A 243,793-nucleotide genomic window follows, 5' to 3' on the forward strand; every position below is an offset into this window, starting at 1 on the left:
GCATAAATATTCAGGCAGAGATGTGTGCCCTCTACGAAAGGGAACAGCTCATGCTTGCCATTAGACGATTCATCGGGAAATATGAAAGACAGAACAACTATTCTTATAATTAGTTACTCCATGTCACGTAACAAGTCTTTAGGCATGCAAGAACGCTAACATCTAATTACCACTTATGTGAGTGCTAACAAAACATTAGTAAAGTGGCAAATGCTGGCAATGTGGTAAAGTGTGAAGTTGCAAAGTGACAAATTTTCCACATGAATGGTACAAATCTGAAGCACTGGAATCAAAGTTCAATTATGAAATTGTGAGCATGAAATACTTAACGGAATTTGCATGAATATTCAAAAGAAACCTAATAGTCACTCATGCGTTATTGCATCCTTGGTCCACAAGACACATGTTCATGTAAGCTTAGCATCGAGACAAATTCCATGTAGTGCAGAGGCAGGACTGCAAAGAACAAGAAGTTGGGCAAAGGTGGGCAGTCTCCCCTCTCCCAAAATTGCAAACCCAAGACTTCATGTGAGGGCAGAACAACTTGGGCCTCTAAATCTAGGGGGCCTCGCCAGCCCTCCCGCTCCCAAGCAGGCAGTCTCCCCTCTCCCAAAATTGCAAACCCAAGACTTCATGTGAGGGCAGGACAACTTGGGCCTCTAAATCTAGGGGGCCTCACCAGACTGACCACTCCCCAGTGCCGCAGTCTCCCCTCTCCCAAAATTGTAAACCCAAGACTTCATGGAAGGACAGAGCAACTCAGGCCCAACAACTATGAAACTCAGGGCTAGCCAGTGGGGCCCAATTTGAAGCAGTGGGGCACAACTTGAATTTTTTTTGTAGGGCCCCAGTTCACAACCAAAGTCTGCAAAATCTTATAAATGAAATCCATCTAGATTGCCCTGGTGGGGGGGGGGCTTAGGAGCAGCGTGTGGAGCCCAGTTTGGGCAAATTGCTCCAATTCCATTAAGGTCAGCCCTGATGAGACTGTGCAGGGGTTGGACTGACAAGCCCTGCACCTTCCTGATGTCACTATTCAGAGTACAGATGCAATGACTTGTTATAGAAATAAAGGGGGGGGACACTTCTTGGAAATCAGTTTTGTCACCTCTCCCCCCCCCCCCGCCAAACCCCGAGACAACGAGCCCAGCCACCTTTTATTCACCATCGCATAAGCACTACAGTACAGCATGGCCATAAACCTGTATGTTCAACTGCTGAAATATACACCCAGTATGTAGCAATGAAGATTTATGTTACTGCTTTATGATTGAACACTGTGTTTTATGAATGGACTCTGTATTTTGTGAATTACCTAAGAGTCACCAATAGGGAGCTCTAGAACCTGACAGATAACCTAACTGGGTTCTACCAAACAGTGACCCCTATTGCTGAAAGCAGGTAACCAGCAGGGAATGCTTCAGCTCAGCCTTTGCACTGTTAACTGAACACGCCCTGCTGTGCAGATAATGGAGAAAGCTCGTAAAATGTATCCCTTCAGGCATCCTGGTCAACTCTATTATGCTGGTGTAAACCCTGGTGCACCAGAAGCCCAGAATAGCAGCAAATAAAATCTGCGCATACATCAGCGACTGATTTTGGACTCACAGCTGTCCATGGAGGCGCAGGTCAATTCTGTATCTAGGGCAGCTGCCTACCAACTCCACCTGGTACGCAGGCTGAGACCCTACCTGCCCGCTGACTGTCTCGCCAGAGTGGTGCATGCTCTAGTTATCTCCCGCTTGGACTACTGCAATGCACTCTACGTGGGGCTACCTTTGAAGGTGACTCGGAAACTACAACTAATCCAGAATGCGGCAGCTAGACTGGTGACTGGGGGCGGCCGCCGAGACCACATAACACCGGTCTTAAAAGACCTACATTGGCTCCCAGTACGTTTCCGAGCACAATTCAAAGTGCTGGTGTTGACCTTTAAAGCCCTAAACGGCCTCGGCCCAGTATACCTGAAGGAGTGTCTCCACCCCCATCGTTCTGCCCGGACGCTGAGGTCCAGCGCCGAGGGCCTTCTGACGGTTCCCTCATTGCAAGAAGCAAAGCTACAGGGAACCAGGCAGAGGGCCTTCTCGGTAGTGGCGCCCGCCCTGTGGAACGCCCTTCCAGCAGATGTCAAAGCGATAAACAACTACCTGACATTCAGAAGACATCTTAAGGCAGCCCTGTTCAGGGAAGTTTTTAATGTGTGATATTTTAGTGTTTTTTGGTTTTTATGGAAGGCGCCCAGAGTGGCTGGGGAAACCCAGCCAGATGGGCGGGGTACAAATAATAAATTATTATTATTATTATTATAAATTATTATTATTATAAGACTTGTCAACCAGTTCTTCCAAAGTCTTCCTAAATTATAAAGCTCCAAAATACAGGCCAAAAGAGAGCAGGTCTGGGAAGAGCGAGGCATACAATGGGCACCACCAGTGAAAAGGCCCTGCTCCACGTAGCTCCTACCCTGTCATTTGACAGGGTGCTCACTTGCTCTCCTTCTTGACATGGAATGCTCTCTATTGGAGTCTCCAGGTCCAGTACAAAGACCATAAGAAGTGAGAGCAGGGACCTTGAAGTTCCCAACAGCTGTTAAACAAGCAAGCAAGCAAGTAAGCACACAGGTCACCTTTGTTACAGTTAGGATGCCTACGTCCTGGCCAGACCTGCGCCTAATCTTGTTTTTGTAAAATTTTGTTTGTCCTCAGTAACCAAAATTATATTATCAATATATACAAGCAGAAAAGTTGTTTCCCTTCATTTGCAAGCAATCGTACAAAACAAAGTGACACTAATAAAGAAAAGTTCCAGGGTGACAACAGAAAGCAAACTAAAAATGCTTTTGCAGTTCATCAAAACTATCCAGCAATATCAAGTTATAGGAAAACTGGTGGTATTAACAGTAATCCTTCTAGTTGGTTAATTACAAGTGTGTTGCAGGTAGAAATACTGTTTGTAATGAAGTGAGAGCAGTAGTTTACTTGCTCGAATTAACAAATAAGAAAGTTTTGAGAATTTAAACGCTAGATTAAAATTGATTACTTAATTGAGAAGGGGATTGTAACAAAAACACTGGGGCCTAATTGAATAGTAGAGTGCCTGGAAGGGAAGGGAGCCACTACCGAGAAGACCCTCTGCCTGGTTTCGTGTAACCTCATGTCTCATGGTGAGGGAACTGCCAGAACACCCTCGGAGGTAGACCTCAGTGTCTGTCCTGTAGTGAAGTATGTGATCCATTCCTTTCTGAAGACCCCAGGTTGCTCTGACACCTGAGATGCCTTGATTTCTTATTTTATTACTAAGCAACAACCTCCACTTCTGAAGCCCTGCACTTAAAAGAATCTAATGTTTTATTTTACACCAGATTTCCTTTCCGGTGTTAGGCTGACCCTCAGTATTTTTCTAATGTTAAGAGTGGTCTGAAGTTAATTAACCAGTTCATACCCATAAAGGCTGCTGCCCCATGTTGAGCAAGTCTGTTCAAACAAACCCTGCACGTTTGTATTTGCTGAGCAGGAAAACCAGATGGCAAAGTTTGCGGTGGAGCTGTTTGACCATGCCATTTCCATCTGTGAAATGTTTCATGATTCATAATATGCAAGCACCAGATTTACAGCGAGGGTATTCCCCTTCATTCACTGTGAATAATTCATTCATTTGGCAGATAGGAATCGACTCAAAACATCCCGTTTTATTTGGGCTGGCCACTCGCTGTGATTTGTTGCTATCAGAGGCTGCAGCCCTGTGGTAGGGTGTGGGGGCTTTTGGAGCCTCAGTGTGAAAACCTCCATTTGGAGCATGTTGCATCCTAGGCCTTGTGCTTGCAAGGCCACTTCTATCAATAGGCAGAGTGAGGCAACTGCCTCAGGCAGATTTTGGTTTTCATGAAAGGGCAGAGAACTGTGTTACTCAATTTTTATTTTTACTTTGCGCAGAGATGATATTTGCACTTAACACTGTTTCTGTATGTTGCTGGGGTTTTTAATATATATATTTTAACTTCATTTTTTATACTTGCCACTAAGCACGTATTATTTAGTAGATACCTATATTATTAAGTATCTACATAATACAGTGGTACCTCGGGTCAAGTACTTAATTCGTTCCAGAGGTCCGTACTTAACCTGAAACTGTTCTTAACCTGAAACACCACTTTAGCTAATGGGGCCTCCTGCTACCGCCGCGCCGCCAGAGCACGATTTCTGTTCTCAACCTGAAGCAAAGTTCTTAACCTGAAGCACTATTTCTGGGTTAGCGGAGTCTGTAACCTGAAGCGTATGTAACCTGAAGGATATGTAACCCAAGGTACCACTGTGGTATATATGTTAGATATATATATATATGTTAGATATGTATATTATGTCACCTGTTGTGTTACTTTGTTGTAAACTGCCCTGTGGTGTGATATATAAACTCCAACCACACATACTGCTGTTTGATGTGTGTCCCCGCCTCAAACCAGTTTCAGTCCAACTAGAAAACTGGATGCGCAATAAGCAGTAGTGGGAACATAGCCTGAGAGCCATTGTCCCTGTGCAGATGAGCATGCAAATGAACAGGAGTTCTAGGGGGGTTGCAGGGCCTGGGAAACTGAAAAAGTCATGTGCGTTGGGTGAAGACATCCTCGCCCTGATGCCAACAATTCTGTACATGCAGATGTGTTTCTCTGTGTTCCAAGCCACTAATGTGAATATACCCTTAGGCCCAGGAGTTTAATGCATGTATTAAACTTCCAGGCCTATCAGGACTTTTCCTGGGCCACAGCCCTCAGAGACCCTGCTCCACACTCTCAAGTGCTTTTGCCTGAGTGGTGGAAAGCATCCTTGAATTGTAATAGTGCCTCTTTCTTGCCCGGATAGAGCAAGGTAGAGAAATAGGGATGGGGGGGGGGTGTATACACCTTTGACTTTTGCCTGGGTGGAATGTAGCCTATTGTACAAAGCTTGAGTCACACCTGTTGCTCCAACCACTTTTTGACTCTGACTCCACCCACTGCTGCACTGGAACACAGACTTCAGAAATTTCCTCTTGAGGGAATGTAGCTGCTTGGTTGAAAACAAGTTATTCAGTCCTGCCTTATGCAAAACATCTCTGAAGGGTGGTGTATAAAAGACCCTCTTCCAGGCATCTGGCTGCGATTTCTCAGCAGTGGGGAGCGGGGTGGTTTTTTAACATGCTCAGAAGCAAATTATTTCTCAAGGGACACCATTTGTTCCATTGCTGGCAGAGCTGGCTGCGAATGGACACAGCAAAGTCCTATCTTAAAAATGAATAGAGAGGGACTTCCGGTCGGTGCCAGCGCTTAATGGCGGTCCTACCTCCGAGCTCCGGAGAAGGACTGCTTCGCAAGTTCGGGTCTTACCCGCTACGGCGAGCGGGGGACCCCTAAAATCCCAGGCGCTGAAGCCTGAGAACAAGGAGACTCGGTGGGCACCTTCGCGCCCCCCGGTACCGTGAAAGAGCCTTTTTAAAGGCTACGGATCGACATCGGGAGAGAGCGCGGTGCTGAGAGTCGCTACCCAGCCTGCGAAGTGAAGCCGCGTCGCCATAAGCGGAGAGCGCCGATTCCTTCCTGAAAAGAAAATTTGGACTGAATTCCCGTGAGTAAGAGCTGGAAAAACAATCGGGACCCTTTAAATTTCAGAAATTGGGCTAAAAACGGGGAGATTTAAACAAAGGAAGTCTGCCTCCCCCCGACTGCATGAAAGTGAAAGCAACAGAACTCTAAACTTGCATCCGTTTAGATCTGCTCTTTGATCATATAAACCGGACATTTAGACCCTTGATCTCCCCTCTAGCAAGCAGGGCAGAGGGGAGGTGAATTCGACTAATAACTGCATGATTTATTTGGAGGAAAAAACCTCTGCTATCTCATCTATTTGAAAGTTTGAAACGGTCTGCCTTTTTAGTACACTGAGCTGACTTTTCCCTGTGAAGTGACACTTTGATACAAAGTTTCCATAGTGCCTGACTTTTGTATATTATAAGAAGAAACAGTATAAACAGTATACTGGGTAACTGTAGCAATTGGAAGTTATAAGACCTTAGCAACATTGACACTGACTGGGTTAATCTCCTTTTTTTTCTACATCTTGGACTGTCTCCTTTGTTCTTGTATTTGGAAACTTCCTTCTATGGCCATTTTGATTTGCTCCCTCTAGAGGATAAAGTAAAGTCCGGCACGGCCTAAGACAGTGGAATTTTCCAAGGGAGAATAAATCCCGTGGGAATTGACCTTGACATGAGTGGACCACAAGAAGAGATAGCTACAAGAGCTAAGACCAAGCTACAACAACAACAACAACAGTTGCAGCTGCAACAAGCAAAGAAAAGAGGCTCAATTTCAGGCGCAACAGCCGGATTAGCTGGAACAACAGGACAAGACAAAGGAGCAGCCGTTTCTATGGAAGCTGTGACAGAAGCTTTGCTTAAGATAAACCAGACTCTGGAGTCTCTGACAAAACAGACTTCAGAGAACACACAAAAATTAACAGAAATATCAACAAGGTTAAACCAGAATACAGAATCTATAAACAAACTGGTCGAGGAAAACGCCACCACGCGTCAGATTGCCGAAGAGGCCAAAGCCACTGCTGGAGAGACGCAGGAGAAATTAGAGCCACTTGCCAAGAAGGTCTATGAGCATGATGCAACTTTGGCCTTGTGGGAGTTACAGAGGAAAGAGAGAAACTTAAAATTAAGACTGATTCCGGAGAATGAAAGAGACAACCTTGTGGAATATTTGACACGGGAGTTTGCGGATTGCTGGGACCTTGAGGAGGACGAATTCAAAATTACAACTGCCTTTAGACTGGGTAAAAAGCAAGATAGAAAGACACCGAGAGATTGTCTGATCACACTCAGATCTAAGGAGGAAAGAGATAAAATTTTAGGACTACACTTTGAAAAGGCCTTGCAAATTGGAAATTCAGCTGTACAGATCTTTAAAGACATACCAAAATACATTTTGGATTTAAGAAATTTCTACAAGGATTTGGTTCTTTTGTTAAAGAAGAATTCTATCCGCTTCAGGTGGGAGTTCCCACAAGGACTGTCATTCGACTACAAGGCAAAGAAAGTGAAAATAAAGACAATTCAAGATAAAGACAAATTTTTGGCAAGATACCAGGAGGACTTACAGAAGGGGACTGTGGACGTACTTGCAGAACAGAGGAGAGCACTGGATATCCTGAATCTCTCGTTTGGACAAAAACCACCACCATCAGAAGAAGAGCAACAACTTGGAGCTGTTGGAGGAGCCTTAAGAAAATAACAAGATGGCTTTACAATTCCTCAGTTGGAATTGTAATGGACTGAATGGGCCTTTGAAGAGAAGACAAGTATTTCATATTTTGAATAGAGAACAACTGGATTTGATATGTTTACAAGAAACTCATATAACCAGAGCCCACAGGAGATTACTCACAAATAAAAGGCTAGGACAAGAATTTATTTCATCAGACAAAGTTAAGAAAAGAGGAGTGGTAATATATGTGAAGGAGAAATGGGCTCCAAAAATGATATTTAAAGATGAACAAGGGAGATATCTGGCTGTGGAGATACAAGTACAAGGAGAAAAATTCTTAGTTGTTGGAGTTTATGCACCAAATGAAGGCAAATCTGACTTCTTTAAGAGACTTCATGAAACTCTGACGGACTATCTGGATTACAATATGATAATTTTGGGAGACATGAATGGCGTGGTCTCCACTAATATGGACAAGGCACAAAGACTAACAGTTACTAAAGAAGGGAGACTCCCTAAGACTTTTTTCGAAATGACAGAAAACATGGACTTGATAGACATTTGGAGAACAAGGAACCCTCTGGAGAGAGAGGGAACCTTTTTCTCCCAAGCAATGATGACCTGGACCAGAATTGACCAAATCTGGGTTACTAGTGGACTGGCTCCAAAGATTAAGAAAGTGGAAATCTGCCCAAAAACTTGCTCCGACCATAACGCCGTGAAGATGGAGATGAAACTCACAATAACTGGTCAATTTAGATGGAGAATGAATGACACCCTCTTTCGAGACAAGGAGATTCTCACGAAGGCCCAAAAGACCCTAAAAGACTATTTTGAAATAAATTTGAGGACCGACGTGGAGAAAAGAGTGATCTGGGACGCAAGTAAAGCGGTTATGAGAGGATTTTTGATTCAACAAAATTCAATAAAGAGGAAAAAACAAAATGAGAAAAAAGAGAAGATCTTGGAAATGATAAAGGAAGGAGAGAGGAAATTAAGAACAAAACCAAAGTCTCAGGACATTTTAAAAGAGATCAAGTTATATCAAACTCAATATATGGAATTGATGAACCAAGAGATTGAATGGAAGATAAAGCAAATGAAGCAAAAGACTTTTGAATCAGCAAATAAATGTGGTAAACTTTTGGCATGGCAATTGAAGAAAAGGCAGAAACTAAATACAGTTACAAGCCTAGAGGTGGATGGAAAGAACATATCTAAACCCAATGAAATTAGAAATTGCTTTTTAAGTTATTTCAAAAAACTCTACACCCAAGGCCCGCAAAATGAAGAAGACATAGACAAATTCCTTGGAAGATATGGATTACAAAACATCTCTCAGCAAAGTAAGATGGGCTTGAACCAGAGAATCTCAGAACAAGAGATAGAGGCTGCCATTCAGAATATGCAACTGGGCAAATCTCCGGGACCAGATGGACTGACTTCTAGATACTACAAATCGCTGAAGGAATGGCTGATTCAACCATTAAGAGAAGTTTGTAATGAGATTCTTGAGGGAAAAAGGGCACCTGAATCGTGGAAAGAGGCATATATTTCACTCATACCAAAGTCAGAGACTGAAAAGACCCAACTTAAGAACTACCGCCCAATATCACTCCTTAATGTGGATTACAAAATTTTTGCAGACATTTTGGCAAAAAGATTTAAAAGAGTTTTGATGGAGAAGATTCATAGAGACCAAGCAGGCTTTCTCCCTAAAAGACACCTAGTAGACAATGTAAGGAATGTAATAGACATCTTGGAAAAGCTGGAGGTGAATATAAACACTAAAGCAGTATTGATTTTTGTGGATGCGGAGAAAGCCTTTGATAACATCTCTTGGAGTTTTATGAGGAAGAATCTTCATGGGATGGGGGTAGGCCAGGGTTTTGAGAATGGTATGGCTGCAATATATTCTGAACAAAAAGCTAAACTGATTGTAAATAATGTTGTGACTGAGGAACTTAAGATAGAAAAAGGTACACGACAGGGGTGCCCAATTTCCCCATTACTTTTCATTTCGGTTCTGGAGGTGTTGCTGAATATGATAAGAAATGACCAGCAGGTCAAAGGTGTGCAGGTCGGAGCTAAACATTATAAGTTAAGAGCGTATGCAGATGACTTAGTATTGACTTTGCAAGAGCCAAACACTAGTACGAAAAGGGTCTTAGAAATAATACAACAATTTGGCCAGGTAGCTGGATTTAAGTTGAATAAGCAAAAAACTAAAGTTTTAGGGAAAAACCTAACAGATATGGAAAAGGAGAAATTTCAGGAGGAAACAGGTTTGACAGTGGTCAAGAAGGTCAAATACCTAGGGGTTTATTTAACACCTAAGAATGTCAATTTGTATAAGGACAATTATGAAAAATGTTGGTCAGAGATTAAAAAAGATTTAGAAATATGGTCAAATCTGAAACTGTCAATGTTAGGCCGAATTGCAGTAATTAAAATGAATGTATTGCCTAGAATGTTATTTTTGTTTCAGACCTTGCAGATTCTTGACAAGATGGAATGCTTTAAGAGGTGGCACAAAGACATCTCGAAATTTGTCTGGCAGGGCAAAAAGCCCCGAATTAAATTTAAAATACTGACTGACGCCAAAGAAAGAGGGGGTTTTGCCCTGCCGGACCTAAAATTGTACTATGAGGCAGCAGCTTTTTGCTGGCTGAAAGAATGGATGCTCCTCGAGAACACGGACATCTTGGATCTGGAAGGTTTCAATAATGCTTTTGGTTGGCATGCATATCTTTGGTATGACAAAGTTAACAGTACTTTTAAAAATCATATTGTTAGAAAAGCATTATTTAATGTTTGGATAAGATACAAAGACCTATTGGAAAATAAAACCCCTAGATGGGTGTCACCAGTGGAGGCTAAAGCAGTGAAGAAACTCAATATGGAGGTCGGATGGCCGAAGTATGGGGAAATCTTAGAACAGGATGGAGACAAGTTTAAACTACAAAGTCAGGAGAAATTGAAGCACAAAGTAGAAAATTGGTTTCAATATCGCCAAATAATGGAATTTTTTAAACAGGATAGGAAAATCGGTTTCCAGGTGGAGAAATCAAAACTAGAGACCGAATTGCTAGAACCCAATACTAAGAATTTATCTAGAATGTATAACTTGCTGTTGAAATGGAACACACAGGATGAAACAGTTAAATCTGCTATGATTAAGTGGGCGCAGGATGTTGGACACAACATTATGTCAGATGACTGGGAATGGTTATGGAACACCGGTATCAAATTTACGGCATGTAATGCCTTAAAGGAAAACATTATGAAAATGGTTTACAGGTGGTACATGACCCCAGTCAAACTGGCAAAAATCTACCATTTGCCCGATAATAAATGTTGGAAGTGTAAAGAGACTGAAGGTACTTTCTATCACCTTTGGTGGACATGCCCGAAGATAAAGGTTTTCTGGGAAATGATCTATAATGAAATGAAAAAGGTACTTAAATGTACATTTTCTAAAAAACCAGAGGCCTTTCTCTTGGGCATTGTCGGCCAACTGGTGACAAAGAAAGATAGAAATTTCTTTATGTATGCCACAACAGCAGCAAGAATACTCATCGCAAAGTACTGGAAGACACAAGATTTACCTACTCTGGAAGAATGGCAGATGAAAGTGATGGACTATATGACATTGGCTGAGATGACGGGCAGAATCCGTGACCAACGCAAAGAGACGGTGGAAGAAGAATGGAAAAAATTTAAAAGCTATCTTAAGGACTACTATAAACTGAATGAATGTTAAAATGTTGTGGTTGCCAGAAGCAATAGGGTACAGGGATACAAGGTTAGACAATAAAAGAGGACTAAGATGATAGAGATTAGAAAGTAACAATTGGGAGTTGCTAGTTCAAATATGGACATTGGGATGCGGAGAGGGGGGGTATGGGGAAGTCCAAGAAAAGAGGTTTATGAAAATATCTTTGAAACTATTTTATATGTTTGTTATTGTTTGTGTTTGTTTGTTTTTCTTAAAAATGTTGTAAAACCAATAAAAATTTATAAAAAAAAAAAAATAAAAATGAATAGAGAGAAAGGAAATCCTTACTGTACCCCAGAACGGCATGCAACTCTATTTTTTCAAAAAGCTATCATAGTGCCCCAAAAATGACCCCTTTTCTTGAGGAAGCAAGGCTTGGTTGGTTTTAGTTTTATGCTGTATTGTATTTGGTATTCACATTTTGCATATTTCTGTAGCGAACCGCCCTGGGATCTTCGGGTGAAGGGAAAGAATACAAATTTAATAAATAATCACGATACTAATAATCAGAAAGGGAGAATTTTCCCCGTGACAAGCTTCAAACCACAAAGCGGATCTTCGCTGCCAGTGTTTGCAAAGGCGCAACCGGGTCGAGGTCGGGAGGTGGCGGCGGCAGCCAAGGAGCCACGCGGCACTCTCTCAGGAACTTTGCAAAGCTGGAGGTTGTTTGCTGCTCCGGGAAGGTGTTGGGTTACAGAGGAGGAATGAGAGCGGAGAGGGGGTGGGGGAGGCGGGAAGAGAGAAAGCGAGCAATTGCTCCAGCAGCTGATCTGCTGCAGCCGCCTGCAAGGTTCCTTCCCAGCCCAGCCAGGGCAGCGTGCGCCTAGCCTGGAGCAGGAAGGGTCCGGGCGAAGAGGCGAGGCGGGCGGGCAGACCATCAGGCAAGTGGCCCCGGGGGCGCTCGGGCCATGCCGCGTGGCTGCGAGGCGCGCGCCGAGCCCCGGAGACGATGCCACGCAGGCAGAGAGCAACAGGCGGCCGGCGCGGCGGCGGCGGAGGTTCCCCCTAGATCGAGATGCCCAGGGCGGGCAGCGGGGAGCGGCAGCCTCGGCTAGAGCAGCAGGCCTAGGAAGCCTCTCGAGCGGGGAAGGAGGGCCCCAGGAGGCGCCTCCGGCTGTGCCCGGAGCGACCCGAGGAGAACTTTTCTCTCTGCCGAGATGAACAAGCTGCGGAAGCTTTTCCGAGGCAGCGGGCGAGCCTTGGCCTTCATCTTCGCCGCCTCGGTGGTGTGGCTGCTCTTCGACATGGCAGCGCTGCGCCTCTCCTTCGGCGAGATCAACACCCGCGTCCTCAAGGAGGAGATGGTACGGCGGGAGAGGCTGCGCGGCTGGCGGGAGAAGAGCTTCGACGGCGCCCGACCAGGAGAGCAGCTCCGGGCGCCGCCAGGGGCGCTGCCAAGGGGCCTCGAGGAGGAGAAGGGACGCGGCGGCCCAACCAAGAAGAGGGGGAAGCCGGGCGCCCAATGGAGGCGCGCAACCCCCCAAGCGGCGGCAGCAGCTCCCAGCCTGCACTGGACGGCCGCCGTCGACGTCCGGAACCACGCTCCGTCCGCCCCCGCGGAGAAGAAATCGAGCGCGGAGGCCGGCTCCCCTCGCCCGCCGCCCACAAAGCCGCCTCTTGCCAGCAGGTCGCCGGGGCGGGCGCTCGACGCTCCTGCCGTCGGAAGCAAAGTCGCCGCCAAAGGGCCCGGGCCGTTAAGCACGGGATCCAGGGGGAGAGAGGCGGCGGTTTTTATACCCGACGGTGGATTAGGGGAGAAAGGCGCCTTGGCTGGATTGCCCACCAACGGAAGCAAATCTGGGGGACCTTGGGGCAGCCCCGGGCTACTGAACGGGCCAAATGTCCCTGCAAAGCGGCCCGGAGGCCTGGATTTGCCTGCCGCTTCGGAAACAGCGCAGAAGTCTCCGGGTGCGCCACGTCCAGGAAAGCTGTCCGAGGAGGAGGCGGCCAGAATTGCCGGTGCAAAAGTCGTCCTGTCTAACCAAGTGGTGCTTATAAGCAAGGAGGGAGCGCGGGTGGTCTCCGCGGCCGCGCAGGCTCCCGAAGGCGGAGGACGTGGAGCCGTCGGGGAAAAGGCGCGAGTGACTGCCGGCAAAATCCAAGAGGGCCCAAGAGCGGCGGGGGCGACCCAGGAGGTCGCTGTTAAGGGAGCGGCGGCGACCCTAAAAGTTATTCCAGTTGGAAGGGCTGAGCTAGGGGAGGCGGATGGGACTCGTTCCGCCCATCAGGACCAATCAAGGCAAACCAATAGGACCCATTTCACAGAAAGGGCCAAGCTACACAAAGTGTTGACTATTGATAGGACCTTGGCCCCAAGGGACCCCAAAGCGCTGGGTCAGTATGGGCGCCCTGCGGTGGTCCCAGGCGAGAAGGAAGAGGAGGCGAAAAGGAGGTGGAAGGAGGGGAACTTCAATGTCTTCCTAAGTGACCTCATTCCACTAGACCGAGCCATCGAGGACACAAGGCCTGCTGGGTAAGAGACCCGATTTCTTGCCTTGCACAAGTCTAGACTTGGGCTAGCATGAATTGCCCAGTGATCAAATGGATTTTATGCCACTTGCTTCGCGTTAGTTGCCAATAAATCTTGAGCAGCAATGGAAACATTAACATTTAGCGTAAAAAGAAACCCATCCCCATTCATTTTATAGGAAGCCACAACAATGTTTTTCATATACTGGGTGCAAGCACTGCCTTTGTACAGTGGTACCTTGGCTGTCGAACGGCTTGGCTCCCAAACACATCGGCTTCCGAATGCTACAAACCTGGAAGTAAGTGTTCCAGTTTGCGAACGTTTTTTGGAAGCTGTACGTCCAATGCGGCTTCTGATTGAGTACAGGAAGCGTCTGCAGCCAATCGGAAGCTGCACCTTGGTTTTCGAACAGTTCCGGGAGTCGAATGGACTCACAGAACAGATTAAGTGCAACAACCAAGTACCACTGTACACAGTTTTAAGACTGGCTCCCACTTTAACCTAAAGTATCAACTGGAAACAAGCATCCTATATAGTCTTAATTAATCCAAATTAACACGTTAATTTAATATGTGTGTTATAATAACTGTTTCTTAAATTTTAACATCCAGCCTTACACACGCTAGCATGCAAAAATGATAATAATATACTTATAGTAAACAAATCCCTGTGTCCCTGAATAATGCTACCTTTTTCCCGCAGCTAAGCTGAGAATCTAGCTAAAGTTCTTTAAGGTTCTCAATGAACCCTGTTTTCTGGCTCACACTAGCTCTCCAAATCAGGACCATGTTGTTGATAGGTAATCACTGTACCTATAGGATGAATATAGGATGTATATAGGATGAAACATTTCATACTATATTGCCTGGCTTCATAGTTCATGGCATTGTAACTGTTCTCTATAGCGGTGGCTTGATTAATAAACTGTCCGGTGATAGGTTCTTCCTATACAGTGGTGCCCCGCAAGACAAATGCCTCGCAAGACGAAAAACCCGCTAGACAAAAGGGTTTTCCGTTTTTCAATGCGCTTCGCAAGACGAATTTCCCTATGGGCTTGCTTCGCAAGGCGAAAACGTCTTGTGAGTCTTGCGTTGTTGTTTTTTGCTTTCCCCCCCTTTTTCTAAGCCGCTAATAGCCTTTTAGCCGCTAATCCACTAAGCCTTTAATAGCCGCTAATAGCGCTAAGCCGCTAATAGGGTTGCTTCGCAAGACGAAAAAACCGCTAGACGAAGAGAATCGCGGAACGGATTATTTTCGTCTTGCGAGGCACCACTGTATTGTATCTATAGATACAGTGGTACCTCTGGATGCGAACGGGATCCGTTCTGGAGCCCCGTTCGCATCCTGAAGTGAACGTAACACACGACTGTGCTTCTGCACATGCGTGGGTCACATTTCGCCGCTTCCGCGCATGCGCGTGAAGTCATTTTGAGTGTCTGCGCATGCGCGAGCGGCGAAACCTGGAAGTAACGTGCTCCATTACTTCTGGATTGCCGCAGAGTGCAACCTGAAAAAATTCATCCTGAAGCTACTTCAACCCAAGGTATGACTGTAACAGGTCCTGGCTTGGTTGAGTGCTAACCTAACCTGGGCACTAGGTGGCAGTAGAATTGAAGAAATGTCTGGAACAGGATGCTCTTGGGTCTGTTGAGGTGTTATGTGTAACCCAAGAAAATTACAGTAACAAAAAGAACATGCAGGGCAATTGAGTGTTTAATTCAGAGTGGGGTTGCTCTTTTAGCTACACCCCCAACATCATGTCTCCTCCTGCCAAGTGTGTGTTGCACAAAAAGCCCCAACAAGCAAACAGCTATGTACATGTTAGGGGCTCCATCAGGTTTCCTTGGCGCCTCTACATGCGAGCAGCTGTTGGACTACAACTCCCATCCCCCCCCAACCAGCATGTCCAGTGGTCAAGGATTATGGGAGTTGTAGTCCATGCCATCTGGAGGTCCAAAGGGTCCATCGCTCTAATCATTGATCACACTGGGACTCCATCCTGGAAGATGAGGTTTTTCCACCGTGAATCATTTTGACATGTGTTGGCAATATATAGAATATCTGTTAAGCTCCTCTAATGGCAAGGAAGCACTTCAAGAGGGAGCTTTCCTTGCTGGATTTGATGCTGGGAGTGAGCTGATTCTCTGCATTTCTTGATTGCGGCACTCAGTATAGAGTGAGGTGGGGGAGGCAGGTATATTTTCCAGAGCGGCTGTGGATTGTTCTAATATTTTCTGTTTGCGCAGTAGTTCAGCCTGAGAGCCATTATTATAAACTCTCAAGAATTAAGTGGGGGAATTCTCCCAGGCAAATCCAGCGCATTGCTGTAAGAGGAGACAAAGTCAACTCTTTTGAAGGGCGATGTGGAGGAACTCAAACATTGGGACGTGGCTCAGCCGCTGCTCAAGTGTATGAGGGCTGGGAGAAATAATGGGAAGATGCTTGAGCTTCACTGATCCCTTACACTGAATTCAAGCAGCACAATCTGAAGAAGTTTTGCTCAGAAGCCAGTCATACTTATTACAATAGGACCTGCTCCCTAATCTAATTGTTGGCCAATTGCAGCATTGAGGAACCTCCAGCCCGCAGGCCTAATGAACACCCCCTCAGCTTTCTCAACCAAGTCACCCATCTGCCCTACCCTTCATAGAATTGTACAGTTGAAAGAAACCACAAGGGTCATTTAGCCCAACCCTCTGCAGTGCAGGAATCTTTTGACCAACACAGGGCTCAAACTCACAACCCTGAGATTAAGAATATCATGCTCTAACAACTGAGCTGCCCAAGAGGCCGTGTATGTTGTCAGATGTGTGTCTAGGCCCAAAAGGGGTTTGTGGAGCCCCATGCATTGCTTTTTGCAAGCCCTGGCCATCAGCTGACCAGCAGGACTCTCATAGAACGGCGCGCATCCCTTTGAACACCTGACAATCGGCTGATGGTTGGTGCTTGCACCACGCTGCATATGGGCTCTGTGCAAGCTCCGAAGATCATAGCACTACAAAGTTTCATGAGAAGCTTATTCCCCTCCTCCAGTTTTAATTTTAAACCCCGTGCGCAAAATCATTCTGATGCCAGGTGGTTTTACAGGTGAGGGGCCGCCAACGTGAAACGTGGCGGGTGGGGGTGGGGACAGAAGGATCCGGGCAGCTGACCGGATCTAGTTCCTTGCCCTTTATCTGTCATGTTTCGTTAGCACTGATTACATTGCCTTTTGATAAGATAAAGTGGCTTGTAAAACATTTTCAATGAATAGATGTGCCTGTTGTTGCTAGTCCTACCATTAGGCAGAGTGAGGCGGCAGCCTCAGGCGGTAGGAGCTGGGAGGGCAGAGCAGGACATGGCCTGCTCTGTGCCGCTCCCTAAGCTAGCTAGCTGCCCTCAGGTGTATAGGAGGACTCACATTTTTAGAGCTGATGTAAGGTTTGATGTCCAGTCTTGTCAGCTTCTCGATATGGAATTGTGCGGGAGGGAACGCCATCTCACCCTATGCCTCAGGCAGCAAAATGTTCTGGTCCGGCCCTGAGTATTACCTCATTAAGTGGCCATAGGATTGTGGCCTGAGCCACTACAGTAAGCTGTTCCGCTATCCTATTCTTTCTTAATCGAAAGTCCCACAACAGCATAAATCTGCAGGGCGTGTGCACTCAGGGCGCTGTGTCAGAGTCCAAAGTAGAAGTGGTGTCTACGGAAATGAGCCTGCAGTTTTCTCGGTCAAGATGACCAGCCCAGCTGTGGTAGTGTTAATTCAGGCATCGGAGTACACACAGAAAACTGGAAAGTTGTCCATCAGATTAGGTAGCCTGCACTGTTACCGCAAAGCTAGCAGAACAGTTAGTGACGCACTCGTTCACTCGGGGGGGGGGGGGGGAGACTGTTTCTTTTTGCAGCCTTGAATATGGAGCACAAGGTTTTCTTTTTTTCTTTTTTTTCTTTTTTGCTTAGCTTATCAGCTTTGGAGAAGGAACGTTCCTGCCCATGAGGGAAATCAATTGCCAAATTGTGTCAGGTGCGACAAGGAAGTTGTGCGAGTGTATTGTTGGCGCTGAACAAGTTTCTCCACTGTGAACATGCTGAAAAGTTTGCTTTGGCAAACAAGTATTTCCTCTAAAATCTGCCTAGGGTGGTGGATGTTGCTGGTTTTTAAAAAAACCCACACTCCTCCTCCTCCTCCTCCTCTTCTTCTTCTTCTTCTTCTTCTTCTTCTTCTTCTTCTTCTTCCTCTTCTTCTTCTTCTCACGTTTTAATTATTTAAAATGCCCTGGGAGTTTGTTTTATCCTAGTGCAGGGCTTGAGGTAATGCTTTTACTGAGGTAATACATTTAAAGCACATATTGTCTCCCTCCCCCAGGAATCGTGGGAACTGTAGTTTACCCCCTCGCACATACAGAGACAGCTATTATTCCCAGCACCCTTAACAAACTACAGTTCCCAGCGTTCTTTGAGGGAGAAATAAGTTTTAAATGTATGGTGTGAATGTAGCCAAGAGCTACGTTGCCTCAGGAGCAATTTGTTTGGGGGTAGGGCAGGGCCAGGTAGGTGAGGTCCAAATCCAAAGTTGTTATGGCCCTCTTTCTTTCTTTCTTTCTTTCTTTCTTTCTTTCTTTCTTTCTTTCTGCCACCTCCTTTTCTATTTGTATTTTTTTGCGTCTCGTTCTGCTACCCCTTCCTCCAGCCACCTTTTCCCCTTCTTCCTTGTCACTCAGGTGATATTGTCCGGGGGTGTAGGTACCCCACCTCTTCTCTACTGCAAGGACAATCCTGGTATAACACAGTGAGGCTTTGTTTAGGCTTCTCAGCCTCCCCGGCTGCTAAGCGGAGCAGCCACCACAGACACTTTCCTGCATATCCTCCAGCCTCCAGAGCTTCAACTCTAGTTATTTTGGTCTGGATTAGAGAGAGACCTGGAGAGCAGAGGGGAATAGGGATTTAGAGGCTTTTTAGAGGGTGCTCTCCCATTTTATGCAATTACACTTAGGTGCATGAGGGCCCCGGGACGTAACCCCTGTGTAAGTGGAGGTGATGCTTGCACCATATATGACAGGTTCACCTTCTATGCGCCTACCTTATAGCCCAGCAGTGAATGTACCTGCCTTATACCAGGTCAGGCCATTTGTTCATCAAGTCAAGATTCTCTACTCGTGACGGCTGTAGCTCTCCAGCGTCTTTTCCACCGTCTCTCTCTCTCTCTCTCTCTCTCTCTCTCTCTCTCTCTCTCTCTCTCTCTCTTTTCTTTCTTTCTAACTTCCCTTGCTGTGAGGCCTGCTTGGAAATTTCAGCCGTCTCCCCAAACAAAACGTCCCAGAGGCAAGGGAGGCAAAGATACGGATATGGGGGGAACAACAACCACATAAAACATTCTCAAGGAACAATTGAGAGAATTGACTCTGTGAGAAGTTCTTTGGTAAGATGCTGTGGCCTTCTCAAGATCCCCTTGAAGATATTGGAGCTTAGGGAGCGAAGGCCCCCCTTAAGGCACCAAATCTGGCCCACCAATGAATTGCAAATAGGAATGGAGAGAAATGCTTTTCCCTCAGCCTTTTGTTCAAGCAGGAAAGACTCAGACCTGACCCAGCCCTTTGCCTCCTCCTCCTTTTTACTGCCATGAAATGAAATGACAAATTCATTGAAATGGGAGAAATTTTTATCGCCCCCTCAGATCTGCAGATTTTGTTCTGTTCCTTCTTGATATATAGGCCTAGTGGGCTACATTCAGACCTTGTTGCTTTGCAGACATCAGCATTCGCCGGCTTAGGTAGAGCGAAAGGAGAGGCTTTTATTTTGACAAGCTAACAACAACAACAAAAGTTTTGCAAATACAGTGGTACCTCGGGTTAAGTACTTAATTCGTTCCGGAGGTCCGTACTTAACCTGAAACTGTTCTTAACCTGAAGCACCACTTTAGCTAATGGGGCCTCCCGCTGCTTCCGCACCACCGGAGCCCGATTTCTGTTCTTATCCTGAAGCAAAGTTCTTAACCCGAGGTACTATTTCTGGGTTAGCAGAGTGTGTAACCTGAAGCGTATGTAACTTGAAGCGTATGTAACCCGAGGTACCACTGTATTATTATGGTTGCTAGTTAGTCGCTTTGCTCTAAGAAATGTCTCAAAGGAGTCCCTTTGAGACATTTCTTAGAGCAAAGCGACTAACTAGCAAACATAATAATACAGTGGTACACAACAGAACAGAACAGAACACAACAGAAATACGAAAACCGGTTGTAGTAAACACAGAGGGAGGAGGAGAGAGGGATGCGTTGGTCAAAGTCCTTGCATTTAATTGGGCTGCCAGCAAGCATCCCCAGGGAGAACGTTTCCTAGCTGGGTTGCAACAACTGAGAAGACCCTCTCCAGTCACCACCCATGTAACCTTACATGGCAGGGGTCCCTGGGGAATGGCTTCAGAAGCAGTTGCAATGTTCTGTTTTGCATTTTTTACATTTTACATTTAAAGTACCTTTTGTGCCAGTAAAACAATTGGCCTACTTCAAGGTTTTAACTTAACTGGCCCTGCAGCTCCCAGTCTCAGCAGCCTGCTTTGGCCGCAGTGTTCCACAGTGTATTTATATAATCATGATTAACAAGGACAAATGGCTACACACCGGCTAAGGAAGTATTGTTGGTGCTAAATAGGCATTTTAGCTGTTTTTCCTTATTGCTGGAGTCTTAACGTTTCAGCGTTTTATATCTTCTCACATTCCTACTTCTATGAAACATGGAGAAACGACTGTAATTTCTTTCTTACAGGATTTCACACATCCGGCCTGCAGCCACTAGAGTGCACTAGAAATCTATTTTCCACCGCTTCCGGAATAAAACTAGGATTGTTTGTATCTGTTTCCAAACTGAAAATCACTTCGGAATACAGTCATACCTCATGTTACGTTTGCTTCAGGTTGCGTGTTTTCAGGTTGCATCCCGCGGCGGCCCAGAAGTACCAGAAAGGGTTACTTCCAGGTTTCGCCGCATGCGCAGATGTGCAAAATGACCGCATGTGCAGAAGCGGCAAATCGTGATGCGCAGATGCGGGTTGCGTTCTGCTCAGGTTGCGAACGGGCCTCCGGAACGGATCCCGTTCGCAACCAGAGGTACCACTGTACTGTATTGAGCTTGCATTCTGTTCTAAGGAGCCCCCAGTGTTAGTTTAACTACAGTAATTAGATGAGACTCTGAAATTTGTTTTGTGTGTGTGGTTTTTCACCCTCCCCTCCTCGTAGTGGTTGTGACAGCAGTGGAGAGATTCAGAAGAAGGGCTCCCTTCAGTCCCTTAGTGCTGACATCCTAGACTCAAGGGACCATAGGTTTATAGTTCCCATGGCTCCTGGGCATGTGAGGAGCTATGGGAACTACATTTCTCTTGGCCCATTGTACCTAGGCCTAACAGAGGTTCCATTTTGAACCTTCCAGGAAGGAATTGCTTCCTCACGAAGTACACACTTAAACTGGAGAGAACTCTCTCCCACAAGGAGGCAGTGATAGCGACCAACTTGGACAGCTTTAAAAGAGGATTAGTCCAGTTCATTGTGCTTTGCCGCCACAATCGGAGACAGTATCTTTCTGAAAAGCAGTCGCTGGAAACCGCTAGAGGGGGACAGTGCTCCTGAGCTCAGGTCCTACCTGTCAGCTTCCTGTGGGCATCTGGCTGGCCACTGGGAGAACAGGGACTGTGTTTGAGGTGGTCTAAGAGCTCTTTTGTGTTTAAAACTGTGCTGCATGTTTTACACATTGCTGTTATTACCGTTTGTTTACTGTTCCGCCTCCAAGGTGTGTGTATCACATCATGCCATTCCTCCAGTGTTAGAAACTCATATGCACAAGCTAGGTGCCAAATGGCTCCTTAAAACCAAGGTTGCAGGTGCCAGAAAGGAAATGTCTAGCTGTCATTTTTGGCCAAGAAGGCTCTAAAGTCTTCTTTTATTATTTTTAAGGATGGGCTGTCTTTCACTGATTATCAGTTAAGCATCTGGCTAGTTCGGATGACAACCTTGAGCTAGGTTAAGAGCTTTGAGAACTTTATCCAGGGACAGTCCACATATATATTTGTTGACTCCTACGTCTTTTTTTCTTAATGGTGACACAGACCATTCAAAATGTAAGAATATTCTGCACAACTGTGAGCAGGGCAGTGGGCTGGAGTAAGTGAAGGCAAGCTACAACAATTAGCTATGATGTTTTTCATGATGTTTTTCATTGCTCCTGCTCAGGCTGCACAGAAAAAGTGTTTCGCTTCCAGAAATTCGTTTTGATGGTGCAGATAAAACATAACTGATAGAATTCTACGGGATGTGGTGTGAGAAAACAGCCAAGATCCAAAACTCCCCAGGCATGGACCTCCAGCTGGTGATGTCAGGTGCCATCTTCACTTGGACGCAGGTGGTCAATAGTCAGGCATAAAATGCACCTGGCGCCTGGCTAATTTCAAACACTGCATTTCTCCACCCAGCCCTCAAAAACTCTTGAGAGGAAGTATTACCCCAAAAGTCCCCAAGTCAGCCAGTGAGATCTATGGTTAAGGGAGGATATGTACTCATATTTTCCCGGTCCTGATATTGTATCTGCTACTCCACCCTGCCACATACAACTCCACAGCTTTTTAGACGTGCTTTTTATCTACCATGTTTTTGCTGGTCGCCCATAAGTTGTCACAGTGCAGGTAGATAATGAACAGTTGCCTGTTGCAATGCTAATCAGGCAGCGAGATGGATGTCAGGAGTGCAGGCAAGCCATGCATTGGTTTTCTCTTTAAATAGCCACTGGATGCTTTTTCTGTTTTTTAGCTTATACCACGGGATTCACACACACGCCGCCCTCCACAGCTGGCTTCCATATACTGCAAAACCCACAGGACACCTGCTCTTTCACTTCTCCTGACTTCCAGTTCATTATAGCACACTGCACTTGCCAAGCCATTAAAAAAAAAGTTACTGCTCTGGAAAAATCATTTGTGCGTCTTGGTTTTTCAAGACTAGGTTGGCCACCCTGCTTGTTCTGAGCTCTCTTAAACACAGAAGCTGAGAAGCAGCAACACAGGCTGTAGACTAGATCAGTGGTGCCAAATTGGTGGCCGGTGGACCCCAGGGGGGTCCGCATAACCCACACAGGGCGTCCTTGACACCATTCACATAACAAGAGATACCAAGTTTTTCAAACATTAGGGGCTACGTAGCTTGGCTTTTGAAAAACGGGGTCTGCAGTACCTACCGTATTTTTCGCTCTATAAGACGCACCCGACCATAAGATGCACCTAGTTTTAGAGGAGAACAAGAAAAAAAATATTCACTTCCTCTCTGCTCAGCGCCTCTCCAGCAAAGCGGGAGGAGAAACGGAAGGGGCTCCATTTCTCCTCCCGCTTCGCTGAAGGGGCGCTGCACAGAGAGGGAAAGCTGCAGAGTGCCTCTCCAGTGAAGTGAAGCCAGGAGAGCAAGAGGGATCGGTGTGAAGCCTCCTAAGCACAGTGGGAGCGCTCCCGCTGCACTCAGGAGGCTTTGGGCAGCTATCCCTGAAGCCAGGAGAGCAAGAGGGATCGGTGTGCAGTGAAAGCAGCAATCCCTCTTGCTGTTCTGGCTTCTGGGATAGCTGCGCATCCTGCATTCGCTCCATAAGACGCACACACATTTCCCCTTACTTTTTAGGAGGGGAAAAGTGTGTCTTATAGAGCAAAAATTACGGTAGCTAATTGGGTACCACTGGTCTAGGTGATGATGATGGTGGTGGTGATGTTTTGATCGAGTCTGCCCGAGTGGCAAAAAAATCAGGAATTATAGCAACTAATCCCTGTATCTTATGAAGTTCCTCTCCATTAAAAGGAGACTCATTAACATAGTCTATTTTTATTGATGTTAGCTCCTGACAGGAAAGTACAACCACTTCCTCTCTTGCCTGCTCAACCCCTGATGTCGGTGCTGACCAGCATCATAGTGCTACATGGAAATTTGCTCCTTGGTTCCCTTCGTTCCTTTCGGTTGAAAACATCACTAGCATTTATTTGGATTTTATCATGGGTTGCCAAGGCAGGTTGAAACAATAAAATCACCAGTCAAAAAAACAGTTACGACCGTAAAATAAGAGAAGCAGAAAACAATTACAAACATTTCCATACATAAAAACAGTGGGAAATACTTCCAGTGCAGATGCAGGCTGTGATAAAGGCTTTGTTGAAAGAGGAAGGCAATCTGTAGGCTCCAAAAAGACAGCAGAGGCAGCAGCTGTCTATTACGGAATGGGAGGAGGGGATTCCAAACGGTAGGTGCAACCACGCTAAAGGTCCTGTTTCTATATCATATGGAATGGACTTCCTGGTAAGGCAGAGTCTGCAAGAGACCCCCTTCTGCAGAGCACAGTGATCGACCGTGTATATAAAGGGTGAGGCAATCTTGAGGTAAAATGTTTTATGGCAAGTTGTTAGAAACGCCAACCCTCCATTCTTTTTTGCATGTGCTTTTACCCATGTGTGTGCGCTGCTTCAGTGCCATTTATGCCTGTTTCTGTTCGCTACAGATGTAGAGATCTTCTCGTCCACAACAACCTTCCCACCACCAGCATCATCATATGCTTTGTTGACGAAGTGTGGTCCACTCTCTTGCGCTCTGTTCACAGTGTCCTCAACCGCTCCCCTCCTCAGTTTATTAAAGAGGTTATTCTGGTGGATGACTTCAGCACAAAAGGTTGGTTGGTGTTTCCCAGTGTGTTTCGGCTTACTGAGTGTCCTGTTTTCCAAGCCGTTTTGCTCTTTTAAAAATGCTGTCGGGTTTTTTGTTTTGTTTCAATTTTAAGGTTGCCGTTTATTTATTTAGAAAATTTGCTCAAAAGAATCCCAAAGAAGAAAACAAAACTCAAAGCAATCCAATTATATATAAACCATGACTAAAATACACAAACCCAGTGAAAAAACAAATATGTGTAAAACTATCACTAAATATCAAGATGAAAACAATAAAACAAATGTAACTTAATACAAGTGGTTGTTGTGATATTCTAGTGAAATTCTGTTGCCTTACATTTCCTTGTGAGCTCAAACTGGTTTGGTTTGGTTTGGTTCCTATAGATGACATTTTATTTCTGTATACAAAAAAAAAAAAAGACAATTAGAATACAGTTGTACCTTGGAAGTCGAACGGAATCCATTCCGGAAGTCCATTAGACTTTCAAAACATTTGGAAACCAAAGTGCAGCTTCTGATTGGCTGAAGGAAGTTCCTGCAGCCAATCAGAAGCCGCGCAAGCCCTGTTGGACGTTCGGCTTCCAAAATAATGTTTGAAAACTGGAACATTCCAGGATTTGATCATTCAGGAGCTGATTTTTTGGGAGCCAAGGCGTTTGAGATCCAAGGTACGACTGTACGTCTAGCCTGAAAGTAAGGACCCCTGACCATTAGGTTCAGTTGCGTATGACTCTAGGGTTGCAGCACTCATCTCACTTTATAGGCCGAGGGAGCCGACGTACAGCTTCCAGGTCATGTGGCCAGCATGACTGAGCCGCTTCTGGCAAATCAGAGCAGCGCACGGAAACACCATTTACCTTCCCGCCGGAGCAGTACCTATTTATCTACTTGCACTCTGACGTGCTTTTGAACTGCTAGGTTGGCAGGAGCAGGGACCGAGCAACGGGAGCTCACCCTGTCGCAGGGATTCGAGCCGCCAACCTTCTGATCTGCAAGCCCTAGGCTCTGTGGTTTAGACCACAGCACCACCCAAGTCCCTTATCCTGAAAATATATTTGGCCTAAAAGAGGGCAGACCAGGGACCCACTGTTCTGTGGGGTGGTTTCTTCTGATGATCATAGATTTGATTCTACCTGTTACTGGGGCCTTATTGCGAGTCCATCACTCAATCCAATGCCCTTACTCAATGCAAGGAATCCATAGCTAGAGCATCCCAGCAGATGGGTGACCAGTCTTCTTGGAAGACCTCCGGTGAGGAGGAGCCCCAGTCCCACCCCTCTGATAATGGTTCTAGTGTCAAACTGTTCTTAATGTTAAAATGTTTCTTCAGTTGAAATCTTATGTGAGTTATCACTTCTCCACTCAGCTTGAGAGAAACCGCTATGTAGTCGCACTATGGATGCAGCTTAAGAGATGTTAACTTTGGGAGGATTATTGAAAGGAAATAAATGTATCAATTAGTGCTTAAAAAGCAAAGTATTTTTGGGAGGCGACAATTCATATGTAATGAAGGTAACATGGCAGCAAGTGAGTGTTGGGTGGGGAGCCAGGGGAAGGGGGTCCACCGTTCCTGTCATGGCTGTCAGAAGAAGGGAACCAATGTTTGTTTTCCACTGTCTCTCCTCCAGCAGCCTGAACAAGTGGCAGTGGCTGAGGGCTGGTTGGTTCCTCTTTATTTCTTGCTCATAGGCACGAATCTGTGGTCCATTTCCTTGCTTCTCTTCTGTTCTGTTTTAGCATACCTCAAGGACAAACTAGACCAGTACATGGCCCAGTTTCCCAAAGTCCGGATCCTTCATCTCAAGGAAAGGCATGGTTTAATACGAGCTAGACTAGCGGGAGCAGAGATTGCCAAAGGTAAAAAGAGTTGCATTTTATCATCAAAGTGCGGTTTGTTATTTGCTGTTGTTGTTTAAAAAAAGACACATGTCACTGGAAGCAGTCCAGTGGAAATTTGACTCATTGCACTGACATCTGTGGAACTAAATGGGTCCAATCAGAAGTTAAGTGCCATTCTGATAAATGGGACTCTCTCCCAGAAAAGTGTGCGTAAGAATATCGCTTTAATTCATTGGGATGTAGGCATGCTTAACCTTCACTGGACTGTACCTGATCGCCAAACAATTTTAAAATGCGCACTAAAATCAGAATAATAGAAGGCAGATATTTCCCCCCACCAGTCATGTAGATTCAGTAGTACTACAAAGGTGACACCAGATATTCTCTTCCTTTTGATTCTCCCCCCCCAAAAAAAAAATATATAGTGAGTTAAAATATGTTTTAAAAACATTTCCTGAAAACCTCTTTAACTGTGAGAACATTCATTTTTTTAAAAAAAAAAATCTTTATTTGGTGCTTTCAGCATTCCCCCTTTCTGGTATCAACTGGAAATCAGGTCATGAACAGGTTAATGTCAAAACATTTTAAAATCACAGAGATTATTGTTCCCTGATGATGACATGGGAGAAGGGGGCAAACAAGACTACAGTGGTACCTCGGGTTACATACGCTTCAGGTTACATACACTTCAGGTTATAGATTCCACTAACCCAGCAGCAGCAGCAGGAGGAGGGCCCATTAGCTAAAGTGGTGCTTCAGGTTAAGAACAGTTTCAGGTTAAGTACGGACCTCCGGAACAAATTAACTATTTAACCCGAGGTACCACTGTAATTGAAAATGAGGACAGTGCTTCCTGAATCAGTCACACAGGCGATCTTAACCCAAGAGGAGTCATGAAACCACTACAGACAATACAACTGTGATAGAGGGGAAATAAGGTACATTGGTAGAAGAGGGTCCTGGGTGCATCCCAATGTAAACACAGGTTTCTCCAGGTGACGTAAAATAGCAGCATTTTAAGCTATGTTATACTGAGTCACATCATTGGTCCATCTAGCTCCCTGTTGTCTGCACTGGTTGACTGTTAATTCCCCTTTGCTGTTTCTGTGTGAAAATCTGATAAGTAAAAAAGGGGAGAACCCAGATAAAATGAGAGGGTGAGTAGGATGTCATTATGATGAGGGTGACAACATGTCAATGCTACACAAAACTTGTGTGCATGAGCAGCACCAAGTCCACAAAAAACTGCTGCGTTGAAGCACTCTTACTTAAGCTGAGAAACAGTGAGTTGGGCATTGTCCTCCCTGGCTGTGTGTGGATGTTCTCCTAGATCTCTTTCTTCAATAGGACACCAAGAAGAATTCTGCTACTATTATCATGTACAGTGGTACCTCGGGTTACATACGCTTCAGGTTACAGACTCCGCTAACCCAGAAATAGTGCTTCAGGTTAAGAACTTTGCTTCAGGATGAGAACAGAAATCGTGCTCCGGTGGCGTGGCAGCAGCAGGAGGCCCCATTAGCTAAAGTGGTGCTTCAGGTTAAGAGCAGTTTTAGGTTAAGAATGGACCTCCAGAACGAATTAAGTACTTAACCTGAGGTACCACTGTACACACACCCAGCAATGTTTTCACAAGAGGCTATCAAGTACGATGGATGAGGAGCCTGTGAGCTTTCAGACTGTGCTGGCCTACAATTCCCATATTTTCAAGCCATTCACTTAGGGTACCTGGGGCTTATGGGAGTTGGACTGCTGCATTATCCGGAAGGCTGCAGGTTCCCTTTCCCTGGAGTGAGAACTTTCCAGAGTTGTTCCATTTCACCTTCTGCAATGGAATTAGCTCCTTTTTATTTTCTTCTCTAGGTGACGTACTGACATTCTTAGATTCTCATGTGGAATGCAACGTAGGGTGGCTGGAGCCGCTCCTGGACAGAATCCGTTTGAATAGGAAGAAAGTTGCCTGTCCTGTTATTGAAGTCATCAGTGACAAAGATATGAGGTAATTTTGATGCCTCCATATTTGTTCTGGTCCTGCCTTGGTAATCCATGCACAGGAAAAAAATACTTATTCACGTGGATCATTTTTCTTGGCAGGGATGGGGAACCTGTAGCCTTACAGATGTTGTTAGATTCCACTTCCCATCACCCTCAGCCAACATGGCCAGTGCCAGTCCAACAATATCTGGAAGACCACAGGTTCCCCTTCTACGTTTTGGAACCAATCTTTTCTACCCTTTATCTTCTTAAGCATCTTCTGGTTGTGACAGTTTCAAAAATAAATTGCAGACAGGGAAAGATGTTACACCAAGAATTTAAGAACTATTTTTGAAGGATGTTAAACATTTCACCACATGTTTAAAAAGCTCATAATTTTGTGAGAGTATGTGTTTTAATGTTACCCGTGGGATCTATTAACAGCCCCTCCCCTTTAAAAGTATATCATTCAAGTTACGGTTACCCTTTTCAGACACAGCTTTTGTTTCTGAAGTTAATTCCTGTTGTGACTTCCATTCCTTAGCTACATGACCGTGGACAGCTTTCAGCGTGGTGTTTTTACATGGCCAATGAATTTTGGATGGAAGCCCATTCCTCCAGATGTCATCTTGAAAAATGGGATTAAGGACACCGATATAATTAGGTAAGTTTCCGCTGTTAAGATTTTGTTGACAGAATTGCTCCTTAAGCACTAAACCCACAAGTTGGGAGAAAGGCGTATATTACTCAGGTTTGCAAAACATAGGTAACATTTGTTGGGTGTGCAACTCTACTCTTTCCTGAGTGCAAACTAGCATCATTAAAACACAGCGAGTTCAGCTATGAGGATCCCATACAAAGAACAAGTTTGGGTAAACACTGGGCCTCTAGACCAGAGTTGTTGGAGTCCCAACTCCCATCAGCCCATAGCCAACATGGTCAGGAATGTCTGAAGCTTTAGTTCAGCCACAATTTCCTGGATTAGAAAACCAGGAATGGCCAACATGGTACCTCCAGATGTTGTTGAACTGCAACTCTCCAGCATAGCCAGGGTGTTCAGGGATGATAGGAGTCATAGTCCATCAACATCTGGAGAGCCCTACATTGGCTACCCCTGATTTATTTAAAGTATGCCTCATATAAATAGGGAGATGTCAGTTTATAAACATGTTAAAACTACCACCTGTGCAAGGAACCTAATGCTATGTTTAGCTAGATGCAATTGCACCCAAACTGTGCATTTGCAAGGCAAGCCATCTACACCATATTCAAGACTTCCATCATATAACAAGATTATATTTTAGAGTTTATAAACAGTGGCAGAGCCTGCTGCTAAGTTTTTGTGGGTGGGGGCGAGCAGATCTAGTTCATCCTGGAAGTCATAAAGGGAATTTTAACTGCATTGTTAAAATTCATGTGGTAGGCACCCTTTAATTGCAAAATCTGTATTTTCTTTTAAAGCACAATGTATATTCCTAAATTATGTTTCAATTACCAGGTGTCCTGTGATGGCAGGTGGGTTATTTTCTATTGATAAGAAGTACTTTTTTGAACTTGGGACATATGATCCTGGCCTTGATGTTTGGGGAGGTGAAAACATGGAGATCTCATTCAAGGTATGTTGCATTAACTGTAACAGTGTTCCTCCCACCCCAGTTGATTTGCATCACATTCATAATCATATTAATGGTCATATTACATCAGCAGTCCTGCATATATAGTGATTTCAGATCCTCCTTAGTAGAAATAAATGGTCAAAAATGACTGCATCAGGGCAAGCAGTATATTGTATCTGTTATATTTACATATTATTCCGTCACGTCCCCCCAGCAATCACATTTTAAACTTGAGGGTGCTTTGTAAGATGTATGCACCTTTAACAAAATATAGCTTTCATGAAATAGATTAAAATAAAACCCTAGGCAAAAAGCACTAAATAATACAATGGCTCATGTCAGATACCACATATGAAACCATGGTTAAGGAACATTCAATATGGTTGATGTTTTGCGTGAACTGATAGATCGTGGGTTGTGATCCAGTGGCAGATTAGAATGGGAAATGGATTTGCAAACCATGATTTGTGCTATCTCTCATTGGTGTGATGTCTGAATTGACAAACCATTGTTAACAGCCATTGCTGTGCCTCTGAAGGCCATTGCAGCTGGAGACTGTAGTGCTGAGCAGATATAAAACAAAAACAGACCACAGGTTGCCTGTACATACAGAAGCTCCAACTGTGGTTTGGGATCTTAAGCCACATTTACTGTAAACTATGGTTAGGCATGCTGTCTGAACTGAGCTGGTGTGCTGTGGAATCCCCTTACATAATTATCAACAGCAAGTTGTGCTAAACCTTCCCTATCCGGGTGCACCCTAAGGCATATTACATGACAGAATCCATTGGCCAGTGGTTGCCTCATGAAGTGTTATCCTACCTCTTTTTCACCAGGTTTGGATGTGTGGAGGGGAAATAGAAATCACCCCGTGTTCCAGAGTGGGCCACATTTTCAGGAACGACAACCCCTACTCCTTCCCTAAAGACCGCCTTACCACGGTGGAGCGGAATTTGGCCCGAGTTGCAGAGGTTTGGCTGGATGAATACAAAGATCTCTTCTATGGACATGGTTATCACCTCATCCAAAAGAACCTGGACGTTGGGGATTTGACTCAACAGAGAGAACTGAGGAAGAGGCTTCAGTGCAAAAACTTCAAATGGTACCTGGAGAACGTCTACCCTGATTTAGAAGCTCCCCTTGTTAAAGCTAGTGGGCTGGTATGTTCAGTTTCCCAACTCCAATGTGCCCCTTGGGCTAATGTCAACTTGACACATCATCATCTTAAGACTTTATGTCTTTTGTGTGGTATTTGCCTGCAATGGATTTCGCCCAGTGTTTGGTAGCCCAGAGCTGAGGAACATCTGGTCCTCCAGATGCTGTTGGACTACAGCTGCATCATCCCTGACCATGGGCAACGTTGACTAAAGCTGGTGAGAGATGGAATCGAACAACATCTGGAGGACCAGAGGGGGATGAATTCATGTCCAAAGGATGAGTGGGAAATTAATGTGGGGGGAAAGATCCTGGTGGAGTTTGCATGTGTTGCAATATATTAAATGGGTTGATGTTTGGGGCCCAGACCCCACCTCTCTGCCTTGGGCTTGGTTTGTGAGCTGAAGCTACTCACTTATCTTAGAATTGTAGTGTTGGAAGGGATCCTGAGGATCATCTAGTCCAACTCCCCGCAATGCAGGAATAAGCAGCTGCCCCATGCGGGGATCAAACCTGCAACCATGGCGTTCTCAGCACTACGCTCTAAACAACTGAGCTAAGGCATCTGGTCCAGAATTCTGCATTCGCTAGTGACCACCCAAATGCCTCTGAGAAGCTTTTGAGCAGGGCATTGGACCCTGCTGTTTGTCCCCAGCACCTAGTTTTTCAGAGGCCTCTGAAGAGGAAGGTTCTGTTCAGCTGTTGTAGCTGAGATGTAGCTGTGCCCATTTAAAGCACTGGAATCTGTCAGGGAGGAGGAGCTTTGGGTGAAGCCAAGGGAAGATGTCGGGAGCAGCCTAGTGTCGGTAGACCCTGCAGTAACGATTAGCAGCTGAAGAAGAGTTGTTGATATTTTAGATGTTTGCCCTAGAGTATTGGTGCTTAAAAGACCTTAGTTTGGTTTGTTTTTCTTCTTCTTCTTACATTCCTAACTCAAATCACCAAGGCTCAACTTCCTCTCAGATCTCAGACTTCTTGCTTGCAGCCACTAGAGTGCAGTAGAATCCCATTTTCCTCCAGTTTCTGGAATAAAATTGGCATTTTGGTACCTTATCCCAAACCCAAAATTTTCTTCCGTAAAGCAGTGATACGGCATCCTGATGAACTTTCTGTGCCCACCATCCAATTTCAGTACTAATTTATAAGCTGTAATTAGGAGAGAGGGCATGAAAGTTACATTGCTGGTGCTGATGGGAGTTGTAGTTTTATCGGGGTCAAAGATTCCCCACTCCTGCTTTGTACCTTATGCATATTTGCAGTGTGTTCCTTCTGCTCCTGTCGTGTCCCCTCCTTTCATTCCATGACAGCAGACACAGACCTGTGATGTTGCAGGAGCTTTTCTGTGCCTGGCAATTGCAAGAACTCTGACCTTTCCTTGTTTCTACAGGGCCAATAGGTGTGCAGAGAAATGAGAGAGTGCCGTGCTCTATGCCATCATGGGCAGAATTGGGGAACCTGTGGGCTACCAGATGTTACTGCATCATGACCCGTGTTCAGGGATACTGGGAGCTATAGTCCAGCAAATATCTGGAAGGCTGCAGGTTCCCCATCCCTCACCCTGGGCGAGAGAAGGTGTTGTGATGAGGGAGTTGGAAAGAGATCCTTGATAGACCACTTAGTACACGGCCGTAAAAATTGCAAAATGCAATCAAGTCACTCATCCCCCAAATCCATTAGCAAACTGAGATCTGGTGACAGCAGGAGGGCTTAGCCACTTATTTATATTTATTTTGTTGACCTTTGCATTAACAAATTACAGTGCACATCATTAACCCAGAAGATTTTTGTTTAAAACTCCAAATTAGTCTTGCTTAGGCAAGATAATCTCAAGATGGAAGATTGCTATTACGATGGGTTGGGCAACCCAATTGACTGCATAAGGTCAGCTGTGGAGAATTGCTCTTTTTACCTGTCCCTGGCTTAGGTTTGCTGATAGGGGGCTGCAGCATTGTTGCTCCCTCCAGTCCGAAAACAAACCTGAATTACAGCATTTGAATCAGTAGAATGAAAGTTTTCATACTTCCAAAACAGAAAAAAGGGTTGATTTTAGGGCTGTCCACAAACACAAGAATTTGAAACTGATTAGAAACAATTTGCATGTCACCTAATTTTTTTAATGAGATAACAAAGACAGCTAACAATTTAATAAACAAGCACTGCCAAGTTGTTAAAAGAAAAGGCCATCTTTTACATTTTCTTTTTCTTTCCCTGTTAGTTGTCACACACCTGTCAAAATAGCCTCAGATGCTCAGGTCAACTAATTAAAAGTGAGCCCAATCTGATTGATCACCTTCAATGACTATGTTTCAACTTACGAAATACCCATCAAATGTCAGAAATGGGGTAGAGGAGCTCTAGTGGCTATTGCCCACCTCTAGACATTGAATTGGGGTTTTTTTTTAAAAAAATGCTACATTCCTTCTTCAGGGTCTTTATGCCCACTTTGACATCACATTTCTAATATTTTGCTTCAATTTGCTTGTTTTATTTTAGATCATTAACATAGCACTGGCTAAATGCGTCACTGTGAATACATCTAGCCTGGCCTTTGAAACATGTGATGTTAATAACAAGGTAAGACTGTTTATTGCCTTCCTGTTCATTTTTTCATATTGGAGGCCCAATATGGTTGCTTGTCTTTAATGCCCTTTTTGAAATTTCAACTTGGGAGGCTAATACTGGGCACAGTCTTCGTGCTGGGCTCACAGCTAGCCTTCCCTCACTATCGGGAGATGCAAGAAGGCCCTTTATACTTACCCTGAGGCACAGATGACAGAGTGGGAGTCACAAACCAGTGGCACTGGCGAGTGGCACATAAGTGGCCTCTGGAAGCCAGATTATTCCCACTCCATTTCCTGCAGCTTCCAGGAAGCATAAAAAATATGTAATATTTTCATGGGGTTATTTACTACTTTTTGCACTAATGGGTTGTTCCAAACAATCCAGTTCCTTTTCCCGTTCACACCACTGCGAAGTGCCACGGGTGAGACGCGTTTTTCACCCACCAAACCAAAGGCTGGCTTTCATGCCTACCCTTCACCCGTAAATACAGGTAACAACAATATCAAACTGCAGTATTAAAAATTAGTTGAAACCGCAGTCTGATGTTTATCCCAGGATCGTAGAGAACAGTCTCAGCAGTTCTACCCACTTTGCAGGTTGCCTTTAGGTCAGTGTTAGAAGATATATAAGCCAGGCAGCAAAATAACTCCATAAACCAGGGTTACCATCACCAAAACGGGACGCCTAGTTGCCATTTTTGGGCAAGTCGTGTTTTTCAATATGACTTTTGGGTTCGTGAAAGTCATTCTGACTGTGCAGATAAGATATAATGGATAGGATTCAGCAGGATGTGTTCCAAGTGTGTGGAAACAGTTCAGATCCAAGGATCCCCAGGCATGCACCTTCAGATGGCGGAGACATCAGGCACCATCCTGCTTCCCAGGCATCTTCACCTGGTTGCAAGTGGCACCTGGCACCTGGCGAATTTCGAAAGCTACTTTAGATTGCCTGCATTTTGCATACTGAGGGATTCAACTGCCTACTGGAAAGGCTAATTTTAGTCATTTATTTTTTAAAAAATACTTGTATACTAGCCTCTCACAAAACATCAGGAAGGTGTACAGCAATGTAAAAAAAACCTATGTAAAATAAAAGCACTACAGAACAATCATTAAAATGACTGGCTACTGAATAAAATTTTAAGAAGCTGCATATTACTATTACTAAAATTTATTTATCAAATCGCCTTCCAAACTGGGTGATCTACATGTAAAATAATTTAAAACAGTTTAAAACACACACAAAAAACCAAATACGTTTAAAATAAGTTTAAAGTCCTAACAAGTGGACACCCATTTATCCATCTGAGAATGTCTGTTTGAACAAAAAGGTCTTCAACTGTTTCTGGAAAGTGCAGATATTGGACGCCTGTTGGCATAAAAATGTCTTCCGAGCGGCACCTGAAAGCAGGGTTGAAATTGAGCGTGATAACCAACCACCGAAATTTTGCCTTCTACTGATTCTTTCCCATGCGCAGAACCAGAAGTTCAACTATACTTGGCTGAGATTGATCCAGCACGGAGACTCCTGTGTGGCAGTGACTGATGCGGAAGGGACACTGGGGCTGCACCCTTGCGATAAACGAAACAATAGCCTGAAATGGTTGCATAAATCACTGGTGGCTTTTCATCCAGAACTCGTAAGTGCAGCATTTGCAAAGGGCTCCTCCTCCCTCCCAGCCCCCTTCACTGTGGCCAAACTGGAACTGGTGCAAAACAAAGGGAGCCTTTTCTCTCATTTCCATTTGTATGGGGGCATGTGAGAGGCATTTGTCATTCAAGTAGAGAAAGGGTTTGTGCAGGCGTTAACTTTTAGCTATATTTGATGAATCGAAGGGCATTTTTTTTAGTTATTTCCATATGTTTATCCTGCCCTTCCTCCAACGGGTTCGGGGTGGTGCACATAGTTCCGTTTTATCAACCCATTCTCTCCTCACAACAGCCCTGTGAGGTAGGTTAGGCTGAGAGATGATGGTTTGAGTGAGCGTTCTGGCTGAACACGGGCTTCTCTGGTCCTTAGCCCAACACGCTTAAGACCTTTTGGCTGTCAAGAGCCGCAGTCCACCAGGGTCAATCAACCGTGGCACATTGCGGCAGTGGAAAAGACGGAAGCCAAAAGTGGAGAGGACAAGCCCTTTCCCCCCACCCTCTTTTTACACCAATTCTCTCCTTCCTCTACACCTAGTAGCCTGGTACAGGCAGGGGTGTAGATTGCTTTTGTCAGTTGTCCAGATTTGCCACTTGCAGAAGGCTTTCCTCCTCTCCTTTGATCACTCCATTCATTTCAGCTCTCCCCCCCCCCCTGCAATTTCCCCTCTGGACTCCCCCCACCTATATGAAATTAAGTTGAGGGCTGCATATGGCCCTCAGGTTGCTCACCTGTGCTCTAATCATGCAACCACGCAGGATGTAGCAAGCTTACATACTTACAGGCCGTACAAACGAATCAATGTAGACAGGGTCGCGGGTGGCACTGTGGCCTAAACCACTGAGCCTCTTGGACTTGCCAATCAGAAGGTTGGTGGTTCGAATCCCCACTTCGGGGTGAGCTCCCGTTCCTCTGTCCCAGCTCCTGCCAAGCTAGCAGTTCGAAAGCACGCCAGTGCAAGTAGATAAATAGGTACCACTGCGGCGGGAAGTTAAACAGCGTCTCTGTGCACTCTGGTTTCCGCCACAGTGTTCCGTTGTGCCAGACGTGGCCTGGAAAGCTGTCTGTGAGCAAGAGCTAGTTCCCTCAGCCTGAAAGCAAGATGAGCGCCATACCACATAGTCACCTTTGACTGGACTTAACCGTCCAGGGGTCCTTTACCTTTACCTTTATATGTGTGTGTTGTTTGTGAGTGTGTGAAAGAGAGAGAGAGAGAGAGAACAGAAGGAATCATTGGAACTTCTTCAAGCAGGTACGTTTCTTAAGCCCCAAGTCCTGTTTCTCCACTGAGACATACGTGCAGGCCAATGAATTTGTGGGATTTCTCCAAAAGCTTTCTTGGGTCGCAAAATCAGCACACGTCTTGAGGCAAAGGTCTGAAACCAGGTGGCTGTTAAAATAGCAGGTTGGATTCAGACTATAAGTGAGTTGTGTTGGAGTCCCATTGAAGTGACTAACTTAAGTCATGTTGATCTCAATGGGTGGGATTCAGTATCTCCCCCTGTGTTTTGTTGTGTCCACAACCCACCACCCTGCAATCCAGTTCCATCAGCAGAACCCTTGTTTCAACACTGGCAATGGGACAACATCCTCTGCTGCAGGTGAGGCAGCTGGGTAGTTTAGAAGTTAGAGAATAGGCTAGTTTAAGGGACTCAAGGGAAATGGTTGGGGGACTGCCCCCCTCCCCACGCCACCTGAGGCAATAACCTCACACTGCCCTGGGTGCTGGGGGTAGTTTTCTATTTTAAGACCTCAACTTTGCCTTCCTAAGTACTGTGATTTCAGTTTCTCACAGATCTTCCTTCCAGGGTGGTCATCCATACATCATAGAAACACTTTGCAGTGTTAAAGAATAGATTCTCTAAACTGTCCTGGCGCAAAAATCAATCTAATGACTGTATTTAAAACACGAACACCAAAATCGTTTGCAGCCTCCTCAGCTATAGTTTCTAGAAATAATTCTAAAGGCTTTTTTTTAAAAAAAAAAAAAAAGGACCAAGGTAAATTAAAATGATTTTCCCTATCTGAAAGAAGCTGATTTTTAGCAGGTCCTTTCAAGACTTTTGGGTGGGGGCTGTTGAAAGGGAAGAATAGCAATTATAGGAGCTGATCGATAATCTTGTACAAGATCCTGACATTGTGACTCTTTCCATCTGTTCCTCCTTTGCCAATCTTGGTTCAAAACCTCCTAAAAAGTGAAAATACTCCCTTTTTTAGGCTAAGACATGAAAAAGAATATGAAAAATGACCAGCCATTTAAGTTACCAGATAGCTTGTCAGGTAGCACTGACATTCTTTGATCTACCTCTGAACTCTGGGCCTTAAAACAGATTGGACCTTCCACAATATAGAAAGTCGTGTTTCCCTTCTTCTTCTTCTTCTTCTTCTTCTTCTTCTTCTTCTTCTTCTTCTTCTTCTTCTTCTGCCTTAATTGTAATACCCAGTTCAGCACAATTGGATACGGGCAATTGCACCTGTACAAAACTAAGCCAGCAGCAAGTTTGAGCCGTACAATTTTATCCGCCAAGGTAAAAGATCAGATTAGTTTTTTTATGAAAGCTTTGGAGGGCGGGCTGGCCCTGTGGGAGCCTAAAGTTATTGCCGTCACTTGAAACCAAAAGATGGATTTATTTTCTACAAAGCTAAGGGCTGTCCTCTGCAGGCTCGTCTTGTACCGGCACTGTTCAGAATGAATAAAAATCGGCCACAGCACAGCCTGTTCTTTGGGGGAAATCAGGAAGCAAACCTGTACCTTTTGGAAGCTTTTGGTGTTCTCATTTGTACATTTCAGCTTACGTTGGAGTACAAAGAGGGGGATTTGAGCATACAGCTCCTATGTTCGTCAGTTCAGCCACAGGTACTCTGCAGTTGTACATGCATAGGCACCCCCAGGTGATCAGGACTCCCGATTGTACAGGGCTACTTACTGCATGACATTTCTGTATGCACACAGCTGTATGTGCATGGGTGTTCTTTTTCAGAAGTCCTGTGCGATGCATGAATGTCATGGGTGGAGCCAGTGCGGCGCAGTGATGTTCGCCCAGATCTGGCAGCTGAATATATATACACATGGAGCAATGCATGGAGTTTATTGATTGATTTATAGCCCATCTTCTCCTCCCAAGGAACTCCCAAGGCTGCATACATAGAATAATGGAATCGCAGAGTTGAGAGGGACCCTGAGGGGTCATCTAATCCAACCCCCTGCAATGCACGTATCTCAACCAAAGCATCCATAACTGGTGGCCACCCAATCTCTACTTTAAAACCTCCAGTGAAGGAGGTTGGACCCTCCAAGGATTCTCCCCTCCTCTTGTAATCTCCACAACAACCCTGTGACGTAGCTTAGGCTAAGAGGCAATGCCTGGGTCAAGGTCACCCAGTGAACCTCATTTGAACCCTGGTCTTCCTTCCAGGTCCTAACTCGACACTCCAACCACTAAGCCGCACTTGCATGAGGGTCCATGAACTGGGTTTTTAAAATTGCCACCACTATCATCACATTAATAGTAATAGTAATAATTCATTATTTATACCCTGCCCATCTGGCTGGGTTTCTCTAGCCGCACTGGGCGGCTCCCAACAGAATAGTAAAAATAGAATCAAACAGTTAAAACTTCCCTAAACATTACCGCCCATGCAATCCGCATGGGCATCCTTGTGTGAAATGAATGGAGGCTGTTCAAGAGCACTGGTGGAACTGCTCAAATTGATTTCATTGGAACACGACAACTTCACGGTGGATGGTCCTAGGCTTCCAAAACAGCAGGCAATGCAACAGAGCTGAGTTGAAGATGGCAAATCTAAATGCAGGTGTGAAAACTAAGAACCAGAGCCACTTGATGCACTTTTTTTTTTTAACCCTTCCACTCTCAAAAACCAGGAATGGGCTTTTGGTGGCCTGCATACGGTCACATCCCAGTGTGCATTTGTTGGCACAACTACAGCGCTATTCCTAAAGGATATATTAGCCTCGAGTTTTCCTTAAATGGGTTGTTCCTTAATGCTTTGTACAGTGGTACCTCAGGTTAAGAACTTAATTCGTTCTGGAGGTCCATTCTTAACCTGAAGCACCACTTTAGCTAATGGGGCCTCCCGCTGCCACTGTACCACCGCCGCACAATTTCTGTTTTTATCCTTTTTTTAAAAAAAAAATGCATTTTTATTGAAGTTATGCACAAAAAACAGACATATATAAAAATACAGAGAAAAAATTACAAAGAAAAAAGAAAAGAAAAAAGAAAAACCACACGTCCGAAAAAAGAAAAACACACAATCTGAACTTCCCTCCGTCCTTTTGATAAGTATCGAATATCTCCTTCCATTACGTATTTGATTTTCAATCTATAGTCTTAAATTCACTTGCTGGTCGTATTGTTCTAACCCCGTCAATTCACTTTAAGCATTTATTCCAATATATTTCCAAAATTTACTCCAATTTTTCAGAAATTTCTGTTCATCCTGATCTCTTATTTTACCTGTTAGTTTGTCAAGCTCAGCATAGTTTACCATTCTAATCTGCCAGTCCTTTATGCTGGGGATGGTTTCCACTTTCCAATATTGTGCCAACATAATTCTCGCTGCTGTGGTGGCGTAGAGGAATATCGTCCTATCTTCCTTTTTAATTTCTTTATCCATCATTCCCAACAGGAAGGCTTCAGGCCTCTTGGGAAAGGTATACTTAAATATTTTTTTAAGTTCATTATAAATTAATTCCCAAAAGCCTTTCACCTTTTTACATGTCCACCATAAATGATATAGGTCACCCTCCACCTCGCCACATTTCCAGCATCTCTTATCCTTTAATCTATACATTTTGGCCAATTTCACAGGGGTGTGGTACCATCTATATAGCATCTTCCAGATATTTTCTCTCAGTGCCATACATGCTGTGAACTTTATGTTACAATTCCAAACTTCTATCCACCTTTCAAAATCAATATTATAACCAAAGTCAATTGCCCATTTAATCATTGCCTCCTTCACCTCCTCATCTTTTGTGTACCACTCTAGTAATATATCATAAATTCTGGACAGGGTTTTATTTTTGCCTTCTATTACTTCTATATTAAATTTTGATTTTTTTATCATCAAAACCCGCCTTCCTCTTATCCTCTTTTAACAAATCATTCACCTGGTGGTATTGCAGCCAACCAGTGAATAAATTTTTTATTTCTTCGTAAGGTCTGAGTTTGGGCCCTTGGTCAGTTTTTCTTAACATTTCTTCATAGGTGGCGTTTATCTCCTCCATATTTATTTTCTTAATCGTTAAGGCCTCTATTGGTGAAATCCACCATGGGGACTTTCTTTCAAGGAGGTTTTTGTTCCTTTCCCATGCTTGATATAATGGTCCCCTAAAAATATGGTCTAAGAAACTCTTGTGAACTTTCACTTTCCCATACCAAAGGTACGAATGCCATCCGTACCAATTATTAAAGCCTTCCAGGTCCAGTAGCTCTCTATTCTCCAGTTTTATCCAATCTTTTACCCAATATATACAAGCCGCTTCATAGTATAAGCTTAGGTCCGGGAGAGAAAAAACCCCTCTTTCTTTTTTGTCTATCAAAATTTTCATTTTTATCCGTGGCCTTTTCCCCTGCCAAATATACTTTGCCAAGGCTCTCTGCCACTCTTTACATTGTTTTAGGCCTTTAAGTATGGGGATGGTTTGGAATAAAAATAACATTCTGGGCAGAATGTTCATTTTAACAACAGCTATCCTCCCCAAAAAGGAGAGTTTCATCCTCCCCCAAATTTCCATGTCTTTCTTTATACTCCTCCAGGTGGCATCGTAATTATCCTTTTATAAATTTATGTTCTTAGCTGTAACCCAGATCCCAAGATATTTCACTTTCTTAGCTACCGCAATTTTGGTCTTTTTTCTAGATCTATCACTTCTTCCTTTGTTAAATTTTTAACTAACATTTTGGTTTTGTTTTTATTTACCTTAAGTCCTGCCACGGCTCCAAATTCGTCAATTTTTTGTAAAGCTTCTTTTACGCTGTTTTTTGGGTCTTCTAGGGTTAGTACAATGTCATCTGCGAAGGCCTTGATTTTGTATTCCCTCTTTCCTACCCTGACTCCTGTGACTTCTGTTGCCCCCCTCAGTCTCTCGTTTAGTATTTCTAATACTGTTATAAACAATAGAGGAGACAGGGGGCAGCCTTGTCTAGTTCCTTTATATATACTAAAATATTCTGTTGTGGTGTTGTTTATTACCAATTTTGCCTTCTGTTCCTTATATATAGCTTCTATGCCTTTTCTAAATTTCTCTCCCATTCCCATCGTTTCCAAACTTTTCTTCAAAAAATCCCACGAGATGTTATCAAACGCTTTCTCAGCATCTATGAATACCAAGGCCGCTTGTCTATCTATGCTCATATCCAAATATTCAATAATGTCTATCAAGTTCCTTACATTGTCCCTTAGTTGTCTCCCTGGGAGGAAGCCCGTTTGATCTTTATGTATTCTGTTGTTCAAAACCTTTTTTAGTCTTTCTGCCATTATATCTGCAAATAGCTTATAATCATTATTTAGTAGTGAAATTGGCCTATAGTTTTTCACTTCCAAAGTATCTGCCTCTTTTTTGGGACTCAAAATAATATATGCTTCCTTCCAGGTATTCGGGATCCTTCCTTCCTTTAATATATTATTCATCACTTCACCTAACACTGGGGATATTTGGTTACTTAGTGTTTTATAATATTTGGCTGAGAGCCCATCTGGGCCTGGTACTTTCCCGTTTTTCATCTTTTTTATAGCCTTCTTTATCTCTTCTTGGGTAATTTCCTGGTCTAGTATCTCTTTTTCTTCTTTTGGGATTTGTTTTAAATGATGTTCTTGCAAAAACTGCTCTATTTCTTGTTTTGTTTCCTTTCCTCTTTTATATAAGTCCTTATAATATTTTTGAAATATCTTCCTTATTTCTTTTGGCTCTTCCACAATCCTTTCTCCTTCCCTTATCTTACTAATCATGTTTTGTTTTCTTCTTTCTCTTATTTGCCACGCCAAATATTTGCCTATCTTGTTTGCGGATTCAAATGTCCTCTGGTTCATCATTTTAATTTTCCATTCTACCTCTTGATCAATTATTGTAGAAAGTTTAGCTTGTAATATCTTTATATTCTGTTTTGCAATCTCCTCACTGGGGTTGATGGTTATTTTTTTTTTCATTTTCCATAATCTGTGTTAGGATCTGTTCCTTCTTTGACTCTTTTTCTTTTCTTACTTGGCTATTTTTCTGTATTAAAAAGCCCCTCATAACTGCCTTTCCTGCGTCCCACACCGTCTCTATAGCAGTTTCCCCGTTTAGATTCCATTTAAGGTAATCTTCTATTGTCTCTATTGCCTTATTTACGATCTTCTGATCATTAAATAGAAATTCATTCATTCTCCATCTAGTTGTTTTAATATCCTTGCCTTTCAGCTCACTGTAAACCGCATTATGGTCAGATATAATTCTTGGGAGAATTTCTGATTTAATTAAATTCTGCGTTAATTCCTTCGAGATCCAAATGCTATCTATTCGCCCCCGGCTCTGATTTGGGTTTGAGAAAAAAGTGTATTGTTTTGTAGTGGGGTTTTTGAGTCTCCATGCATCAATTAATCCCAGATTATTTACCATGTCAAAAAAAGATCGCGGTAATTTACCTTCCTTCTTTTCTTGTTTTTTTGTTAGCTTATCTAAATTTGGAGACACCACCCCATTAAAGTCACCCATTAAAATCATTTTTTGATCCATCCATTCCATCAATTTATCTCTTAATTCAGAATAGAAGGCAGATTTTTTATCGTTTGGAGCATATATTCCAACGACAATTATTTTTTCTCCCTGAAACACCATCTGAACAATGATTACTCTCCCTTGATCATCTTTATATAATAGTTGTGGCTCATATTTTTCCTTAATATATAATACCACCCCTCTTTTCTTCACTCTATCTGATGTCACAAAGTCTACTCCCAGTCTCTTATTACATAATAGTCTCTTATGCTTATTTATTATATGCATCTCTTGGAGGCATATTAAGTCATAATTCTTTTTCAATAATACATGTGTAATCTGATTCCTTTTGTTTTTATTGTTCAGTCCATTCACATTCCAGTTTAGTATTTTTAACGTCATCTGTTCTGTAATATAAGTTAACTTATCAAACCTATGCGCAATCTACTGTTCTTTGTCTCCTTTCTCTGGTTCTTCTCCTTCTCCTTTTGAGCTCTCCTCTCTTTCTTCTTCTTCACTCCCCCCATTTTCTTCCCCCTGCTGGTTCCCCACCTCCTCCTCTCCCATCATTTTCCCCAGGTCCTTCTCATATCTCCTTGCAAATTTTTGTAGTTCTGAGATGGTAGACAGTTTGAACTTTTTTTCTTTGAAATAGAATGAAATGCCTTCCGGAAACTCCCATCTGTACAGGATCCCATTTTTCTTCAATTGATTTGTTAATTTTTTATATGGGTCCCTCCTTCGAAGAAATCTCGAAGGAATCTCTTTATAAATAATAATTGGGTTTCCTCCAATATATAACCTTTTAACATAATTCTGTTTAAAAATTTCATTTCTTATCTCCAATGAATTAAACATGGCTATTACATCTCCTGGCAATTTTTTCCCTCTGGCTTTTGCCGATTTTATTCTTATTCGGAATATGTTTACCAGACCATGGTTTATCTCTTCTTCTTTTCTATCTAACCATATTGCCAGCTCTTTCACCACTTTAGCTCGAATATTCTCATTTAAGTCCTCTGCTATTCCTCTAAATTTTAAATTAGATTGATTCTGGCGCATCTGTGTCATAGCCATGTTGTCCAACAACTCTTCCTGTGTTGCTCCTATCTCTTTAACTTCTAGTCTAATCCTGTCCATCTCTTTCTTACTGTCTTTCGCGTCCTTTTGCACCCTCTTCACTGACTCCTCCAAACCCTTAGTTCTTACCGAGAGATCCTTAACCTTTCCTGTCAATTCTCCCACCACTTCCTCCAGTTTCTTATCTAGGGTATCTTGAACCTCTATCAATTTTCTCTCAATATACTGTTCATTATTTTTAAATTCCTTTCTTATTTCGGCCATCAAGCTATCATAATCTCTGATTTCTCTTGCCTCCTTCCCCTCTTCTTGTCTTGAAGGCCTCCTTTCCGCTGGTGTTGCCACCCCCTTCTTAGAGCCGTTCGGCATTTGTATATTTGAGTTTAAGTCTTCCTAATATACTATAGGGGTAAGGTATAGAGGTAACCAGGCTAGCATCCCTCGGATAATTGCAGCGAGGGTCCAAAATTAATTAGATTGATACAGTGCAAAAGTTAACTCTTATATAAGGTCAAGTAATAATAATACAATACAATAATAGTACTATTTTGACTGGACCTAAGTCAAAACAGGTGTTTGAGTCCTCAAAGTCTTATGATTAAATATGGTAAGCACCTGAACCACCAAAACACCTCCAGATTCAGGGGATTCTCATGGGTAGGGGTTCTGCAAAGACATATTATTTCTGTTTTTATCCTGAAGCAAAGTTCTTAACCTGAGGTACTATTTCCTGGGTTAGCGGAGTCTGTAACCTGAATCGTCTGTAACCCGAGGTACCACTGTATTTACTTAAGTACAGTAGTGAAGTGAATAGAACCTGTAGACATTTTGGAATCTATAGAGGGCGTTTTCCAGAAAACAAACAACGGTCTTTTGAGAGAGCAGATCCAAAGATTGAAATGATGGGAATTTTTCCTGGGTTTCTACCAAATGTCAGCTCTTCAAGAATATTCCGTCATTGCTAAGACAGCTATGTACTGAAGATGGCATATTGACATAATCTCATTTTCCCCCCAATCAACCATATTCATGACTAGATAGAAATCAAATAGAAAAGAACTTTCCCAGCTAAAATCGTATTGTGGAGTGTGTCCGTTGTACTATAGGCTTTCCCTCCCCTAAAAGAGCCTTTGTCATTAATTCGTTAACAAGATTACCATTTTATGATTTGTTACTCTGCACTAAGGTAGCAAAAGGAAACGGCTCTGGACAAATCCACAGAGCAGTTTACTTTGCTTTTTGATCAGTGTAGTGCTTGCTGTCTCTGCTTTCAGATAATGGCTGTAGCTTCCTCTGTACTAAAACACAGAACTCCATGGGCACAAACTCCTATCCTGTGGACTCCACTCACATCAGCTTCTCATGACGGGCTTTATTAAACCAAAAAGGCTAATTGGACAATGTCTGAAGGATTTAGAGCAACAGAACAATCTGGCCATTATAAAGAAATTCTGTCCTTGGTATGCTTCCCCACCCCCCTTCTCAGTTTGATTCCCTGGCACCATATTTGTATAAATTAACTATCCCAAAATACAGGTGTGCCTTCACACTGGCCAGATTGGACGTGATGCCCTCTGCTGTACTTGAGGGCAGATACCAAAAGATTCCAACTGAGAAACAACTCTGCCCCTGTGGAGATGGTATTCTGGAAACAGTGGCTCATGTTCTCCTGTCCTGTCCCCTTTATAAAGATCAAGATCATTACCCCACTCTTAATTACCATCCCAAGCCGCCCATTTGAGGCCACATTGTTCTTTCTTTAACAGATCAAAATGATCAGGCAACAGCAAAGGTTGCTAGGTTTATCGAGGGTGCAATGAGATTAAGGGCCAATATCTGAACGATAATCTTGGACATTTGATTGCCCTTTTTACCCATTGCTGTCTTTTTTATTAATATATATTTTATTTGTATATATTGCTTGTTTTATATTGCTGTGGCCATTGGCTAATGCGAATAAAGTTTATCTACTACTCCATGGGCACAAGTAGGATGAAACTTTAACATGAATCTATTGTGATGCACACTTACTGAAACAATACGTAAACCTAAACGCAACTATCCTTTGAAATTTGCACTTCTCTGAATTGTGCAATGCAGTTCTCCAACAGCAACAGAAAATGTGCACAAAGATGCATACGTTAGGGTAAAGTGCTTAAAAATGCAGGTATTAGTGAAAATAACATTAAAATGCATTATATTAGCAAAAATTACAAAAAATGTGTATTGAGCAAAATTATATACAAATATGTGTCTGTTATGAGAAATGTGAACAAAAATGCTGGCATATTTTTGTGAGCACTTTAAAAAAACTCTCAAACTGATGCAGAAATGTGGGTAACTGAACTTAAGGCTGGGAAAACAAGAAACCCAAATTGACAAATTTGTCCCTGGTTGCAGGCAGAATAAACCATGAAAGTTATGCCTAACAAGGAACGAACAGCTCTTGCTGACTTGTGTATTCTTCTGCATTTTGCCAGTCATGCGTAGTTTAAAGACACATGATTCAACATCATCAAGTTAAAAAAATTCCCTGCCCTTTGCAAGGAGCAGCCAGTGGAGTAGATCAGAGGTAGAGAAAACATTGAGCGCAATTGCATTATAAAGCCAACATGTGTTGACCAATCCTGGAGTACTGTACTGGCTGATACCTGGACATGTGAACTGACTCATTGATGAATGTTTTACCTGAAGAGTTCTGTCTCTGATGTCAGATATACAGTGGCTGATTCACACATGAAAATCCATCATCAGATATTGCAGTCGTCACATGATAAATATGCATGTGTAAACCAAAGGCTATGATGCTGGGCATACTACTGTCGTCTAAGAAAAAGAGTAAATTTTGTGAATGTCTGAAAACTCACAGATACACCACTAACAACATTCACATTTAACTGTCTGGAAAATCGGCAAATGCCTGTTGTCTAATTTTTAGGCAATCCTAAAATTCAGCTAGCATTTCAGCATTGTGAACATCAACATTCACCAGATTGTGAACAATCGCTATAGCATATATGTCAAGATAATAGTATTTCCACTGCCTACCCCCCCAACAATACATTTTCATTTTTTACAATTTGCTCTTTCAGTCAAATGATGCTTCAAAATATTAACCTGCATTTCTCAAAAGTAAGCCTAGAGCAGCCTTCAGTATAATGGTACTCTGCCTCATGAAAGATAGCTAAATGCAAAATAACCAGAATAGGATCCCCGCTCATTCAAAACTTCTCACGATTTCATAATCCAATTCTGTATCCCAGCCCTTTGGATTTAATTAACAAATTACCCAATCCACTTCCCATCATGGTATGTGTCTGTCTACTTCATCAGCTGAGACATAATGCGATATGAAAGGCAGGATCTCCTGCCATAAGTCATCCTATATTGCAAATGCCATCTGGGATGATTTCCTTTGCAGGGTAATTGTCATTCAAGCAGCAAGAGTTCTGCGCGTTGCATTTTCAAAGAACTGGAAAGCCATGTGGCACAGAGGGTGCAGCCAAGTTGCGGTTTGAGAACAGGTGGAAATATTGAGCACTGTCCAACATCCCCATTCAGCTTATAAATGCATACCAGCCTCCGCCAACCTGGTGTCTTCCAGATGGTATCAGCCAACGGTTGGTTGTTGAAGGATCAATAATACATATTGAGCAGAAGCAGCTAGGGAGGTCCTTCCCTAGTCCCATGTAAAAATAAAATAAAATAAATAAACCTTTATTGTCACGACACCACCTGTGTGCAGTGAAATTAAATTAAATAGCAGTTTATCAGTTTGCTACTTGCAGCCCATTGCCCATGCCTTCTCTCTCTTCCTCTCTTTCCAGATGGATCACATTGTCTTAGAACACCTTCCTCGGGCCACGTGTTTGGAAGTGGATCGGTCTCAGAAAGCCCTGAGGGCCGGCGTTTGTTCCTCCTCCAATCTTTATCAGAAGTGGCAGTTTGGAAATTATTATGCTGCCTGAAGAGGAAGACGAGCAAACCGGACAGAAGAGTCGCTTTGTAATCCGATGAATTTGAAAGCGGCAGCTGTGGAACTACCGATAGCAGCGAGCAATAAACTCCGATCTCCCTCCCAAACCGCAGTTGGAACCTGACACTTTGGAAGAAGCATATGGCCAGATCAGAAGATGGAGCGAGAGCGCAGCTGGTTTGATGCGGCTTAATGACACACAGCCGGCACATTGGCAGGGGAGGAAAAAATCACCAAAGTTCTTCCTGCCTTAGAGGGTTTACCTGCTTGGCACTGTTACATTTCTGGTTTGGGTTTTTTGTTTTTACAGGAGCATTACGGAGATTCCACTTCACAAGTTTCGCTCTTCTCCCTATTTCAAAAAAATGCCGATCTTTTGGAAACCTTGAGAATCACATATCTCAAATCTGCATCCCAAAACGTGTGGCCTGTGAGTATAGAAGTTGACAGCTGTCCGATTTGATTGGTAGTGGCTGCCAGGTGAATGGCCAGGCTGCACTTTGAGGTCGTGGCAAAAGTATGACTTTATTATGTGTGTGGAGGTGATAGGAGTTTGAAAACGTCTTGCGGGGCAAACCCTCTTGCTGTCACTTCCAAGAAGCTTTGGGAACAAACTCAGGATAAAACAGTCCAGATTGGAGAGATCAGACGCACAGTCTATAAGCTCCAAGTAGCACAGTCCAGCAACAGATTCAGCATATGTGCACAGTAGGGATTTTCAGGTGCCTTCCATTTTTATACATCTTGTCTATGTGCATGGGGGAAAGGGCAACTTCACCCTCACCAGCAAGCCAATGCGCTCAAGTGATACATTTCATAAACAAATTCCCAACATCCATGTACTCAGAGGGATGCCTGAAAAAGAGTTCCCGTGTGTCCATAGGTGATCAAGGTAATTGGGAATCTTCTGATCCGAGGAGCTGTCTTGTGTATGAGCCCCTTCAGAGAAATTCCACTGAACATGGGAATGTCAGCAATTAGACCAGTGGGTCATGGCCCTGCATCTCCCTCCTCATGTAGGCTATCTTGGGTATTGTTAAGTCACTTCTGCAACTTTGCAGGCCTGAGCCCTCAAACCATTTATTTCAGAGCAGTGCCCTCTGAGCAACTTCAAAGATAACTTGCTGAAGGACCACATAAACTTCAGACAGCCATAGTCTTCAGGAGCCACAAAGGCGGTGGGGCTTCTCTGGAGTAAGGAGCATCCTTTGCCTCGGAGCATTGCCCTGAAGCTGTACCTCACAATACAAGCTTCGATGACAGCCGAGCTTTCATCATCCGTGATGTTTACAGCCTTTTACAAGTCTGTTTTATGTCCAAGAGAGGCTCTGTATAATGTGGCCGCGACATCGCATATCAGCACTGACAATGTTTGGCAAGCTGAACCTGCCAAAATATTGATTTGCCTAACAGACTTCACAGTCAGCTTCATTCCCAACTGTCTTTCTGAGTCTCTCCACCACCCCCCCAGCACCCTCCAGTATTGTTGTCCCGTAGTTGCCATCAGAAAAATTACACAGATGTTGTCTGAACACTCATGTTTTATCAAGAGCATGAATTTCATTGCATTCTGTGCGCTGACATTCCATCATTTGTCATTTAGCAGGCACGGAGTGGCCATATGTCACAGTCACATTGGATTTCCCCTCGTGCCATTTGCAAAACGTTCGCGTCCACCCTGGCGTTGCTTATTCTTTAAAAAAGCATATTGGGTGAACCTTGTGGACTCTTGACACACACAAAAATCTACAACATAGAGTACTGGGAAACACTGCCCAAGTAGGCTTTTCTTGCAGGAACAACAACCACGCCAAGCTATATATATAAAAATCATAATTATATTTTGAGCAAGATGAGAGCTCCTGGAACCCAAAACCTAAGAACATGTTCCCAAGGCATTCCTCCATCCTGATATCCCCAGACAGAAAACCACTGCAACTTCCAAAGATGCAGATGGTTTCAACGATGCAGATGGAAATGACTTCAAATAAAGAGCGTCCGCCATTTACATTGGACCCGATTTCGTGGCTAGAACAACTCTTTTACAGGTAGGCTTCTGCCGTCGCCTGTTTTGCTTGGTTCTGGAAGGTGGGAAAGACACTCCGCTATAGATTTTCAGACCTTTTTTAAAAAAAATAAAAATGCTGTATTTGCAAGCAATAACACGGGTGCAAAAAGCTAGGAACCCAATACTCGCTGGCTGCTAGATTGCAGAAGAAGGCAGGAAGAGTATGGCGGGGAGGGGTTAGGGGAAAACACAGATGAATAAACACGGCTATTTTGACACAGGAATAGTATGTGTTGGGGGGGGGAGTAAGTGAAATGTCCTGCTGTGTAATACTTTTCTGTCCATACTACCACCATCAACCCAGTATCTGGGCTAGCAGTGCCGACTTTAATAATACACTCCAAAGAGGTGATTAGTGCTTGATCATCAGCTCATTCTGCTGCACACCCAGTCTGAATCCCCACTGAAATTTCGATGCAATTGCTCCTGTTCCAGTAGAACTTAAGCACAGCTAATTTTTCTCTGGACTGGGCCGCGTTTACCACCCCATTGCGAAGAGTCACATGTGCAACGCAGTACAGCATCCACCCATTTGTGGTTTTTTTCAGAAAAGGAGCATGCCAAGGCTTCTTCCATGCACCACTTTCCCAGTAGCTCGGTGTGTGTGTGTGACGCGATCTTGAGATGAAAGAGCCCCATCTTCTTAAGATAAGGATTGTCCTGTTATTTAGAGAGGATAGTACTTAGCTGAACTAAGATGGTAATGAGCAGGGCAAGGCAGCATAGCTGTGTTCCTCTTTCCTCTCCGCCTACATGACCTTCAAGGAAATTACTACCTAACCACTTAAGGAAACTTGAACATTACTCTTACATTGCTGGAGCAGCACAAGGAGGTGCATTAGTGACCAAAATCTGACCCTACCAGTCGTTTTAGCATTTTATATACTGTCATAAATTTGATCCAGATGTAATTTAATGATGGATCCTGTATATGTTTCATTCTCAAAGTTAAATTTAATTTGCTTGATTTTGTTATTGGGGGTTGGGAGGAAGGAACCTGAATTTGCATCCAATGGGGGGGAAAAAGCCTTGTGCAATGACTTTGAATGCACTTGTCCACTGTGAATTTTAACTATGTGCTATGCAATGTATATATCTCAGAGATGAACTCACATTGATAAATGAACTAAAAGAGTGATGACTTAATTCTTTTTTTAATTAAAAAAAAGCTGTATATATATTTTAAAAATGTGAGCTGATGTCTTTTATATAATATAATTTGTGGGTTTTAAAATATATATGTAATTAGTTCCTTCCTGTCTGGCGTTCGTATTGTACCCTTATCTGTAGGTAGCAGTAATGCGCTCACCTGCTGGTTTATTTGTTTGTTTTTTAAACATAGCTTTTATGCATTTCAAACAAAAAAATGTTATTTACACATGGGAAATTCTTATTAAAAATCTGACATAATTTTTTACAAACATTGTCTCCCGGCATCTGTCAACAGTTTTCCTTTAATAGCAGTGGAATCTGCATAAGCCTGGAATCTGCTCAGGTCAGCCCAATACAGAAAGCCCATTTTTTAACTTTTGAATTACAGTGGTACCTTCAGGTTACAGACTCCGCTAACCCAGAAATAGTGCCTCAGGTTAAGAACTTTGCTTCAGGATGAGAACAGAAATCGCGTGGCGGCGGCACAGCAGCAGCAGGAGGCCCCATTAGCTAAAGTGGTGCTTCAGGTTAAGAACAGTTTCAGGTTAAGAACGGACCTTCAGAATGAATTAAGTACATAACCAGAGCCATGCACACATAAAAACCCTCTGCACTGAGAACATTCTTGGCAACCCTGACCATCACATTGCTACCCATAAGAACTACAACCTTGTCCAGATTGCCCAGATGGCAGTTGCCACTATGTTTGTGTTTGTGTATGTTTCTCTCAGGGAGGTTCCTATGTCTTAATAACTGCATGACAGGCATAAATTCAGCAGGTCCAGCTTTCCTATGTAAGAGCAAAATCTGCAAATTCACTTTTTGGGGGAGGGGTTGTCAAACTAAACAATTATTTTTAAAAAAAAATTATCAGGAAAATTTCATGAGCTATGCTTTAATTTTCTCTCACATATTTAACCCAAAGAGGGTTTTGTAAAAATAAAAATGTGATCCCCCTCCCCCATTTCTAGTTAAATCAGAATTACACACATCGTTGTTCACTCTACAATCCCAGAAGGAATTAGGTTTTGAATATGAAATGTCCAGGATTTGTCTTTTATCTTCTGGGAGGGCGTTCATAACAAAAACCATACTACTATAACTTGGGAAGAGGAGACATCCTTTGAATGTACACAGACCAGAGGGCAAATAAACAACTTCCATTGGAACAATGAGGTTAGTGTTTGGTTTGTACAATGCAGAACTGTCTTTCCCCCTCCCAGTTAGAAAATAAAGAATGGCCTTGTACGATGAACAACAAAAAATCTCAAACAATATTTGATCCTGCCAGAAATGCGAAACATCAAAGAACTCTTTAGTACTGCAGTAACATAAGCTCCCAGTTCCAGACCCTCGCAGATTTCACTGCAACCCAGGCTTCCCTGCCCCATACCCCTTTCTTTCTTTTTCTACAGAAGGGAGAAGTGACTGCAAGGAAAATCTGGAATGGAAGGGGGTTAAGCACCACCACTGCCCTTACCCTTCCTCTGCTCCTGATTTCAGTTCCCAGTGGCTGTTTTCCCCTAATTAAATTTATAATATTTAATTTTAATATTAGGGGAAGTCCAGAGAACTCCAGATGATCTGCCATGAATATTTTGCATGGTTTTTTTTAAATTTAAAAGTATAAAGCCCTTGGGATGCGGGTGGCGCTGAAGGTTTAATCACAGAGCCTAGGACTTGCCAATCAGAAGGTCAGCAGTTCGAATCCCTGTGACGGGGTGAGCTCCCGTTGCTCGGTCCCTGCTCCTGCCAACCTAGCAGTTCAAAAGCACGTCAAAGTGCAAGTAGATAAATAGGTACCGCTCTGGCGGGAAGGTAAATGGCGTTTCCGTGCACTGCTCTGGTTTCGCCAGACGCGGCTTAGTCATGCTGGCCACATGACCCAGAAGCTGTACGCCGGCTCCCTCAGCCAATAAAGCGAGATGAGCGCCGCAACCCAAGTCGGTCACATCTGGACCTAATGGTCAGGAGTCCCTTTACCTTTTACCTTTATAAAGCCCTTAATTATCGTAATCATTTTTAAGCTGTGCACAATAGTACAAATCAGCATAAAGCAGGAGAAATCATATAAAAACAGTGATCCAGTGGTACAGGGCCCAATCCTATGATCAAGGAAAGCCTGCACACAATACATTTTTTGTAAAACATATGAAGCAAATAGCAGAAAATGCCTGTTTTCAGGTCACTGTCCTGTGATATTCTTTAAAGTGCAGTGCCATGAATAAAATCCCCTGAACTTACAGGTCTAATATAGGGGCAGGCAGTGATTCACAAAACTTTTGACTCGTAACTATTCTGCAACCAGTGCGGTTCTCTGAAGCACAGCTATAAATATGTTTGCATCTTGGATCCCCACTCCACAACTTGGCCACAGTGTTCTGTACTAGCTGCAGTCTCTGTACCAGTTTCAAGGGAAGCTCAACATAGAGCGTGTTACAGTAGTCCAGTTGAGATGTTACCATCACATGACTCATAATAGCCAATACATCCCTGTCCGGGAAAGGGCGTAGCTGGCGTACCAACTGAAATTGATCATGGGTGCTCCTTGCCACTGAGGTCACCTGGGTGTCCAATGAAAGAAGTGAATGTAGGAATGCCTCCGAACGACATACCTCTTCCCTCAGAAAGAGCGTCTCAGACCACATAACCACTCATTGAAAATGTCTAGTCATGGCAAGATTCAGCCTTAGTGTGTTGGTTGGCCCTCATCCAGCTACCAGAATGTCACCATTTCACCATGTTGAATCACACCAATGGTCTCTGATTTTATATATCTGAAAAGTAATGAACAGGAAACTCAAGTATTTAACAAGGAACTTTATTTGAACCATGCAATTCTTAACAATGATGTTAAAAATGCCTGTTGCTCTCAGTTTTGATTCCTTGCTTAGCGCTCCCCAGACTTGCCATAAAACCACCCATGCAGAACATTTTAATTCCTGTTCTTGGTCACCTCACCAAAAAGTCACTCACAATGGTTTTCCCTGGCTACCTCCCTGTCAGAATGGTCGTGTGAATCCAGTAAGAGAATCTGTTTCAGAAGATGAATGTGGAAACGAAAAGTCTCATAATTCTTGGTTTCTCAAAGCATTTGAAATTGAGAAACTGTCTTCATAAGCATTATAATAGCCTCTAATTTCACCTCAGCCTGTTTATTCACCTGAGGTACTTCCCTTAAGGTTAGTTCCCCCACTTAGCATTTCTCAGGAGTGGACCCCTACTTTTTTTTATTCAGGCTACCTGTTAAACATGAAAGCCCTTTTATTTGTGCCAATTCTATTAATTTCCCCCCTCTTATTGATGAACTCTGTTGCTACTGGAAAAGTTGCTATCTGCACTAACAAGAGCTGGTTCATTAAACAGTATCATCTGCAACAATTTGCATATGCAAATTTTCTTCCTCTTTTACTGGTTGGAAATGAACTTCAATGGGATTTTAAAGGGTTTTCAGTTGCCTTTCATTATACTAGCTAAAATATACAGATTGGGGGAGGAAGAAAAAGGAAGGCAAACCTATTCTCATTTTGAATCGCACAATCTCTCTCTCTCTCTCTCTCTCTCTCTCTCTCTCACACACACACACACACACACACACACACACACACAGTTTATACCCAATCTGGGTTTTTTTAAAAAAAGTTATAACAATATATCAACCAAAGAATGTTAATAGCTGAAGTACATATATTTTAATACTGTAGTCATTTACAAACATGATGTTAACATTTCAGTCTGTGTATTAATTGATACTAGTATGCAGTGTTGATGTTCTCAGTTGCTGACTGGAATGTGATGGAACAATATTTGGCAGACAAAATTGTGAGAACTAGTTTTGTGAGAATAGTGGACATACAGTTATTTATTTGTGAGATGGGTAAATCTGGTTCTAGTCTGGATTTCAAGTTTTTGAAATGTAAAACAGTGTTTCAGCCTTTTTATTAACAGTGCATATGTTGCTAACAGTTCCAACACTGGCTACCAAAGCTCTGCAGAGGATTCACCATGTTCAGTGGGGTTTTCTCCCAAGAAAATGTGAAAAGGATTGCCACCTTAGTTTTAAAGTAGCTCCTGGACTCATTTTGTCAATGCCCATAATGTAAGACTAATACAACTAGCTGGTGCAAATGTATGCCGTTATTTTCTCTCAACACAGAATGATAGGATAGGAAAACAGACAGGAAGTGGGTTTCAAAGGTGGTGTAGTTCATGCTCACAGAACCCTTTAAAAACAGAGATCATAGCAATTGCAACGAGTTATAACTTTATTCTTCTAACGGTATCCTCAAGTCTACTCTATTTGTCAGGAAATCACCAGAATGGAGAACCATCTTGATTATTCTGTGTGTGTGTTTTAAAGAGATTACAAATTAGTCCAGGGCTATCTAAAAGGTCACCAATGTTATGCCCATGTTGTGGCGGTGTGTCCTATGGCACCCACAAAAAGTCTTAATAAATATCCCCTCAAAAATGTTTCTTCTCCCTGCTCAGTTCCTGTTTGCACTGGCTCACGTTGAACACACCTTCTTAAACATGTCTCCACATTTCACTGGATGCCAGGAATTGACACCCATCCTCCCACCTGTTCTGAACTGAGGAGAATTGCAAAGAGCTTCTCTCTGTGAGTGTAACAGTGGCTGATGTGCCTTCCACACCCCACAGCTGTGAGGAGGAACTCACACCATTTTGTGGTCCTGTCTAATTTCTTCTCTTTTAGATGTGGAATACATGCCCTTATAGCAGCAGTTTTGAGTTATGCCATGACCCCACGGCAGCCATTTTATGACTGGTGCCCGCAGCACTCTTTCAGTGTCCAAAATGTGTCTGCTGGCTGCCAAAGGTTGGCGTCCCCTAGCTGTTTCTTCCATTTCAGTACCAAAAATGGATAGGGGGGATGGAAAACTATCTCTAAAAGACCTTTTTTGATTGAGCTATGTTAAAGTCATTACACTGCTGATTTAAGTTAGTACATGTATTGTTGTGGTTACATTTCTGAGGTGCAGACAAATTGCACATACTAGCCCCAGTCCCATGAAAGTTAGTTGTAATTTATGACGGCAATCCTAGACACACTTGTGGGATTAAGTCCAGTTGAACTCAATGGGACTTATTTTTGAGAAGACATGCATCAGTCCCACCAAAAGCAGTAGGAGTGAAGTTAGTCATGACTAACTTGTTCTGTTAGTTTCAATGAGACTTCCAGTCCAAGCGTATCCACATGCTATGTACTCAGAAGCAAGTCCCCTAATAGTCCAACAGACAGTACTCCCAGATAACAATGCATAAACCTGCAGCCATGCAGTCCCATCCTATGCATATCTATCTGGAAGTAAATGGGATCAATAGAGCTTGTTCCCAAACAGAAAGGGTGCATAGGGTTGTAGCCTTAGATTACAGGTAAGCTTAGGTTGGATCGAAGCTGCAAAATATATTTTGATAACTTGATATTACAGGTGGATAAATGTCTGGCATTGGGGAGGGGAGGAGAATCGCAGCATGCCCATCAAATCCTCTGCCTCAGTTTTATGAATGCATCATGGACTCAAATTCATCAATTCTCTGTTTAGTGTTTCCTTTCCGAATCTTCCGGTAAGATATTGTATTGTATCGAGAATAACTGTGCCTGGAGATATCATTTTTCTTCACCAAGCTCGGCTGCTCAGCAGGTTTCTCAGTCTGAGAGTTACAGCTGGCACTGGCAGAAAGGAAATCCTTGTTGCCGCTCTCCAGCCTCTTTTTATGTTTATCCTCATTGCTTTCCTTCTGCATTATTTCTTCAGTGCCATCGAAATCTTCCTCTGCCATGGTTTCATTTTCTTCTAGTTGCGTTTCCTCTTTCATTGGCTCCTTGGGTTCACTCAGCTCCGCCTCTTCCTGTTCCTCCTCCACCACCACCTCCTTAGTGCTGTAGACTTCTTCAGTCTGGGGTTCCTCCATCTTTCTTTCTTCCATCTTAGCTACTTTATGGTCTATAGTGCTCACAGGATGCTTCTCCTCGCAAAAGCCTGTAACAAATAACAGTGGGGTTACAGTGCAGTTGAGCTAGGGTAAAAGTATGGTGGCAAGGAGGCTGAGATGCAAACCTGGGAAATCCCTTGTTTAAAGTTTGCCGTTACCTCAGTAGGTGGCCCATGGGCATCCACTGTCTCTCAGCCCTACTCACAACCCACCTGCTATTTAAGACTAATAATACTGATGGGGTTGGCTTGAGGAATACTGAGATAATATATGTGGAAGCAGAATCAGAAGAGGTTTTGTCTTTGTAAAAACTGAAGTACCAGTGCGCATATTTTGATTTAAAAAAAATTAGCGGGTGCCAGTACAAAATGGCTGCAACGGGCAGCAAAAAAAAAGAGGCGATGGTACTTTGGATCAGTGAGTACTGTCACAAAAAAGCAACAACAACAACAATATTATAGAATAATGAGATTGAATGGCCATGGTCCACATACAACACCAGCATACTAAAGAGACTACCAGTGCCCTACAGATCAATCTAAACATTCACAGGAGTGGGGAATGTTGTTCTCCCTTCTGCTTTTCACGCTTTTCCTGAAATATATAAAGTAACTGTGCCTACGATCCTATACACCAGGGCTGGGGGACCTGCTTGACTACATTCCCATCATCCCTGATCATGCTTGGATGGGGGTGATGGGAGTTTATAAGCAAATGGACTAGAGACCCCATGCACTCTTCTCCACCATCCTTACCACCCTATTTTTCAACACTACTTCTAAGGAGGCCCAGTGAAGTGACTTGAATCCTGAAGCATGAGCTCTCTAGCAATATGCTTGCACTAACAAATTGTTAGTGAGGCATCCATAAAAGGGAAAGAGGGACAAAGGAAGGGCAGGGGTTTACCAGAAATGGATAAAAAGAAATAGGAACTGTCTTCGGAGCAGATAGTCTTATCATCATTATTTTGCAAAAATTTATAACCATCTAATTTTCCCATTCTACCACCACCACACACAAATTAGCAAGATAACTGAGGTGTAACATACAGCGCTTGAAAGCCTTGAAATAGATATTTACTAAATGTGGCACGGATTGCTATATTTTCTTGATTCAAAGTGCAACTAATTGTCTGCAAACAGCCACTTTTCTCAACCATCTTATTAGGGTAATATGCCTGGAATATCTGGTCAGTAGGGGAATTCTGAGAGGTCAGCAGGTAGAGTCTGGTATCTTTTTGACCGGTCAGGAGGTGGTACCATAGGAGAGCAGCCTAGTTTGATACTGGCTTACTCAGCAAAATACCTGATATAGACTGACCACCTATGCATTCCCAACAAATAGAAATGCACCCCCCACCCAATAAAAGGACAAAAGATGATACGGATTTGTATGAAATAGGCTTATGCTAATTTATATGTTCAGGTGCACATTTAGAAATTACTATAATCGAAACAGAAGCGCATCACACAGTGGGAAAGACTGTGATGACGTGACCTGTCTTGCCTGCTCAGTCTCCTGTTCTGGTGGCAACTGTTGATGGGCAAATGCTCTCCCTTCTTATGGTTCTTAACCTTGAAACAAGATTTAAACCAAGCAGCCTTTCAAACCCAGGACTGTCCTCTGCAAGTAGGACACATGGTCACTCTATCCTAATATCTAACTGGGCAAGCATACTGAATAAGCAGCAGACTATCCAACTCTTGGTTGGGCCTAGTAGTGTTACAGTGGCTTCAGTCTTTCCTGGATAATCAGCCTCAGAAGGTGGTACTGAGAAGCTTATTTTCCACCCTCTGGCCAGTAGGCTATGGGGTACCTGCTGGGAAAAGTCATCTAGAGGTTTGAGTCACAGCAACATCAGCATGCAGGTGACAGTCATTTCTACCTCTTGTTTCCAACTACTTGAAATTATTGAAAAGTGTGTGTGTGCACCCCACTGAAGTGCAGTGTGGCTTACTAGATAGCTCAATGGTAGGATAGCCAGAGAAAGACATAGTGTCCCATTAAATTGTCTACAGCAGGACCAAGGAATCTGTGACCATCCCAATGTTGTTGGACTCTAACTCCCATCAGCCCCAGCCAACATGGCCAATGGTCAGGAATGATGGGAGTTGTGGTCCACGAACACCTGGAAGGCCACAGGTTCCCTATCCCTGGCCTAGAGTCCAGACTGAATGAGTAAACACATCTGGCTGTGATTAAAGGAACGCCATACTGAAGATAACTATGCTAGGCCTTCTATTGTAGCTTCTTTCAAGATTTGGAGTATTTTGCCAAAGTCATTTTATAAAAGTTCAGTGCGCTTCTGTAAGCACACGCTGATAAAATAGCATCACTTTGTGCCCCTCTGTGTGGCACTGGATATTGATGGCTTTTGACATGTAGTTAAAGTGGATCTAAATGTATGGAATGACTTGCCAACTGTTACGCAAAATCCAAATAACCGGTGTCAATGTGTTGTCAAGATTGTGAAATCGCACACTTAGCAGGCATAAAGCTATTAAAAAAAAAAAAAAGCCTTCTCTTATCAAACTTGATTCAACCTGAACTATTGGGTCACATTTCTACAAGCTTCCTGCATGGATGTTCAAGGTGAGAAGGGGTATCAAAAGCCCTTCCTAAAATAGTCACCAGAACATAGGCATACATGCAGCTTCCTGGTACTCCTGGAGAAAATATTTAAAGGTGGAAGGAACCATAACCCACTTTAGGAGAGACATGGTAATTCAGTACCATCCTGTTTCAGTTGTAATTTTCAAATAGGGCAGGCATCTATTTAAATTAATAGGAGTACTCAATGTGGTTTCAGTTGTGGCACTATACAATCCTATGCACACTTGTTAGGGAGCAAGTCTCACTGAACTTAATGGGACCTATATCCACATAAACATGTGCAGGGCTGAGCTGTATGACTAGCAGGAATGTCGCAACACATGGAGAGCCACATAAGAAATGATGTTAGCAAAATTTTCCAGATTATTCTCTGGATGAAGAAGAGCTGTATGGGTCAGGACAGAAACTCCTCGTGGTATTTTTAGACTTCAGCCCTCTACACTCTTACCTGGGAGTAGGTGCCAATGAACCAAAAAACATAAAAGTTACTTCTGAGTAGACCTAGGCTGTGTACAGTGGTGCCTCGCAAGACGAAATTAATTCGTTCCGCGAGTTTTTTCGTCTAGCGAATTTTTCGTCTTGTGAAGCACGGTGTCGGAAAAGTTTTGGAAAAGCTTCAGAAATCGCCAAAAACCTCAAAAAAGGCTACCACACCACGTTCTATGGGTTGCTCCTCGAAGTCAAGTCGCAACTGTATTAACGGTGTTAAGAAAAAGGAAACAAACTTGCAAAAAAATGCAAGACGTTTTCGTCTTGCGAAGCAAGCCCATAGGGAAATTCGTCTTGCGAAACAGCTCAAAAACCACAAAACCCTTTCGTCTAGCGAGTTTTTCGTCTTGCGAGGCATTCGTCTTGCGGGGCACCACTGTACACACCATATATTTTAAAGAACATGGCTTTCCCCCAAAGCATCCTGGTATTCTGTAATTTAGCCCTCACAGAGCTACAATTCCTAGCACCCTTTACGAACTACAGCTCTCAGAATTTATTGGGGGAAGCTGTGTGATTTAGATATGTTTTAAGCGTATGGTTTGCATGCAGCCATGCATACCATTGCACTGTTACTCATATTAGCTAGAACTCAACACGGACAAGGAATGTGATCTGCAGATAGTTTCTCTGTAGAACTTATAATAAAGAAGAACTTTGCAAGTGTTGCATTCAAACTGGCAGCTATTGGAGTTTCCAAGTAGATTTTAAACAATTGGTTCATGCCCACTGGTTTTTAAAAAGTATTTTTGAACCATCTGCAGGGGGTTGCACTAGATGATCCTCAGGGTCCCTTCCAACTCTACAATTCTAGGGTTCTAAAGTGTGTTGTTTCAGATCTCTAGAAATATCACAAGCAAAGAGGCTGCCTATATCTGCAGGCTTCATGAGAATCTCGATCAAGCAAGTCACTCAGGTGCTTACCTCGCTCTTCCCATAAAAAGAGGCACTGATGATGCCATCTCCAGGACTAGGTACCCTTCCTGCCTTCATATGTCACCTTGGGAATGCAGACAAACACTAATAGTGTGCCATTTCTGAGACTGGTGTTAGGTGTGAACACATATTGCAAAAGCACCATTTCCCCCCCAGCTTTGCCAGAATTGGGATCCTTAATGCTGTGCACAAAAACACAGGAAAGCAGTGGCGTAGCGTGGGGGGTGCAGGGGGGGCCGGCCGCACCGGGCGCAACATCTGGGGGGCGCTCGCACTCGCAGCTCTCTGCCCCTACCTGGCTCACTCACTCTCTCTCACTGCAGTGCTGGCTGTGCGAATCCGATCCGCCCACTGTGGAGGGGGTGGGTGCCAGGCGTGCGGTGCGGAGAGAGAGCGAGGGACTATCTGGGGGAGGGACAGTGCAGCGGCCGCCCAGCGCAGCGCTGAGCGCGAGAGAGAACCACACCAGACCAGACCAGGCAGCAGCAAGAAGAAGCTGGCAGCGGCGGCAGGTTAGGGGGCGCAAATTACTTGCCTTGCCCCGGGTTAGGGGGCGCAAATTACTTGCCTTGCCCCAGGTGCTGACAACCCACGCTACGCCGCTGCAGGAAAGCAAAGGTTCTGGTGGCTCTGATTAAATATTATCTTACTTCCATTTTGTGTTTCTAACTACAGCCCTTGTTGACCTTTCTCCCCCATATAAGACATTGGTCCATGAAAGATGAGCAGAGTGGTTTTTGCTATCCTTGCTTAAATTGTAACACAAACTGCCACCAGGGAATCTAAAGTCAAGAGAAAGGTAAATGGCAAATGTACCTTATATACATAGGCATGAACTGTCTAAACATTTGCCTCCTTCTGAAATATAAACTTTCTTAACAGAGCTGTGCCTATGCTAAGGAAACTGAGGGGCGCAGGGAGTATCCTCAAATAGAAGATAATGCACACCAGTTCAATACAAGTATGTACCTCACTCTGTTTAAATTTCTCTGCATAGTTAACAACTTCATGTGGGATTTTCCAGAAGATCACAGATGAATTCTGATTAACAATCGAGAGAATAACCTGAATCAGACAATTCCTTCACACAGGTCTGTATGCGCCTGCCTACCAAACGATGCAACTTTGGTTGGAATGTAGAATTCAGTTTCAGTCCCTACCAGTGATCATCATCACTGCCCAAGCTGACCATACTGACCATCTGTTAGAAGCTGTGTGCAGAAAAGCAAATAGGATAGGTATCCATGCCCAGAGCCCCAGAAAAAGGAAACCAAATGTGCATCACACTCCATGGGATTCAATCCATCATATATATGTTTAGAAGCCTGTCGTCCCTTGTTTGTTGACAGCGATGGTGTTTGCTCATTAAGTGGAAGCTCATGGGCAGTCAGACCACTTGCATGAATGATTTCAAACCAGCCATAAAGGTTATGTATCATAGAAGACCATTTAACCATGTAGAGTATATATATCTTGTCCCTATGCATGAAATTTTGGCCACTCACTTTGCAACATGCTGCAGTTGCTGCTGTGTCCAGCTTCACACATGCAAAAGCAGCTGCATCATCGCAGCAAGTTGGAAGATATTGCAAGAGGCTAGGCTGCAGTTTCCATTATTAGCAGTTGTCACAGGTGGGAAGTGCCACACTCTACTGCAAGTGAAGTTATTACCTTAATTATCATTTCTAAGGCCACAGTAGGGTCCAGATTTTTGTTTATTTGATTTGTTTGTTTGTTTTTACATTCCCTCATCTCCACAGCAAGCTATGGCACCACACAATCCAAGGATCATCAGTGACTGAGACTATATATAACGTTCTAGAAACTGCAAAAACTAAGCAAGAGCAGAACTTGGGTTGTCCATGAAACATTGACCATTCAGCCTCCACACAGGTGTTTGTAATATAAGAGGGTTATTAAACTGGAAGATAATAGGGTTCCTTAAGCAGAGACCTAAACACAGGTCTGCTGCAGGGATTTCCCCCTAATCTAAGGGAAGAAAAGGGAGAGCATTATCTGAATGTGGGGCTGTGTTTAAACAGGACACAGTTAATTCACTGCGCCTGAACAGTACCTTAAATAGGAGACTACTGGTTACCCCCGATTCAGACTTTGTTTATTGCAGTATAGTCCCTTAACAGGGCTAGCCAAAGCCATTTTGCTTTCTGAAACAAAGGACAAAATGGCACCCTCCCCCATTCTACAAGTAGAAGATGTGTCATGGGCCAGGAGTCAGCTTTGCCTGCTGAACAACAGCCTGAAGGGGGAGAAAGCGGAATGACTCCACCTGCAACTGATCAGCCTTCAAGGACACAGAGGAGAATGTGTTGATGAGAAACAGCTGGCTTCAGGCTTCTTAAAGCAGAGCTTCCAGAAGCAGTCAGATACCAGTAACAACACTTGGAGTTCTTGGCCCTACCTTGCTGCTTCCTGGTTGTTTTGACCCTGGACCCCCTGATCATTGGATTCCCTGACTCCTGGACTGTCTGATCACATAGATTGCTGTTCACCCAACCCTAGGACTGGACCAGACTTCGGATGCTGTCTCTGTCTCCAGGTAAGTACATCTCAGACTTTTGGATGGCTGGCTTCTCACTCCATTTAGCTCTGCACATTGTTGCTCAGCAACAAAACTATAACAAGCTGACTGGTCTGGTAGTGAAATCTTATTTCCAGCTGTTGCAACAGAATGTTTTTATTTATTTATCCTACCCTTACTCCCAAAGGGGCGCGGAGCAGGAAACAATAATAAAACATTTTTTTATATTAAACAAAATCTAAAAGTTAAAAACAGCTATCTCAGATTGCCATATTTTATTAAAATATATATATCCTGGCATCCGCGAAGTTGTTGAGCAAAATTTGGAGCTGCTTCCACTGCTATTTCCATCGTGTTGCCATACATCCCGGTTTTCCCCGATTCACCAAAATTCCCCCGATGCCATTTTTATGCCCAAAAAACAGGAAATGTCATGCCCTGCTCATGGTCCTGCCTTCTCTGCCAGTTTGCTGGCTGCTCCTTTAAAGGTTCTGACCTAAACATAAGAAAAGTCCTGCTGGACTGGGCCACTCACAACCCTAGTAGCCGTTGACAGCCCCACCCACCATGAATTGGTCTAACCCTCTTTTAAAGACATGTTTGTGAGACCCGAGTCACACTGCGGGCTGCCTTGAAGAGACTAACCCACCTATCATTATGTATAGTATTTGTTCTTTATTGTGCAGCAAGTGCACCCAGTTGTGTGCATGGCTACTCGGCTAAGCAAGTAGTCATATGGATTGACCAAGCACCACATTGCATATAGTCTCTTTGCATTACCCGAAGATAGGCAGGCTACATGATCATTTATACGGGTGTCGCACACTTGTCGTATTCAACTCCTCTCTGGCTTAATTGGTGCTTTAATGTTGTGACAAAATTCTCCATTCAACTTCTGCCTGTGGTGTCTTAAGTATTAATTAGGTTGAATTGGATAGGTAGTAAAAATGCTGTCTGCAATTTAGAGATAAAGTGCTTGTGCATGGGAGTTGGGGAGGGGAAGGTGTCAAATTTTACTTAATAGGTTTTATTGTGTGCTTGTACAATGCAGCGTGAATGCAGATATGTGTTGGCGGGAAAAGCCATTCTTCATGAGCTGAGCTCTCCAAAATACTGAGGTTTTAAGACTGACAAGGTCACTTCTGATAAATGTGTAGATTATACCACCACCACCACCTTTCTGAAGCCAAGACAGCTGTAAAATTACTATCCTATTTCCCCTAGACTGAAATCCGAAGCACAATGGGACTCGCATATAAGTAAATGTACATAGGAGTATGATCTAACTTGGTCCTAATTACTCTGCCTTTCCTAATGGAGTCTATTATTGGAGTCCAAACCATGATTTTAGAGAGATGGGTAGATAGAGCAGGTGCATAATATTTGTGAGCAAGAATGAATAAATGGGGGAGGGGGGAGGGAGAGACAAATCACCCCTGCTGTGGGGCACAAATTTAGCTGTAGTCTTTCATCCATGCATCTCGTACCTGCACGTATCACTGACATCCTTCACTGGGATTTAATCCTGTATGCAAAGTTGGCTGTCGACCCTGAAGAAATAGCCACCAGTTTTAGTATAAACTCATATTGAGTTGAGCTCTTATCCCTAGACTGAATTAGCCTCAACTGATTTCCGTGAGAGAGACTTGTGCATGTGCTTAAGTGCCTCATTAAATTAAATTGGATCTTGGTTAGACCGCTAACAAAATCTGTGGCTTTCTTCCTACTTTTTAAAAAAGTAAGGCAGCTCTACTCCTCACCTTCTCTGGATTCTTCTTCCCAGCTTCTTGTCTCCTGGGAAAAGATGTCAGTTTCTCTCTCCTTGTTTCCCTCTGGCTCTCCTTTAGAAGATACAAGACAGTGTAAAATTGACATCTCCTACAAAGTGTTTAGTGATTACAGCGGCAATTACTAATCTCTTCAGCCATATAGTGCAGCTTAAACCTTTCTCCCTGGAGTGATCTTTTCCCATTAGATTTTGATCTAGAGCCACTTGCAGCAGAAAATATGTGCCACAGCAATCAATGGACCGACTTCCAGTGAAATGGAATGGAATGCCTCCCCCCCCCCATTTTTCTTTTTAGGGAGGTACAGCAAACACTTAGAAGCAAATTCCATTGACAGAAATTAAAACTCAATTAAAATTAATAGAAAATCAGTGAAAGTTGTGCACAATCCAGCCAAAGTTAAAGTGCATCGCTTTCAAAGAGAATGCAACACATGCTTAAATCTCTCTTGCTTTTAATTCTCATTCATTTCACATTTCTCCCATTCAGGAGAATTAAAAGCACTTAACTTTGGCTAGATCGTGTTTAGAACTAGATCCACATTTGCTTTTTTTAAAAAATGTATATCCATATCAATAATGGGACAGATCTTTTCTTTTTTTTTGAGGGTCAGAGAAAATTTCAGAAAGTGTCAGCCACTGTTACTCATTCAGCACAAAGGATTTATAATCTTACAGACAGAAGTAAAAAGAACGCTTTAAGAAAAACATTTAAAACACTTATATTTCTCAAAAAATAAAAAGATCTCAATATAATAAAGCATCTCACATCATTCCCAAGACAAAAAGGGTGGGGGGGATGCATAAACTGGCATTTTACCTTGAAGTTCCTTTATCCCAACTGAAACTTCGTATGCTGTGCTCTTTGCTAAATGTTTGCCTCCTCCTCGGTTTCCTTGTGCAAGTGAGGAACCGGGAATAGGCTCTGTGGTTTCGTAAGGAAATATCTCGACAGAATTTGCAATTTGATCAATAATATCAATGACCTGGAGCTGAGGTTTTTCAGAGGGCACGTTCCGATTATATTCAGACATGCTGGTTGGAACCTGGACATCTTCTGTCATGATTCCTGCAGTATCCAAGAGGTTCCTTGCGGATATGTGTCCAGAGATGATCTGGTATCCCAGAATCGCTGCAGAAATCAAACCATCCACCACTATCCCTCCCCCACCAAATAGATAGATATACTGAAGAGTCAACAAGCTTTCCGTCCTCCTGAAGTTGTTGCAGCCAAGCAGGGAATAATGTCAGGATTTGCCTTGGCTTTGTCAGAGGTCCCTTTCCAAGAGGCTTGTCCAATCAGCACTTTTCTTGTCACTTAGAGCCTTTCCCCGTTGCATAATAAAATGCACCATGTCAATTTACATAAACAAACAATCTACAAGCAACAAAGCTTTTTGTGCTGGCATGCAGGAGTGGGGCTTTCAGCATGTCAGCCTGGCAGTAATAAATAGAGATTGTTGTCCTTGTTGTCATAAATGGCCCTTTGTATGCCAGCCTTGTAACAGGAGTGGCGATTGTTCTAAATCTTTAATCCACACCAAGTGACTACCTTGAGTCACATTAGCTGTGAGTTAACCAGCTTAACATTCCCAAACAGGTTAAATGTTCTGCGTAAACCTTGACCCGCTCTTGTTCGGACAAAGAGTCCATTGGAAACTTGTTGAAAGTGGGAGGTGAGGAAGGTAGGATTGCATGCAATTGTGTCACTTTCAGCTATCCTCCTTCCAGATAGCTCTGTTCCATCTGCTGCCATCACACACCCACACCCACAGGCCCAATTATTTCCATTTTTAACCCGTCCTTACCCACAAAAGCTCATAGGTTGTTTTTCTTTTACTGCTTTAAAACAATTGATTTAAATTATATGCTAAAAGGATGGGCATCCAATGCTCCGAAGCAGAGGGATCTTTTAAGAATGACTTTAAATAAGAATTTTTGTCTGGTCCAGTTTTTCTTACTGGTTCAAGCATCACAGTTTGGCAAACGGCAACTGTCTTTACCATAGGAAGAGCTCTGGAGGATCAGTCCAAAGCCCAGCCTTTTATTCTCACAATGACCACAGTAATAAATTATTATTAATTTGTACCCAGCCACTCTGGGCAGCTGCCAACAGCTATAAAAACATAATAAAACATCAAACATTAAAAACTGCCCAATACAGTAATGAGTGCTATTTTTCTAGAAAAAGAGGTGTCAGAACTCACCATGAATGCCTCCCTTGTTCTCTTATGAACGCAATGGCACCCAGTAATGTATACTGCAAACTGTATCTATCCAGGCAAAGCTTGCTACACTCTGCACATGGAGGGAGGTGTGTGTGTGTGTGTTGTGAGGGGTGAGGGCATTACTAACCAATCTATGTGTCATATGATTCATCTTGTGGGGGCCACAGGAACCCCATGCCAGCCATGGCATAATCATCTGAAAATAGTTAATCTCATTTGCCTATGTCTATTTCATGTCCGTCTTTGTTTGTACCCCACTTTTCCTCCCAAAAGAAGCTGGTTTATAGAGACCTGACAGTTATGAAGAAAACAAAATAATGCCAAAACCCAATAAAATTATCAAACAGGACATGAGTCCCAGTGCCTGGCATTAGGAGGCATATGGCCTCTGACTTTGGAGGTAGAATGCAGCCGTCAAGAGTAGTTGCCTTACCCTCCATGAATTGATATCCTGATATTTGATAGCTTTATCCTCCATAGACTATCCAATCCTCTTTATTTTATTTATTTTAATTTCCTTCATTAATTAAATTTCTTTCCCACCCTTCCACCCAAAGGAGTCCAGGGTGGCAAAAGCCATCGTTACATTCTGTGGGTGGAAATTCCATAGTTTAATTATGTGAAGTTCTTTCTCTTGCCTGTCCTGAATCTTTCAACGTTCAATTTCAACGTTCTACTATTATAAGAGCAGTGCTGGATTAAACCCTGTGGAGGCCCCTAAGCAGTCAAAATCTTGGAGTGGGGCGGGGCGCCTTGTGTGCACGCTCTAGTAGGATAACATTGAACTGAGAAAGCTTGATAGTAATTTACTTCCAGGATCAAATCAATATTATTTTGATCCATTGTTGCAGGCTCCTAAAAGGCATGGGGCCCATAGGCCGCTGCCTGCTCTGCCTATTTGGTAATCTGGCACTGTATGAGAGGGAGAAAAACTCTAATCACTTTCTCCATACTGTGCTTAATTTTATATATCTGTATCATGCCCACTATCCGCTCGATTGCCTTTTCCCCCCCGAACTAAAAAGCCCTAATTGTTGTACCCTTTCCTCACATGAGGGGGAAAAGATGACTGCCCCCCACAACACCACATGTGAGAAGCCACCTTTTCCCTGTACTGCCCTTACCAGCAACGTTATGTGATCTCATAGCACCATTTCCAGGGACATTTCCAGGCCTGTTTGGCAAGCACATGGCAGTTTTGGTCAACTTTTTAACTTTAAGGAAGTTAAATAAATAAGAAAATTGTGATTTCAAGCTTCCTGAATCAGCTGTACTACTGAATTCTTCTTGGGGGAACCTGGTAGCACAACTAGTCACTGTCCAAAGTGGAGGTTGAATTGAAGTGGCTTGGATTTTCCTTTGTACACAACTTGTCATGCTACAAAGGAAAAACAGATCACCTGATGTCATGGATCGCCTGATGGTTCAGAGGGGGGCAGGGAGCATATCAAGAAATCAGGGAACCCAGGATCTGACCTGTCAGTCAGATCCAATTCACCCCTGGTTTAGAATCATCTCATATGACTATAATTTTATGAGAGAAAGCAACAACACCCCAACCATTGACACTACAGAGGTGCAAAAAATATAAATCAGCTTCTAAAAGATCTCATTTGAATGTTCTCTAATTTAGACCAGTGCACATGGTAGAGCCATATACTCCCTATCTTATGGGCTGCTAGGGTGCAGAGGATTGTTCTTCTTGGCAAAAACCATGAACAGCACATAATGTGTATAGAAACCCTCATATCCCTGGAACAGAATTGCAAAGCTAGGGAGCAACATACCTACATGCCCTTTCTCAATGGAACATGGTGCTTAGAGTCCTACCACCACCAACCAGTCCTGGTTGGTCTTCAAGATAGAATCCAGAGATATGAAGATCCCAAGATTGGTTTTGTTTTGTTTTCTACAACTTCCCTAGGAACTTCCCTAGTTTTAGGTGCTGAACAGCAGCTGAAACCCTGTTTTTAATCTGATGCTTCAGGAGTAGTCTGCTTGCTACCAACTCCATGTTTACCTGGAAAGATGTCCCACTGAGTTCAGTGGGGGGTTATTCCCAATTACATAGGCATAGAATTGTTGCCTAGAAGTTTTCTATCAAATCTGGAGAGGCTACAAATGGCTATTGGATAGAGTAATCTTGGTCTTGAGGTCTAAGATTAGTAAATCCCCTGCCCCCGCAATTTAAAATTAAGAAATTATCTGACCATAGGCAATTTTCACTTCATCTCAGCTTGATTCCTTGTTTGCTTGCTTGAGCCAACTATCTATGTTCTGCTGAATGGACTCATTTATCCTTAATATGCATCTGGCATGGTGCACCTTCTTTTTAATAAAAAAAATACTTATTCTTGATCCTGCTTGTGGATGAAATAGGCTAATCTAGTGCGATGCCAGATTTAGAAGAGTTTGGCCTTAATACATAAGGAGTTGGAGAATATAAACTTTAAGTTCTTTCAACTCTGCAAAGTCTTGTTCTCCTTGCGTTGTGAGAATTCAGCCTTTCTCAAAAAGCAGTTGGCCCTTAGAAACCGGGTGGGGGTGGAGAGTCAGATTTAAATAAGCAACAGTACAGAGAATGCAACACATTGCGAGATGAATCAGCAGCGCTTATTTTATGCTTCCCATGAGACTAATTATCAAACAAGTCCAAATATTAATATACAATCATATCCTTCTACCAGTACATTGCCAATGAAGGAGACCTGGAAGCAGAATCAGTCTGCATGCAGATTACATGGCTACATTAGGAACCATGCATTCAATTGTCATACAATGTGCAATTAAATGAAATGCAGCTACAGTGGTACCTCGGGTTAAGTACTTAATTCATTCCGGAGGTCTGTTCTTAACCTGAAACTGTTCTTAACCTGAAGCACCACTTTAGCTAATGGGGCCTCCTGCTGCTGCCGCACCGCCGGAGCAAGATTTCTGTTCTTATCCTGAAGCAAAGTTCTTAACCTGAAGCACTATTTCTGTGTTAGCGGAGTCTGTAACCTGAAGCGTATGTAACCCAAGGCACCACTGTATAGCAATACTTTCACATTATATCCTAGGGATTGTCACATGTTACATTCAATGTTGTTGAATTATATTTCTATCACACATTTTCTTTCAATGATCTCAGTTTGATTAGTATATGATCTGTGAACCTATGTACACAAATAGTTTTGCGGAGATTAACAGGTGTACATTCACACAAGCATGTGAACTTTGCTTCAGGATGAGAACAGAAATCGTGCTCCAGCAGCGCGGCAGCAGCAGGAGGCCCCATTAGCTAAAGTGGTGCTTCAGGTTAAGAACAGTTTCAGGTTAAGTACGGACCTCTGGAACGAATTAAGTACTTAACCCGAGGTACCACTGTATATCTGTGGAGTTTAAGAAGCATACATTGTACAAAAGTCAAACAGCATATTTTTTAAGACAGAAAAACTGCTGGGTTGATGTGTATATATAGAGAAGCCTTCACTATCTCCTTCACTGGCCCAGCATCTAAAGCCACATAAGACAATAACTTGCTGTTTTATATGGCATCCTTTCTACTAGGGGCAAAGCATATACTGTACACACTTTTAAATTTTACTTGCTTTTATTTTAACCTTCCTGTTTGGCTCAGTTCCAGCACTGGGAAATGGGAGCAAAGCCCAGGTGGCTTCTGATGGTCCCTGAGTTCACATACTTAAATCAAGAGTTGCCATCACCGTCATAAAGATGAGCTGGGAGGAGGTGACTCATTATCGCTATGGCTGTTCATGAGAGTCAAATGAGCTGTGAAGGTGCAGAATAAGCCAGACTTTTACTTGATAAAAGCAGTCATGATGAGAAGGAAATCCTTTCTCCCCAAGCAGGGAGAAGCCCTACGTATTCTGCGACCCACATATTCAAGGAACTGCCTATCTCTTTGGCAGCCCATGTGCCTGTTGTGGTCAGAAAATCAGGCCCTGCACCATATTACATCCGGATAATAGTATGGCAGAATAATAGAATAATAGCATTGCAGAGTTGGAAGGGGCCACGAGGGTCATCCAGTCCAACCCCTTTCAATGCAGGAATCTTTCACCCAATGTAGGGTTCAATCCCACAACCCTGGGATTAAGAGTCTCATGCTCTACTGACTGAGCTATCCAGCAAGGAGTAGGACCTTTTCTATCACAGGCCCAAAGCTGTACTACTGAATTCTTCTTATTGAGGTGACGAGTGCCTCTTCCTCCTCTGGTTTCACAAGGCTGCTTATTTGGGCAACACTGGTTATTTCTACTTGCCTTTGGTGAAGTCTATGGTTGGCTACTTAAAAGTTTTTATGGTTTAAACGTTTTTGTTATGTACTGAAGTTCTCACCCTGGGCCAGCAGGGGGATATTGTGGATAGTTTTCACTCAGGTCCACATATGCAAATAAGGGATCGAAAGTGACATTCAGTGATTCGATAGTTACAGAAAATTGTTACTGTTGCATTCTAGTGGAGCTCTATATAAGCAGGCTGGCTGAACCCTTCAGTTCAGTTCAGTTCTGGCCTGTGAATAAACAAGAGCTGTTTGAAGAATTGCTGTGTCGTCTGATATGTTCACCCACAACTTAACAGTTTTCATCATCTATGGTTGGTTTAAATGGGTGCCTTTCACCAGCTTCAGTTGCTCTGGAAGCTGCAGCCATTCCTGGGCAGCAGATGCCCCTGACAGTGCTTAACACTCTGGTTAGATTGTTCTCAACTAGGGCCAGGGCCTTTTCAGTACTGGCCCCGATTTGGTGGAACACTCTGTCACAAGAGACTAGGGCCCTGCGGGACTTGAGATCTTTCCGCAGGGCCTGCAAGACAGAGCTGTTCCACCTGGCCTTTGGTTTGGACTCAGTCTGACCCTTATATTTCCCTCCCCTTATGGTTTTGATCTATGGCCTACTTTTAAAATGAGGCTGCATTTTAAATTGTATTTTAACCTGTATTTTAAATTGGTTTCCCCCTCCCCCTTATGTTTTTATTGTAATTTTACTGGTGTTAGCCACCCTGAACCCGGCTCTGGCCAGGGAGGGCGGGGTATAAATAAAATTTATTATTAATTTATTATTACTTCTCATCAACAGCGACTCCACCCGGTGGGATGGAGCCACAGCAACAGCCTCCTGGCAGCAATGCCACTGCTATTTGCTGGAAGAGGAGAAGGCATCTAGCTCCAAGCTCATCACTTTCTCATTCCCCCCTAGGAAGTAACAGTGATGCTGCTGCTGCTGCTGGGAGGCTATTGCTGTGGCTCTACTGCCCCAGGCAAGCCACTCCTGCTAATGAGCTTCCTCAATTGGGCTCTGTCAACTGCCCACCATGCCTCCCTCTGGGACCATTCTTGAGCTGGACACAATGTCCCTTATTTTTAATGCCCTACTCTTATGGCTAGATGTTAGCACAGTGTCCTCCAGGAATACGTTATTCTGAGAATAGCTGGACCAGACTTGAGTTTTTCTATTGCTCCCCACGGATATCGTTTATAATGCTTTACCATGACTGTCGCATCAAGCTTCGCAACAGCCTTGTGAATGAGGGACAATACAGTTCTCGCATGGAGGCCCAGTGAAACGGTCAGTATTGCGTGGACAATCACTGCATAGAATAGATTGGCTCCTACTGTGTAGCCTGCTTCAGTGCCGCTCCTTGAACAACTATGAATAAATTGTGCAAAAGAGCAAGCTATTATTTATTCGTATCACAGAATTCGGCTTTCCTCGTTGCAGAATATGGGCTACCTTGCTGCAGAATTCCATATCGTTTCTTATCGTTTGTAGCACAGGGGACTCGCACAGCCATGGCAAAAAGATTATGTCCTCAGCTGGGTACTACATCGCAAAGGACTGCCTTGGCAGCCCACAATCCCTGTGGGGCCCACGAGACAAGAGAGTAATTATAGAGCCTTCAATTATGCTAGCAGTGAAAGCATCTCAAATGGGCACTTGGAAGGGAAGAGGAACAAACAGTTCCGGCCTGGCACTCGGCAAGCCATGTGACATACGAATCCTGGATGAATAGGAGCATCAAATGCAAGTCTGCATGACTGAGTGCAATCACTGAAACGAATAAAGTCTGGGAGAGGGAGATGCTAGTGAGGAGGTTGTGGTCAGAAGGAAGGCACATAGTCAATAACCTTGCTGAAGCTAATCTGATCTGTGTCTGGCCAAGGTTTAGGCGCAATATAGCCTCTAGCCTCAAGTTCACTGCCTTGAGATCCACCATGGGATATAAACAAACTTGACTGCTCGTGAATAGCTGAAGCCATGTGTTGGCTCTGAAGACCCATTGGTACTGAAAATAACTGAAACAGGAGGAATGTGTTCCTCCCACTGAAATGCATCAGGAAAAGGCACACGAGATTTATCTTCAGCTGAAAATCATGAGATGCTATGTGAAATTAGGAATCTGTCTTAAACTGAGTCAAGTCATTGGTCCATCTAGCTCAACAGTGTCAACTGGCAACAGTTCTCCAGGGCATTCCCAGTCCTCTGTGTAGATGCCAAGGTTTGAACCTGGTAGGACGTTCAGCATGCAGAACAGATGCTCTACCACTGAGCTATGGCTCTTCCCCAAGTGAGCAAGGAAACTGATGAAAGTGGTCTTTTCCCATCAGTTCTCCTTAGCGAGCAACATTAACCCTGCTATGTGGGAATCCCTTGCAGACGACCGCAATGCCTGGAGACAGACAGACAGACAGTTTGTGCATCCATAGCAGTGACCAGAGGAGGAATGACAGCTGGGGGGAGCACAGAGAAGAAATGCTGTGGTACACTGGCATCAACAGAACCACAGCTGCAGCAAAACTTTGGTCTTTACAGCCACAGCAGGTGCTGCAACCTTGCACCAGTTTGACTTCACCCCCAAAGGCGTACACCTCCATTGTCTCCCAAGACAGACGGATGCCAACAGCAATTAGCCTATAAAGCACTGTGCAGTTCGGTACTGCCTTTGCAGTGCCTCTGTTTTGCAGAGGTAAAATTAAAACCATTTTCCTTTGTGTAAGACTATCTGTAGGCTGAAAGAGGGTATGGCTTTTACACTCAGCATATTTCTCCATGTAAGAGACAGAAAGGCCTCCAATCCACTTTCCCACAGCAAATTTTGTTATTACTAGTGCCACCTATTGGCATCAAAACATATTTTTTTGCAATCAGACATTGCTGCAAATTACATTCTAATCTAAACTGAAAAATCTGTTGTAGTCTGCATAGCACCAAATGCTGTACACCACAAATTAGAAATATAATCTGTGTGTCCAGATGTATCACTGGTAGCCTTTGATCAACAAATATTGGCACAATGCACTTGTTACTAGTTCTTAAGACAAACTGAGGCAAATTGTCCAAGTTCCAGTTATCAATACAAAGGACAGTGGCGTAGCGTGGGTTGTCAGCACCCGGGGCAAGGCAAGTAATTTGCGCCCCCTAACCCGTGGATTTGCGCCCCCTAACCCTAACCCCCAGATGTTGCGCCCGGTGCAGCCGAGCCCCCCTGCACCCCCCACGCTACGCCACTGACAAAGGATTAAGCAATATGTGAGCAAATTCACAATGCCTGTCATAATGGCATTCCTTAAAGTTCTTTCTCAAAAGGAGTTCTTATTTCCTTTGTTAATAAGCTAGAGTTGCCCTCTTTATCCTGAGGTTAAGCAGGGGATAAAGAAACCCCTTGATTCTTGGGACATCAAGAAATCCTTTAAAACCTAGAATCAGTAAAAGCAAATCTAGCATTGAAGGTACATAATGTGCTCCGTGGAGAAAGGGCAACCAGCTTCCTAATAAACCAGTGAATCACAATCACATTTTCTACAAAACCAGTTAATGTTTTCTTACCAGCAGTGACATCATTAAACCTATGCAATTTTATCAAATCATTTTATTCCATTGATAGAATATTACCTGCTGCGCCTAAATGAAATATCCATGTGACTTTTAGAAGCTGATTCCTCCTAATGGCCTTCAATGTCTACATTAGGGTACTCCTGGGGTTCTCAAACTTCTTACCCTCGGAGGCCACTAGAGAATGTTAAAAAAGAAACAGGAACGTAAGAAGAGACTGCTTGATCAAGCGGCATTTACTGACATCATTTTCTTCATCTTCATCTTCATCATATTATTCACATACTGCCCTTCACCCTAAGATTCCAGGGTGGTTCACAAAAGAAAAATGCAAAATACACAAGAAAACAAAAACAAGCCAATAACCTCCTGCTCCCACAAACACATTTTAAAAGAATACAATGTTAATCAGCCAAACACCTTGTTGAAGAGAAACATTTTTGCTTGGTGTCTAAAGATATGTAATGAAGGCACCAGAAGAGCCTCCCTGAGGAGAGCATTCCACAAATGGGGGGCCACCACAGATAAGGCCCGTTCTTGTGTTGCCACCTTCCGGACTTCTCGTGGAGGAGGCACACGAAGAAGGGCCTCAGAAGGTGATTGCAGGGTCCAGGGCAGTTTCTACTGATATCTAATCCATCTTTGGGAATATCTAAATTCTTTGCTAGAGCATTGTTCTTGCAGAAAGAAATTTCTCTGGTCAGCTTTCTTCAGGGTATGTATGGATATTAGCACTGGATGTATTGTGATTTGGCACACCCACCCACCCACCCCTCTTAAGGCAGAATTTGCTGATCTGGAGGCAACCTTCGACTCTTACCTTTGTACAGTGAGCTCCATCCCAGCTGTGCAAAAGCCTGAGGTTTCTACACTGCCACTGTCACCCACCCACTGTGTTCCTGATAATACCCCACACCCCACCACCTGACAGTGCAGCAGCAAATTGGGCAACAAGGGCTCCTAAAAACAAAGATGTGTACAAGAGCAGAAGCTAAGGTTTTCTTTTTTTACAGACACACCCTTGCCCAGACAGAACTTCCTTGTCAGAAATAGAACCTCACAGAAATTCAGCAGACTCCTAAACTGAAATTGGTGGTCCTGAATCTTATCTGCAATGTTACTATGCTGCACTGATGCAGCTCCTGCATCCTTCCAACTCCCACTGCATGGGGCAGCCAAGCCCTCACTCAAATCACAGGCATAACAAGGAATTGAGGTGCTACATGGTTTTCAAGAGCAGCCAACACTGCTGTAGGTCATGTCATAAAAGGCAACCAATGAATGCCATAGGAGAGACAAGGCTGTAATTTAGAAACGGAGTATAAATCTTTATGGTGTATATATGCATTTGTTTATATCTGACAGTTGTATGTAAGGAAGTTAAACCACTGTTCATTTGCTGTTCACCATCTGACTTCCTTGTTTCCTCAGATTATTTGTACAGTTAGTACATGGACTCAGCTGCATTAGTGAAGAAACAACTGTTTGAATGCGCTATAAACATGCAACACTAGATGGTGCAAGAGAGCAGGAAATTTTTATATGCGTTTTTCCATAGGGTTTCTTGTTATAACGATCTAATTTCTGACTTATTTATAGTGGCGGGAGGGGGTGTTTCCTGTGTGTAGATCCACCCTATGATTACTTCCAAACTTTGTTCACTGACACAGTGAGTGAGGCTATGTGAATAGAAATTTTATCAGTGGATGGCAGTAGGAGCTGTGTCTTAGAACCAAACAGCAACTATAGTATTGCAGTGAATGCTAAAAGTTGAACATATATGCCTTTCTACACACTTATTCTTGGCTGTATTAAACAGATCTTTAAAAAGCTATTTATTGCATGTTCTCTGTTTGATCCTAAGGATGGAGACAGACAGTAGTTTTTAAGAGAGCTGAGCATGATGTTCATGCCCATTCTGATAAGCTGTTCTTTTCTTTTTTTTAATAACCAACATTGACAGATGATAGTAACATTGCTTACATTTTAAATTGACTGTTAACTGAGCTTCAAATATGCATTGTGCAGGCTAATAACATTTTCAGAAAGGCTGTCATCCAATTAAAGATTAATCTGCTAAACCCCATACCATTAATCTAAGAATTAAATTTGCAAATGGGTAAAAACAGTATTTCTAAAGCAAGGCACAAATTCACTTTTGTGAGGAGGAAGAGAAGTTCCACTCTTGTGTCTGGTCAAACAACAGTTGGGATTTTCACCGTGCTTCAGAAATATATAGAAATGTGCATCATATCAAACTTAACACTCTGGGGTGAAAAAAAAAATTATCTCAAGCCTGAAAGTAGAAGACATCCTCCCCATTGTGGTTAAACCATGCCTGAGATCAAGGGAACCATTTTAAGCACCCTCCCATGTATCTCTGACACCCATTTCCTGTTTGTCTTACCAACCGCGTCAAAAAGCTTCAAACATTTCGATGTATGAAGCAGGCCACAGAAGCAGGCGAGTGAGACTGGGGTGTGATTTCTTTGCTGAGCTTCGCTCTAGTTTGCTGTAAAATGTCTAATTCGGGGAAGAATTGGCCGCTTGCAAAGGAGCCTAACACAGGATTGACAAAAGGTGTTGCAGAGAGGCACTGATCCTGCATGGTTCAGAGTGCTTCCCCGCAGAGAACTGACCCCTCTGCTCTTGGTCAGAAGTTATGTGGGGAGGAGGTGCAACATCGCCAAGCTAATTTGGGACCGGATTCAGGGCAGGTGATTCCCAGGTGGACCCAGGGTGGGCCAACCTGATTGGGGGACCCAGATTGGGGCCATAGGTGGATGCAGGGGGCTTTGCACACAGCTCTAGTATTTATTTGCCAATAAGTATGTTCATATGGCTGCAGGGATGCTGATAATCTTCTCTTTAAACTTCACCCAGGGCATTTCACTGCTAAGCTAAGGGCAAGGTGATGTATTCTCACCATTTCACATACAGAAGCAGACTGGACTGGCAGCTGAAGCTTACTTCAACAGTGGCAATGGGACACCGTCTTCTGTACTTGAAGGCAGCTGGCTAAGTTAGGTGGACAGGGTAGGTCGCAGTGCACACACTGTGTCCACCCTTTGGAGACATGAATGGCGTGGTCTCCACTAATATGGACAAGGCACAAAGATTAACAGTCACTAAAGAAGGGAGACTCCCTAAGACTTTTTTCGAAATGACAGAAAATATGGACTTGATAGACATTTGGAGAACAAGGAACCCTCTGGAGAGAGAGGGAACCTTTTTCTCCCAAGCAATGATGACCTGGACCAGAATTGACCAAATCTGGGTTACTAGTGGACTGGCTCCAAAGATTAAGAAAGTGGAAATCTGCCCAAAAACTTGCTCCGACCATAACGCCGTGAAGATGGAGATGAAACCCACAATAACTGGTCAATTTAGATGGAGAATGAATGACACCCTCTTTCGAGATAAGGAGATTCTCACGAAGGCCCAAAAGACCCTAAAAGACTATTTTGAAATAAATTTGAGGACCGACGTCGAAAAAAGAGTGATCTGGGATGCAAGTAAAGCGGTTATGAGAGGACTTTTGATTCAACAAAACTCAATAAAGAGGAAAAAACAAAATGAGAAAAAAGAGAAGATCTTGGAAATGATAAAAGAAGGAGAGAGGAAATTAAGAACAAAACCAAAGTCTCAGGACATTTTAAGAGAGATCAAGTTATATCAAACCCAATATATGGAATTGATGAACCAAGAGATTGAATGGAAGATAAAGCAAATGAAGCAAAAAACTTTTGAATCAGCAAATAAATGTGGTAAACTTTTGGCATGGCAATTGAAGAAAAGGCAGAAACTAAATACAGTTACAAGTCTAGAGGTGGATGGAAAGAACATATCTAAACCCAATGAAATTAGAAATTGCTTTTTAAGTTATTTCAAAAAACTCTATACTCAAGGCCCGCAAAATGAAGAAGATATAGACAAATTCCTTGGAAGATATGGATTACAAAACATCTCTCAGCAAAGTAAGATGGACTTGAACCAGAGAATCTCAGAACAAGAGATAGAGGCTGCCATTCAGAATATGCAACTGGGCAAATCTCCGGGACCAGATGGATTGACTTCTAGATACTACAAATCGCTGAAGGAATGGTTGATTCAACCATTAAGAGAAGTTTGTAATGAGATCCTTGAAGGAAAAAGGGCACCTGAATCGTGGAAAGAGGCATACATTTCACTCATACCAAAGTCAGAGACTGAAAAGACCCAACTCAGGAACTACCGCCCAATATCATTGCTCAATGTGGATTACAAAATTTTTGCAGACATTTTGGCAAAAAGACTTAAAAGAGTTTTGATGGAGATGATTCATAAGGACCAAGCAGGCTTTCTCCCTAAAAGACACCTGGCGGACAATGTAAGGAATGTTATAGACATTCTGGAAAAGCTAGAGGTGAATATAAACACTAAAGCAGTATTGATATTTGTAGACGCGGAGAAAGCCTTTGACAATATTTCTTGGAGTTTTATGAAGAAGAATCTGCATAGGATGGGGGTAGGTCTGGGTTTTGAGAATGGTATGGCTGCAATATACTCTGAACAAAAGGCCAAACTGATTGTAAATAATGTGGTGACTGAGGAGCTTAAGATAGAAAAAGGAACACGACAGGGGTGCCCGATCTCCCCATTACTCTTTATTACAGTTCTGGAGGTCTTGCTGAATATGATAAGAAATGACCAGCAGGTTAAAGGTGTGCAGGTCGGAGCTAAACATTACAAATTAAGAGCGTTCGCAGATGACTTAGTATTGACTTTGCAAGAGCCAAACACTAGTACGAAAAAGGTATTAGAAATAATACAACAGTTTGGCCAGGTAGCTGGATTTAAGTTGAACAAGCTAAAAACCAAAGTTTTAGGGAAAAACCTAACAGATATGGAAAAGGAGAAATTTCAAGAGGAAACAGGTTTGACTGTGGTCAAAAAGGTCAAATATCTAGGGGTTTATCTAACATCCAAGAATCAGAATTTGTATAAGGACAACTATGAGAAATGTTGGTCAGAAATCAAAAAGGACTTGGAGATATGGTCAAATTTGAAACTGTCAATGTTAGGCCGAATTGCAGTAATTAAAATGAATGTATTGCCTAGAATGCTATTTTTGTTTCAGACCTTGCAGATTATTGACAAGATGGAATGTTTTAAGAGGTGGCATAAAGATATTTCGAAATTTGTCTGGCAGGGCAAAAAGCCCCGAATTAAATTTAAAATACTGACAGATGCTAAAGAAAGAGGGGGTTTTGCCCTGCCGGACCTAAAATTGTACTATGAGGCAGCAGCTTTTTGCTGGCTCAAAGAATGGATGCTCCTCGAGAATACAGACATCTTGGATCTGGAAGGTTTCAACAATGCTTTTGGTTGGCATGCATATCTTTGGTATGATAAAGTTAACAGTGCCTTCAAAAATCACATTGTTAGAAAAGCATTGTTTAATGTTTGGATAAGATATAAAGATCTATTGGAAAATAAAACCCCTAGATGGGTGTCACCAGTGGAGGCTAATGCTGTGAAAAAACTCAATATGGAGGTCGGATGGCCGAAGTATTGGGAAATCTTAGAACAGGATGGAGATAAGTTCAAATTACAAAGCCAGGAAAAATTGAAACATAAAGTGGAAAATTGGTTTCAATACCGTCAAATAATGGAATTTTTTAAACAGGACAGGAAAGTCGGCTTCCAGGTGGAAAAATCAAAATTAGAAACCGAATTGCTAGAACCTACCACTAAGAATTTATCTAGAATGTATAACTTGTTGCTGAAGTGGAATACAGAGGAGGAAACAGTCAAATCAGCCATGATTAAGTGGGCACAGGATGTTGGTCATAACATTATGTCAGATGACTGGGAATGGTTATGGAACACCGGTATCAAATTTACGGCATGTAATGCCTTAAAGGAAAACATTATGAAAATGGTATACAGGTGGTACATGACCCCAGTCAAGCTGGCAAAAATTTATCATTTGCCCGATAACAAATGTTGGAAATGCAAAGAGACTGAAGGTACCTTCTACCACCTTTGGTGGACATGCCCGAAGATTAAGGCTTTCTGGGAAATGATTTATAATGAAATGAAAAAGGTACTTAAATGTACTTTTCCTAAAAAACCAGAGGCCTTTCTCTTGGGCATTGTCGGCCAATTGGTGTCAAAGAAGGACAGAGCTTTTTTCATGTACGCTACAACAGCAGCAAGAATACTCATCGCAAAGTATTGGAAGACACAAGATCTACCCACTCTGGAAGAATGGCAGATGAAAGTGATGGACTATATGACATTGGCAGAGATGACAGGCAGAATCCGTGATCAAGGAAAAGAGACAGCGGAAGAAGAATGGAGAAAATTCAAAAGATATCTTAAGGACTATTATAAACTTAATGAATGTTAGAGTGTTTTGGTTCTTAGGAACAAAGGGATACAGCGACATAAGGTTAGAATATAGAGATGACTAAGATGATTAAGGTTGGAAAGTAACAATTGGGAGTTGCTATAAAATTATGGACATTGGGATGCAGAAAGGGGGGGTATGGGGAAGTCTTAGAAAAGAGGTTTATGAAAATATGTTATGAAATTATACGTGTATGTTTGTTTTCTTAAGTGTTTGTTTGTTTTTTAAAAAAATTTCGTAAAACCAATAAAAATTTTATAAAAAAAAAAAACTGTGTCCACCCTTTGCCGCTCAACATTTGCCACACTGTCTCATGGTAGTGCTGCCCCTGACTTCACTGACATTGACAGGCAATAGTAACATTGCTTATGTCCTAAATTTCCTGTTGACTGAGTTTGAGATATGCAGTCCTTGGCTAATACGTTTTCAATAAGTCTGTCACCCAGTTAAAGAAATCTTTAGTAGTTTAATCTACTAAAAAATTATATGATTAAATATTCAGTTGGGTAAAAGCAGTTGTTCTAAAGCAACATGGATATGCTTTGCTTTTGGTGACACAGAGGGGGATAGTTGTTAAAGCAGGAGTGGACATCACAATTATTAGTCTGTTTTCCCGCAAAAAAAAAGTCTCGACACCAATGAAAATGCAATACACAGTGCCACTGGCATACACTGTGTATAAATGAAAATAAGACATATCATGTAGGCCCTGCCCTCAGGCTTAGAAATTCAAAGGCAAGACTTAGCAGAGGAAGCAGGGAAATAAAAAAGCAAGAGGAAAGAGATCTGTCTGATAATGCCAGAGGAAAGAAAAGAGATGTTAAGAACCAATTACATCTGGTTGGGTCCATGCTGAACTTCCCTCGCTGGTGTTCCTGTTGAGATGGAGGTGGTGCAACAACTACCCAGAAGTCCTTTTGGCCCAGAGGTCTTTTGCCAAAGGCAATTGGCAGACGGTTGCCCCCCTACGTCAGCACTGCTGGTTGCGCTAAGGTCGACGTTACTGTGGCAACAGCTGATGTTAGCATAGTGGCATGACAGAAAAACACTTCCTCTCTCCCATGCTATATTAAACCTGCAGCTGTAGAGAAAATGGAAATATCCTCCCACAGAATACCTCACCTCATTTATTTATTTTTAAACCACACACCTAAAAGCCCACCCAACTCAAGAGTTGTGCATGGGCAGAGACACTGGGTCAACCTCATGTGGTGATATTAGCTCTTGGCTCTTCCACCCTCAGTAGGGAACTGCAGTAAATTCTGGCAAACGGGTCTGTATATGTGTGTGGTACCACAGGGCACCACCAAAGTGCCTTAGTAACCTTGTGACACAAATGTGTACAATACAGCCAGCATAGAGGTCTGTGTCTTCTTGAAATTCCTAGCCAAGTTGTTTGTCCAAATGCACAGGTAGCTGATGTAGTGACGTTCAGATATTGTTGGACTACAGCTCCCATCAGCGCCTCGGACCATCACAACTATAGCATAGTGCACATGCAGAACAGAAGGCGAGAGGTGAGGGAGCTGAATTTTTGCCTTGCACAGGGCACTGCTGAAATTTAAAAGACCAATAGACTATATGACATTGGCTGAAATGACTGACAGAATCCGTGAACGGGGAAAAGAAACGGCGGATGAAGACTGGAAGAAATTTAAAATTTATCTTAAGAAATATTACAAAATTAATGAATGCTAAAATGTTGAGGTTTTTAGTAAAAAAAAGGAGATTACAGTGACAAAAGATTAAGTAAAAGAAAAGAACAAATAAGGAACTAAACTTGATAAAAATCTAATTTAGGACTTGCTGAAATAATTTTGGGAATTGGGATGCAGAAAGGGGAGGTTTGGGGGAGTCAGAGAAATGAGGTTTATGAAAAAAAGGAGAGGAATTTATACGTGTTTTGTCTTTTTATTTGTTTGTATTGTTTATAAAAACTTTGTAAAACCAATAAAAAAAATTATTTAAAAAAATGAAATTTAAAAGACCAAAGCCCCCTCCACCTTGTGTGTGCTGAGAATGGACATGCAGAAATTTGCTTCCCCGAATATTTATTATTTTTTGAAAAATGATACAGTATCTTGTTTTTCATCATGTAGGTCTCACAATAAAACTTACAACATACAAAATTTAAAAACATAAACCTCCAAAATTTAAAACCTCAAGAACTGAAAATCCTTCTTTAAAACGTGTAAAACGTTTAGGTTTCACAGACCTCCTGAAATAGAGCAGTTTTGACTAGGTGTCTGAAACTCAGAAGGGGCAGTGCTTGTCTAATTTATTGTTAGGCCCCCAATTTAAGAAATACGGAATTATTTGTGAGCAAGTAGTTCATCTACTTTATCAGCAGAGTACTTAGTACAGGTACTCTGGCTCCTTGCAGTCAAGGTGTTTTGCTTATTAATTTGATACGCTTATATCTTGCTGCATCTCTTCCAACGTGGATCTCAAAGGTGGCAGGCAGAAAGTTCCCATACAGCCTCTCACCCAGACCCTGGTGAGATCCAGACATGCTTAGCTTCTGCTCAGTTGCCACATCCTCCTCCCTTTAGGCCACGTCATGAAAGACAGCTGCTAGCAAGCAGTTCCAGGATTCATAAGAAAGGGGCCCTGACCACATCCTCTAAATGTTTTTTTTCTTTAAGTTCACTCTGCTTGAGAACAGTAGGTGAGGAAGAAGCGAAGAGGGCGCTGATTGGATCTGAACTCTCCAAACTGTGCAAAACGGTTAATGTAGTTCAATGGGAACAGTGTGTACGGTGATGAACACTGGGGGGGGGATCCTAACTTTACATATACACTGATGGGGTCTGGTTTACTATGAGGTAAACATGCTCAGGGGATGTGGGTGGCGCTGTGGGTTAAACCACAGAGCCTAGGACTTGCTGATCAGAAGGTTGGTGGTTTGAATCCCCGCGACGGGGTGAGCTCCTGTTGCTCGGTCCCTGCTTCTGCTGACCTAGCAGTTTGAAAGCACGTCAAAGTGCAAGTAGATAAATAGGTACCACTCTGGTGGGAAGGTAAATGGCGTTTCTGTGCGCTGCTCTGGTTCACCAGAAGCGGCTTAGTCCTGCTGGCCACATGACCTGGAAGCTGTACGCCGGCTCTCTTGAGATGAGCGAGATGAGCGCCGCAACCCCAGACTCGTCCACGACTGGACCTAATGGTCAGGGGTCCCTTTACCTTTAAACGTGCTCAGAATTGCAGCCTTGTTCATTGCTATATTTTGCTCTTCCATTGTCTATCCTTCCTATCTTCCTTTAGAGCATTTCAGGGGCCTAATCCAGCCTACCGGTTGATTTAAACAGGCCCCAGTAGCAATATATGTCCCGGGGGGAAATCCTAAAAGCTCAACAACCTCAACCCTAAAAAAGCTCAAGAACTTTGGTCAGCCCTCATGCATGTTCACTTCATCAAATCTGACTCTTTGGGAAAAGTTTGGGCACCCCTGCTTTAGAGAGTTCAGAGTTTCCAGGACATTTGTCATCTAGGTATAGGCCATGACCAGACGTATTCAACTCCAGAGGTGGAGCTATGCATGCCTTTTTAAAACCAGCCACTTAGAAATCAGAATCTCAAAACTCCATTTCCCCCCCTCCAATGTGGACCTTGAAAATTTAGTATTTTATGTTTTTAGCATGTTTGAGTTTTTAACCCCTCCCACCCCCTGCCCCTGGAACAACTTCTGATGTCCATATCCCAATATTTACCATTTGGTGACCACCTTTCAGTTTGTTTGTTGAAAAGCTAATATCAACCACTTCATTCTTCAAAACTGATATTCAAATATATACACATGAAATGCAATTTGAACTATATTTACAAAGGGGGGGGCTGTATTAAAGCACTTGGTCTTTTTTTCTTCTGGAACACACACCGTACATCAAAGAACAGGAACAGGCAGTGTAGTTACATCTGAAGGCTATAGCTCTATGAACCCAGGTCATTAATGTTGCCAAATCTTCTTTGCACATACATGCAAGAAATAATACTAAATATACTTGTATGCTGGTTCAAAAGATTTCATCAATTCTCATGCTTATAATAGATTTGCTTTGCTTCTTAAGGCTCCTCAAATCACAGGAATTGCTGTACTCCTGCAAACCAGTACACACATATACTTCTGGTTCATGGGTTACTTTTTCCCTGTGATCAGAAAGGGACAAGAAAACAAGCATGGACAGCTGCGAACCCTTAATAACTGTGTGAAGGAAATGTGCTGGTAGAGCCAAACTTGTGAATGGGCCTTTGTTTGATTACTTAGATAATAAATATGTCTAATTTTCTTGTTAGCAACTAGTAAGACTTGGGAAAGGACCATCATGACACTTAGTTCCTAGCAGTTGCCATGTCTGACCCACAATGTATGAATGTCATTTGAAAACAGCCATCCACCCTCCTGCCCTTCACCCCCAAATGCCATGTATACATATATAATATCAATGGGGATGTCTTGAAACTATTTCAGGGGAAAACAAGTCTCTCAGTCTCAAGTGTTCCCTTCACCTCCATTGACTTTTCACTGAATGAAGTGCAGGCACAACATTAGGGATGGGGAAATCTTTGGCCTTTAGATATTGTTGGACTCCAGTTCCCATCAGCCTCTGCCAGCATGGCCAATGATCAGGGATGATGGGAATTGTATTTTGTCCCTGACGTAGGACCTGCACTTCTGTTTGAAAGCTGCAGGTTGTTGCCCAGATATTCACTGAAGGATGCAGTACCTAGCCCACTTCAAGTCGTCAGACTCGACTTTCTTCCTCTTCTACAGCTCGGTAGAGTCCAGGGATGAATTTCAGCAGCCTCTTCCGAACACTTCCCTTCCGGCTTTTCCGCGGGAGAGTCCCAAATATGTTCGAGACATTGCTTCCGTCCCAAGAGGGAGATGCTGACCCACTGCTCATCACACTGATGCTTCTGTGCCTTCTCAGTGAACTCTTCACAAAGGCAGCATCACTGTCCCTCGAGAGGAAGCAGTCGTCTTCTGTGCTCGACTGCCGGCTAAAAGTCCCACTAGCAGGATCCTCCGAATCGTAGGCTTGGTAGAAGCTGTCCTCACTGTCCACAGTCATTGAGCTCAGGCGGCTTAAACAGCTGCTTTCGCTGGGAAATCGGGGTTTGTTTGCCAAAGCTGACCCTGATCCAGCGTAATCACCAAATAAGTTAGATTCTTCCAGTCCCACAAATTCAAGTGGGGAGCACATTTCCCCTAGGAAAGAGACAGAAGAGAACATGCATTAATTACCTCAAAATGCACAAGCTGGAATAATATACAGTGGTACCTCTGTTTATGAACTTGATTCGTTCTGGAGGTTCGTTCTTAACCCGAAACCATTCTTAACCTGAGGCACGCTTTTACTAATGGGGCCTCCTGCCACCACGCCACCAGCATGTGACTTCCACTCGCATCCTGGGGCAAAGTTTGCTACCCGGAATACCTACTTCCAGGTTAGTGGAGCTTGTAACCCAAAGCGTTCATAAGGAGGACAGTACATAACCCGAGGTTCCACGGTACTAAATGTACTGATCTTGCTGAAATATCATTGGAGCTCTCACTTTGGAATGGGGGAGAAATTACATTCAGTTTTCATTTAAAGGTGATCCTTCCTAATTCACACTCTCTGAAAAAACATGAGAACCAAAACACAGCCATCTTTCAAAATTCACGCTTTCCTGAATTTTGCAATGCAGTTTTCCAGCCAAGTAAGGTGTACAAAAATCCATACACTGTGGTAAAGTGTGCATTAGATGCATATATTACTGAAAATGACATACAAAATTGAACTGTTATTATTTGGGGGCGGGGGGAATTGCTTTGCAAAAACGTGTAAGGCAATTTTGCATACAGTTATGCAGATTAGGAGAAATGGGACTAAAATGCTGATGAATTTCCATTAGGACTTTTTCTTTTTAAAAAAATTGCAAACTGGTGCAGAAATGTGGAGATATGAAATTAAGGTTGGGGAGGGAAATGCAAAATTGACTGAAACCGAAATTGACAGACCCACCCATTGCTAGCTCTAATATGACACGATAAGCACCCCAGTGGGCGGTGTGTGTGTGTGTGTGTGTGTGTGTGTGTGTGTGTTTCACTTCTGCATTCTAACTGGTGCACATTGTGTGAATGTGAAAGCTGGTGCAGTGTAGTGGTAGGCGAGACTGAGCTATGAATTGTATCTGCCATGAACTTATCAGGGAGCCTTAGGCAAGTCTCTCTGCCATCTGCAGAAAGGGGAATAATAATAATAATAATAATAATAATAATAATAATAATAATAATAATAATAATTAATAACAACAACCTTGCAGAGGTTGTAAGGATTACAATAAAAAAATGCATGATAAATTCTTTGAGTACTCAAAAAAACTATGGTAGGAATGGGGAAACTCAGGTCCAGGGGCCAAATGTGGCCCTCCAAGTCTCTCTGGCCTCTCTTGGAACTCTAACCCCTATTCACCCTCCCACCAGATGTCAAAGAGAACAACAACTACCAGATTTTTAGAAGACATCTGAAGGCAGCCCTCTTTAGGGAAGCTTTTAATGTTTTAACAGACTACTGTATTTTAATGCTTTGTTGGAAGCTGCCCAGAGTGGCTGGGGAAACCCAGCCAGATGGGCGGGGTATAAATAATAAATTCTATTCTATTCTATTCTGTTCTGTTCTTCACACCCCAAGTGTTTTTGTCTGACTAGAAAGTGTAATTGAACTCTGATAATGCCTCTTGCTTGCTTGGGGTGTGTGAGCATGCATAGAGGAGCTAGCCAACTCTACAGAGGTGTTCACCCTCATTGCTCTTCTCCTCCTTTCTTACATTTATATACCACCTTTTCCTCTCAGGAGCTCTGTGGTTCTCCCCATTTTCTCCTCACAACAACCCTGTGAGGTAGGTTAAGCTGAGAGACTGTGACTGGCCCAAGGTCACCCATAGCTGAGTGAGGATTCAAACCCTGACACACCACAGTGGCTCCACATTTGCCCCTGGCCCTGCCAACCTTTGGAAGGTTGTTCAGAAGGGGAATGTTGCTCACCCCTATGCTATGCTATACAAATGTTAAATTCTATTTTTTACTTAGCCGGCCTGAGAGCTGGTGTAGTATAATGGTCAGAGCAGCGATGGCAAACTGATGACCCTTCGAATGGTGTGGGACACCAGCTCTCATCAGCCCCAGTCAACATGGCCAATGGTCAGAGATCAGGTGAGCTGTAGTCAAACAATATCTGGAGGGCCACAGGTTACCAGCCACTGCACTAAGAGCATCAAACTAGGGCTGGCAAGAATTGGATTTAAATCTCTACCCAGCAGTGGAACTCAGTGGGCTGGTGCTGGACCTGTCACCATCTCTCTCCCTAACCTACATCACTTAAACTCTTCGTTGTTTCCAGGTCTCTGTGGAGGTCCCAGATCTCCTGTCTACCTTCAGTTTAGAGATGAGCCTAATTCATGTGACCTTCTATTTTGGGGACAACATTTGATTACACTTGTATCACATACTACAAATAATATTGCGTTTTTATACTGTAATCTGCCCTGTGATCCTCAGATGAAGGGCGGTATAGAAATTAAATAAATAATAAGTAAAGGCTGTTTATTAAGGCTCTGGGGAATTCTGATTTCTCCAGTGTGGCTCACAGCAGCCTTGAAAAATCAATACAAGTGGATACAAAAATCATGTATGTATATTTAAGGCATTTATAAACTGCCCTTCAAAAATATCTACCCCCCCAGGCAGTCTACAATGCAGATTAGAAACAAAATAGCAACAATAAGAAATAAAACGTAAAGGTAAATCAATAAAACAAATACCATTAAAAACAAATTGGCTGGATCAGCAAGGTGAAAAGCTTCGTATGCAGTGTTCAAAATGCAATTTCCTAAAAGCAGAAACTTCATGCTAAAGACTAAAGGTAAAGGTAAAGGTACCCCTGCCCATACGGGCCAGTCTTGACAGACTCTAGGGTTGTGTGCTCATCTCACTCTATAGGCCAGGAGCCAGCGCTGTCCGCAGACACTTCCGGGTCACGTGGCTAGCGTGACAAGCTGCATCTGGTGAGCCAGCGCAGCACACGGAACGCTGTTTACCTTCCCGCTGGTAAGCGGTCCCTATTTATCTACTTGCACCCGTGGGTGCTTTCGAACTGCTAGGTTGGCAGGCGCTGGGACCGAACAACGGGAGCGCACCCCGCCGCGGGGATTCGAACCGCCGACCATGCGATCAGCAAGTCCTAGGCGCTGAGGTTTAACCCACAGCGCCACCCGCGTCCCATAAAGACTAAAGGTAAAGGTACCCCTGCCTGTATGGGCCAGTCTTGACAGACTCTAGGGTTGTGCGCTCATCTCACTCTACTGTATGCACAATTCAGGCAAATGTTTTAATACCAGCCAGAGGTGTACAGTCAGTGTCATATGGCCACATTCACACCATATATTTAAAGTATTATCATATGAATTTAAACAGTAATAGCTTCCAACGAAGAGTTCTGGGAGCTGTAGCTTGATAAAGGTGCTGAGAGTTGGTATGAGACCCCTATTTCCCTCAGAGCTACAGTTCCCAAAGTGGTTCAACAATCAATTTATCTTCACAGGGAAGTCTGGGAATTGTAGCTCTGAGAAGGGAGCAGGGGCTGCCTAACAACTCTCAGCACACTTAGCAAACTGCAGCTCCCATGATTCTTTGGGGGAACTGAAGACTTATCATGGCAATTTATGCTATGGGCGGTGTTCTTCTATACAGCTTCTCCCAAACCTTTTATCTGCAGGAGAGAACAAAGGCAAACCAAAATCTGAAACTCAGGAAACTCATTGACTCACTGGTGTTCACATCATTTTTGCAGAGGAAACTGGGGTGGTTATGCATTCTTATTTTCTATCATAGGAAATTCAGCCTTACCATTAGCAAGGTGGTGTTCTCGTAAGCACAGTGACTGGAACTCCAGCAATTTTTCTTGCAGGGTTTTCTGTAAAAGGCAAGCAGAGATCACTGCAATTTGGGGCACAACACTTTATAAGGTAGCTCGGTTATACACTCGAGCCCCCATTGTGATTGTGACAAACGTGTCCAGTGATTTTCTCTGAATTGGTCCAGTTGTGTCTGAGGGATTTGTATTTGTTGTTAAATGCAGTTTAGTGTTTTATCCCTCTTTCTCATGTTGCCTCTTTCCTGTTGTTGTTTTTTTTTAAATCAGGATTTCAAATCCCCCCCCCCAGGCATTGGAATCAGTTGGACATTAATTAAAGTGAATGGTGGTTTTTGAGGAGGGAGGGAATAATGCATATCCAAGTTGTTGTTGGTGGGGGGGGGGTCATGATGGACTTTGGGTATTCAGATTTCGAAATTTGCTTACTGGTCACACACCTGGGGAGTTGAAAAACGCCCAAGGGAAACATCAGAATCTAAGAGAAATGACCAGGAAATTGGACTAGGTGGGTCTTTGGTCTTATCCAAAAGGATCTCCTTATGTTCTTATTGGGACACATAATCCCATCTCACTTTCCCCTAGAACAGCTGAGCAGTGACATTCTGTACTGTGTATCATAGATTACTGCAAATGTATGTATTACACTTCCTTTAAACTCCAATCCCTTTCCTTAAATCCCAGTGCGATTCCTAAAGCTTTCCTTCCAAGAGAGAAAAAGATCATCATCAGGGAGTTTATCCAAGTTTTGGATAAGTGACAAGACAGCATTCTTCCTAGTTTGCCAGGCTTCATAATAATCAGCCACTGTGCTCTCTCATTAATCAGAGCAATGAAAAAGTTTGGCTCTGCGGTTCAAGCACATTTTGCTAGCTCTTTCTAGGCTGGATGGCAGGAATCCCTTGCCTTCTTAGCTGCTTTAATCAAGGCGCTTGCTACCATCCCAGGATTTGGTGTCATCTGGAGGTCAAGCTCAGGTGGTGGCTTTGGGGTTATGTAAGCAGTTTGGCTGGGCCAGTGGCCTTCCCACGTTTCCTCCTTCGGTTTCAAGATTTTGTACTAAAGTGGAACAGCAGCAGAGTGCAAGGACCTTTCCCTCATATTCTCTGCTGGATATTGGCAGCATGGTTGCGGTGATGATTTATGGGAATTTCACAGCAGCTAACGACTTAATCAAGATGAAGGCCCCATTGTGCAGCTAAAGAAACCTTTAACCCTGTCCCTGCCAGGATTTCATGCCCAATGAGTAGAAGGGAAGGTGAAATAAGTTTAACTCCGAATCAGGGACAAAAATTCATGACCTCTATCTTAAGGATAATGGTTTAATTTCCTGAGATGGGAATGTTCAGTTATAAATGCATAGGTGCTTCAAGGGACTAGGAAACCTACGTGATCAGGTCTCCAGTTAAATGCAGAGGAGCCTGAGCATGTACAATGGTATGTGTGCAACTTTCCACTAGGTTCAGACCCTTCCACTGAAGGTGTGGAGGAGGAGGAGGAGGAGCAAGGCCAGTGGACACAATTCTGCTTTTTCCTTTGGTGGTTCAGTATCTGTGCAACTGAAACTCCGAAAAAGGCTACTGTTTCTACTGGGCGTTGTTCTATCATGAATTAGACAAGGAGTTACGTTGCTTTCCTATCATCAGGAGCTAGGTGGAATCACATGATGCTTGCTGGCTCCCCTCTCCCAATATAAATATTCAGGGGCTGAAATGTACTTTCCTGGCTTAAGCTGCAGGCACAGAGCCCAAGGAAAGCTGAACGGATGCCATTCTGCTTGAGCTGCTGCCTGCACTAAGTCCTTTCCAGCTAGCGGAAAAGCTGGCTGCTCATTAATCATATTGCAAAATGAGTCAAAACTGGCAATAGAAGATTTAATAATTTTGCCTTCTTTTTATAACTGAAGACATGCAGCATTACATTGAGGCCCATTTTCTGTCTTCTTCGTCCCCAAAAAATAGTGTCTAGGGCAGGTGCTCTACTCTTCATTTATGTTAGCATTAGTGTAATAGCCACCCGGAACTTTCCTCCTCCTCTCCCCCGCCCCCACCTGTTGAGACTACATTCTTTGGGGAAGGGGGTAATTCATTGGGAGCAGTGGGCAGGGCTGGAGTAAAGTGGGTGGGGCCATTATTTCCCCCTTTGTTTCCCTTTCTCCTTCCTCATTCTCATTCTCTCTCTCTCTCTCTCTTCCTCCTCCTCCTCCTCTTCTCCCCACCCCCACCCCCAGTTGCCAGGGGAAGGATAGGATCAAAGATCTGAACTAATCTCCAGCAAAGGGCTTCCTCCACCTCCATTTCAGATTTTTTCCCAACTCACCCCATGTTTTCCCCCTCTTGTTCTTCCTCTGAGCTCCCCACACCTGCATTAAGTTAGGCTGAGGGCAATTAACATCACCCAACTGCTGGCAACAAATGCAGCTGTTTTAGAACAAGGGTTATATGAGTTCTAAATGTAACTCCAACTGCTGCCTTTTGGACCAGTTGAAGCTCCTGAGTTATCTTGAAGGACAACCCCATGTAGGCTGCCCCCTCTCACTTTCTCGACTTGAGAACTTAGAACACATGACACCTCCATCTTTCAAGGATTTCATCACTGCCTCCAAACACCTGCCTAGCCCTTCGGCTAGCTTTCCTGATTCAGTTGGGACAGAGAAAAGGCTGGGTAGTTTCCCTGGATGCTGTGATTATAATGTTGCTACTTTGCATGGCAGGTGTTGTTTTTTTGCTCTTATTGATTTGGGAATATTTATATTGAATTTGCTTTTATGTCTCATATCATGGTTTATTATCTGAACCACTCTGAGTTCACTTTGTGAAGAAAATCAAAGATAAAAGCCCCTAAATAAACAAATGTATCTTCAGGTGGTTTCTGCATAAAGGTTAAAACTGATGCTTTCTATCCTCTATATAGAATCAGTACCTTCAAGAACCGCAGCTTAGTTTCCAGTTCCATCCGCTTCATTATAAAGGACTCATTCACAGTATCTAACCTGCAAACAGTAAGTATTATTATTATTATTATTATTATTATTATTATTATTATTATTATTATTATTATTATTACCACTATTAATAAAATTTCATACTGCTAATATGAATGCAAGTTAAAATGTCAGGCATGCATTTCCTGCATTAGACTGTGGCTCCAACTAGTCTTGGTTGTTTCTCCCATACCAAATATAAGCCATGCTAAAGCTCACAAGGAGAATGGTTCTAGCCATGCCTTGTTACTTGCCTCTGGCAAATATGAACGTTTGCAGACATCATTTACATACTTGATTTTTGAGACAGACAAGATTGCTATTGGGACAACAATGTTTTATATTTTGATTTTGTTCTGTGACACACACACACACACACCCGCGAGACCTCCAGGTATAGGATGATATATAAATTCAACAAAAAGATAAAAAAAAATAAAAACAAGCTTAATAACTTCTGGCAGCTCAAGTGGATAAGGAGGCAAACTTGGGCTCATGTCATCACTGATTCTTGCCTGATCCAAGAGAACGTGTATTACTGGTTAAGAATGTGAACGGACTTGAAATCCATTTCTGATTAAATACCATTAAATAGTGCCTGAGTAGTGGGGGCAAAGAGATATTCCAGGGTTGAGAAAGAGAAGGGGACATAGGAGAAAACAGCTGTACTTTTATTAAGATGAGGAGCCTACATCCCCTCTGAGTTCTGTCCCATTGAAATGTCCCAAAGGAGCCATAGGGTAACAGACCTTAATTGATTGTCATATGACAGCCAAATTTTAGGCTGTGTTGCAACTATCGGGCAACTCAGGCTCTGAGACTTTGCTGTGAAGTGACATGAAAGAGGGCCTTCTCTGTGGTGGCACCCAGACTACAATATTCCTCCTTCCTGGAGGTATGGCTGGCCACAATATTGTTGGAATTCTGTTGCCTTGTTAATAAAATGCTTGGTCTCTCAGGCTTTGGAGGGGCTTGCTTAAGCAGTTTTGAATTTTCTTATGTATCTGGATTGTTCTACTGTACCCACAGCTTTGATTTAAATCTGTTGTCGTTTTAATTGTGTTTTATGGTTTGAAGTAATGCTGCTTTATTTAAAATGTTGCAAAGTCCTCTATGATCACAATGTGAAGAGTTCTCCGTAAGTTTCTTAAATAGATTGAATACTGTTTCAGATTCTGGACTTAATGGTTGTACAAACACCACGTTTTTCAGTTAAGCTCAATTTATAGTAAGCCAGCTCTGTTGCTGCATTTGGGCTCCTGCTCATTCTGCTGAGGGGGGCCCTGGACCTTTGCCCCAAAGTCCTGCCCTGAGTGCACCAATGGCTTTTGATGGCAAATGCCTGCCTGCCTGCATACTCTCTCTAATGTTCTGAATCCTGGAATGTTTCTTGTGGCCTGTGCCCATTGCTGCCTTGGCCATTTCTCTGCAGCAATAACAAACCATGAGAAAACCCTTTTTGTCTTCTTGGGGGCAGAAGGGCTTTTGATTACCTCAAAAAGTTCCCTGATGACTTGATCAAGTCCACCATTTGCTTATGAGCAAGTCCTTCGGTGCTCTTTCCGTTGATGTTGGTCAAAATATAACCTGTGATAATTCAAAAACAAATATAATTAGGAACTGTGTATCCATTGTTCCCTCTGTATCCTAAAAAAAAAGCAAATGGGAGAAGCAGTAAACCAGGAGTGGGAAACCTCAGGCCCAGGGTCTGACTGTGGCTGTCCACACATCCATGTCCAGGCCTCAAGACTCTGTCCAGGCCAGAGGTGCCAACTTGAATAAAATATGGGGGGGGGGGACAGGTACGCCCTGCCACACATAATCGATCACATGATGCAGCGCATGCACACCATTTGAACAGCAATGCCCATCAACTGGGGGGGGGCTAAAGGCCCCTCTGCCCCTAAAGGTTGGTTCCTATGGTCCAGGCCAAACTGCTCACTGACTTCACTCTGTGCCATCTTGTAGTGATTTTATCTGACTAGAATGTATCCTTTAATTCTGGTGCCTCTTGCTTATCTGCATGGCGAGAGGGGTGGGTGTGTCTGTGGTGTCTGTGTCTATGTCCACACACACACACACACACACACACACACACACACACACACTACTGGTATGTGGCCCCTGGAAATTTCCCTGTGAGGAAGTGTGGTCCTCAGGCTGAATATTTACCCCATCCCCGCAGTGAACTTTGTTTGGGTGAACTTTAGGGTGGGGGAAAAGGCTATTTACCACTTTGGAGTCCGGCAAGCGAGGCGGGGCTTCCTTCTTTAACTTTGCAGATGTACGTGCAAGTTTCCAAGGAGTGGCTGATGTGGCGCTGCAATCGAAGAGTCTGTGAACAGAAACACAGCATTGGGAACAGGAAAAGGTTTATCTTGTGGCTTGAAACTGGCTTACGTACCCATCAAACTGCATCCTCCCACCCATTCACTCTCCCACGCAACACTGAAACAAATGCTTCCTCTTTCTAAAAGATAAATAGTAGAGGGGAGGAACTAACAGGAACAAACATTGTTCCCACCCAACAGCAAGGCTGTCCTTCTCCTTCCCAGACATTTAAAGAAGATCAGGAAGAAATTGCTCATATGGCACCACAAAAGAAAGTATGTGTCCAAGGCCCTGGTGTGTTACACAGCTGTAAGACAGTCTGACAGTAGGTGTGTATAATAATTCAACAAGCACCCAGCAGAACAGGGGGACAATTTTTTCATTATTATCATTATTTATTAAATTTGTGTACCACCCTATACCTGTAAATCTCGGGGCGGTTCACAACATAAAATTACAATATCAAGGATCTGGTCAGAGGCAAAGCAATGTTTCTTAGGTCTCCTGCCTGGGCATAGCTATTGGCTGCAACTAACAAAATGAAGGGAATGTGAAGCAAATCTAAAGTACAGTAACTGTTTTGGCCCTAATCAGGTCCTGTCCAAATGACTAAACAGTGTCCCCTCCCAAGGTTAGCTCAAGCCATTTTGCTGCCTGAGGCAGAGCAGCAAATGCTGCTGACACGGCCAACCAAGTGGTTTTGGCACCTCGAGCAGGAAATCTCACAAGCATCTCTGCCCCTCCCTGGAAATAAAAATAGAACAGTAACAATTTGCTGTCCTTTCATGACACCCCACACCAGCTGCCTGATACGCCTAATGGCAGGGCCGGCCCTGCAACACCACCTCCCCTCACCAATGGTCAGATGCCCACAACAGATATTGCTCACAATATAGCACTGGAAAAGGAAGTGAGGGGAAAGGAAGAAGAGGAGCTCAGAGGCCTCAGGGGCCTCTTTCATTCGTCTCTGAGGCATTCCATGCTGTGAGATCTTCTGAGCTCTCACAGAAAGCCCGACCCACCTCCTTATGCATGGTAAATAGCTGTTGTTGCTGTAACAGTTATATCCCAAGTTTCTTCCAATGGGAGTCAAGGTGGCACACATGGCTCTTCACTGCCCCCATTTTATCCTCAACAACAACCCAGTGAGGTAGAGTAGACTGAGTAGAGTAGCTTTCTGACTATTTCAACCCTTCTCTTCCAGGTCCTAATTCAGCATTCTAACCAGTAGGCCACACTGGGTCTTTCATAGTTATGAAATGCTGGCTTAGCATGGAATAAAGACCTCTCCATTCCAGTCAACATGGGGTAACAACCATGAGGAGCAGTTTAGCACCCCGTGAAACATTCTCTTTCTGTGAAGAAGCACTTCTGTTTTGTTTGTTTGCATTTTTGTCCCCTCCTTCCTCTAAGCAGGATACATGGTTCTCCCCATTATATCCTCACAACAATTTTGTGTGGAAGGTTTGGCTGAGGGGAAAAAGCCAGGACCAGCTCCAGGTTTGAGAGAGCCAAGTATCCCATTGTGTGTACACACACACACACACACACACACACACACACACACACACACCTCTGCTTACATGGATGAGTGTGCTTGGGCTAACCTGATAATGGCAGCAGCACTCTAGAATGGTTCGAGAGCTCCCATTTTAATTTCCCTGCATTCATATTGTTAAAGGCTCACCTGAATTTCAAATCCAAATGTTTCATTATCTTCTTTGAAGATTTTAACTGACTTTCTGCAGAGAGAGAGATACACAGATACACACAAAGTCAATAACCCATTGGAAGGGAATAACATGTTTAAGGCTTAATTTAGAATAAATGTGCTGTACATCATAAGCATCAGTAGTTCTTAACAAGTGCTTTGCAATGAAAAATCTAAAATCTCCCCACATCTCCAAAGATCATGTGGACAGGATTTTTTACAGGACATACATTATTATACACATCACCAAACTGTCACTGTGAGAATGTGGATCGACTGGATGTGTGCAAAGCTGAGCATACAAGGAAGCAATCGTGCATTGCCTCTCATCTCCTGCAGCCAAGGATACTTGAGGAATTCATCATCTGACCAGATCTGCACATCCCAGATTTAACAAGCAGAACTGTACACAGTTATGCTTCAGATTTCACACTTCCCTGAATTCTGCGATGCAATTTTCAGCTTCAAAAAAGATGAAGTACTGAAATGCACATAAAAATGTTTAGGATAAAATACATTTTAAAAGGGGGGAAATACATTCAAAAATTTGATTTTTTATTTTTTAAGTAGCAGAAATGGGAATGAATAGACTTCTGCACAAACACATCCCAGAGTGACATGGATGAGAAACAGACTCATCCATTCATCCTTCCTCCCAGCTCCCAGCTTACCTCCATGTTTTCCAGCATGGCATCATTTCAACCCACTTTTGAGTTCTGTGCTGGGCATATAGTGAAATGACCGCCTAATTGCTTCACCCTTCACAATACTATATGCATGAATCCTTTCTGTCCCTATATTTGGATTCCCAGTTTGGTTGTGTGGTCTGGGCCACTGAGTGAAAGGAACGTGTCACATATAAAGTGATGTCCCAGTTCCTCTGCACTTCTGGCCTTCTGTCTACCCAATTGGTAGCACAGGGGAAATGACCAGCCGTGTACTGGAGAAATTATTTCAAATCCATTCCCAATATCATTATCGTTGTCAAAAGAAAGTATATACCACCTTTCATTTCAAGAAGAAATACGAAGGTGGTTAACTCTCTAATGATACTCTGCCACACTGCAATATGTAATGGTGGTTACATTAGCTACTGGCTTTAGGGATGGGCTGCGGGTATGCATTGCTCAGTCTTTCCACAACTCTCCAGCCCACGGATTTCATTGTAGTTATTTGTTTTTTCACACTTTCATCTTCCTCTTTCAGTATCTGCCTTGGGCCTCCACACACAATTGTTGCATTTCTAGTAGCAGTGTAATGAACTAATATTTAGAGAGAGAAAGCAATGCCTTTATTACCTTTGAGGGCCAACAGAGTCACCTGAAGAGATTGTCCTACTTAAAGCAAGCTGGAAGGAGAAGAGACAAGGGAGGGTGTTGCATTAGAAATTCATTTGTGTCTAGAAAACAAAATGCTAGATGAAAGCTTTACATATGCAAAACTGCCAATGAGAATTATGATCGTATAAGGTCTACCTGGTCCAGGGTCCTTTGAACAGGGCCAAGCAGGTGACTCCAAAAGTTCAAATTCAGGGCATGGTGAAGATGGTTACACCCTCTTGATTTCCCCCAGCTTAGGAACACACAAACGTTAAAAATGGCCCTCCTGGGTCAAAGGCCCATCTACATTCTAAACCCTACAGTGGTCAACCAGCTATTTCCAGGAATCCCTCAAGTGGGGCAAAAAGGTAATATCCCTTCTCTCCTGGTTGCTCACCAGCAGGTGGTGTTGGGTGGCATCCTGACTCTGGTTCAAGCACATATCATGGCTACTAGCTGTTGATAAAGGCATCTCTCCAAAGAGTGCTGGCCCTACCATTAGGCAGAGTGAAGCTGCTGCCCCAGCCAACTGATTTTGGATGTCATGAAAGTGAATAAATTGTAAGTCGTGGGTTGCCTTTCAGTTGTGACTCTTCACTAACAGAAGTGGCTGTGCTTGCTCAAGGCAGGGCACTGGATTTTCAAAGAGTCCTCCTACCCAGTACAGCTCTTCCTGTTTTGCAGTATCTGCTTCTGAAGAATAGCGGACCCTCTGAAACAGAATGGGGTATGCCATAGAGGGTGCTATTGGTAGAAGGGATCAAGGGAAAATGGGGCGTCTCGTCTTGTGCTAGTGAAAGTGTATTGCTAGGGCAAAGGCACCATTTGATACAACATCAACAACAACAAAGCGTTTACTTCCAGGGAAGGGGGAAAGGAGCTTATGGGATTTTCTTCCTCAGGTGCCAAAATAACTTGACTGGCTTTGGGTAATGTGCCAAAATACCTAGGGCCAGCCCTGACTCAGAGGCATCAACAACCCAGTCATCACCATTGCCTGAAGTTAAATGATTTACACTTGAGGGAACAAATTTCAGCTCCGAAAAGTGGAAAGCAAGAGCCTCTATTGATTAAAAATATAATCCATCTCAGCACATTTGTCAACTGAGAGCAGTCCCAGGTATGGCACACCTTGTCAATTTAGCAAGCAGCCAAGGAACTTATTGACAGAGGTGGCTTGAACGGTGAATTGATCTTGGGCCCAAAGCCCATGCCTATGGTTTCTTTCAAGATTTAACCACAGCACAAGCAAGCACTTCAGACCATGCCTGGCCACAATCCCTTTGAATCAACTGGGATTGCCTGTGCCAATCCTAGTTCCTGCTTCTGTGCCCAGGGCCTGAGGAGAAACGCCACATGGCAGCCTCCTTTCCAAGTCAACCTCCTTTCCTAATATTAGTACTCAAGTTGTTTTGGCATCCAAGGAAGAAAATCTTACAAGCACCTCTCCCACACAGTAGATAACCCTTTGTTTCCTAGTCGCAAAGCTCCAAATCAACTGGCTGAGCCTCTGAGGCAGCTGCCTCCCCCTGCCTAATGGGCAGACCAGCCCTAAAACAGTAGTCTAAGACATGGAAATTGAACAGGTGTAGATTTCTGTGGCACAGAGAAATGGTGGGAAAGCCTCACCTGCTAAATTTCTGTGACTCAGGTGGATAATATAGGCACAGCATCTAGGACTGTTAAAAGATTGCAGCTCCAAAAGTGATAGACCAGGCACCCCCAAACTCAGCCCTCCAGCTGTTTTGGGACTACAACTCCCATCATCCCTAGCTAACAGGACCCAGTGGTCAGGAATGATGGGGATTGTAGTCCCAAAACAGCTGGTGGGCCGAGTTTGGGGATGCCTGCAATAGACAGTTCAGGGCTGGCCCAAGACATTTTGGCACTTGAGGCAAACCACAAAATGGTGCTCTCCTCTCCACCAGGGAAGAAGGGGTGAATGAAGGTCTACATCAGGAATGGGGTGGGGGTGTCCAGCCCTGAATCTACCCAACAAGTCGTCTGCATCATTATTTCCCATTAGCCCAACTTGGAAATGAATGAACAAGAGCAGCAACAGAAATGTGAAGCATACGAAAAATTCTGTGGTGTGCTGAAAGCAACCCTCTTTATCCTTGTTACCTCTGATAGATATATTTCCCACCCCATTCTCTTGACTGTAACTTGGTTTAACTGGTTTTAAAATTCTTTTGAACACTTAACTGCTTTTAACTCTCTTTTTAAATTGTTGTAACCCACCCTCATGGTGAAATCCGAGTAAGGAATATAATAATAGTAATAATAATTAATAATAATACATACCTGCTTGTAGTCCCTAGACAACGTGTCTATTGAATTTGTGAATGCCTGGCTTCTTTTGTTGTCCAGTGGTGGGTTACCGATTGGATCCAAGTATGGGGTGTAAACTGAGCCCACACAGTTGGCGTTGCGGTTCTGCTGAATGAGCCTCTTTAAGGACATCTTGAATTCAACTGGAAGTCATTCACAGGCTAGCATTGCTTAAGGAACCTTGCGCGACTGAGGAAGGAAGCAAACTAAAAACATAACCTCAGTTGTGAGCACAAGTAGCAAACACACGAACAGGGTGGAGGGGGAGAGGAGAACAAGGCCATGTGACTTGTGGTTTAGGTGCAGTTTACATAAATCTCTTCTCACAGATCAGTCAGTGTTACTCAATGTTTCTTTTTAAGCTTACAAGAGTTTGTCCCTGCAATTAAAGCAATCTGCTTATTCCCTCCCCCCCCCCCCACACACTATCAACCCACCACCCTCCCATCCAGGAACACACACTGCTTGGATGCAAACAGAAGCAACTCTTTATCGTGCAGTTTCTATGGCCCTTGATAGTTTGTGTCTAAAACACCATCTGGCTTTAAATGTCCTTGGATTTGATGAGTTTGCTGCTTTCTCAAGCTTGTTTAAGGTTGTTTTGTTTTTAACTCCCCATTTCCCACGGAACAGGACAGATTAATAAGATTTTTGTTAATATAAATAGATTAAAACCTTAACTTACATGTAAAGCAGTAATTCTTCAAGTGGCGGCAGCAGGAGGCCTTACCCAGGGATGTGTAGCTAGTTATAGAGAGTGAGGGCCACATTCTGTTCTGGACAGCTTTCAGCAGGCCACATGAATGAAGCCAGAGGCAAAAGTGGGAGGAGCAACAAAAGGACGTTTCACCTTTCCTCAGTAGGCTAGTGATTTTTACATATCCTCAACACACTCCTCTTTCCAGGCAAACACACCCAATATCAGAGTAGGTGCGGATTTTAGGGGAGTACGACTGGTTCAACCACACTGGGTGCCGAGTCAAGAGGGTGCTGCAACAGTGACTTGGAGCAGAAGGCACAAGAGGCCGGGGTGCCAAATTTTGGTGTCACACAGAACACCTGCCGGAATCTGAAAGTCCAAAGGCCACCACTGAGTGCAAGGGTATATTCCAGTCTGGCAGAAGCACTCAAGGGGGGTGCAGATCAGCGCCACTGAGGGGTGTGGCGCTAGACCAGCAATGTCAAACCGTGGACCGCGATTGACAGGTAGATTGCCCTGGTGCTCCTGGTCAATTGCGCCCCGCCCCACCCCACCTCCTGCACTATGTCCCATCAGTGGCGTAGCGTGGGGGGTGCAGGGGGGCCGGGCGCAACATCTGGGGGTTAGGGGGCGCAAATCCACGGGTTAGGGGGCGCAAATCCACGGGTTAGGGGGCGCAAATTACTTGCCTTGCCCCGGGTGCTGACAACCCACGCTACGCCACTGTGTCCCATCACTGTCACTGGTGAAAGGGGGGGGGGTAAGCTGAATAACTCTTGCCCCAGTCCCGAAAACAAGCTCAAGAACTCTTGTCATCCCCTCCTAAAAACAGCTCAACAACTCTGCTCAATCCTTCCCCAACAAAGCTCAACAACTCTGCTCACTCCCCCCATAAAATAGCTCCACAACTATGGTCAATGACAGTGGGTAGATCACTGCCAGTTTTTTATACTGGGAGTAGATCGCAGTCTCTAGAGAGTTGGCATGCCTGCTCTAGACCATCCTGAGGTCTAGACAGAGAGCTGTATTTGGTCTCCAGGCCTGACACACACACACACACACACACACACACACACACACACACACACCCTGTATGACTGTAAATGTCTGGTGTGTACCCATCCTTAGTGTTACCTGTGAAATGGGCCTTTATATCGCAGCTGTATAGGGTCAATCTGATATCTGTGCAGGATTGTCATTGTTGAATCACACTGCTTCATTATATGCAAATGAACCCGGGGATGGGGATTAATCTTTAATACAGTTGTTTTTATCCGCTGCAACCTGAATGCATGGATATGTGCTTCTCTTTTACTTCAACTTCCTGAATCCCAAAAGACTATAGGCAAGACAAACTACATAGCAACTGTCCAGTCCATCATGCTTGTCTTTCTCTGGGGATTTCTGAGGACTATATTTTGGGATGCAAACATGTAGATGAAGTTGAATTTGTGAGTCAAGCTTATCATCACCCTTCTTCCAATTAACTAGCGATGTTCCCAAAACTCACATTTGGATGCATGAATCTCAGTGGTTTGTAATGGTCACCTCAAATACAAGACACACGTTACAGCCCTAAAAGTTTAGCTATCCTCCATTTCAGAGTTTGATTTCTCCCTCTTTGTAATACTAGTGCAACCATACTCCACACAGTTCACATATTTGAAGTAAAAGTGCTAGATAATGGAGTGGTCACATTTTCCCAGTGACAGACTAGCTGTTTCTGCTTGGGAACTAAGAAAATATGATATCCCCCTCAACATAAGCTTGAAGGATGATATCTGCATTCCCCACAACTACTGTGAAACATGCGGTTTTATTGTATGAAGAACCATTATCTGTGTCAGTCCCCTGAAATGTTGAGAAACCAGAGTTGGCACAACCCTTTAAAAAAAATAACTTCAACTTAATCTGATTTCTTAGCTCGTTTAAATCATCTTTAACCAAAACGCGGTGCTTTTTTGCTTCTTGTTCCCCACTCTTCTTTGGTTTCCTGTATATACATTTGCAAGAGAAAAAAGGGTTTCATTTGCTATCTTGTTTCCTGTAAAGGGTGAATAATGTCTGGCCTTCAGGATGAATGTGGTCAGACACCCTTCAGAATACTATTTTGCAGCAGTGCACCTGCATATTCTTTGAGCAGTGCTTTGGGGCTGGTTAGATAAAACTTGCACAGAGACTTTAGAACTTCCAACTAATTTCAACACTTTTATCAGTGTAACATTTCTTCTGAATCATAGTTTTCAGGAGAAACTATATCTGTGTCAGTTGCATCATGTCACTGAACTTGATCTAGGAACAACAGCAAGATAACTGTGCAAAGACAATTGAGAAGGGAAGGAGCCTGGCCGCAGATGGGAGGCACATTCATTCTGTGTCCGAACTTGCCGTCCGTTATTTCTTTACCTCCCATAAACCCAGACCCTCCAAGTCTCCCCATTTTCCAGGGACGTCTCTGATTTAGAGAAACCATCCCAGTTTCTGTTTTGATCCCAGAATGTCCTGCTTTTCCTAAGGATGTCCCTATTTTCATTGAAGAACTGTTGGAGGGTAGGGAGTTATCCAACCCCCGAGCCGTCTGAAGGCAATCCTGTATAGGGAAGTTTTTTTAACGTTTAATGTTCTGTTATGTTTTTATATATGTTGGAAGCTGCCCAGAGTGGTTGGGGCAACCCAGTCAGATGAGTGGGGTATAAATAGTAAAATTACCCTTACGTAATGGGTCGTCCCTATTTTCATCAGAGAAATGTTGGAGGGTATGTAAACCAGTGGGGACATGGATGGCGCTGTGGGTTAAACCACAGAGCCTAGGGCTTGCCGATCAGAAGGTCGGCGGTTCGAATCCCCAAGACGGGGTGAGCGCCCGTTGTTCAGTCTCTGCTCCTGCCAACCTAGCAGTTCAAAAGCACGTCAAAGTGCAAGTAGATAAATAGGTACCGCTCCGGCAGGAAGGTAAACGGCATTTCTGTGCGCTGCTCTGGTTCTCCAGAAGCGGCTTAGTCATGCTGGCCACATGACCTGGAAGCTGTACGCCGGCTCCCTTGGCCAGTAAAGCAAGATGAGCGCCGCAACCCCAGAGTCGGTTACGACTGGACCTAATGGTCAGGGGTCGCTTCACCTTTACTATGTAAACCAGTCAATGGAAGTGATGAAGCTAACTAGATAAAATGGTTTTGCTAACCACCCCTCCTTTTTTAAAATGGGCTCCACCATGGCTCCACTTGCTTTACTTGCATTTTCAAAGTAAAATTGTTAAAACTACTCCACGGACACAGAGCGGGAAGGGGAGAAGACATGTGCAGCTTGTCCACTGCTTATATCATGGGCACTCTTCAGTAGGTGCTCATAGCTGCTCAGCGCTCATAGATTGCCATGGTAGTGGACATCACCCTAGTGGAAACTAAAGACCTTCCTCCAAACACCATTCTTTTGAATTGTTTGAAATCACGGGCCAACCATTCGCGTCTGCCTGGAAAAATGATACAGCAGCTGTTGGCCAAGGTATCCACACTCATTTTTATCTGTTTTCCCTTTCAACTCTGATCATAAAGCCTGCTTCACTGGAAACTAGACTGCGACAAAAGAAACGAATGTGTACACCATCATCGATGGCGTTTCTATCTTGCCACTTTGGGCTCTCTTAAAGACTATAGTGTGACTTCATTTATTTATTGAATTTGTAGACTGCCCTTCATCCGTAGATCTCAGGGTTGTCTTCTACCCCCAGCGGTTTGGTACTGGTACAAGAATCACAGCCCAGCAGGAAAAGGCAGGAGGCAGGAATTGCAGTAAAGCAAAGCCCATCCCAAGCTGGGTCATTTCAGGAACACCAGGGAAGTTTAGCTTCCTTCTAGAGCTTTCTATCTGCTCAGCCGCATTGCACACATTTGTTTTTCCTTGCCAGCACACGTCCTCATTCTCCGCCGCCACCATGGGCCTAACAAGCCAAGGATGCTCAACTCTCACACATCCACCTCACTCTCCATCAATTCCCCTCTCTTTTGTTCCGTTTCCTATCCCCCTGCCTTGATTCCATTCTCTTTTATTTTTCTTCCATCCCGCTCTGTTATTTATAGCTCAGGGCTAAGGACATGTCTCGCAGCCTGGCAGATCAATCACTGTAGCAAAGCAGAGATCAATGAACAGATGAAACTGGCTTGAAAGCTACCTGGCTGTTTGCAGTTGGAAAGAGGCTCTAAGTAAGCTGCAAGCAACCTTTTTATTATTTAAAAGGTGGTGGGGAAATCCAGTTCCATGTAAGATGAATACTAGCTCTAACTTTCACCCCAACCCTGCCCCACTTTATCTGAGGGCTGCCTTTCAAAAACAAATTTAGTCAGTCTCTCTTAATAGAAATTAATCAGGCAGTTTCTCAGTAGTGTTCCATTTATTAGGGGTCGTTTGAACCACTCTCTATTACCCCTATTACTAGGTGCATGTGATCATAGTTGGGGGGAGAAACACAGCAGTTATTGTAGGATGAAAGTGAACCATCTGCTTGTCACTGCTTGTTTTCTGGTGAACACAAACTAGGTGGTTCCTCTAGGAATAGCATCATCTCATCACTTGCTTAAGTGATATGACTAATGTCTCCAGTGACACTCTTCCTCTTTTCTTCCTTTATTATGCATTGCTTTGTTGTGTGTTGCAGAAAACAATAAATGTGCATCCCTATGTCTTAAATATTATATGGGCCTCCCACCTTTTTTCTTTTCTTTTGGAAACAAAACAAAACAAAACAAAACAAAACAGGAGAAAGCTACACTTAAGAGGCACCATCAGCAAATATACCTGCTTGCGAAGTCAAAAACATCTGTAGATAATAATTCTGCTTTAAGATGACTAAGTTTTTTAAAAAGTTAACCAAACGTTAATGAATTGATTTAGTTACTTATTAACAGCATTTATATAGCTGCTGCATGAGAGGAGTTTTCTAGGAGACTCAAAAGGCAAAAAAAAAAGCCATTAACAATGCAATTTAGAACATCAAAGGCTTATCACAAATTAATTAAAAACTAAAACAAAATTTAAAACTGAAAGGAGCTGGGAAGAAACCACATTCTAGGACACCTCTCATGTGGCTTACGATGTTACTGGAGTAACTGCAGAGTACCACTAAGATAGCCTCCCCAGTCTGCTACCCTGCCACATGTTGGACTACAACTCCCATCATTCCTGGCTGCTGGCCTTGCTGGCTGGGGTTGATGGGAGTTGTAGTCCATCAGCAGCTGGAGGGCACCATGTTTGGGAAGGTCGCACTAAGGCAGGCATCCCCAAACTCTGCCCTCCAGATGTTTTGAGACTACAACTCCCATCATCCCTAGCTAACAAGACCAGTGGTCAGGGATGATGGGAACTGTAGTCCCAAAACAGCTGGAGGGTTGAGTTTCGGGGTGACTGCACTAAGGAAATGCCTTAAAGCAAACTTAGAAGTATATTCATTTGGACATGGATGTTCCATTTAGTTGTCATGGCAAATAGCAATTGATGGACCTGCCCTGGATGAGTATCACTAATAGACTTTTTTAAAAGAAAAAAGAAAAGGCGTTTCAGCTATAGTCCATCATCAGATCATGCAGTAGTGAAGCATGTTGGTTTACTGTGCACACTTCCTTTTTTTTGCTGATGGTGTTAATCAATTTTACCAGATGACTTCAAATTCTGAGTTTATTTTGTAACATTTTAATGGCTCTTCTGCTGTTAAAAGGGGGGCACTCAGGGTACTCAAAGTGATGTACAAATCGATTTAGAAGAAGAAGAAGAAGAAGCCCCCCAAAATAAAGACAGTAAAAATGGCAAAATAATACATTCCATTTTGAAAAGAATAAAAGAATTGTTAAAGTATTCAGCACATGAACTCTCCTGGCAGGGTGGCCTGCTTACAAAGGTGTTGTTGGACTCCCATCAGCCCTAACCAGCATGACCAATGGTCAAGGATGATGGTAGTTGTAGTCTAACAACCTATAGTGAGCCACATGTGAGCTACCCCTAAAATAGAGCAGATATTTACTGAGGGAAAGAGAGTGGAAATTCTCCCTACTTGCTGGACAGGGGGTCAAAGCTTATTAAACTGTTTTTAAAACCATGGCTTAGCATTATGTGTGAGCCGGGTCACTATGTGATGTTAGAAGCGTTGCATTTTTTTGAACCCCATCACTCTGAACTTGTTTGCACTGGATCTCATGTGCTATTCTACTGCCCACTCATTCAGTTTGGAGAGGTCCCTTTTTAAAAAGTTCTACACACGCTCCCTGAAATGTCATCATACTGAGTAATTTGGTGTCATCTGCAGTCATGACTCTCTGTGAGCTCATGTGATAAAGCTGACTGCCCCACGTGTGTGTGTTGTTGTTGTTTTTTGTGTTTGACTGGTTCACCAAAAAGGGAAAGGGTAGGGTGCACTCTGGTGCACTTACAGTCCATTATTTTAACCCTTGACGTATTCCCCAAACCTATTGCACATGTGAACCATGATGCTGTTTGCACATCACACTCTGTTTCTTCTTTGGTGCCACCATTTGATGGCAACCACTGGTGTGCAAGCCAGCCAAGAAAGCCACTCAGTTGCTAGTCATCAATGCCAGCCAAACAGGTCAGCCCATTTCAGAAGTCTCTGATTCCAGCTTGTCATAATAAATTAAAACACCCTTGAATCCACAACTCATTCTTGAAGACATTTGGTTGCATCCAATGTTGTGCAAGCAACATCCCACTCATGCAATGGGATTTCCCCTTCCTCTTATCTCCTCACGCACTCACAGAAACTGCTCCAGAGGGTCTTCCAACCCATATTTTGATGGGACTGGGGGGGGGGGAGAGAGAGACTGCAAGGAAGAGGGAGAGGAGGGGGAAGTTCCATTGCAGAAGCAAACGTTTGCTGCACTAGGAGGTGGAAGCATTGGAGAGGATCCATTGGTGTAATCAACTGCTTCTCTGAAATCTGTAGCATTTATTGAGAACCACTGATTTTATTTTATTTTTAAAGTAAATATGACTTGCGTAGTTGTGAACTCATAGTGCACACCAGCTGCTGAATTTGATTTTTCTAGTTTGAAAATAGCAGCAGCAGCAAAGGGATTTACTGGTGCAAATAATTTCCCATTTAAAACAGTCAATGTAAAATTAATGGCTTCTATCTAAAGATTCCACATTGCAATTATGTTTCCCTTGTGCAAGCATGCAATGGGGAAGTGCTGGCCTTTTACAGTCCCTGGTGCCTCTCAGTCAGTCTAAAAGGCCAAAAATTAAAGTTTTGTTTTATTAACCAGTTTGGGACACTTTTAATTGCTGGGGTAGAGAGTTAAAGGCATGTTTGGATATTTTGGAAGGTGTTTTGGCTCTGGTATGGAAATATGCTAAGGAATGACAAAGACTCAAAGAGTTCTGACTTGTCTTTGTTCAATAGCCACTTGCAACACAATTCAGTACCTCAAAAAGGCACTAAACTGAAGTGTGGGAATATGCATGTTTATTTAAATTAGTTAAGCAATTCAGCAAATGATTGTTTAATTGGTTGATAAAGTATAAATTATTCCTTCAGTGACCCACCTTACAGGGTATAAATCCATAAATATTTTTGAAGGTGAGGTCCTAAAGGGTAAAAGTCACAGTTGTATTAATCTAAAGACATGCATCAAACAGAAAGCATGATCTAGTTTTCTATCTCATAAGTTGGCTCTTGAAACTGCACTCTGACTCAGAAGTTAATACCTATATGAGTAATCGTTAAAGTGCATTCTCTTAATTTTTCTTGCATGCCACTCAATGATGTGATAGTAATTTGTTAACTGCTCTTACATCTACTTTCCCAATCTTGTTTGCAGATTTTAGTAACAAAGTTATTCCTTGCCTTAGTTCCCTTTCTAATGGAATTGTAACACAACTACCTCTCATGAGGAAACAGGTGTGTGTGTGTGTGTGTGTGTGTGTGTGTGTGTGTGTGTGTGTGTGTGTTTTAAAGCACTTTGCATAACAAAAGCTCAGTGCTTTTTAAGTGCCATGATATGCCAGGTATGTCAACACAGATAGTACGATTGCTATTTTTTTAAAAACCCCAGAAATGTTAAATAATGGCCACTTCACAACATCAACTCTTGCCAAATATCATAGGTAAACCTCAAGGTCACACTTCTGCTCAGGCCTGTTCTTGACACTGTGTCTTATTTACACCTTTAGAGGGTGGAAAGTTAGGCAGTTGCACTGTTCACACTTTTAAGTGACATTCTAAACAGTCTTCACTTCTCTCTGTTGTAGGAAGCTCAGGGTGGGGTGGCGCCATTTTGCCTTCACCACAACAGTGTGGTGGACCATAAATGGAGCCGAGAAGGACCAACTGCCATTGGTTCTCCTTCAGACTTGTCTCCTGAGGATAAAATGACATAACCCAGGGCTACCCAGTATTCTGCGCCCTCCCCAGTGTGGTAAACTGCAACTCCTGCCATCTCTAAGCAACCTGGCCCAATGACCAAGGATGATGGGAGTTGCAGTTGACAACATCTGGAGGGCACCCTGTTGGGTACCCCCGACAGACCATGCTCTGAGCTTCTTAAAATAGAGATAAGAAATGGAAGAAGCAGCATTGAGAGTGTTAACATCATCATGAGTATTTCCCATTTCTAATTCAGGGATGACGCAGTTGTGGCCCTCCAGATATTGGACTACAACTCCTGTCAGCCAGCGATTAGGGGTAATGGGAGCTGTAGTTCAACAGCATTTGGAAAGCCACAGGATCTTCAACCCTGTTCTAGCTGAAGGTGCCAAATATCCTCTTCTCTTTTTTCTAGCTGTGAAACTCTTTCCTGCTTCTGTGAAACAAATAAAGCAACGGTGACCCTGCAATATATCAGTTCTACTAAGCAGGAGGCTACAATATCATTTAAGTGTCTTTACATTAAGCACCTTTAATTAGCTTTCTGATTGGGCACGCATTGTGGTTTGTTCTCTTCGGCTTTTGAAAACAAACCTTGTTTCTCAATAATCTGTGCAACTGTTACTCAATGTGTACCTCTCTTCCTACTGAAGCCTGCAGAGAAGCCACAATAAACTTGCAACACAGACGTAACATCATGCACCAGAATGACTCCGCTGAGTCGATGACTTAGTGATTCAGCAATGAAAGTTCACTGCAGGACAAATGGGTAGGAACCATAAAGAAGTATAGCGGGAATGGATCTGTGGTACTCGCAGCCAGGGGGAGTGGGGAATGGATAATCGCAACCCTAGGGAGCCGCCGTTTGTCCACAGACAGCTTTTCAGGTCATGTGGCCAGCATGACTAAACCGCTTCTGACAGTGTTGGACTAGGATAGGCATGGCCAAACTTGGCCCTCCAGATGTTTTGTGACTACAGTTCCCATCATCCCTGACCACTGGTCCTGTTAGCTAGGGGTAATAGGAGTTGTAGTCCCAAAACATTTGGAGGGCCAAGTTTGGCCACGCCTCGACTAGGACATGAGATACCAGGGTTCAGAAACCTTAGCTGTGTGCACTGTGTACCCTCAAAGCACATTGTTTCCCACAAAGAATTCTGGGGAATGTAGTTCACCTCTCATCGTTACAATTCCCAGCAACCTTTAAGTGGAATACAGTGCCCAGAATTATTTGAGAGGAAAGAGTGTGCTTTGAGTGTGCCGCCACTAAACTCATCTGGGAATATCCATCTGTGCATGGATATGGCACTTTGTTTAATAAAGATTAAAAGCCAGACTCTCCCAAACTGTTAGTCAAACCCTCCTCACAGTAGACCTTCCATTCAACTAATTAAACTAAATGTTTTGAAGAGGTTTCTATTGTTTTGTTAGTTGCTACCCTGGGCTACGGCCATACTGATCTCATCTGATCTTGGAAGCTAAGCAGGGTCAGGCCTGGTTAGTACTTGGATGGGAAACCGCCTGGGAATACCGGGTGCCATAGGCTTGAGAGCCAGTGTGGTGTAGTGGTTAAGAGCGGTGGACTCATAATCTGGTGAACTGGGTTCGCGTCCCCGCTCCTCCACATGCAGCTGCTGGGTGACCTTGGGCTAGTCACACTTCTGTGAAGTCTCTCAGCCCCACTCACCTCACAGTGTTTGTTGTGGGGGAGGAAGGGAAAGGAGAATGTTAGCTGCTTTGAGACTCCTTCGGGTAGTGATAAAGCGGGATATCAAATACAAACTCCTCTTCTTCTTCAACCAATTAAACAATCATTTGCTGTAGGTCGCACTGCAGTAGTCCAAGTGGGAGATAACTAGAGCAGAAAGGTGTCTATCCCCTGCCCTCTAGTCTGGAGGTGATGTCATCAAGATATTTGTTTCTAAATATCTAGTTACCATGTCCATTTTCTTCAAAGATAGATCTTGTATGAGTAAATACCTGAGCTTTATGTTGTGTGCTCCCCGCCCCCATTCACATGAAGGGTGGGATGGGTGAGATATAAACAATCAATAAATCAGTTCTGAGTTGCACCATAATTGTCCAGCCTTAGGTGGCTGTGCTGGTCCTTCCCCAACTGTCGGCCGTGGCTCCCCACCACCTGTGAGGTCAGAAAAGGACATGGCGGGGGCTGAGGGGGAAGAGGCACTCCCACTTTGACATCACTGGGCAGTGGGCTCTGTGTAAGTCTCCGGTTTGGGCCCTGAAATCTTAGGGTGTGGGGTGCTCCTGACCTGGCAACACTGCTGCTAAGGAACTGCTAGAGAATTTCTCCTCCGTCCCCTGCCTAGAACCAGAGCTGATAATTTCGAAAGTTTCTTTGCACCTTTGCTCTCCTTAAGATTCTCGTATTTGCTTTTCACATTGTCATTATTTGATACATGGTGGTAAACTAGCTAGCTAGCTAAATAAAATCACCCCCTGAAATCATTGAACAATGAAAGCAACTATGCATTGTTTTTTTTAAAAAATAAAATAAATCTAAAGCATAGAATGTTTCATTCAGAATTACAGTGGTACCTCAGGTTAAGCACTTAATTTGTTCTGGAGGCCCGTATTTAACCTGAAACTGTTCTTAACCTAAAGCACCACTTTAGCTAATGGGGCCTCCTGCTGTTGCCGTGCCGCCGGAGCACAATTTCTGTTCTCATCCTGAAGCAAAGTTCTTAACCTGAATCACTATTTCTGGGTTACCTAAAGTGAATCTAACCTGAAGCATATGTAACCTGAGGTACCACTGTAACCCAGTATTCAGAATACACACACTCATAAAAAACCCTTCAAGATCCAGCAGGTGGCGCACTGCTCTCACCATAAGAAAAGCTTCTGTTTGCTCTCCATGCTAATTTATTATTGGATTTCAGAGAGACAGAGAGAAAGAGTGCGCACAAAGTAGAGCTCTGATGCTATGAGGCTTATCCTGGGACTCTCAGCTTTATTTATTCTCTTCAAAATGAATAGTTTACTCTGCTTAGGAAAGCATCTCAGTATGAATATAAACTGGCAGATGTACGAAACGTTTTAAACAGCTGCAAGTTCTAGTTGACCTTACAGGGGATAAATTGTCTGTTTCAGCCTATACTGTAGTTATGTGACCTGGTGGTAAATTTCACTTTGTAATCATGTGTCTCTAATGCAGTTTGTAAAGGCTGCTGTTGAAGTGGTGCAAATGTGCTTTAATAGTTATGGTGCGGATGTGACCTTGGTTCTGGCTATCTTGGGGGAAGGAAGCTGTGTGAAGAAGATGGAGCATATTGGGCCAGAACACATGGAAAAGAGAGAGAGAGAGACCCGTTCGTTTCTTACCCCACTCCCCCTAATTAATGGGTGATAGAAGGGGGAGGCAGTAGTTAAAATAAAGAAGCGTCCACCTTCTCAGCCACAACAAAGGTTTCTATCCTCACCTGCATGACAGGCAGATAACACACTGCAGAGTGCCATCTCTAGGCACTAACACATCACCATCAAGACCTTTCTCCTAAATGTTTAGGCATTCATTGAAATTTCCACCCATTGATTCTAACATCGTCCCCCTGGAACAACAGAGAGGAAGTCCACTCCATTCTTCTGTGTTGACAGCTCTCGGTGGTGGCTGGTGGCTAGTGGGGCAGAAAGCTAGTAGACCAACAGTAGACAGAGGCAGAGCCAATGAAGGCAGGCAGGCAGGTAGGTAGGGAAAGGGATCTAACTGAAGGCAGACTGTGGTTGTGGGGCAGTGTCCCATTTGTCTTAATGGACCAGCCTCCACTGACAGTTCTTCAGATAGTTGTCTCCTCCTTAACCTTGTCTTCCCCACCCCAGGCTAAATATATTTAGCTCTTTCAACTTTTCCTCTGAGGATGTGGTTCCTTCCTTCCTTCCTTCCTTCCTTCCTTCCTTCCTTCCTTCCTTCCTTCCTTCCTTCCTTCCTTTCTTCTTTTGTATTTTCCAAAACAGGAACACAAAGCATAGTTAAGCTCCCCATCCCTCTGTCCCACTTAGAACTTCGTACCAAATACAGCATGTATACATATACCATATGACTTCCCTTCCCCCCTTTTCCTGGTCCCTTTGCTTTTTTACTACTCCAGTGGTCAGCAAACGTTTTCAGCAGGGGGCCGGTCCACTCTCCCTCAGACCTTGTGGGGGGGGGGCTGGACTATATTTTGAAAAAATAAATAAAAATGAAGGAATTCCTATGCCCCACAAATAACCCAGAGATGCAGTTTAAATAAAAGGACACATTCTACTCATGTAAAAACACGCTGATTCTCGGACCGTCCATGGGCCGGATTGAGAAGGCGATTGGGCCGGATCCGGCCCCCGGGCCTTAGTTTGCCTACCCATGTACTACTCTATGTAATCCACATCTTTTTAATCTTTTTTAGGATCTGGTTTCTAGAGGGCTCACCATCCCTTGATCATGCTCCAGTCAGCATCCCTCTTAAAATTTGGTGCCCAAATAGACACTGTACTACAGATGCAGCATGACCGGTGCAAAATAAGGTAAGAAATTTTACTTCTCCTATTCTTCAAACAATATGCAGAGATTAGGCTTTAAAAAGCACCTAAGATTAGGACTTGGGGTGGGGGGAGGTGTCAGAGTTTTGTCTTTACTCAAAAAATAAAAAAATACCCCAAGGTCGAGTGAGATATATATGACTTTAGGAGGACATAGCAGCAGAACAGAGTATATTTCGTAGGCATCGTGTTTTTATTCTTTAAAAGAGGTTATGCTTCACAGAAACAATGGCAAAGAAGGATTAATATAGTAAAATTGCCACTTTACAAAAATACACTTTCAGAAAAATGTAGGTATTCAAAAATACAACATTCAAAACTCATTATTTACAACCAGAGGCAGCAGCAGTATTGAGCAATAAAAAAAATAAATATTTTACTTCTTACAGTATACACTAAGGTTAGACCAGGTACAAGTTTGAAGACTGACATCATCACTCAGTTCCATAACTATGTTTGAAGCTAGTCTCTTAATGAACATAAAAACATTCCTATCTCTATTTAAAAAAGCACAGCTTTTATGGAAACTTGCAGGTTTGAAACGCTACATATTCCCCACTCTGGAATGGCGCTATGCCCAACCATTAAGCATCTCTGAACTCTAAGAGTTGTGCTTTCTTATGATATAGGCATCTTACCCAATACATTCAGGATCCTTCAAATTCAATTTATTGCACTTCTGTCACATTCCATCAACAAAAAATAATAATACTCCTTTACTGGCAGAGCCATAAATTTGTGGCGCCTGCTAGCACAGAATATGTGTGTTCCTTTCAGAAAGGTTCATACAAAAGAAGATCACACAGCACAGACTTATACATAAAGTATTTCAAAACACAAATATGAAGCTTGTGGCAGCATCCAGTTAAATATATTTTTTCCCTGCAAGGCCATTTATTTTTCACATTAGAATTGCACAGTACAGGCAATAGGCATGGGGCTTCAATATAAGATGATTTCAAACTATACCAGTGATTCCTTAAAGAAGGGGGGGTTAAGAAGGAACATTCCTCACATACATATAGGCATTTCTCACTTGACTTGCAGCAACAGAAGGGTTGCTGCTAATTTTACAAAGTTAAGCAAATGGCAGGACAGCAAATAAGAGGGCGATAGGTTGATCCATAAAATGAATTTTAAGGATAGGCTCTGTGACTCACAGTGCCAAATACATGAATTAAGAACCAGTTCACACATGCAGTATTTTATCATTGGTTGACTACAACATCAAAGCGATGGCTTAAGCCACCCTGCATGGCTTCCAACATATACAAAACCATAATAAAACATACAGAGCTGCCTTCATATGTCTTCTAATGGTTGTATAGTTACTTCTCTCCTTCACATCTAATGGTAGGGCATTCCACAGGTGGGTGCCACTGCTGAGAAGGCCCTCTGCCTGGTTCCCTGTAACTTCCCTTCTTGCAGTGAGGGAACCGCCAGAAGGCCCTCAGAGCTGGACCTCAGTGTCCAGCCTGAACAACAGACATCTAAAGACATAGCTCTTCTTTAAATATATGTATTTAATAGTCTCATCACCCTCCCAGATTCAAAATTTCATGGAAAATTAACTTTGAAAATATATACCCAAATTTTCATTATCTAATACCCATTGTTTTCTGACATCCTCCCTTCCATTAAGAATCACAGACATATTCTACAGCCTCATTCTAATTTTTGGCACCAAAAAGTACACAATCCAAGCTTATCCCAACAGCAGTGGTCCTTGGCTAAGATTCTGGAATATGAAACTGGACACATGTAACAAAATGCCATTTCTAACATTTAACTATAAATTTGCATTTGAAGCATTAAATAATGGCCACTTTTAAGGCAACATATAATGAGAACTTTAAGTTTCACAGTATATATGTTTGATTGAACGCCTCTCTTATTTGGTTAATAAAAGACCAAACAAGAAACAAATTCTATACACATTGCACCAACTAGTTTACAAAATTCTGTGGGAAATGCTTCAATGAACTTGGTCCAAGATTCTCTCTTGTTTGAAGGGTAACAGCACACGGTTTAGAACATAGAAAGTGGCCTTGTATCAGGTTGGATCATTGGTCCACAAAGCTAAATATAATCCACACCAACTGACAGCCGCTTTCTATAGTCTTGGGACCAAACTACAGCTGTGCCTTCTAGTGAAGGGTTTTTGATACAGATTTCCAGTGTGAAATGGAGGGGGCAGAGATCTGCATGGAAGGGCTAACATCCTTCCTATGGTTCCAATCTAGATTGGGTCCCCTGCTGCTGCAATTTGCAATGGGGGGGGGAATTCTTATTGAAGAAAACGAGTTATTCCCCACCAATCAAAACTGCAGGAACGGGTGGAAGCAATCCAAATTGGTACCACAGCAAGGAGTAAAGGGTTTAAATCCCCTTCCCCTTCTCTCTGCTTTACTAATTTCTGTAACACCACCAGCACAACTTAAATGCACAGCTCTATAGCCAACCCAACAGGTAGTGTGGCTTGGTTGTAGCTGGAGATGCTAGAGAAATATGCTTCCCTTCGCAAACATTTTCTACAGTCACACAATGCTCATAATGTACCTTAGCTTAGAACAGATATACTTAGAACATTTCGGTTTTCAGGAATCCCTACCCAACACAGTAGCAATCCACTGGAGAGACATTTGTCATGCCCTGGATGGAGAGGGGGCTCATTGCTGCTCAAGGAACCTGCAGCAAGCCAGGAGGAACTTGAGAAGCTCGGTATCCCTGCAAGTGGGCATTAATGCTCCAGATCCCATGGAGATTTTCAAAGACATGCCTCTCTGGCCTGTAGTCACACTTGAAATCCCATGAGGAAGAAAGCTCTAGGTCTATGTCATGTGAGGTCTTGTGGCTTAAGTCGCAGTTCTTTAGATGACCTGGAAAGCTATTCATCTTGTGAGATTTACTGAAGGGAGGGGGGAAAGTGTGGCTTGAGCAGACAATGTATCTTAGCACAGAATAAATACGCAGAATATTACATTCCGGATTCGCTTAGAATGCAAACCTTAAATGCTCTAGTTTCTTCAGTTACTTTGCATACCATCTGCACAGACTACAAAAGTCCTAGGTGTGGTTGCATCCTGACCCTCTCCATGTTCTCTCAGTTGTGTCTTAGATGCATAAGGGCTTGCATGGCAGGCGCAGGGAGAGTGACATCACACAGTGGAACATTGACCAGATCCCATTTTCCAGAAAAGAGAGGGAGGAGGGTAACTTTTCATTAACCAGGCAAGGCAGTCTGTGGACATCATGAACCAGCTGGAAATTAACCTTTGAACATACCAATGAAGTTAATTTCCAGTACTCTACTTTGGGCTCTTAAATACTGTGCTCCGCATCATGTGAGGTAGAGAGAGAAAGAAAGAAAAAATCAAAACAAATGCAAAACAAACAAACAAACAGAATTTCCTCCCCTTTCCTCTTCTGTGGGGGTGTGCAAATCTAAGCTTTAGAATCTTCTTGTACGTAGAGCTGAGAAATGGTCTTCTTAATGCGAAGCGCTGTCAGTCGAGCTGCCCCATTGGCGTACCAGCACTCACGCATGATCCGGCCCATTACTCTGAGTGCCTTGAGAAAAGAGCAAAAGCAGAGTAAGACGCGCACATCCATGGTTGTCGCAGTGCTTCAGCATGAAAATTGCCAGTAGGAACAAGATGGATTCAGAATGTGCACATATACACACACACACACACACACACACACACACACACACACGTTATTGTATTTGAACTTGGAACCTTTCTGCTCACGCAACAAGACTGTGCTGCTTCCCCCCACCCACAGGTCCCTGCACCCCTGAAAAAGTGCTTCTGAGGAGCTGGGAGACCCTATAGGAACACCATGGCAGGGCAAAGAGGGCTGCAAGCAGGAAGGGGGAAAATCAATGGAAATTTGGGGAGGGGGCTTGCAAAAGAACTTCTGCTCATGCAAATACACTTTAATTGGGGTTATACCATTGGGGTGGCAAGTTCTATAGGGAGTATATCCACAATCGCTACTGATTTATCACCAGAAATATGCTCTGATGTATTCTTTTCTGCTGTGCATGTGTTGATATAATTCCTCAAGTTTACTGTCAGTAGTTAACTTTCTTTTAGATCGTCACCAAGGCTCAAGGTCTGTCTGGAAGCCATGCTTTTGGCGAAAGACTGAAATTCTTTTGAGCAGTAAGCCCCTGTGTGCTTAGTGCAATTAACTTCTTAGTAGATGTATATAGGATTTTGCTGGAAATCCTACATATATTTTTTTATGGGGTGCAGGTATGTGATAGTCACTTGGTCATGAGGGCAGGATTTTCGACACCTGATTGAGGCACTACATTTAATACTCTTTTATCCCAGAGTTAAGCCTGTGCTGGGGAGCCAAGAGCTGCATTCTGTAGGCAAAGAGTGGTTGGGGGGGTGTCACCTGATGAGCTGCATATAAATATTATTGTTATTGTTATTATCATCAGACTGGGTTGCCCCAGCCACTCTGGGTGGCTCCCAACAAAATATTAAGAACAGAATCAAACATAAAAAACTTCCCTATACAGGGCTGCCTTCAGGTGTCTTCTGAAAGTGAAATAGTTGTTTATTTCCTGGACATCTGATGGGAGGGTGCCACTACCAAGAAGGCACTCTGCCTGGTTCCCTATTGGGCAAAAAGTGGGTGGGACCAAAGGAAAGGTGGCTGCAAAACCATTTTTCTCTCTTCTTCACACATACTCTCTTAAACCCACCCACCCACCGACACTCAAACTTTTCCCAATCCTTCCATCATCCATGCATTCTCTCTCTCTAGGTTTGGAGGGCTGCATCGAAGGAAAGTCGCATGATGTCCCCCTGTGGATTAAACTCTGGCATTTGAAAGGCCTCTAGGGGTGAACTGCGCCTCACATTGAGCCCATTTACTTAACCAGACAGGTATATGCAAGCATTTGGGGGGGGCAAGTTTTCATATTTTAGTTCAGTTAAAAACATGCACTTTTAAGATACACAGTAAAAGTTGCAGTTCAAAGAAGGCGCGAAGCAAGAGAAAATGTTACCTCACAGCTTTGCCACTGATTTGGGATATTTGGTCTATGTTTTTGCTCACAGACTACTTTTCTCATATCTTCTATTGAAGGATCAGAAGGCACAGCATCATAGTAAGGTAACTGGTACTCCTCAACAATTCCTAGAAGAGGAATGTGGTAAAAATATAAATTTACTAGGGGACTTTCAGTTGTTATGGGAGCAAAACATGGACAGATGTAGTACAGAAACGGCTTCCTGGCACACCTGGGCAAATATCCATTGTGTCAGCAAATATGTTCTTGAAAACATCGTGCTTTTTCCAAATGCTTCGGTAAAAAAAAAATCTGTAAAGCCGCATCCTTGAAGTATTCAGAAACTTATTTTCATTCAGGGCTACACGGGAAAGTCCTTGGAATTGCAGGCAATCATTCCTGTCAAACTAGCTCTGCGGTACCCACAATTCTTTCTGTCAGCTTGTTAAGGGGCAGGTGAAGACCCAATATGAGCTAATACAACTCTGGCTTGGATCCAAAGAATGAGAGGTAAAAGGAGATGATGCATTTCAGTGGGGGAAATGTAATAACGCAACCTATTATATAATGCAATATGACAACCCCTTATGTTGGAGCTGTAGCCCAGCTCTATGGTTTTACAATCCAGTGGGGATGAGGAAGGGATCCCAAGGGCCATATAGTCCTACCCTTTGCAATGCAGGAATCCTGTCCACAGGATTGAACCCCCAGCCTTCCAGTTAATAGCCAGATGCACTGACCCAGAACTCTCAAAGACGAAAGAAAGCATTGCACTTGAGCTAGATGCAAGCCTGTGGTTGTGGAAGAGTTTGGGGGGGGGGTGTGTGGAGTTCATTTATGCTGTGCTTTAATTAGTATGGCAATGTGTTTGATGCAGGAAGTCTTGGTCAAGTTGAGTAACCTTAAGTGACAGCTGAGATAGGGGTTGGAGATTGAACTCTCAGTATGCAAAAGGAGGAGAGAGAGCGTGCACATTGCGGTGGAGGGCTGCAGGTTTGGAATTCCACGATAGATGGTGTGATGGGCTGGGGCTAGACTAAGGGGCGGCAGAAGAAGTGTCTATATGTTTGGGTGCTGATTGGTCCATGTGGGTTTGTGCTGGTGTTCTTGGTTGGCAGCCAGAAGAGGAAGAGGATCAAGGAAGAAGAAAGGAGACCTGAGAGGAAGACCAAGTGGTTTGATGGCTGAAGATTTGCTGGGGTAGCTGAATCACTTGACAGGGAGAACTTGTCTACAGGGGCAGGAGGAGTTGGGAATGCTGGGCTCTGGCGCCTGGTAGGAGCTCCAGAGGAAGGTCTTCCAAGACAAGACAGCAGAAACAGACCCACACTTCAATAGGTGAGTAGGGGTTAAAACAGAGGCTTCAACAAAAGTCCTCAGCCATAGTGTTGAGGGCTTAATTAATTAACAAGGGCAGTTGCCAGAAGCTGTATGGTACTGGTAACAGTAGTGTAAAAGCTGTTGGTATTGAAGGTGACAGTAACAAATTAGCAAAGTGTGTAATTTGAAGCTCACAATCTTACTATAAATAAATGTTAATATTGTCAAATATAGTAACTATATACAACTGGCTTTATCTCATAGTTACCAGGATTACTGGTAAGTTAAGGGTACAAGCAATATTAAATGGTTGCAGAAGTACAGGTGCAGGAAAACTACTGGACATGGAAGCTGGTTTTGTTTAAGGAAGGAAATACCCCCTTTCCCACCACAGGGAACCACCGACAGAAGTTTGATTCAGAACAACAATCAATCGTAGATGGCTTCTGGTTTTCACCAATCCTGAAGCAGCAGCTGAATGGCCTACTGGGGCCTACTGGGGTGTCATTTATTAATTTCTTAAATTGATATACTGCCCTTCAACCAAGGATCACTGTTCTCTTTATAGTTGCATTTTATACATATGATATTTGCAACTCAATGCTCTTCTGTTATTAAAGGTAAAGGGACCCCTGACCATTAGGTCCAGTCGTGGCCGACACTGGGGTTGCGGCTCTCATCTCACTTTACTGGCTGAGGGAGCCGGCGTACAGAAGGTCTTTAGTTTCCACTAGGGTGATGTCCACTACCATGGCAATCTATGAGCGCTGAGCAGTTATGAGCACCTACTGAAGAGTGCCCATGATATAAGCAGTGGACAAGCTGCACGTGTCTTCTCCCCTTCCCGCTCCATGTCCGTGGAGTAGTTTTAACAATTTTACTTTGAAAATGCAAGTAAAGCAAGCGGAGCCATGGTGGAGCCCATTTAAAAAAAGGAGGGGTGGTTAGCAAAACCATTTTATCTAGTTAGCTTCCTCACTTCCATTGACTGGTTTACATAGTAAAGGTAAAGGGACCCCTGACCATTAGGTCCAGTCGTAACCGACTCCGGGGTTGCGGCGCTCATCTTGCTTTACTGGCCGAGCTTCCGGGTCATGTGGCCAGCATGACTAAGATGCTTCTGGCGAACCAGAGCAGCGCACAGAAACACCGTTTACCTTCCCGCCGGAGCAGTACCTATTTATCTACTTGCACCTTGACGTGCTTTCGAACTGCTAGGTGGGCAGGAGCAGGGACCAAGCAATGGGAGCTCACCCCGTCACGGGGATTCGAACCGCTGACCTTCTGATCGGCAAGTCCTAGGCTCTGTGGTTTAACCCACAGCGCCACCCGCATCCCTTATTACAATGTTACATTTTGTAAGCCACTTACCTGGTGAAAGAAGGTATATGTTCTTAAAATTAAATAAAGTACCAGTTGTGCAATTTCCTATTCTCCAGTCTCCCCACTATTCCTTTCCTCCTCACCGATTATTTCAGTCACTCATAAGCCGCCTTTAAACAGTGTTATTTGTCTAGAAAAGAGAGCTGCCCTTCTTTTTTTATAATGGCAATGGTGCACAACTGAGAGGTGCCAGGAGGAAAAAAAAAACCCTGTCTTTAGGTATTATTCATGTGAGGGAGCATCACACTACAGTGGTACCTCGGGTTAAGAACTTAATTCGTTATGGAGGTCCGTTCTTAACCTGAGGTACCACTTTAGCTAATGGGGCCTCCTGCTGCCACCACCTGATTTCTGTTCTCCTCCTGAAGCAAAGTTCTTGACCCGAGGTACTTTTTCTGGGTTAGCAGAGTCTGTAACCTGAAGTGTCTGTAACCCGAGGTACCACTGCATGTCTAGGACACAGAGCACCCCCATCCCCGCAAGCAGAGGGGATCTTCTTCAGATGCCTGCATTGGTACAGCTAGTCACATGTGATGCTACAGCAGCATAGCTCTGCTCCCTAGTCATAGTGTGAGACCCTTCTTCCCATGTGTAACACATACTTCCACAACCCTATTCCTGTGTTGGAAACCGCACTGAGTGCCAAGCAAACAGGATGAAACATGTCCCTGTTTTTATGCTATCTAAGAATAGTTTTAAAACACAATGGCAGGGGTCTGGAGCATTAAAAAGAGAGAGACATAGGTTATACCTCCAACTGAGCATCTTCGGGATATCTCCCAGTACACCAGCCCAAGAGAGTAGATATCTGCACGCTTGAAGGACTCGAAGATACTTATGTTCATCGTGTCATCAAGTATTTCTGGAGCCATGTACCTTTCAAATACAGAGATACCAAAACTCATATTTACCAAAGAGGTAGAAAGAGGTGTGTTTAGTTAACTAGGATTAAAATTAAGGGACAACAAATAAAAATGAAATACAAATGTGGTATTTTTAAAACACTGAACTTGTTTGAGAGAAAGCAGAAGATTCAAGGCATTCTTGTTAGGTCTCCCAATTCCTGGGAGTTGGTCTTTAGCCCTTCTCATGAGATCAACATTTATGTATTATGAAAACATTAAAGAGGGAGGCAGGATCTCAATAACTGATCCTGACCCCTTGGACCTGTGCACATTCAGTAGACCATCAGAACAGTACTGCCTAGTTTGTACATCACACTAAGTCAAACCATGGCTGCCAAAGAGGCCACTTCACTTGTACCTGGCAGTTCTATGGTGGTACTGTGCCGAACTAAGCCATGACTTGACTTAGTGTATTGTCTGAACCTGGGCTCATGCATTAGCTCTCTCCAAATTAACCATGTGCTACAACTAAGGTTTTTCCTATGACTTACAGCTTATGGTTTGTCCAGGAGATTGTAAACCATGAGCTTGGGTTCAGATAACACAGTAAAGCAAACCTTGAGCTCAAGTCATCTCAAAGCAACTGCAGGAATCCTTGCGTATTTGCTTCTCCCCCTGCCCTCCACAGCACAGGAAATAGTGAGGGCAAACTGCAAGCTGCATTAACCTGCTGTTTAGCACTGCATGAGTTTTTCCTTTCTTTTAATGAAGCAGCTCCAGCGCTGGGCCTGTCAGGAGGGAAGCTCCGACTGGCACACTACAGCTTTTCTTTGAGGGGAACTTGGTGTGGGGTAAAGGGTTAATTCCATCCTACCTGATTGTCCTGTCCCTGCCCTCAGTGGCTGCTATTTTAAAAGAGAGCATGCAATCACACACAGCAGTAACATACACATATTTTGCAGTGTGTCATTTGACCGTAATAAAGGCAGATATGCGGTGAGCCTTGAGTAATACAACATTAATTTTTGAAGGATTCTTGGCTACTGGAATCTTGATTCTCATTTGCCTAGTTACACATGTTGCTGCATGTCGTGTGGACAAATCCGAGTGAGGGCAAGGAGACCGCGAAACATATTTCACCCCGTTTCACCAGTCCCTTCAAATATCTCTGAAACAAACTGGGGATGGGGAGACATTTCACAGGGGGAAAAGTTTTGGGGGTTTTTTTGCCATATGCATGTAGAGTTCCAGCTCAACCCTCTTGAGTGTGAAATATTTATTACAAGCATACTGACTTACCTCTTGGTTCCCACTCTAGAATTCTGAGGTATGTCAATTGTGTTCAACAGAGAGTCGTGCTTGACAGCCAGTCCCAGGTCAGCAATGGCACAGGTTTCATTCCTTTTGACTAAAATGTTTTTAGATTTCAGATCTCTGTGGGAAATGGCTGGTTTGCCTGCGAAGCACAAAAAATATGCCCACAATGTCTTTACATTACCCACTGATATGTTTAACAGAAACGTTCATTGCATGTATGTAAATGTAAGCCACAAAAATTCAGAAGTAATGTCTTCTGCTCATACGACTTTTTTTCAGCTCTTGTTTTAACACTCAAAAGTTTATCACCCTATCCTTGACAGCAGGGCTGGGGAAGCTTTTTTCCATCGAAGGGTAATGCCAGCAGCAGGTGGGGCTAGAACAATGCACACAAACTCTCTTTTGCTGTCTTAAGTGGGGAGGGGGGAGTGTGTGAGTAATGATGATCTTAAGATTATTAACCTCTCTCTCTCTCTCTCTCTCTCTCTCTCACACACACACACACACACACACAGAGAGAGAGAGAGAGAGAGAGAGAGAGAGAGAGAGAGAGAGAGTCCACACACAATTCCCTTTACATGCATGTATCTATCAATACTATGGGATGTGATACATAAGTAGCAGTCAAGTACAACATTCCTTGTTTTCCTAGAGTGGACATGCAGGGGAACGTTGGGCTCAGCCAGTTGAAAACTTCCTGTTTCCTCGTGGCTGGGGCATACTTCCTTTGCATGTGACCTTACCTGTCCAGGTAACAAAAGGGCAAGTCACGCAGCGCACACACTCTCTTTGACTTCCTCCATCATTGGAGCAGCTTTTTAGCTAGAAATGCTCTGTTGGCTGCCAACAGGGAACACTGGGATTATCCCTATATGGGATACATCCACACGTATATACTTTGTAACTAAGTCTGCCTTCAGGGATCCAACTGTGAACTGATGATGTGAGTAAACTAAGCCAAGATTGTGGCGTTTTTATTCTATGAAGAGGGATATAAGGGGACATACCAGGAATCTAATAGTAAGAGGCTTAAACAAGTCTGCAACCTGCTATCTGCTGTGTGTTTAAAAGGGGGAATGTAAAACTCTGCTAAGTAAAGGAACTTGCATGCAAGTTAGGAAGAATATTAGAAAACAATATATCCTCTCCTGCCTCCCTAAACATTCCTACACACACAGTTGCTTCACATCCACATACCTCTCCCCACTTCTTCAATGTAAATTAAAATTTTGTGTAGGGGAGAGGGGAGTGGAAGGCAATTTCCACACTAATATTACTATTTAGGCACCAACTCCCTCATTTATATTAAAAGTGTTGGGATTTTTTGTAAACATGTATCTACCAAATGTACTGTGCTCATTTAATACACAAAGATGCCAAAGAAGGCGCAGAAATAATCATGATTCAAACAAATCCTGGTTCATTCACTTCTCCAACATTCATCCAAGTCATCTTCTGCCCGAAGTGAGCTTAATGTGAAGGTAACTGCATAAACATGAACACATTACCTTGAGTGCCAACGATCTCCATGTGAAGATGGGCTAAGCCACTCGCTATGGAAAATGTCATCTTGATCATGCCGTTGGCTGTTACAGTGTTGTTGTTTAAGTAGTCAAACAAAGAACCTTGGTCGTGGTATTCTGAGACAAGCCACAGCTGAGTCCAAGTCCCATTATCTGTGGAGAGACATAACTGCATTTAACAATAAGTAGCAGTAGAGCACAGCAACCCTCAAAGGTGAAAATATTTTCTAAAGGTAGTCGTTTTGCAAGGCCCATTTATTTTCGCAACGGAATATTTGGCAATACAGAACATAAGAAGAGCCCTGCCGAATCAGGCCCAAGGCCCATCTAGTCTTGCATCCTGTTCTCACAGTGACCAGTGAGGTGCTTATGGGAAGCCCAAATGCAGGACATGAGTACAAGAGCATTCTGATCCCCATAAAGTGGCACTTAGAGAAAGGCCCACGGCCTCCGACAGTGAGGGAGAACAAAGTGAATATGGCCAGCGGCCTTGGTAGCCTTCCCCTGCTCCACAAATTTTGTCTCATCCTCTTTTGAAGCCATCTAAGCTGGTGGCCATCACAACTTCTTGTGGGAACAAATTTCATGGTTTAACTAGGCATTGTGTGAAGAAGGACTTTCTTTGGGCTGCCCTGAACCTCTCAATGTTCTGCTTCATTGGATGATCCCAAATTCATGTCCCCAAGTCACTCTTCCTTATACATAAGAGTTGCAAATGTTTTAACCTTTCCTCACAGCAGAATTTCTCCATCCCCCTTTGGTTGCCGTTTTCTGACCCCATTTCAACTCTACAATATCCTTTTTAAGATGAAGCAACCAGAACTGTACACTGTAGGAAAAGTTTAATTCATGCCAGAATGGAATTTCACACTAAAAAGCTGCAATCTCCAACACACTTACTAGGGCATAAGTCCCACTGAAGACAGTGGGGGCTCATCTCCAAGTGAACATGCATAGGACTGTGTTGCAAATCTTATTTTGTAAGCCACATAGCAAGGAAATCACTGGTAAAGATCCACTTGTCATTAGAAGAAGAGGAGGAAGTTTCAAGGCTGGACTCTTGAGCTGCCTGCAGCCCATCTGTCTCCTTTGCTTGAGTCCTCAACAGGACCTGAATTGTCATGAGGAATGCCACCTATGCTAACCATCTGTTTAGAAAATAGCTTTAAAAATCTGTTGACATGCCCTTTTCTATAGGGCATGTGTGTGATGTCTCCTAAGGTGTTCAAGAGAATGGATGCTAGTTCTGCCCCCACCCCAATAGGAAATTACAGCTACAACTCGCTGCATATTCTAGTAAAGTATCTCAGATAGTTGGGTCAGCAGTCATATGATTGCTGGAAAATGTGAGGCAAGCACCAGCATAGGATTAAAATGTATGAAAGAACAGAAATTACAAATGAGCTCCAAGAGTTCAAGTTTGGAAAACGGATAATATAATAATATTGTGCAAGACTAATAACCATAATGCATAGCACCCTTTAGTAATGGGCACTGTCTTGCACCTCAAGTTGCAATTATTCCACACCTGAATCTGATCAGAGAATTACTTCTATGCTCATTATCCCCACAAAGGCAAGCATCCTTGTCCTTTGAAATCAATGGGCTTAACAGCATGCTGCATTGTGAAAGCTATAATGATGTATTAAAAAATGCCAAGTACCACAATGAATGGACTTAAAATACGGACAGATAGTTGTTTGTTTTGCAATTTAACTTTAAATGTAACCAAATGTTCCGACCTTCCTAAATCTCTTTTCCTTGCCCCACTACAAACATATTTTAATGATGGACACTGATATTTCAATACTTTAGTGAGATTGCTTTATTATGTATTTTAATCCTTTTGTATGTTTAATGTATGTATTTTAAAAATGCTGTGTGATTGGTTTCTATATTTTGTAATATTTCGGCATTCAGAGGTATACAAATTAATAAATAATTATAATTAAACTACTTGTCCCCCCCACCCTCTGCCAAAATCTGGAATGGTACCCTTGTCTTCACACCTGTTTTCTAATTAAGTGGGTTGCTATAAACCATTTAAAATGTTCCCAGCAGAATGCAGAACTACAGTTCTGTGGAAACCAAAGCAATCAAGTCTTGATTCCCATGCTCTTGCATTTAATTTAAATTATATATTTCTATAATTGTTTGGCATCCAATATAGTGTATCATGCCAGTGTGCTGTAGTGATCAGAGTGTTGGACTGAGAGCGTGGAGAGACAGATTCAAATCCCTGCTCACCCTCTCTCAGACCGACCTACCTCACAGGGCTATTGTGAAGATCAAAGGGCAACATACGGGATATGCTGCCTTGAGCCCCTTAGAGGAAAGGCATGATATAAATGTAATAAATAAATAACAAGGAATACCATAAATTAAAAATCAAACGCTCACTCACTGTTAAACACACTGATGAGACACACTAACAGCACCCCAGTGACAAGCAATACTAATAACAGCACCAAGGGCACCGCTAAAAGCCACCACCCATGAGAATTAGTGGGGTTGGAACTAAATACAGCACACGGATACAGGGAAAGCCTTTTCTCTTTATAACTACTGAACCTCCATTGGTGAGGGAATCCTGGAAAGTGCCTACAATGAAAATCTCAGGGGTGGGGAGGCTTGTACTGGAGTATAAACAGAGTGGGACTACGCTTGGCATCACATCATCCAAATCATAACAAACCAGGCTTTCTTAAAGAATATAACAACACAGGGCTAATCTAGCACAGGGCAAACATTGTGAAATGGTGTGGAAGTACTATACCCTTGTTATCGGCAGCAATAAAACCCAAGATATTTTCATGCCTCAGCATAATGGTCTGGTAGATTTCTGCTTCACGAAACCAAGATCTTTCGTCTCTCGAGGAAAAGATCTTCACAGCCACGTCTTCTCCGCACCATTTTCCACGCCAGACTTCGCCGAATCGACCCTTTCCTACTATTTCCTGAAGGACTATTGTTCTTGCAATTGTTCTTTGGACAAGCAGAGGCAAGCCTAACAAAAGAAATACAAGCATTAAAACGTTTTCTTAACCCTCCCTCCAATAATTACCACTGATCTACAACACGTGCAATATATACGCAGAGGCAATCTCCAATTTGTGAAATCCACATCTTCTTGTAATCAGTGGCAAAACTCCCATTGTTTTTGGTACAGCTGGATTGCTCTTTGGTTGCAATCTATCTATCTATCTATCTATCTATCTATCTATCTATCTATCTATCTATCTATCTATCCATCTAATAGCAAACCCAGATGGCAAGTGCCAACAGAATTGGATCAAAAATGGGCTTTCTGGTACTGAGGAATGCTTGTTGTGGCTATCACACAGCAACAGTGTGTGTGTGTGTGTGTGTGTGTGTGTGTGTGTGTGTGTGTGTGTGTAAAAACCAATGGGATCTTCTCAGTCAGGACCAGCAGGTCATAGCTGATATCTCATTGTAAGCATAAGGTTATCAGTTGTGGCTGTCTCTAATTTTGTGTTATGCCACGTTCCCTGTGGCAACCATTTTGTGTTATGCCATGCTTTCCTCATAGCAGTTATTTTGTGACTGGTGTCCCCAGCACTCTCTCAAAATTTGAAATATGCCACTGGTCCGAAAAGGTGGATAACCCCTGCTTTACAGTATGTCATTTTCAAGTGGCATTTCCTGTTTCTACCCAAGGGCAACAGGACCAACTAGCAGCCCACAGGCATAGTCTCACCTCAGAAGCAAACTTGATCTGGCCCTCCTGAGAGTGACACACTAGAAAAGGAGAATGAATTACCAACAGCAGATTTAACCCTTGATTATTAGATAACTTGGGGGATAATGTCACAACCTTACAGATGGAAAATGAAAGTAGTCCCTGAGAATGACAACGGCGCTCTTCAAAGATATCAAATAACAATGACATAAGTACCATCACTTCTGTTTTGTGAACAATTGATAGATCAGCCCTGTCTAATGCCAAGACTTCAGGACACTCTGCTTGGAAGAAATTAGATTGCAGCCCCAGTGTCTTCACTTCACACAAGGCATGGTGTTAAGCAAGAAGATTAATCTAAATCTACACTTATTTCAAAACAGTTTTAAAGTTTCTGGCTCAGGAAACACCCAGGAATTGTCAGCATAGGCCTGACCTTTGAAGCCAAAACATTTGTCTTTCGCAGACATATAAAGAATAGTCTGGAAATGCTGCAGAGACTTCAGCTACTGTAGCTTGACAAGTCTTCAACCTCTTCCTCATTTGGCTTGCGGTCAGATATTGCTCAGAATATCAAAGATGATACTTTTTTCCCTGGCAAACTTTAGCTCTCAGTGGAGAAAGACACAGAATATGCTGAAGTAAATAATATCTCTCAGAGTGGTGAATGGCACTATTTAGCGGGAAGAAACTCCAATGAAAATCCGCATCATTACATATTTTTACATGGCTGTTTATTTGTGTATATTTTAAATTTTTATATATGGATGTTTTATGATGGCCTGTATTTGTAATGTGGTGGCGCTGTGGGTTAAACCACAGAGCCTAGGGCTTGCTGATCAGAAGGTTGGCAGTTCGAATCCCCGCGATGGGGTGAGCTCCCGTTGCTCGGTTCCTGCTCCTGCCAACCTAGCAGTTTGAAAGCACGTCAAAGTGCAAGTAGATAAATACCTCCAGCGGGAAGATAAACATGTTTCCATGCGCTGCTCTGGTTCGCCAGAAGCGGCTTAGTCATGCTGGCCACATGACCCAGAAGCTGTACGCCAGTTCCCTTGGCCAATAAAGCGAGATGAATGCTGCAACCCCAGAGTCGGTCACGACTAGACCTAATGGTCAGGGTTCTCTTTACCTTTACCTATTTGTAATGCCTAATAAAGGTTTGGCAAAGTAAGTAAGCAAGCAAGCTAAAGTCAGATGAACATTTCTAAAGCCATCACCACCTTTGAGGGAACTCTTACCTGGAACTTCAGAAGTTTTATCATGCGGGGGGGGGGGCACATAATTTTTCCACATAGTACACCAATTCTAAGCAGCAGCCTTACTAACTGCATTTCAGGGTGTTTTTCCCCCATGTTACTTATTTGAATATTCACACATGTGTTGGGAAAGATTAACATTCTCCAGATGGTTTCATGTGCATACATGTCTTTTATGAAACAGACTGCATGAAACACATCTTGAGAAGCAGGCATGCCTCACTCTAACAGAGAAGCTACACAAAACTGCCCCGGTCATTATGCAATATTGATTCTTAATGTTGCTATGGCCTTCGGTTAATACAATAAACTATTTGGTTTGCATTTTTAATGTCTAGCTGCGACACCTGTTCTTTGCATAGCTGTAGACACAATGCAGCTGTGTAACAGACACCAGATTAAAAGCAATTTTTCTATTTGCACTTCCAGTTATCAGGAGTATACCTCACCCCCTTCGCTTCCCATTTTCAGGCTCTTCCAGAGAGATTTTTTAGCACTATGCCTCTTGGAATATTACCTTAATCTGCTACACATCATGGGAAATTCCAACAGAATCCACAGCGCACACTCACATACCAGATCCAGAACCTGACGTCGTCATATCATAAATCAGATCTTTGAGAGTCTTCCCTGGGTTCACCAGACTGCATTCTGACAGAGGCTCTTCAATGTTTTGTCTTCTTTTCTTCCTGAATCTGCAGTTGTTGCCTTGATGTGTGCACAGAGTCAGCATTAAAGCTATAGACAAGACACATACTGGTACAGTTATAACCACCGTCAGTTCCACAGGGCCCAGCTTTGATTTTCTTGCAGCATCTGGACCTTAAAAAGACACAAACCAAAATCTGTCAAATCTACTATGCTCTCAAAGGAGCATGTAAATGTACTTTTTTTTTTTTTTTTACTGGAAGTGACAAGAAGGATTGACATTATATTGAGAAAGTTGAGAACGTGGCTGTCTTGGTTATCGAACTCCATGGTCACATCCATACCGTATGTTTAAAGGGCATGGTTTCCCTGAAAAAACTTGGGAACTGTAGTGTGTTAAAGCAGCTTGGAATTGTAGCTCAGGGGGGGCAAACTACAGTTTGACATGATACGATACGATACGATACGATACAATACAATACAATACAATACAATACAATACAATACAATACAATACAATATGATATGATATCTTTATTATCATTGTCCCATACAGAACAATGAAATTGAAAATCTACATAAGACATTCAAAAACCCCTAAAAACTCTGAAACCCCATTTTAAAATACAATATACAATAGAGACCCCTTATACTGCTTTTAGAACCAGAATTGCATTTGGTAGAAACTGTTTCTCAGGCAGCTAGTCCTGGTCTTTATAACCCTATACCTTCTTCCAGAAGGCAGAAACTGAAAGAGATCATTTCCGGGGTGCATACTATCCTGTGCTATCTCTGCAGCTTTCTAATGGCACCTGACAGCATAGATTTGATCTAAGGTGCGAAGAGTGCACCCAATTATTCTCTCTGCAGTCTTTACAACCCTGGACAGCATTGTTTTTTCCCTGGCTGTGCAGTTCCCAAACCACACACACAGTATTCTTTGCAGGGGGAGGCACGATTGTTAAAGGGTTATAAATCATAGAATCATAGAATCATAGAGTTGGAAGAGACCACAAGGGCCATCGAGTCCAACCCCCTGCCAAGCAGGAAACACCATCAGAGCACTCCTGACATATGGTTGTCAAGCCTCTGCTTAAAGACCTCCAAAGAAGGAGACTCCAAATGCTTGATGTGGATTTGACCCAGGTCATTCCAAAGTCTTCACTCCTCATCAACATCAATTCACCAGTGCTTAGACTTCTCCTAAGCACTTTACAAATAATAAAACAGGTATCTCTTTGTCATGCTTTTCCAAAGTGACTGGAATAATCTGACAAGTCCCAGGAGCCTATGGTGCAACTACACACACACACACATATACATACACACCCACACCCCACAACCAGTATTATCCCAAGTTCTGCTGTGGTGGGGAAGGGCCAGAGCATGTGCTTCTCCCCACACAGCCTGGAGGTTGTCGTTTTATGCCAGAAGCACAGAAAAGGTCCAATGCTTCCACTGCAAGTGAAGAAATGGGGCCTAGAAGATGTGACACAAAATGGGGGGAAACAGTTCAAACAAGAGGCAAATGTATAAGTGTCTAGATATGTTCAAAATGGCAACTAATACAAGAGGTCAGTTCTGGTAGTTAATCCTCTGTAAAGTAGGACGCATGTTCACATGGTTAAGTCCTCAAGGAGCCATCCATTCCAAGTCTGCTTTACAGATAAAGAGCCTTAAAGAGGGGGGAGCAAGAGTAGGGAAAGTGTTTCATTTCTACTTAGCTGACAATAATGGTTTCTGAATTTGCCTCTATGCCTATAGCTTGGCTTATGGAAACGTTTGTCCTCCTTTTTTGGTGATGCCTATTGGGCCAGCCTATTGACACAGAATTGGCTAAGCAGCCTCTCCCTCTTCTTTGGACAGCTACTGTGCAAATAAATTACACCACAGGTTCACAATGCAAGTCTTTTTTAAACCAGATCAGATAACTACATACATGCATCTAGTGAACATTTCCAGGGGGGCAGGGGCGGGGGTTCTATTTCACAGCAGCATAGAACAATCAGAAGAGTGCTTGCTTCTTTTTTTAAAAAAAAGCACAACAAATTAAGGCAGAACAAAGGCAGGGATCAAAAGGACCCGGCTAAAATTTGGCTGCAGAATACAGTGTGATGAGGTGACACCTACTGCCCTCAATTTAGCCAATTTCTTTGTCGTGTGCTGCCAAGCACTCAGCTTCTGTAAACAAACCACTCAGTGGGTGGAATGTCATCACTGATAAGCTTATCACCAGAGGTCTGATGGGCATGGGACATGAGCAGAAATCTTCCCACTGACACCTTAGCCCCCTTCACATGAAGGAGAGTCTGTCCACAAGCTGAAGAGGTAAGGATGCCACACCACTCAACCATGTGTTGAGTGCAGAGGTCTAGGAAAGGGAAATCTTCATGCTCCATGTGTGGATGTCAGAGCAGGGCCAAAGAATCTACATGGCTTGAGAGCAGTGGCACAGTTACACTGCTGCCTCACCGCCTTTGCATGAAGGGGGTCCTGTCATGTTTAGAAGGTGCTTATCACATGCATCAACGTATTTAGCCATGGCATTAGTACACCAGATGGGTGCCATGCTGCCATGATCATGCCACATGAGTCAGTGGACACATAGTATGTGTCAACCCGATGTGCCGTGCATGGAATGCTTACCTGGAAAAGCACAATTTGTGTTTAGAGCTTTGTAAACAAAAACATAACACTTTTTTAGCCTGGTTAGGATCATTAGGAAAAGAATTGAAAATAAGAACGGCCAATATTATAGGTTGCAGCCACACTTGGAATACTGCCTACAGTTCTGTTCACCTCACCTCAAAAAGGATATTCAGGAAAAAAAGACCCTGGGGTTGAGGCAACTCCATTTTGTGGATAGGTTGCGTGGAATCACGGAGTCATGGAATTGGGAGGGGCCACAATCTTTTGCCCAATGTGGGGCTCAAACCCACGACCCTGAAGTTAAGAGAGCCATGCTTTACCAACTGAGCTATCCCAGGCAGGCTTTTGTAGAAAGAGGCAAATAAGGGGTGATACAATACAGGTGTATAAAACAATGCTTGGTTTGGGGAAAGTGGACGGAGAAATGATGTTTTTTTCTCCCTCTCTCATATCGCTAGAACTTGGGGACATCCAATGACACTGAATGGTGGGAGATTAAGAACTGACTTAGTTGGTTTCTAAGGTGCTACTGGAAGGAATTTTTTAAAATTTTCTTTTGACAAAAGGAAGCAATTCCTCGCGCACTGCATAGCTTTTTAAAAATGTATTTTTATTAAAGATTTTCTTGGTTTACAAAGGTTTGTGCAATGTCTCTCTCTTGTCCCCCCCCCCCCCCCACTCACTGCATAGCTAAATGTTGGAATTCGCTTGCACAAGAGCCAGAAATGGCCACCGATTTGGCCATCTTTTAAAGAAAATTAGGTAAATTCATGGAATATAAGGCTATCAGTGCTTACTGGTCATGGAAGGTATATTACTCTCCCCACACCAGTTCCAGAGGATATGTGACTCTGAAGACCAGTTGCTAGGGAGTGTCAAAAGACTGCTGTTGTGCTCATACCCTGCTTGCAGGCTAGCCTGGTCTAACTTGAAGGGCTCTGATGTTCTTACTGTGGGAAGCATATTGTTGAACAACTGCTAAACAAAAGGGGTCTGTAGTTTGATCCATCAGTGGTGGTATTCATCCATAACTGTGTCTATAGTATCCTCAAATATTGCATCAGTGGAGATTACATTTTCACCATGTTAGAAATAATAGCCTTTGCTGCTTCCTTATAGCCCAGGATGTTTACTTGGAAGGAAGGGCCACTTATTTTAATCGGACTTACTTCTGAGTAAACTTGCTTAGGATTTCAGACACCAGTCCCCTGAGAATTTGATCAAGAGATAATGCCTCTGTCTGGAGGTGGGTGGGGCGGAAGAAATCCTGGGAAACAGAACGTTCTGTCTATTACACAGAAAATTTATTTTTAACACTACATCGTGATACTCAATGACAGGTCATCAGAGGCAACAAAAGTCTGATGAGGATAAACTCTTGAACTACGCTGGAAATACAATAAAAAAGTTAACAGCTCAATAAAGCCAAACTGTGGAATGATCAAAGTCTGGCCAAAACTAAAGGAAAAATTGCACCATCACCATGTTTACAGCTTATGAATTAGGATACATAAAATCTCCTGGTGACTAACTGAGGCCACTAATGGACAACGGTAAACAAAACAGGTCTTCCAGCTCCTATTTAAATACCTACCCAGTTATTTAGGGTTCAAAAACAGAAGCTGTTTATAAATTAACATGCAACCAGATGAGTGATCCAATATCTGCCTGATGGATTTGAAGTACTGAATGAATCACTGACCATGTTCTGCTAATGAAGACCACTTTTAAGCAATGGAATAGGAAATTTGGTTGCTATGCAGTTGAAAACAGCCCTTTGAAGGGCAAGGTAAATTAAAAGCAACCAATATATGACATAAAGCAATAGTAATCCAATTTCAATTACTAGCAGGAAAACATATTAGTACACAATAGTGCTTTTAACATGCGCATGTTAAAGCAGACCCCTGGCTTGAAGCACTAACTACAAAAGTTTAAGTGAATTTACAAGGTAAGCCTATGCCTGTTTACACAGAAATATCTCAGTGAGACTTGCTCCCTAACAAGTATGTTTAGGGTTGCAGGCGTAGAAGGATATTCTGAAGTTTTACTACAAACCCATTTCTTCACCAAAGCCTGAGATAGCACTTCATTCAGTAGAGGCACTTGGAGGCCCTACTGGAGGATTTTAAGGTTTGGGTAGGTATATCTGGGAGAAGATCTTTCAGGTTACCTGGTCCAAGCCCGATAAGGTTTTTTAACGGATAAAAATACTACTTGGCCAACTACAGCTCAGCTGACAAAAACACAGGTGTAATTAAACTGCCCAGTACCAGTTTTGTTCTTTGGGAAGTAATGCAGTTTCCTGACCCTTTTTAAAGGCAGCCCCATGTACAACGCACTGTATTAGTCTAAACAGGAAGTGAGGAAAGCATGGGTAATTGTGGCCAAGCTATTCTCGCCCAGGTAAGGTTGCAGCTGGCATATTGGACAAAGATGACAAAAGATCCTCATTCATTTACTTACCTGCCTTCATCTTAAGGTCCCAGGGCAATTTACAACAACAGAAGACCATATACAGTTATAAAAACAGATAAAGCCATTACAATGATAAAATAAGCAACCCCATTCCATATGGAATAATAGAGTAGAAATCCAGTAAAAGAGGTGGGGCCCATGAAACAGAAAACCGTAATGGTCAAAGTCCAGGATAAAGAGGTCCACTTTTAGCATATGGCAATTGCTACGCAGTGAAGATGTTAGCCACGCGCCTGTGGAGAGGGAGCCTGACAGTTTAAGGGCTGCCACACAATGCCCTCTCCTGAGTCACCAGTCTGATGAGCGAGCAATAAAGCATCATCCACATACTGCCAATGCCTCGGACAAATCTCTGGTTGAGCTATCCCAGTTGCTTCATGTAGATGTTAAAACAGCATGGGAGAAATAACAGAACCCAGCAGAATTCAAGGGTCGAGCAGTAGTCTCCCAGTGCCATCTTTTGGAAACAGTCATCCAGACAGGAATGGAACTGCTGCCAAGCAATGCCTTCCACACCTAACCTATTCAGAAGGATTTCATGGCTGATGGTGTCAAAAGCCATTGAGAAGTCGAGGAGAATCAACAAGGCAGCACTTCCTTACACCAAGTCAGACAGTTGTCCCATCTAGCTCCTTATTGAAGCTCACTAAATGTGGCTCCCCAGGTTTCAGACAGGGGCCATTGTCAGCATTACCTGGAGATGTCAGGGATTGAACCAGGGACCTTCTGCATGCAAGGCAAATGCTCTACCACTGAGCTATCTATGGACCTTCCCTAACAGGTTCCCTGCCCCTGGTTCAAACAGCATCATTCTGTAGGGTATCGCTTGCAACATCATACAGGAGAGGAGGGAAGATGAAGGGGCTACTGGGAGTAATGGGGAGATTTTCCACTAATGCGCATTTAAAAGGGGTTGGGCTTTTAAAGAGACACACAGAGCTTCTAACATCAAGCTATGCATGCTTACTTGGAATGTTTACTAAGTCATAAAGAGCAAAGGAAGCTCCCTTGTACCGAATCAGTCTGCTTTGCTGAGCTAAATTGACCAATGGTCCTTCCAGGTGGCTCAACCCAAGGCAACCATGGACAGAAGCTGAATGCTCCCAGCTTCATGCATGTGGTACCCTGATACTCAGTAAGCAAGTTTGGAGCAAATATTTGGTGATGCTACCAGTCTGGGTAATTAAATATTACTTTTATGAAATACTGGCCTGGTTCAGCATACAAAGCAGGTTCCAAGGCTCTCATCAATGAACAACACACTTGCCTGTTTTTCATGTTCCTCAAAACAGAACTTTGAGAGGGGTTGCCTGTGCTTGAGCAAAGGCCACAGCATATCTGAAGTTTATCAGAAGAGGACTCTTTGCTTAGCTTCAGTAACACGTACACACAATCCCTGCCGCTGCAAAACAGTTGACCAGGCAAACTACATGGTTATGGAGCAATTTGGGAGTTGCTCCTGAGCAAACATTCATAAACTAGTTTCACAGGTATCCAAAGGATTTTGAATCCCAGCATTTTCCTCACCAGACAACGGCTGCATTCAGAAAGAAAGACAAATAACGCTTTGGCATTACATCTGAACACGAGTTAGGTTACAAAACATGGTTTGTGAGGAGGTGGGTAAACCAGGGTGTGAGCTATAAACCTTGGGTTGGACTCATGTTTTCTGAACTGAACTAACGGAACCTTGTCAATCTGGATACGGATGAACAGGCTTGTCAGTGACAGGCCTCTCTGTTAACCCTAATCAGAAATGGGGTGTGTGTGTGTACGTGGGCTTTAAGGCAAATATTTTAAATAACAAATAAACAAATGGGACCCAGTTTTAATTGAATGTGACCACTTCCCAAGGCATTATCTTCACTGTAACATACTGAATTAACAGTTATTCTTTCTGCCTAATTAACCTTGGGAATGACAGCTGCATCCAGAAGTGGATGTAAGAATTTTAATATACAGTGGTACCTCGGGTTACATGCGCTTCAGGTTACATACGCTTCAGGTTACAGACTCCGCTAACGCAGAAATATTACCTCAGGTTAAGAACATTGCTTCAGGATGAGAACAGAAATCATGCAGCGGCAGCGGGAGGCCCCATTAGCTAAAGTGGTGCTTCAGGTTAAGAACAGTTTCAGGTTAAGAACAGACCTCCAGAACGAATTAAGTTCTTAACCCGAGGTACCACTGTAATTCTCCAAACCACTGCTAAAAAAAAATATAAAAAATCATGAATTACTGTTGCCAGGATCCAGCGTTAATTTCTGGCTTCCCCATAATTATGTATTTGAGCTGATGAACTTATTTTGTACCACACTAGATGCTTAAGTCTCAGCCCCATCCAAATTCAAAGATTCACAACCTGTGCTAACTTCCCAGCCATCTGTGTGGCTATTGCATGCGACCAACTATGGTGTCGGGTGTCTTGAGCTACAGAGGACGGAATTCTCTGCCAGAATCTCTGAGATGCTGGAATTCATAACAGCAATTCAAGGGCATGGTGAACTGTGCTATAGGAACTGGCCTCTGCCCAATCTTCTAGCCTCTTGCATTATTTCAACTGCTCCAAAAAGACAGCAGATCTAGCTCTCTAGGTCTCCGCAGCTTCGCTCTCTGCTAAGATAGCGAGCAACAAATCAGGCTGCCCATTCTTTACTAAGATCAGACCAATGTAAAGCAGATTAGTGCTATAAACCAGAGAGGAGGCAAACAGTTTGCTACACATGTGATTATTCTAATCTGATTGGTGGAATCCCGTTTACTTGTATCGGGAAGATGTTCTATTAGCACAAACATGGCATAAAGAAAGTGCAGCTTCTTATACAAAACTGCAGACCGCAAAATAAATGTATATATAAAAAGAGTCCCCAGATGTTGTTGGACTACAACTCCCATCATCCCTGAGCTCTAGCCTTGCTAGCTAGGGGTGATGGGAATTGTAGTCCAACCACATCTGGGCACCCAGAGGTTGAGAAAGACTGCCTTATACTATGTCAGACCCCTGTCCCATCCAGTCCAATATTATTTGGATGGCTGCAGCTTTCAAAGGAGTAAGTCTTTCTTCTTAGCCTGCTCCCTTTTTTGTTTTAGCTGGAGAGGCCAGGGATTGATTATTGGGCTCTAACCAGTCAAAGCACGCACACACTGCCGCTGTGCAATATCGCCTCCATGCTTTAAGAAGCATCAAAAGGAAAGGTTAGCATCATCAGCATCTCTAGTCTCCCACACTGACCAGGTAAATCCTCCACAATGAAAAGAAAGATTAAAGCAGATCCTTTATGGAACAGCACAGCACGCAAATGGCTTTGGTGAAAACTGCATGCTTGCAAGCAAATAGCGCCAGTCACACAAAACTATTATCAAGTTTTATTTCTAAAGGCAAGGAAAAACACACACTTCACAGTTTTCTATCAGCTTTAAACATAGCATAGCTTAAAAACCCAACACCACCCCATCACACAAAAAGGCTCTCAAATGGAATCACCTCCTCTCAACTGTGAATGTTGGTTTCATTGGAAACATTTCCTCTCCCTACTGATGTTATGAATTCAGCCTCTCGAAAAATATCTTACAGCTGCTGTGCAGCATTGCTTTATATTAATGCTATTTTCTAGAGCCTGGTGGCATAGGAACATTAACCATCCTGTGGGTCTTTCCTCAGAAGCAAACCCCATTGAGCTTAATGGGTCTTACTGTTAAGATAATCCTATACCTGATTCCATTGAGTTCAGCAGGGCTGACTTCTGTGTAGATTGCGAGAGAAGAGAGAGAGAAGGATCCCTTTCTGGATCTCAATACCTTCTTAGCATAGCTTGTAGATAACGTACTAAAGCCACAGAGAGCTATTTATTCTGCAACATATATAGAAGTAAAAGAAGCAGACCACACTTTGTGCTAACAGTTTGCCTTGACAGACCACTATAAGAGACGGGAGAACTGTAATGAACAACACTGAAAGGTGTTGAGCCGCCACACATTATTTAGGCATATAAATACATCTATTTTGATGTAATCTGTTCCAATACATCTATTTTTAGTGCAGTTTTCAATCTCACTTCTTCACATTTTTTCATACCTTTTGGGGCTGCTGGGGTGCTTTATTTTATTTTTATCAGAATTTTAAAAATTTTGTTATTATCATCCTAGCAGAAGTGTGCAAGCAGCAGAACACCAGAGGTAATGGGGCAGCTCATCGGCCAGGAGTTCCCAATTGGTCTTGCCAATTCAGCAATTTATCCCAAAATGGTTTATTCTTAATAGGAAGCTGGAGTCACATGCCCCCGCTCTTAAAACACATTTAGTTCTCCTGGATCCAATTGTACTTACTTCCAGAATTGCATATCAGTTCAGGTTGGGATATGCCACCATCACCTGCTGGAGGACCTGCATGCGTATGGGAGCTGTAGTCCAGGATGAAGCGAACTGTATTGCAGCAACATCTCAAGGGCACCACATTGACTATCCCTGACTTAGGGCTGAGCGGCATCTATATGCTCTGTAATATACAAGTGTTACTACCTATCTCTCTAAAAAGGCTCTAAAAAGCCTTGGCTTCTGAAACCACTTATTTCACAGATCAACATAACACAGGGGTCACACAAATGTCAGAGACTGGCAGCATAAGAAGCTAATAATTAAGGCTGCCCCCCAACCCCCGGTTGATGAACATGAAATATTCATGTGGCGATATTCAGTGCTATTTTTCTAGAAAAAGAGGAGCCAGAACTCTCCATGAAGGCCTCCCTTGTTCTCTTATAATGGCAATGGTGCCCACCTGAGAGGTGCCGGAACGGAGTTCCGGCTAAACAAAAGACCTGGCGAGAGTCAGCACTGGTCATTGGTTGCATCCATTGAATTCACACCCAGAGTGTGACTTAATCGTACTTCACTCACAGTGGAGAATAACCATTACCACACACCTTGGGGCTTGGACACTGAACCATGGCTGATGGATCACCCTTCATTTTTGGTCAGTTAAATTAAATAAAATATGGTGTGATCATAGCCGATCCAAGTTCAGAAGCTGAACTTGGAACCCATTTAAGCTAAACCCATGTTTAAGGACAGATGTCCTATATTCCGTGGTAACTAATATCACAACAGAAGTACTCTGTAATACATGCACACAAACACACCCATACTCTATGTCCCATATACCGTATTTTTCGCTCTATAGGATGCACTTTCTCCCCTCCAAAAATTAAGGGGCAATGTGTGTGCATCCTATGGAGCGAATGAGGCTCCGTGGCTTCAGCGATAGCAACATGAAGCCTCTGAAGCGCAGCAGAAGTGCTCCCTTCGCACTCCGGAGGCTTCGCATTGCTTTCGCTGAAGCCTGGAGAGTGAGAGGGGTCGGTGCACACCGATCCCTCTCACTCTCCAGGCCTCAGGGATAGCTGCCTGAAGCCTTTGGAGCGCAGTGCAAGTTCCCGCTGTGCTCCGCAGGCTTCGGGTTCCTTTTGCTGAAGCCGGGAGAGCAAGACTCTCCTGGCTTCAGCAGAGAGGGAGAGCTGCGCAGCGCCCCTTCAGCCAAGCGGGAGGAGAAATGGAAGGGGCTCCGTTTCTCCTGCCGCTTCGCTGAAGGGGCGCTGAGCAGAGAGGGGGAGAATTTTTTTTTCTTGTTCTCCCCCTCTAAAACAAGGTGCGTCCTATGGTCTGGTGCGTCCTATAGAGCGAAAAATATGGTATCTGAATTGTTCACCAGTTTCATGTTGCTAGTCTCCCTCTGCTGGTTGGAATGTGAAACGTCAGGCTGAATGACAGCCTAACCAACTCCGCCTTTTTTTTTCTGAGTCAGTCATGGCCCAGAGGGTTGCCCCACACTCCAGCGTCTCAGTCATAATCTCATGGCCACAATGAAGTCCAGCCACCCAAAGGCAGGGCAGCCCTCCGATTTCTATGCATCTTAATTCACCCTACCATGAGGCAACACAAGATTCTACACAGAATTCCAGGCAGACCACAAACCACCTTGTTACTACCGAAAGGAAAAAGGAAACCCTCTCCTGTGACAAAGCAACAGTTAAAGCTGAAGCAAGAAATCAACAATAATTAAACATTAACAGCAAAATAAACACAGTATGAAAATGAAACACCCAGAGATGTTCTATCAAATGTGCCTCTGCACAATCGCACTTCAAAGCTGCCCTCAGCAACGGTTCTTTGGAAGCGAATCGTGTTTTGGAGCAAGGAGCACTTCTTCATATAAAATCCCTCTGTGCTCAAGGCAGGAGGCAGAGAGCAATCGTAACCCCCACCCCAATTTGCAAAGGGGGTAGGATTCGGCAGAGATCACAGAACTGTAGAGTTGGAAGGAACCACGAGGCACATCTAGTCCAACGCCCCACAATGCAGGAATCTTTTGCCAAAGTGGGGCTCAATCCTGAGATTAAGTGTCTCATGCTGTACTGACGGAGCTATCCTAGCCAGCACACAACTCCAAAGGTCCCCAACCTCTGCATTTATATGTGTGTGTGTGTGTGTGTGTGTGTGTATTCCTTGTGTTTACTGAGATTTTATATTAACTGTACGCTGCTTAGATGTTTTAGATGAGTCAGTAGTATATGATTACTTTTATAGATAGATAGATAATTAAATAAATAAAACCCCGACTGTTGCATTAGCAGTGGCAGAACCATAGTGCTTTATTTCTATGACTATGAATCAGGCTTTCCAAAGTTGGAGGCAGCTTCCTCCAGATGTTGCTAGATTAGGACTCCCATCATCCCTGACCATTGGGCCATATTGACTTGGGCTGACGGGAGGTAGAAATCAACCACACCTGTAAGGCGCCACACCTTGGGGAAGGTTGATGTAAATGCTAGTACAGTTACGTACTTAATTCGTTCCAGAGGTCCGTTCTTAACCTGAAACTGTTCTTAACCTGAAGCACCACTTTAGCTAATGGGGCCTCCCGCTGCTGCCGCGCCGCCGGAGCACGATTTCTGTTCTCATCCTGAAGCAAAGTTCTTAACCCGAGGTACTATTTCTGGGTTAGCAGAGTCTGTAACCTGAAGCGTATGTAACCCGAGGTACCACTGTATTTAAACTTTTTAAAGGTGTACGGTAAGTAACCTGTGAGGGCATTCTGCAGTTTCCCGATCGGTCTTGTGATAATGAGGGGAATGAGTTGAAGCCTGGTGGAAGCAACTCCTTCGTCAGCCTGCCAGGGCAGCTGAAGAGTCTGTAACTCTGACAAAACCACAGCCATATGTCTTTTCTCCTGATGCCAGTTCATTGCTGAAGGACAAATTCTTGCATTGTAGGATTCTACCTAAACTGGCACATACCTCGTGTACATCTCAACTGAGGGCTTCTTTACTCCCTTCTTTATTTGGCCTTCTCGCAAGTGTCCCACTTTAAATAAGATAGTCCTCTTATTTGAAGGAGTGATCACAGAATCATTGCAGAGCTGGAAGGGACCAAAAGAGCCATCTAGCCCAACTCCCTGCAATGCCATTCATAAGAACCAAAAGTTGGGTCAAGGCAAGGTCAAGAAAAGAGGAAGCTAAGCAACACCAGATATAGGGTTGCAGTTTGAAGGCAGGGCGGGAATGTGAGCCTGATGTACACATAGAACAAAAACCAGAAATACAGCAAACAGAAGGGAAAATCTGCAGCGTTTAGAATGATGCTACAGTGGTACCTCGGGTTACATACGCTTCAGGTTACAGACTCTGCTAACCCAGAAATATTACCTCAGGTGAAGAACTTTGCTTCAGGATGAGAACAGAAATCGTGCTCCGGCGGCGTGACAGCAGCAGGAGGCCCCATTAGCTAAAGTGATGCTTCAGGTTAAGAACAGTTTCAGGTTAAGTACGGACCTCCGGAACGAATTAAGTACTTAACCTGAGGTACCACTGTACTTCACATGAAATTCAAAATAGCCTCCAAGGACTATTTTAAAAAACTGCTTTTTAAAAAAATTCTGTTTGTCCCCTCACCACCATAGCTATTTTCCTTTAATACTTCATTTACAATCTTGTTGCCTAAGAGAGAGAGAGCGTCTCTCTCTCTCTCTCTCTCTCTCTCTCTCTCTCTCACACACACACACACACACACACACACACGAATGACTGAAAAAGGTCAAAGTCAAGTTTTAAGTTAAATAATCTTTATAGCTACAGCACTTTATTATAATCATTTATAGAAATGGCTGCTGTGCTACATTAATTCTCTAAAGTGCTACTAAAGTTCACGGATTTGCCTAGAGGGATGTGACTGGGCGGGGGGCACAAAAAACTCACAAGCTCCGTAGAAGTGGGGCTAAAGAGCTAGAATTACTGCAATACAACTAATCCAGAAAGTGGCAGCTAGACTAGTGACTGGGAGGAGCTGACAGGACCATATAACACTGGTCCTAACAGATCTGCACTGGCTCCCAATATGTTTCCGAGCACAATTCAAAGTGTTGGTGCTGACCTTTAAAGCCCTAAACGGCCTCAGCCCAGTATACCTGAAGAAGCATCTCCACCCACATTGTTCAGTCCACACGCCAAGGGTTCTGGAAGAGGGAATATCACCAGGTGCTACTTTCAGGCTGAAATTCCCTGTTTTGCACAACTATTAAAGGTGTGGGAGCCCTGCTGCCTATGACATCTGCCACCCTTTTATCAAGGCAAGAACAAAAATCCAAAATCTTGCCTTGAACAATTGACAGGAATTTCCAGGAAAGAAAAAAAGAAAAGAGTTGTACCTCTAATCATTCATTTGGCAGGTTTCAAATTTGTACTAACAGATTTTGCGAAATAGTGTTTTAACAAACAAAAAACCCCACAATTTGGTTTTACTCTAACTGGTCAACCCTATGCACACTGACTAGGAAGCAAGTTTCATTGGGTTCAATGGGAAGCACTCCCAGCTAAGCATAGGATAGTAGCAGATTTCTTTACTCTAACAAGCATAGCTTACCTGTGGGCAGGTGAATGGTGATGTTGTTGCAGAAATCTGTATAGCAGCATTCTGTCTTGGTTATGTTCTTAGAACTGTGGCAGAAGATTTGTGCTTTCAGTTGTGGTAGGGAGACACACGCCTTTATTACTTCTTGTCTACCATTTTTTGTTAGCATGACAGAAGCCCAGCATGCGCCCTCAGTTTCACAGGTGAAGTTTGTTTTTTCACACAACTGGCACACGCACGTTAGACCTGAAAAGATAATTAATCATTGGGTGAACACCACCAAGTAAAACCAAGTTTGTGCTGGTTGAGTTGCACACGGAGAGGAGATAAAAGTTTAGTATTCTAACCAGAAGCATTTTTGTTAGAGATTGTAGGACAAGACCTGCCAAGAAAAACAAATAACTTGTTTATGTATGCTACAACAGCAGCAAGAGTCTTGATAGCACAAGGATGGAAGAATGAGGAAATCCCAAGGAAAGAACAGAGGCAATAAAAATTGATGAGCTATGCAGAACTGGCCAAATTGACATACAAACTGCAGGACAAGGACAACTGTGGCTTTAAGGAAGAATGGGAGCTTTTCACAAATTATCTAAAAAGACAACAAAATGAACTGGACTCCTTGGCAGGTTTTGAATAAACATACACAAATTTATTGGTTTATAACATGATAGATAGATAATTAAGGATATATACAATTTTATAACATGCAGAGAATAATACGTGCAGAGAAATCAGAGAGAGGAGGTGAGGGAAGTCCTAGGTGGGTGGGTGGGAGGGGGGAGGGAGGGATGGAAGGGGGGAAGGGGGGAAACGATGTCTGTGATTATACGGTTTGACAATTTGTTATGTTGAAATTGCTCAATAAAAATATTTTTTTTAAAGTTTAGTATTCTTTAAAAAAAATGAAAAGTTCACGATCTTGATGAAAATCAGTTTTTGAGCTTTACTCAAAATTCTAAATGGTGTGTCTTTATTCAAACACTGGCTTACTTCCATTTTAAGACTCTTAAATGTGAACCCCATGCTACTTGCTCTGTGGTCCCAGTATGTGGCATGCATTGAAACACTTTGGGCTGGTTGAATTTAAAACAAATATAGAAGGTTGCATTCAGACAGCACTTTATTCCATTTTTCTGATGTTTCCTTACCTGATCATTTCCATGTTTTGTGTGACATAAAAGCCATTTCTTAAACACTAGCAGAAATGAGTAGAAGTTTAGTGCTCATTTCCCTGTTATTTGCTTACAGAAATAAATATGTATTTGCAACTTGGTTGCACCAGAAAATTACAGGGCTTTTGCACTGTAATGTCTTGTGATGGGGCTGAGAGTGGTATTCTGGCACGTAGTTCTTTCTCGCCATTTAGTGTGACATGGGAGTGTAACGATCAAAAAGCCACAGTCCTGTAATGCAACAGGTAATGTTGTCTAAAAGCAACATTAGAACCTGTGATGGAAGCACTAGCATTGTAATCAGGAAAACTATTACAACCATCTCCACTTCACAATGCACTCCAAGTTTACTGATTGCCTTACCATGGTTGTGCAGTCCGTTGCAGACTAAAGGATCATCACTCCCACCCCTTCCTTTCTGGGGCACAAACTCTCCCAGATAGGCCTAACATAGTTAATCACTGAATCAGCAGTAATGTTCCCCATAGTTCGGGGAAAGTACCCACTTAATCACAGACTTTAAAACCAGCCTAGTTTTTGAGCCTGTGGTTTTTTCCATGCATGAACTGTGTGCACTGCGTTGTTTGCTGAGCCCTGACTTTTGAATTTAGACTCCACAGAAGTATTAGTAACTAAGCAGATTTATTGACAAACTCTACACAGCTCCCCAGAAGGGTTCTTAACACAGCCCCATTGCAGCAGGATTTTTCCAAGCCAGTTGGGAGAGGGATATCTGTGTTGCCCTTAAGGGAACAGTGTAAAGCCAGTTCACTATATTCCAGGGATGGGCAACTCCTGGCTTTCCAGATGTTGCTGGCCTCTCGCCATCACTTGATCATTGGTCATGTGGGCTGAAGCTGACGGGAGTTGGAGTCCAACAACAACTGAAAGGGCAGAGGCTGCATCAGAGTACAATGCACGGATGTTATTAAGCAGCTGCCGGACTATCATACATGGCTGGTGAGTTGCATTCCTCATGGTGGGTCACAGATTGTACAGTCCTAGTCTTCAAAGCAGTTCAGATGATGTCCCTTTAAAAAAGGAAAGGAAAACCTATACCTGCATCATCCCAATACTATATTATTTTGCTTTCAGGCATCACTAAATTGACCCTACAAAGAGATGCTCTGTGCCAGCTTTACATCATGGGAAAGATATGCCTGGCTCATAAACTGAGGGTAACAGTACATTCCAGTGTAAGCAGGCAATCCTGTTTTTATTATTTATTATTATTATTATTATTATTATTATTATTATTATTATTATTCTGTGATTCCTCACAAATAATTTCCCTCAACCTCTCTAATTTACTGAATGGTCCCTACCCAGACAAACATAACATCAGTGACAATAAACCTCATGATGCAAAACGTTTTTCAGCATCTGTACCAAATACTTTATTCTTAGAATTAGAGTATTTTTGCATTATGCATCAAGCCAATACTTGAGTTATAATGCAGAACATGCCTTTTAAATCTAGTTAAATACAAACACAAATACAAACACACTTGCTTGATGACTGCAGTTACACCTGCTGAGAATTGAATCTGTTTTCCATCAGTACAGTTCTAATAGTCCTTTGGGGAAAGGATGTGTGTGTGTGCAGCTTGTTTAACTGGGTCCTTTCAAGTTAAATTGAGGTATATTTTCAAAAATTGCATTTTGCTCTGTGTGCGCTCTATATTTAAACCAAATCCTGTCTTCCTAAAAGCATATAATTTTCCATAGCCTTTTAAAGTTATTCAGTGTATTTTAGTGACTATTTGCCACCAAATATTTGCCTGAATGAAACTACCATTCATGAATTTGTTAGCTGTAATGAACAAATAAAATTACTCAGACCTTTTTGTTGTCAAGGTGAAGACAGAAAAGGGAAATGCTTATTTTGTATGGAACACAAATGGGGGTTTATAACAAGCTGTTGTTATGTGGAGTGCTTAAGGATTCCTGCTAGCCAGCCATGCCCTTTCACAGGTACTGCACTGTCCCTTCTCTCACCTCAACTCTCGAATTATGCAACCACCCACTGACCATGCTCAGTCATTAATGGCAAGTTCCTCTCTTCAGCGCCCCCTCCCCCAAAAAGATGTTTCATACTTCAGCAAACTTTACTGTCCTTCTCTTCCACCCGCCCTTCAACCATACATGCTGTAGAAGTGGGAACCCAGACAATCTAGCAAATGCATGTAGGGCAGGGCAGGTCCTGCTATCACGTTCCTGTTCTTCCCTATGCACATTCACTAAAACATTCCTGCCCCCATCCCATTTTGGAACATCCATTTAAAAAACATTCTGTGGACAAGACTTACTGGGAACAATTGCTGAGATCGCTAGGCTGTTTTGGCTTCTTAGAATAAAGAGTATTTTTATTATTATTGCTGACCTGCACCTGATTCCGGCTCCTGGCAGGTGAGCACACCTTCCTGTCACCTGTGCGACATGGTTGACAAGACACACAAGCAATTTGAAAACCAAATTTGGTTGTCAGTCTTGTCCTTTATCCCATTCTCCCATCGGGCTAACCAGCTTTTCTTTCATAAGCACCAAGCATACTTTCATTCAAACATTCTTCCATCACCTTTGTGGAGTAGGGGATAGTGGTGGTTCAAGATGCAAAACTGCTCTGGAGACTGACCGGGGATTGGAAGAAGCCGTGTGTGTACACACCCTCACACCTAGGTAGAACAGTTTTCAACGGAGCCTATCCGAAGGACCATCCACTTTGCAATCCAGCATTGTCATTTACACAGATGAGCTGTGCATGCCTCTGCCTGAAAAGGCTAGACTATTGCTTATAAAAGTCCGCAATGTGCCTTTTAATCTTTAAACTAAAAATGTGGTCTTAAATAAGAAGACATTTGCTTGTTTTTGCCCAGAAGGTCTACAGATAAGCTTAATGGATTTTGAAAGGACATCTCATAGTAACTCGGCTCGTGTCATATGCTTGTTTGCCGCATTTTTCTATGATTTATTGGTTGGCAAAAGCACTTCTATTTTAGTCTCATCTCTCTCTCCATAAAACAACAATATTTTTCACATGCAAAATGACTCATGCCTATTCCCATATCATTTGCCATTCAACTTATCTCCTCTCCTCCAACATATGAGACTGAAATAGCTATTCATATTTTTCTATTCTGGCACCCAAAAGCCAGTTAGGTTGCAAAACATTACTGAACAGGTTACTGTGATCTTCCATTCATTAAACTGATTCTGAAAGCTCCTTGTTTATTATATATTGGGCAGAACAGTGTGTACAAGCCTGATTTCTATGGGGTCCAAACACCTATAGAATAGTGGGTGCATTGTTAGGGTAAGAGCCTGAGGGAACTGTGAGGTTACTTTGGTAAATGAAGTGCATTTAAAGACTCTCACGGCTTAATAATAACATAAAAAGCATTATTGCAGATGCAGCTGGATCCTGTTAGGTGCATCCATTGATTGCACATTTGTATTCAAAACTGAAAGAGAAAAACATTTTGCTTTACCATCCGCATCTGATCTAAAGCAAAGAAAATATATTAACCAGAATTGGGCAGACGTGATTGTAGGCATGTTGATCCTACCAACTTAAAAGACTGGGAAGGTCAAGTGACACTCTTGCAGTTGTTTTAAACTTCTGCAAGACTTTGGACCTCATGAGGCATGAGCATATACTGCAAACATTAAAGCAGATGGCTAGCAAAGTGTTCTGGTCTGGAAACAAAGGAGGTGAGACTATGTTAATCTAATCATGTTTATTCTGGCATGTGCCTCATATAGCTTCAAACCCTTGGACTTTTTTATTTTTCTTGCTTTACCAAAGTCAACTCAAGGGTCATATTAAACAGCAATAAATACAGGGCAGTGCTCTGTTTTGCTCTTTCCTCTCTTCAACCTTTCCTAGGCAATTTTCCCCACATCGAGACTGTCTCTCAGATATGTGCAGTGCATCAAAGGCCTGCTTTGGCATCAGTGATCTTACTTTCCACGTCATCTTTTTTCTTTATATTCTGAATTACACATGGCTGAACATGTAAGGAATCTGGATTTGCCACTGAATTTACCCTCAACAAGGGGTCAAGGCTTTGATGAAGATACGATACAATATGTGGTAACTTCAAAACATCTGCATGTCATATTCACAGCTTATATTTTTAAAACATCATAGAAGTACTATCTTTAAAATAAACACCACCCAGTAATGAGTGAAGTCATCCATAGAGGCACATTATTACCAAAAGCAGCATATTCTGGCATCCAATTATGTCCAGGTATGTATTCCCTTCTGCACTAACGGGAGGTGAGGAGAACACAAAAAGTTGTCAACATAAATGGCAATAAATGGAGTGGGTGAAAAGAACCAAATTATGCCAGTGCTTCTCCATCTTCACTGGCTGCCAGTCTGTTTGCAGGACCAATTCAAATTCTAAGGACCACTTCTTCCCATATAGGCACCTTCCCCATTTACACGCATTCTATTTGCGAGTGACCACACACAGGTCTGGTGCTGGGTACCTGGAAATGGGGAGCACTCGGTCAACCAACCCCACTGTCCCTGCAACTCACATGAGCCAGAAAGGTAGTGGAACTGGCATAGCTGACAGGTGGGGAAGCCTCTTCTCCAGGTGTCAGCTGGGCTGGTCAACCAAGCCTCACTGTGCCCCCAGCTCATAAGGAGATGCTCCCCAGAGCCCAAAGAGGTCCTTTGGGTGGGTCTCCCTATTGCAGTAGCAGCCAACCATCAGAGATGCAGGGTGCTGTATCCAAAATTCCTGGAGAGCACCATGTTGGCTATCACTGATGTACCTGGATCTGGAGGTCATCTTCAGAGGCTCTTCTTCAGGTGCCTCTGCCAAATAAGGTGTGACAGGCAGCTACAGGAGAAAGGGCTTTTTCATTGGTAGTGCCCTGGTTTATGGGATGTCCAAGCCAAAAGAATGGCTTGTAAATGGGTTTGTTTACAGTCCAGAGAACATTAAATTATTAATGAGCCGTGCAACTTACACCAGTTTTATTCCCAGAAATCCCATGGAATTTGTATCTCCCGGTATATAGTAAACTTGCAATTTATGTGAGGGTTATATTCTAGGGAAGGCGCCTAAAGGCGAAATCATGTATAATCAAAACCCATTGGATTAAATGGCAGGTGGGATTGCCCAAGCTATGTTTCCCAGAACATTGCTCCCTTTCTTCCCCATGAAAATAAACTACTTTTTTTTTGTCACGTGCACAAAGCTGAAGCATGCAAGTTAAATGCACGTAAATAGTGGGCTTACTGTAGATTGGTAATATTTGGACTGTATACTTTTATTCTTCTGCCATGAATGCTACATGGTAGAAGTGCCATGTTCACTGATGTTGCTCATCACACCATCAAAATAAATGCTGATGTGCCAGTTACTATATTCCCAGTTATGTAAATATACAAAATTTTAAGACAAAAGAACCAAGAGTTATTCAAAAAGTAAGTTTGAAGCCCCTGTATTTGCACTCAACAATAAAAGTCAATGGACTCGTATTTTCTCATACGATGCCTCCGTATCATAATAACTTGGACTGAACCCATCCTACCTAATAGCTTTTGACTGGTTATTCCGTTTAAAACCTAATTGACCTAGTTCTTGAATGTAAACATTGATTATAATTAAATGCACTAAGCTCCTTAACATCCCTGAAAAAATAATAATGAAGACACATCAGCTACAAGCAGCTGTCAACACTATATGGACAATAGACTGAGGAAAGTGGAGGGAGTATGAATTATATCTTTGATTTGGGGGGAAAAGGAGAAGTTATATATAATGGGAAATATTATGAATGAATAGATGCGAACCCCTGGTCTCTTGGAAGCAAAAAAAGAAAAAAAGCAATGAGAAAACAGACTTGGTATTCCAGTTGAATTATGCAATTAACTATCTGGAGAACACATGCTTGTCACGTACATTTATGCGCAGGCTTGCTTTCTGGACTTTACATGGCACCTCAAATTTTAAAATACAGTGGTACCTCGGGTTAAGTACTTAATTCGTTCCAGAGGTCCGTTCTTAACCTGAAACTGTTCTTAACCTGAAGCACCACTTTAGCTAATGGGGCTTCCTGCTGCTGCCACGCCGCCGGAACCTGATTTCTGTTCTCATCCTGAAGCAAAGTTCTTAAACTGAAGCACTATTTCTGGGTTAGCGGAGTCTGTAACCTGAAGCGTATGTAACCTGAAGTGTATGTAACCTGAAGCGTATGTAACTTGAGGTACCACTGTAATATGAATTTGAACACACAGAATAAAGCTAAGTGACCATGAGAAAAGGGTATTGTACAACCAGTGCTGATACTTTGAATGCACCTATCTCAGTGTAACCAGGGTCCTCTAACCAGGGATGGGGAACCTGTGGCCCTCCACAACTCCCATCATCTCTGGCCACTGGCCATGAGGGCTGATACAAGTTGTAGTTTAACAACATCTGGAGGGCCACATGTTCCCTATCTCTGCTCTAACCCCTCACACACATACATACCAAACTGCATTCAAACCGGACTTCCGGGTTGGTGCGATCTGGAAATGGCGGATTCCCTCCGAGCTGCGGAGGGAATCGGCTCAACCGAGGACAGGTCTTGCCGCGCCGGCGACGCGGGGACCCTTAAAAACCACAGGCGCTGAAGCCTGCGGACTGAAGACTCGGCGGGTGCCTTAAGCGCCCCCCCGATCCACAAAGAGCCTTTTTAAAGGCTGCGGAGAGGATACGGAGGGCGGCGTGGCACTGAGAGTCGATCGCTACCTCGGCGGAGCGAAGCCGCGAGCCATGACTGGAGAGCGCTGACTTTCTTCCTTGAAATTTGGACTGAAAACAACAACCCGTGAGTAAGACGGAATTGGACTTTAAGAATATTATCCCGTGAATTTGAGACGACCGGGGGGTGTGCTAAAAGGAAGTCCGCACCCCCCCTTCTTGCAGACGATCTAAAGCAACGATATAAGAGCTAAGCTGGAGTGCCTACCCTTTGTGGGGTGAGTTGAAAAAGACATTAACTTCCAAGATTTGGTAAAGAAATTTTGAACTGGAGAGTGGAGTGTTGGAAGCTTTCCTTTTGTTGTAAACAACCCCCCCCCCGGGCCCGGGAGCGTCCTGCTTTTGAGCTTGTGGAAGAGGTGCGGAGTTTGACAGCTGTCAAAGCTGTCAAACGGACAGTTCAAGTGGAAAAATCGTTATTTAAGATCCCTCTGGACTAAAATGAGTTACGATTGAGTTAAAATTGTTGGAAACAAAGTAATAATAACAAGTTGGAGGATTGTTGGAGAAAGATTACCAAGTAACCAGATTCCCTCTAGGGGGAATTCTGTGAAATTACAATGGCTGTGGATGGAAAGTTACTAGTGGAAATCGAAAGAATGTTTCATCTGGTGGGAGTCTTGCAAGAGCAGAGTCTGGCTATGAATAAACAACTTATGACCTTGACTTCTGGAACAAGCAGCTCTGCTGAATGTATTGAGGACCTGGATGAGAAAGAATCCACAGCTGAATTCGAAATGATATCTAAAGAAGTGGAAGAGACTAAACAAGAAAAAGAGAAAGTAAAGTTGGGAAGCACCAACCAGAAGCTGGCATCTGTGGAATATAAACAAGGAGACCTTTGGATTACATTCACCACAAACCTGCGAAAGATGCAGAAGATGAAGGAGGAGGCCCCGGGAGCTTATGGAACACAAGAACTTAAAATAAAGAAATATGATGGGGGCCTCCACTTTGACTTTGACTCTGAAGAGGCAGACTTTGTGGAAATTTTCCAGCAGCTGCTTCCAAATGTACTTGTGGGAAGAGAATATGGTTGGATGGTGACAGAATTTTTTCGAGATTCGATGACCGACATAAAGGATTACCAACAAGACCGGCGGAGAGAGACTGAAAGAGACTTGAAAGCCTCGGACGTGAGGAACCCAGGCTAAGAACTGATATTTTGGACATGTATTAGGAAGGGACGAAAACCGGGGATGGGAGGGAGGGAAGAATAGAATTGTAAAAACACTCAAGACTTTTGGGTTTAGTTAATATGATTTTTATTTAAGACAAATTGGGAAATCAATGGAAGAGAACTGGAGTCCAACTTAGGAAAAATTTATTTTTCTTTATAGAAGAGGTAACTTTAAGATGACTAAGAAGAGAAATACCAATTTGCTGACACAATTCTGGGAATTGGGATGCATGAAGGGGGGTGGGGGGAAGTCAGGGAATAAGGTTAGGAAAGTAAGATTTTCTGAAATTGTACATGTTTTTGTCTTTTGTCTTTTTTGTGTGTATATGTCTCTATAAAAGGTGAAAAACCAATAAAAATTTCTATAAAACAAACTGCATTCAAACCCTCCCCACAATTTTTTTTTACTGGAATTGTGTCTGCCTCAGACGCCTTGCATTAGAAGTGGTACACATCATAATTATTTTTAAAGGATTTTGCACTTACTTCTACCACTGTTGACACGCAAGCATCTACACTGCACAAACACTTTGGGTCATATAAACATTCATGCCATGCACCACAGTAATTAAACCTAGTACTTATCGTCTCTATACAATACAAGTGTGGAATCTGATATTAGGTTGAAAATATTCAGCATGTTTTGGCTATCAGCTTTCAGTGTTCAAAAAAGGGAAAAAAAGGAGAGCCACACAGGTTTGAAGATAGGTTTTCCAGAGTATGCAACATTTGGTGAAATTGCCAGAAGCTTATTTGCAACATAGCTTTGCAAAATAAGCAGATATTTGCAAATTTTCTGACTTTCCATAATCTATACAGATTATAGAATTCCCCATTTTCAGCATAGAATGTGGGTTACCTTGGCACAAACTTGTTCCATATATTTAGAACATATTACATCTAGCTCTGCTGCCAATATACACTAGAATTCCAAGTTCATGCAAATATGTTCTTATGGAAAAATCTTCTTGAGAGAACTCAGGTTTAGACATGGAAGCAATTGGGTCCACCTCACCACCTCTCCTGTTTTTTCCTGATTGCACCCCACTGCTCTTCATTTCATGCAAATTCCCCAAAGAGCTGAAGTGCCTCTTTTCTTTGTTATGTTCATTTGTACGGAAAGCAAAGTCAAGAAAGCATTTGCTGTGTTCATTTGCAGGAAACAGACCTGAGCAAGACACATACCACCCTATACAACAACATGCACCAGAGTGACTTAGGGCAGCAAAATAGGTTAGAGAGGGTTCAGCAACTGTGTAAATGCAATTAATCATAGAATCGGAGAGTTGGAAGGGACCCTGAGGACCATCTAGTCCAACCTCCTGCAAGGCAGGAATAGGCAGCTGTCCCATACAGGGATCAAAACTGCAACTTTGGTGATATGAGGACCCTGTTCTAACCAACTGAGTTATCCAAGCTCTGTGCTAATGGACATACTGTTTTGTACAAAGGAAAGCCTGGGCATCCTCAAGGCTATGGAGGTGGTATGGGAAGTTTAATTCTATCTTGTCTCCTAGTACTTGGGGGCAAGAGGATTGCCCCTCAAACTGCTATTTGCATTTCCAAAAATGGTGCCTCCATTTGCACCAATGGGAGCTTTCCTCTGAAATGCAAACAGTAGTTTTGGAGGTTTGATTTTTGCTAGGACTGCCAGGCTCACTCCCATTTACATAAAATCTGTGTGCATTAATTGCATTCACACCCTTTATGCATCATACATCTCAATCTCAAACCCATTGTCCTCAGTCTGTTTTCCCCAAGTGGTTCTCCTCCCACAACTCTGATACAGCAGCCCCTATCCAACAAACATATCCTCTGCATATTATCCCAGAACATTGCTCCCATAGCATTCTGTTAAATAACAAAAGACCAGCTCCCCATAATCCTGAAAACCTGCCACATGCTATATTTCCTCCCAACTGTCATGCATGTGATGCACCCAAAACTGCCAGAGACACAACCTCCGCTCTCCAAACCTGCCCTTTCCCCACATCCCTCGGAGCCCATCTTTCTCACCTAAGGCACCTAAGACAATGTTTCCCCAAAAGCACTCTCTGTCTCTCTCCAACCAATTACAGCACCATTTGCTCACTGTGCACCAAAGATGTGGCTTAGATACTGAACTGGTGCCTAATGCGAGAGGGCTGCCTCTGTGCCTGCCTGCCCATTCTTTCCAACACAGTGGATATCACATACCGTATTTTTTGCCCTATAGGACGCACTTTTTCCCCTCCAAAAATGAAGGGGAAATCTGGGTGCGTCCTATGGGGCGAATGCAGGCTTTCGCTGAAGCTTGGAGAGCGAGAGGGGTCGGTGCGCACCAACCCCTCTCGCTCTCCAGGCTTCAGGAAGACATCCGCAGCCTAAGCAGCCCTGCGGGAGGTCCCGCAGGGATGTCTAGGCTGCAGATAGCAGCCTGCCGCCCGGCGGGCAGAGCGCCCTGAAGCAGAGCGCCCCTCGCGCCGGGCATACATCCGCAGCATGGGGAGCCCTGCAGGAGTTCCCCGCAGGGCTCCCCACACTGTGGATAGCAGCCTGCCGCCGGGCAGGCGGGGTGCCTTGAACCAGAGCACCACGCGCGCCGGACAGACATCCGCAGCATGGGGAGCCCTGTAGGAGTTCCCCGCAGGGCTTCCCATGCTGCGGATAGCAGCCCGCCGCCCAGCAGGGGGGGGCGCCCTGAAGCAGAGCACCCCTCGCGCCGGGCAGACATCGGCCAGCCCCACAAGCTCGGGGGACAGCAGGGAGGTGCAGCGCCGCCATCCCGCTGTTCCTCGACCTGGTTCGGTTTCCCCGACCTGCTTTGGGGGGGAAATAAAGGGGGGGAATTTCCTTTATTTCCCCCCAAAAAAACTAGGTGCGTCCTATGAGACGGAGCGTCCTATGGGACGAAAAATACGGTACTAACTTACGATGATTTTTCCCCACCTTTGGGAGTATTTTGAGAACATACTAAGAAGAAGAAAACTGATGGAACCCTACACACAAAAATAGATTTTTGTGGGTTTAAGAGGGGGGAAGCATGCCTTTGAATCAGAGTTCTAAACACCACTTTGGGATGTCTCATAGAGCGAGAGAGAAAATAACAAGTTTCAACCTGAAATCCTAACCCCACTTACCTGTGAGTAAGCCTCACTGAAACCAGTGGGGCTTCTAACTTCTGAGTAGACATGTATAGGATTGCAGGGTTACGTTTTTTTCTTCCATCTTAGAAGTTCAGAGCAAGCATACACTCATAGCTGTCAACCTGCCCTTTTTTTACAGGAAATTCCCTTATTTCAGTGCCGCTTCCCGCTGCTATCCTGGATTGTTAGATATCCCATAGACTGTCTCCGGGACAGGTGAGGCTGCTGATCCCTTATTTTCAACTCCGAAAGTTGACAGCTATGCTGGTGATCCCTTATTTTTGAGGCTGCTGATCCCTTATTTTCAAATCTGAAAGTTGACAGTTGTGCATACACTTGATGCAGCAAGTTAAGATATACTAGAAACCATTCGGTGGTCAGGGAGTACCAACCAGATCAAACTCAAAATTCAAGGGATTTAATTGCAAGTCTTTAGAAAACCCAGTTCATTCCCAGTCTATAAATATACTGTACTCCTATTCCTCAGTTGACATGAAGGAAACTGGTGCAATAGCAAACGGTCCCAAATTCCTTTCAAGCAAAATGCTCTATGTGCAAGTGCAGCAAAAGTTACATAAATAAAGGAAACATGAAGTTGTGAAGGTATGAATCCAGGGGCCCTGCCCCCAAGCATGTTTCAACCCCAGGGTTAAACCTTGAATCCCATGAAGTAATATTTCTGAGGAATGTGTAGAACGCCCTTCGCCCTAAGTAACAACCAAGTGCTCCCTCTACATCTATAACCAGGGAGGAAATAACCTCTGGGTCGAGGGGGGGATTGTAACTTCTGGCAGAATAGATCCCAGAGCCATTTAAATCAGTCAGCTGGGTTTGTAAACATAAAAGACACGCTCTGTTATATATAGAGTTGTGTGTGTGTGTATATATATACACACACACACACACAGTTCTCTGCCGTCAACTCTAACCGGCCTTTGCCCTCAGAATCGTAGCCGCCACCCAAAAGGTTTTATATTAAGCCGAGTTCAGGAGGATCAAACCTGGAGCCGCTCTCCAATGACCGATCTTATGTGACTCTCCTCCAACCCCATTCACGGGCGCTTTATTCTTTTCCCTTCCTTTTTTAAAAGAATATTTGAAAACAAACAAACACCCTTTGAGTATATTTGCATGAGATTTAACACCCAAACCGTTCTTTGGCAACAGAGCCATTCAAGCAGTTTTTCATTCTAGTCACATTTCTTTCCCTTACGCATGAGATTTAATCACCCAAATCGTTCTTTTGCAACACAGCCATTTCATCCTAGGACCTAGTCAATATATATTTTTTAAAAGTACGTGTAAGTGGACCAAGGGGATGGGGGCGAATGCCTCTGGGCACGTGCAGAGAGCATGGGAGACGCGTCCAAGCGCACAGACCGAGTGGCAGAGTTTCCTGGGAGAAAAGCCACAAACACACACAAAAGTTTCCAAGCCAGACCCGCCCCTCCACATGTCCCACGCGAAGAAGAAACAGGTATCCCGCCGCCCCTCCAGATCCCGACACCCCCCCCACACACACACCTTCTTTTCCTTACCTGTGCAGAGAGAGGCGCAGGCTACCAGGACGAGCGCCAAGGCGCCCAGCCCGGAGCGGGACGCCGGAGGTCGCATGGCAGCACATGGGAGAGGCGCTGGCGGGAGGAAGAGCGGCCGGAGTGGAGCGAGCCGAGCGGCGGCAGGACACGCGCGCAGCCCCGCTAGGGCGGGCTTCCCGCGGCTGCCCTCTCCCCTCCCCTGGTCGACGCTCCCGGCAGGGCAGGCTGCAAGCAGCGACTGTCAGCTGTGGGGGGAGCGGCAGCGGCGCCTGGGGTGGGGTTTGCTGCTTCGCCCTCCTCCGGCTCCGCCCGGCCCGGACACACCCCTCGGGTCCCTGTTTACAGGGCAGAGGGGATTTGCCCCGCGGGAGAGAGAGAGATAGAGAGCCGAGGGCCGACGCCTCTCCAGCGGCGTGGCTCCAAACTTCGGGCCTCTGTCCGTGGAGCGCGAGGCATTCTCTGCAGACGACGGTGCCCGGTCTGGCTTTCGCGCGGGAAACTTCCGAGGCCTGATCTCAGGTGGCTCCTCTTCAGGTAGCACACGAGTCACCCGAGACTGCCGCTGGCCCTTTGTTGCCCTGCGCGCGGACGCGCTCACCTGTACGCACTCTTCTAATTCCAAGGGTGGAAGGCAGTGCTAACGTGCGTTCGCCATTATATTTAATTATTTGCAGGTGATTCGCACACATTGTCTTTTGTTTACCGGCAGGTCACGTTTTTTCCTGATAACTCAAAAAGCGCAGTAATGTTTTAGTACCCAGGAAAAAGCTTTCCCCCCAGGAATGCGTTCCATGGGATGGCGATGCGTTACAGGCAGTAATTGTTTGTTTTGAGTATGATTTCATTGAATCTTTTTTTCTGTAATACAATAAGAGAAAAGAAACTATTCTGAATAAAAAATAAAGACAGATAAACATGCCATAGTAAAAAATAGTGGTACCTCGAGTTAAGAACTTAATTCGTTCTGGAGGTCTGTTCTTAACCTGAAGCACCACTTTAGCTAATGGGGCCTCCTGCTGCCGCCATGCCGCCGCTGCACAATTTCTATTCTCATCCTGAAGCAAAATGTTCTTAACCCGAAGTAATATTTCTGGGTTAGCGGAGTCTGTAACCCAAGGTACCACTGTAAATTAATAAAACACTGATACTAAGCCTTGATTTATAAGATTATTTAAATGCAAATGTAGAATTAGAGCACTCAAACAGTTCCAGGTGTCTTTTAAAAAAACCACCACCACAAACATTTCAAGTGTTGGTTCATTCATTTAACAAGATTTTTTCCACACAAAGCAAAGGTGCTTGATGCGGGGGGGGGGGGGTGTAGTAGTGGTTAGAGTATCAGAATTGAGACCAGTTTCAATCCACTGAAATAGAAATGGAGCACAGATTGTCATTGTGTATCAGAGCTATTTCTCATATCCTTTCAGCTGTATCTGTGTAACTGGCAAATATTTACAGTGGTACTTCGGGTTACAAACGCTTTGGGTTACAAACACTTCGGGTTACAAACTCTGCTAACCCGGAAGTTGCGAACGGTTTCGGGTTAAGAACGGACTTCCGGAACGAATTAAGTTCATAATTGGAGGTACCACTGTACTTGGAACTATGAAATCCTGAATTAAAGTGACCAAGTGGAACTTGTGTGATGAGATAAACAGACACAACTAAATAGGGAGAAACCCCACCATGCTTCCTGGGTTGCTACAAATATCTTTAACCTAAGTGGTTAGTCTGTTGGATGAGGACCCAGGAGACTAGGGTTTAAATCCTCAGAATTTAAATCGCCCAGAATTTCACTATTCATAAGTAGGTTAGCAAGTAAAAAAAATAAATGTATCACATCTACACAGGAAAACTGTAAGGTTAGAGTTCCATTTTTTTCCTACCTTGTTAAAGTTATGCTTGACCCTTACCATTAAAGTGAATTAAACACATGGGAAATGTTCTCATTTCATCTGTGCAGTCCAAAAGTGAGAGCAGTAATTGTCAGGGTAGCAGAATTAAAATCTGTGTCACTGTTCATTCTCCTACCCACCCACCCTCTTACGTCTTTGACTCTCGCATCCTTCCAAGAATGGCCTCTGTGGTTGCTTCCATGCAGTAGCAGAAGGTTGAACTCGTCAGCTAGAGAATTAAACTTGGATGCCAGAGTTCGTGACACAAAAGCAGCACTATGTTCATCGCTGTGGGCTACCACTGGCTTCTGCCCCAGGGGGGAAATAACGTGCATCCTTCTTATATTCAGTTCTTGAGACTGGTAGTTGCCTTCAAAATCTCCTTAGAAGTACAAAGCCACTCTGGACACCCTAGCCTACAGTTCTGCTTGGGAGCATACCTGGGGTTTTTTTTTGGGGGGGGGGAAGCATAGCCAAACTGTAGCAAAAAATAATGGTGGTGACTGGAAAGCACACAAATTGGAGACACTGTGTTTGCATAGGAAATGCAGAAAGTACTAGCAACGTTTAGCAAACTGCTGATCCTCCCTAGACGCTCATTGGCTGTTCCCTCCAAGGTCTCAGTGGCGTTCAAATAGTGAAAAGTATATTCAAGCCATTTTCTACCAGGTGTAAAACCCAAGAAATCAAGTTGTTCTTGTTAAGTTGTGGGTGAACATATCAAGACGAGACAGCGATTTTTCAAAGAGCTCTTGTTTATTCACAGGCCAGAACTGAAGGGTTCAGCCAGCCTGCTTATATAGAGCTCCACTACAACGCAACAGTAACCACTTTCTGTAACTATCCAATCACTGAACGTCACTTTCAATCCCTTATTTGCATATGGACCTGAGTGAAAACTATCCACAATATCCCCCTGCTGGCCCAGGGTGAGAACTTCAGTACATAACAGTTCTGATGTTTTTGTGTGTTTGTGCAACCAAGCACCCATTCCCTATAAACATCAAGCATGTAAAATGGACACAAGGACAACGAAGCCTTCTCATATTCCTTGCTAGTTTGTGAAGCACAGTCCTAATCTCACAGACCTAATGAAGTCTGGGATGATCCTAAAATGTGTCAAGTATCAAGTGCAGGAGGGACAGGAAACGAGTTACAAAGGACAGGTTGGTTATTGGTTGGAACAGAACAAAGTTCACCTTTCTAGCTCACCGACAGCCAGTGCAATTTTAAGACTGGTGACACCTGGTTCCATTGGGTTGCCCGACCTACTGGCTTAGCATTCTGCACTAGCTTCAGGCTCTGGAGCATCTTCAAGGGCAGCCCCACATACAGTGATTTACAGTAGTCCATATGGGAGGTCCCCAGAGCATGGATAACGGAAGCCAAGGCTATCCTGATCTAGAAATGACCATAGTTGGTGAATCGTGTGCCTCCTCCTCAAGAGGCCTGGAGGGTGGCAGCACAAGAACAGGCCTTCTCTGCAGTGGCTCCCTGTCTGTGGAATGCTCTCCCAGGGAAGTTCGCCTGGTGCCTTCATTATACACCGTTAGGTGCCAGGCAAAAACGTTCCTTTTTAACCAGGTATTTGGTTGACCTGATTTACATCCTATGCCCTTTTAAAATGTGTTTTTTTGGGGAGGGGGGTAATTAGGTTGTTGTTTTTATTTTTATTATGTATTTTGTGGTTTTATATCTTGATTTTATTCTGTGAACCGGCCTGAGACCCCTGGTTATAGGGCGGTATATAAACTCAATAAATAATAAGCACTCTTGGCCACAGAAACCACTTGTGACTCCAGGACACAGGAACCAGCCACCCACAGCACTTCCATCCTATCAGGATTCAGCTTCAGTATATAAAAAGGAACCTCTTCCAAAAGATAAAATGTACAAATAAAAATAGGTAAATATTCACTCACTGAAGCTATTATACATATTATAATAAATCTTTGAAATTAAGGCAGAATATAAATATTTTGGGGACACGGGTTGCGCTGTGGGTTAAACCACAGAGCCTAGGGCTTGCTGATCAGAAGGGGTGAGCTCCCGTTGCTCGGTCCCTGCTCCTGCCAACCTAGCAGTTCGAAAGCACGCCAAAGTGCAAGTAGATAATTAGGTACCGCTCAGGTAGGAAGGTAAACGGTGTTTCCGTGCGCTGTTCTGGTTCGCCAGAAGCGGCTTAGTCATGCTGGCCACATGACCTGGAAGCTGTACGCCGGCTCCCTTGGCCAGTAAAGCGAGATGAGCGCCGCAACCCCAGAGTCGTCCACGGCTGGACCTAATGGTCAGGGGTCCCTTACCCTTCCCTTACCTATAAATATTTTAAATACATTGCACCAGACTGAAACAAGGTATCTTTAGAATAATGAGCACTTTTCCACATTGAAAGGAGCCGTTGGGAACTTTTAAAGTAAATTCAGCTGAATAAAAATGGTACCACTGAACATCTAGTCTGAATTGGAGTAGGGACAAAGGGACATAGCGGAGAATCTGCTTGGCTTGGAGACGATTCCAGGTTCAATTCCCAAGGGCATCTCCAGGTAAGGGCTGGTAATGTCCCATCTGAAACTCTGCAAAGCCACTGCCAGTCAAAGGGGACAACGCTGAGATAGATGGACCGATGGTCTGATTCCGTATAAGGCAGCTTCCTATGTTCTTATGTAAACAAACAATGGCCATTTCACACCTTCAGCTGAGGAAAAGCTATGGTCCACAGAAAGCTACATACTGTCATGTTTCCCTGTATAATACCTCCAATCCAGCGTTGACCACAGTCACACTTTTAGGTGCATGCTGACAATGTCCAAGGTTGTACACTTTTTTAAAAATGCAACGCTTTAGGAATTCTTGCAAAATGGAAAATTTGGTCAACAATAAACAAACACTTCATACTACCCATTGCATTAAAGAGCCAGGAATCCATGACTACCATCCATTTGGAGCATTCATCTCAATTCCCAGAAGATGCTCCTGCACTGCTGTGCAACTCAAAAGAGGCGTCCTTAAAATGCTGCCTCCTCATTGGCTGCTTGCAATCTTCTCTTTATGAAAACTTCCCTCCAAGATTTACAGCTCTGCCTATCTGCTCCAGCTTGCTTAGGGAATAAACCTTGGACTCTGGAGCCTAAAACGATTATGTTTGACTGGCATCTTGAAAATAATGGTCTATTGATTTCCCCTATGAGACACATTACTTATCAGTGTATTTGTTTTGGAAAGTTTCTGGTGGCCAGCTCATTTTCTGCAAGCGTGCTTTCCCCATGTGTGGTGATTGGGGAAAGGGGTTTTGCAAGTGCCAGTGCAAAGAAGGGCCATGAGGAGAATGAACAAAGAAACAAGAAGAGACATAAAGCTTGAACACAAAACAGTGCACATCAGTGGAAAGGCTATATCACCTACTACAGCCGAAGAATTGATGCTTTTGAATTATGGTGCTGGAGGAGACTCTTGAGAGTCCCACAGACTGCAAGAAGATCAAACCTCTCCATTCTGAAGGAAATCAGCCCTGAGTGCTCACTAGAACAGTGTTTCCCAACCTTTTTTGGGCAAAGGCACACTTGTTTGATGAAAAAAATCTCGAGGCACACCACCATTACAGCCCCGTGACGTCAGCGCGCAGCGTCACGCCGGGAGGGACGCACGAAAGTGTAAGTTTCAATTTTTTCCCCTCCCCCTTGCCGGGGAACCTCCAAGCTTTGGGGGTGGGGGGGGGAGGAGGCAGCAAAGCGAGGCAGGAAGGAGAGCGCGGCTTGGCTGGGTGAGCTTTGGCAGGGGCAGGGAATGAGAGCCGCGAGGCGGGCGCTGCGGACGGAGGCGCTGCCTGCCGAGCTCGCAGGCAGCCAGGCAGGCAGACGGCGAGAGCCCCGCGCTGGGCGGCCTCTCCTCGCCGCCGCCGCCCCGCCTCTCGCCGCCCGACTCGCCCGCCTCCCTCCAGGCAACATCTCGCGGCACACCAGGCAACATCTCGCGGCACACTAGTGTGCCGCGGAACAGTGGTTGGGAAACACTGCACTAGAAGGACAGATTGTGAAGCTGAGGCTCCAATACTTTGGCCACCTCATGTGAAGAGAAGACTCCCTGGAAAAGACCCTGTTGTTGGGAAAGATGGAGGGCACAAGGAGAAGGGGACGACAGAGGACGAGATGGTTGGACAGTGTTCCCGAAGCTACCAGCATGAGTTTGACCAAACTGCGGGAGGCAGTGGAAAACAGGAGTGCCTGGCGTGCTCTGGTCCATGGGGTCACGAAGAGTCAGACACGACTAAACGACTAAACAACAACAGCAGCAGCTAAGAAAAGACAATTGCTGGGCATTTAAGTTGGACCACAGGCACCATATAACCTGGGGCATGACCCTCCAGAAGATGTTCAACTACAACTCCCATCAGCCCTCCAGCCAGCATGACCAATGTTCAGGAACTATGAACATCTGGAGAGCCACAAGTTCCTGATATAAACCTTTATGAGAATGTGATAATACGTTTACCACATATAGTACTTCCATCAGCTTATTAAACATCTAGTGGTTAAGACACACAACGCAATGGCTGCCCCAGTTAATACAAGTGACCCCATTTAACAAGTTTTCTTTTCTTTTTTTAAGGGAGATTAATTATTTTGTCACTTGTGAACAGCACTGCACCCCTAACCATTTCAGCTGCAGGAACTGAAAGTTGAAAACAATCCTCTTCAGAAATAAAAGCAGACTTGCATAATTAGGAAACAAGGGCAAATATAGGCCCCATCAGCATTATGCAGTTAAAGCAGTATTATACCTCCCCCACCCCCGAAGAAACTTGGGAACTGTAGTTTCTTAAGGGTGCTGAAAGTTAAGAGGCACCAATTCCCCTCCCATAGCTACAATTCTCTGTGTGGCTTAACAGTCAATTCCACTTCTCAAGGAATTCCAAAAATTATAGGTCTGTAAGAGGCAAGAGGGATTTCCTGAAAAATTGCAAGGTCACTTTATCACTGTTACATCAATTGATTTAAAGTAACCTAAATTGAACTGTGCTACGACCACACATTACTGATAAAAAATACTGTACAGCAGGAGTTCAAGCCCCCAAGTTATCACAGGTTTTTTAAAAAAGCAATGCATTTTAACACCAGGTTTAAATGAATGCAACGTTACACTTGTCTTCCCTCTTCCACTCCTGCTCAACTCATCAAAACTAGTGTGGCCACCTGCCTATTTTTATTCAAATGTCCAATACTATGGAACCAAACAATTCAATATTTGGGGGGGGGGGCTTTAAAGCTATCAATGTGTCAAATACAAGCTACAGAGTTTTCAGAATTAGCTAGCCAAGTTGGTTCTTCTTTTTCTTAAAAAAAGCCCCCCAAACTCACAAGCTTTAATCTGTAGACATTGAACAATAATATTTTTCCTCCCTTTCGCTGGACCTCAAGTTCTATTTTTAAATCTATTTTGCAATATGAGCAATTGCAATATCCATCTAGAGTAACCAATATGAAGGGGGGAAACTGCTCTACTCTGCCAGTCAAAAGGCAATTTCTACCCAACCACTGTCATTTTGCAAGTTTTGAACATTGTACTCTGGCAGACTTTGCTTGTTAACAGCTTATCCATTTGTAATCCCAACACTTTTCCAGTTTATTCCATGTATTCTTGCCATTGACAACATTTTACCTGAATGCACACATTTCTCAACATATTTTCAGAAGCATTTCATCTTGAAATACACATTTTTTAAGAACACATATTGTTATTGATTTTTTGAGTGGAGAACTTTATTGCAAAATTCAGAGAAGTGTGAAATCCAAAGGATAACCACATTCCAATATGTACATCAGCCCAGGAAGCGCAGATCAGATCTGTTCACATTGGAATTCAAAGAAATTGAATTTCTCAAGCATCGATTAGAACTTCACTCTCCCAAGGAACTGTACACACCCTTAGCTGACATGCTTGTTCCTGTGGTGTAGGGTATCAAATAATCATGGTGTAAGTGCACTGAATAAAGAAGAATGAGTGCTGAATTTGGTTTTTTTAAAGGAAACATTTTTGATAAGGGATAAAAGGAACTGCTAACCTGGCCCATCATAGGATCACCAGAATCAGGGTTTAAGGCAGAATTTTATGTCCACACACATTTTATTATTGCTGGAATCGTAAGAGGGCAATTGAGCCTCCTCTAAACAGATGCAATTTTATCTCCTCCCAACACAGTCCTGCTGTGCTTGTACTATTCCTTGACGCTTCCCATGTTTCTACCATGCACTAGCAATCCCGCAAACACTTGACTTGCCACTAACAAGCAGTAGATATTGTACTACTAAGTAAGCAAACTTGAAGCAGTAGTACAGATGTGCCAGAACACCCACAATTCATTTAAAAATGTTTAATATCACTTTCCTTGATGAAGACTTTCATACTGTTAAAAGAGGACCTCATCATTAAGAAGACATTCACAAATTAGGTTATTTCAAATTAACCATACAAATTGTAGAAGAACTAGAAGTTTGCTTTTTAAATATAGATAGGTAGTCTGGCTCACCCACCAACACATGGAAAAGTTTAACCAGACAGGAGGAGAGAGATTTTTTTCTCCTCTCCTCCACCCTCCCCCAGTTTCCTTATCATCATTTATTTATTTTTAGCAGGATGAAACTTTTTGCGGCAAGCCATCATTCTCCAAGCAAATACCAAACTTCATCTCAACACCCTGGAAACTTTATGGACAAATGCATCCAAACACAGACTCTTCCCAGCATTTCTTCGCAACGTGTGAACAGATCATATTATCAATTCAGTTTCCAGCACAGCAAATCATGGCACACCTAACCCCGTCTCAGAAGAGGGGCCATGGTTTGCAGCCAGTGTTAGACATGCTCAGAGTAGACCCGCTGAAATTAAGAGCATGACTGAGTTCCATCAGGTTCAATGAATCCAACTCTAAGAAGAACTGAGTTGGAAACAACCCCATATCCTCCCGCCCCCTGTATTCAGTGACAGGCGCAGCAGTTTCCCATGGAGCAAAGGCGCACAAATCAAAGCTCTTACAACGCTTCTCCCAAAAGAGCTTCCGTAAAGCAATCTGAAGGAGAACGGGGGAAATGGAAGCCGCAACAGGGCCCTGTCTCGTTTGGAACAATCAGCTCAAAACAAAGTCCATTCAGCTTGTTTCCTAAGCTTGCGGCATCGTGCTGGTTTAACGGTTATTAGGACAGCCACTTACATTCAGCACCCATCGTTTTCACTATGAGGACTTCACAGGGAGAACAGCTACACAGTTATAAGGCAAGGCACTCAGATCAAAACTCTTTACTCAGGAAACTCAAGATTATTATTTTTTTAAAAAAAACAAAAACACCACGGTCAGAACAGCATGATCTGATTTGTTCATACATCATCACACAATAATTTGTGTCCTTGCGAGGTCATTGCTCCAGCACGGACCCCACCTCCCCAACAACAACTGCCCGGCATCCCAACATCAGCATCACCTTTATGAAGCATCTCTCTGGTGTTTTTCAGTGGCGTTCTGTCCTACACCACCAGTTTGTTGACACTGCTTCTGACTTGCAGAAACAGCAAAGGCAGGGAGAAGATAATCAGTGGATATACGCTGGTGATGCAAAACTTTACGGCGTTTACCTCGAACCACAAGAGGCACTAACAGAACGAGGGGACATTTTCTTTCCATTTGACTTGAAAATATTCTATGTCATTTATACAAATAACTGCTAAATACAAAAAAGGAAGTAAAATTTAAAAAATAGCTTTCTCCCCGCCCCGGTAGAGTTCATATGCACATTACGTATATAGCTTAGAAGAAGAAAAATGCACTTTCCCATAATACGATCCATGGCCTACCATTCTGCCATTTTCTTCTGCTGCTCCCCTTTCTCTAGGATCAATAAGGTACTAGATGTGGCATCATTTGGATAATGGCTTTATATTTAAGAGAGATATATATATCTATATAATATTTATATATAAATGTTCCGCTTATTTTGAACTGAAAAATATATGTTACAGACCACACGTATATAAAATGTGAAGCACTTTAAAAAAGGTGATTAAAGTGTATAACTGATAATACGGGGGGGGGGGGCAGGGAGAAGAACCATTTCAGGTTATATAGTGTTAAACCTCCCCCCCCCCAAAAAAAAAATACGTCTGTAAGAAATAAATGATAGAAGCCACATAAAAATAAGCTTTTAACTATTTGCACTTTCCTCAGTATTTTAAAACTGTTAAGTGCACTAATAATAAATAAAAGTTCGCAGTTTCCATATAAACAATAATTCCTAGCGTCCAGCATTATTGTAAACGGTACACATATGTAAAATGCAGCTTTAAAATAATAATAAAAAGAGTCAGTTACAAGTTCAATTTCCCAAATTGGATTTCCCATTATTATTATTATTATTTTTAAAAAAACATATCAATGAGTACAGGGCCAATCATATTTTTGGCAAGTCATGTCTTTCAAATTAAACTGTAACAGTGCAAGTAAGGAATGCAAGGAATCCCTAGTGCAATAAAGAGAAGCGCAGGCAATATTGCTGATTCGAATTGACCACTTCCACTTGGGAGCGAGACAAGGAGACACTTTCCTTTTTCTTTCTTTTCATGAAATAATTAAAAAAAAAAGCCATGGTTTTAATGCCCCAGTTTTGTCTTAGGACTTCTCTTCTTTCCTTCCTTCCTTCCATAGGCCACCATAGATTCAGCATTAAGTCTTTAACAGATTGGCCATTTGTAAAATACCACGGACAGTCACCGATTAAGGCTCACATGGGTCTATTTCCTTTTCAATGGCTGGTTAGGTAAACAACTCTGCCTCTGTTTGAAGCCACTTGTGGCCGGATCCTAGAGCTCATCAAGCCACTCTTCCATGCTGGACACAAGCCATGATGTCCTGTCAGCATCAGGTGTTGGTTATCAACAGTCAGCTTTGAGCTTATCTAAGGAATTGTCGATTTTGGTCAAAGTCTTTTTAATACGCAGCGCTGTTAATCTGGCTGATGGGTTGTGGTACCAGCATTCTTTCATCAACTTGGCAAGGGAAGTTAACGTCTGAAAAGGAAAGGTAGATGGGTGTTCAGATCAGATCAAGTTTTGAAACACTGTCCATGCAAATCTCAGTAGACTTCAAGAATCTATATAAGATCATTTCAGACACCACACCAAGCCATAGTCCAAAGGTGGGGAACAACCAGTCCTGTGTCATTCTTGGCCTGCCAAGGGGTCCAAATGAACATGCAAATCAGTTTTCTGCAAACCATACCCACCAACCAGGTGATGCCACTGATGATGTCAGCTGATGGGCTAGAGGGCATGATTAATCTTGCATGGCTAGAAATGCCTGTTCCCAGCAGGAAATAGGCTCTTACAGGCAAGGCAGCAAGACTCAACCCCAGGGCATAGGCAAACTCCAGCCCTCCAGATGTTTGGGACTACAATTCCCATCATCCCTGACCACTGGTCCTGTTAGCTAGGGATGATGGGAATTGTAGTCCCAAGCATCTGGAGGGCCGGGGTTTGCCTATGCCTGCTCAACCCCCTACTCATGACAAACAGGGGTTAAATTCTGCTCAGGAAACAGGTGTGCGCAGTCAAAGAAAGGAGCGAAAGGAGGTGAAAGAAAGGGGAATCTTTGCTCCTTCATTCCCCTGCCACTGCTGTAGCAGGGAAGGGGAGAGGGGAGGCAAAGCTTTGAGCAGTAGGTGGGACAGCCCACCTGTCAAGTCTTGTGTCATACTGACATTGTCTGAGTGGCAGATGAGCACTCCCACACACCTGTCAAACATCACCTACAAGGCCAAAAAGGTTCCCCCACCCCCTTCTATAGTGATTGAAGCTTAATGATTTGGCATCACTGTTACGTAGAGTTAGCCCCCACCCCACCCTGAGAAAAATAATAGCTGGATTAATTTCTGTGACCATGCACCCCATGTCCCTTAAGCCTTGTCCCTTAAGAGTAAACCCATTCTTAAGGGAACATGCATTGCCTTTTAGGAATACACAAATGTTCTTCAACCTTGAGTCCTTAGATGTTACTGGACTACAACTGCCATCATGCCTGACCTCTGGCTAAGCTGGCTGGAGATGATGGGAGTTGTAGCCCAATCCCATATGGATCCCCAAGGTTTAGGAACACAATAGCAGACGTCGTTTTGTTTTTTAAAAGATGATCTATAAGAAATATGGCAGGATGTGATGGGCTGGGCACTTACAGGATCTGAAAACCATCTGTTGGGAATGTTTGGCCTCTGCTGATCCACACAGACCACTTTTCTCATGTCTTCAAAGCTGGGGTCATTAGGCACTACGTCATAAAATGGAGGTTTGTAGTCTTCTACAATACCTACGGCCAAAACATTGCATCGATACGTTTCAGAATCTTCATTAGCAAGACAAAGTTCAGTGCATTATTACATAGCATGGAGCCTTAGCCAAAGCTAAGTCCTTGTGACATCTCACCGATATTATGAAACGAATTTCTAATAGCACAATACAATCAAGACATTAATCAGCCAGTTCTCCCTGTGGGTTAGAATGCAGTTCCTTACTCTGCAAAGAAAAACATATGTACAGAAGGCAAATACAGTCACAAACAAGGCTGCAGAGTCTTGGTAAATAATCTGGAGACAGAGGGGAGGTGGGGGGAGAAAGAACACAAGAACTCAAGATTCCAGTACAGTACACATATGCTTCTAAATCCACACTAGACAACACAGGGCCTGTGGAAAATCAGAATGGGATGGGGCAGTCATTTAGAAAACAATAGAATGAACCCCAATTCTATGCCAGGCATCAGGCTCCCTAAAAACCTGCTTAAAACCATCTTCCAAGTATCAAGATGAGTTTCATTGGTATGCTGGCAGCAAATACGAGATTTATTTTGCACTGTGTGATTTAACCATAAAATTAAACCAGGGTATCTTGGATACTACTTGGGAAACAAAAATAAAATGCCTACCTACAGTATTCCATTTTAAAAGCACCATAGCCATTTTGAACCTCCTATGTGTAAGTCATTGTATGTCATACTATTAAAGAAAGAGGAAAAAACTTGGCAAGAATAATCCCGGAAGGAATTCAGAAATGTTCAGAGATGTCCCTTTGAGTGATATTTTGCTCCATCTACATTTAAGAAAACAGGCTAGACATGCAGACAGACAGTCAGACAGACAGGCATACTTTAAAAAAAAATACTATTTTGTTTATTTGCTTCCTGGAATCCTTTGAAAGAAAGGACAGGATTGAGATTTACTATGGGGGGGGGGGAACCAGTAACAACAGAGAATAAATTAGCACATCGTATCGTTTATGTCGTTGCCTTTCAAAGCTTAATGACTCATTATATACTCTAAATTGACAACTATTTGTTTACACAGTTCAGCAATGATAACGATTTGTGCATGTGTTAGGACTGCTTTTGTCTGTTTATAACTTGATCCTGAAAGTTTTTGCCACTGAAAGAACATTCATTCGTATCTGGGGAATTTCCCAATAAAACCTGGACATCTGGCAAATCTAGACTCACAAGGTACTACCTGAGAATCAGAGAAAGTAGTAGAAGGAATGCTGATTAATATGATGATTTATATGCTGCCCGTCTGAGTTGCGTTGCCCCAGCCAATCTGCGCAACGTCCAACAGAATATTAAAAACACAATAAAACATCAAATATTAAAAACATTAAACATTAAAAACTTCCCCGAACAGGTTAATGATGTTCTTGCCCACCAAGACAACAAAATGACCTTCACACCCGTAACATCAGATGCTGTTGTAAATACATTTGACACTAATGCATAGAAATTTTATTTTACGGTTAACCAAGTCTGCATTAATTCCTTCTAAATGCCTCCTCTTTCGCCAGCCTTTTGTATCTATTGCCTTACTGAAGAGTCCTTTGGGGACAATGGCTCGTCTATCACTTTTGACAAGTCCACAGGATAGGATAGGCAACACATGTAAATAAAATCCCCAAGAGTAGGGACCTGGCAAGAGCTGGTGGTGCCCCCTGGTGTCCCCACCAGCAACTCCACCCAGCACTGCAGTGCACATACAACATGAGTCACGTTTCTGCCAGGTCAGTGAGGCCACATCTATGCCAACACTCATATTCAGCTGCCAGCTGCACTAAGGCGCAAGGTTCATGGCATTTCTTTCTCCTTTTCACCAACTTCCCTTGGCCCTTAAGTTCACCTATGTATGCCGAATCCTCGGCCAAGGGAAGCTCTCTTCCTGGTTGTGACTTGTTTATATAACAACAACAACAACAACAACAACAACAACAACAACAACAACAACAACAACAACATTTATATCCCACCAATCTATCTGGGATGCAACACTTCTGATAGAAAATTGAAGAAATCTAGAAGGTACTCTCTTTAAAGCCTAGCGGTGATGTTCAGAAATTATTTCTGCATTTAATTTAGCTCATACAAATCCTTACGTATTTATTTTTACTTAGACTGGCCACACATTTATCCCATTCTTGTGCATTCATGCTGGCATCTAAACTAATCTGCTTTTAGCTGTCCTTCCTTTCTCCTGATCTGATAGACCTAGCAGTGGTATTTTACCAAAGGGAGAAAAGGTACCCCTTTGCAAAGATGAGAAAATATGCCTGATTTTGCTAGTACGAGTGCTGGCGACTGCTGGACAGATCACTGATTAATATGTTCCACAATGATTATCAAGATTATACCTCGATACAGGCTTCAAGGAAGGAAACCAAGGCACAAAATGAACACTCAAACCCTTCAAGATCCTATTAAGCGGGATTACTTCCAAACGACTCTTAAGGGCCATCTATCTGCTTTCGGAGTTTCCTGACAACATCGAGGAACAGTGGACCAAGCTAAGAACATCCATTATTGCAGCCTGTGAACAAACTATTGGATACCAAACCAAGAAACACCAGGACTGGTTTGATGAGAATGACAGTGAGATTGAACGCATTATTGACAAGAAAAGGAAGGCCTTTCAGATCTGGCAAAGAGATAGAAACTGTGCCACGAAGAATAAAACTTATGCCAGCGCTAAGGCTGAGGTTCAAAGAAGAACTAAAGAACACTTGAAGGATAAAAAAAGCTCAAGTAATCCAGCATTTAGCCGACACTCATGATGCACAGAGTTTCTTTAAAGCCACAATGACCATCTATGGGCCAATAAATCATGGCATATGCCTCCTACGCTCAACAGATGGTACCACACTTCTAAATGATAAAGAAGCTATTGCACTGCGCTGGAAAGAACATTACCATCATCTTCTTAACCACAACTCCCCTGTAGCTGCTGAGGTCCTCTCACAAATTCCACAAAAACAAATTGGAGATGAGCTTGCAGTATCTCCAAATCTGGCAGAGCTGTGTACAGCTATTAGCCAAATGAGAAACAACAAAGCCAGCGGATCTGATTGGATACCTCAAAGTGGGCAAAACTGAACTTACACAACAACTTCACAAGGTCATCAAAAAATATGGGAGAGAGGAGATCCCAGCAGACTTTGTTGTTGTTGTTGTTTAGTCGTTTAGTCATGTCCGACTCTTCATGACCCCATGGACCAGAGCACGCCAGGCACTCCTGTCTTCCACTGCCTACCGCAGTTTGGTCAGACTCATGTTTGTAGCTTCGAGAACACTGTCCAACCATCTCGTCCTCTGACGTCCCCTTCTCCTTGTGCTCTCCATCTTTCCCAACATCAGGGTCTTTTCCAGGGAGTCTTCTCTTCTCATGAGGTGGCCAAAGTATTGGAGCCTCAGCTTCACGATCTGTCCTTCTAGTGAGCACTCAGGGCTAATTTCCTTAAGAATGGATGCGTTTGATCTTCTTGCACAGCAGACTTTAGAGATGCCAAAATTATCACTCTCTCTATAGCCTTCAACACTGTAAATCATAATGACCTGTGGACTGTCCTTCTGAAAATCGGCTGCCCAGATAACGTTGTGAACATCATTCGGCTCCTCCATGATAACATGGCAGCAACAATTGCAGATAACAACGGCTCTCAAAGTGGACCAGTCACAGTGGGATCAGGCATTAAACAGGGTTGTGTTACTGCCCCAACTCTATTTATCATTTTTATCATTTTCATCATCATGATCCTACACTTTGTTGAAGGGAAACTCCCCACGGGAGTAGAAATCATATATCGAACAGATGGAAAGCTCTTTAATCTGAGTAGGCTGAAAGCAAAGAGTAAGGTTACCATAACTTCCGTCATAGAGCTTCAGTATGCTGATGACAACGTAGTGTGTGCACACTCAGACAATGACCTCCAAACCATCCTAAATATCTTCGCTGAAGCTAATGAAAAGCCTGGCCTTTCGCTCAACATCCAAAAAACCAAAGTGCTGCACCAACAAGCACAAAACAACCCCTCTGCAGCACCACAAATCCAACTAAATGGTGTAATGTTGGAAAGTGTCAATCACTTCTCCTACCTGGGCAATTATCTTTCCACAAGGACTGACATTGATGCCAAAATGCCTGAGCTCGACAAGTGCAGCTTTCTCCCAACTGAAGTGCAGTGTGTTTGAGGACTGGGACATTCATAGGGATACCAAAATGCTTGTTTACAAAGCTATTGTACTATCCACCTTACTGTGTGCTCGTGAAACATGGACCACTTATAAACACTATCTCCAACTCCTCGAAAGATTCCATCTCTGAAAATTTTAATCTATCACTTGGGAAGACAGGCAAACTAATGCCAGTGTACTGGAAGAAGCAAAGTTCACCAGTGTAGAATCAATTATTCTTCAACTTCGTTGGACTGATCACGTTGTCCAGATGCCTAATTATCATCTTCCAAAGCAACTTCTCTATTCCAAACTTAAAAATGGAAAGTGTAATGCTGGTGGTCAACAAAAGAGGTTTAAAGACTCTCTTAAGGCAAATCTTTTAAAATGCAGTGTTAAAGGAAAAGGGACCCCTGACCATTAGGTCCAGTCGTGACCGACTCTGGGGTTGCGGCGCTCATCTCACTTTATTGGCCGAGGGAGCCGATGTACAGCTTCCGGGTCATGTGGCCAGCATGACTAAGCCGCTCCTGGCGAACCAGAGCAGCACACGGAAACGTCGTTTACCTTCCCGCCAGAGTGGTACCTATTTATCTACTTGCACTTTGAGGTGCTTTTGAACTGCTAGGTTGGCAGCAGCAGGGACCAGACAATGGGAGCTCACCCCGTCGCAGGGATTCAAACCGCTGACCTTCTGATTGGCAAGTCCTAGGCTCTGTGGTTTAACCCACAGCACCACCCGTGTCCCAAATGTAGTATAAACACTGGCAATTGGGAAACAATGGCCTGCGAGCACTCCAGTTGGAGGATAGCCTTTACCAAAGGTGTCATGGGCTTTGAAGATGCTCAAAACCTATGTCCCCACTGTGGAGGGATGTGTTGATCCAGAACTGGCCTCCACAGTCACTTACGGACTCACTGTGAAGACCGTGTTCATGGAAGACAATCACTAAAGAAGAAGGAAGTGGCTTGGCAGGCAAATAAGGCCCATCAGAGATGGGTTCACTATCCCCGCTAACAGAGACTTGCATTTATACAACTGAATATTCCTATGCATATTTTAAACTTTCTTGTTGACTGTATTACAGTAGAAGAAGAAGAAGCTGTTTGGCTTTTACTCCAATGTGTTTTTTTGGTGTGTGTTTTTAAAAAATACAATTAACAAAGCCAAAGTTTTAAGGCTCCTATGGGGCTGCTTCTGGCACCAGACCTACTGAAGAAAGTCACCATAACCTCTGATCTACACTGTCATAACACTGTCATAATGAACCCTGCCATAGTTTCCTTCTATTCAACCAGAATAAAATGGATTATTTTTAAAGAGAAATGTCTTTGAACTAATGAAATATAATCCATAAAACCAGTGATAAACAGAGAACTTAAGGCTCAACCATTCTAACCTATGTTGCAGGAGATGAGAGGAAATGCACCCTCATCTCATCCTCAATTCTAGTCCTGGTATGCTTAGACAGTGAGGAGGAACAAGAGCAGCTGACCCCTGGACTGAAAAAAGGCAGCAGCAGTCTGAGTGCCTCCTCTGAAGGTTCCAAAATCATAGTGGAAATTCTGGTTTGGATTTGCTTTTAGTAGATCATTGTCTGTCGCTTCCTCCATGTCCGCACCTCCAAGATGCCACAAATTGTTTCAGGGGTTCTTGATTCATTTGGATCCAAGGCACACCCTAACTCGGGCATAGACAAACTCGGCCCTCCAGATGTTTTGGGACTACAACTCCCATCATACCTAGCTAACATGACCAGCGGTCAGGGACGGTGGGAGTTGAAGTCCCAAAACATCTGGAGGGCTGAGTTTGCCTATGCCTGCCCTAACTTCACCATGTTTCTGAGAAATCACTCGGAAACTTGAGAGTTCTCTATAGATAAACAATAGGTGATGCTGTGTTTCTCTGACTTTGTTAGGCACAAAAGAAGATTGGTCATTTAACGGTTCTAGGAGGACCCATACCAGTGTGGAATTCCCCCTTGTCCATTTCACACAACAGGTTCTGGCAGCACCTTCCAGGTGAATTTTGTCCTATGTTCCACTCAATCCCTACTCACTCACCTTTCCGTGGGGGCAAAATGAACCTTTTAAAGCCAATGTGCTATTAAGGAACGTGCAAAATGATGACTGGCTATGCATGACCATCATCAACTCTATGGCTACTTTTCTGGAAGCAAAGTATGGCTGTCTGTGTATGCTCCGAAGGTCACCACCTTTCTGAAGATATGTAAGTCTGGTCAGTGTCTGGATAGGAGACCACTTGGGAAACAAATGTATGTTCCATAATGGAAGAAAGGTGGGATATAAATGTAAGAATAAGCAATGGCCATCCATGGTTGACAGGTACTGTGTCAGCCACATATTCTCCATGTGTTCCTCCCAGCTCATCCAGGCTTGCTGCACCGAGGCTTCCACTACCTCTTGAATGTCATGAGCTGCCCTGTATACCTTTGTTCTCCTTTCTCCATAAAAGCAGGGAAAATGCTAGCTGAAAACAGGTACCATCTTCAATGACGAATGGGGCTGCCTTGAGTTGGGGAGATTGCTCTTTTGACTGGCAGAGGAAAATCCGGGTGGAAAACCACTGCTGCGCTTGTACGGACATAGGATGGAACGTGAAACCAAGCAACTGAATGTGAAACAAACTGTACTGATTCCTGCATGTCTTGTAATATTTCCAAAGAAATGGGGAGAAACTGACCTATCACACACTTAAAAAAACAGCAACTCTTGTTAGGAGAGAGAACGATCCTGTTTTCAGCTCCACAATACTTGGCTGCTACTTTAAAATAGGGGGAGGAAACTCACTCCTGCAGACCAAATCCAGCCCTCCAAGCCTCTCTGATCAGCCCTCAAAACTCCACCCAAGCCATTCCCTTTCCCAAGGTCACTCTACCCAGTGCTGTCCTTGAGTGCTTTTGTCCCTGGCAAGAACTGTGATCATGGCTCTTTCTTGCCTTGATAGAGGATGGAGAGGTGCAAGTGAGTGCAAGTGTAGCGAGGCCTCTGACTTTTCTGTAGCTGGAAGGTGCCCAGCAGTACAAAGAAAGAGTCACAGCCATTGCCTCTGGCGTGTGGCTCCCATACAACCCTCCAAGGGTTCCAAGAGCTAAGAAAGGCGATCACTGAAAGCTTATTACACACCTCCGCAAAACAAAATGTCCGCCAATAAGCATGTAAGAATGATCCACGTACTACTTTTGAACTTTCCAATAGGGTGCTGCTCCAATTGGTCTTAAAAATGTATTCTCACTTCTACAGATGCCTTAGGATTCAGTACACTGTTCTTTTAAACAGCTTTACTTCAAAGAACTCCTACACCATATAGATAATTGAGATTGTACAATGTTTAAAGTGCCACCGACCCTGTACTAGTGCTGATGCTACCAAAAAAAGAAAAGAAAAAAAGCTGATGCTACCAAAAAGAAAAGAAAAGAGGAGTCTTCTCCATGGCAAATCCATCTCCATTATTCCGCTGTCAGGCCATGCCTCAGTAGGAAGGCAAAGCAGTCCTCCTTAAGCCATGTTGCTGTAAGGATGAATTCTCCCTGCCACAGGCATGGGGTTCCATGAAACCCCAAGGGGATTTCCTTGCCTTACTTAGAACTTTAGCAGTGAAATATTAATTATCAAGGAAAGTGTTTACTGACTGGGGCTGGTGAGAGATATAGTCCAAAACATCTGGAGGAGTACCAGCTTTTCCCCTTACAGAACTTGCTGCCCCCCTCCTGATCATTTAAGGTACGCCTCAGTGTGGTCCCATGTTTAAGTTTCAGCTATATAAACTGAATGAATGAATGCTTAAACAGAGATGTTGTAAAGGCAAGTGGGTAATCTGAACAGTTGTGACCCACTGTCATAAGCTGAGAAATCTGTTGTGATCTATGAGTTTCTGTATATCACCTCACTTTTTTTTTAATGCAGTTGGCGGCGAACGTAATAAAGAACATTGGAATTTGACTTGGAATTCATAACGTACCTACTTTCACACACACACACACACACAATTTGAAATAGTATATGGGGCGGGGGGGGGGGGCGAGAGGCATGTCAAGAAAAGTGGCAGCCCAAATCCTGCAAAGTAGGTAGGAGTTCAGTGCAATTTAAGGCGCAAATACCAGGAGAGAAAACTTGAAACCACTTACTACTAAGGAAGATACAAGAGAAGCTTTTCACCTTTAGTGGCCAGTGGATTAATGCAACTAATTCTAGAAAGGAACAGATACTCACCATTGCTCACCATACGCCTGGCTACTTCCCAAAGGACCAGTCCAAATGCCCAGATATCAACCCGTTTGTAAGAGTCAAAGCAGTCCACTTGGATGGTTTCATCTAAGACTTCTGGCGCCATGTAGCGCTTGGTACCCACACGGGGGTTGTTTCCTACATCCAACTGATTGGTGCTTTGGGAGTGCATGACTGCGAGGCCTGTAATTGCAAACAGAAGAGCTGTGAAGTCAGTGTTGGTCTTTCAGCTCGAGGGGAGCCCACCTGTTACCATTGCCATATATTTTCCAGCTACAAAGTGCCATCGTGTCATGGTTTTGAACCTGAGACCTCCTGCATGGTAAGCACTGGGATATGGCCCTTTCCCCTATACCTACTCTAAGAGATTAGGAAGGCCTTTGTAAAGCAACTCTAAAAAACAACAACACCCAGTCGTAGCAAATCTACACAATGACAATACAACACCACAAGACTAGCGTTTATGTGGTGGGAATATATTGTGGTCCAGCAGACTGAGTGCTACATAGCCATTATCCTGTTCACACATCTGCTATAAGGGGGGGGGGGGGAATAAATCTTAACTCCCAAGGTTCAAGGTGAGCTTTTGAGGAAATCGATGGAACCAAAAGTGCGGCGAAGGCTAACGCAAGGACAGCTGTGACCGTAAAAATGGGTCAAATCAAACACCTTCCAAAAATAAACCACAGACACATATGGTCACCAGAAAGTAAACACCTTAAAAAAATACAGTATGCAAACTACTCTACACAGTTTGCATTCTGCTCCAACCACCAAATAGCTTAAAATTGAGATATATTACACTGCAGCCTTCAAATAGCAGCAATTTTAAGTAAGTAAACTAACAACCACCGAAAAACGAATGACAGTTTACAGTAAAGCAAAGGCCAGACAAACAGACCTTTCATGAGCCCATCCATCAATATAAATATTGCTGGGCAACACGGAGCACTTAAAAGTGAAAACATCTTTACTTTGTATCTCAGATATGCCAATTAAATCTTTGTTGAAGGGGACAACTGTATACAGTAACTAAGCAGCCCCATATAAATTCAAAGGGATTGCAAGATCCATGCATACAAAGTTTTCAGAAAGATACAATCCTGCATGGGACAGGGCAATCCAATTGACAGGGTATCATTTGGGCAGTGCAAATAATATATCACACATAAGGTCCCTTGGCTTATTCATAGTTTAAAGTGTCCTGTCTAGATGTGGTGATCTAGGATACGGGGATTGCCCTTCTGACAGGAGACATAAGAGATTCTATGCTGCATTTTCTTTTTTAATATTAAAACATTTATTCAAAAGTCACAGTGAAGCTTTGTCCACTGCCATGATATCACAGAATGATCACTCCAATCCTCAGCGCTACATGTGATAGTGCCAGTGCAGATCTGCAGCGCAGATGCTTCTATTACCCACAATCCCCATGGACCTGGGGTGGTTTTGCTCCCATCTAATGAGCAGTGCAGTATGGGAGGGCAAGGCAAGAGTGTGAGCATGACAATCCAAAAGCCAGGTTCATAGGCTCGCCTGCTTCTGCCTTTGAAGTGCCGTAAATCCCTGATGCCTCTATCGCAGAATGGCCAATCCACATTTTAATTTAGCCAGTAGGTGGCAGTGTTAAACTGGACCTGGGAGGTGTTGGGAAATATCAACCCCAACAAGACAGAACATCATCCCAAATGATAACAGGCTGGGCTCAAAGGAGGCTATAATCACAGTTGGACCCTTGTCCCAGAGAAGTACCAAGACTCTAAGCTGAAACCTACAATCACACCTAAGAGCAATGGCAGCGGTAGCAAATACTCTAGCTGCTGTGTTGAAGAGGGGGGGAAAGCCTTCATTCATGATGCCATTGGTGGTTATCCTGATTTTTTATTTACTCCAACACATGTGTCTCTAAAACCACATATGAAGGATATCCTTTACAGGGCTGTACAAACAACATCAGAAAATAGTATGCAAGATTCCACAGACAGGAGCGAGACTTAAAAATGATGTGTGCCCTCTAGTGGATGAAGAACAATTCCCCCCCAAATCAACTCTTAAATCCAAATAAAGAAAGGTCCTCAAGAATTGCATCGGGTTATTTGAGGACTGCATATTTAAAATGCAAAAAAGAAGGAGAAGGGAAAACCACTCACCTAGGTCTGCTATGCAACACTGTCCGTTTTTCTTAACCAGGATATTTTTACTCTTCAAGTCTCGGTGAGCAATGGCAGGTTTCCCTTGGGTCCCAAATATCTCTATGTGCAAATGTGCAAGGCCACTAGCTATAGACAAGACTATCCGCAGGCAGCTCACTGTGTCGAGCGTCGTGAGTTGCAGATAGTCATACAAAGAGCCCATCTCATGGTAGTGGGTGATTAGCCACAACTGAGTGCTGGAATTCCGAGAGGTCATATCTGAGGCAATAAACCCTGAAAGAAGGAGAAGAAACACCAGGTGAACGATCAGGGGTTTCCTTCCCCCCACTATCTAAACTCTCTCCAGAATTAGGCCATGCAAGATGCAGGCTGCAGCGTCGTTTTCCTCAGTGTTAAATTCTAGCTTTCAAACCCACCATCTTAGCTTGCTGACTGAAAAGGCGTCTACAAAATGGCAATGCACATACAAGTCCGTTACTGCCAGTACTCTGAACCCATGCCTACCAAGGCCTCAGCTGCACTACGCATTTAAAGCAGGATCATGGCTTCCTCCAAAGAATCCTGGGAGCTGTAGTTTGTTAAAGGTGCCGTGAGTTGTTACTCCCCCTCACAGAACTACAGTCCTCAGAGTGGCTTAACAGTCAATCCTCCGTCCCAGGGAACTCTGGGAATTGTAGCTCCGTGAGGGGAACAGGAGACTCTCAGTTCCCTTAACAAACTACAGCTCCCAGGATTCTCTGGGGGAAGGCATGGCTGATTAAAGTGGTATGGTACTGCTTTAAATGTATGGTCTCTTCTGAATGTAGGGTCTCTTCTGAATATACTGCATGGGGATAGGGAACCTCAGACCCCCAGGGGCAAGCCGCAAACCGCAGCTCCTCTGAAGGACAAACCACACAACAGCCTCATTCTGCGCACTCCTCAAGTGATTTCACCTGCCTGGAATGTGTCTTTAAAATGTGGTACTTATTGCTTGCCTGGATAGACAGATAAGATGCTAGTATATGTATGTATACAAACATACATGGGGTGGGGGCAGTTAGAAACTTTTGCATGGGCTGGAATGTACAACATTTAAGAACCGCATCAGTTGCTATGTCTCTGGTCCCAACCAACCACCAGCACACAGTCCCTAGATGGCTGCCCATGACAGGATGAGGCTGGTGGGCTGGGAAATGTTCCCCATCTCTAGCAAATATAGTCTGTTTTTAAGAGTCTGCTTCATCTTATTTGCAATGGAAATGTGTACTGAAATGACATTCAGTGGTACCTCGGGTTACATACGCTTCAGGTTACAGACTATGCTAACCCAGAAATAGTGCTTCAGGTTAAGAACTTTGCTTCAGGATGAGAACAGAAATCGTGCTCCGGCAGCACAGCAGAGGCAGGAAGCCCCATTAGCTAAAGTGGTGCTTCAGGTTAAGAACAGTTTCAGGTTAAGTACGGACCTCCAGAATGAATTAAGTACTTAACCCAAGGTACCACTGTAATGCTTAATACATAGGATTACACAGAGGTATACTTAAAAACATTTTTATCATGGTGCACATATGGTATTTGGTCGGTGGGGGAATCATGCTCATGAGTATGGTTTTGCTAAGAGAAAACCGAATGCAAGGATATATTTCTGCAGGAGTCAAGTTTTTCTTGATGAAGGTGGATAAAAACTTAAGGGGGTGAAGAAAGCCTTGCACCACAGCGTTCAGTAGACTCAGGGTCCAGGTCTTTTTTAACGCTCCCCACGCCCTTATCTGTATACAAAAGCCATTAAGAAAATATCACTCACCTAAAATGTTTTCGTGTCTCAGCAACACAGTATTGTACAATTCCGTTTCCCTGAACCAGGACTTCTCGTCTCGGGAAGAAAATATCTTTACTGCAACATTTTCTCCTTGCCACTGTCCTCTCCAGACCTCACCGTATCGACCTTTCCCTAGAACAGGCAAACAGATACACAGGATTTGAGCAGCAGTCTTCATTAAGCAAATAGTAGGATGCTTCCAGGTTAGACCAGAGCAGAGACTTGAAACTAAATCAACATTTTGAGGCACTTTAAAAACAAACCGTTCATGGTGCTCAGGCTCCAAGGCAAGAGATTCTCACTTCAGGATGTAGTTGGGTGGAAAGGAAACATACCGTATTTTTCGCCCTATAGGACGCACTTTTCCCCCTCCAAAAATGAAGGGGAAATCTGGGTGCGTCCTATGGGGCAAATGCAGGCTTTTGCTGAAGCTTGGAGAGCGAGAGGGGTCGGTGCGCACCAACCCCTCTTGCTCTCCAGGCTTCAGGAACACATCCGCAGCCTAGGCAGCCCTACGGGAGGCCCGGCAGGGATGTCTAGGCTGCGGATAGCAGCCTGCTGCCCAGCGCGAGGGGCGGCCTGAAGCAGAGCGCCCCCCGCGCCAGGCAGACATCCGCAGCGTGGGGAGCCTTGCAGGAGTTCCCCGCAAGGCTCCCCACGCTGCGGATAGCAGCCTGCTGCCCGGCGGGCGGGGCGCCCTGAAGCAGAGCACCCCCGCGCCGGGCAGACATCCGCAGCGTGGGGAGCCTTGCAGGAGTTCCCCGCAAGGCTCCCCACGCTGCGGATAGCAGCCTGCTGCCCGGCGGGCGGGGCACCCTGAAGCAGAGCGCCCCCTGTGCCGGGCAGACATCCGCAGCGTGGGGAGCCTTTCAGGAGTTCCCCGCAAGGCTCCCCACGCTGGGGATAGCAGCCTGCCGCCCAGCGTGAGGGGCGCCCTGAAGCAGAGCGCCCCCCGCGCCAGGCAGACATCCGCAGCGTGGGGAGCCTTGCAGGAGTTCCCCGCAAGGCTCCCCACGCTGTGGATAGCAGCCTGCCGCCCGGCGGGCAGGGCGCCCTGAAGCAGAGTGCCCCCCGCGCCAGGCAGACATCCGCAGCGTGGGGAGCCTTGCAGGAGTTCCCCGCAAGGCTCCCCACGCTGCGGATAGCAGCCTGCCGCCCCGCAGGGGGGGGCGCCCTGATGCAGAGCGCCCCTCGTGCGGGGCAGACATCGGCCAGCCCCACAAGCTCGGGGGACAGCAGGGAGGCGCAGCGCCGCCATCCCGCTGTTCCTTGACCTGGTTCTGTTTCCCCGACCTGCTTTTGCGGGGGAAATAAAGGGGGAAATTTTTCCTTTATTTCCCCCCAAAAAAACCAGGTGCGTCCTATGGGACGGAGCATCCTATGGGACGAAAAATACGGTAGCAAGGACTTTGGCCAAATATTACCAATAACGGAAGTTTTAAGACCAACTTCAGAGGCACCTGGCTCTGAGATCAATTTAGGCCTTTTTCGTGGTGGCCCCTCTTCTGTACAATTTCCTCCCAAGGGCTATATGACTGACTCCTTTGGTTCAGAGGTTTACAGAAAGTTGTTTTTTTTTTATACCCACTTGTTTTCCTTGGCTTTTAATGAAATGCTTCATTTTTGTTGTTGTTGTTTAGTCGTTTAGTCGTGTCCGACTCTTCGTGACCCCATGGACCAGAACACGCCAGGCACCCCTGTCCTCCACTACCTCCCGCAGTTTGGTCAAACCCATGCTGGTAACCTCGAAAACACTATCCAACCATCTTGTCCTCTGTCGCCCCCTTCTCCTTGTGCCCTCCATCTTTCCCAGCATCAGTGTCTTCTCCAGGGAGTCTTCTCTTCTCATGAGGTGGCCAAAGTACTGGAGCCTCAGCTTCACGATCTGTCCTTCCAGTGAGCACTCAGGGCTGATTTCCTTAAGAATGGATGCGTTTGATCTTCTTGCAGTCCATGGGACTCTCAAGAGTCTTCTCCAGCACCATAATTCAAAAGCATCAATTCTTCGGCGATCAGCCTTCTTTATGGTCCAGCTCTCACTTCCATACATCACTACTGGGAAAACCATGGCTTTAACTATACGGACCTTTGTTGGCAAGGTGACATCTCTACTTCTCAAGATGCTGTCTAGGCCTGTCATTGCCCTTCTCCCAAGAAGCAGGCGTCTTTTAATTTCGTGGCTGCTGTCACCATCTGCAGTGATCATGGAGCCCAAGAAAGTAAAATCTCTCACTACCTCCATTTCTTCCCCTTCTATTTGCCAGGAGGTGATGGGACCAGTGGCCATGATCTTCGTTTTTTTGATGTTGAGCTTCAGACCATATTTTGCGCTCTCCTCTTTCACCCTCATTAAAAGGTTCTTTAATTCCTCCTCACTTTCTGCCATCAAGGTTGTGTCATCTGCATATCTGAGGTTGTTGATATTTCTTCCAGCAATCTTAATTCCAGCTTGGGATGCATCCAGCCCAGCCTTTCGCATTATGTATTCTGCATATAAATTAAATAAGCAGGGAGACAAAATACAGCCTTGTCGTACTCCTTTCCCAATTTTGAACCAATCAGTTGTTCCATATCCAGTTCTAACTGTAGCTTCTTGTCCCACATAGAGATTTCTCAGGAGACAGATGAGGTGATCAGGCACTCCCATTTCTTTAAGAACTTGCCATAGTTTGCTGTGGTCGACACAGTCAAAGGCTTTTGCATAGTCAATGAAGCAGAAGTAGATGTCTTTCTGGAACTCTCTAGCTTTCTCCATAATCCAGCGCATGTTTGCAATTTGGTCTCTGGTTCCTCTGCCTCTTCTAAATCCAGCTTGCACTTCTGGGAGTTCTCGATCCACATACTGCTTGAGCCTTCCTTGTAGAATTTTAAGCATAACCTTGCTAGCGTGTGAAATGAGTGCAATTGTGCGGTAGTTGGAGCATTCTTTGGCACTGCCCTTCTTTGGGATTGGGATGTAGACTGATCTTCTCCAATCTTCTGGCCACTGCTGAGTTTTCCAAATTTGCTGGCATATTGAGTGTAGCACCTTAACAGCATCATCTTTTAAAATTTTAAATAGTTCAGCTGGAATACCATCACTTCCACTGGCCTTGTTATTTGCAGTGCTTTCTAAGGCCCATTTGACTTCACTTTCCAGGATGTCTGGCTCAAGGTCAGCAGCCACACTACCTGGGGTGTACGAGACATCCATATCTTCCTGGTATAATTCCTCTGTGTATTCTTGCCACCTCTTCTTGATGTCTTCTGCTTCTGTTAGGTCCTTACCACTTTTGTCCTTTATTATGGTAATCTTTGTACGAAATGTTCCTTTCATATCTCCAATTTTCTTGAACAGATCTCTGGTTCTTCCCATTCTGTTGTTTTCCTCTATTTGTTTGCATTGCTCGTTTAAGAAGGCCTTCTTGTCTCTCCTTGCTATTCTTTGGAAATCTGCATTCAATTTCCTGTATCTTTCACTATCTCCCTCGCATTTTGCTTGCCTTCTCTCCTCCGCTATTTGTAAGGCCTCGTTGGACAGCCACTTTGCTTTCTTGCATTTCCTTTTCATTGGGATGGTTTTCGTTGCTGCCTCCTGTACAATGTTACGAGCCTCCATCCATAGTTCTTCAGGCACTCTGTCTACCAAATCTAAATCCTTAAACCTGTTCCTCACTTCCACTGTGTATTCATAAGGGATTTGACTTAGATTGTATCTTACCGGCCCAGTGGTTTTTCCTACTTTCTTCAGTTTAAGCTTGAATTTTGCTATAAGAAGCTGATGATCTGAGCCACAGTCAGCTCCAGGTCTTGTTTTTGCTGACTGTATAGAGCTTCTCCATCTTTGGCTGCAGAGAATATAATCAATCTGATTTCGATGCTGCCCATCTGGTGATGTCCATGTGTAGAGTCGTCTCTTGTGTTGTTGGAAAAGCGTGTTTGTGATGACCAGCTTGTTCTCTTGACAGAACTCTATTAGCCTTTGCCCTGCTTCGTTTTGATTTCCAAGGCCAAACTTGCCAGTTGTTCCTTTTATCTCTTGCCTCCCTACTTTAGCATTCCAATCCCCTATAATGAGAAGAACATCCTTCTTTGGTGTCACTTCTATAAGGTGTTGTAAGTCTTCATAGAATTGGTCAATTTCAGTTTCTTCAGCACCAGTGGTTGGTGCATACACTTGGATTACTGTGATGTTAAAAGGTCTGCCTTGGATTCGTATCGAGATCATTCTATCATTTTTGAGATTGCATCCCAGTACAGCTTTCGCCACTCTTTTGTTGACTATGAGGGCCACTCCATTTCTTTTACAGGTTTCTTGCCCACAGTAGTAGATGTGATGGTCATCCGAACTGAATTCACCCATTCCCGTCCATTTTAGTTCACTGATGCCCAGGATGTCAATATTTATTCTTGCCATCTCATTTTTGACCACCTCCAACTTACCCAGGTTCATGGTTCTTACATTCCAGGTTCCTATGCAATATTTTTCTTTACAGCATTGGACTTTCCTTTCGCTTCCAGGCATATCCGCAACTGAGCGTCCTTTCGGCTTTGGCCCAGCCGCTTCATCAGATCTGGATCTACTTGTAATTGCCCTCCGCTCTTCCCCAGTAGCATGTTGGACGCCTTCCGACCTGAGGGGCTCATCTTCCAGCGTCATAACTTTTATATGCCTGTTGTATTTGTCCATGTTGTTTTCTTGGCAAGGATACTGGAGTGGTTTGCCGGTTCCTCCTCCAGGTGGATCACGTTTGGTCCAAACTCTCCACTATGACCTGTTCATCTTGTGTGCCCTGCTTGGCGTAGTTCATAGCTTCTCTGAGTTCTTCAAGCCCCTTCGCCACGGCAAGGCAGTGATCCATGAAGGGGATGCTTCATTTTAGAGGAGCTAATTGGGTGTTTTGTTTTGTTTTTCTTACAGGTGTTGATTTTATACAGTACATTTAAACCAGCTGTAGGGTTGCAATTTTTATGTTTCCGTGTTTGTTTAACAAAACTGTTCATTTGTTATTAATAGAAGCAGCTTTGGGGAAGCTATAGGCTTGACAGCTAGCTCAGAAACATCTGAAATAAATAAATCCCTGGCTGTACTTCCCATATCTTTCTATTTCAGCAAGCAGGCACCAGCAGTTACTAGAGGCTTGGAGCACTGGGAATGCTGATATCAGTTCCACCAATACCCCGCCATAGGAACTTTGAAGATTCTGAGAACAAATTCAGGTGCATGTTAACTGTGTGGCTGCTTTTGGAAGTTGAATCTCATATGCCTTATATTCTTGCCATCGGCCCACAGTACTGAGCACTGCCTACCCTCCAGCAGTTTACCAAGTGGAGCTGCCATCCCCACTCACCCCCAGCCCTTGTATTGAAAATAATTCAACAGGTGAGGTCAAAGATTGGAAACTGTGGGCAAATGCATGCACAGTACACACTCCACCACTGAGCAGCGGAGACTTGCTAACTGATTTACACATGAAAATAGCGTTGCCTGTTTGCCACGCAGGAAGTAAAAGACATAATAACAGTAATAATGCATTGATGTATGTGGTAAATGAAGGCGACACAGTAGAAGGGAGCAGTACGTGAGCTGTACACTGGGGACCCTGGGTTCAACCCAAGCAGACTAAAATAAGCTTAATTCAACACAGTGCCACCTGCTTTCCTTGGCAGCTACACACGACTGACGCTGGTCTCTCGTTTCTTTACCTCGCCTTTGGCACATGTTCATCAGCAACAGGTGTAATCCAGGGTAACGGGACACACGACACCTTTGAGGCTCTTGGCGTTACACAGAAGGGACTTCCTGTCCAAAGATTCCACTCGCGACTCAATACAGACCAGCCGCTTAACCATTTGGCCTCTCTTTGAAACACAGACACACCGTTTTTTGAAAGTGCAATCCTATACGTCTCTATTCAGAAGTAAGCCCTTTTTGAGTTTAATGGGACTACCTGGAAAGGTAGATGTGTACAGGATCGCACCCTTCTCCACAGCACGCACTCATACGTGCACACAACACAGAGGAACCCTCTGGGCCCTGTCCCAGGTAGAATAAGATTACTAACCCACACACTCCAACAGCGTAATCTGGCGAGCCACCGTTCTTTGTACCAGGAAAGGAAGGCCAGAGCCACTTCCGGATGTACAGGTATGGTCCAACAAGTCCTGTGTGAAAAATAAGACCACATGTTTGGAACTAGAATTGAAATGGAACAGAAGCTGGCATTCTGCCACCTCCCTCCCTTCAATTCATTTATTGAAGGCATTTTTCTTCCATTTACATTGCACTCGGGGACCTATTTGTCTGCCGTTTGGAAGGCTTAATCCACTCTGCAATGGCCTCTGTACCTGTAAATTGCATCCACTTTGGCCCAAAGGGGAGGGGGGGGCTATAGCTGTTTTCCTAGTGAATGGAGAGCGTGTAGTTTTGTTTGTACAGAGCAGCTTGGAACACGAATTACAGATCAAATGTGAGAGAGCACAGAGTGACTCAGGGAAAAAATCGCAAATTAAAAAATGCACAGAAACAGATACAAGGTGGATCTACAATTTGCTCCCTGGTTTTCTGCACCACAAAAGGGAACTCTTCCTGGTAGGGAACGGTAGGCTAATAATTCCAGACCTTCAAAACCAGTAATCTACATTACTTTGCAATTATAGTATAGTTGATATATATTTTTAAAAGACATCGACCATCCAAACCAGTAAGAGGCTGAACTCCAGGGGTTACTGAAAACATATACGCAGCCATACATGTGTTGAAAAAAAGTACATATAGGCTGTGTGAACACATGCTAACAGAAGCCCCCTTCAGGCATTGCAATGAAGAGTTCAAGTAACACGTGGGGGGGCATTGGGGAGACAAGGACCCCAATTACCAACTATTAAGTGAGAAAGTGTCTGCAGCAGGGAGTCTTCAGTATAGGTTTTCCTGGGTTCTAAAAATTCACAAGCAGGCTCCACTGGGATAGCTCTGTCGGCACAGCATGAGACTCCCAATCTCAGGGTGGTGGGTTTGAGCCCACACTGGGCAAAACATTCCTGGCTTGCAGGGGGTTGGACTAGATGACCCTCGTGGTCCCTTCCAATTCACAGTTCCATGATTCTATGAACCTGCACGAGATGCAGAAGTCAAAATAAAAAAATTCCTTCCAGTAGCACCTTAAAGACCAACTAAGTTCTTGGTATGAGCTTTCGTGTGCATGCACAAAATAAGATCTTCTTCAGATCTTATTTTGACTATGGCAGACCAACACGGCTACCTATCTGTAACTGGAGATGCAGAAGGTTCTCCAACACAGACCTTTGAAGAAGGACGAGGGGAGCAGAGCTTGACACACTCACCCCCTGCTGGCCCCTCCTCCACCTAAAGTGGGTTTTTTCTTCATTGTAATGCAAATCTTCATTGTAATGCCTGAAAGCTTTTGTGACTGGCTTAACGCAGAGATTACTGAAATGTAATCCCCTTCTAACTGTCTATTGAGGTTTTAATGCAGTTTATCACCCAATTTGGAGAACTGCTCCTACTCAGCAGAGTTTTATATAATTTATGCCACTGGGGGAAGGTGGGGGCGGACTGATGTTCCCTCTTGGTTGGGAAGCTCATCTTTTTATAACTAGTTTATTAGAACTGTGGCATTTTGGAGTGGTGACTTCATCAAAAGGGGGGGGGGAGATACGAAGTTCAATAAACACTGCTTTAATTAATAATTATCATTACATCATTATCATTATTTTTATTAGACTCACTCTTAAGCAAAAACACGTGTAAGAGTCCCTAAAAGGAATGCCACCCTTAGATACTGAACTTTTAATAGGATTTGATAGAGCAGTCAAAATAGAACCGTTTACAGCTAAATGCCTACGCATAGTGACCAAGGAATAAGTCCCATTTAACTCAACACAGCTTATCTCTGAAAATAAATATACAGGGTTACAACTGTTAAAGCCCAAAGAGGTTACTGAAATTTGACTGCTTAGAAACTTCCTGTTTTGGGCTTAAGCACTGAGCGGAAAACTGCTCAAAATAACAAAATCTGTAAATAAATAAAGTGTGTGTGTGTGTGTGTGTGTGTGTGTGCGCGCGCGCACACCTTTGATATAGAGATATTAGCAAGTGCCATTAACTCAACAGGAAAAGGATTTGTATATTCTACTACAATCTTGTCCTGAAAAATGCATTTTAAATCACTCAGGTATAACCACAAGGTGGCAGCAAAACAATTTATATGTTCAGTTTTAAAGCATTTACCAAAGGAATGATGGATATCCTACTGATCCTGCCTTCAAAATATATAATCATACCTCTAGCTGCGTTAGGTCCAGGTTGCGGATTTTCAGGTTGCGAGTGCGGCAAACCTGAAAGTGTATACTTCCGGGTTTCGCCATGTGCGCATGCGCAGAAGCGTTCTGCGTGCTTCATGCATGCGTAGGAGAGCTCTACTGTGTCAGGCGCAGAAGCAGCGCTCTACTTAATTTTCGGGGTGTGAATAGCACCCTGGAACGGATTGCGTCCGTAAGTAGAGGTACCGCTTGTACAGCAGTCTTGAGGCCCTTGCGCCATGCCAACACTAATATGTGTTCATGCTATCAACTGTATAAACACACCACTTGCACATTGTGGTTAACTCACTTCTAATAAAAGCACCAGAAGACATACAAGAATGAATGAGCTCAATCATCAGACTTCCTCCCTGCGTCATAATTCTCCCAGTGAAGCTGAACGTCTCAGACCCCTCTGCTGAGAATCAGAATCAGAAATGGGGAGTGCGCTCACGTCCTGTTTGCAGGATACCCATAGGTATTGGTTGGCCGCTGTGAGAACACTAGTGGGCTGGACAAGGTTTTGTCTTGAGCCAACAGGGATCTTCTTAAGCGAGCATTAAAAATAATCCACAGAAGGTGGTGGTGGGAACAGAATTCCGCTCCTAATGACATTTTAGTTTTTAAGAGAGTGGGCAATGCCTACTCCAAGCTTATAAAAAGGTAGTTGGAGAAGGAGACTGTGTGTAGTGTTCATATTTCACAAGTAACATTTTTGGCAGTCTGATCAAAAAATAAAAACAGCAGAATGCTTTCATAGGAATAACAGCAGACAAGATTTACTTACTGCCAGGGTGCTGTCACCAACGTTTGATGCTATGAGTCCCTCAATGGTTCCATATTCTGGATCCCTTGAATTGAGCCTTTCCATATGGTACTGTTTCACTTTTCGGATGATCAGCAACGTCACTGCAGAAAATATCAGGAGCGCCAGAACTGATGCTACAACAAATATGATAAGTGTTTCCGTGGTGTAACCCACAGCTTCCCCTTGAAGTGGGTGCCCTTCACATAAAAACAAAAAGAAAGAACAGAAGGTAAGTCAAATCTTAAATGCTGGGAATTTTGACAAAAGTCCATTGAAAAGACAGATAGAAGGACACTCGCTTGTGTACATTTACTGTAAATCCTTATTTTAAAACCCCCACACAATTGAATTGGAGAATTCAGTTGTCTCAGAAGGACTCGGTGTGCTGAAGAAGGTTTTGGGGAGGAGGGAGACTCGGCACCTGGCTATCAAAAAAATGGGAAGCTATAACCTAGAAGTGTGAAATCTTTCTTTCCAGCTCTGGTGTTAACTCCAATATCTGGTAGACTCTGAAAAACAGCCCAGCAGGCTAAATGGGAACCCAGCTGGAGCTCTTGAACTTTGCAAGGCCAGCTCTTCCATGGATACTTGCATCCTGTGCTCTGACAGAATACAATACTCATATATTCCTTATTTTTAATTATGTTTTATTTTCTTACGTTTATATTCTCCTTTCTGACATAATGGAAGTCCACATGGATTCCAACCGATCACCCATCCAGGCCAGGTCTGAACCTACCAAGCTTTTCTCAAACAAGTGGACCCTGATGGTCCCACTGGTACCTCACAACGTGCCTCTTTTTTAGGGCCTCTCTGCACTTATCATTTATAAGTGGTACAGCTGCTCTTTGAGTTAATGTTTTCAAGAGTGAATTGGGAGCTGATTGCCTGCATCTCTGGTCACATGTCCTTGTTATTAGAGAGTGAGCGTAGGGTTTTCTTCTCCACACTAATGGTGAGTTGTGCCTGAACTGAGATAAGTTCCAGGGTTGTGGTCACGCCCCTTAAGGACCTTATGTGGTAGCAACTATACCACTATGAATAGGAAGTGTGGAAGGGCCCTTACACTTGTATCCCACCTGGTTTGTTACATTCATAGTCCCACCAACTTCCATCTCATTTTCCGTTTTTAGATTTCAGTTTGTTCTTCGTACAGTATAAGCTACTCCTGGTTCCTGTGGGGAGCAGTTTGGTATCTGTGGAATCTCCCTGTGTTGTATAAAACCCTGATTTTCCAGTGTGGAGAGCCTCCACAGATACAGGAGCTTCTTGCTTCAAGAACTCTCCAACTTGGGAGGCCAGATCTAGAACACTAATTCCTGCCACACCCCTCACATGTCCACTTTCCCCTATCTAGAATGCCTGGAGAGGCCTATACACTTGCCTCTCACACAGAGATTGCGGTCCTTAATTTTCCAAATCATCACTATTGGTCAATATGCTTCCACACACCACGACCAACTTTTCCTCCCTTCTCTTTCATGTACAGTGGTACCTTGGGTTACAGACGCTTCAGGTTACAGACGCTTCAGGTTACAGACTCCGCTAACCCAGAAATAGTACCTTGGGTTAAGAACTTTGCTTCAGGATGAGAACAGAAATTAAGTGGCGGCAGCAGCGGGAGGCCCCATTAGGTAAAGTGGTACCTCAGGTTAAGAACAGTTTCAGGTTAAGAACGGACCTCCAGAACAAATTAAGTTCTTAACCTGAGGTACAACTGTATTCAATTTCCGGAGATGTCACACATGTTCCAAGGCCACAGATCCCATAAGATCATAGACCTCAAGTCAAAGACAGTGAGCTTATTATAAGAAACGCTTTGCTAATAATATGAAATTTGTTTGCCAGAGAATAAGACTTTCACCTTTTGTCGGCAGCTGTGCTGTGATGTTCATGTTACACAGGTTACCCTGACAGCATTCGACCGCTTGATCAGGGGAAGGAGGTGTTTTACATGTCATTTTCCCTTGTTCGTAGACTTGGAAGCAGCCCTTCTGATACACTTTAGCGCCATTGTTGATGCTCAAAGAGGCAAAGCACTGGTGGCCTCTGCAGCGGTCGCCATTCACACATGACGTGCCTTCACACACACAGTCGTAGTTAATCAAGGTAGGTTTGTGCTCTTCATCTGCATGGGGGAAGAAGGAAGGAAAACACCATTTCATTAGGCGACTTATACATGTAACAAATGCATTATGATTTTTTGAAAAATAAAAATTAGCTGGCTCTGCCAACTTTTGGCTCATTCTCCCCTCCGAGAGGAGTAGAATCATAGAACTGAAAGGGACCCCCGAGGGACATCTAGTCCAACCCCCTGCAATTCAGGAATCACGGCATGTGGTTCCCCATTCTGTTTAGAACCATACCAGACCCTGCTAAGTTTTGCAAATGTGCCAGCAGTTTTATTGATGCACCACTAGGAGGAGAATGAGAAGAAACTGCAAACTGCAATGAGAAGAAACTGCAAACATTTCACACTACAAAGGAGGCTGGTGGATTCTGATGACTTTATGCTTTTGAGTGTGTAAATCAAACATTTGGGGGTGGGGTTGTCTCTTCACAATGGGTGATATTTGTACACAAAACTGAATGGAGCTCAACAGCAACTAATACAAATTGGCACAAAGTCTTTATTTCCAAAGATTACAAATACATCAACCTCTTTAACAACTTTCAAGAGTTGGGAAGTGCACTCTGGAAAGTTTTGAGCAAACCAAAAAGACCTTGGTATCTCTAAAATGCCCCCCCCCCAAATATGCATGGCCCCACTCTTTAGGGAAGGGATGAGAAACCTTTTGGGCTCCCTGGGCAAGATCCTTACAGGATTGGCCTCGCAGCCAAAACTGACAGGTGAGTGGAGGCACCCAACTGTCAATCACTTAACATTACAATGACATCAGATGCAAGGTGCTTTGAAGTCCCAAAGTTGAGCTTTCAAAGCACCTTGAAAGGTGCTGCCAAAACAAAAGTGTTTTCCCCTCCATTTGTTTTAGCAAGGGATTCCAAAGCAAGACCCTTCCTGAATCAGTTGAGAGGTAGGGGTTAAATTCTGCTCTGATGACTGGGAAGCAGCAGGCGCAGCTGAAACCGGATTTCACCCCACCCACCAACTGATGCTACTTGTGGTTTGTGAGAAATGGCCTTGCAGGCCAACTTGGGACACCCTGGAGGGGTCAAAATTGGCCCACAGGACAGAGGTTAAGGAGAAGTCTCAGAAACTCTTTTATTCTGGTTTTTGGCTTCACTAAGGTGCTGTTATGGCCATTAAAAAATAGCTGTTCTATTGGCTGACATTTTTATGTTAACTGTTTTTACTGCCATTTTAAAACCTTGGGGTGTTATCCAACTAAGTCAGAATAGGCACCATGGAATCAATGAATTTAAGTAACTTAAGCTCATTTATTTCAATGGGTCAACTCTCAGTATGACTAGTATTGGATATCACCCTTGAATTTTAATGTAGTATTTTATTGATTTGTTGTAACCTTCTCTGGAAGAGTATACACTCTAAATGGCAGGCTAGAAACCCATTAAATAGTAATAAATAATACATAGCCACTCAGAATCTCTCTATCCTATAAAGGTGTCAACGTTGCTGATGTAAAACCTAATTACCCAATCACATTAGGCCTATTCTCTAGAATGCATCCCACAGATCTTGTCAATTCAGATGACATGCAAACTATATTTAGCAAAAACCATTGTTTAGAATCCAATTTCAAACCATAGTTTATGATTCCAGTTTGCCATCCACGCACAAACTGTGGTTTGTCATTTCAGACCCCCTTCCTTAACTGCGGTTTTCAACATCATCTGAAGTACGCTATTTGTGCAAAACTAGTAGCCAGCACAACACACACAGCCTAGGACCGGCCGATCAGAAGGTCGGCGGTTCGAATCCCTGCAAAGGGGTGAGCTCCTGTTGCCGGCACCCAGAAGCTTGGGGCGTTCTGAGCTTCGGGCTTCGCACAGCCCTCTGCTAGCCGTGGGAGAGCTGCGCGAAGTTGCGCGGCTCTCCCACGGCTAGCGGAGAGCTTGCTGACACCCAGAAGCTTGGGGCGTGGTGAGCTTCGGGCTTCGCGCAGCTCTCCCACGGCTTGCGGATAGCAGCCTGTTCTGGGGACTGGGGTCGGGGGAGGCTCGGGCTTCCCCCGCCCCAGCCCCGTACCTGGGGGGGAATAAATTTTTCCCCTTTATTTCCCCCCAAAAAACTAGGTGCGTCCTATGGGCCGGTGCGTCCTATGGGGTGAAAAATACGGTATGTACACACTGGGAAAGATTATTATGCCGCCTGAAAGGGACACAGTGTTCCCTTAAACTTTCCAAGACACACCAGCTACTCTAAAATCATTAGTCTTACCATTTGGGGGGTGTGTGTGTGTGTGTGTGTGTGTGTGTGTGTGTTTTCGTGTGTATGTGTGCGCACATGCTAGGTATGGTTGCACCTTCAACAGGTTTGTGTGCGAACATGGATAGAAGACATAAGATGAAGCGCATGTTCCCCATGACACCATCCCCTTTTGGCCAATCTACTGGCATATAGTCACCAGCAGAATGGCTCCTCTATCCACAGTATCTGGCATGTTCTACCAGGTTATATTCCATGTAGGAAGAATAGTTTGACGTCCAGTGGCACAGCGGGGCTTCCACCAAACACTACAGCTCAGGGATGTGGAATCAGTGGCCTTGTGCTGTTGGACTGCAACTCCCATCATCCCTGGTCACTTGCCATGCTGGTTGGGGCTGATGGGAACTGGAGTCCAGCATCATATGCCAGGCCACAAGGTGCCCCCATCCATAATACAGTCTCTTAGCCAAAAGGATCTCCAGGATTATGCCCTAAAGCTCCAGCTGTTAAATTCTTTCAGCCACTGTTCAATACCTCGCAAGATCAGTTGCCACACCAACCAAGGCACATAACTAGCCTTCTAAATTTTTTTGGTAGTTTTTTAAACACACACAGAGACACATATATCACATTTGGAAAACGTTGAGAATATTGCTGGAAGCAAAACAGATATTTAGCACAGTTATATTTTTATATAACAAAATGATTGAGCATCCTCTGGAAATGGTGAAAGGAAAGCCATTCAAGTCAACTTGTCTTGTTAGCAAAGCAAAGCAATTTCTTTCTTTCTTTCTTTTTTCAATCTAGCTTTAATAGCAGCCATACTGGCTTAAACAGGAGGGGGAAAATAGCATATGGTCACTAAGCAAAACAAAGCTAATTGCACAAAGCAGCATCTAAAAATAATTCACAGCATGGACCCTGGTTTTCAGTTCCAGCACAGGTTTTATTTTCGAGTATACAGCCTGTAATTCAAATGGGCTGTTGTTGTTTTCTTTAACGGCAGTTCTACCACCACCAATCATTCCAAAACACTTTTCATCTAGAGAAAGGCACCTCCACTCCATTTCAATACACAAATTGGAATATCCATCTCAAGCTGGGGAGTAATTAGAACACAGTTCAGGCATTCATATGTTCTAAGTCTTTTCATGATAACTGATTTCATGTGCAATGGATCAGGTATTGATATCTGGGGAGGAGAGGGGGAAATGGGTCTGATCAATACATAGAAAATTCTGACCATCTAACAACTTCTTCTGACCATTAGATCTGGATTGGTGTCTGAATGCAGTGGTGGGTAGGATAAGGATCAACAACCCCAGGATTGCAAGCATTTATGCATTAAATACAAATTATTCATTTGGGAGAGATTGAGCTACAGTCATCAGTTTATTATAAAACACTGTTCCTAACATTGTCTTGAGACCTGCAACCATTGGCCAAAGCTCAGGCAAGGAGACTTTTGGGAAGACTGGTGGCACACCACCAAAAACCCAATTCCTTCCTGCAAACCCATCCTTGGGAACATACATTTCAGATTAAGTGGCTCCTGGGTGGAACACCTAGGCGAGGGAATGGCATCACAGCAGACCACTGCAACCACGCTCATTTCCCACTCCCAGGCTTAGGAGGCTGCTGCCACACAGGAAGGGAGATGGGCCCAACCACTTTGTCTCTGTTATAACTTTGCATTTTCTGAAGGATATAACAATTTCTGAACAGGAAATGCATTCACCAATGGTAAGAGGAGCCCTGCCAGATCAGACCAACATCCTCTCTTAGCCCAGCATCCTGCTCGGCATCATGGCTGATCCAACGCCAAACGGGAAGCTCACAAACAGGAATTGATGGCAATGATCTTAACATAACCATAACGAACCATTAGATAATGACATTTCCCCTCACCCTTTGGTCTTGGCCCTCAACACCTTGGCCAGCCATCCAGACCAAAGGTGCACAAAAGCTGTCAAAACATCTACCCACAAGTGAACCAATGTGATCTTTCAAAGCCAATTTTCTCTTGATAACAAAACAAATTTTCACTTTAAAAAAAGAATCATATGTGAACTTCCACAGGATATTTCTGATTCCTTAGGGTTAGGGTTAGGGTGAACCTTCTTCTCTCCCCGTCCATTTATTTGACAGTGAAGTTCAAACACAACTGGGAGATTCTTCTTTTACAGATTAAAAGGGTAAAGGTAAAGGGACCCCTGACCGTTAGGTCCAGTCGTGACTGACTCTGGGGTTGCGGCGCTCATCTCGCTTTATTGGCCAAGGGAGCCGGCGTACAGCTTCCGGGTCATGTGGCCAGCATGACTAAGCCGCTTCTGGCGAACCAGAGCAGCGCATGGAAACACCGTTTACCTTCCCGCTAGAGCGGTACCTATTTATCTACTTGCACTTGACGTGCTTTCAAACTGCTAGGTTGGCAGGAGCAGGGACTGAGCAACGGGAGCTCACCCCATCACAGGGATTTGAACCGCCAACCTTCTGATCGGCAAGTCCTAGGCTCTGTGGTTTAACCCACAGCACCACCCCTGTCCCTATTAAAAGGGTACAACAGGCCTAATCCAAATTAGGCAGGACTTTCTACTCTGCTTTGTCACTATTCCCTAACTGGGAACTCTTTTCACATTCAGTAAATACACAGGAAAAACAAGAGTGTGCGCCAAGACAGAAAATGAACATAAACAAAAAGGATAAGTTTTAAAAGTGTGCATGAATGCTACAACCTGTGTCATAGCATAACTTCTAGGGTAATAGGGCTTTGCAATGTCCACTGTGTAATTTTGTGTGCCATTTATTAGTTCAGGTACTGGGTCAAGACAAGTTACGTGGCTGTTTGAGTTACCACATTCCAAAAAGTAGTGGCATGAAAATCACAAGTGGAAACCAGTAGCCATTACAGCTTCCTGCCACCATGCTAAAGACCAGGTGTTCTTTAAAAAATAAAAAGGAGGGAAGGAAAGGACCACCCCACACATTTAAAGCACTATACAGTGGTACCTCTGGTTACATACTTAATTCGTTCCGGAGGTCCATTCTTAACCTGAAACTGTTCTTAACCTGAAGAACCACTTTAGCTAATGGGGCCTCCTGCTGCCGCCACACCACCAGAGCACGATTTCTGTTCTCATCCTGAAGCAAAGTTCTTAACCCGAGGTACTATTTCTGGGTTAGCAGAGTCTGTAACCTGAAGTGTATGTAACCTGAAGCGTATGTAACCTGAAGTGTATGTAACCCAAGGTACCACTGTATATTCATGGACAGTCCATCAATCTTTACCAGACCAGACAAACAGCAGCATTAACAACAACATATACTACATCGGCACGAAGGTGTAATGTGTAATATTCATGAAGAAACCTGGGAAATGTAGTTCCAAGTCTGCTGACCACACAGAGGTTAGGCTTCTGGTAGCCTTAACAAACTATAGTTCCCAGGGTTATCCATTACTGTGGTATAATAGTGCTTTAAATGTATGGCGTGGATGTAACCAAGTAGACTATGTCCCAAATAGGGCTGTATGGTAAATAAGTGCCTATATGGACAAGAGCAAGTTAAGAAGAGCTCTTGCACACTACAAATATATTTGAGGTACCTTCGTTATTTCACCCTGCCTAAGAGAACAAGAAAGTTCAACAACCCAGTCTTAAAAGGATATAACTTAAGAAAATGAACAAGGCAAGAGCACATAGGCCATGGTTATGCTGCAAGGCCCAAGGTCATGATGTCAACAAAGGAAGTGTGTGTGGGGGTGGGGTAAAATGTCATGGATTGTTCCACTACCCCCCCCCCAGTTTATTCAGAACAGACATAAAATTTCCTCCCTGTGCACAGAATGCACTTCTTAGAAAACACCCGCACAAACATCTGCTTGCTTGCAAATGGAAAGAAAGAAAGAGATAAAGGACAAGGCCAGGGCAGTCTCCTCAATAGGCTAGTTTTCCAAGGAGTTGATAAGGGCACTTCCATACAAAAGCAATTGCTACGTACATCCTGGGAAGCTACAAGTCCTAGATATTTGACTTAAGAGTTCAAATGGACTCCACAAAAAGTGTAGCCATGGTCCTAACCAATAAGAATACCGGTGGGTGGGTAGCAGGGCCCCATTCCAGTTCCTGGACCAAATGCAGATATGTTGAATCTGGAGGGGGCAGGGTTGGGGCTTTCCCTTCCCATAGGAGTTGCTCAAAGTCCCACAGCACCTTATAAGCAAAGCAAGCTTCATACCTTGAGACATATGAACTAATTTATTCAGGCCATCACTAAAGAATAGCTCTAACTTGTGTTAAAATCCTTTATCTCCCCCTAATGATGGTTTTTGTGACCAGTTCACTCTTTTGAAATAGTTTTCCTGGCATTGCTCCTTGACATCTTGTCAAGGAGATGACAGACGGCCTTCTCAATAGTGCTGCCCGCCCTGTGGAACTCCCTCCCATCAGTTGTCAAGGAAACAAACAACTATCTGACTTTTAGAAGACATCTGAAGGCAACCTGGTATCGGGAAATTTTTGTGTCTAATGTTTTACCATTTTTTATGTGCTGTAAGATGCCCAGAGTGGTTGGGGAAACCCAGCCAGATTGGGCGGGGTATAAATATTTATTATTATTATTATTATTATTATTATTATTATTATTATTATTAGATTTTTGTCTCTCTGCCCTTCGACTATTCCTTGCCACTGGCTGTACTGGCAGAGCTGACAGGGGCTGTGGTCAAATAGCAATTCAGGATCCAAGCTTTAAAGAGCCAAGTTGGATTTTGTTAACCCACAGAATAGTGCCTCTTACTGGGGTCAAGTAATGCCTGGCTTTTCAAGCACGAAGAATCTATACAGATAACAGAAAGACTGCATAATGGGTTCCACAAGACGTTCTTGGGACTTTCAGAGACTTTCGCCTGTATGTTCACCTCTGACCAAAGCAAGTCTGCAGGCAAAGCATAAGTCCTATCACTAATCGAAAAGGAGGGGAGATAGGAAAGCAGCTCTCCACGCAAAAAAAAAATTTGAACATCTCAAGACAAAAACAAAACATGGAAGGGATGCTTGACTCATGCTGATCCACATTTTCCATCTACTTTCTACCCTAACTTTAAGGACAGGCCAAGTGTTCAATGCTTCAGTTTTTGGGACATGTTTTCCTCTCAGTTTTGCAGCTGGAAAAAAATGGTGTTGTGTCAGTGATCTATTTATACAGCTAGACAGGCACACTGAGGTTGAATTACCTCATCTTCCTCCCCAAATGGTTCTCTTTCAGGAAAATCATTACAGCAGCAGCACTCAAGAGTCCACAGCTACAATCCCCTCATTTTGTTTGAGAAGTTCTATCATACTAGAAGGGCCAACTGCAGGGTAATAAAAAGGGGAATAATCCCACTCATCTTGAAATTCACCAGCTCTCTTAAAGCAATGTTGCATGCACACATTATTCACTGTACATTTTTAAAAATAATATTTAGAACATGGGTAGGGTTATCCCTCTGGTGTTGTTTTTTTTAAAGCAGCAATGTATTTAATTTCCAAGTAGCTAAACCACAAATACATGAAATGTTATCAGATTGATTTTAAAAAAAGAAGAAGAAGCCAACGTTTTATTTCTGAAATGTGTGCCATTCCTTTTGCTGAGGTAACATACACAATTGTATGTGGCCATATGTGGCAATTCTATGTCCTCTCTCGGAGCTATAATTCCCGGAGTTGTTTAACAGGCAATTCCTCTTCAGAAATTGTAGCTCTGGAAGGGGAATACAATGGTACCTCGCGTTACATACGCTTCAGGTTACATATGCTTCAGGTTACAGACTCCACTAACCCAGAAACAGTAGCTCGGGTTAAGAACTTTGCTTCAGGATGAGAACAGAAATTGTGCTCCGGCAGCACGGCGGCAGTGGGAGGCCCCATTAGCTAAAGTGGTGCTTCAGGTTAAGAATAGTTTCAGGTTATGAACGGACCTCCAGAATGAATTAAGTACTTAACCCGAGGTACCACTGTACTAGTCTTCTAACAACTCTCAACACCCTTAACCACAACTCCCAAAATTATTTGGGGGAAGCCATGGAATACCACCAGAGTAATAGGTCCTGTTCTGTGTATACGCATGACCATAGGTTTCGCAGCAGATATTAACTTTCCTTTCATGCAGAAAGAAGCAAATCTCCGTAAGTCTATCTACTTCTCTCTGCAGCTTTTGAATGTTTCTATCAGCATCTTCCAATTCCAAATATAGAATCAAGCAAAAAGTTGGTGGTAGAAGGGAGTTCCTGTAGAGAAGATCATGCTATAATATAACCTTCTAAATCAAAGATGAGGGGTAATTTCAGGAAGCAGCAATCATTTTTGTAGCCTCCCTATAAAAGTTAGGAAAGACTAGCAGAAGTCCATGTGCAAACCCCCCCCCCAAATGAAAACCAAACCCATGCTTCTCTCTACTAACTCTAGTTAGTACCATTTATGTATTTAAAATATTTTGAGACAGCCCTTCCAGGGTGGCATACAGTAAACATAAGAATTAAAAGAAGAAGTACAAACACAATAGAATCTGTCAGACAAGCAACAGGGAACTAAAAGGACTAAAGGCCAAAGAGACTTTAGCACAGTGGTGTCACATTTCATTTTGCATATATGGAAGCCAGAGGAAAGACTATCGGCAATGAAACCATAGCCTACAGTATGCAGTGGTGCAAAAGCAGACATATATTTCATTCAGAAATCTTAGTACATCTCAGCAAGAGATTCACCAACAGGTTCATATTGAATAATCTTACACTGGTGCCACATAAATGAGGAACCACACACTGTCAGCTATCTAAGTGGGCTTGTCAACAGTTTTCAGCCACTATGGAAATAAATTTGTTCTCATTTTCATTTTCTTCCCTTTGGATCTGACATTAACACACCTACTTATTCACCCTCACTTCTATATGAAGCAAACAATGAACCAAAGAATGGAAAGAGAAACAAAATATGAACAAGGGCAAAGTCTATAAGGAAGTATCAAACTGGAACATGGGCCAGGATAGGGTGGAAGAGGAAGCATTTGCCCAAGATTTGAAATGCATAGACAGAGATACTCTAGAGGGGCTTTCAGAGGGGATTAATATTTTTTGCTAGTGCAGATTATGTCAACCAAGTATTTTTCACAAGACATTATTCTGCCATCTAATGAGATTCATTACATAAATATATAAAGGCAACCAACAGATGTTCTCTTATTAGCTTTAATGCTGATACCTTGCTACTTTTAATGTGAGGGTGGTGGAATAAGAGAGTCTGGTGAAGGGTAGATAATAATTTTTTATAATTATTATCATTAAATTGTGAGATTTACAGGTTTCAAATCTGGCCCATGAAGCCAGAAAGGTTCCCCAACTGTGTCTAAAGGGATTTTTTTTGGGGGGGGGTGAGCAAAGCAAGCAAGTGCGCAGCCCCTATCCTTGTAAGAACTTTCTGTCCCTTCCCTCACAAATATTCACACTCAGGAGACAGCAAGTGTGCCGCAGAAGAAGAAAAGTACTTGGGTGGTAGAGTGAATAAGTCAGAGGGAGGAAAACACTCTTTGTCCTCTATTCCCTCTCCAAATTTATGGTACCCACTACTGTACTCCAAAATTTACAACACACACAAAAACCCTGTAGTTTCTGGCTTCCTTTCTCCATATTTGCACTTTTCCTCCCAACAGCTTGGCTTCTTGATTGCCCCATACAAGAATGCATGCAAAAACTTGGCATCTGCTCCCTGTGACTGATGAACAGCCACAGTCCTTCTGTGACTCGTCAGGCACTAAAATAACCAGCCCAGGTTTTATACCCCCCTCATAACTTACCTTCCATGCTGGGTGAAGGAAAACACACCATTACTAGAAGAGGAATAATCAGAAGTCCATTTATCATTGTAGACCTAGGGAAAAGGGAAAGAAAAAAAAGATTATTGCTTTCGAAATAAAGAGAGAACTACTTGACTCAACTGCATACCTAAGATTAACACTGCCAACTGCCTGAGCGTCAATTGCCACTTGTTGGGTTTACCAAGACCCCAACTCTTTTCAACAACGATCTCTTAAGACAGACTTCAAGAGCCTTCGGAAGAGGGTGGATTCTGCAAGGGCAAAAGAGAAGAAAAAAAGCCTTCTTCCTGAACCGAAAAGCTAAGTGTGTTCACAAGTCAAAAAGGGAGTATACATGTCCACATATCCTTGGCCTTTTCCAGTCGAATACATAACTCCAAAAGCGGTTTGAAATTCACATCACAACGACAGTATCAGAATATTTGACCTGGGAATATATCGCAAACCGGGTTCAAAACTCCAGGGGGTGATGAGATCGCTGTCTGCTGCTTTCCCTTCTGACTCCCCTTCCGTCTGGAGGAGGAAGAGTTCCAGCCTCAAGAGTGAGATTGGTGGCTGCCTGGCCTGCCTTCCTTTTCCCCTCCCCTTTGCTCAGAGTGAGATGGCTGCCTTCCCTTTCAGCTCCTTTCCCCCTCCCCTTCCCTCCAGTGGATGAACAGTCCCAGCCTTGGCATTTCCCCCACAACCAAAGTGTCCTGCTCCCTCCGTCTCCCCTCTCTGGCTGCTCCACTTCAGCTCAAGTGGGAACAAGCTCCCGTTTCGTTTCTACCCTTGGCTGCTCCTCATCTCTCCTCCTCTCCCCAATAGGTGGAAGGAGAACAAGGAGAGCTCATTGGTCCTCCTGTCCTCCCCTCCCTGGGTCCTTTCCCCACAGGGTGAGGAGTCACCTCAAAATGGGGTTTGGGAGACAGTGTATAGGGAGGGGAAGGCTTCTCCTTATGAGACTCTGGGTTTGGGGGTTCCCGCTCCAGCATCTCATTCTTCCTCGGCTGCTGCTTCCTCCCCACCTCTCTCTGTCTAGGTAGCAGTTGCAAGGACGTTACCCCATTCACCTCTATGTAGTTCCATACTTATTTCAGATATCGTGATATATTTATACAGTAGTACCTCGGGTTAAGTACTTAATTCGTTCCGGAGGTCCGTTCTTAACCTCAAACTGTTCTTAACCTGAAGCACCACTTTTAGCTAATGGGGCCTCCTGCTGCCGCCGTGCCACCGAAGCACGATTTCTGTTCTCATCCTGAAGCAAAGTTCTTAACCTGAAGCACTATTTCTGGGTTAGCAGAGTCTATAACCTGAAGCGTATGTAACCCGAGGTACCACTGTATGTCACAATGTTTAGCTGATGATATATCACAATGATGAAAACCGGATTATCACCCAGCCCTACCAGCCAATCCTACAGAAGGTAATATGAACAGGGGCTTTCACAATCATGTAATAATTTATTTTATTGGAAAATTGCTTGTATTGAGTTGTCAAAAACGTACAACAAACCAAAAACAATATAAACAAAGAAATTATCTACAACAGCATTTAGAGTGGTATTACAAACGTTCATATCACAGAATATCTGAGCAAGTGCTCAGTGATTCAGAATAGAATTCAGAGAGTATGTCCCAATAAAAGCAAATGTTCGTAAACAGAATGCAAGCCATTTAGATATGTAAATGTAACCTGACTCATTGTAGGTTGCAGTAAATGTCCATTCTTGTTTACATAAGTAAAAGGCCACCATATTGCAACAGATTCGTCTTCTTTACTTTTTTCACTAACTGCCTGATTCTGTTAAGCTAATCTTTCTGACAACATGTCCCATGTCAGCCAGCCTTTTATAGACAATCCAGCCAGCTTGGTCTGCTATCTCAACTAGTGAAGTATCTAATTTGAAGAAAACCAGGAAAGTTGCAGCATGCCCAGTATCTGCTTCTATGTAAGAGGCGCACTAGTCTTGTATAAACTGTGCAGTCTATAAATGCCTTTAAATATTGGCAATATTTAGCCAAATGTTTGAGATATTTATGCTCTAGGATGGGTATCAAAGGGGATTCATATGCCACCAACCATTTAGCCTAACTTTTCAGAGTGCTAACTGAAGTTCTAGAAATGGGTTTTCAATAATAACACAAGCATGTATTATTAGAGCTCAAAACGAAATGTCTGGTATTGCTTGAGGTGATCAGCTTGCAGACTCAGTATATCAATAAAAAGGACTCCAGTAGGAAGCCATGCTGAATTGTATGTGGCATTAATATTCTATCAGTCAATACTGTCCAACAACATCTGGACAGCCATCGGTTTGTTCTAGAAAGTTAAAATTGGGGGAAGAGAGGAATCCGTATCTGTCAGAGATGTCATTCCACAAAAGCAGTTCCAAACAAGTGTGACTTTCTTGAGTTGCTGCACCAGTGATCTTATCATAGCCTCTGGGGAAGGAGGGCACACCCCACCAAAAACTATGAGAGCTAGCTATATCTTATCAGACACAATTTCTAAGAGGCAAGTCGGTGAGCTCTGAATTGGATAGGCCCCTTGCTCTTCCCCCTTTCTCACTAGGGGTCTAACCCACTCACCACTGTAGTCACTGGCAGATTACAATCCAGACTGAGAAAAGTGCTCTCTCTCATTTCTCATAAGATGGGCTGAGAGCCATTGTGCCTTCTTTTTTTCTGATGCACAATAATAAACTATTATCTCTCCCTGAGAAGCTTGACAAACGCACGCACATCTCTGTCAGCACTGGAAAACCACTGGCGGGATAAGAGCAAATTGATGCTGTTTGAATTAGCTCCTATGCTTCCCAAATTGCTTGCGCGACAGCACTGCATAGAACCTCAAGGGGAGGAGAAGAAGGGGGCTTGGCAAGGAAGATGGCAAAACTGCATCCATCGTGAACAAGTCCCACTCACCTTCACAACCCACCCACAAGTCACTGTGTAATTACTTCACAAAGCCACAGATGTCCCAACTATAAAAATACCCCAGCAGCAGTGGTTTAAGTGTTTTTATAGCGCAAGGGCAGATAGGCCTTAAATTAGCTCCCATCCCAAATCCATACTCCCCACACAATTCAAACACAGTTTACTTTAAAAGACAAAACAAAAAAAACACCTACCTCTCCTCTGTTCCCACAACATTCAGGCATGAAACAAACAAGAACACAGCCCTCCCACTTTCTATTTTCAGGTAAAGGCCTTACCTCTGTGACAAAGGACATGGTTTGCATGCGAAAGGCTGCAGGTTGAGAACCCAAAAAGACTGGGCATTGACCCTTGTTTGAAACTCTGGAGAGTTCTGCCAGTCGGCATAAAAAGTAAGGTAAAGGTAAAGGGACCCCTGACCATTAGGTCCAGTCGTGACCGACTCTGGGGTTGCAGCGCTCATCTTGCTTTATTGGCTGAGGGAGCCGGCGTACAGCTTCCGGGTCATGTGGCCAGCATGACTAAGCTGCTTCTGGCGAACCAGAGCAGCGCACGGAAAAGCCGTTTACCTTCCCGCCGGAGCGGTACCTATTTATCTACTTGCACTTTGACGTGCTTTCGAACTGCTAGGTTGGCAGGAGCAGGGACCGAGCAATGGGGGCTCACCCCGTTGCGGGGATTTGAACCGCCAACCTTCTAATCGGCAAGTCCTAGGCAGAACCACCCGCGTCCATAAAGGTACTGTGAACTAAATATATACTGTACAGTATAAGGCAGTTTTCTCTGTTCACACTAGTTCTTGTATCTTCCCCTCCCTCCTGTAACATCAAGTCAGAAATGAATTTGCTATTTGTTTCCTCCTCTCCACTGAGAGCAGCTTTTTTTAATGAACTCCAGAAGATGGCGATTAGATTTGAGTGTTCTCCGAAGGTCACATCCCAGAAAGAACATCAGCATGTAAAAGTGGTTCCAGACTTCATTCAGCTTTCTAGGCACAAATTGGTGAAGCAAGTATTGAAAAAATTACAGAATGCACCAAATTGCCCACCTGATTGCGAAGTTAAATAGGGGATCCATCCAAAAGGAAAGTAAGCAAGTGAGAGATATAACCTCTTTGGTTAAAAGATGCATGGTTTTGGCTAGAGTGATTATGAGCCATGATGAAGAAGAAGAAGAGTTTGGATTTGATATCCCGCCTTTCACTCCCTTTAAGGAGTCTCAAAGCGGCTAACATTCTCCTTTCCCTTCCTCCCCCACAACAAACACTCTGTGAGGTGAGTGGGGCTGAGAGACTTCAAAGAAGTGTGGCTGGCCCAAGGTCACCCAGCAGCTGCATGTGGAGGAGCGGGGACTCGAACCCGGTTCCCCAGATTACGAGACTACCGCTCTTAACCACTACACCAGGCATACCATCCATATGCTGTACAATATACATTTTAAGCAACTATAGTAATATATATTAATGATTTATATTAGAAAGACTACAAACAAAATATGGAGTCCAAGGAGATACAAGGGATTTCAGTGCAAACCCAACTGATATAGCAAAAGTCGTGCAAATTCCTTTGTGAAAGAAAGCCTTATTTTCGTTTTAGATATCTAGCAATACTGTTTTGACTCTTTAAAACCAATCAGGCTTTGGCCTATATGCTGTCTAAATGCTGTTCCTTCAAATGCTGCACAAATAATTACCAACTAAGACATAATGGGTAATAATACCCAATGTAAATCATACTCAGAGTAAGCCCATTGAAATGAACAGACTTAAGTCCACTGATGATCATTGGGGCTACTCTGAGTCATCTAGTCCAGCCCCCTGGCAAATAGCCATTCTGGTGTGGCAACCATAACCTAGGTTTCGTTGCCATTTGGCACCTAGCTTATATATCTAAATTTCTAACATTGAAGAGCCTAACCACAATCCTGGATTTGGAGAACACACTAAGCCAAACCATAGCTAGTTGCCACTGCACCAAGCTAAAAGGTCAAGGGAGGAACAAAAGGAGTGGAAACTCATATCTGGAAGCCACCAAAACTACATGGTACTGGTAAATCATAATTTAGCTTACTGTGCTGTGTGAACCAGGCTAATAAATGCAAACTAATTGTGTTTTTTATGCACCTGGAGAAATTATCAACACAGCTTTCATTGTTAAGTTGCTGCACAGATTTCGTAATAACAGCAACAAAAAGAATAAGGAGGAATTTGCAACATCAGCTTGCCTGAAATTCAGATTCTCTGTCCTAGGGATATGGAATGAAATACTATTTGTCTTATCAATAACCTTCCTTTTACTCAGAACAAATGGTTTAAGCAAGAATTGAAACAAGAAGGTCGACAACATTTCTTGTCTTAGTTCCAAAGAAAACAAAGATAAACTAAAACGCTTATTTTTCAAAAAGAGAGTCCAGCTCCTTTCTACTGTATGAAGTTTTCTAAAACAAGCCAACACGCTGCCTAGGCAGTTGACAGCCCACCAAGAAACTTTTGGAAGGGACGTCAAGATCTCTTCCTGGCTGCCATTTTGCTCAGAGAAGGCAGGATCTACTGTTAAGACTGTTAATTCAAGCTGGTTAAAAATAAACCTTGAAAGAAAGCCTATTGATTTTAAACACACACACACACCAACTCCACGCAAAGAGATGCCAAGAATTTCAGACACAAAAAAAAGTGAGGTTCCGCCGCTACCTTTCCCTTAGATAAAAAGGAAGCCCTTGGAAAGGATGATTGTTAAAGAATGGGAGATTAGAATTATGGATGTTTGGAGAAGAAACACAACCCTCTGGACATCAGTTAATTGAGCAGCCTTCTTCTGCAGCAGGCTGTGGGAGGAGGGAAGAGGGAAGAGGAAGGGGGTCAAAGATATAAAAGAGGTGGCAATGTACCAAGACTTGAAGCTTGAGAGATTCCTTCAGTCCTGCTTTCTATTCCTAATAGACACAACCTCTAGATATAGCATCTCAGTAGAGGCGCCCCAACTCTAACCAACAGGATTACTTACCCAGCTTTGATTTCCTATCTTGCTTGCTTTGAATTTAAATATGAATACTTCCATCTTAATGTAGCCATGGCTGTTATGTGTGCGTACAATTCCCACCCACCCCCTCCCAGGAGAGACTTACAAGCAGTCCACTAAAACTCATCTTGAATGCACACATTCAATTTTCCCCTTCTACCTTGGTATGGCCTCTTAATCAAAACTAGTTTTCTACACACATTGCAAAAAAAAGCCCCAAAAAACATAACAGACTACTTTATATCAAACACTTTTTCAAGTCTCAAGGCTTGGATTCTGACAAAAGCGGCTTCTGTTAAAAGAAAGAGTGTTGTGCTCACAGAAGAGACCCTTCTGCGACGGCCACTCGCTTTCCATTCATGAAGTGACGTTAGAATCCAAGCTGCATACGTCACTCAAGACACAAATATTAGATAGTGGCATTCCTCACAAGAAAAACAGCACTGTTGCTATCATTTGGCTCCCCCCATCACATTTCAGATATCTCTGCACACACAAATCTATGCATGATTTTGTTTTAGAAGATTAGCAAACAACCTTCAGTAGCTACAATTGTGCAAGATTACCAAAGCTAAACCTTTAGTATTGCCTCACTGTGTTGGCTTATATGTCTGCACTACACAAAGGTTTTGAGTAACTTGTTTCGTCAACTCTCTAAGCTTTGTGTAAAGCTATATATCTTGTTTGCATTGCTAGCAATGTTGCCATCTGATGAAGCAAGGACATACGATGAGGTGGACTCTGGTCCACAAAACCGTAGGCAGTAATAAATTTGTTTAGCCTTTAAAATGCTACTTTGTTCTTTTTTCAGTTACAGAATACAAAAAAATTATCCCTCTGGATACAGTTAGAAAATTGTATAAAATTGCAGCTTTAAGAGGTTTTTTTTTGGGGGGGGGGAACCCTCTAAACCAGGGGTAGGCAACCTAAGGCCCGGGGGCCGGATGCGGCCCAATCGCCTTCTCAATCCGGCCTGCGGACAGTCCGGGAATCAGCGTGTTTTTACATGAGTAGAATGTGTCCTTTTATTTAAAATGCATCTCTGGGTTATTTGTGGGACACAGGAGTTCATTCATTATTATTTTTTTCAAAATATAGTCCAGCCCACCACATGGTCTGAGCGACGGTGGACTGGCCCATGGCTGAAAAAGGTTGCTGACCCCCACTCTAAACTCTATTTTCTAAACCCAAACGCTACCCCTGTACTCTATTGTAGCATCAAAATGTTTATCAATATTTTCCAAGCTGCCCTTTTTTAAAACAAGGAGAAAGGTCCAGACAAAAAGCTTGTGCTTGATTTACTATCATTAATTATTATTTAAAGTATTAAAGTTTGGGATATTTCTATGATATCATTAAAAAAACCATCTTACAGCTGATAGTGGGTGGTACGCAAAACCAATCTATAAACTGCCTTGAGTCACTGTGCGGGTGGGGGGAGCTGGGGATTAAATAAATGAAGAAGAAGAAGAAGAAGAAGAAGAAGAAGAAGAAGAAGAAGAAGAAGAAGAGGAGGAGGAGGAGGAGGAGGAGGAGGAGGAGGAGGAGGAGGAGGAGAATACAGGTTATTCAGTTTGCAAATGTGCCCATGGGCCCAAAACAGTTGTTGACTGCTATAAAATAACAAAGCATACCATGTGCGCACATGTTCACTGTGTCTATACCCCAGAATTTTGGTTGGTTTCACTTCCTAAAGTGAAAGTAAACACACATTCAGTGGCAGAGATAGCACCCTGGGAAGGAAAGAACTGCTTTTCTAACATTTGTATGGCCATACAATACTGGGTTTAGAGTACTGCTCCTGTGCAAAGAGTTCATATTCCTACTCATTCCTCACCTTGGCCCACTATACCTGAAGGAGCATTTCCACCCCCATCGTTCAGCCCAGACACTGAGGTCCAGCTCCAAGGGCCTTTTGGCAGTTCCCTCACTGCAAGAAGTGAGGTTACAGGGGGCAGAGGGCCTTCTTGGTAGTGGCGCCCGCCCTGTGGAATGCCCTCCCATCAGATATCAAGGAAATAAACAACGATCTGACTTTTAGAAGACATCTGAAGGCAACTCTGTTTAAGGAATTTTTTTCCTGTTTGATGTTTTATCGTGTTTTTAATGTTCGGTTGGGAGCTGCTCAGGGTGGCTGGGGAAACCCAGCCAGATAGGTGTAGTATGTATGTATGTATGTACAGTATGTATGTATGTATGTATGTATGTATGTATAAATAAATAAATAAATAGTATTATTATTATTTGCAAAGTAAACCATCGGTTAAGCTGAAATAACTGTGCAATGTGGCCTGTGTGTTGCTGGCTAAGGAAAATTAAGACCTGGATCACTCCAGCGAAAACACACACAGCTCTGCCATAGATGTTCTCATCTTGGCTAATGCACTGCTAAAGTATATAAATAATTAAATATTATTATTATTATTAATAATAATAATAATAATAATAATAATAATAATAATAATAGTGTGTGCCAGACTCTTGTGCTGCATCCCCCTCACATTTCAACAGCTCAACACGCGCGCGCGCACACACACACACACACACACAGAGCACTTATGGCAGTTACGATGCTGAGCCAGCTGCAACCCGTGCAAGACATGAGTAGGTCTTCAATCAGCTCTTTCGTTAACTTTTGTCCATTTTTATCAGGGGCCCTGATAGCCCTTTCACCTGCAACCCTTGGAACCCTAAGGCGATGTAGATGAAGGACATGCTGGTCTAACCACCAAGATACTTAAAATGTGTTAACAATGCGTTGCATTCACACTTACAGAGGAACTGATGCCAAAAATAGAAGGGCAGGAATATTTCTAGCTGATGGAATTTCCACCCCTCCTCTTTCCAAGAAGTTACCAGTTGCTATCTGTGTGTCTTGCATGTTTATGGACAATAATCAACCAGAAGAGGGGCATGTTGGTTTTTTTTGGTTTTACAAAAGAGAGGAATGAGGTAAGTCAAGGTACACTTTGTTTTCGAATTTGTAAGGAAACATGGCAGCTGGCCGGAGAGGCCAGTAGAGAAAATCCCAAGAGTCCCTGCTCTTTCTACTTGACCAAGGACAGCTGCACATTCTGGAAGGCAGGTCGCCTAGTTCCCACATTACAGTGGTACCTCAGGTTAAGTACTTAATTCGTTCTGGAGGTCCATTCTTAACCTGAAATTGTTCTTAACCTGAAGCACCACTTTAGCTAATGGGGCCTCCTCCTGCTGCCGCGCCGCCAGAGCCCGATTTCTGTTCTCATCCTGAAGCAAAGTTCTTAACCCGAGGTACTATTTCTGGGTTAGCGGAGTCTGTAACCTGAAGCGTATGTATCCCGAGGTGCCACAGTATTATCGATCCCATATTGTCCACCAATTTTTGAAGAGGAAGGTGGGTACAGCGTACAGCAGCCTCCCCTCAATCTGTTGTTGTTGAACTACTACAACCCACCGCTCTTCACTGCTGCCCATGATGGAAAGGGCTGATGGGAGTTGGGAGTCCCAACCAAATATGGAGTGTGGCAGGCTGCAAATGACCAATCCCATGAGCAGTAAGTCCATTTTTTAAATATAGGTTTTAAGTTTTTTCCACTTCTGCCACCCTGAAATTATTCCAGAGGCTCAATGTCAGACAGAATACTTCAAAAATGAGAAAATAAAGTCATGAGAAATACTTGAACCATTCTCCTGAGGTAGCCGTCTCTTGGTGATCTGCCCTCTACCCAAACACTTTGTTGCCAGTCAGCCAGTGTTCATCTCTGCAAAAATTCAGCAAGCTTACTGCTTGTCAGGTTGACTGCTTTCCCCCTCACTCTGCTGTTACAGGGTTAAACAAATGCTAAACCAGGAGGAAGCCAGAAAATACTGGCCCACAAAACTGCCTTATGTTTGAAATTCATACATTATAGTCCTCCCTCCTTCTCCTCCACCTCCCATCCCGGACAGTATTTTTCTTTCAGTTAGCTGGGGGTGAGGGGGATGTTTATCTTATTGGTATGGAGGGGGGGGGAGAGAGAGAAATTGGATAATTTGCAATGTGACTCAGATGCACAGCTGTTCATTAAATACATCCACCAAAAATACAAATATAAGCAGGGAAAGACAGTATAATGTGCTTGGTGGGGGGACAGCAGGCTAATCGTAAAAAAATAAAGGGGGGGAGAGCAAGTTTAAAAAGGTTGCAGCAAGTCCCCAGAGAGTAGGCCATCTGCAAATGAGATAAGACTACACCAAGAATACATTTAGAAAATTTAAGCCAAACATTGCAGCGCAGTATGTGTGCATGTTCCCCAGGCTCTTTCTGTGCACCTGAAAATAGGTTGCTCTCTTTTTTCCGTATTTGCAAGCAGAGGCTGGTTTGCTCTTTTTCTTCCAGAAAAAGCAAGAAGCTGAGGGAGAGCATCCAAACTAAAAGTTCAATTCTTGTATTTAAAAAATGTAGGGCAGTTCCTACAGGTTATTCACTCCAGCAAATCTGTAAGTATCCACACTCAAGCAGTTAATCTGACAAAATGAATTACCCTTGAATTACCGGCATCTCATATTTTAACTTCAGGAGACTTGTGGTTTTTTTGTACTCCTGCCATATAAAACAGTAAAGTTGAAACACAAGGGTTTAAATAAACAAGGAAGAATCAATATCCCTGTCACAAATAGGCAGCATATATATGTAAGCGTTCACATCTCCTCAATTCACTAATCATGACAACAGCCCTATAATGTAGGCCTCTATCATTATCCCTATATATTGCCATCATATTGTATGTGATGGAATATGAACCAGGGATTTGCTTACACTCCTCATGCATACCAGCTCTGAGGGGAATCCATTTTACAACCATTCCTACCATTCACACCTCTACATCAAGTGTTTGTATGGACACTTAATTTTGTATTAGGAGTGCCCCGGTGGTTTTAATTTGCAAAACGAATCCCACCAAAATGTATTACTGCAGTTTCAGTCTGGAGGAAGACAAGGGCTCAAAACATCTGCAAGTCACAAATGGCAGCTTTTCAAACACACACTATGTAAGGATAAGCATGTTTACTTGGAAGGCAGCCCCTTAAAATTCAATGGGTCTTATTCTCCAGTAAGTGTTTAAGATGACAGTCTCCGTGTCTCAATTGAAATCCTGCTTCAGTTGCTCTCAAGCTGCACCTCTCACTCTTCTTTGCTTCCTTATGTGCTCTCCTTATGCGCTCTCACTTCTGCAGGAGAAAGCAGTGTTCTGTGTATATCCAGTCACAGCAAATGAAAACACACTAGGCCTAGTCAGGCATCCCTCCAAACTGTGTAGACGCAACCATGTGGAAAGGCATGTGCACTGGCCCTGCCACCATCCTCAACCTTTCTGCATTCAAGGAGCATGGTCCTAGGTGGAACATTTTTGCACGTTCAGCTGAACACACTTTTGAGTTCTCCCCTCAACAGGGAACCCTGAGCAAACGGGGTTCTTGGTCATGGCCAAGATGCTGATCAATGTCCAGCTGAACATGCAAACAATCCTAATTAAATCCACTCCATTCAACATGGAGATATATACACACACAAACACCAGTTCTGGGTCAGGGATAGCATGCATCATTGACCATCATTGACATTATTTCCACATGCTGTCCTATACATATTTGGAATAATGCCTTAATAACGTTGTTTCTGTAACACATCACAAGTTCACATAAATGACACTTTCATGCTCATTACATGAGATGAAACAGTGTACATGTATGAGTTTGTCTGTCACATACCAGAGAAGTGACACCCAGGTAGGAAAATGAGTGTATAAGGTAATACTTAACACAGACTCACAAACTAGTCCACAAACACTGCCCTATATTGTTATTTGATCAGCTACTGCAGAATAGGTTTTGTTTGTTTCAATGCAATATTAAAACACCTTGGGTGTATATGACGTAAACAAGGCCAGAAGGTGGGTTTGTTTTTGGTGGTGTTTTTTTTACAAATAAATATATTTCATATCTATTGTGTTAAAATTATGGGTTATAAAGTGTTATATGAACAATAATTTTATATATGCTCCCTGCAGATGAGCATTAATTAAAAAACTGAGAGGTTGCTAATCAGTTGCATTTTTAAAAGTAAATATATTATTTTCACAACTAATGTAAGCAGCTCATATCTCTGACTAGGCAATTTTCACACTGTTCACAAGAATAGAGCCTGAAATAGATATATATAGAGATGACAATTTTTATCTCTCAGTACCTTACCACGCAAAATCATGCTAACATACTTCAGACAAACTTCAACTAACTGCGGAGAATACTGTAATGTTTTAATTATACACCTCTGTCATTGGTCCCCAAAATCTAAAATGGAAATTCAAGCATTTATTACATTTTTATGCCGTGCATACTCCAAAGAACACAGAGCAGAAAACATCATTCTCCTCTACTACCCTCATCCCTAATTTTATCCAGAATATTCCTGTGAGGTAGATTAATCAGAGAGACAAAGAGCGGTCTGGAATCACCCAGTGTGTCTTGCAGAGTGGAAATCTGAACATAGGTCTCCCCAATACATAGTCTAACCACTACAACATGCTGTAGAGGACAAAGTGTTTCCAAGCAAGTTGGTCCCAGCATGAGCTGTCCAAGCAAGGTAGCTGTAGGCAAGGAAACACACGGGATAAAAATGAGAGCATTTGCTGGGGATGTGATTATAAGATGCTGAGGCCAGACGTTACCTATACCAGGGAGTACCAGTGTGACACAGACAAGGGCGGGGGGAGAGATAGGTCAAACAGACACAGTATTTTTTGCTAATCAGATACAGTATTTTTTGTTACTACACCATTCACCACTTCCTTAAAAATCTTTACATGTATGAAATTGCAGTAATAAAAATAACTTCTCTCCTGATCTGCATGAAATGTAATACTCTTTTGCAAGAATGGAAGCCAAATTACCTTGCTAGAAGAAAAGTGATTTCCTGGGGACAAACTTTGGAGAAAAAAAGTATAAAAGTCTCTTCGTTATATAGTGAAGTCTTTTTTTCTTAAGTAGTGTGATTACCCAAGTATAAAAGTAACCCTCTTTTGTCTTGTAAAATGCCCACCCTCTTCAAAATAACCTCTTCATTTTTTAAAAAAAGTCTCATTATTAGGATTGCCTCTTTTTTTTAAAGGAAAAATTATAGTCAGCTTGAAATGGTATTTTAAAGTATTGACCTTTACTGTAATGTAAGGAATCCTTTCACAATCCATCAAAAGCTTTTAAAACCATGCAGCTACTTTGCTTTCAACAAAACCTATTAGCCTTTGATTGAGAAGTCATAAAAAAACCTAGGTGGGTGAAGAGGCAGGCAGGAAGGAAAATACCCCCCCCCCAAGTTTTATCAGAATGTTATATTAAAATATGAAAATAGTTGGTCAATTGACTGCTCAAAATAAATGGTGGAATATTAAAAAAATAATATTAGAACACACACACTTTCTAACTACAAAGTTCAAAAGCTAATTACTTGCTAGAGAACAAGTTATAAACACCTTTCATCTATTATTATTTAGAACAATGATATGCAAATAAAAACATATGTGACTCATCAAGCAATATATCAGGAATAGGCTAAAACTGGAAATCAAAACATACATATGAACAGGAAATAAAGAGACAAAATACGAGATTTGAGCTGTAGTCCAGAGCAAATAAATCCTTTGTCATTATCAAACATCATGGTGAAATTAAAAAGGTAGGCTACCATCTATACAACACTGTTCTCTGTTTCTCAAATATCTGTTCTCTGTATTCTCAAATATTGAAAGAATTGTCAGTTGCAGCTCATCCCTAGGTGGGAAGGAAAACATACTCTCCACGTATCGATTACCCAGAATAACTCTACATTGGTTTATTCCTACACTAAGCAATCACATGCCTGACAAGGAGAATGTATTTTGTCCACCAACACATTAAATGGATTCTTTTATGAATCAAGAGCTCAATTTCACAACTGGAAGAAAGTTAGCAGGAGCTTGAAACACAAAGTATGTTTGATGCAGTCACATCAACACAGAACCACAGAATTGTAGAGTTGGAATTGACCCCCACAGCTCATCTACTTGCAATACAGAAATCTCAACACATAGTCCTCCATTCAATTTGAAAACATACCAGACTCTGTTTAGCTTTGCAAATGTTCTAGCAGTTTTTGATTGTTAATCTTTGGTAGCAGACCCCCACCCCACCCCCAGTAAGAATTAAAGTAGTATGTTGTTCATTTCCTGAGTTATACATCCCATCACAAACAAAATCTGCTTGAAGCCGGGGTGTGTGTGTGTGTTTCAGAATTTGTTAACATTTCTGATGCCCAGTTTGGGGAGCATTTCCTGTTGCTTGCCATGAAGTGAAACTCCCTATTCACCCTAGGGCAAAAATAAGACACTGAACTTGCCCAAGCTTGCAGAGCAAGGCCCACTCGGTGTGCCAGCTCTAGAGTGCTGAGGATGCTCTCTTGCAGTTCCAAGGGTTTGACTCAATTTTTGCGTATACAGTTGTACATTAGAATCCGTTCCGGAACTCCGCTGAACTTCCATAATGTTCAGAAACCAATCTGCAGCTTCTGATTGGCTGCAGGAAGCTCCTGAAGCCAATCAGAAGCCACGGAAGCCCCGTCAGACATTTGGATTCCAAAGAACATTTGCAAACCGGAACACTTACTTCCAGGTTTGCGGCGTTCAGGAGCCAAAACGTCCAAGTACCAAGGCGTTCGGGATCCAAGGTACGACAGTACGTGTAACCCTTGGAACCAACCGCTTATGGTGTGTAAACTGCAGAAATTGCTGGAGGAGAGATTATTGTATTGGTGTGGCCTGTGTGCTGATTTTATTGCTTTTTACACATAAATGGTATGCTTCCCAATTTTATTTGCTCTTCTCTTCATATTATACTGATTCTTTTTTACAGCAATTTAGTTGAACCACTTTTGAACTGCTCTGGTGGCAGATGGGTGGCATATAATTTAATAGATGAAATAAGGAAAACGGGAGTTCCAGTTCTAAGGAAACTGCATATCCAAAGTGTTTTGCATTCCTTTGGTCTGTGTAAAAAGGGACTCCAATAAAAATTACCACCAGTGCGAAACCTTTGATTAAAAAGGTGCATCAAAACAACCACCTGTTTAAAATGTATTACACGGAATGGGATGACTCAGAAATCACTTCTCCATCCCCAGGGCTGAAGAAGATCCCAGCATGTTTAGTCAGTCCTCTCACTGCAAAAGAGATCTTTCCTCATCTTGCAAGGAAAGTCCCATCAGGCCGCCATTCGAAACAGAAGAGACCCATGGCCAGCTAAGGTGCTTTCTATTGCACCTGAAAATGAGCTCGGAATTGTCATCTCCCTGACAAAAACTGGGGTAAAGGAAACAGAACATGCCCTTCCTCTTGACTTCAGGAAACTGCCTGCTTCTTAGTACAATAGCATTCAATTAACCACCAGTCATGCCTCACCAAAATGCAACACTGATCCGTATACAGTTATACCTCGGGTTGAATGTGCTTCAGGTTGAGCGCTTTTGGGTTGCGCTCCGTGGCAACCTGGAAGTAACGGAGTGCGTTACTTCCGGGTTTCGCCGCTCACGCAGACCCTCAAAATTTCAGCATGCGCATGCACGGAAGCAGCAAAACGCGGCCCACGCAGATGCGCTGTTGCGTCTTACGTTATTGTTTTCCATGGCTGAGCACATACTCTGCATGCAAAACAACCCAGAAACTCATTCCCAAGTACGGCTGAGAAAGACTCCTGTCTGACACCCTGGAGAGTCACTGCCTGTGAGAAATCAACAGTACAGTGGTACCTTGGTTTACGAACTTAATCCGTTCCAGCAGTCCGTTCTTAAACCAAAACTATTCTTAAACAGAGGCGCGCTTTCCCTAATGAGGCCTCCAGCCACCGGTGCCTTTCCACCGTTCAGATTCCATTCTTAGACCAAGGTAAAGTGCTCAAACCAAGACACTATTTCCGGTTTTGCAGAGTTTGTAAACCAAATCGTTCTTAAACCGGACTGTTCTTAAACCGAGGTACCACTGTACTAAGTTAAATTGACTAAAGGTCTCACCCAGTGGCCTGATTTGCACATCACACTAAGCCATGCAATTGCTTAGCATGAATGCACAAGCTCCAGGAGAGAGTGCAGACACGTCGATCCTCTCCTGTTGTTTCGCTGCTTCCCCGTGCAGGTATTAGTTTGGCTAAGTGTGTCATCCAAACCTGGGCTCATGGCCCTCCTGGACCAGCTACAAGCTGTAAACCATGTGACAAGCCGTGGCTGCAAAAAACACATTTTTGTGCTCCAGGGCAGCATTGGCGTAGGAGCAAGAATGCACACTTCTGTCATCTGAACGCATCACAGCCAGCAGCTCGCGGGAACCGTAGTAGCCAACAGCATGAGGCTGCTGCTCACAAGTGCCCAGGAACAGCACTGACTATGGACGGAAAACAAGCCAGAGACTACAGATGCAGGTTTGTATTTATTGTTATGCAGACATTTGGGAAGAGTAACTTTGCAGATGTTCCATTTAAATTTTGGATTCCCCCCACCACTTTTTAAAAATTGTGCCCCCCCCAAAAAAAATGTAGGGGGGAAAGCCCTTCTGTGAGGCAGAAGCACAGGCCAAACTCCTAAAAGTCATTCCACAGCCTTCCCTTCTCGCCCACCATTCTCCTCCTCCTCCTCCCTTCGCCAACACACATTACTTTCTCGGCAATCTGTGCAGCTGCCTCTTTGTGCAGTTGGCACCGATCACTGCCAATCTGGGACTTATTTCCAGTGAAGACGGCATTGTTTTATTAGCTACTTAAGCAGTGCATGCACCATTAATGGAGTTTTTATCTCTCCATTTCCCTGACAGGGCAGAACCAGCCAGTCTGACTCTGTTATTATCATTAGGAAAGCTCACCCCTCGCTATCTTTAATCCAAACAACATCTGGATTCATAGCGGCTCTCCGATAAAGTGAGGCGAAAGTGCACACTGCATTAGCTCCCAGAGAACAAAAGTTTATGCTTTTGTACATGCACAAGTGATTAGATAAAATGTCTCCAGCTAGCCAATACAGTGTTTTGGTATACATTTCCGTTTTTTGCCTTGTACCCCTTGATAAGATTTTCAAAATTACACATTATACAATTAAGATCCCCTCCCCGCACCTTCAAACAAATAGCAAAGCTAGAAAACAAAGCAGTGCTTCCTATTTCTGCAGCAACATTTACACACAAGCAATTTTACAGGGGGGAGGAGCTGCAGGCCTTTGAAGCCTTGAGTAACATGCCAAGGACTTCAATAAGAGGAAATTAAAGAGCCCTTCACTGAAATATTATTATTAATGTGTGCACGGATGACAAAACAGTCTGGCGCCGAAGTAGCCCAATAGACATGTCCCACTGTAACAGACAGCTGTCTCCAGTGTCATTTAAGTATGCTTTTGCTCGAAATCAACCCCTCAGTGTCTCCCAAGAATCAATAGAGAGAAGAGAACCATGAACTCCCCCTCCCCCAAATACATGCAACCAGGAATCTGGAGCGTCATCTTGATTATATTCAACCCGCCAAGCGGTTTTCCAGGCAAAGTGCAGCCCAAAGGATACATACTGTACACAATGATCTCTCCTCTCTCTCAGAGAAGGCGGCCATCAGCACAGCAAGATCGATAAAGCCCTGTTGAGTTCAACAGGACTTGCAAGGAAGAAATGGGTGTATTATTGGGTTGTCTTTGTTGTTATTTATATTATGTATTTTCTGTTTATTATGCTGTGATTTTATGTTGTGAACTGCCCTGAGATCTATGGGTATAGGGTGGTAAACAAGCTAATAATAATGATGATGATGATGTTGTGCTTTTTTTAAAAGAAAAAAAGGTTGTGGTACTCACCATGAAGTTGTTACAGTAAATGTCACATTTTAACACAGGGTTTGGGATTGGTGCTGGTACACTGTGTACCCTTGAGTGCCCCCTTAAAAAAAGCACTGATAATAAGGTTGTAGCCTTGGGGGGGGGGGCTACTAGCAAATAAGTCCTACTGAATTTAGTGCCTCATCCCACTCCCAAGGAAACATGTATACAGTGCTTTTTTTCTTTAAAAAAATGTTTAGGGGCACAGTACTCTCATTTTCCTACTCATATTGAAATACTGCTCCTCAATGAGGCCAAATTTAGATTCACAAAATGTTTAGAGGTATGCGTACCCCCAGAAAAAAGCACTGCACATACGCAAACACACACACACACACACACACATATATATACATACAGTGGACCCTCCGGATACGAACTTAATTCGTTCTGGGGGCCCATACATACCCTGAAAAGTCTGCATCTGTATCTGCATCTGCACGCGACACGATAGAGAGCTTCTGCGCATGCCGCAAAACCCGGAAGTATACACTTCTGGGTTTGCTGCATTCACAACCCAAAAGTTATGTTACCCTAAGGTAACGTAACCCGAGGGTCCACTATATAAGCTAGATGATAAAACATAACAACAGGGCCTTCCACCAACAAAGAACCCTAAGGCAAAAGAAAAGCACAAAAGAACTTAAAATCTGTGTTTAACCTTTATAAGAAAAGAGAAGTCCAGCTTTGATGAAGGGTTTCAGCTCCACAAAGACATGTCAACAAAACACGAAGGCGGAGAAGTGTTTGGGAATGCACTCCAGAGCAGAGAAGATTTTCTTCCTCGTTGTTCAACAGAAATACCTACAGTCTGAGCCACAGGCTCCACTGCTCAGATGCGGAAGCGGCGCTTCAGATTAGAGCATCATGCCATGCTGTTAATGACAGGCTGCGTAACCAGATTCTCTCAGTGGGCGTCTGGAATAAGCACTTCCTCCTCCAGCGCCCCTATCCCATTGTCCCACCCCACTGCGCCAGCTGTTTCTGACAGCCAAATTGCTGCACATTAAGCAATAAAGGCTGTCAAGAAAAGGAATTTTCATTTCTGTAACGCATAGGCCTCCTTGGACAAATTATACAGTTTACAGTCCTAGGCTACGGGAACCTGCTTTCATGTTGAAATGCTGCCAAATGCAGTCTTAAAAATAAAATAAAAAATTCCAGTTGATAATTGCATCAAACAAGTGTAAATGACCAGCGCAGAAAGAAGGCGTATGTTTCACAGAGTAAGCACCAAGCACTGGAAATGCTCACGTGGAGATGAGAAGATTCTCCAGATTTCCTGCATTTGTTTTCCCTTTTTTCCCCATAATGAGCTTCAAGATGGTGCACATGAGGATTATCCCGCTGTATCCTCACAACCACCCTGTGTGGTACATCGGGCAAAGGGACTTGCGACTGGCTTGTTGTCACTCAGCAGGCTTCATGGCTGCGCAAGCCCAAAGCCCTGCCCACTACACCGCACTGCCTTTCTAACATAATAGCACAAAGGAGACTTTCAGCTGATACAATCCTTATACAGTGGTACCTCAGGTGAAGTACTTAATTCATTGAGGAGGTCCATTCTTAACCTGAAACTGTTCTTAACCTGAAGCACCCCTTTAGCTAATGGGGCCTCCTCCTGCTGCCGTGCCGCCAGAGCCCGATTTCTGTTCTCATCCTGAAGCAAAGTTCTTAACCTGAAGCACTATTTCTGGGTTAGCGGAGTCTGTAACCTGAAGCATATGTAACCTGAAGCATATGTAACCTGAGGTACCACTGTATTATTTTTTTAACTAATTATCTGAATGTCTTAACGTACAGCAAAAATAGTATAATAGCAAAACCCAAGAAGTAGAAAAGCGTGTCGAGGAGGCAAAAGATATGTCCTGTGCATATCTATATATATATATATATATATATATATGCTTAATTTCCCCCAAACTCAAACAAATACAAATGGCTTTTTTTTCAACTGGAACTTTCTAGAACTCAGTTCTCAGGTGGGCACCATTGCAATTCTAAGAGAACAAGACAGGTGTTCGTGGTGACTTCCTGCACCACTTTTTCTAGAAAAATAGCACTGCATAAGTCCCTTGATAAAGTACTCCAAGAATTCAGCTACTCTTCTAGGGTGGCAGCAGGGAAGGAAAGTCTTAAAAACTTTCTGGACATAATATCCCACTCTCCATAAAATATCAAATGAAGTGCAGCTGTAGCTTTATTGGGCTGAGACATCTCTGGCGGGAGATCCTACTGTAATAGTTTTCTGCAAATGCAGTTCTGCATGGTCTGCTGACAGATGCAACACCGTCCACAACACGAATACCTCCCCTTCCAAAATCCCATGCAAACCAGCAGCATAACTCAAACAAGCTGTACAATAAAACTCCTAAAATCGGAGCTTCTCTCAAGCCAGATCTGCAAACTGAAGCAGCCCAAAACTGCACCACTGTTCATGCAATATTCATAGTACACCCTATTCCCAAGGTACAGGGACATGACAACACCCCCTTCGTATTTATTTTTTATGCAGAACACAGGTTTTTTCCCATTCGCAAACAACCAATGCTGGGTATGTATGTATGTAACCCATGCAAGGTTCTGTGCAGCCCAAAGTATAATTCAAAAATAATCATATAATAATAATTTATTATTTGTACCCCGCCCATCTGGCTGGGTTTCCCCAGCCACTCTGGGCAACTTCCAGAGAAACCAAAAATACACTAAAATGTCACACATTAAAAAGATGTCTTCTGAATGCCAGGTAGTTGTTTATCGCTTTGACATCTGATGGGAGGGCGTTCCACAGGACGGGCGCCACTACCGAGAAGGCCCTCTGCCTGGTTCCCTGTAGCTTTGCTTCTCGCAATGAGGGAACCGCCAGAACGATGGGGGTTCTTAATGGCACAACCACTTCCTGGTTGGTTGGGGGAGATGTTGAGACAACAGCAGTCTATAAACTGGAACAAAGTCAGGCTGGTGTGCAAATGCTCCGTACCCAGGGGCCAGCTCACCGTTTAAGAATCCACAACTCCAAGCTCTGCACAGGTAAGTGCTTTAAAGCACACCCAGCACCTGATTTAAAGTTGGAATTTTTTTGGAGAGGGGAGGAAAAGTAGAGAGGATTGTGCCAAACCAAGCCAGGGTTAGAATTGCAGTCTCACATCTAAACAAGCATGCTCAAGTTAACAATGGATTACAGTGGTACCTCGGGTTACATACGCTTCAGGTTACAGACTCCGCTAACCCAGAAATAGTACCTCAGGTTAAGAACTTTGCTTCAGGATGAGAACAGGAATTGCGCAGCAGTGCAGCGGCAGCGGGAGGCCCCATTAACTAGAGTGGTGCTACAGGTTAAGAACAGTTTCGGGTTAAGAACAGTTCTAAACCTGAGGTACCACTGTATTTGCCCTTTTACCACTCTAGCAGAGTCACAACTAGAGAGCAGGCCGTTGTGGTGCCAATTCTAATACATCAGAGCCAACCTCAGAGTTTGTAAATAGACAGGAAAGGGGTACAACATGGAATACAAATATATAATTTTGCAACCATGAGGTATTTTCATCTAGTGTATTTGTATCTACAAGCCCAGGTTCAAGCCAGCCAGATGGGCAGGGTATAAATAATAAATTATTATTATTATAAGGCTCTTGTGTTGATATACAAAGCCCTGAACATCTTGGGTCCAAGGGCACCTTAAAAACTGTCTCACTTTTGCATTTTGGGCATCTCTTGATGCTTTATTGCTGACAGGCTTTTGCAGTTGTTTAAAATTTTAATTGAATAAGCTGTCATTTTAGCAATGATCTTGTATTACTTCTAAAGTTTTTTTCATGTTTTTATAATTGCTGCACACTACGGATATATTTTCTGAGAGGGGAGTATATGAGTATTTTAATAATAATAAAAAACAAACAAACCAGTGGTTACTGGCTATTCAGAACCATCAATATATCAACTCAGTGCTGCTCATCCAGTTCTTAGAGTAAAATTGTGTTGGGGAAAAGTGCTTTGAGCAGAATGGTGATTTTATGTCAAGGTGAAGAGGCTGGGGGGGGGGGAGAGAGAGAGAGAGAGAGAGAGAGAGAGAGAGGGAGAGAGAGAGAGAGACTGAAGATCAAAGGTCATCAGACATGGAGCCCTTGAATAAAAGATCCTATGCATTCCACATTCTTAAACTCCTCCTTAAACTTAAAATCCTTAAACTTTCACTTATGCATGACTGTTAACCCTATTTCAGCATCCCACATTCACAGATTTTCCCCAAATGAGACATGTCTCAAGTTCACACCTTGCATGTCCTCCAGGTGGCCAAGCAGGATCCACCACTGCAATGAGACTGCGGAAAATTGAAACGCACCCAAATGTCTAAGCAACTTGTAACAACCTTACCCAACTCATATCACCTTCGTAATTCTCACAGGAAGCATGAACAACTAAGGTAAAGTACCTATTAAAAAACACGGTGAATAGATTCATATTTTAAAACTGGAGCTAATTTATGCCTCTCAAGTTCGATTTTCAAATGAATTCTTGGGCATTGTCTGTTTAGAAACTTTGTCCCCCATCCTTCCTGACAAAAATTGATTCAGCGTTAGTAAAAGATCACTTCTGCACAATAAAAATATTGTTCTTATTTCAGAGGAGGAGCTTAGATGACAAGAGTTGAAAAACAAAACTCCCCTCCTCTCTTCCAGACCTTTTAAGCAACTCTTATAGAACTTTCCACTAACTTTAACAGTGAAAGTTCGAAATCTAAACCTACGTAGCTGAATTAAAAGCATACTGTAAAGAGACTCTGTTGTTCCAGACACAATTGTCTCCTGCAGCCAGACTGAAGCAGGAAGAAAATGCATGCACAGCAAAAAAAAAAAAAAAAAAACAGAAAGGGAAGAGAAGAGGGAAAAGTTTTGCATACCTCTTTAGGGGCTCCCTTGCACTACACATTTTAACAGTGCAGCAGCCTGGTCAGAGGGACAGACAGCTGTGATGAAACTTGATCTCATGACTCAGTTATAGCTGTAACTCAGACAAGGCCTAAGGGCCTGTTCTCACCACCGAGCTCAGTTATATGCAAGCACAATTAGAGAGCACCAGTGTTACAACATGTTTTGGTTTCTAACAAGGATGCCCCAGCATGCCCCGTGTGTCTGGATTATGGTTTCCAACCTGCTTTGTACAGTGTGGCTGCACAGCCCTTATCCCACCCAAAACACAAAGCTGTGATTAAGACAGAAGCACCTCATCCGTGCCAGGGCGTGATCACATTTCTAGTGTGGGTTCAAAACAATCAAATTTCCTGCTGCCACCCTCTTTGTTTACCGCTTTCTTTGATGTGCTCCTGGTAATGCTAAAAAAGCCATCTTTGCAAAACCAACACTGGCATTTGCAAATGTGAAGATTAACCTTACCATTTTCTGCCTTTCTCGGGAGTTGTCACATCCAGCTCCAGAAAACCAAAATACAAAAATCCTTTCGAAATGCTAAATATGCATACAGGCAAATTCAATCGTTAAACCCCTTGGCTCCCCATCTCCACTACATACAGTTCGCAATTCCTAAAACAGTGCCGCATCAGCAACAATTCAGAGGGGCCGTGTGAACGACCAAGTCTACGAGCCTCGTATCAAATGCCATTTTTCATAGTATACCGTAATTTGGTGCGCTATTATGGCAGTTATTGCCTACTTTGCTACATTATAAATCATCGCTCTTGTGTTTAAAACAGGGTGGTACGGCATTGCTGGCAGCCCCAGAGTTCAAGAATACTAGTGCTATTACCTTAACAGTTGTGGCTGGTGCCATCAGGTGCCAAGAAACACAACAGGCCTCCCTACAAGCATTCAAAAGAACACTAGAGTGCTCAAACTGTGTGGGGCACAGCTGTGCACACAGGCACAACCACCTCCATGCCACACACACCTACCCGTCCCTCTTGAGTTTTTGCTTGTGAGAGAAGCTCAACATGTGCGCAGGGTTCCTGATCATGGGGAGGATTCTGACATTGCTCAACTCCACACAAATACAGCTTGCACCCATGTGCATTCTCTGAATGTCTGAACAGAGGCTTGGCTGCCAGCAATAGTGGTCACAAACGTTGACTGATAAATCAACTCAGAAGGCAGAACAATCGGTATAGTAACCACCATTCAAGAATAGTTTTGTACATGAAGAACTACCAACCCATTTCCGTAAGAAGAGAATCTGTTTCAGTAGTGCTAATTTCAGTGATATGAAAAGTGGTACCAGAGTAAAATGCTTGGAAGAGGAACCATTAAAAAAAAAAAAATCTGTTCACTGGTTGAATGGACATCTTTATCCCATAATAAAATGCTGGCAACCTGGAAAAAATAGTTGGTGGGCTCATGTCTACTTATTTAAAATAAAAACGCATTTATTTTTTGAGCTTTAACTTTGATAAAGTTGACCTCCAGCTTTAGGAAGAAAAGGGGAAGGAGTAGCAGTTAACCAATGTGCCCAAGTGTGGCGGAAACTTGGGTTTTATATTACACCAGTGTGCTTTTTGCTTGAGGTACTCAAGGGAGAAAAGCCATATATTACACACACATACAGCGTGATCAAGGTGAACCATTTCTAAACATACCTAAATCAGGAAGCATGCATTCAAAATGCCACAATTAAAGCAGAGGATCACATACATACAGTGCCTCAGAATCAAGGGTGAGTGAGATGTTGCCCATAAATAACGTGCATTAATGCTACAGGAGATTAGCTGGCATGTTACAACAAGAGCAAAAACTAGAGCATTTCCCCCCCAAAATAATTAAAAAGCTTCACATGAACATGGATCACCAGCTTGCCATGACTAAACACTTATTTCAACTGTTTAAAAATCACGATGTGATTTTTTTAAAAATAATCACATTTATTAGGCTTTTCCTAATCTAACCCCTTCTTACCATGGCTCCACACAGCCAGTCCTCTCTCTCCCAGCTGCTAAAAAGATGCAAAATCCAGCTTTATTGAGCAGATTCAACTCATCTCAGGAGGAAACCATAAATACAGTGGTACTTCAGTTTATGAACTTAATCCGTTCCGGAAGTCTGTTCTTAAACCAAAGCTGTTCTTAAACTGAGGCGCACTTTCCCTAATGAGGCCTCCCGCCGCCAGTGCCCCTCGACCGTTCAGCTTCTGTTTGTAGACCGAGGTAAAGTTCACTAACCGGAACACTGCTTCTGGTTTTGCGGAGTTCATATACCGAATAGTTTGTAAACAGGGTTGTTCTTAAACCGAGGTACCACTGTACACCGAAAAGCTCCACAAAGCAAGGAGTTCATCAGTCTTAACTGGAAAAGTTAACCCCACCAGGAATGTTGATAGGAGCAGAGCCTTACAATTTCTGATATCAAAGCTGCAAATGTGTTAAGCGGGACAAGAGTGCTTCTGTTTCAATTCAGAATCTTGAAAACACCACCACCACCACACAGGTCAAGAAAGCTTGACCACTGCCCTATCCCCAGGACAATTCAATTTTTATTGATTGAGCCAGGACAGATTCCTTGCTCTGCAGCGTGTGAAAATGCCATTCAATGCCAGATTCCGATTTGCTGCATTCAGACCGACTGGTTTTCCAATCTGGCAGCCTAAAGCCCGAAAAGCAAATAAGACGAGACTGACAGGCTATTTATTAGTCACCAATTAAGAGGGTGGTAAAAAGAGAGAAAGAATATACTAGTGAGCTGGGGAATAGAACAGCACCACCTATGCTTGCCTATATCAGGTCTCCGATTTAAACAGTGCAGGCCGAAGGACAGATCATTATTGCCCTTTTGTCTCCATACTGCCCACCAACATTTCCAGCTGAAAATCTCTCCCAAAGCCCCATCTCAGATTGCTGCTCTGACCATAGATGATAAGTCAACTGCCTGCCTCATTTCCTCCCTTTACAAACAAATGAATACAGCTCTTCCAGTCTCTATTATATGCCCAGACAACTCCATGGAGGACAGTTGGGATGAACCCAGCAGGCTAAAATTCTAGGGAGGACAGGGGTGTGAACTTACTTCCTTTACACAGTGTGAAGTTAAACTATGGAACTCGCTTCCAAGAGAGCTAGTGACGGCCACCCAACTTGGGTGGCTTTTAAAAAGAGGATCAGGCAAATTTAGGGAGGATAAAGCCTCCACTGGTGACTAGCTATGATGGCTACATTCTGCATCCACGGTCAGAAGCAGTGCTGGCAAGCACATGTGGGGAGAGAGAGGGCTGTTGTAAGCATGTCCTGCACACTGGCTCCCCATAAGTACCTGGCTGACCAGTGGAAGAGCAAGATGCTGACCTAGATGGGTCTTTCACCTGATCCAATAAGGCTCTTCTGATGTTGGCAGCTACAGCCCCTTTCCAACAGAAAATGACTTGGCCACTGCACTCCATACTCTGGCGAGACTGGATTGTTGCAATGACTCTACATGGGGGGCTGCCCTTGAAGACGACTCAGAATTGACCCAAAATGCAGCAGCCAGATTACTGGCTGGGGTTCTATTTTGATCTCGTATAACCCCTGTTTTAGGACAGTAGTTTGGTCCCGATTCAAATGTGTTCATGTTAAGAGTTTAAAGCAGGGTGGATAAAAATCAATGAAAAATCATCAAAAAATCGGATTTTTTAAAATTTAAATCGGATTTTTAAAATAAAATGCTTTTGGTAGAAAAAAAAAATCTTTCTAAACATAGTTTTCTTTTTAAGTTACATTATAGTCCAAAGGCTATTCATAAGGAAATAAGAATTTGTTTTAAGTTTCTCATGTGTGCTAAAACTCAGTCTAAGGTGTGTTTTTTAATGTTTAAGCACATCAGTTAACAAACATGGATACATATGCTATAATGTTTTAGCTAACTAGTTTAAATTGTTATTAAGGAAATGATTATTTTTCTCTTTCCAATAAAGTACAGCAGAAAAGTTGTCCAAATATAAATAGTTAACTTATTAAACCTCACAATAATTTCATGATTATGTATTTCTAATACTATAATCAAATCAGTAATTTTTGATACAACTGTAAAAACTACTCTGAAAATTTATTATTACAACAATGAAACCTTCATCTGGTTGTACATATTAAGATTATACCAGCAAGGATGAGTCTTTCTGTAAAAAAAGAAAAAGAAAAAAAAAAGATTTAAATCAAGTCTTACTGACTAGTGATTTAAATTGTGATTTAAGTCGATTCGATTTAAATCAAATCCATCCTGGTTTAAAGCCGAAAATTTCTTAGGCCTCAAATATCTCAAAGATGGCTTTGTTCCCTCTCAAGATCAGCACAGGAGACCATCTTGATAGACAGCAGTGTCCTAAGAAGCTAGGGGTGATGGGCTAAGAGGAAGCATTTTCCACAGCAGCCCGCAAGCTTTGGGACTCCCTCTCCACAGAAGTGTGCCTGTCATCTTCACTAGTCAGTACTCCGCAAATGCTGAAGGCAAAACTCTTTACCCTGGCTGTTGAAACCCAAGATTTTTAGGACCCACCCTATTCTTGAAATTTTAATTTGTTTTAAACTGTTGTTGTTTTTTAATGTTGTGATTTAAATTGTTGTAACCCACCCAGGGACCCCAGGGTGAAGTGTGGGCACTAAAATAAAACTGGTGATGGTGATTTTATGGGAGCACAGAAAACCCACAAAACAGAACTCTGGTTTTTAAGAGAGCGTCCACTGTAAACTCAGGAGTCAGAGAGATTTTTTTTTGGGGGGGGGGGATTCAACACCATACATATAACTAGAAAGGGCGAACAAAATAATGTGAAGTTGGAATTAAGAGAAATATTAAGAGAAAAAGAAGCCATTTTGTCAGGCAAATGGTATATATATATTAATAATTATAATGGTAATAATAATAATGTAAATTGACTTCAGTTGAATAATTCATACAGACCACAGAAGTGAACTCTTCTTGGTGCAGAATTTCGCACTTATTTTGGCTTGCTTCTAAGATACACAAAGCCCCAGCAAAGGGTTGGGGAAGTCATAGCGGCACTCTAAAATTCCCACTGCCCCCAACTTCTGGACATGTTAGCAAGAGTCCAACAACAACTTGGGACGTAGCAAACTCACAATCCCTAGTATGAGTTAATTTGTACAATGTCAGCTGTGATGATTTGGTAACCAAAGAGCTGATTATAACCATAGCAGGTCAGTTAAGACTTTAAGCTATGGAAAAGTAAACCCTGGTTTGTTGTTAGCTTCTGAACCATGGCTTCTCAGGGGGAAACAAACCACCATTCAGGTGTCCTGTTTGTGCCAGGGGAGGAGTGAAGCAGGAGCAATCGAGCCGTGTGAACAGGCACACTACTCATTCATGGTCAACCATTGTTAAGCCACAACCCCATGGCCACTGAAACTCCCATTTAAGTTTGGGGCTCACGTTTAGGTTCTGTAACTTGGTTGCTCTCTGCCAGACAAGACACGCATTAAAGACACTGGAGAAAACCAGCCCTTCCACAAATGCAGTTGATTCTCATGGTCTGAGGAAGCCTGTTTAACACTTAACCAGCCAACATAGCGTAGTCCCACCCAAATCATTCAACACAGAGAGAAGCAGCACAGACAAAAATGACAGTCTTGTGCTAATTCAGGGGCTGATTCAGCCCTTTCTAACCTGAAGCTGCCTGGGGGGCAGTGGTTGGAGGGAGAGAAAGCAATACAGTGGTACCTCTGGTTAAGTACTTAATTTGTTCCGGAGGTCCGTTCTTAACCTGAAGCACCATTTTAGCTAATGGGGCCTCCTGCTGCCGCCGTGCCACTGGAGCACGATTTCCGTTCTCATCCTGAAGCAAAGTTCTTAACCTGAAGCACTATTTCTGGGTTAGCAGAGTCTGTAACCTGAAGCGTATGTAACCTGAAGTGTATGTAACTGTATTCAACTTGGCACATTCAAGGGATACAGAGCCACTGCTTCCCAAGGGGGATCTGCACAATCATAGCCGCTACAGCAGGCACTTAAATTGCTGCCAGGGAGAAGTAGCTGTATTCATGGAGACATCAGGCCAGACATTGCTTCCTTCATGCACCTTTGTCCCCTGGGCAACTCTGGGCAAGGCAGGTTACAAACTCCCCTGGCTAGAGGGAAACAAACAAACAACAAGCAAAACCACCCTCGTCCAAGGCGCAAGTCACAGATACCACCACTTTGTGATGAAGGCAGGAGTATACAAATGGATTCAGAAAGGCTTTGCCACTTCTCCCCAAAAAATCATTTAGATAGGGAAAATTTTCAGATTATTTGAAATGTTTATGTGATGAGCAAACAACGCTAGTGGGATTTCAAGAAGCTCTGTGAATGTTTGAGGAATATTGTGTTGAAGAAAAATAAGAGGGTGAAGGTATATAAAATGCAATATAAAAATTAGGAAATGTGTAATTAAAAAATTGAATAATGGATGATTGTTAGAGAGGCTGAAGGAAGTCCAAAAGAGAAAAATGTGATAAATTTAGATTGGATATTATAAATGTATACTGGAAAATTAATAAAAATTATTTATATATAAAAAATCATTTAGATAATTGTTTAGAGATGGGGAGGGGGGGTCAAAGTAACTTATGAGACGCCATCCTTCAAAACGCTTCCCATAAGCTTTGCAACAAGGACTGAGTCAGCAAGCGATCTGTCTGACATCACCTTCTCTAAACGCCTGGGACCTCAAAAGCCACCAGACATCAGTTTGATAGGGGGGATATGAAGCTGTTAAATACATTTCTGCAAAAGTTCACGCGGAAGAAAACACATGCAGAACTAGGGAGACACATGCAAACTGACAAAAAGGGGGCTTTTTTATATATCACAGTTTCCATGAGACAGCAGATAAGCAATCAAAAAGCAATCTTGCAAACCAATGGTTCACGGGAAATAAGCCTTGATTTGTATTTTAGCCTCATCTGTAAGCTACTTGTCCTGGTTTCAGTCTCTCTCTGTCAAATAAAGACCAATGGCTACCAAGAAGAAGCGTATATCCCTTGCGTTTAACTTCACTGCAGTTTTATATAATTTAATCAAAGTAGTAGGCCTTGAAAGGATCAATTTCCAAACAGGCCTAAGGGTGATGTTGAAGGTAATCAAGCAATCATCACTGTGCAGGGCAGTGGAGGGTGGGGGCAGATGTTGCACTTGCTCCATCCAACTCACAACCAAATCTTGCAGACAGGTTTCCCATAATCACAAGGAGATCTTTATTGCCCCAAAGATTCTAGTAGGAAGCGGCTTTGTGCTTCCCAAGAGGCAGAGGCAACAAACACGCGCAGAGATAGAATAAAAACAAGGATAGGTTTAATGACCACAGAGGCAGCAACAGAAGATAACAGAATCTGGGCACATATTGGCCTAAGGACTGAGGAAACATGAGGAAGAATTTGGGAGTAGGGTAGGCAGACACAGTGCGTCAGGAATTGGGATGACTTTATCTGGTTGCGTTGAGTGCACACATTTAGTTAGCTGGTATTTCAAATCTGGGGTACAATCCTGTTTTTGTTACAATAGCCCCACCCTTTGCACCAAGGTAAGCTAAGGATTTGACAACATTTATATATTGAAATTTGTATACCGCCCTTCATCTGTAAATCTCAGGGCAGTTCATGACATAAAAATACAAGATAAAAACACAAAACACATAATAAAATACAAGGGACGGGACACAAACCAATAACCCCCTTCCTTTCCCAAACACACGCTTAAAAGGGTATAGGAGCCAAAGGCCTGTTTGAGGGGGAATATTTTTGCCTGGTGTAGAATGAAGGCACCAGCCGAACCTCCCTGCGGAGAGCATACCACAAACAGGGAGTTGCTGCAGAAAAGCTCCGTTCTCATGTTGCCGCCCTCTGGACCTCTTGCGGGGGGGGGGGGAGGCACACAAAGAAGAAAATGGAAGCTTATGCCATAATAAATATGTTAGGGCCAAATTTAACCAACTGGTCCCACTAGTCGAATCCCATGCACGGATTTCTTCTAATGGAGCAAGCCTTTTCACCTTCTCCTGGATCAGGGGAAGGGGGAGAACTCCCAAAACAACGCACAGAAGGAGAAAATTGTTATTTCAGATTCCAGTTATCTTACTGATTGTAAGCTACATGGGATCCATATCCCCAGTAAGCCTCAGAATTGCATGTGGGGCGAGTTACATCCGTGGAACACTTGGAGGGAAGGGGAACACTCCTGTGCCTATTGCACTGCAAGTCTTTTTCTCTTTTTCACCACCACATACACCAGTTTTCAGCTCACATGTATAACTGAGAACGTAAAGAGGGCCTTGCTGGATCAAGCTAAAGGCCCATGTAGTCCAACGTTCTGTTTCCACAATGGTGAAACAAATGACTATGGGAGCCTTCAAACTAGACATGAGTGCAGCAGCAATCTCGCCATTCATGATCAACTGGTATTCTAGCCATCATGACTAGCGAGATTTGTGTGCTCAAAGAATCATACCAGATAAAAATCCTGGGCTGGGAGGCAGCTTGCAGAAAGCTCCCCATTGCTGTGAGTGTGAGGCTTTCCTAAATAGCTCCTCAGTGAAAACAACAACAGGGCAAGTCCCTTGATCACCTTGGTAAATGCAACCTCCTCAGACCAGCCTACTGAGAGAGAAAGAGAGTGTGTTACCCACACTCCCCCCCCCTAAAAAAAAGCATGTATGTTTCATCCCCGCAACCTCTCTTGAATGATGAAAGAAAACCTCTGTTAAGGTTCAGCACGGCACTAGCTCACACACTTTCTAAACAGCCAAACTTTCATCTTACAAGCAGATGACAGCACAAGCAGCTAGCAGCCTTTTGTCTTCTCAATTAAATGGATGCCTCCCAAATCCATGCTTAGGCCATAAAGCCTGCAGTGTCTCAACAGATGCCACTTACCGTAAGCAAAAGAGAAGGCTTAGATGATCATATGGGTCCACTTTGAAAACCAACTGTAATATAGCTTTATGTGATTGTCTGTTTTCTGTGCACTTCCTGGGAAGAAGTGAAGACTGCCAAACTCCATCTTTTTACCAACCACATTTTATATGTATCAAGTTACTCCCATAAGTTTATAATATGCTATACCCATATAGTGGGAATCTGGGCTAACACAGGATTAGCCTTAGATCGCCTCCATAATTTGTGGGCATCACCAATCTCATTCTTTCACCGAGCCAGAGAATTCAGGGGGTGGGTTATCAGATTACACTGGACAGGCTCTGTTCCAAAGCCCAGAACAAGTAGACAACCCCTCCTCTCTGAAAGTACAAGTTCTGGAAAAATGTTAGTTCTAAAATGAGAAACCTGACTGCAAATCAATCCATCTTGATTGCCATAAAATATACTGGACATGCACACACAGCCCATGCATAAAACCTTTGACTCCTCTGCACCTTATGAAGGGTGCAGTATACATATTCTGAAAGGGGGTGGCTACCTGTGTAGCCCTCCAGTTGTTGTAGATCAGTTCCCATCACCTCTGACTACTGGCCATGCTAGCCAGGAGTGATGGGAGTCATAGATCACCAACACCTGGGTAGCTGAAGGTTAGTCACCCGTGTTGCAAATTAACAAACGAATTGAGTGTGTAAATAACATACTCCTGGTCCTTGTCTTAAAAAAAATTAAATGCCACACACACACACACTCTCCGTTTTGAGTTAAGAGACAACCTTTGGGCTCTTTGAAGTGTACTGCAATCCCACCACAACATACTGAAACTGCACACAGCTTGCACACATAGCCAAGGCCTTGCTGCTCTTTGTCAGCTACCACTTCCAATGTCCTGGGTGAGTGCTCTAGAATCTTCATAAAGTGGTTTCTGTAAAGGGGAGAGGTGAAGCGGAAACAGCACCCATCAACTACCACTAACGTCACAAACAGCCAAAAAGTACCTCTGATACTCCTGCAGCAATGGATGTAACCACAATTTCTCTGTGGCTTTCTGTATCAGGCCCCAAAATGTGATGCCAGCCTGTTCCTAGGCCCAAATTCTCAAATACAACTACAGTAGATAACTATCTTGCTGTCTTGTGGAACATCCACCTTCTTTCCACATACACTCTTCCTTAAAACTTTTGGAGAGCAAGCAAATAGTATTTCTAATAAACCTAAACTGCCGTAGAGTGCTTAAAAAAACAGAACTACTATTTAGGGATGAGATTCATTTACCAACATAGCTCCACAGACTGACCTCTATGGTTTGTTGACAAACACACAGCTAGAAAATCACACATGCGTTCCGCATGGGGAAGGACATAAATAGATGTTTAGGCCATGACAAAAAGTGGGGAGCAGACTGTCAACAACTCTGACTAGACAAGACTCTCCCACTTATGTCAACATCGGTGCTGCTCTAAGTTAATGAGAGGAAGGTTGGGAAAACAGGGTTAACCTGTGTTACTCAAGGTCAACTACTTGAGATGCACAGAATCAAACTAGGCTATGCCATGTCCTCCTTCATTATACTTACAGATTATCACTGCTCTTCAAATGTACAGACTTGCAATAAGATGCACATTACCACCAAACATTTATAAAGTTCAAAGCAAAGAAACAACCAATATGGTACTGGCAGAACAGCAGCATATTATGTTACAAATGAATACATACTGTGGCATTTTTGTAGAAAGTAATATTTTAAATCAGCATGAGTGCATCTGATGAAGTAGGCCAGGCTTCCTCAACCTCGGCCCTCCAGATGTTTTGAGACTACAATTCCCATCATCCCTGACCACTGGACCTGCTAGCTAGGGATCATGGGAGTTGTAGGCCAAAACATCTGGAAGGCTGGGGTTGAGGAAGCCTGAAGTAGGCTGCTGCCCTGCCCTCAGCTCATGCCACAACATACCAACCAGCAAACAGTTTATATATCAGCAGCAAATATACATTAAATGTAAGCTACAACATGAAAAAGTGAAACCTAAAATCATACATACAAAATAGACATACAATGACTTCTCTCTTTCCCCTCCTCTCCTTCTAGTGAAGGAGGCCGAGTACTCTTTAACAATTAACTGTTAGTTCGTTTGTTGACCAAGGGGGAGGGGGAATTGTGCACTGTCTCACTTTCACACGCAAAAGCCAAAATTAACTTTGCAGAACTGGACAATGTGAATTCTCTAAATGTGTGGGTTGGCTGTACAGACCAACGCACTGTTTTTCATTTTTGTTTTATTTGAATAAACCAAATAAAGGACTCCCCCACAGAGTAGGCAATTTCATACCTCAACATTTTCCATAGGATTTGGAAAGGGAGCAACTGCCAAACATCCTGTTTGTGGGTTAAGTATTTCTTTCACCAACTGAAACCACGAGCCAAGAGAGTAGTCAGACAAGTAAAAGATGCCAACAAAGAGGCCTATTTTTTATTTTTCAAAAATAAACACAGAACGAGTCTTCCAATGTTCTTCAGAGAACTAAATCAAAGCTTTTAATGTACCCGGTTCTTTAAGGTGTGCAAGTCACCTCCAAAGCAACAAATAAAAGGCAAGGCAACTTAATAAAAAAAAGCTACCCGGGCCTTTGGGCATCTCCCAAACACTTTAGAGGTATAATCAACCAGCAACTTAACAACAAAGACCAGTCCAAACACACACTCAAAAATAAAAATAAAGCAAGGCTCTTGCTTCAAACCAAATTATCCATCTCCCTTCCATTTTTATTTATGACTTTGCCAAGCTGCTCTCTTTCTCTTTTCCTGCAAGAGCTGCAGCTTAAGAGGGAAGGGCTTCTACTTGGCAAGGTAATGAGTAACATCTGTAACCACAGTTGCCCTGTGGGCATCTGAAGATGAATCCCACATTCCTGCCTTTGATGCTGCTGGAAGACTATAGCCAGGAAAGGAGGGAGGGAGCCAAGGAAAGTTTACAGATTCTCTTTCCTCCCTGACCCCCTCCTCCTCTCCCTGCACCAGAAGAGGCTTGCCTCCCAGAAGTGATTAAAGGATGTGCCCCCTCCCCCCACCTCAAATCTCCTCTTAAGTTTCCGCCTCTGGAAGCAGAGCTCAGATGTAATATTATTGGCTTTGGGAGCTTTTCTGGAAGGATTCTTAAAGGCGCGTCCGAAACGCCCATTTACACAGACAGAACAGGAGCAGGCACTGCATGAACCGCACATTATTGTACAGTATTCCGAATCGAGTTCCTGGCTTGGTTTTTAAAAATACATAAATAAATAAATTCTACGTATATTTATATATATAAAGAAGGGGGGCTCGTGTTTTTTTCCAAACAAACGGCGTAAGAAGGAAGGGGGTTGGAAATCGAGATCTTTTTTAAAAAAAATTAAAATAAAATAATAATCGTCTCCAACACAGTTCCAGAGACGCAGTAGGAGGCGGGTTTTGACCCATGCGTGGGGGAGAGAGGGAGGGAAAGGACGCATTTTGGACCCCGAGGAGTGAAGAGGGAGAGGCTGCTGGATTTGGGGCGGGAGTGAGATCCAAAGGGCGAGCCTCCGCTCAGACAGGCAGCTCCACTCACCTCTTCATAGCGCCGCAGACAAAGGCGAAGAAGCAGGGGGGAGGCGGCGGCGCGGGATCCCCAGGGATCCTAAGGGAGGAGGAGCAGGAGGAACTTCCCGTCCATGGGCTTTTGCTGCTGCTGCTGCTGCAGCGGCTGCTGGTGCTCCGGCTGTAGCTGCAAGGAGGGCTGGTGGCGGCGGCGCAACCCCTTCCCGGAGACCCGCGCTGTAATCACGGCGCTGCGCCCGGCCGCATCTTCCCAGCGCCCGGCCCCCTTTCCGGCGATGCCTGAGCTACCCGCAGCGGCGCCTTTGGGGAGCCCGGAGGAGGAGGAGAAGTTCCCGTCGAGTCGCGACGGGGAAAAGTTGGCAGCGAAGAGCGAGCCAGGCGCAAAGTTCCGAAGAGGCAGCCAGGCGAGCCGAGGCGAGGAGGGGAGGGGGGAGGAGGAGGAGGAGGGGCTACTCAGCCGGGGATACAGCTGCAGTGAGGGAGGAGGAAGTGGCTGCTCCCTGCTCTGCCAATGGGAGTCTGGAGCTGTAATTAACCAGGCAAGCCAGGCACATCATTTCCTCCCGGCGCAAATCCAGGCGCCAGAGCAGAGACGCCCCGTCTCGCCCCCTGCAGGACCGAGCCGGGAATCACACCCGGGCCCAGCGGGCACGCACGAGACACCCAGACGTGGCACGCCCACAGGGCACAAGCAGATGCCCCCACACCTGTCTGGGAGCCACCCGGGTGGCCCGGGCTCGGTTTTTTGGAAAAAAAAAATCAAGCAAGCGCATGCAAGCCGCCTCTTAAGTTACGATTTTTTTTCTTGCCCTAACGGACCACGCGGCACCACAGTCTTCACCCATCGCTCTTCCTAGCCGTGTTTTGATCACACACACGCGCACGCACAAACCTCTTTTTAGCAACTCGAGGGGGAAAGATCGCGCATTCAGGAAGGGTCGGATCTAGGCTGCTAGGCCGTCATCACACCCGTGTCTCACAGGAAACGGATGGGGTGGTTCAGTTGTAAGAGAACAGCACACTGCACATGATCAGAGACTCTTAGTACATCTCAGGAATGAGCTTTGCCACTAAAAATAGACCGCGAGTTCCAATCACATTTTTTATTTTTTTAAAAAGAAAACCTTTGGCCTGTCTCGCCAACGTAGAAAAAAAATGTTTCGTACAGGGGGGGAGCTTTCTGAGCCTTGTGTATGAGTGGTTTGAATAAGTTGAGGTTATATTTTTCACTGTTTAAACTAGTGAACAAATTGAAGCCTATACTGTTTAATTTAAATACCTGTTCTAATTTATCTTAAGGAAATACCTGTTCTAATTTATCTTAAGGAAAGCTGTAGCTTAGGGGAAGGGGCATAGCACAGCGGTAGACAGAGAGCATCAGGCAGGCGGTCCCAGGTTCGCTATTTCACATTTCAGTGTTTCAGATTTACATAATTTTTTAGAAACAACACTGGAAATAGTGAACATTGCTAGCAATTCTTTATTCACTTACCTGGGAGTGAGCCTTGTTGAATTCAATAGGACTTGCTTCTCAGCTGATGTATAGGCTTGTATTGTAACCCTTGAAAGATTTTTACTGCTTCAGTTTGTAACATCAGCAAATTTCTTCAACAAGATATATTCCTATGAGGCATTTTATTATATTTTATTTAAACAATCCCTGCTCCTGAGTTTCCGCTTGTGTGCATAAGGAGAGAAATACGCTGCCCCCGTGGCTCCCTTCCTTCCCAACATTAGCGGGCTGCCTCTCCCTGTTTCTGTCAGCAAAGGGTGCCCTCAGGGCAGGGTGGCAGGAGCTGAAATTCAAAGGTGTGCTGTGGCGTCCATCAGAGGGGTCAGGCCAGACTCACACTGGGAGAGCTGCTTGAGGGATGACAGGAGGTGGTTGTCAAGGTGACTGTCAGGAGCAGGTCAGCAATAACTCAACACAGTGCCCGTGAAGTTAACTTTCTTCAAAGAAACAAAACAGCTTAGGAGGCCAGGCCTAGTGAGCACAGCAACTCTTCCTGGTAAATCTTGCCCCAATTAGGCAGTTGTAAGCACTGAAGTTCCCCACCTTCCCACAGCTCCCTAAATTTCCTTCTCGCCCCCCCTCCATTCCTTCCCACACAATCGGAGGCCCCTTAAGTCTTACCTGCCTTTGCTCTGCCCTCTTCAGACCTCCAGAGGTCCACAATGCATTGCAAGGTGGATGAATTATCTCTTTGTGGGAGAGGGATGGCAGGATGATATAAGTTGTGCTGCAGAGGTATAGCCTTTCATTTGTATACTATTTTTCCCCATTTCAACCCTGGTGGTTTGCAGGAAAGGGGGTGGAAATTGGAAAAGCAAACAGGAGAGTTGAGTGGAAGGGGGTGGGCAGAGGAAGAGAACAGAACTTCTTTGAGCTGCAGGGATCTTTCCTGCTGATGCTTGTTCCTGCATTTTTCCATGTCTGTTCCTGTAACTCTATTTCTAACCCAAACTGCATCTTTACAGTACTTTCATATATGTTTTTGAAGGATGCAACTGTTTGCTTGTTGCTTGTTTTTTCTTTCTTTTTTCTTTCTTCTTTTTAAAAAAAGATACATGGTCTTTTATTGTAAGAAGATACTTTAGCAAGGAGATTTCTTTTTTTTTCTTTTGGGTACATATCAAGAGCAGATTGTACATAATTTATGAACAGCTTTTTGAGCGGCACTTACATTACTCTGCTGAGTCGATATTTGAGGATACTGGAGCACGGGTTGAAGAGGAGTCCAGCACAGACCAATTTTGGGACATGCATATCCCAGGAATATGACCCCATTTAGATCTTGATGTGAATTGTGAGCAGACAGGCATTCCTCAGCATTTGGGAAGCTAGTGGTGCAAAATTGCAGCTTTGGGATCCCCCACAGCCCT

At 43.4% G+C, this 243,793-nt stretch overlaps 5 protein-coding genes and 1 long non-coding RNA gene across 10 annotated transcripts; 2 read left to right on the plus strand and 4 right to left on the minus strand.

The window, feature by feature from the left end:
- Positions 1-11,554: 11,554 nt before the first annotated feature.
- On the plus strand, positions 11,555-50,802 carry GALNT5 (polypeptide N-acetylgalactosaminyltransferase 5). The gene is made up of 10 exons (XM_081187471.1): positions 11,555-13,494; positions 23,985-24,151; positions 25,885-26,004; positions 27,850-27,985; positions 28,505-28,624; positions 29,459-29,576; positions 30,413-30,736; positions 33,225-33,305; positions 34,771-34,932; positions 47,571-50,802. The coding sequence occupies exons 1-10, from the start codon at positions 12,179-12,181 to the stop codon at positions 47,709-47,711; spliced, it is 2,685 nt and encodes an 894-aa protein (XP_081043597.1). The 5' UTR covers positions 11,555-12,178; the 3' UTR covers positions 47,712-50,802.
- Positions 50,803-53,744: 2,942 nt separating this feature from the next.
- On the minus strand, positions 53,745-66,678 carry ERMN (ermin). Its single transcript, XM_081187829.1, has 3 exons — positions 66,081-66,678; positions 65,235-65,315; positions 53,745-56,944 (listed from the first exon to the last, which is right to left on the minus strand). Exons 1-3 carry the CDS (start codon positions 66,322-66,324, stop codon positions 56,463-56,465), a joined length of 807 nt encoding a protein of 268 aa, XP_081043955.1. The 5' UTR covers positions 66,325-66,678; the 3' UTR covers positions 53,745-56,462.
- Positions 61,627-119,937, plus strand: LOC308583706. The gene is made up of 5 exons (XR_014006366.1): positions 61,627-61,896; positions 62,696-63,492; positions 93,546-93,633; positions 114,782-114,899; positions 119,700-119,937. It is a non-coding gene; the product is annotated as an uncharacterized lncRNA (long non-coding RNA).
- CYTIP (cytohesin 1 interacting protein) lies at positions 85,483-101,689 on the minus strand. The gene is made up of 8 exons (XM_081187802.1): positions 101,281-101,689; positions 98,956-99,005; positions 97,634-97,688; positions 95,848-95,950; positions 95,109-95,202; positions 93,555-93,624; positions 90,608-90,674; positions 85,483-86,926 (listed from the first exon to the last, which is right to left on the minus strand). Exons 1-8 carry the CDS (start codon positions 101,437-101,439, stop codon positions 86,460-86,462), a joined length of 1,065 nt encoding a protein of 354 aa, XP_081043928.1. The 5' UTR covers positions 101,440-101,689; the 3' UTR covers positions 85,483-86,459.
- Positions 115,089-159,979, minus strand: ACVR1C (activin A receptor type 1C). Of its 4 annotated transcripts, XM_081187649.1 has the most exons (9): positions 159,749-159,979; positions 145,976-146,209; positions 131,867-132,112; positions 129,111-129,341; positions 126,320-126,487; positions 124,794-124,950; positions 123,401-123,525; positions 119,944-120,074; positions 115,089-118,484 (listed from the first exon to the last, which is right to left on the minus strand). In XM_081187649.1, the coding sequence occupies exons 1-9, from the start codon at positions 159,822-159,824 to the stop codon at positions 118,359-118,361; spliced, it is 1,494 nt and encodes a 497-aa protein (XP_081043775.1). In that variant the 5' UTR covers positions 159,825-159,979; the 3' UTR covers positions 115,089-118,358. The 4 variants fall into 4 exon arrangements, with proteins under 4 accessions (XP_081043775.1, XP_081043776.1, XP_081043777.1 ...); XM_081187650.1 differs by lacking the exon at positions 145,976-146,209 and having other exon boundaries at positions 159,749-159,978; XM_081187651.1 differs by lacking the exons at positions 145,976-146,209; positions 159,749-159,979 and adding an exon at positions 140,778-140,802.
- Positions 159,980-168,918: 8,939 nt separating this feature from the next.
- Positions 168,919-241,359, minus strand: ACVR1 (activin A receptor type 1). Of its 2 annotated transcripts, none has more exons than XM_081187622.1 (10): positions 240,921-241,359; positions 205,648-205,721; positions 195,334-195,597; positions 193,449-193,666; positions 190,405-190,504; positions 184,346-184,492; positions 182,557-182,832; positions 180,392-180,589; positions 171,855-171,985; positions 168,919-170,694 (listed from the first exon to the last, which is right to left on the minus strand). In XM_081187622.1, the coding sequence occupies exons 1-10, from the start codon at positions 240,926-240,928 to the stop codon at positions 170,560-170,562; spliced, it is 1,551 nt and encodes a 516-aa protein (XP_081043748.1). In that variant the 5' UTR covers positions 240,929-241,359; the 3' UTR covers positions 168,919-170,559. The 2 variants fall into 2 exon arrangements, with proteins under 2 accessions (XP_081043748.1, XP_081043749.1); XM_081187623.1 differs by lacking the exon at positions 240,921-241,359 and adding an exon at positions 206,096-206,249.
- Between the last annotated feature and the right edge of the window lie 2,434 nt (positions 241,360-243,793).

The sequence above is a fragment of the Podarcis bocagei genome, assembly GCF_964188305.1.
Source record: "Podarcis bocagei genome assembly, chromosome: 1".
NCBI classification, from domain to species: Eukaryota; Metazoa; Chordata; class Lepidosauria; order Squamata; family Lacertidae; genus Podarcis; species Podarcis bocagei.

Bases quoted from the DNA above. Each gene is read 5' to 3' on its own strand.
- GALNT5 (XM_081187471.1), top strand. From the start codon at position 12,179: ATGAACAAGCTGCGGAAGCTTTTCCGAGGCAGCGGGCGAGCCTTGGCC. The intron at 13,495-23,984 runs GTAAGAGACCCG...TGTTCGCTACAG, and splicing joins GAGGACACAAGGCCTGCTGG to ATGTAGAGATCTTCTCGTCC. The intron at 29,577-30,412 runs GTATGTTGCATT...CTTTTTCACCAG, and splicing joins ACATGGAGATCTCATTCAAG to GTTTGGATGTGTGGAGGGGA.
- ERMN (XM_081187829.1), bottom strand. From the start codon at position 66,324: ATGACAGAAGATGTCCAGGTTCCAACCAGCATGTCTGAATATAATCGG. The intron at 65,316-66,080 runs GTAAAATGCCAG...TATCTTCTAAAG, and splicing joins TGGGATAAAGGAACTTCAAG to GAGAGCCAGAGGGAAACAAG. The intron at 56,945-65,234 runs GTGAGGAGTAGA...TATTTGTTACAG, and splicing joins GGAAGAAGAATCCAGAGAAG to GCTTTTGCGAGGAGAAGCAT.
- ACVR1C (XM_081187649.1), bottom strand. From the start codon at position 159,824: ATGCGACCTCCGGCGTCCCGCTCCGGGCTGGGCGCCTTGGCGCTCGTC. The intron at 126,488-129,110 runs GTATAGTACTTC...GTCTCTCCACAG, and splicing joins TATTGCTGCCGATAACAAGG to ATAATGGGACTTGGACTCAG. The intron at 123,526-124,793 runs GTAAGTCAGTAT...TGTATTTGAAAG, and splicing joins TCTAGAGTGGGAACCAAGAG to GTACATGGCTCCAGAAATAC.
- ACVR1 (XM_081187622.1), bottom strand. The intron at 193,667-195,333 runs GTGAAAGTCTTA...TTTTATGTGAAG, and splicing joins AGCACAGCTGCCGACAAAAG to GGCACCCACTTCAAGGGGAA. The intron at 171,986-180,391 runs GTGAGTATCTGT...TTTTGGCCGTAG, and splicing joins CAGGCGTATGGTGAGCAATG to GTATTGTAGAAGACTACAAA.
- CYTIP (XM_081187802.1), bottom strand. From the start codon at position 101,439: ATGTCCTTAAAGAGGCTCATTCAGCAGAACCGCAACGCCAACTGTGTG. The intron at 99,006-101,280 runs GTATGTATTATT...TTCTCCTTCCAG, and splicing joins TGTCTAGGGACTACAAGCAG to CTTGCTTTAAGTAGGACAAT. The intron at 95,951-97,633 runs GTGAGCCTTTAA...TTCTGTTCACAG, and splicing joins CATTTGGATTTGAAATTCAG to ACTCTTCGATTGCAGCGCCA.